This window comes from Micrasema longulum, unplaced genomic scaffold (assembly GCF_059751315.1).
Source record: "Micrasema longulum isolate JH-2025_06_02 unplaced genomic scaffold, ASM5975131v1 h1tg000163l, whole genome shotgun sequence".
In the NCBI taxonomy this organism is placed as follows: domain Eukaryota; kingdom Metazoa; phylum Arthropoda; class Insecta; order Trichoptera; family Brachycentridae; genus Micrasema; species Micrasema longulum.
In genome coordinates, this window is record NW_028277368.1 from 217,221 (window position 1) to 502,738 (window position 285,518).

Genomic DNA, 285,518 nt, shown 5'->3' on the forward strand with positions numbered 1-285,518 from the left:
GGACATTAATAGAGAGTTCGCATAGAAGTGCAGGATAGTTAATTGAACCAGAGGCAATTTTTAATACATCAATTATATCAGCTATTATACAGCCGGAGCAGGATTCTCCTACTACTTTGACATGAGTCTCTTTCGTTTTTTTTTTTCTTTTTTATAATATGTAAATATTGAATATATGTTTGTAATATACTCGTATATGTTATATTTAAAATAAATTAATTGAATTGAATTATGTTTTTGCAAAGATAGTATTTTTTATGGATAATGTTTTTTACATATTTGAAAATATTTATCGGATTTAAACTCAAGTTATGACCCGAAAACACATGTACTTGATGATTTTTTTTGAATATTTTCAATTTGTGATATCTGCACATTGATCATAGGATTCCATATTTGTGATGCATTTTCCAAGTTGCTTCGTACTAATGTACAGTAAAGGATTTTAAGTGTCTTTGCCATGGTGAACGACGTAGATCTACGCATAACAAAGTCAAGCGCACGCGACGACTTTTTTATGATGCTGTCAACATGGGCGTCGAAAAGTAATTTACTATCATGGTAGATACCTAGAGCCTTCACACATAATAAACGTTGGATGTTTTGACTCTTAAGCACATAGTAGTCAAAAACTTACATTTGTGACTAAATGTAATAACTGATCACAAAGAAGGATTAAAGTCGTTCATCAAAGACAATGTATATTCAAAGCACTTTATTTGCTAGCCATAAACATAATATATTTTCTAGTTTTTTAGCGAATCTTTTTGGTGGAAAATCCTTGTATTGTTTAATTATTTTGATATAAAACAGCCAATTGGAATCATATTAAAAGCTGACTTAAACATGTCCAGTAAAGTTAATTGCTTTTTGCAAAGAAAAACTTTAAAAATTTAAAACTTACATTTAATCATGAAATTCACAACTATAATACACGACATGCAAAAAATCTTCACATTTCTAAATTTTGTTCCACGAAGTTCGGCAAAAGGTCTCTGGAATACATTGGTCGTATACAATTTAATAAACTGCCTGATGACCTTAAAAATGAAATGTCGAGTGGTTAATCTCAAAGACCAGAAATGAAGACCTATTTCTTGAATCTTTTTGAAAGTGATAGTTTTTAGCTCAGTTTCTGTGAATAGTCTATATATTGTGTTTTAGGTTTAAATGTTTTTCTTTTCTTTTTTTAATATTAAGTTCACAGAATGTTTAAATGTTTTTATTTTCTTTTGTAATATTAATTTTACAGAATGTTTAAATGTTTTTCTTTTCTTTTTTAATATTAAGTTCACAGATTGTTTGAATGTTTTTATTTTCTTCTTTAATATTAAGTTCACAGATTGTTTAAATGTTTTCTTTCCTTTCTTAATATTAAGTTCATAGATTGTTAAAATTTGTTTAAATTTTTATTGTTTAAATGTATACTATGTATTGTTACAAGAAATGTACTATTTTTTTTATGTACCGTCCCAAATGAGTTTTCTCGTACAACTCCTGGGAATATAATATCATGATATTCATGTCTTATATGTTTTATTAATAAATAAAAAAATAAATAAAAAAAATTCGTTTACTCTTTTTTATTGTTCTAAAAATAACATTTAAAAACTGCTATATTTTTTATTTCCGGATAATGATCCCGATGTTTGGTCAACCGGATAATTGGAATAAAAAAAAACGGAGTTCTACTGTACTAAAATTTACTGAAATGTTGGACTACAAAGGCAACGCTTTTAATATTAATGATACACCAAATGTATTTTATTTCCATAAATATGGGTGAATAATGTCACTGTTAAAAAGTCAGGGTAGAGAAAAAACATAGATTTTTTGCAATTCGGTATGTATGCAAGGTGGCATTTATCATATTTCGATAAAATTCGAACTGAGGAAGGCATAATTTATAACAAGTATTTGAGAAATAAATTCCTTTAGCTATTTTACAAGTTGGATACGATCACGTTTAGCCCGGGGCGTCAAACCACCGCACTACGCAATAAGCACAACATAAATTTTCCCGCGTTTACGAGGAAAAGTCGCACGCTTTTCTGCGCCATCTGTCAGGCAAATGAGAAAATTGAGAAGCGAATATGGGACCGTGAATGAAATAATATTTATTTACTTTTCGTTTACAAATGGAGCACCTTTAAAATGTTTTACTATTAACAGAAATATATGAATTAATAATAGAGTTCCGTGTAAAAAAATCTGAGAAAGGGAATCAATAATTGAAAAACCGCTTGGTTGATTGTAATTCGAGCGTTTGTTTACGACGCTTTATTTCCCGGGTTCAATAATTATTCTTGGCCTGGTCAACATTCAATATTTGTTCCCAACGTGGTTTTACACTGGAATACTATATTGTTTTTGGACACGTATTGCCAAACTGATACATAACATAGTTGTTCTGTAATCCTTCATACAGTATTCTGAAAACAAAGAACAAGCTGTATATCAATACAATGAGTCTATTTCTACTGAATTTTTTTTTAGCAAAATGTATGCAAATACAGCAGACTGCTGCTCTTATCTACTCTGGGCTCCGATTACAATGGGAAGTTAACATTTTTCTTAAATTTTATCTACGAAGTGAAATTAAATTTTCTGTATGAAAAGCAGAACATTTATACATTTTTTTCTTTTAAATTTGTTCAATTAAAGGTAACCGACGATGGGCCCAGGTTATTTTAGGTAAGGTTATGATTATTTTTATTTTATTTAAAACGAAGAAAACATAGCAATTACATTATTTTAGTGTTTACCAGCAAATAATTTATCTGTTAAAATTATAAACTTTTTTAATTTGTAGCAACAGAGAAAGAAACATTTTTGTGATGAAAGTATGGAGTCTAGGCATGTACATGGCTTGTAACCTGTCATTGGCTGGTTTAAGTAGCTACTATACACACTATCTAACATTTATCATTTTGCCTATATTTTAACATCAATATTTTATTTGTTAATTGCAATGAATAAAAATAGCTGAATCCTTTATTGATGTAGGTGTGATTCATTTGGCTAAATTATTCCTTGTTAATGCCTCAATTTTCGTATTCCCTTCTCCAAAACGTGTCTGCCCTCTGTTGCAATAAGATAAGATCTTATTGACCCTCGGAAGAGGATATACAGCCTGTCTACATGTATTTGGACATACAAAAAACACTGTTAGATAAACATATTACTTTTAAACAGCAATATTTTTAGCTTTGTATGGATGAGTGCGCGTGCATTGAGTTGTGGTTAAATGAGAAAGATGGATTCCAAATGAAGTTATTTATTGAATAGATACACACTTGTTAGATCCCTACAATTTTGTACAGAAGAAATTTACAATAGTGAACACTGGCTAGGAGCTGGTGGATGGGCAACACGAAATGCCAAAAGAAAATGTGCATGTTATTTCGATGCACAACGTTTAATTACTTGTCCGAGCTGACGTTGCATCGGATTACGCGTTGCGGGCCAAAGCAGTGTTCGGCCCTGTCAACTTCACGGGTTGTTGGTAATTTCCTTCACAGGTAATTGAGAATTATTTAATTCAAACTGTTTGTTTAATTAACAATATCATAGTTAGCTTTAAACTTAAGCGATTAAAACAACCCACCAATACAGATTGTTCTGCAACTCGTATGTAGTTTGCTCTAGCACATGATGCATTTTATTGAGCACCAAGTGGTCCAGCACAGCCTATGAGCGTATGTATCAGTATAGATTGAGGGAATTCTTAAGCCCACCATTTAACCGCAGCTGTTATAGAGTCCTGAGAGACTCTGTCAGCTGAGCATAGAGGAAAGTTATACAAAATATTTCTAAGGAATTCAAACTCTATGCAGGTTAAGGAAGGGGGAGAAGGATGTATGAACAGAGGCCAACACGTCATTCCTACCCCTCAGAATCCCTTAAATGCTATTGATATAAAAATAAAATTTACAAAAAATTCCAAAAATAAATGTATTTCAAAATAATGACTTACAATTTTAGTGAAATACAAAAAAAAAACTAAAACTGAAAATAATTTTAAAAAAAAACGAAAGTAAAATAAACACAACATTAAATTACAACAAACCTAATTTAAAAAAATAATTTAATATAAAGTTGTTATTTGAAGCACTAACTTTGTGGTTATTCATTATAATAAAATAAATAAAATAACTTGTTTTAAACCACTAATTTTTAAATTTAAAAATTAGTGGTTAAAAACAAGTTGTTTTATTTATTTTATTATAAAAATTAATTACTTACAATAAGAGAACAGCCTTGAATAAAGATAGACTCTTTTTTTCAGTATACAGTTTGAAAGTACATACGCTTCCTGGACTGATATCTAAAGCGTAAAACTAATCAATTTTAAATTTATTATTAGAAGATTTTTTTTCTGAACCAACTAGAGAACTCCCGAAGAGTTTCAACGAAGCAATTTTGCATGGAGGATTTATAAGCAGGACTTATATGAATGTTGCAAGTGTTCACAAACAGTGCCAGTGGTGGGAATTTGTCGTGTGTGTTTATTTTCCTTCTGCAATTCGTATGCATTAAAGTTTATGGAAAAATGCAAAGCTTTCCAGGAAATGTTTGAAGTAGCTGAACGGTAAAAAATTTTTTTTTATTAAATAAAGTAAAATATATATTAAACATAATTATTTATTTATTATTGGACTTATTTAGCCCATTAAGTTACAATTAAATACCTTAATTTGTTGCAACAGAGAGAAAAAACATTTTTGAAAAGGGAATATGGAAATCTAGGCATTTAAATAGCTTATGACCTATCATTGGCTGGTTTAAGTAGCCACTTTACACACTGTGTAACATTAACCAGTCTGCCCATGTTTGAACGTACACATTTCCCCAATTCTTCCATCTGTTGACTTTTGTAGTAGTACAAAGTAACCAGTAGCCTTTGGGTAAGTCTGCTGATTTTGGGTGCGCCGCCGGTGACCGGTTTTGAGGGTCACCTGGGGGCGTTCTGGTGCTCCAGAGAGTAGATTCTAACGTTCCCTATCACTGTCGACATAAAGGTGTTTGAACTGGGTGATGAATTTATTTATTTATTTTATTTATATTTCCCTTTGTCACTATCGAGCGCCCTTGAGGTGATTTTCACATAAATGGCGCCATATAAATTATCCAAACATTATTATTATTATGATGGGGGGGGGGTTTAGAGCGACCGTGAAAGGGACATTGAAAATTGTAAATGTAATTATTTGTTAACGCTTTTCCTTACTGAATTTGCTGAGTAGAAAAAGATTTGTTATCAATTCGGAATGAAAAAAAATGCTTGCTTGTATGAGTTAATCCAAAGAAAGACATTTAGTCATTAAAACCGTGGACTAATGAAATTGTAGACGGGCTGCTTTCTGCATAACTACGTTCACATGCACTTGCCTGTCCCCAGGCTCCACAGATACGGTAACCTATTTGAGGATAAGGCTGATTTACTTTGTTCTGTACTAGAGAGTAGCAATATATTTCTTAAAATTTTCTTAGTGTTCGAAAATGTTTTTTGCTTTTTCGTCAGTTTTATTCTCAATACATATATATTTTATCAGTTTATGCTCAATTATATGTGACATTATAATAATAAAAATACCTGTATGGTTTTATTCGATTTTCATTTACAAATTTTTACCAGTGACCGGGTTTCGTCGTGACCGACATCGTTTGACTGGTGGGAGACTCAACAAATTGTTATGTTATATACAAGTGCAAGCAAGGTGTTACAGGCAATTTAGGCTGTTTATTCAAAATAAATAAATACATTTCTTCTTATTCTTCTCTTTTTTCCACATCCACTCCTAAGAGCATGTGGCCATCACCAGTTGCCTCCAGGAGACCCTATCGCCAGCCAGTATTTTCACCTCTTCCTACGTCGATCCAGCGCCCCTTAATTCTGCCGAATAAAGTAGAAAAATTGTCATCGACAGCCTTCCAGGAAGGCGTGAGCCAATTTCTAGAGGTTGAATATCAAAAAATGTAATTGTTTGCACATACCTATTAATATATTTATTATATTTTGATAAAATAACAACAAATTTCATATGAAATGCATTCAAAATGTTAAACAAATAATATAAACATTGCCGCCTTCAGCAGAGACACCCATCAGTACAGTACCCACCCGACTACAAAACAAAATTCATATTTATATTAATAAATATGTGAAGTTAGCAAAGTTTGATATCAGATCCATGCAACACATGGCTTTCAAACAGTTTTAAATAAATTGTTATCAGCATTATTTGCTTCACCAATATTTAAATATAAGAATAGATGATGTACAAAAATTATCAAACCATACTTTAAGAAAATATTTTTGCATTTGTTAATCCAGAGATTTTTGATTAATTTTTAAAAATAGCTTAATACATAAATTTTTTAGAACGTTTTCATACTATTTTAACATTTGTGGAACTTAATTGTTAAAATTTATTCAAAGCATAATAAAATTTTCATTCGGATTTTTTACGTAATCAGAAAAGTGTAAATGCATATTTAGTAACCTTTTCCTCACTAAGCAACCAAAAATTACATTTAAACCAAACGGGGGACCAAACGACTCCAGTGTCTGCTTATATATACTCGCATGTAGCTGCGTCGGGACAGAAAAAAGTTGAATGTGTTTATGATGGTGCAACAATTTATTATAAATACGTTATTGTGTAAACATTTTTTATTCATTTGTGTATTTTGTTATCTCGCCGGATTTTATGTACATAGCTTGAAATCGGTCGTTGAATGATTTAAATGATTAAATATAGAAACTGATTAAAATGTTTTAAAATAAATATGTTTAACTCTGTCATTTTTAAATGATAAAAAAAAAAATTAAAATAGCTTTAATAATATTCGAATTATCAAATAAAAAATAATCTCTGGGAGATTTGACTTCACCTCGTCAATTGGGCTAAGTTTGTGAATACTGTTATGAAAGAACTATTGTCTATGTAAAATTTCTCATATGTAATATGTTTTCTACATTTTTTTTTCTAATAAATACATAAATTCTTTAAAAGGGCATATTGAGATATGCCTTCTTAAAATAATTGATCTAATTTCTTAGTTATGTTTAAAGTATTAACTTTGTGGTCAAGCATTTAAATTAATGTAAGTAAATATTAGTGTTTAACCACTTACCGACGTTTTGTGTCTACGATTCATCAAGGTATATTGGGGAACCGTCTCGTGGGTTAAATATTCGCACTAAAGAACACGTGAGATATTTGAATAATAATAATGTTTTGAATTGTGCCAATCATCTCATGAATTCAAATCACAATTTCACTAAGGATACAGGAGTTAAAATTTCCTATTCAAATAATAAAAAAAAGATTTTCATTAAAGAAAATATAGGCGTTTTATATTAAAAAAACCTTTTTATATAATATCCCTTTAGTAAATAACCGATTCTTTTCTTAATAAAGCCCCTTTTTATATTTAAAAATAAACCAATTGTATAACGTTCAACCTCTTATCCCCTTCCCTCCATTACCACCACCCCTACACTTTCTGCCACATATTGCTAAATATTATCAAACTAATTTAAGTGCATGTTCGGACATGGTGGTGTTTGCCTCTTCCTTAAATCAGCATATAAATATATATAAAACCCTCTAAAAATAGTAAAAAACATTAATTATTAAAGTATTTTTTTTGTGGTAAGAGATTTGTGAAAAAAAACCGAATATCGCAATATTAATGACGCCAAAGTCAAAGCTTTTAGTATTGGAAGATATATATTTAAGTCGGAAACTTTAGGGGGTGATAGAAGGCAATAAAGATAATAGGTTCTAATTAATCTTATAAAATTCTTACATCCCCTTTTTCTTATCTTTTAAAATAATAAAAATATGAATTTAAAAAAAATATGTACCATTTATGAAATTTATTAGTAAAAAAAATAATTAAAATGTCATTTATGTAGTTTTTCGTTAATACTTTTTCTACTGCGGTGATGGTAAAGGCGAATGCGTATTTTAGTATTGGCATGTCCTGGCGAAGAGACGGCTACGTCTCGAAACCGATAGATGTAAAAAGTCGGTAAGTGGTGAAATAGTAATATTTACCAACATTAAATCTAATTTCGCTTATCCCTAATAACATTATCATTTTATATACCTCTTGATTAATTTCATAACGTTCATCGTATATTGAAACTCAATCAATCGAGACCCGTTTTGAAGTATGTGTCGCCATTTTGTCTATGTCGCAGTCGCCATTTTGTCCCCAGATAAACTCACTCAGTCTCCTTGTCAAAGTTTTCGCAGAGTCATCCCTTATTCATAAACACATTAGTCTAGCGCTCTTAATTTGCCGGTTCAACGGCTCCGCGCATTTCATTTGATCCGCGCCGCTGAACCGTTCACACTCCAAGCGCACGACGTAATTAGATGTTCCCATTCCTCTTGCTCAATCGGAGGATCGTCGATTGGAATGCGAGTTTATTCAGGCAATAACACAGTTTCAAAGATATTTTAGCGAGGAAAATAAAAAAAAGTTTAAACGTTTTTGAGACAGCCCGCATTAAAGGAATAGCGTGGATTTGAGATAAATAATAAATGTTCTGTATTTTTTCGAAATAAAAAATGGCACATAATATTCTTTAGCGGAAAATATGATGTATTGGTGTCAACATAAGTTGCGTCCGTTTTAGTACAATGGAGAGAATAAGATACATTAAATTTGTTAATAATTTAAAGCATCTTCACCGTACAATTCGCAAATATAGCGAGCAGCTTTGGGCTGCTTTATTCCCTGGGTTGAACGCAAACAGAAGAAGGTGCCGAAAATACTTAGTTTTGCCTACTTCTCATTCGTTTTGAAGCTTAAAATCAAATGTTATAATATATGTAGCGTAAAAGAAAATACAATATCTTGTAAAGCAGAAAGATTTTTCGAATCGTATTTACCCTTTATTTTTGTTTTACTTTTGGTACTCATTTTGAAATTAGGAAAAACACATACACAACATATGTTAACACATAATTCATAGTTCATAATAGTTGTTTGCATTTACATTTATGTCTCATTTTTCAATTATAGACGGTATATTTTCTCATTCATATTTTTTATAGTTCAATTTATGTTTTTGTTTTTTTTGTATATTTATTGTGTTTTTTCTATTTTAAATTTATTTATTAATTTGTAATAATATTAGAATGCTAATTTACATTCATGTTTCTTTTTAAAGGCTTTTTTAACGGTATGTTTTCTAATTTACATATATTTTTCATTTTTTGATACTATGATTATTTGAATTTTTTAAGGATCATTTAATGAAAAAAAAAAACAAATGTAAAAAAGAAGGTCCTGCTTAAACACAGGAAATTCCTAGCCAGTCGGGACCTGAAACAAAGAACCTCTGTACATTTGAAAACTGTGATATAAATAAATAAATCATCATAATAAAAACCCTAATTTGTACCTGATGGTGCTTGAGGCACTACATTGGAAAAGCATATGCAGTGTATCTCAATCATGCGTTACAGGACGGTCAGGTGATTAGTCTTACACTTCAGTCTTACATGCCAACTCAGGGACACCCAATTAAAGCAGTGAAAGTGCTTCTTCCGCAACCTGAAAGCCATTTTAAAGACCGTGCGTCTTTTACTCAATTGATATTTTTATTTTTTTAATTTCATACATCGCTATTTTCATTGAATTAAATTGTACTTATTTTACTGCCTCTTTTCATAACTAGTATTGTCATTTTTTTTCATGACCGTATTGTAAACAAACGGTATCAAAAACTGTGTTTACTTGGATCACATTCAATTATAAAAGTATATTTCCATTACAGTATATTTATTGAGTGAAATATAGCAGTGTAAACCACCTTATAAAAAAATAATTCCTTTTGACGCTGATAGGAATAGAACCTTGGACTCGAATAAAATCCTCTAAAAAGAAATCGAGAGCATTTGATGAAAAATGGAAATCAAGGGTACTTGATGAAAAAGGAAATCACGAGCACTTGATGAAAAAAGAAATCAGGAGCACTTGATGAAAAAGAAAATCAAGTTTTATGAAAAAGGAAACCAAGAGCACTTGATGAAAAAGAAAATCAAGAGCACTCGATGAAAAAGGAAGTTAAGAGCACTTGATGAAAAAGAAAACCAAGAGCACTTGATGAAAAAGGTAATCAAGAGCACTTGATGAAACAGGAAATCAAGAGCCAGGATATCAGGGCTCCAGGCACTACAGTAGGATTAAATTTTTGAGAGATGAAGCTCATACCCCAGTAAGAGATTAACAAAAGACGTGTATAAGGTTGCTGTTTAATGCTAAATGGTGACAAAAAGTGAATTGTGGCACGAGTGTTACGGCGATGAGGAGTTGAAGAGACTGCACTTGAATTACATGCTGAAACTGTGTGACTGTGTTAAACTGGACTGCTCGAACTGAACTGCTGAGAGGTACCATGCCCTGTGGTCTCTTTATAGGCCACGTTCCTTTGTTATTCATATCTTTATGGTAGGGAGGATGTTAATGTACGGCAAAACGTTGATCTTGGTTTTGCAGAATGTAAAAAATTAAATATAAAACGCTGACTTGCTTCATCGGTCGTAATTTCAGATAAAATGTTTTAGCACGTGTGTCATCGATCATGGACTATGAACCCCCCACTACTTATAATTATACCCAAATAACGGTATTTTTCGTCTGTTTGAACACGGGTGTTTTTTAATATCAAAATATTGAATTTCTGTAACTTGGATTTGAAATATGATGGATCGTTTTGATTATCAAATAATATAAAGAAAACGTCAGACTAAAAGAAAGAAAATTTAATAATATGCAAACACTATCAATCTTCCTAGAACAAAAGTGCTTTTGACGTTATCAAACAACCCAAAAATAGCACTTTAAGGTGTTTATTTTATTGTAATATGTTTATATTCGTTTATAACAAGGGTGTGCACAATTTATAATAATAAATACTTTTACACAATTGAGCATAAGCGCCGTGGTTTACTTAAATTATACTTTGTTTTAGACAATTTGTGAAAGGGTACAGGATATAAATGATGGATGTTAGTTTTTGTGTGTTTTAAACTTAAATGACATCTGACGGCAGTTTACATGATTCACATTTATGTTTAATAAAATTTGACACAAAGGCTTTACTAACCAAGATTCTTAAGCAAAGAAAAAATGCATACTGGGGATAAAGGATGAATATCAGTTAAAATCAGGAAAAAGGTGATAACTAAGCATTCTTGAAAACCATTTAAGATTACGTTAAATAGTACAGGCCATTTACATTAAGCAAGTTCCAAGACTGAAAAATGTTATTTCTTGAAACTTACCGATTTGACATTCGTCTTTCATATCCTGTATCCTTCATGTGTATAAGACTAAAAATAATTTAACGTAGTTATTGATTATTGCGAGGTATGGTCAATAATCCTTAGATTATTGTTTGTTCCTGATAATTATCTAAGACAACATTAGAATAGATTTTCTAATATTCAGTTTTTTTTTTTAAATAATATAGTTCCTATTATTTACTCGAATGTTGAAATCTTTATACCATTTCCTAAAAGTCATAAACAACTTGTCCTGGAAAAATGAAAATTTAGTTATGGTAGAGTGGGATTTGAATCTCTGACTTTTGGCCCGTGAGTCTATAATACTACCACGGCACCACAACCTGGTTCAAAACACATGATCAACCGGCAGATGGTTATGCCTGCTAGAAGAGCTACCGCTTAGCTGATTCGTTATCTTTTTATAATATAGCCTTAAATTATAGTTTAAGATGTATATGTCATTTAAGAAAAAAACAAATTGAAATTGACATTAAAAAATAAGTTATTGACACAATAAATAGCAAAGCAATATCTCAAATTTTAGTGAAAAAGTTTTTTTAAATCTTTTGCAGACCATATAATAAAATATATAACATACATTTACAAGATTGAAAATGTTAAACATTTTTTTTTAAATACCTACATAATAATAAGAATCAAACGCTTTGCACTTACAGCCAATCTACTAAACGAAACGGATTTTGTACCCTTGAAAATTGGCGCACTATACGTAAATTATGCTATTCACATAAATTATAAAATAATAAATTAAACTCTTTAAACTAATAACTCCTAAATTAATTTCAATGTCCTCTTTTGCATGACAAGAAATAACTATTTATTATATCTGCCAGTCTGTAGCACTAACTATGAACAACACTCTTTTCTCTATCGTTCTTGCTCAATGAATAATATTTTTTTATCTATTGATATATTTAACATACGATTAAATTTATTTAAAAATAAATCAAGACTTATTCTATCTGGCTTCAAATCGCAGCTTGCAATACGCTCCCACTTTTTTTAATGATGCTCACGATTGCACATATCTGAACACTTACTCCCACATAAATACACATCCTCACACTTCTACACTTGCTCTCATACAAATACACACTAACACGCCCTTTTGTTGTACCATAATTTCATATTTATGATTTTTATTTAGAAACTTCGATGGTCTGTCTTAAACCTTATTTTTATTTTGTCATTTAATCATTGTTGACAGTATGTTTCAGTAAATAAAATATTTTAGTTTTTGCTGAAAACTGGTGGACTGCAAATCACTGGTTGGGAAACTATAGTGTAAAATGACGACATTAACCAGCTGACAATATGGCGGAAGCAATGTAAATGCCGAGATTTTCATTTCACTTACTTAAAAAACTCATCTAGCTCGATTTAAACATTTGTTTCCATATATAGACATATTTATAATATTTATATATGATCAGTTAGCATAAGTACCAGTCTAGAGACTAGAATATAATCCAGTGTAAAAACACCCTTTTCTATAAATATTTCATGTCAACCATACCGGAAATGGAATCTTAGATCTTTTGTTTTGTAAGCAAATGCACTGACTACAAGGCGGACAATAATAAGTCATAATTTTCTTTGCACTTTTAAATTTCTAAAAAATATGTAGAAGATACATAATGAGGGCACATTAAGACTAATAATCTTACCTTTATGTGTAAAAAACTATCAAGATTCGCTATGGTTGGTATTCCAATACAGTGCCATATGCACCATTATGTGTGGAGATGGAATAATGATGAAATGCGAAAATGTGATAATAGGGGTGAGGGTCTATTTATGTATGTCCTAACGAAGAGACGGATAAACAAATTTTGATGAAAATTGGCTTAAGCGTTTGACCACAAAATCAATGCTTGGAATAATAAACAATGCGTCGTGGCGCAGTTGGTTATACGGCTGACTGAGAAACTGGCGTCGCGGGTTCGATTCCCGCCAGTTGCAAGAAAAAAATCCATGAAAGATTTTTTCCTCAATTGGTCTGGATGTTGTGGTGAATTTTTCATAACCTCCTTTCATATTCCCTCTTTCCCACCTGCTGACACGCCTCTAAAATTGAGGCTTAGCGGGTTGTTCCTTTAAAAAAAATTATTTAAAAAAACTTAAAACACGTAATTTCAAAATAATTTTAACTAAATTTTTTGGAACATTAGACCATAGATCGATATCAGAAATAACTTGACAGTTAGAATGGTTGTGTAATATTCACAAGAAGTATTTGTTCAGCGCGAAAGGAAGAAACTCATGAATATTATAATAGGGTCGTTTGTCTGGTCTGACTTTGATTGGAAAATGTCAAGAAATAGGGAAACGTTCGCAGTTCAGATTTTGTAGAAGAAATTCTACATACTTTGAGGCCACAATTACAAACGCTATCTCCATCAGTGAATATCGAGACGGTATAAAGTAAAATTGATATTATACATAAAAATATGTATGAAAATTTGTACCTTCGTAGGTTTTAGAAAGTATATAAAAAAATGATCATCATATACAGAAAACTTAATTTTACTTTGCATGATTTGAAATATTTATCAACATTTTTTTATATAATTCCATTGTTATGATATAGTTACTGATATCTAAATGTATATTCTTTTTATTGTTTCGAGAAATGCCTAGTAGGAGAAGACCTGTGCTAAGGCAAACAAACATATGTTTATTAATGTATCCATAAACATCCTACACACACGGGTGCACAAATATAAATAAACATACACATATAGATATATATACACATACAAACATACATACACATACATGCATACATACACATACATGCATACATACATATAATTATATAAATTTTATCTTTCTTGTCTTTGTATAAGGTGTTTATGTTGTCAATTGCCACGTAGTTGAATATGCTTTCAGATTCTCTCCTTCCTAACTGATATATTTTATTTTTTTGTATAGTAGTTACATCGGGTTGAGTGAATAAAATATCTTTAACCTTAATAATTTTAAGAGCCATAAAGCTACAAGATCTCTGTCCGAAAGTTCTCGTCCGCGGTACAGTGTGTTTCTGTGACGTCACACTACGAGTTGATATATTGTGTGCTGTCAAGACGTGATCAATTTTATTATTTTGATGATAAATGATTATTGTTTTATACAATTGTCGCACGTCCATGACATTAAATTCCTTTAAAAGTTGCTCTGAGTAAAGCAAAATGGTTTTTTATTTCTAACTCTATGAATAGACTTTTGAAACTTGACGAAAGGGTCGAGACAAGGCAATAATGCACCTCCCCACCCTAATATTCATAGATATAAGTTACAAATTAAAAATACTTGGTACATTTCTATTATTTATTTGACCAACCAGCGTTATACCCTTTAATGGGTATTTTCAGACTGGTAAATTTTATACAGTATAAAGACAATTAACGTAAAAATAAATATTATTATAAGTCCAGTTAAAAAAAAGACGAAAGAGATAATATGCATAATATTTCAATGAAACAGAGTAGGACAAAGTCAGTGAAAGCATGTCTTGGCGGTGTACTGTAAGGGAGGATTTTATTCTATAAAAATACGTTTATTTTATTGCAATGTGCAGGGCCAGACTAAGGGGCCGAATAAGACTTTACTTTAAATTTACTTTATAGATAAATTGAAAATAAATGTTAACTCAGAACCAAAATGACAAAAGGCTTTCAAGTGATAAACAAAATGATAGAAAATCTTTGATTGGTTAAAATATTTATTTTAAAAAAATTGAGTTGACTATTAACATATTATAACTGAAGTGGAAAACATTTAAGAGAAGGAAATATGGATGTTTTGGAATTTACGGGGATAACGATCTTTCATTTACTGATTTCAGTAGCTATTTAACATTCAGTAATATTCACTATTCTGCCTAAGTTAAAATATTTTTGAGAAGGGAATATGGAAGTCTAGGCACTTACAGGGCTTATGACTTGTCTTTGGCTGGTTTAAGTGGCCACTTTACACACTATGTAACATTCTGCATTCTGTCCATGTTTGAACATCCACATTTCCTCAACTCTTCCTCAACTCATTCCCTTAACTCATTCCCTTCTCAAAAATATTTTCCCTCTCTGTTGAAATAAATTTTAATATGAACAACTCTCTAGGGAGGAAATCCAGCCAGTCTGCAAGCATTTGGACATAATCAAAAATAGTTTAAAAAAATATATTATTTCAATGCTCCTATCAGTTGATTGTTAATATAAAGAGTTTAGCATTTTTATATTTGGGTGTGATTTATCCATCTTTATTTCACCTAGATAATTGGCAACGCCTGGAAATATTTTTAATTTTTAAAAAAATGTGCAAAAATGAAACAATGAATTAATAATGTATTTTCCCTTATTTTTTTTACAAAAAATGAGTCAATAATTGAAAACATCTTCACCGTACACATCGCAAATATCGCGAACAGGTTCGGTAGCTTTATTTCCTCGGTTGAACGTGATCTGAAAGATGGGTCGAAAATGACCACTTTCGTCCAGTTGATTTTCCATTTTGAAGGCTTGTAATAAAATGAAATAATACATGTAAGATAAAAGCAAGTAAAATATCTTGTTACGCAGTAAATGTTCTTTCAAATGACGCGTAACCTTTACCATTTATTTTTATTTGTGGTGCTCATTTTAAAATACAAAAAAACGGACACAACTTATGCAATACCCAATACACAAAAAAAATTGCACCAATCGCAATCAAAGTCATTAAACTCTTTATGGTTTGTTGCGCAACAAACGTAATTTTTTTTTGTTTAATTTTGAGACGCTTTAACGTAGATTTTTTTGTCATGTGTTCATAAACTTATCAAATATCTATAAGAATTATAATAATCAATCGAATATTTTCAACTTAAAACATTAAAAAGTTGTTTTGTTTCCTACGCCATCTTTTGCTTATGTACGATATATGCTCGTACGCTACTTTCCATGAATAAACTCCATTAGTTAGGAAAGGCCTCTATGTTTCTTATAAGCGGATATTTGGATTCAAGACAGGATTGCCATAAATAGTTAGCAGGCAGAATGTAAGTCACGTTTAATAAATTTGCTGGAGGGTTGCCAAATTAGAGAAAGAAAAGATAAAATTGAAAATTAAAGAAAGCGCGGGAAAGCGATTCTACGTAACCCAACGATCCGAAACGAATTTCCGGCGACAAGGGGAAGGAATACTTACTTCCGGTAAACGTGCATGGAATTCAACACATAAGTCTTGGCAGAGCTTTTTTCAGACGTGATGTAGCTTATTAATGTAAGTTAATAGAGAATAAGCGACAGACGACTTAGGACTAATTTTAAAATAAAACGTATTTAATTGAGAAAAGCAACTTTAAAATGATTTATATTTTTTTAAAAATATTTGTTTTTCGTATTCTAAATACCTAAAGAAATAATACCTCAATATTATTTAGCATAAATGGGGAAATGTTGAAATTTTTTGCAAATAATTTAAGCATACGTGATTTACAATACTGGCAATTTTTTACAGTTTTTTGGTTGCAATTATACTGGTTTAAAATAAATTACCTTCTATCTTCTTAAAATGATTGGTTCAATGAATTAATAATTGAATAATTTAAACCAAAAGTAATCATGTAAATGTCTGATTAAAATTACTTGTGGTGCTTTCTATTTTATTTTTTTTCACTTTTATTTTATTTTTGTTATTTATAAAACACACAATATATAAACAAGATATATTATACTCCCAGGAGATCAAAACAGATTCAGATTCAGGGATGGAACATAAAATGTAACAACACATAATAATAATTATAATAACAATCATAGTTCATAAACAAAATTAAAAATTACTTTATCTACTACATATACACTTAGGTAATAGATTTCTCTGGATCATGTCTAGTCATTCTAACTAGGTACAACCAGTTAAAAGGAAGACGTTTTTATGCAAAAATAAACAATAAAATTACTACCTACTTGTTAATTTACTTTACAGTTATACAATATGAATTTATACCATTTATTATTTATGTATGTGTTTTGAGTAAGTTTTCCGACTTTTCTCGACCTAAACCCAGAAATAATTTTTTTACATTTAAAAAAAAATAAATCCGGGTTATGGTTTTACAATGTTTGGGTAATTTATTCAATATTTTGGGACCCAGAAACCTGAAATTTCTTTGCCCGAATTCAGAGTTTGTGATAGACCCCATGACCCATTCTCTAGTTTTAGTTCTGGTTGTGTGGGAGTGTTTCTTTTGGAATTAAATTAAGATAAAATTACAAATTAAATTATTAATAAAACTTCTTGGTTTTGTTTCACTTTTATTATATTTGACCAATTTAATTTTATATCCAAACCTGGAAACATATATAATTTAAGTTCTAAATACAATAAAAAAAATACCAGTCCTGAAGATGCCTTCTTAAGCGAAAGCGCTCGTTGGTCAAATTAAATAAAAGTTAAATTAAACAAATATTTTTTATTGATTATTTTATCTAAATCATTTACTTTAAAACAGGTTGTACCTAGTTAGGCAGACTGGACATAATCCAGAAAAATCTATTACCTAAGTATGTATGTAGTAGATAAAAAAAATTGTAATTTTTGTTAATAAACCATTATTATTATTATCATTAAGTTTTATCAAGAAATACATACAAAAAACATAAATTTACATAATATCGTAAATACCATAAAAGAATATACATACTATCTTTTCAACATCATTATTTTTCATTCTGTGTCAAATGTGTCCATATCAAAAAATTTTATTCGGTATTGAATCGGATGGGGGGTTCCATTGCTAGTGTTGTGGACTTACGAAATAGAGGTCCGAGGTTAAAACCCCACTCAACCCCAACCTTGATTCCCATTTTCTAATAGTGAGTGATTTACAACTCGTTGAAAATACCCTCAAAAATATAATATTTGGGTATACTATGAGAACGCAAAGAAATCAATAAATAACGCAACTGTAGATATACTCATAATATTTTTTTTTAACAATAAAACATTTGTCATAATATCTTGAAATTATTTGGATAAGTTTGATGTACGTAACTGCTGTAAACGTTACTGTTACTGTGTAGTGACATGTTTGAATTTTGTTTTATTGTTGGTATCACATTTTACATAAAATAAATAAATTAAGTGGCGTTTCATGTATGCTTTGCTACACACTCCAGAAAATTTTAGTTTTCAATTATAAATTAAGTCTGGCAAAATTGCTGTGAACTTTATGTTTCATACGTTCAAATACAGATAAGTTTCATTATCATCTTCATCCCCATTTTCACCCGCACTGGTGCATAGAGCTTTGCACTGGTAAACGGAATGTGGCGTATTTCGATCATATATCACACAAATTTAAGTGTGTAATATGTATCAAACTGCAATGAGTCATCAACGTCTAGGTACTTATTACCTAGAGCGTGACGTCTATTGATGACTGCATTTTTACCATATTATAAAGTCAAAGTATTGTTGCCACAATATTGGTAGGTTTGCCAAGTTGTCCTTTTGGTAGGTTAAAATTGATTTTTGATAAAATTGCAGGGGCATCAAACATATAATTAATTATTTTCGGTATTTAGTATCGGGTTGTGGTCCTGTGGCTAGTGTCTCGGACTCACGGACCAAAGGTCCGTGGTTCAAATCCTACTCTACACCAACTCGATTCCCATTTTTTAATAGTGAGTTATTTACAACTCGTTGAAAATGGCCCTCGAAATTAAATATTTGGGTAAATTATAAGAACGCAAATATTTATTTAAAAACAATAAAAAAAAATATACAAATTAAGTAAGTCAGTTATAATTTTTCTTTCGCTTAATCTTAATAAATTTATTGTATTCTGGACGCGAGATAGTAACCCAATGTTCAAAAATCTTTGAAAAAAAAGCGATTTGTGTCTATTATATCCGCTGATATTCAATCACAAAGAAAAAACTAAACTCTTACATCATTCTCCGAACATTATTCACCACGAAAATGTCATAGTCACTCTTTCCTAAATCAAACCTTACTGTTCTAGGTCCTTACATATTTTCTTTGTGTTACATCTCCCTTTCTTCTTTGTCACAGCCTCCCGCTATAATTCTGTGTTATCTTTCGGCATTTTGTTTGGCATGTTCTTTCTCTGCCCCACTCTCCTCTCGCCCCTTTGCCGAAGGCTCCCGCGGGATAATCTCAAACTTATCTCCATGACACGAGTCTTTTCACTTATATGACAGGTCTGAGGAGCATTTGGCTCGAGAGATATAAAGAGAACATTACGGCTCATTTAGTTTTACGCGTCAAATGAACTTGAAAATGAAGGATTTTTATTTAACGTTTTGTGATAAAGCAGCTCAAATGAAATGTAAAACATAGACACTAATTTGAAATGAAAAAAAACAATGCTCACGCATTATTTGGGAACAGAAAGGTTCTTTAGATAAACATTGTACGTATGTAAAATACGATTATATCAGAGTAAAGTTAATAATATTCTAGGTTTGGACCCCATGGTAGTGTCAGGGACTTTTAAACAACTAGAGGTCTGATTTTCAAAGCTTTACGTAACTTTATTTCCGTATTTAAGGAACGATTGTTTTTAGCTACTTGATAATGGTCTAATTATTAAAACAATTTAGATTTCTTTTCTAAGAGTGTGAATATTTAAAAAATATCAACAAATGTTTTATATAAGCTCTTTAGGAAATACAATTCTGTGTTTTAAAAATAACTAAAGCCCGGGGAGAATGTTTTCTTGGACTCCGTTAAATATTAATTTATTCCCATTTTAGGATTTTTCAAAAGCAGTCGGTAAAAAAGTTAAGAATTCTAGTTTTCTATTTTACACACATATGTGCAATACGCATCCACCCTGATACGACACAATATTTCATTTATATTTAAATACATTTTTCAAAACGTAGAGAGCCCTAAAAACGTATATTATAAAGAATATAAAAGTGATACTAAAATCCTAAAACTTAGAATAACTAGTCACAGGTTTTATCACATTTGTAAGATTTTTACTGACTGTTGTCTTTAATATGGAATAAAACGTGTTTAAACCAAATCAGTAGGAATCAATAATTCTGAAATATAGCTGAAATAAAAATCATATATTTATTTTTGTGTAAAGGACGTTTTTACAAAGTGTTTTGCGACTTAGTTGCACCCTTGCAACTGGCCGGAATCGAACCCGCGACGTTAATTTCACAATTAGCTGTCTTACAAACTACGCCACGGCGCCTGTCAACCTTTATTTAAAAAAATGATCAAGATATACTGCGATTGGTGAACCAATGCAGTGCCTTATGTTTCATTAGGTGCGGAAAGGTAATGATGATGAAATTTCAGTAAACTATGTACGGTTATAAATGAGGCAAAGGTTCAATATCATATAACGATTTAGACTTAACGTTAAGACCACTGGTTAAGACACACGTGTTAACAGTGGAGTTTTAAAATCTTTTCATAGGTTAGAATTCAAAGCACGTTATTAACTTCTGTGAAGGTTTTAAAAAGCTATTTTAGCTTTCACATTTGCATTGAAATGCACGACTCTACTGACTTGTTGACCGACATTCATAACGACTTGTGCAGGCGCAGAGCTGGCGGGTTGACTTGTGAATTGACTAAAATGTGAAGTAACGCTATTTTTATAAAGGGTCGACCATAAAATGCTTTCGTGGGTTTGTGAAATCACAAAATGACGTGTGAAATAGAAACATATTGATTTAAATGTATATTTTACAACAGAGTAAGAAAAAAAACATGCCAGTTTGACATAAAAAAAACTTGTCAGATATTGAGATGATAAAAATTGTACTGGAAAACACACGACACGATGACACAACATGAATCGGGTTGTGGCTCCATGGTAAGTGTCTCGGACTCACAGCTCAAAGGTCCATGGCTCGAATCCCACTCTATCCCAACTTGATTCCCAGTTTCTACTAGTGAGTTATTTACAACTCGTTGAAAATGAAAATGGCCCTCAAAATTAAATATTTGGGTAAATCATAAGAACGCAAATATTTATTTTTTTCAAAAAAAAAGAACAAAAATGCTGACATACACAAATATTATTTCAAACAGAAACACTAAGATATTTGAAAAGGCAAAGACAAACGTAGAACCGAAAATAATAATATAAATATAATGGTCCTCAACACTACATTAATTTACCTTACTAACCGGATGAATATCCAGTGACCGGTTTCATCGCTTTTGCGACATCTTTGAGACTGGTATCTTTATTAAGGAGTTCAATGTATTTATACAAAGAAGAGGTAAGGATAGATAATTCAAAATTATATGAAAGTAAATTAAATTAAGTTATGTTTATCAAGGATAAGGTTCATTATAATTTTTTTTAGTGACCCATCCTTCGTGAGTGTGATTTTTGTCAATTATGATTTCTGAAACACAAGGGGTAAAAAGTCAAAAGTAAAAATATATTACAATGGGTAAAGTAATGGAGAATGCACGTGTGTTACCAGTTTATTAAGTAATTCTACGTCGGGTTAATTTTTTAATCTATTTATTTCGAGAATTTCTAGTTTGTCAAGTTTATGGCCTTTAGGTGCAATATAAATTATTTCTACATTTGTTTTTAAATCAAAGGAATGTTTATTTTCTACTAAATGATTGGCAAAATTTAAATTATCTTTATGATTATCCAAAAGATGGATATTTCAAATTGGTGGATTAAAGTATCACTCGTCCTTTATTTATATGATAAATTACAATGAACTTCCATCAAGAATTTCCACTTACAAACTTAAATGTTTTAAAAAACTTCTATACTTATTTAACAATTATTTTATTATTATAAGCCTTGTAAAAGACGAATAAAAGGCATTACGATTGCAAAAAGTATGATTTTTATAAAATTAGAAAGAAAGTTATCAATGAAACTTCTTGATTTAGTTTTAGTTTTTTATTATTTTTTGACCAACGAGCGCTTTCGCCTAATTAGGCATCTTTAAGGCTGGTAAATTGTTTACAACGTTTACAGCTTTTAAACTATGATTAACATTACAATATTTGAGTTTGTCCAAATGTTCGTAGACAAAAGACTGGATTTTATCCCCTTGGGAGTCATTAAGATTAACAAATTACAATAGGGATGGAGGGTGAAATCCAGTCTTTTGTCTACAAACGTTTGGACAAACTCAAATATTTTAATGAAACCAACTGGTCCAAGAAGAAGTTTAAAAATTAAAAAATTGTTTTCAGGCGTTGCCTAGTATGTGAAATAATTGCATGTCATCGTCCATAAGGACGAATATTATTAGGGACTTAAATAAATAAAGAATCAGTATTATAATAACGGCTTTATCTGCATTCTATTTCGTTTTTACTTTTTTTTTATTAATAAACAATTGAATAACATAGCAGTTCTTTGAACTAAGCTGAAAAAAATTATGTGAAATAATTCAGTCAGATGAATCTCTTCACAACAATGAAGGTTTTAGCTATTTAACTTCAGTAAAATCATCAGATGGAAGAATTAAAGAAATATGGATGTTTGAACATAGGCAAAATGGTGAATATTACACAGTGTGTAAAGTGGCCACTTAAACCAGCTCATGACAGGTCATAAGCCCTGTAAATGCCTAGCCTTCCATATTCCTTTATTTAAGGTATTCTCCATCCCTGTTGTAATTTGTTATTCTTAACATATTTTAGTGATCTGTTTAAATACTTATTCGATCTTCTTATCTCCAAAGTATGTTAAGAATTGTATAAAAGCTGTAAACGTTGTACAAAATTCACAAGTCTTGAAGATGCCTACTTAGGCAAAAGCGCCCGTTGGTCAAAAAATAATAAATAAGTAAAACTTAACTCAGAACTTTTACTGATAACTTTGTTTACAATTTTACCAAAATCATTAATTATGGAGTTTTATCAAGAAATATCAACAAAAAACATTAATATTACAAATAGTATGATTATATTACTATTACGCATTGTTAAATTAAGTTGCTAAAATATTTTTTATTTAATTTGCCGGCTGCATTATTTTGGAACCTCCCTTAAACGAGGTGCCAGTGTATAGATATAGATGTGGGTGAGCTTTATTTATTTATTTATTATATATATACGGCCTAAGCCAATTACAACAGTTACACGAAGAAACATAAATGCAAGAAACTGAACAAAAAGAACATAAAACTATTTAGCAAAGCAAACAGGGGCAAAACATTAATAGTATACAATTTATAAAAAAAAACGAAAGATCAAAAACTTTGAGCTAAACCATGCCAATCCAACTTCATCCCACACTGTTAGTCGCGAAGAGATATACGAAAAGCCGGAAGATCTATCCCAAAAAATTCCAAATCATGTGATGAATTGGCTAATCTACACATTCTGGACATTGGGGCATAAAAACCAAAGTTGCTCTTAGAAGATTTTATAAATAGCAGATTTTGACTTCTAGTGACACGGTTGGGAACATGAAAAGAAATTGATTGCAACAGTGATGGGACATCACTTAAAGCATTAAGTATTTTGAAAATGCATATAAGGTCCATCTCAGTTCTACGTCTCTCCAATGAAGACAGATTAAGAGATTGCTCTATTTCAAAATAAGAATAATTACGCCTTTGTAATCCAAGCAACCATGCCACTTTTCTTAAAAAATAGTGTTGGACAGACTCGATATGGTCAATATGAGTCCTGTAGAATGGAGACCAAATATGAGAAGCGTATTCTAGATGAGGTCGAACTAGTGAGCAATAAAGAGTTTTGATGGTATTAATATTTTTGAAGTCCGCCGTCACTCTATTGATATAACCGAGAAGTTTATCTGACTGAATTGTTTCTTCTACATACAATTACCTACTCGGCTGTGCCTGAAATTATTTTTTTTAAATGCACTTCTTCTTGGACCGGTTGGTCAAAATAAATTACAAAAAAAAAAAAGTCGTCCTTAAGCCGCTTAGATACTATGCGAATTGGTTTTCTTATAAAAAAAACGACATTAAATACATAAAAAAAATTATTTGCAGGTCATGGAATAATTCCTCTCCGGGTGCCCATAGTGGACGGGGGGCCTCACACCCTACTGGCACGGGTATCGTGCCCGACCGGGGCGGAGCCGTGCGCGCTGGCCCCCGCGGGCAGTACGTGCGCGCTCGACGGCTGCCCCGTGCTGCGCAGTCACTCTCTGCTGCACGTGGTGGGACCCGTGCGCGACGTGCTCATCAGAACAGACCGGAAGATTTACGCACGTGGAGATAAAGGTAACGTTTCTCACGGATTTTGTTTGATTGTCAGTATTTTTTCATTATCTCTAGGGAACATACTTCCCAGATACACAAATATGGATAGAGGACCTGCTGATGTTAGCAAACTTTAAAAGTATTACAGGTTTAATTACCATCAGTGGCAAGAAGAAAAACAACTTGGTCTGTTTTTTAGTTGTAGTGCTGCAGAGTAGCGTTTATTGGATATTTTTAAGAACATATTACAATTTGTTACTTTTTTTTATTTTTTATTTATTTATTAAGGATATCAACAGTTAAACATGTTACAAAAATATAACAAATAAAATATACAGAGAATAAAACCAATGACAGATATCCACAGAAATACAATAAATACACGTACAATACATACTAGTGTGTTTGTGTGAGTGTAAGTGTGTAAGAGGGTGGATGAGTGGGTGTTATATTGGAATGAGGGTGGACCTGGTGTAAATATTATTGCTCAAGTGTCGAAAATATTAATATATATATATATCAAACATTAAGAATTAGAGAAAAAATAAAATAAAATAAAATAAGACTTTATTATTGAAACTAAGTACAAGACTAAAAGGTATGTTTTAAGACGCGCATTTTAAACGTTATTTTTTTACAATCAAATGGATCAATAAGGGGAAAGTTCAAATTATATTCACGAGCAAAGCGTGTAAGTGGAGAGTTCTGGGCATAGTTCGTACGAACTGCTGGCACATGAAATAGAGAGCTCGACGTGTAACGGGTGCGGTAGCCGGGGACATTTAATGATAACTCCGACATAAAAGCCGGACTATCAAGGCGTCCACTAAGTATGTCATGAAGCACCCCCATGTCTAATAGTAGACGGCGATCTTCTTAACTAAGCAAGTGGTTCTTTTTGCAGGAAGACATATAATTGAGATCGGTATTCCTGCATTTCCATTTAAGATGTCTAAGAAACTGAGTCTAGAGACTTTTCGGTGGGACACATTGCGTGGGTCTTTTTTTTTTTCATGTCTTTTTTCTAAACAAACCGATATGTATTGTCTTTTTAGGGAGTTCCAATGCAGGTTGGATTTGTTCTGACGTTATGGCTATTGTTGTAAGAGGTATTTTCATAGTTAACCCTGAAGATGGACACCAAAAACGGTGTTACATTGTCATATTGCTGACAAAGTAGGTACCATGACAAAATAATATTTCCATGATTTATTTTGTAGAGTGGCAACCCACGTTACAGTTGATAAAACAGGTCGCTACTTGAACGGGGCTCTTGTCAAAAATGTCGTTGCAGCGGAAACACGTTCGTTTCAAAATGTTCTGGTGAACAAAAAAAAACAAAATAAGATATCGCCATAAACTCAAAAGATGGGAGCCGAAACCGTTGCTCAAAACCTTATCTTTAACTTGACTAATGTATTATGATTTATTTTTTTATAGGATTCATTGAATCTCTTATATCGTCAATAAATAAATGATAACTACAAATATTATTAATATTCAAAGCATTAACTTTGTGGTCCAACATTTTAATATTATGTTAATAAAATTTGTATAAAACCACTCACCGACTTATCTGTCTACCGGTTTCGAGACGTAACCCGTCTCTTCGTCAGGACAACAACACTACACCAACATGCAAATATCACTACACACCTTCACCATAGTAGATTTGCAAAAATATAAAATCGACATGCAGGTTAGATACATGCTTCACTACGCCACCACCGAGGGTTAATGACTTATGAAGCTAATATTTCAAAAGGATTAACAATCGGAAAAGGAGGAAAAAGGGGGGGGAGGGTAGGGTAACCATTACAATGAATTATCGAATAATGGACTATATTGGAAAGTTACTTGATTATTAATTAATAGGACATTATTTTTCAAAGCCTTCTTTATGTAAAAAATCTCCATATTATTTAGGACTGAAAGTAAAACTCGAAACCGGTAGACAGATAAGTCGATAACTATAAAATTTAAATCAAAAAAACTAAAATCAATAATCGCAAACTGAACTAGCAACTAATATTATTATATTTTGACAAAGAGCTCCCTTACCCTGAACCGCAATGCCATGTTCGTACTTTTAATAATGTTGGAATTTTTATTTTCATTTGCATCATCCAAGTAAGATGTTATATTGAAGCTTTAGGATGATGAATCCACTAAATATTTGTATCATACAGGGGGTTACCCTTAAAAAAAAAACATTTATTGTTTTTATTTAAATACAAAACTAGAAGTAAAACTACTGACTTAAGAAGAAACATTTGGAGGATAGAATAATCAATAATAAACTATTTATAAAAAAGACGACCATTAAGATAGAATATTACAATAAACATCCTCAATAAGTTGATTGTGATTCTACAAAAACTGTATTTTATTAGTTTTACCTAATTAAGTAACTTAGTAGTTTTCTAGTCGCTAAATAAAAACCTATCATTTATGGTAAACTTAAATAAGAGCCTCATATTGCATATCTCCGGATATTATTTTCCATTTTCCTTGTAATAAACCTTAAAATATACCATTTGGAAATCTTTCCTTTAATATTCGTCAGATGACCCTGGAAAAATCTGTGGGTGTAATCAATTGAAAAATATTTTTTTTATGGAATGTCTTGTTAAAGACTGAGTTGGTTTGTGAATACCCTTTACGACAGGGAACATGGAGGATCTCCTTGGCGACTTTTCTTGAATATTCCATACTTGCGGTCTAATGCGTTACAACATATTGAGAACAGTAACCATGAAAATCTACGCACATATCAAACCAAGCTAACCGTCACCCCGTTTCCCCGTAGAATGGGCAGACATAAAAATGTCAGTGAAAGGGGGTCGGTGCTTTATAAGCTCCTAACGTCACTGCGATCTATGAAGATCTATTGTGATGGATCCCCGTGTACGCGTGTCCCGTTCTTGCCCTATAAGCCTTGGAGAGCTTGGCTACAGTGTGTCTACTCTACTACAAGCTCTACTACAGATCATACACACTTAGCTTATACTTCATTCATTCATCTTCTCATGCACGCACGCCGATTGTCCCGTTTTTTAAAATATCGTGAATCTTTCAAGCCGTACTTTCGCTGTTCATTCGTTTTACAATACGCGTCCAAACAAACAGAGAACTTTTTCTTGATTTTGTCGATTTAACTTACCGCAGCCTTACATTATTCACGGGTCTTAACATTTACGCACCTATTGTACAGTTTTACCACAAATTCACCTAAGAGATCGCATTTTGACATCTTTCAGCCTATTTTCATCCTTGTTTTAACAATTCCGTGATTCGTTTCCATATGTATGAATTGACAACATGACTCCATTGTGAACTGCAAACTTCGCTTCTGGCCACAACATTTATTTGTTTAGGTTGATTTTTGTACATAATTTACCCTGTTCCCGGCACTCACTCCCCATTAAATGTTTTTCTCAGTATTTTCATCTTTAGTAAAAATACTTTCCAGATACAGAAATTTCTCAATCTATTTACGGACAATTCAGAGTCCACGACATTAGCCACTGGATTACAACTCATTCTATTTTATTTATCTGACCTGTTTGTCTGTTTTAAATTGCACATATTCATAAAAAAAAATGAGTTTATCGGGTTCTTATCACAGTCTTTTAACAACATGAAATATAAAAACCATTAGTTTGCAAAATATGTACATATGTTATATTTAAAACAATAAAATGAACAACGAATCGAAGACTGTCAAAATTACTCCATCAACAAAGAATAGGCGAATTCTCTCAAAACTAATTTTCTTTACACATTGAATATTACTGAAAATTGAGAAGAAAATTGAGTATCATACTTTCGAAACAGTTATACGAAACAAAATTAAAATTAAAATATTGAAAATATTTGGTGCCGGCGAAATTAAAATGTTCTCGTTCCTATTTTAATAAATCCTACCCGACATAAATAAACCTGATATTAAAATGATAATGTAGTCAGTTAATCAAGCTCTGAGTATCTGTGACCGGAAGTGGATTTAATAATAAGTTCCGGATCTCGTCTTAGCCTCACTATGCATTTAAATTGCAATTAGCTCCCCTTAGCATGGCTTAACTTTACTCCTGACTACACCCTGGCGGAAGACTGTAATTGGACTTGATGGAACAGTTATAAGAATTTTTCATGCCACGATCAAAATTTAACTTACAATTAAACCTATTTGAAAAAAAGAATAAAGAGGTTCTTACTGACAAAAATTTTCGTTTCCATTTTCAAGATTACTTTATTTATAATTTGAATTACTTACCCATTAAATAAACCGCAAAAAAGTCAAGTCATCTCGTCTGGTAAGTAAAGTCATCATGTGTTTTAAATTTTGATTTTGAATTTTTCGCTCGTAAACTTTTTAAAGTTGGGAGTCAGAAAGGTCATAGTAGAATCTTTACATTTTAATTAAACATTTATTTCAGTATTCTAACTTCATTCATTCAATTTGTTTAAAGCAAAAAATATATATACTATCAATGTATTTTCAAACAAATGTTAATATAAGGACAATTAGTAAGTACTCACAGCATAAAATTGCTATAAAGAAATGAATAGCGGAGGGGGGTTGCGCACGGATCGATGAGTGGATCAAGCCAAGTGGGTAAAAATTTGTGTCCTGTTTATGAAATTTGGTAAACAAGTCTATATTAATTTGTTATGTTTTTCATAATTATTTAAGTTTATCTGCTTATTTTGTTAATGATGAAAATTAGGTTAATTGGATTAATTGCGTTTTTATTTTATAATAATGTTAACTTTGTTAAATAACTAATTTAAGGCATGTTCCACTTACTGTAAAATGTTTTCCCCGGCACGGGACACCCCAGTGAGGGAACATTATTCTGTATAAAAAAATAAAACAAACATTGTAAAAGTATAAATAAATAAATAAATAATACTAAGTATACTGCAGGTGAAGGTAATTTATTAATAAACCCTTTATTGCGCGATGTTTTTTTGTATAAAAAATATTATTTCACACGCTGAAAATGAAAAAAAATAATTTTTTTTTGTATAACTATGTATGACGGAAAAGGCCGGCTAAAAAGATTAACCATCCAAATAATGATGGATGCAGAAATAGAAAAATAACAAGAAAGAAATGGCATGACCACCAACAAATATTTTAGCATGGATATGTCGAAAGTCAGAATTATCGGCGCGAGTGCATTAGAAGATGTATAAATATAGAGGAAGCGAGAAATGTATGCAAAAACAGAGTGATATGGCGATCTATCCTCTCTGCTTGCCCTAACGGAAAAATTGCCTCGTATAAATTATCCAACTATATATTTATTTATTAAAAAAAACAAATAGTCGACAATGATAAAATAACTTTTTCTTTAATACAGTTTAAAGACAGACCAGCAAAGTTTCTAAATAAAAATCATAATTGTGTTACAACAAAAGGATGTGTTTATGTGTATTCGTATGAGAGTAAGTGTAGATGTGTGTTTATGTGTATTAGTGTGGGAGTAAGTGTTCAGGTTTGTGCATTATTAAATAGTAAGTGGGATCGTATCGCAGCCAGAAATAATCAGTCTTATTTATTTTTTAAATAAATTAAGGGGCATGTAAATATATCAATGAATGAAAAAAAAAACATTATAGTTAGAGCAAGAACGATAAAGGAAAGAGTGTTGTGCATAGTTAGTGCTACAGACTGGTAGATGGAATAAATACTTATTTCTTGTCACGCGAAAGGGGACATTAAATTTGATTTTGGAGAGTAGGTTAAAAAAAAACTACTTTATTATTTAATAATTTATGTAAATAGCATAATTCAGATATAGTGCGTCTATTTTCAAGGGTAAAATATCCACTTTAATTGCCAGATTGGCTGTAAGTACAAAGCGTTTTATTGTTTTTATAATCCAGGTATTTTAAAATTTTCATTGAACATTTTCAATCCTTTCTATGTTTGTTATGTATGGTGGGCTCCACACAACGGATGCAAACTCCAAATTACTGCGTACAAAAGTGATGTATAAAGTTTTTAATATATTTGGTTTTTTAAGAGGTTTGGAAATTCTTAAAATGAAGCCCAGCATTTGGTTAGCTTTTCCAACAATAAAATTTACATAAGACCCAAACAGCAATCTATTATCAAGAATAACTCTCAAGTCTCTAATCTTGCTACACCGTGATTTGGAATTATCTTTGATCGTATAATTGTGCGTAAAAAAAAAAGTACTTTTAGTGAATGTCATTGAATAGCATTTTGAGGTATTAATTTACAGTTGATTTTTATTACAGTAATCAAATAGACGGTCAAGATCTTCATGGATATTTACTCAGTGAGATATATCATTGACAGTGACAAAGATCTTGACATCGTCGGCAAAAAGTGGAAATCGAGAAAATTTTAACCACTGATTTATATCAATTATAAAGAGAGAAAATAAAATGGGACCTAAATGGGAACCCTGTGGAACACCAGAGCTGCAATATTTGAAACTAGATAAGACACCGTTTATAGCTACTGTCTGGAATCTATATGTAACGTAAGAATTCAACCATCTTAAAAGATTGCCATGAATTCCATAACATTCCAGTTTATGAAGCAAGATGTTGTGGTTTTTTTTTATAAATACATGCGTGTGGAATTTATAATAACTTAATAATATTGATGTTTTTTGTTGATATTTCTTGATAAAACTCCATAGTTAATGATAATGATAAAATTTATAAATAAACTTATCAATGAAACTTCTTGGTTTGGTTTTACTTTTTATTATTTTGACCAACGAGCGCTTTCGCCTAAGTAGGCATCTTCAAGACTGGTGATTTGTTTACAACGTTTACAGCTTTTATACTATTCTTAACATATTTTGGAGATAAGATAGAACAATATTTTAACAGGGGACAGAAAACATAAATATTCATTTATAGGTATGTAAACTTCCCTGTCAAAAAACCAAAGTATTTTCCAACTTTATCTGTTAAAATGTAGATTCCCCACACTGTTGTATTTCGCCATGTGTTCTCTTCCCACATTTTAAATAATAAAACTTAATCCCTTTCGGTCCAAAAACTCCCAAAAATGAATTGTATAGCAAACTAGTTGTAAATATTTATGTTTTCTGTCCCCTGTTAAAATATTGTTCTATCTTATCTCCAAAATATGTTAAGAATAGTATAAAAGCTGTAAACGTTGTAAACAAATCACCAGTCTTGAAGATGCCTACTTAGGCGAAAGCGCTCGTTGGTCAAAATAATAAAAAGTAAAACTAAACCAAGAAGTTTCATTGATAAGTTTATTTATAAATTTTATCATTATCATCATTATAATAACTTCATTAATTTATATGTTTGTAATATGCGATAATAGTTTTTTTAGAACGACTGTATGTTGTCTAAAGATTTTTTTTTGAAAATTCCGTTCTTTAAAATGTTCATTATCTTTGTTTTGATATATTAAACTTAATATCTCCCCAGGGGGTTCGATCCAGTCTACGAAAATTTTGTCAAACTCGAACTATTGTAGGAAAAAAAAGATTTTACGAAAATTCTTGAAATGTATGTCGGATTATCTATTTCGATACAGAATAAAGTATTCTCTCACGACTTGGCGGTAGCAGAATAAAATAAAATAAAACCAAGTGAATACATTCGATAAAATTTGACTTGCAAATGAGCTTCAAATGAAACCGTTGCTCTGGTAAGAATGAAACTTATATTTTATTTTGCCTCGCCGACACAAAAAAATCTCTTTGTAAAACAATTTGATTGAGCTTTTAAAAACGAAACGTTTTTCGCATATATTGCGATTGGGTAATTTCACTGAAAAATAACTTACGTGACTCAAGTCATGATAGAAACGATCTTGTCAATTCTAAGAAACTGAGATAAAGGCACCTTTGTGAAAAGAGTAATTAATAATGTCTACACAAGAGTTGGAATGTTTTTGACTTTGACCAATGAAAAACAATGCAAACATTAGTTTTTTTTTGTATAAAAAAACAAGACTCTTATTATGTATTTGCCCAGTTTTAATGGTTTTTTTAACTATCGTAAGATTTTTTCAGTGCTGTGGGTGTTTTATGCAAATTGAAAAATGCTGTTTTTGTGATCGACACAATTTTCAGAAGGTGATTATTGAAGTTTTTTGTGTGAGAGCGGTCTGGCTGTTTTTAGCAGAACATAGAATTGAATTTACTGCACCCGATAACATCAATATCTCATTTTTTCAAAATTGTGGACTGGCTGCATTCTGCATAACTAAGTTCAATTCATTAAAAAAAAAAAAAAAATGTTTTTTTAATGTTTAATGATAACTAAAGCGGTTAACCTTTCACATACTGTGTAAAAAAATAAACTCCCTCAGGTTACTGTGTGGTAACATGAGGCTACATTAGTATAACCTTAGGTAACCTTCCACTCCCACCAAGTCTACTATATACTATTGTGTTTTTGTACTTTCTTTTATGATAATTTTCTATGTATACAAATCGCACCTTTAGTGTCAATTTTAAATCTGATAGAGTAATGTTTGTGTGGTCTTAAAATTTTGTATTGTACACTAAAAAAGTTCCAAAGAATAAATTCATTAAATAAAATAATTTAATTAAATAGAAAAAAATCACATAGTGTGGGTCTCTCTCCGTTACAAATGAAGTTTTTATCATTTTTTTTCCTCCTTGGATTTCCATTAATCTCATAGTTCATTTGTAGACTAACGAACTTTGAAACTTTTTCATTTTAGCATCTTTATCCAGTGATACTTTTGACTGTGCTTTTCGGAAGGCGTTCTTAATTAACGAGCTTCCAAAACAGAAATTTTTTTCATTTGCAAAGTTCAATTGCTAATGAACTAAGTTTTTAATTCAATCGTGTTGCAAATGAAAATCCATTGTCTTTTATTTAAAAGCTTTTTGGAAGCTTCAAACTTGAAACGAATGCCTTTTGAGAAAAAAATTGCGCTTTTGTGTCTTTTAGAGTGTGAAAAAAAATTTGTGAAAATATTTTTATCTGTTTAAATTTTATTATTATTGATATCCGAGTTGAAAAACAATAAAGAAATTACTAACAAGTATTGACATTATATCACAACAGAGATGGAGAACATCCTATTGAAAGAAATATGGAAGTCTTGACTTTTACAAGGCTTGTGACGTGTCTGGTTTACGTGGCCCCTTTACGCATTTTTCACAAGGCACCATTCGGCCTATGCTACTTTTGAATTCAGAATTAATTTTGATTCAAGTCAAGAGATGAACTCGTAACAATACGTTATTAAAAAAAAACTAATATCACAGCAGGCCAAAAGTTTAAAATAAACATATTAAAAAAGAAATAAAGGACATTTTACATACGGTTACATGAAAATCAAGGTATTTACAGGGCTTATTTAACAATCACAATCACAATTTTTATTTTTAAAGAGATACGGCTGAGTAAAGACATTGCTCTTCCTACTGGCATTACCATCGACAAGCTAATTCATCAAACAGGAAAATAATAATCAGACCTGTCAATAGCTGATTTAATTGGCCACTTTACGTATTGTGTAGCATTCGTGGTTCAGCCTATGATTGATCATCCGTGTTTCTTCCATCTGTTTATTTTAGTAAAAGAAGCAGGTAAATTTTTTTTAGGCCCATATTAAAAAAAAAAAAAAAGTTTTTATTTAAAAGTAATTACAATACACCCTTATTGTAATTATAAAAATACTTAACGAAATTGTTTAACTAATTAATTATTTTTTTTGGTTTTTCAAATGCTGTTTATTTATTTAATCTTACAATATTTTTTAAGTAAATACAGGTTTAATTTAAAACAGAACAAAAACTCTTTAATAGACGTATTAAAAAAATAATCAGAATCGTTGTTTCGAACCATCAAATTTATATATACAATTTTGAAAAAAACAATTTTTAAATTTGACGAGTTGTAGAAAGGTTTTTGATTATTTTGTGCTGTGTATGTCGTCCTAAAGTTTAGCAATAATGATAGACAAAAGGTTCAACATGTCCCAGAAGAGCTATTCTCCCAGATTGGAGTATCTTTGGCATCCATTATGGCGAATAGCTACGGAGCTTTCCCTTGAATACCGAATAGGAAGTGCTTTTCTGAGACTTTAGAGCCCAAATCTAACGTAGTGATGAGCAACGAATTGTGTATGAAGCAATTTTCTATAACCGGTTCTTAGTACTTGTTGCTGATTATCCTACTGATAATCGGTTTAAGTCGAAATAATCGGTAATACATCATATTTATTTTTTGGCGCCTTTCGTATTCTCACCGGTAATCGAACCTGGAATCTTCCATGCTCTATCTTCCAGACTCCTTAGTCTTAGAAAATTATATTTATTGTAGTGCCTGATATATATTAACTTAAATAGAGAATTATTTAGTAATAATTTAAAAAGAATTAGCAATAGATCCCATAGTGTACTGTCAGTTCCATGATGCAGAAATAAATTCGCACAGAGGCACTCCTTACATGTTGGTCCTAATCCTTCAATCTTCTACCTAAGAAACTACAAAACATTAAATCACTGGTACATCATGATATGCTTGGGATCTTATTTAGATTGAAAAATATTTGAAATCAAGCTAGATAACCTCTTTTAGAAATGAATTAAAAACTGTAATCTGGTTTACGAGTAAAAAAAATTGTAAGCTGTCACTTTTACTGATTGTTTAAATTAAAGATCATGTTTCCGCCTTGCATTAAGGATTGTGAGACTATATAATCTCGGCAAGGCGCTGATATTTCTAATGCAAGCTGCGATATGTATTGGTAGCTCGTGGGTATGAATATTACTTCAAAATACTTTCGGCTGACAATGGCGACTCGCGGATTGTAAATCCGATTCTGGATTTGAGTGTGTCCAGAAAAGTTACAATGAAGATCTAAAGACAAAATAGCACAGCGATTGGGCAGAGTAAAGATAAACAAGAGTATTTAATGTTTTTTTTTTTTTTTTAATATATCTATGTTTTTCAAATTGAACTACCAAATTTCTTTAAATGATTTCATAAAGCAAGTTATTTTTTAATACATTTTTATTTTTAGTGATGATAAGACCATTTAGTTGCTTAATTTGTTGCAACAGAGAGGAAAAACATTTTTAAAAGGGAATAAAACTAATCAGTGTACAAAGCCTATGACCTGTCATCGGATGGTTTATGTAGATACTATACACAATTTGTAACATTAACCATTCTTAAATATTATATTTAAATATCAATATTTCGTCCACTCTTTCATATGTTGACTTTTGTGAATTAAAAGAGCTAAAATTTTTTTTGATGCAGGCAAAATTCATCTGCCTGAATTATTTCACTTTCAATACAAATTATTGGCAATAATTAAGTTTCCAGAAAAACGTACTCAAAATATAGATTTCTTTTAACATTGTATTCTAAGATCAAACTTTTCAAATTTTTAACCTGTGTTACAAAATATTTCAAAAACCTTTATTCTAAGAACAAATTGAAGTAAACAATTTGAATAACTGAACGAACTGAGTATCTTTAGAATTGCGATCAAAGACAAAATTAAATAATTTGATCATAAAAAATAATCGAATTTAAAATTCAAGTTATCGTATTCGGACACGCGCATCACTGTTTTAAAGGAATCCGAAACCCTTAGCAGTGATTTTTATTTCCATTTCTATCTAGTGACAATACTCATAACATTGTATTATTTAAAGGTAACAGCAGAAAGGCGTTTATAGTAATTGTATGTAGGGTTGATTATATGTTTGCACACACCTTTTCGACGTTTGGCCTTAATTAATGAGCGTACGTTACTTGCTCACAAGACAATAGTTCTATTAGACTAAATCTGTATAATGTCTTTTAGGAACCAAAACGAAAAATTATTAATAAACACAACATTTGAATATGAAGATACTAAAATTTTATTAATTAAAATCACAAATATTGCGTGCGTTAAGGCGAATAATGAATACAGTTTTGCGTGAGGAATAAAACCAGAATCCCGTTCGAGCATTTTTTACTTATCGGCTAATCACCCTTGCGTGTCAACAGTATTTTGAGTTTGTCCAAATTTTTGTAGACAAGGACTGGATTCAACTCCCTGGGGAGCTGTTTATATTAACATTTTACAACAGAGATGAAGAACATTCAAGAAAAGGTAATATAGAAGTCTAGGCATCTACAGGGCTTATGACCGGTCAATGGCTGGTTTAAGTGGCCACTTTACACACTGTGTAATATTCACCATGCTGCCTATATTTGAACATCTATATTCCTTCAATTCTTTCATCTGTTGATGTTTGTGAAGTTAAAGAGCTGAAACCTTTATTTATGCAGGTGAGATTCATCTTATTAAATTATTTCACCTGCATAAATAAAGGTTTCAGCTCTATAACTTCACAAACATCAACAGATGAAAGAGTTGAAGGAATTTAGATGTTCAAATATAGGCAGAATGGTGAATGTTACACAGTGTGTAAAATGGCCACTTAAACTAGCCATTGACAGGTCATAAGTCCTGTAGATGCCTAGACTTCTATATTACCTTCTCTTGAATGTTCTTCACCCTTGCGTGTGTTGAAGTTTTGCCCTGCTCGGCACTGCATTACAATGAAGTTTTATGACAAAACTAGCTAACCTGACAGACGTTATCCTGGCCGAACGTTAGTTTGCTTACTATTACCTTGGAAAAAGACTTTTCATTGATAAGCAGGCACCTAGGTACTTGTTTATGATTGAATTCCAAAACTAAAAATTATTAATATTCTAATATTGAATGTAAATACATAGGTACTAAGGTACTTGTTTATGGTTGATTTCCAAAACATAAAATAATTCATTTTCAAATTAAGAATCCTTTTTGCAACTGTCAAACTCGGCTCTTCTCACCAATAGGGGTGTACTTTATTCATGAACGCGATTCTCAAAAATATATTGAATGACTGTTAATATTATTTTAGTTTTACCAAAAATCCAGTAAAAAGAAATAAATGGAAAGAAATTATAAGCAATGTTTGGAAAAATCTGATTGGAATCCACAAAAAGCCAACGTTGTTTGTTAACAAAAAAAATTAAAAAAATTAAATGCAAAAAACCACATCCTTCCATTTTTTTTGTATTTGCATTCTAGTTGAATGCAACCCTGGTAGGTCGATGAAAAAAATATTTATGCTTCTACCTTTTTTTTTTAATATTCGATTGAAAATTTAATGGATTTTTAAATAACAGGTCATTTCGGGAAAGAAACAAACATGTACTGTTATAGAAAAAGGGCATGTATCTTGCATTTCCGTATTTTCTTACATTAAGTAGAATACTTAGATAGCATCTCGTTACTCAACCTAATCCTTGCCATATATCTAATACACAGAAGCGGTATAAGCCGGAAGTAAGCTAAGCACCTCGCCTTGTCTCGCATCTCTAATTTAATCCCAAGAAAGTGATTACTAAGCAGTGAGTGAGTATGTCAAACGGATCTGTTTTTGTTAGCTAATAATAATTTTATAACGTTAATGATTATTTATTTACAAAGAGTTTTTCGGCTGAGATCTGTACGAATTTACCTTAAAATACAAACGTTAAGGCTGTAGTCTGGTAAAACGAACGCAAAATGAGAAAACCATACGATTTTGCCATCTTTAAACAAATGTTTTTTTCAATCGCGCAATAATAAAAAAACATAAATTAGATTGAAACAACATTTGGTAAAGGTATTGTTAACGAAAAGGCGGACTGTAAATGAAAAACGAATTTCATTCAGTTTTGTGATTTGGAAATATTTGAGAAAGGATAGGAACATGGAATGTATACCTACCTTTAATATGATCTGAATGTTCTTTAATTTCTGGCACTGGATGACAAAATGAACTTTGACATGTACAAATGTTTTCCACGACGCGCGACGATTCCAACCACTTTTTATCCGATTTTATGTGATGTCAAAAATGTTGTTTGGTTTTTGTTCTAAATCCGAATCCTCTAATTTTGAATTTCTTCTATCTTAATGCTAGGTAAGTACCATAAGGATGCGTCAAAGGAAGGATGGGAACGAAAGGTAATCGGCCATGAATAGTATCGATAAATGCTTTTATTTACTGAACAGGTATTTCTGTTAAAAAATATACTTAAAAGTTTTATGTAACTAAAATATAATTACTTTAGGACCTGCAGTTTACGCCATTTCAAATTTAGACTAAACTTAGGTATCTGGGATTCCAATAAAGACTAGGTATTGAACTAAAATTTTTAAAAATAATTTGAGGATAATAAATTGAACATGAAAGTACCCGAAGCCAAATTTTAATTTTTTGATTTGAAAAAGAAATACAAGTATTTCAAAGCACACACACCGTCAGTTTTGAAGATTTCGCAAAAGCGATGAAACCGGCGACTGGCTATTTTTAATTTGTGTATCACTCAACATATTTTCCTATATATTTTATTAATATCCTACGTTTCTTTTTTTACAGTAACATTATGGGTAATGGCTTTGGACCACGATCTTCACCTGCCAAAGAACATCTTGGGAACTGTGTTTCTGAAGGACCCCGCTGGGACAAAAGTTGCTATTTGGGATCAAGTGCGAATGGATGAAGGTATGTTTTAAATTTAAAGCTCGACTAAAAAATATCACTACTTTTAAATTTTGAAAAATAAAGTTTTTGTTCATTTTATTTTAACTATTTAGTTGAACGCCAATAGGGGAATTAACCAATTAATATTAATTCATAATGGTCGGTGATAGCCGACTTTTACCTACTAGTAATAATTATAATTATAGTCTTAATTAGTTGCAATAGAGAGGGAAAACATTTTTGATAGTGGAATATGAAAGTAAGGTGGTGTTGTTAATTACCTACTAAACGTCGGGTTATGTCGACTGCCGAGTAGGTTCCACATAAATTGATAAATATTTATCCGCGTTGATATCGTTCCATAAAAAACGTCTTGTGAGAACGGTTTTTACTTCACGCTCGTATTGGATAAATCTTCAGACTAACATGGTATGTGTAATGCACATATAGAGTAGAAGATTGTACTAACAGTTTTAATATCTTTTATTAATACAAAAGATACAACATATAAACTTAATATAATAAAGAATAGAAATACTTAAAAATAACTCAAAGAATCTAATTTGTAAAACGTAAAATAAAGCAATTAAAAAAAGTATGAAATCATAACGATTAAAATTAAATCAAAATTTTGTCTAAAGAACGTGTGTCACCGAACACAGCCAAAACGCCTCTCTCCGTATTCGTCGCTCGGACCTGGCGCGCGACGTCGCGTGTTACGTCTATAGTGTTCCCACAAAAGTCTAATAATTAATAGGGTTTTTGCCCTGTCATTGGCTGGTTTAAGTTGCCACTTTACACACTGTGTAACATTCACCATTCCGACCATTTTTAAACATCCATATTTCCTCAACTCTTTCGTCTGTTGACTTTGGTGAAGTAAAGGGGCTGAAACCTTTATCATGCGGGTGAGATTCATCCGGCTGAACCAATTCACCTACTAGACATTATATTTATACTACTTATAATTTTCCATAAATATAATCTCACCAACAAGCTATAGAAAGTTGCTTGTTGGGATTTTAGTTTTAGTAAAAATATGAAAATTGAAATGTTGAAACTGTAAAAATGCACAATCAATATAATATATTAATAAAATAAATTTTAAAAAGGCAACGCTCTAAAACAATAATAACTGGTCGCGGCTTTGCTTAGTGAGGTATTTTTTTAATGTACCAAGGTATATCAAAATATAATTGGTCGAATCTAATAAACATTGGTTGTTAATATCATCACGACGAATTCAACTGTTTCATAACATTAAATTTTTAATATAATGACCGATTATGTCCCTTTGGTAATAATAGAAACCAATGTGCCAGTGCGCATTGATTGATTGATTGAATAATTTATTATCTAAGCCGTCATTTATATTGCAAAAAAATATTTAAAAAATTCGGCTAGTTTTGAGTCAATTGCTACGTATAAATCCTAAAAAAATATCAAAAAAAGATTGTTCAGCTTCATAGTCTGGTAAGCGCATTTGGCTTTCATGCCTAAGGTCCAGGTTTGATCCCCGACAGGATCCATGTAAAATATTAAAACTATTTAAAGCATTAACTGTGATGTAAAACATTAAATTAAATTTTATTAAATAATTGTGAAATATTACCTTCTGACTCTTGTATGTTTACCAGTTTCAAGACGTACCCATTTCTCGTCAAGGTATTAATTACATAATAAACGCCACAAGGTGTAAAGTGTGATTTGCATGTTAGTGTAAATAATGTCCAAAAAGACGGGTATGTCTCGAAACCAGAAGAAACAAAAATCGATAAGTAGTCGGCCTCGTGGTGTAGCAGTTATCGCATTTGCCTAGCACGCAAAAGGTGTCGGGTTCGATTCCCGACATAGTTGAAATGAAATATTATTTTAAAAACGTGTTTTTACACAGTGGTATTTCTTAGTCCCTGATGATTTTGCCTTCACGTTACAAAAATGGTCAAGATAAGCTGCGATTGGTGTACCAATGCAGCGCCCTATGCACCATTATGTGCGGAAAAGAATTTATGATGATGATGATGAGTTAGTACAATTCGGTGGTCAGATGGCAGAAGGGGCCATTTGTATTTTTGTCTATGTTTAAGTTTTCAAAAGTTTGAATTAATATATCAGTAAATACATGCAGAAAAAAAGAAAAATCAGCGTCATTTAGAATGGTAATTTGTTATTGGAAAGCAACACTAAAATATTTTAGTTTATGGATTCAAGTCTTGAAATTGAGACGATTTTTAGCTCTCCTAAATATTTTTGAAAATTACAGATGGTCCCTTCTGCCATCTGACTACCGAATTATTTACTAACATTTAACAAAAAAATGTTAAAATATCGTTTGACACTTTTTTATAATTGCCTTTGGACCAGCACCTAAAGCGTAAGACTAATCGCCTCACCTTTATGTAAAAGTTGATTAATTGATTTGATGTAGTGCCCTTTACAACATCAGGTGGGGCTAAGGGTTTGATGATGCTTAAGATGATATGATGATGATGCTTAAGATATATATTTTATGTGTAAATAAATTAATTCAAAATATAATAAACGGATCGCTTATTTTCCAACAGGTGTTAAGAAGTTTTCCATCGGCCTGAGTCTTCGCGCCCTGATCGGTTCCTGGAGTCTCCATGTCTCGTGTGGAGGTGGAGTGTGGAGTACCGCTCTGAATGTCTCCAAATCCTCGTCTACCAGTAGCGCCGTGTCAAGGTTCGGGACCAGCTTCTCTAGGACGGGAGGTGGTCCTTCTGGCGGGATCAATGGGGCCAGACAGCCTGCTGGTGAAGAGCATTACGTAGAGTTGAGGTTCAGTGCAGAAACCAAGAGGCGGTACAAACCTGGACTTCCTTACTCCGGAAAGGTCGGTATTATTTTAAAACTATATGTGTAATAAGGTTTATCTCCCACGTCATCATACTTCGTTTTTCATAAACTTATCTACTGTTAAGGCTGCAAAACAGTGGAAAGATTTACAATCTTAAAGATGCACCTTCATTGTGAAATCGCTAAGTAGCAATTCACCCATTAAGTATGTTTGGTACGCAAGAGGTACTCGTAATGCAATCAAAAAAGTTTATTTTAGTAAAAGGTTCATTGAACAGTTCATAAAAAAATAATAAATAAAATAAAGAATAAAATAATGAGCGTTCTTTTTTTGCACCACAACAGGCTAACATTCTCAAATACAGTGGTGAATTACAACACAGAATTCCCAAGCTTGAAAAAAATTCAAAATCAATTATTGTGTTCTCATCCGGAATCGAACCCAGAACTTTCCATGTGTGAGTTACTTGTCTTAGCCATTACACCACAAGGGTGGCCATCAACTTATCGTTATTAGTTAAATCACATTTTAACAATTTGTTGAATTAAAACAAAATACATCAATATTACGTTTATCGCGTACTGCAAAAAAAAGAATCCCACTCTTAAAGTAGAATAATTTTTGCCGCAATTTTAAGTTGAAATATTCAAAAATAAAAAAAACTGACTCATTTTGAATGCTGAAAGAACTTTTGTTTTTATGACCTAGGGGGGGTTTGAAAAAAATACCCTTCGCGAGACTTGAAAAGTTGAAAGGGCAATCATTTATATCTCTCCTTGCAGAGCGAAATCTGAGCTTCACATCGTATGAAGTTCTCTCTCTATTCCAATTCCCTAGCAACCGATTAGTATTTGAGATTCAAATACCAATTTTGTACCAATCTATTTAACCATTTCTGTTACATTTCTGTTACTCTGTTAGCTAGAGCTTTTACAAACAAAATTCTTAGTTACGAAGAGAAAATAAACATTTGCTTTAAATCAAATTGATAATGCTATCTGTTGCTTCGTTCAATCCGTAAATATTTTACTAATATACTTGAATACAAATTTATATGTTCAATAACTCTAATAATTTTTTCAGATTAGTTTGCAAGGTGAAAAATTTGTATCTAATAGTAATAACTCCAAGTACCTTAATAAAATAAAAGTTTTGGCTGATTTATCATCCTTTATTGCAACGTTAATTACAATCAGCATAAAAAAATCCAAACAACAATCTCACATAATTAGAACTCAGAAATCACACGTGACTCAACCCGGGGAAATTAATTGATGATTGACTGAGCTACTATCGTTTTAAGAACATAGCAGAAAGTTAATCATACATATCCTGTTTGTGAACAACAAAATAATCAAAACTTTCAAAATACTGATTACCTAGTACGAATGTCAAATCGCTGACAGGAAAGGAAATAGAAAATGACCTCAATCCCTCTCTCGGAGGAGAATGCTATGGACAACTACCAACTATAAAAGCAGTAGCACCCTTAGGTACGATCAGTTGTTAAGTAAAGTTCAGTTCAAACATGCTTTACATAAGATCAGTTTAATCCAGTTATAGCCGGTACTCTCACACTTCAAAACCAAATGCTATGTTCTATTATATACGAACTGAACCCAGCAATGCTTTGCTATTGCTGCATTTGAGTAAATTCTCGTATATAGATGAAATGAACACAATCAAAAGTTTAATATCATTGTGTATTGTATGTTATTATTTATATAAGATTTGTCGAATCTCTTATAATCGTCAATAAAATTATGATAACTTTAAAATATACATCAATAATTGTATTACGACAAACATTATTATTTTTGTTTTTCGGTTTACATTAATTGTGAGAACCGAGAATTTTGACGAATTTCGAATATAGTTTCCTGTCACTGTCTTGCAAATGCCTCCCCGATACTGTGCAAAAAAGACAACCGCATGTCAGCCCTATTTTTATAATATACTAAATCGCCGTTTCGTTTTTATGTCCCGTTTCCCGCATCTCAAAACTGAACCGATTTTTTTCTCAATAAACAAAAACATATTTTAATATGCATTCACAGCTCTCATTTCATTAGTTGGTTCATATAAACCACTAACGTAGTTCAAAGTAGTGCGTTTTTACTAAAATATTTTAAATAATTTTTCTTGTATAATTTTAAGAAACTTTGCTTTACAAATGAATGCTCCAATTTTTACCGCGCGCAAACAAAAATTGTTTGTCTCCAATTTCCCGTAGGGCTTAAGTTCTTCATTCTATTGCGATTATTTTTAATCCAATTTATTGCTCAGATCTCTGATCTAGCTTATATGAATTATTTGTGCTTAAATTCATTCAAATGTGATGCGCAATTTGATAAATCGTTTTTTATCTTTGTTAAGATGGATGTTATTAATTTTATTGTGATATGTAAATGTGATTTATGCAATAAGTAAAACATGCCTTAAATTAGTTATTTAACAAAGTTAGCATAAAAATAAAATAAAACGTTATTATTCTAATTGACCTAATTATCATTAACATAATAAGCAATGTAAACGAGAATAATCATAAAAAACAAAACCAATTCATATAGATCTGTAGACCAAATTTCATACAGAGTACACATTTTTTTATAATTTTTATTTGGCTTGATCCACTTATCGATCCATGCGCAACCTACCTCTATATCCATTTTTTAATAGCAATTTTATATTGTGAGTACTGACTTATTGTACTTATGGATAATAGAAGTAGATTGTACACTAAAGTGTAATGTTAAAACATTTCATACATCGTCCTGCAGTATGCTTTAAAGGCCATGGCTCCTATTGACCACCTCTAGAGCAGAGTTCAGTTTAAAGGGTCCTATTATGATTTACATGATAAGCAGTCAAGTTGTATCGAGTTGGGAATTAGCGTATTATGCGGGGTTTTGCCATTACCCTGAGATTTGTTTCCGACAGTTTGGTAATAGTGGGTCTGATAAATAGTAACAAAGGGATTAAACTGCGGTAAGCAAATAATTACGATACAACAGATGCCAGATATTGAAGGAGTTATTTGAATTGAGTACCCCAAATTATCATACGAACTGTGTTTACCCACAGGAGATGGGCGGTTATGTTGGAACTGAGAAAATTGCTGAGGAGAGCAGCCGGCGAACGATATGAATAACGCCAACTCTTATCCTGATATCGAGCCATGATCGCCGAAACATCGTAACCGACAAAAAAAAAATTATACAAGAGCAACTTCTTCCTCTAAATTAATAAAGAATAGACCATAAGAATCAAACTCTGTTTCCACTATTGATCTTATTGATCGCTATTGATCTTATTGACTGATGCCGTGGCGCAGTTGGTAAGACGCTCAACTGTAAAACTGGCATCGCGGGCTCGATTCCCGCCAGTTGCAAGAAAAGAAATCCAAGAAAGATTTTTTTCTTAATTGGTTTGGGTATTGTGGTGTATTTTTTATTACTATTATTATAAAAGATTACTTATGTGGCGCCATTTTCGTAATATTATACCTCAAGGGCGCTTTACAAAGTGTTTTTAGAGATATATAAATTTAATTGAAACTTTGACATTTGCTATTTAATTAAAGCCATTTATTTTGTTAAGACATGCTATGGATTTATTCAAATTATTAAGAAAACAAGTGGGTTTTTAGTTTTTTTCGAAACATCACTTTACTCTCACAGCCTAGCACCTGTGCTGGGAGAGCATTCCATGTCATAGGCCCTGCGACCGCAAATGCGCGTTCACTGAATTTAGTGGCTGTTTGCGTAGAGGTATAACAACTTTTCCTCTCGCCGTAGACGTAGCTAATCTAAGCGTAAGACGTCTATCAGCCAGTTCATTTGGAATGCATAGTTCCCTTAGATATTCGGAAACAGAGTTGCGCAGTGATTTATACATAAGCCAACAGAGTTTGTATGCCACCCTCTGTAAAAACGTAGCCAGTGTAATTCCTGTAGTAGTGGAGTGATATGACTGAAATAAGAGATTTCAAAAAAATCTCGTTGCAGCATTTAATACAGACTGTATGCGAGTCATTTTGTTCATTGGTGGACCTGCATAGATACCATTACAATAATCAACTCTAGACACTACAAACGCATTTATTAATTGACGGGCGGCGTCAACCGGCATTTGTTAGCGTTTGCATTTAATTTGTCTCAGCTGGTAGAAGCGTGAACTTATTGTTCTACTTATTTGAGCTTCAAGAGAAAGATCAGATCAAGTAAGTCTCCCAGTAGTTTAAGGGTGGGTAAAGTGGTACCCCCTACATCGGGTAGTGCCATTTCCTGAATCAAATTCTGTTGTCCGGCTGAAACCACCCATAGTTGTTCCGGTTTTGATGGGTTTAATGTTAGTCTGTTTTCAGCCATCCAGTTTTCTATTTTCTCAATGCATCTATAAATTAAATTTACCTCATTCCATATCCCCTCTATCCTACCTACTGACAAGCCTCTAAATAGTAGCTTAGCAAGTAATTCCTTTTTTTAAAAAAAGGCCTAAAAATATAACATATATACGAGTATATTTTAAATTGCATTCATTCACAACAAAAAAAAAATTGACGGAAGATTATTCCTTAAGAAAAAATTAAAATACGAAATGTAAATGATGTAGTGAGTAATGTTTAGCAAACGTTTTTTCGTAAATAAGGACACACGTTATTTATTTTTGCCATTTATGCCAATATGCCAATTATTTAAATACTTATTTTTGCTATTTATGCCAATATAAAAAATATTTTTAAAAAAAAAAACAAAAAAAAAATTATCAATAATTTAAGCATTAACTTTGCATTCTTATTATTTCATAAATGTTAGTAAATATTTGTACATATCAACTTAAAATGCTCTTGTGTCTACCAATTTCAAAACTTATCCGTCTGTTCATCGGGATACTAATAACACTAATATGCAAATCCCACTTAAAAATGTTACCCTTTAAAAGCATATATTATATTATTATCATATTGACGTTATATTTTTGTGCAACTACTATGGAGGGGGTGTATACTAGGATTTACATGTAAGCGTTTTAAGTGCCCTGACGAAGAAACGGTACCTACGTCTGGAAGCCGGTAGACAAAGAAAGTTCGGTAAGCTGTACGTTAAAAATATTTACTAAAATTAGTTTCTTTAATAATAATAATAATTTTTATAAAAAAATCTTTACTAACTAAAATACACTGTGATAAATATAAAAAAAACGAATTAAAAAAAGAGATTTACGGCAGACTTATTACCACTAGCATTTTCTTATGACTATACTATGTCTACCTATTATATAATGATAAACATTAATTGGCATGTTGAGTAGCACTGAATTAGTTGCGAAACCCACAAGTGGGGAGCTGAGGGGGCTAATTAGATAATTAATTAAATTAATATTGATACATCCTTGACATTAATGGAATAGGGTTAAGCAAAAATATAAATTAATATGATAATGAACCAAAAAATATTGAAAAGGATATGCTCTCTGCACTTTATGAGTCTATCGTGGTCTAATCTTATTAAAAACCTACAACATGATAAATCTGAAATTTATGTTTTTTAGTGTAACAAACATGTTTTATTACAAGAAATATGGGCGAAGACATAAAATTAAGAATTTTCTCAATCTGAATAAAATTTATCCGTAATGCCTCAATTATTTTGGAGTTAACAGCCCTTTTCCCGACCTTGGAAAGGCTCCCCTCCACGTATAAAGATCCCTTTTTTCATTACACCCCATTACAGAATACTGCACGCCATACCAAGGCATCCCGGATTCCTTGAAAGGAATTCAATAGACGTTAATTCGCCTGGTAGTTTCGTATTGCCGTTCATTCCTGAAAATCTCAAGGGAAATACAAAACAAACGAAATGTGTTTTCACATTTTTCAAGAGAAAACTGATTTTATCTGGTTTCTAATTAAACTCGATCAAATAAAGGTATAATAAAGGCGTTTTTTCTCAATTATAATTTAATTAACTTAACTAAGGACGCCAAAGGACAGTATTTCACGTCATTGTAATGACCTTTATAATTTCGTTGTAAAAGCAAAGTATCTCAGTGCCTTAATACAAATAATTATATAAATTTTCCAACAGTGTTTGTAAAAAACAGCACAATTAACAGAATATTGTATCAATTATAGGCGAGTAATAGTTCGATTTGATTTCTTGGGCAGGATTTTAATTCCGCAATATTTTTACCTCAAATTAAAAATCCTGTGCCAAAAACAGTATTCTAATATTCTGATTTTATTTCACACACGTAATGAGAAAGTTTGGTATTTTTTCTGTTTTAATATTTGTTTATATTCTAACCCAACCAACATTTTAAATATATTTTTATGTTTCGTTTTATCAACGCTATGATTTTTAAGTTTTTAAATTTTCAAATTACTCCACCTATGACGTCACAAATTCTAGCCGGTGAGTTGGCCTCCCGGAAACCGCAAATAAATCACAACACTATATCGTTGGTTGATTCGTAAGAATTTGTGACGTAGTTCGGAGTAATGCATTTTTATTGATTTTTTCTTACATTTTCGAGAAACTTCGCTGCACAATTAAATGCTCTAATTTTTACCGTGTGTAAGAAAACAGTTTTTGAACTTTTTTTTTTTTTTTAATTTCATTGATAAACCCTTACGGGTTACATACATTTTACAAAATATTTTCACTTTGAAAATTTACATTCTACTGTTAATAATAATATTTTTAACATCTTTTGTAAAGGTTGCCTGAGTCCTTTGTTTAGTTTTGTCTGGTAGTTTATTGTATAATTTCAGTTCATGGTTTATTAGTCTCGATTGTCCTTTTCTCGTTTTAAAAGATTGTATATGATATTTTTCTGATATTCTCGTATTGTGTTCATGCTTACTACAGTTTTTTTCAAGTTTTAATTCTTCGTCTACAATTACATCAGTGGCTAATTTATGAATAAATTTTAACGATTCTAGTTTAAAGAGTTAAGTTACATTTAATTGTTTAGTTTGTTCAAAAAGTTTTTTAGTGGCTGTTAGATAGGGAATTCATCTTCATATATTCTTCATTGTATTTATTCTTTATTCACCCGGACATGGTCTTAACTACTTACGCTTTGTCAATACAATCCCCCTTTTTGCATCTACAAATTGGGAACCATTGATTGTTTTTAGAAATTGCTACTTATTTAAAATATTTATACATTTACAGTAAAAAGCCTGTTTTTTTAATTACTAAATAAACAGGATTATATTTGTGAAAGCGACGGATTGTGATCTCGTGGGTAGCGTCGCGGACTCCAGACCAGGAGGTCCAAGTCAATTGTTTCCTAACGCGGTTATTGACGACTGTAAAAAAATGGCCCAAAAATCGAATCATTAGGGTAAATTATAAGAACATAAATATTTATTTTTAAATAAAGGAAAAAAAGATGAATTCTCAAAAATTGATAAAATTAAATATGTCATTATTAGTATTTCCCGGACATTATGTAATTTCTTCCCCAAATTACTGAAACAAATTACCCCTTTCAATGTTTCTAGAGTTGTCCAATGACCGAAACGAACGACTGTTAGAGGAACCGGCGTAAAACTAATTACCCCTAAATTAACAGGAAAACCGACCTGCCCGCAGAGCGAAATTCTTCCTCAGTATTTAAACCCACCCCTAAAGACCCGGTAATAATTTTTATCCCCTGTTCATAAAGATTTCGAAAGTTAGCAAACTAGTCGCCTTTTTCTTGAAAAAAAAGTTACATTTTTGTACGTTAGACTATACTATTTGATCCATTTTGTGAAATATTTTTTTTTTTCGTGCATTTCTTAGTAAGCACCTTCTCTTTTAGCACCCACTAGTGCATAGAGCACATCCATTCATTTTTCAATTTCCATTGTTAAGGTGAGGTGATCGGTTTTTTCAGAAGTTCCTTAATAAGGAAACAGCCAACTATCCCGCTGGATCCTTACACAATAGTTTAAAAGAACATACATATTGCAATAAATATGATACTTGAACACAACAAGAACGGCAAAAAATAAACAACTCTAATTTAAAAATAGATGTTAATAGTCCTATGAATCAGGCGCCAGTACAGGAATAATGAAACATTGCAGTATACAACATTTAAGGTCTTCTTCTTCTTCTTTTCTGTCGTTTCTCAGTTCAGAGAGTCATGATCATTGGTACTCTCATCAGCCATTCCATTGACAAAGCGTCTCCACTCTTCACGGCTCTGCGCCTTCTCCACAACTCCATATTATTATTTTTATTTATTTTATTTAGTTCTATGATTAACATAGTCATATATATATTTACAACACAATATTTACATATATACTTATTCTAAAATTATTTATCACTATTATACACTTAATATCCTAATTTATAATATTCACTGTTTCATATGTACATTTTCATTTATTATATTCACTATTTACACTATATATTACCTAAAATCGTTCACATATATTCTTTTTACATTTAATTTTAAATATATTTACATTTATTTAATTTTTTATGCTTTCTGGCATTTCCTCAAATAATTGTATTCCCTTGTACATAAGGCAGTTCTGGGACATTTCTTTTGATTTCTTTTCCAGTCTTATATTTTTAGATCCTCTTGTTGTATAGTTATTTATTAATTTAGATTATATTTAAGTAATATAGAATTAAAGAGAAACGCAGAATAGTAAGCATAGACAATATGGATAATATATTCTTCTTTCTGTACCATATCAGGTCTCCCCGACGTTGGCGATCACTCTAGAGTAGGCATTCCGGTCCTGCGCCAACTGGAACAGTGCCTCAACCCCACGCACTCCCGTCCAGTCGCGGATGTTTCTCAGCCAGGACATCTGTCGCCTTCCAACCCCACGCTTTCCCTCGATCTTTCCCATCATAATAAGCTGTAGAAGCGTATATTTGCTTCCGCGCATGATATGGCCCAGATATGCGAGTTTTCTCTGTTTTATTGAGGACAGTAGTTCTTTTTCGGCACTGGCTCGTCTCAACACCTACACGTTGGTCACTAAATCTGTCCACGGGATTTTCAGCATTCTCCGGTGAAGCCACATTTCAAAAGCCTCTAATCGGTTCATGGAGTTCACCTTGAGAGTCCATGTTTCAACCCCGTAGAGCAGTATTGACCACACATAGCACTTGACCATCCTCTGTCTCAGTTTTAAATTAAGACTATCACTGCAGAAGAATGAATGGATAATATATGGTTTATATTATTTATGGTACAATGAAATCAATGTATAACTTGTCACGGAAATAAAAAAAGTTATAAACTTTTATCTATCATTATGGCTAGATAATTAATTTAGTGATAAAAATCATGTTATAAATGAATCACAACTTTTAATTTGAAATGCCATAAGAGACAAAAAATAAATAAATGTATTTGTAGCTTATAGTAGTGGTAAAATTAGCTGTTCACGGTGGAGTCCTGGTCCCGACCCTGATGTATGGGAACCAAGTATGGACTTGGAAAAACAGGGATAAAAGAAGGCTGAATGCTGTCGAAATGCGATCTCTCAGGCAAATTTGTGATGAAACTATGCACAAATGTCGAGATCTGTACATTATGTAAGGCTCAGATAAACACTATCGATAAAATCAAGAGAGGAACATTGCGTTGGTTTAGACATGTAGAGTGAATGGACAGCAAAAGAATGGCTAAAAATATTTACAATGCGAATTTTGATAGACGCAGTAATAGAGGAAGACCGAAAAAGACATGGCATGACCAAATCTAACAAATAGTCGAAGACGGACATGTCAAAAGTTGGAATAATTGGCGCGCGGGCATGAGAAGATGTATGAGGAAGCGAGATGTGTATGCAAAGATAATGAAAATAACGTGGCATTCTATCTTCTCTGCCTACATTTAAGGGGAAACGGCGTGATGGTTCGTTGTTGTTGTAGTTAATAAACTAGAACAAAGCAATAACATTTCCAGCCATAAAATAATTTTTATTTATTCGATATTACTTTTAAATTTACAATTAATTTACAACACATACCTACACAGATTTTTTACATTTGAACCAATACTCGTATCAAATAAGAAAAAAGCGTATTGTTAGTCTACCTGTTATAAAGTTGTGTGGGAAACTAAAAGATTTTTTTTTGTTTTTGCAGGTTGAAGCAGTTAGCACGGAAAAGTCCATAAGGGTTAGAGTGAAAGTGTTTGACAACACAACCTCAATATACAGCCAAGACATAGAAATTACACAAAGGGAAGGAACCTTCATTGTTCCAGCTGTTCTCGCTGATAGCGATGCCATACTACTTCAGGTAAGGAAAATTATCTTGGATATTTCTATCGCGCGATCGCTAACAAGTTATTTTAGTTATCAATAAGTCATTCCTGTCCACTGAGTCGTGTATGAATCAATAATAAAAAAAAACTTAAAATGCCGATCTAACCACAGGATCAGATAGATTCTGCCACGAGAGAGAAGTTCGAATATTAAGGTTAGAAGAATCCCAGTACAAGGTGAGTAATTGCATAATTTGTCTTGAAGTTCAGTGGCAAAGTGATTAAAGGTAACGAAATATCAAGAACAAAAATTCGAGCGTGAATCTGCTATCTGGCGAGTGGTGCGATCATCAACTTTGTACTAAATTAAATGACATTCATTTTTACATTATGCAGTCCGCTTATCGTTAGAAATAGTACCCACTAAAATACTTCTTAAATTACTGATACTCGTCTTTGCTTTCTCTTTTCTTAATTTGTCATCATGTATTAGTTTTTTTGAAACATATTTATGTGTTAAGCATTATCAACTATCTGCCTTGTAATCATTGATATTGATACATAGACGCGCCGCAAATATTTTTAAAAGTAGTCACACGTAAACGTACCCAACTTTACATTATTTACTTGACAATTATTCATATGCTACTAAAAATCATTGAGATATAATATAAAGAGATAACACTTTACACAAATCTGAGCAAAAAAGTGATCCCCAAAGAAAGGAAAATGACCAGCAGAGGAAGCAAGTGTCGTCACGTCATATCACGTCGACGTTGGCAAGCAAAATACGTAATACAGTAAAAAGCACGAACTGTTTACATCGCTCTACTGAAAATTTAATACGTCACTCCTTTCCGCATACGCGTCATCTTTGTTTATCCTTTGACTATACGCCTGACTAACTTAACAGGACAGAGAAACAAGATATAATTACTGGTAACAAAATAAAAATACGTTTTTAATATTGAAATAGTTATTTTAAACAAGTTTTGATTAAGATAATAACATAACTTACAGGTGAAAGGTTATATCATCGCTTTTTCAGAACTAGTATTCCAAACGCAATTATAGCGCGGTATAGCGCGTTTTTACGTTCTGATTACGCGTTATTGCGCTCTGTAAATGCGTTCAAAATACCAGCCCAGATCGACATGTACCGTAGCAAAGCAAACATATAGGGATTTTATTAATTGCGAGCAGACAAAAGTTTAAAAATAGCTGGAGACTGCTCGCAACAGACTAAAGTCCGTTCTATCATATGCCAATTGGCCATAGATTGAAGGACCATATTTTGAACTATTATGCTTACTCTAGTTATAAACCTTAATGCCGAAAATTAGGGGTATTAATTTTTGGTATGTACAAAAGTTTTTATTTCAACGTTAACACTCAGCATTCGTTTTTGGTGGATCTCAATCAGGTTCTTTACTTTAATTCTTTATAATTAGACCCATTCAATTATTTTTATTGAGTTTGGAAAATGCAAATTTATTCTTTTTTAAAAACGTATTTCTATCCGTGCAGTCCTTAAAGTAAAAAGAGCTTCGCAGTTGCGCCGCTAGGCGTAGTTTGACGTTTACGAGAAATAATATTTATATTTTAGTATTGATTGTTTTAAGCCTTGTTAACTCTTGCGTGGCTGTGATGTCACAATAGTCAATAAAGGATACAAGATTTGATATATAACCCGTATTTTTTGTGATCATCAAATGGACATTTTTACAGCGGATTTAGAAAGTAACATTTGTATAACTATACTGGATGTTAATACGAAAAATATTTATCTTTGCTACGCAAAGAATTAATGTTCGCTAATTCAGCAAAACATTTGCATAAGAGAGAGCACAAATATTAAACTCACAACAAGTAAGACAGAGACGCTGTTCTGTGGCGGGTGTTGTATAAAACAGCTTCAGTCTTCAGTCGGTTGATGACAGTGATGGGGGACGCGCGCGCGTAATATGAGCGCCGTATTTATAATTTTAAATTTATTTTGCTTTAAAGGGGCTAAATTATATGTTTATTTGCATAAATTATCGAAAAATAATTTTTAAACAGTATGTCTTCATGTTTTTGTTTTCAAATGTCTGAACTTTAGAATATTCCGTCTTTTACTAGTGGTTACATGTTGTTACATCACCGCGCGCACAGGGATTATTTACCACAGTCTTGTAAGAGTAAATCACAAATGAACAAATATTTACCAATGAAAAGTTACATAATACTTTTTACAATATTAATATGAATATTAAGCTTTCATGACATAAGCAGGCATTTTGGTTTCAATTCTAAACATCACGCCTGGATGGCGGTCGATGAACGACGAAATACGCGCTGGGCATGACTGGGCGTTTGGGCATGAGTTAAGTGTCATTACTTTTGAGGGCTCAGGGCACGTCTTTATGTATTAATATGTCAATGCTTGCAACATATTATGTTTCGACTTCAAAAGACCTTCGTTCTGTGAATTAGGATAAAATGTTTTTTTTAAAAGTGGTATGCAGCAAATATTATTTGTTTTTAATTTATTTACCTAAAAAAATATAGTAAGACACATCAAATATTGGTTAAAATTAATGGTCGTTCTTTGTTAGGGTAGTTGTGGAATTTATTATAAGAAGAAAATAATGATTTTACTTATGGGATGGTTTTTAAGGGTTTGTAAACCAACATAAAACGTATAAGGCGTGAAAAGGGTGGAAACAGAAGCGCCATGAATAGGCCTTTATATTGCGAGGGATGACCTAGAGTTGTTAAGATGATTATTATTATTCTCCCTCATTATAATGAGGCTGTTAACATACAACTTTGCCAGTAAACCTTTCTCTAAAATCTCCAACTATTATTAGTTCTTGTTTGCCCAGATCTACACAAAAACATCTTGAATAAAAATAAAGCATTCTGCTTTAAAAATAATTCCATTTTATATTTGTATTTATGGGTACTATTTTTTATGCCCTTCCGCAACTCAATGGTTTACATATGTATGTTTGTGACACAGAATCCAGGTCCAAATTTTTTTGACTCGATGGCTGCTCTAGGGAAAAAATCCTCAAAAATAAAACAGGAAATTAAGTAGATATAAATCCATCTTGTTGAGTGGTAGTTGGTGCAGTTCCTTATTATTCTTGAAGTCCTAGGTTCAATTCCTGGCACGGACGTGAAATATGAATTATGAAGGTGGTTTATACTGCAATATTGAATTGTTTCTGGACTGGCACCTGAAACAAAGGACTGATCACCTTACCTTCATGTAAAATATAATCAAAATATGCTGAATTTAGTTTACAAAAACAGTAATGTATGCATCACTTGGTTACCCGTGCCGAGGACACTCAACTATATATTTTTTGATATGTTTTAACATTTGAGAATAAACAAAGAAGACTTACTTAATAAACAGAGATAATTAACAAAATATTCAGACTGTTTTAAAAACTAGGTTTAAATGTACATCTTTATTATTTGTATTACAAAACGCACAATGAAAATAACAAAAACCTCACATAAGTTTTACACTTGTGGAACAGTTGATTCAATATTGGTTTGGCTATTATAACTCAAATTGATTTAATTAAGCTACACACGTATTTAAAATCATTTTTGTAAGATGGTCAAGTTCTATAATTGAGGACATATACACATATTTTAAGAATGACACCAACGCTTACTTACAAATAAACGTAGTTATGCAGAAAGCAGCCAGCAATAGAAAAGTGAAACTGAGATAATAGCACTTTTATGAAAAGAGTGAATAATCAAATTAATACAACAGTATGACACGTTACTTTTTTTGACAAATGATAAACAATAAAGACGTTATTTTTTTAAATAATACAAACTAGAATCTAATTATGTATTTAACCAGTTTTCAGGTTTTTAAGTACTGTAAGATTTTTCTAGTATTTTAGGTGTTTTATGCCGATTGAGAAATTCCGTTTTTGTGATCGACACTATTTTCAGAAGGTGATGATTACAGTTTTTTGTATGTAAGCGGCCTGGCTGTTTTTTAGAAAAACATAGAATTGACCTTACTGCACCCGATAACGCCAATATCTAGTTTTTTCTCAATTGTGGACTGTCTACTTTCTGCATAACTGCGTTCAAATGATATGTTTTTAATGTTTCCTTGTTGAACTTAGAAATAAAATAAAAATGAATGTTTTGTTATGATTTATGAAACCAACTGGTCCAAGTATAAAAATTCAAAAATATTTTCAGTCTCTGCCTACTACGTGGGTTCAATAATCCGGTCAGAATGTCACCCGCATTTTTTTTATTTGTTTGTTTTTCCGTACATATATTAACATTACATACATAATTACATATATAATTTGGAAAAAATGCTTACAAAGACTTCAGCTCTAAGCGTGGGTTATTCATTTTAAGGATTTAAAAGTTTATAGCATATAAATATGGTATGACATAACCATGAATAAAAAAAACAAACAAGAGAACCATATGATGATAGAACAAAAGACAGGATTTGTTTGCTGTATTTCATAATATACATATATATTTTTTTAAAGAAGGTGTCTATCTATTCCTTCCATGCTAATCCAAGACCTCAAACCTACTTTAAATGGTATCAGTGATCAATAATGGTTTCAGCTCTTTCACTCCACAAAGATCAGCAGATGGAAGATTTGAAAGAATATAGATCTTCAAACATAGGCAGAATGGTGAATATTACACAGTCCGTAATGTGGCCACTTAAAACAGCTAATTTTAATCTGTATTCCCTTTAATAAAACGTTCTTCAACTCGGTTATAATTCCCGTCATGTTACCTCATGTTTTATTTCGTTACTTTGGTTCCATAAAATAATATTTTTATACCTTTGAATCATTCTAACTCAACTTCCTTCTTCAAAGAAGCTTAAATTTCATTGAATTCATATCATATTCTGTTTCTAGGTAGGAATATCGTATTTTATATTGAATATAATATTATAATTTCGAAATGGATATCTCAGAAGTCCCTTGTTATCGATTATATCTTACAATGTTATATTAGTCACAATGATTATTTTCTTGAATTTTTTATTGCTTTTCACAAAAAATACTCGAGAAAATAATAAAAAGGCTAACTTTTGTGTTCTGGAAATAACAGAAAAAATAACGGCTATCATTTTCGTAAAAGCTATTTTAACAGACTTGTTCAGTATCAAATCGTAATTACCATTGCCTTAGGCCAAATTTGTTAAATATTCTCAGCGTCTTTCCTGTAAGGTATTTATTTGACATCAAATTATTAATAAAATAATGTTTTTAAAAATACACAATTTTCATTCACAACTGAGATGGAGAAAATTTTATAGAAAAAAATATGTAAGTATAAAGCTCACAATGGAAGAAATCATAAAAGATGTAGCTGGCTTGGGCCTGGGTTACAAAATAGGCAAAAAGGTCATCAAGTTAATATCAGTGCAGATAATGCGGCAATACGAGGGTTATTACTTAAAATTTGAGATATGTTTACATCAGTGTGAATATATGAAAAATCTGATATTGCCATTGTAAATTTTGTCATTTTAAATGGTAAACGTACTCAAAACATTTTGTCATACAAGTGATATTTGTGTTGTTTACAGATAGTTGAAAAATTAATTTATTTAAAAAAATGGAATTAATCGTGAACATTTTCGTGCAATAATTTTCTATGACTTTTGACGCAGATTAAATCAACAACAAGGTGCCAACTAACTCGTGGCGACTTTTGGTAATGAAGCACCATCTCAAGCCACCGTGTTTCTCTGGTTTTCTGAATTTAATCGTGGTTGCACTTCGTTACAGAACGAAATTCGTGAAGGACGTTCAAAATCGGCTGTTGTGCCAAAAAAAATCTATGCTTTGCCTGAACTGATATTGCAAGATCATCACGTGGCATACCGTGGACATTAGTTCCATTTGGATACATTCAATATTGCATGAACATTTGGCCATATATAACATATTTAAATATGAACAACTACCTAGGGAGGAAATCTAGCCAGTCTGCAAGCATTTGGACATAATCAAACATTGTTAGATAAAAATTGTATTATTTAAATAAAACACTGCTCGTTCATTAATAATTAATATAAAATCCCGGGCGTATGAGCTTCAGTTAATTGCTTTTTGGTCTTCGGTCGATTTAGATCTGGATACCTAGGAATATCACCATGTTTCGACTTAGAAGTTTTGTATTACTAACCTTCATATTACCAGCGTCAAATTTCCGGGCATTTATAGACTGCTTCATCAGTGTTTGATTTCGTATACCGCAAGTTTAAATATGGAGTTCTACAAAATAAATACCAAATCAATAAATAAACCTAGGTTATTAAAGCGTGCAATGATAATGTTTTGTGAGAAACTAAACTTTTTTGTCAACACTGGATATTTAAATATGCTTTTTTATTCCAAAAATTGGTTTTGGTTAAAAACAAACAATTTTTTACAATCTTAAAAATACATATTCATGAAATATAATGAAACATGCATTTATTATTTTTGACAAAATTAAAACAAATTATGAAATTGTAATTAGAAATGAAAACTAGCAATTAATTTTTCTCCTCTCCTAATTCTCAAACATTTTTATAACAATCCTTTGTTTTCTCAATCAATCTCTGCAAGCTTTCAGAATATGGGTATATTCTCTGATTAATGTTTGAATTCTCATGAACCCTGCTGTGAGCCCCTTCTTTATGTATGTCCAGGCGTTTGATTTATTTTCTTCGAATCCTTTCGTTTCTTTCCCTTTCAAGGGAAATAACCAAAACGCGGGAATTCAACCCTTATTGTTTGGGTGTTTTGGAAATACTTTTCATGATTCCTGAAAGAAGTAACATTTCGAGATCTGAATAACTCACATTAATTTATGGTAGTGCGTTAGTTTATATTTTTTTCGTTTTTTAAAGCTGAATAAATTTTATTTCGAACAAACTTATATTTTTTTATATTTGTTTTATTTAAATTATTTATTGTCAATTCTTCATGGAATTTCATTGAAATGATGTAATAACTAATATGTTAATATAAATTATTAATTTAAAAATACTTTAAAGAATTAAAACATAATTTTGACAAATCAAAAAACATAAAAATTGTACATGTAGGAAATAAAGGTCAAAAGTTAGATAGATTAAAAATTTTAGAAATAAATAGGATAAAAAAATTAAAGCGATAGAATTTTAATAAATCAGCAGATAGAACTCAAAAACTCACACATATTAGCTTCCTTAGTTAGACCGTGTACATTGTAATAAAACAACAAACGTTTTTCATATAGTAAAATTTTATCTTAAAGTACATCGCCAATACATGTTTCAATAATTTGTCTCACTCTGTTCCATTGAAATAGTGCGTATTGTATATTTTTCAACTTATTCATAAATGTACCTACACTTAAGATAATATTTAGTTTTATGTAAATTATCTTTACACTGTTTAATATTCACCAGTCTGAAGATGCGCATTCGAGGGTGAAAGCGCTAATTGATCAAATAAATAAGTGGAAGTGTACCAAGTATTTTTAAATTAATAACTTTTTTTAAATATAAGTTATTACATCAACACATATTTTTCATTGGCTTGATTCAAATCTAGAAGAGATGATTCGGTTGTCAAAGTCACATACCGTAGATAACTCTCGAGTACCTAAGCCAAGCCGATAGTTTGTTAAAAGTTCATATCTGAACCATGATAAACGAAATTGGCTAAAAATGCTGCAGATTTACAGAAAGGTCAAAGTTCGTTTGCCGACGTCATCATGTTATAAGCAAAGTGTGAAAATATAATAATTATAAACTTGCATTAAAAGTTTCCATATCTAAATACTCTTTTTATTTATTTATTTTATTTTATTAACATAAACGGCAAATCTGCCTTTTACAAACATTTATAATATTAACATATTTAGCCTAGTATTTTTTTTTTTTTTTTTTTAACATAAATTTTCTTATACCCAAAAGATTTATTAAATCAAAATAAACCTTAAAATCATACAAGATTTTTATTTTAAAAATTAACCTCAAAATTATACAGCATACTCAGTAGAAAAATAATAAAACATCCTGCAGTAATACAACAAGAAAATCATAAGTACTGTTTCATACTGCTGGGCAAAGTGAACAAAAAACTGTGATTATTATGAAATGCATGAATAAATAAATATAATTACCGTTCACCATCTTTGAAAAAGTTCAAAAGGTTTGTTCTATAAGAACAATACCCTACACTAAATATATCAGATATATGGGAATAACTATTCCTGAGTTCATGAAGTCTATTTAATACGGCATTACAAGTATATACTGTCTGTGAATTGTTGCTACAAAACGGTGGCGGTGGTTAAGTTTTAACAAATTTAATGTTTTTAGTAAAAAATCGTAATTAAAAAATTCATGACTGATTCTAATACCCGTATGCAGAGACAAACCTTAAGGTGAGGAAAGTACATTCTATTGTCTTCACTTTCGGGTTATTCTCTGCATTTGAAATTAGAATGTACTTTCCTTACCTTAAGTTTTGTCTCTGTATACTGGTATAAGTTTAAAATTTGTATACCGTAAGAATTTTTTTTGAACTCTTTCAAGATAATGTTGGTGACAGCTGTAGTAAGGAGTCCATATTGTAGAGTTATATTCTAACTTTTATAGTTTTACTTAATATCTAAATTGCTTACTCAAATAATTTCAGCTTAACATCGATTTCATTTTAATGACAGAGAGGTTGTAGTCATTTTTACCCATTTTCATTAAAAAATTCACAACGTCTCAACTTGTTAAGAATTATAAATGTTATTTATTTATTTATTTAAAAACCTTTGAAGTCACAAAGCAAGAAAAATATGTTCTGTGTATTGTTTGATTTAGTATTTTGCAACAAAACATCTGAACATAGATGCTCGTTATACGTAATTATCTCCCTATTTTAGTACAAACGCTGTTTGTAAATTAACATGGTTACGGAATATGTTGGATAATAATTATTATACGTGGGTTGCGGTTTATAAAGTAAAATTAAGCAATTATTAATCACATTTCGCTGATGACATTTTGGTTTTCACGGTTTAAGCGTCTCGCTTAATGTGAATTTGATTAAATAAGAAAGCGATACATTAAAATTTAATGTAAACATAAATTGAATATAAAATGCCATAATGAGTGGTTGCGTAATTAAGTTGTTATACCATTAAAACAGTAATTTTCTTTGTTTACCTTAAGAGGATACGCGGTGGGAGAGAAATTTGATTAATAGATATTTGAATTATAGTGTGCAAAAAATACAACTGCGCGTTGCTTCGGACTGATTATATCTAACTATAATAACAATATTTCATTTTACCGTTTTCCGCACCCCAAAACTGAATCGATGTCCTTTATTTTTTAAATGTTTTTTCATTTTATCAAGAAAAAGGTTATTTATTTATTGTAATTACAACAGTTACATGAAGAAACATAAATTAATGCAAGAAACTGAACAAAAAGAACATAAAACAATGTAGCAAAGACGAACAAGGGCAAAACAATAATGGTACACAATATATTTATACAAACGAAAGACATAAGACTTCGAGCTAAACCATGCCAATACAACTTCATCCCACACTGTTTTGCGAAGAGATCTAGGAAAATCCAAAAGATCTATCCCAAATAATTCCAAGTCGTGTGATGAATTTACTAATCTACACATTCTGGACATTGGGGTATAAAAACGAAAGTTGCTCTTAAAAGATTTTATAAATAGCAGATTTTGACACGGTTGGGAACATGAAAAGAAATTTATTACAACAGAGATGGGACATCACTTAAAGCATTAAATATTGAATTTATTTTACATTTTAATATACAAACACATCTTGTTATTTTATTTTTTAAATTTGTACCGTTTTAATGAAGCAAGATACTAGTGTTAAGAGGGGATCTGGTTTTACAATTACATTTTTTTTTTTAATATTGATGTAACAATATAGTAATAAGTGTATTTAATTATAAAAATCAATTACTGCCGTTTTTTAAAGAAATATCTGAGAAGTTTTCAATATTCAAGTTTTTTTTTTTTCAAAAGTATTTATCATATTTGTACACTGTACCTCCGAAAACGGCAGTTAAAACTGGGAGCTTTGTAAAGTTTTTGGATGGTCTACCTCCCAAAAGAAATAATTTATTAAATAAGTAAAATAATAGGAAAATTATAATGATAAATATCTATATTATGTAAAAAAAAAAACAACACTGCTCTAGTGAGTCTAGGAAGAAAATACAGGAACACTTATAAAAAGAAAAGTCAGAGTGCGTTTCCTCTTTAATGTATTTCTTACACTAAAATATTTATTTTTTGACGATAATAATATCAGACGCGTAACTTTTATTTATTGATATTCTAAATTTATTGCAAAAAAATAGTATACATACTTAATAACAGGGAATCTATATAAAACTAATTGATTTAAAATGAAAACGGACTATTCTTTGTTTATGAAAGTCTCCATCTAACATGGCTCAGCCTGTTCTTAGGTTGAGGTTTTTTATCTTTAGAGCATAAGTTGTCCTATATTAATAAAAAAAAATCATGAAAAAGAAAAACTTAAACTAGGTAATTATAAATGCCTAGCTAATCAAATGTAAGAAATTAAAAATCGTTATTATACAAATATAAAGTATACCTGTGTCAAGAATACATGTTACTTAAACATAAATTATATAATAAAAAACAATATAAACAATGAAATACAAATTTTATGTGTACTAATTGTATAAAGTACTACGTGTTTTGATTTACATATTATATTTTTCAAAAAAACCTCTCGCTACACTATTTATATGTGCAGTTATTTTTTTTAACTTCTGCAAGTACTGTTTTATCAAATTTAATGAAGTTTAAACGTATTACAACTTTTTTCATTTTTACCAGCATAAATTTAGGCAAGTTATAAATACAATCGTTATAATAATCGTTTGTATTTCTATGTACGATTTTGTATGTGTCCAGGCGGATGAATAATTCAGTTCTCGAATAATACGTTCCAGACACTCGTCTGGTAGAACCAGTGGCATCTAGTGTCTTCTAGTCAATGTCTACCACCAGGTAAAAATCCCAAAAAAGAAAATCGAGTGGGAAAAGATTGACCTTGTAGTGTGACAGTTGATGTGTTTGCCTACCATGCTTGAGGTCCTCGGTTCGATTCCTAGAAGTATCAACGAAATCTTTATTTAAAAGGTGCAACATTTCAGTGAGCTAGACCTTTGTGCAGCCATCGAGTTTAAAACATTCATCCAGAGTTCTGGTTCAATTTCATATCGAAAACTGAGTTATTTGCCCACTTTCACACGGACAGCATTAGGTTTACAACAAAAAACAAATGAAATACCTTCAAGGTACCTGGAAGTAAGACTCGTCAGGTATCTCAGTTTAGTTGCAACAATTCTCGAACAGTACACCTACTCTCATAACGCTATTCTGAATTGACTCCATGTACTCGGAAATAACTATTTTGACGCTGCTGATATTTTGGTCATAAAGTAAAGCATATATAAATCAACTCTATTTAATAATTTAAAATATAATAAACGGTTATTTACATTTTGAAGACTATTGTGCTTTCTATGTTTGCTTTTCTATAATATTGTGAGTTTACGTGTTCATTAACTTAGTAACTTAGTAACTTCATTAAATATTTTTTAATTGTTGTAATTATTATTAGTATTTGCTACATCAAAAAATCTGTTCAATATTTTTAATTTCATATGCAAACATTGTTAAAATTTTTTGTGATTTATTTTTTTATTCTCAATATCTTAGCATGTTTTTTATATAAAGCATATTACATGTTATAGTATTTATGTAACATCATACATTGTTTTTGTGTGTTTATATTCTAACACATTACAATAGAGATGAAGAACATTCAAGAGAAGGTAATATAGAAGTCTAGGCATCTACAGGGCTTATGACCTGTCAATGACTGGTTTAAGTGCCCAGTTTACATACTGTGTAATATTCACCATTTTGCCCATATTTGAACATCTATATTCCTTTGATTCTTTCATCTGTTGATGTTTGTGAAGTTAAAGAGCTGAAACCTTTATTGTGGCCACTTAAACCAGCCATTGACAGGCCATAAGCCCTGTAGATGCCTAGACTTCTATATTGCCTTCTCCTTAATGTTTTTCATCTCTGTTGTAATATGTTAATATTAACAGCTCTCCAGGGAGTTGAATCCAGTCCTTGTCTACAAAAATTTGGACAAACTCAAAATATTGTTAAATAATCATTTGGATTATTTTGTATGAACCATTTTCCCAGCTTTGCTCGGGATCGATTTTTAAATCTTTATGCGGGTGAGATTCATCTAATTGAATTATTTCACCTACATACTAGGCAACGCCTGAAAATGTTATTTTTTCAATGTCTATACTTCTTCATGGACCAAGTGAATTTATCAACAATATTTTGAGTTTGTCCAAATTTTTGTAGAAAAGGACTGGATACAACTCCCTGGGGAGCTGTTTATATTAACATATTACAGGGAGTTGAATCCAGTCCTTGTCTACAAAAATTTGGACAAACTCAAAATATTGTTAAATAATCATTTGGATTATTTTGTATGAACCATTTTCCCAGCTTTGCTCGGGATCGATTTTTAAATCTTTATGCGGGTGAGATTCATCTAATTGAATTATTTCACCTACATACTAGGCAACGCCTGAAAATGTTATTTTTTCAATGTCTATACTTCTTCATGGACCAAGTGAATTTATCAACAATATTTTGAGTTTGTCCAAATTTTTGTAGAAAAGGACTGGATACAACTCCCTGGGGAGCTGTTTATATTAACATATTACAGGGAGTTGAATCCAGTCCTTGTCTACAAAAATTTGGACAAACTCAAAATATTGTTGTTTATATTCTATGAAATATGCGTTTTTGTGAGATAAAACGCACTGGGTGCCGTGTATATTAATAAATAAATATCAAAAATCAATAAATTCTTGCCACAAGGTACTGACCTTAATTTTAATTTTACGCTCTAAAACTGGTGACAACAACATAATCTTTTTTGTTAAAAAACAATACAAAATGACATTCCAAAGGATCAATTAAAACATAAACACACAAAGGTATTTTCTCAAATAAGTAATTATGATTTTCAGAAAAATAACAAGGTTCTCATTTCACGGAGATAGGGCAAAGAAAAGCTCTGTCATGGTTCATTATATTTCTTGTCTGGATATACTCATATATCAGGGGTAGTTACTTGGGGTGGTTTAAGAAGAAAAAGAGAGAAAAGTAAATAGAATACAGGTCAAGAAAATGAGCTAACCATAAATTGTTAATCCATAAACGACACTGAAATTTTTTTTACACCTCAGTTATTTACATTACAGGTTATTTCAGACATTATTTTAATATATAGATTTTTTTTTTTGACATTCCTCAAAAGAACTGATTAAAATAGATAAACAATTTAATTCGCATTATTTTAAGATTGTTCAAATTAAACTTATCAGTTCGCACTCACTTAAACGATTGCAGAATTTCTTGCAAATTAATGTTAAGCAAACATTGGTCCAGAGCTTACTTTTTCCACTCCTCAATTATTCAGATGCTAACCCTGGATTTTTTGATACGTTGGAATGATTGCAGAATATTTGTTCACTTGATATCGTTAACCTTCGCGAGTTCGATCACATACCCGAATATTGCACGCAACTACACTGGCTTAGTATCAGGCATAGAAGAAACATTCACAATATTGAAAGTAATCCAACTTTGCCTATTTTTTCGAGAGAGTTCTTTCAACTTCTATCACGACATGGACTATCTCTTCGTTTTGTCAACGAGAGAACAAAGAATTTTAATTTCCTTGCCTTCTCTTTCTTAGCAGTTGCTGCTCGATTGTGGAAAAATATATTCACTAATGTTAGAGGCCCTTTCTTTATTATCATTTAAATTATAATTGAAATGTTACTATATAAATATTTGAGTTTTTCAATTCTCTTTCTTCTTTCCTTCCCATCTGCTTTTCTCTCTTTATAGTATAGTGTTAATTTTTATTTTTTGATTTTGTATACAATTATAAGATTCAGTGTAATTCTCTAGAATATGTCCATGTACTTGTAATTTTCTCAAACTGAACGGTTTGGGTAGGTCAGAAGAAATTGCTTTGAAGACAATATGCCCACCCTTATATGTACATATTTTTATTATACTGTTGATGTACTAGTATATAAAGTGTTCAAATAAAATTAATAAATAACACGATTTAAAAAAAATAATATTTTAATGAAAATAAACTACGATGAACGACGTCACTAGTTCTTCCAAATCAACCAATGATAGAGTGATGTGATAGATATCCGATTTACGGGAAGTCAATCCACCGATCAGCAGAACTCAATTTAGAAACCTTGTACAAATTTCAATGCTTAAATATACCAATGCGCTGATAAAAAAATAGATAATTTTTTATTTTTTTTTAATTAAGCTTAGTTTGATAGTCTATTAAAAAAACGTATAAAAATAAACTCTTACTCTTTTCATCTGACTATACTTTTTTTACATTTTTTCAAAAACAAACGTAAAACAATGCGAATAAAAATCAGACAATACCAACGTAACAAGTTACATTTTATTAAGGTAGTCTTGGGTAAACCACCCTTTTTCTGTTTAATGTTGATGTATTTTTTTGTTTTTTGCAGGATTAATCTGAATAAATAATGACGCCAACCTTAATTACTGACCCATTTATACAGCAAAATCGCAAATAAACGGTAACAATGCAAAATGTTTGGCGAATACTCACCGGATTTGTTAATTTAACCGAATAAATAAACTTGTTCCAACAAAACACCTCTTTTAAAAATTGTCAGATTGTTTTTTTTTAAATTCAAAAGACAAAAAGTGATTAATTTTTATAAGAACTTTTAAGCTAATTTGTGATACTTTGGATTGTGGTCCCGTGGCTAATGTTGCGGACTTACGGATCAGAGGTCCTAAGTTCGAACCACACTCTACCCCAACTTGATTTCCATTTTCTGTTAGTGAGTTATTTACAACTGGAAATCGCCCCCAAAATTGAAATATTTGGGTAAATTATAGGAACGCTATTTAAAATTTTTTAAAAATGTAAGATACTCGTATTATGTAGGTACGAAAAAAAGCCGAACACTAATAATTATAATTATTTTTAATTCAATTGATATACGTATCATGAAAGCGAGTTTTCTTTTAGTGCGTCCAAATTTTTGTTGCCAAGGACTGGATTTAACTCTCTGGGAAGCTGTTAATTGACATATTACAACAGAGATAAAGAACATTTTGGAGACGATAATATAGCAGTCTAGGCATCTACAGAGCTTAAAACCTATCATTTGCTGTTTACGTGGCCACTTTACACACTGTGTGACATTCACTATTCTGCCCATATTTGAACATCTACATTCCTTTCACCACTTAAACCAGCCAATGACAGGTCATAAGCCCTGTAGATTCCTAGACTTTTAAATTACCTTCTCTTAAATGTCCTTCATCAGTGTTGTAATTTGTTTATATATGTTTGCTTAATACCTATTCAAACTAAATTGTGAAAATAAAATGAAAAAAAAAATATTAAGAAAACAAAACTTTGATATTAGTGTACATTTTTTATTATTTTACAAGAACACTACTACAGTTTCAGGAAAGCACTCTTCTTATCGATGAGTGATATAAAACTAATATAGTTTATACGGCCTAATATAGTTTATACGGCCTAATATAGTTTATAAACTAATATAGTTTATACGTTTTGGCGGCCTCCGTGGTGTAGTGGTCAAGACGCTTGACTCACGCACGGAAGGTTCCGGGTTCGATTCCCGGTGAAAACACAAACATTTAAAAAAATGTGATTTTTCTCAAGCCTGGTTGTTCTGTAATGTAAAATCAACACTGTAATTGGGCCTCCTGGCCTGTTGTGGTGCAAAAAAAATAAATGAAATGAAAATGAAATACAAAATATATTTTTCACGGTGGTTAAAACGTTTTCAAAACTGCAGTAGTGTTTATGTAAAACAATAAAAATTTTGTAACACGAATTACAGTTGTATTTTCATAATGATCTAAAATGATGTCTTACAAAGTGAATGCTGAATGCAATCAATAATATCATATTTAAACTGTTCAAGAAATTTAAAAACAAAGTAATAACCCGCAGAGACTCCATTTGTAAGCAGATGGAAAAGAGAGGATATGGAAGGAAGTAATGAAAAATACAAAACAACATAACATGTATTTTTTATTTTTTATTATTTGCTCCAAAAGACGTAAAACAAATAACGTTATTAGGGATAATAATATCAAATCGCTTTATTAAACAAAATAAAATAAATTTGTTATCGGCTACAAAATAAGTTTTTTCAAAGACGAACCTTTTCTAACTTTATGCCTTGAACGACGAAACATGGAAGAGTTATCACCTAATTATGTACTTTTTACAAAAAATATTTTTAAGGCTGTAGTCTGGTAAAACGCGCGCAAAATAAGGGAATAATACAATTTTGCCGTTTCGAAACCAATGTTTTTTTTTTAATCGCGCAATAATAAAAAAATAAAAAATCATAAATTAGATACAAACAATAGTTTTTAAAGGTATTTCTATTAGCAAATATAGTTAAAAGTTTTATGTAACTAAAATATTATAATTACTTTTGGACCGGCAGATTACACCATTTCAAATTAAGACTAAACTAAGGTATCTGGGTTCTCATAAAAATACTAGGTATTGAACTAAAATTATTAACAATTATTTAACGATAATAAATGCAGCATGAAAGTGGCAGAAACCAAATTTTATTTTTTTGTTTTTGAAAAAAAATACAAGCATGTTAAACCACATACATTTTTGTGATATATTCCTTTATTTTTATTTCAAATTATGCCTTCGGTAATTAAATTCGGTAAAAAAAAATAAAAAAATAATGAAATATTTTATTTGATTTTTTTTTTATAGAATTTTATAGATTTGTTTTTTAAAGAAGATAATTCTAGTTGTAAAATTCAATTTTTAACAACATCTTATTAACGTTTTTATTACCTTTATACCTGCCCTTATCGGTACCGGTGGAGGGTGTTTTCACACTATTTCATAGTACCTGGACGGGCACCTAAAGCGTAAAACTGATCATTCTACCTTCGTGTAACAAAAATGATCAAGACACGCTGCAATTTGTGCATTAACGCAGTGCCTTATGCACTATTAGGCGCGGAAAGGGAATGGTTATGATGATGATATCTCTGTTGAAATATCTTATACAGCTTGCCCACTATATACCGCACACTGCATGTTAGGACAAGTCTCCTTGGTGGCGCCCACGCACACGAAAAATCTGCTCGTTGCCAAATGAGTAAAGCTGCCCGAAGGAGCTCCCAGTAATCTGAAAGCTTAGCATATTTTTGCTGAAAGCAGGTAATCCAGAAAAAAATAATATTCATTTCATTCGTAATATTTCAGCGGTGTCTATCGTTATTGTATCAAATAGCCAAAAAATCATCATCCACTTACTTGCCCCCCCCATCCCACATCAGTTCTTTTGCAAACGCCAGTGAATCAAATCATTTGACAATGGCCTATGAAGCTTAATTGCAACCACCGTCGCTCTACGTTCTTCTGTTCATCCGTTCGCGCCAGTGATGCAGAAAGAAAATGAAGCCAGGAACAAACAGGTTAGTAACTCTCTAGCTACCACTCTAGTCCATCTTTCACAGTCAAAATTGTGAACGACAATTGAAACCGGTGGGTCTAACACCACAACCACCGTCTTTGCAAATCGCGTCGCATTAATCAATTAAAATTCTTATAAATACAAACCACTAATCTCCCTATTATAATATAAGCCGCTAGACTTTGCATCTGAGAAAAAAATCGTTTTCCGATTCTTTCGCTGCCACCAATTATTACGTTTTTGTGAGTCACAGCAAATTTAACAATATTATAAGTATTTTTTTAGTGCTACTTTTTCTATGGATTTATAAAATTATTCACTTTTTTTTTTTCAAAGATATTTACAAAATAGTCTTAAATTAAAGTCTTGCTGCGTTGCATACATACAATTCGTCAGCAGGTTCTTGTAAATTGCTTCAATTATTTATACTTAACCTACGTTAATAATAATTTTACTAGAAAAATATTACATATTACATACTTATTACATTATCAAAAATTAAAAACTATCACTAATACAAAAACTTTTTTTCTATTAACCATAGTTTGAGCAAACGTCTCACTCCTGTATTTAACTCAGTATGTTTAATATTGTTTGGTAACATGTTAAATATTTTAGGTATACTGTATGCAGTGTCCTTTTGCCATATTTATTGCAATATCAAGGAACAGCTAGCCCTTCCATACTAGTAAACCTGGTGTTGTAATCATGTACCAACTTGTTTTTATACTCGGAGTGATATTATAACCTGTTTTTATTATAAAACATTTTTGAAATTTGTTAAAATAAATTAAACCAGAGTTCAAACTGAAAATATTAACCGCAAGCACTGTCGCAAAGTCAAATAACCGTTTTTATTACAAAATTGTTTTTCTTTTTCTTTTTTAGGCGGTCTTTTTTTTCATTAAAATAAAGATGTAAAATAAGTTTTTTTTAAGTCCCGAATCGCATCACGTTTTATAGCCCCCAGCTTTGGTCCATGTTCCACTTTTCTGTTTTTCATTAACTTCCATTATCTTGCCGAGGAGAAAAAATCCAGAATGTTTTCAGTGTCTCGCGCCATCTGACGACTCTATAAAAATCTTTATATCCCAAATTGCGAAATGAAAATCTCTTACGCGTTTTATCATACATGACGTCACGGGCTGAATTCTAATTATCTTATACCCAAACAGTGTTTTCCAAGTGTATTAAAATTTCTTTTTATTTTATTTATATATTTAAATTTTTTTTAAATTATTTTTTATGAAGATAAAAACAATTTGCTAAAGCAAATAACTTGTTTTTATATTTATTGTAGAATATTTACTACATTTTATTCAATAGTTTAATAAATAATAACTGAACTTTCGGAACATTTTTTGACATTTGACGTATCTAGGATATCATGTCGCCGACCAACAATCTCACCCTTTCTCAAGTTAGTACTGCTCCATAAGATCCACGGAATACATCCGAAATATTGTTATTGATGGCCCACCACTACGGTGTACCTTGTCTTTTGGTGCTTTTTCCCTGAACGGGTTTATGTTATATTGACTTATTGCAGAAAATATCTCAACTTGTAGTGTAGATAGGACTTAGTGCGTTTTTGCAGATTGTAGAGTATTTTTTCAACAGTACAACCTCATAATTAAGTCAAAACAGAAAATGTTGAATTAGTGCTTTTTTGCACAATACCTACGATTTGTCATGTTTTTATAAAAGTTATTTCCGTATTATCAATCAAATTATATTTTTTGAAAACATTCTGGGTTCTGCTCCATTCATTCATAAACTGGAATAAATTTGTATTGTTATTAATTATTTTTATCATCATTACAATATCCCATAACATTTTTAAAGTTTCACCATATTTAGTCTTACAATCGGGTATTTTCATAAACTGGGGATATGATTCTAAATGTATTCAGTATTTAAATAATATTTTTACGATTGCGAGCATTTTACTATAAAAATCTGAAATTTTCTATTTAAATTTTGATAGAAATAAAACGGCCCGTAACTGCCCAAAAGGTTGATGACGTCACGCGTGACTTATGGATCCTACGTCCACTCAAATCCTATACTGAGATCGTCCAACACGGGTGGCTTGTGGCTTTTTATTTGTTTTTTATAGTTAAATTTCGTTACTTTTTAAAAATATTTTTTTTGTTTTCATTTATAAACATCCAAAGCATTATGACTGACTTTAGTTTTTACAAAGAAAATCCAATAACTTGCCCAAAATAGATATAATCATGATGGGTATTTTTTTCTCATCCAATAAAAACTTTTTTAGTTCCGAGTATAGAAATAAAAAGGCCGCAAGGTAAAGAAATATATAATGTTTGCTTCCAGAATGTATTCATTTAAATAGTTGTATTATTTGCATGTACTATAAATATATTGTTTCGCTTACATTTAATGCAAAAGGGAAGGAATGTGACTTTGACATAAAATTTCTGTTGTTCGAGTGCGTGTTAATGCCTTTTTTTAATTAAATGTGATTTACTTATTAATATATTAGCTAGGACAAATTACGGAGACAAAATCAAAGATTACATTCAAGTAAAAATTAAACATAGTAACATAAGTACAGAAATATAATACAAACATAAACAATAACGTTCAAAGAATAAACTATTTTAGTATTGTAGTACCTGTAAAGCTTTATTGCTAATTTCAGTACCTACTGGTGGTAAATTTTCATAATCTACATCAGTGCTCCGCAACCTTTTCTCACCTACGACACACCAAAATTTTTCCTAGAATTACGCGGCACACCAAAAGCTAAGATATATAGGTATTAAATTGATACAAAATTTTACAATAATTTTTAGTTTTTTATTTGAAAGGTATACATACATATAACATATTTTTTTTTACGAAATTTTAAAATTTTACCGCAGTTTTGGAACATTTCCAGGGGAGAAATTTTCAAAACTCAGTCAAACCAATTAAAAAATAGCTATAAAACCTGTTAAAAATAGAAGCTAACTAAACTAATGTGATACCTGCGCTTGTTTCAATGAACACAAAAGTTTTATATTCGGCTCGATTTTTGACAGCGCAACCCGAAGTTCTTGGTCAAGACCTTTTAAGCATGACCGCTTATCATTTTTGATTAATGCAAGCGTTGAAAAACTTTGCTCACATAAATATGTTGTCGAAAATGGAAGTAGTGTTAATATTGCTTTGTCGGAAATGCGAGGATATTCTTTTTTAACGTAAATCCAGAAAACATCTAATGGAACTTCGGAGAAGTGAAGTTTTAGAGTCTTGTCATTACTTAAATCTGTAAATTTCTCTCGAATTTGCAGAGGCAGTGCTTCCGTAGAAATTATTGCATTGGTTGCAAAAGGATTTCGAACTCAATCGTATTGTTCCGTATTCAACAACACAATTAATGGTAATTATCGTAAGTGGTGGAAACTTGTTTACTTAACTTTGTATTGTAAAAATAGTGACAGCTCTGCACACGACAGTAATATCAGACGAGTATACGTAAACTGAGCCGCTCAGTGTTGCCACCTTGTCATTTACATTCCCGCTAAAATCTACAGAAAATCCCGTCAGATTCCGTCAAAACTTACTTGTATTTCCGCTAGATGTCCCGCCAGATTTCATCACTCAACATAAACCACATTATATTATATTATAATAATTATTATTATTCTTTACTAAAATGTCAAAATACATTGAATTTGACCGCGGCACACCTGTATCCAGCTCACGGCACACCAGTGTGCCACGGCACACCGGTTGCGGAGCACTGATCTACATCATTCCATTTAGTATTATGTACTCAACAAGACCTACGGAAAAAAGGATAGTGGTTTGTTTTTTTTAACATCTCGTTTCATAAAGTTCAAATGCGATCAACCATTTTTCCGCATTTTTTCATTAGGTACTAGGAATGGCAAAAAAAGCTTTATTTGGCGTGATTGTGCACATCGGAACTAAACAGTACTTTAATCTTATAATGAAAGACATTTTATGCGTGTTAATTAGTTAAAATACATAGTGTAAAACAACCGAATACAACAAAAACAGATTCAGTCAGACAGATTCGTAACGCGTGACGTCACAAGCCCATTCGGCATCCGAATGGTTGTTTTGGCGCCAATTCAAAGTATATGTATAAAAATTAACGCGTGGACATAAAAAAAAAATCTACAATTACCATCGTAATTTTTTTCTTTTTTTTTTGCAAAATACAAAAAAACGTGTTAATACCCTGTTCTTAAGAAAACATTTTTCGAACTACCATTTATTAGAGCTGGTATTATGTGATCGCATGACCTCACATTTCATCAGCCCCCGCTCTCTCAGCAAACAATCTCAGTGTGATGTGGAGTAAGATCGCATTTGATCCGAGCACCTGGGCTCCTGTGTACGTCACCACTTCACCGCACCATTTTCCTCCTACTCAAAATAAATCTAAAGTCTGAGGCCTTAGCACCCGGAGATAGCGATGGTTCGTACAAAAATAACTTACAACGAAGACGAACGACGATAATGTTGAATCTAAAGCACGCTTTGTCTTTTTGAAATACTACTTCTTCTACTACTTCCATCACGCCATTTCCCCGTAGGAGTGAGCAGATATAATGGACCGGCACACACGTCTATTCTGGAATACATTTCTAGCTTTTCCCACATTAATACATCTTGTCATACATGCCCTTCAGTTCTGCCTGCTTTTTTATATATTTTTATTTTTTATTTTATTTTGTTCTATTATAAACATAGTCTCATATATATATTTACAATACAATACTTACATCTATACTTATTCTAACATTATTTATCACTATTGTACAGTTACTATCCTGATTTGAAATATTCAAACTGTTCAATATTTATCGTTCAATTTAATTTGATCAGATTTAAGCTTTTGGTTTATCTGATCATGCTTCGTCTTTTTTAGTCGTCTTCGTCTCACTTTATTGTTCATTTCCGCCATATATATTTTTTTTACCATTCTATCGTCGTCCATTTGTTATACGTGACCGAATCATCCCAGGGACCCTTCCTTAATCTTATTAATTATTAACATATCATAACAGAGATGAAGAACATTTTAGAGAATGCAATATAGAAGTGTAGGCATCTACAGGGCTTATGACCTCTCATTGGCTGGTTTTCACTAAGTAACATTTACCATTCTAGACATATTTGAACATCTATACACCTTCAATTCTTTCTTCTGTTGATGTTTGTGAAGTTTCAGCTCTTGAACTTCATAAACATCAACAGATCACCCTCTAAACAATGTGTTGTAGAAGGTTAGTGACGTCACTCACGAAGTTTTTAAAAAATAACGTAAATTTTGAAAAATCGTTACATTAAATTATTTTTTTTTTTGCTTAAGCTCGAGTTTCCTAGGACAGCGGTGACCGTATTTTAACGGCCGTAGTGAACATTAATGCGGTTGACAGCCGTCGGAACGGTGACTAGAGAGTGGTTTCCTATAAAAATGGTGTTGATAACACCGTTAAAAAATAAAACCACTCTCTAGTCACCACTACGACGGCTGTACACCGCACCACCGTTCACTGCGGCCGTTAAGATACGGGCACCGCTGTCCTAGGAAACCCTAGCTTAACGTTGTTAAAATTGACCACGTTATGGACTTTTTATATGCATTAGACCACTTAAGAACTTTTCTTCCATTTATTTCAGCAAGTATTGAGACGCATCAATTACTTGAAAAAAAAAAGTCCAATGGTCTCTACAAAACACAACATATTTTATTGTGTATATTGATTTCAACAATTTATATTTGGTGCAAATGCAATATAAAAAAAAATTATAAAATATCTTTAAATTATAAATGAGATAACGTTAAGACTTGGTTGTGAGGTGTATTTTTTATAACGAAGATTGTTCACGCTATTTGACGCTTGTCATGAAAAACCCTATAATAAAATATTACGTTTGAAGCGAATGTAGAGTTTTGAAAAATTAATCTTTAATTTAGTTAGGTTTTTTTAAATTTTTTTAGCTAAATTTTCATTGTGAGATCTCAAAAAAATAATGAAAAAAATAATGTTCATGGTTTATTTATTAAAAAATAAAAATGTATTTTTTCAAAATTTGCTACATACACACTAAGGTATTATATTTTTCTGGGTAATGTCTAGTCTGCCTGACTTGATACAACCTGTTTAAAGGCAGACGTTTTTATGAAAAATAAACAATTACATTTCTCAACAATGTTTGAGTATGTCCAAATGCTTGCAGACTGACTGGATTTACTCCCTAGGGAGTTGTTCATATTTAAATTTAATTCAACAGAGAGGGAAAACGTTGAAAATTAAATAATTGTTTTCAGGCGTTGCCTTGTATGTGAAATAATTCAGTCAGATGAATCTCTTCACTACAATAAAGGTTTCAGCTCTTTTACTTCACAAAAGTCAACAGATGGAAGATTTGAGGAAATATGGATGTTCAAACATGGGCAGAATAGTGAATGTTACACAGTGTGTAAAGTGGCCACTTAAACCAGCCAACGACAGGTCATAAGCCATGTAAATGCCAAGACTTCCATATTTCCTTCTCAAAAACATTTTCCCTCTCTGTTGAAAGCCAGTCTGCAAACATTTGGACATACTCGAAGGATGGAAGAGTTGAGAAAACGTGGATGTTCAAACATGGGCAGAATAGCGAATGTTACACAATGTGTAAAGTGGCCACTTAAACCAGCCAATGACAGGTCATAAGCCCTGTAAATGCCTAGACTTCCATATTACCTTCTCAAAAACGTTTTTCCTCTCTGTTGAAATAAATTTAAATATGAACAACTCCCTCGGGAGGAAATCCAGCCAGTCTGCAAACATTTGGACATACTCAAAGGATGGAAGAGTTTAGGAAATGTGGATGTTCAAACATGGGCAGAATAGTGAATGTTACACAGTGTGTAAAGTGGCCACTTAAACCAGCCAACGACAGGTCATAAACCCTGTAAATGCCTAGACTTCTATATTCCCTTCTCAAAAACGTTTTCCCCCTCTGTTGAAATAAATATAAATAACATTATTACCTACTAGTTAATTTAATATACCGTTAAATTGTTAAATTGTTTCGTTATGCGACTTGAAGGGAAAAATGAATATGCATTTTAGCATCCAATACGAACGCTCGCCCGATCGATGGCATGATCTATCGCGAACATCTTCGTTCGTTTAAATTTCGGTGTGGTAGGCCCCCTGGCCTGAAGTATTCTAGAAGATTGCCCCATTACGCTCTCCGTGTCTTATTTTCAATTTACAGCATTTCAATAAACATTATCATCCTTTCTTCTTTACTCTATTCTTTGTATCATTGTTGGAGAAAATTGTGTTCTGTGTAGGAATCAGTGGGCGGTTATTCAAGGTGTAGCAAAAAATACAATGACTACCATTACCTTTTTTGAAACAGAGTTTTTATATAAAGTTTACATTTGAAGAACTAACTTTGTGGTTATTCATTATAATACTCGTAAAATAAATAAAACAACTTGGTTTTTAACCACTAATTTTTATTTTCCACCGAACGGTTTCAAAGCAAACAAGCTTCTTCGTCAAGGTTTACGTAACTAATGAATTGATTCTTTGTTTATTTTTATCATGTTCACTTACTACCAATAAATCAAGTCGTTTTTTCTTACACGAGTGGTAATTTGATATCACTATTTTCGAAGTAAGACAGGAGAGGACTAAAATAAATATTGTTTATTTGGTTATTAATTATTGTTTTCTTATTATGAATCGCTTTTTTAATTTCTAAGATTTCAAAGTTGTCTTATTTTAATATTTTATTTTAAACATGAAGTACTTTTTTATTGAAGTTATGATTATTCTCTTTCAGATGATTTGCGAACTCAGAAAAAATATTATAATTTAAGTATCTTACGTTAGTGTTCCTTTACTCTAATATTAAAGTTTCTTTTAGTTTTTCCGATGTAGATTTAATCGCAATCATTACAATTTAATTGGTATATCCCAGATTTATTATATTTATGGACTTTGTCTTTGTGATTTTTCAACCATGTTCCTATATTATTAGTTGTGTAGAAAGCCGGTTTAATGTTTGATGGTAGGGTTTTAGATAATTGTTTTGAAAAAATGTCATCTATAAAAAGAATCCGCCTCCATTGTTTACGTGGGTTTGCTTTATTTTCTGTGGAAGATAAGTTTGCGTTAACAGAAAAGATATAAAATGAGAATATTTTTATATGTTTCAAAGAAAATAAATACGCATACATATTTTAATATATAAAGCAGTAACTTATAATAATAATAAAAATAAAAAAAACTTTGGTTTATGTTAAGGACATCGAAAGAGTTCAGCATGAATTTTTGCGTTTTACAAATTTTAATCTAAATATATCGGTTGAACACATAAATTACATATACTTAAATGTTATTTATATATCGAAACATTAGAAAACGAACGAAAATAAATTGACATAGTTATTTTATTTAAAATAATAAAATCAATGTTCGATTATTGTGAAATAATACATTTTATTGATGTGCAAGTGCCTGGTCGAGTTACTCGATGTAATACTGTGTTCTACTGCAGTCCATCATCGAGCAATTACAGCTCGAATTCACCACTAATACAGATAAATGTACTTGCGTATTGTATGAAAAACAAAATACACGTCCTTAAAGTGAATTTTGTATATTTTAAAAATCAATGTTTATGTTCCATTAAAAAAAATAATACATATTCTGTTTATTTTGTATTAAAATATTATGTATCTAGCTTCGTTAAACCTTTGAACCGTGTTTCTTTAATTAGTTTTTTGTTAATCTCATTTTTTATTTTTAATGTCTCATTCAAATTTTTCTCTCTTTTAAAGCGTTTTTTATATATACTAACTATACTTCTAAACACTATTCTATATTTTATTTATTTATAATGTATATTTTAAATTGTATGTTTTTTACTAATGTTTTACATAACTTCTATGTGTAGCCTTTTAGGCGTGAAAAATTAATAAAATAAAAATAAAAAATAAACCACTTATTTTATAAAGTTTATATTTGAAGCACTACTTTTGTGGTTATTCATTAAAATAAAATAAATGGAAGTGGTTAATAACAAAGTTGTTTACTTTAAATTTAATTTTAACTACAACATACATTAAATAAATACAAGATTATCAAATAATTTAACTTGCGAACAACCCAGGACCAACATAAAAACAAACAGTTAGCAATAAATTTTTACAATTCACTTTCTAATGACCTAAAAAATATACTAAACATATATATACGTACTTAAAAAACACCTAAATAAAACAGTTCTTACAGCCCGGGTGACGAGTGATATGTGATGTAATTTTATCAACTTTTTATTTAAACTTTTGTATTATTGTATACTCGTATAATATCCCCTCATACCAGCTCTTTTGCTGATTAAGAATATTTTGTACAAATAAAATATGTAATGTTATATAAAATATAAAGTTTAAAAACCTTGTATTTTGTAATAAATAAATAAAAAATGTAAAGCAAAATATGTATATAATAATTTTCGTTTAATGTTATGTCATCGTCTGTGTGCGTTTTAAAAAAATATATTTACTAGCGTTCTTATAATTTATCCAAGTATTTCAATTTTGTTGGCTATTTTCAACGATTGTAAAAAAACTATAAAAAAATTTAAATTAATTTGGGGTAGAGTGAGGACCGAACCTCGGACCTCCGGTCCGTGAGTCCACAACACTAGCCACGGGACCACAACCCGATACAATAGCATGCCTACTAAAAAAATATAACAATAAGAAAACTAACAAATAATGGTATACACAACCCTCGTGTGAACTATAAAAACAGAAATATGACTTACACATTACACAAAGTTGCTCAAATAATTCAGGTGAAGAATGAGAAATATGAAAAAATCAGGAAACATATTGCGTCTGAATTGAATAACTTGAAATAAATATGGTGACTAAAATTATTTTAGTCAATATTGTTTTTTTTTTTTTTTATAGAGTCTTTATTCAATAAAATATACATATTATTACAATATTAATAGATCATAAAGAAAACAAAGTATTAAGATATATTTTGTCCCGATAAACTATTCAATAATAGTTTGTCATCGGGTGCTCAGACATTAGTTTTAATTAATAATCAAATAAGAAGAACAGACATAATACTGTAAACGTATAAAATAATAAACATAAAAATAGTTTAAAGATTTTTATTTTTTTTAAGTAAGAAAATAGAGTAAAATAATACAATTAAAATTAAAGAATAGTAATTTACTAAAATATATTTTAAATATATGAAAAAAAAAATAATAGACACATATAAATAGTGTGTGCTTATTAATGTAATCAAAACAAGATAAAACATAAATTAAACAAAGTAAAGCAAATCGATAATTTCAATTCTTATCTACAGAAAAAAAAAAATTAGTAAGAAAATTAAAAGTACATATTAAAATTAAGATCTACAAAATGTAAATGAAATAAGAAAGTATGAAAGTAATAAAAGAAAAGGTTATAATGTATAATAAAACTTTAGTCTGTTGCGAGCGTTCGCCTGCTACTTTTCTCCTCTCAATTACTAAAATGCTTATATGTACGCTAAAATACCGCACAAATCGACCTAGAAAAGCAATGGTCAAACCTTTCACCGGTAAATAATATTTTTATCTTAATCAATATTTGTTTAAAATAGCTATTTTAGTTAACATATTACAACAGAGATGATAAACATTTAAGAGAAGGTAATATAGAAGTCTAGGCATCTACAGGGCTTATGACCTGTCAATGGCTGGTTTGAGTGGCCACTTTACATAAATAAAGGTTTCAGCTCTTTAACTTCACAAACATCAAGAGATGAAAGAATTTGAGGAATAAAGATGTTCAAATATGGACAGAATGGTGAATGTTACACAGTGTGTAAAGTGGCCACTTAAACCAACCATTGACAGGTCATAAGCCATTTAGATGCCTAGACTTCTATTTTACCTTCTCTTAAATGTTCTTCATCTCTGTTGTAATATGTTAATATAAACAGCTCCCCAGGGAGTTGAATCCAGTCCTTGTTTACAAAAATTTGGACAAACTCAAAATTTTGTTGAGGTATTTTAATATTTTATGAATATGTTATCAGTTTTCTCCTGTCTAAAAGTAAAATTTATTTTTTTTCAGTAAAAAAAAATCATTAAGTAATATTATTTTTCTTCCTGAAACAAAGCGACCTTCTCTTTCCTTCTATTAAATTATCGGATAATCGAGTTGTCTTTCATTTCAAAGAAGTCATTTGTATTTAGAAGCCAATCGGTTGACATCTGTCACGGCTATGAACTCCTACAAAATACTTTCACAAAATAATGTCGTCCTGAAGGTTCGGGACTTTACTGAAACAAAAACAACGATTTGTCTTAGCTGTTATTATCGCTAACCCCCACCCCTTTACCCTTCTTACCCTTCCACTCCGACCCCCTCTTCCATCTGTCAAGGGAATATTATGGGATTATTGTTCTTCTAGTGTCCCTTTTTTTTCTCGAATTAGGGCCGACAAAACTCAACTCAACAATATATTTATAAATATACAGTGTGACGTTTTAAAAACACGTTGTATTTGAAAATGTTACCAAAATACATTAATTAGATAAAATACTATACAAAAATCACCGAACCTATTTTTACTGTTTTCGGGGTCAATGAACCGAGAAAAGTTAAATTTGTTAAATTAACAAATTACAATAGGGATTAAGAACACCTTAAAGAAAGGAAAATGGAAGTCCAGGAATTTACAGGGTTTATGACCTGTCATTGGCTGGTTTAAGTGGCCACTTTACACACTGTAACAATCACTATTTTTCCTATGTTTAAACATCCATATTTTTTCAATTCTTCCGTTTGTTGATTTTAGTGAAGTTAAAGAGCTGAAACCTTAATTGCTGTGAAGAGATTCATCTGAGTGAATTATTTAATATACTAGGCAACGCCTGAAAACAATTTTTCAAGTTTTAAACATCTTCTTGGACCAGTTGGTTTTTTTTTACAATATTTGAGTTTGTCCAAATGTTTGTATACAAAAAAATTGGATTTCATCAAGCATTTGGACAGACTCAAATATTGTAATTAAAACTTTTCTTTTAAAAGTTTTAAATATATTTAACGACGATTAATGGATTCAAGTATTAATGACAATTACGCAGTTTATGAAGATTGATTATTTTATTAAGTTGTCTGTTTATTGTCAAAAATACTAATTATGCACAGAGACTGACCAACGTCGTGGTTTTTTTCGAAGGCGCTGTTGCGTTTTATGTTAAGGCCCAATACATTAAAAATAATTATATTTATTATTAATTTACATTTTTTGTGTAAATTTTATTACGTTTCTTATGACATATGTCTCTTTATTTATAAAAAACAATAAAATACACATAGACATGGCCAGTGCGTGACTCTACTAAATCTAGAAAATAAATTCATTTCTAGATAATTTTTTAAATTAAGTTTTTTATTTATTTATACTTACACTTAACCATATTGATATTTTTTAATTATATTTTGCCCAGCTTACAAGAGTTCATACCCCGTTCCAAATTAGGCAATTACATTTAAATATATTGAAGTATCGTATTGTTAAAATTGTTCGAAAAACAAACATTTTAAGCAAACAAACTCTCAAACTCTCTCCTCTACAAATGTATCAGTAGATCGCGGTGAGTTTTAAAATTGGTAAGCTACAAAAATTCTGATAAAATGTCCATAGCGGTAGTATGGCATATAAAAAAAAAGTCTATTTGATATTTAATAAATAATTCCTAACAAATGGCTCCAGCGGCTAATTGTGTCAGTTAAAATATTTTCTAATGTAGCATAAACATTTGATTTAAAAATACAATAAAAAAAAACATAATTGCGAAAAAAATTTGGAACCCCCTATGGACTCGAACCCCCGCCTGAGTCATTAGAAAGAAACGACCCATCCGCGCAGCTATTTCGTGTTTTGGGCCAAGTATCGAAAAAGTAATTAATAAACTGGATAATTCATTAGCGTACCGGTGCATCTTTGGTTAAGTCAGACAATTATAACTTGTCTTGATATAAAACACTATTTCTTAATAAATGAGATAAAAACTAAATAATTGAATAGTATTCCTTACCGAGTACGCTAGTTCACCAAACAAAACATAAATTACGTTTTAAGAATCATTGTTTCATCGACTTTTATATCACATTATCATTCACAAAACGACATAAGTTATACATTTTAGAATTCTTCATATATATTTATTCTTAACACTATACACTAGTAACGTTTTTATCATAACTCTAACTGAATTTCAAAAGTTCAAGTGGATACTGAAGAATAACCCAAAATATTCAGCTGCCATCGTATGCACAAGAACGAATTACGATTAAATAATAAGCAAATCTTTGTTTTTTAAAACCCACTAAAGGATTTATACTATGTTATGGATTAATTTATAAATTCGTTTCGATTAAAATATCAAAATATTTATTAATTTTAAAGCACATTTACTTTCAAACCACCGAAACATAAGTATGATCAATTATTTACTTATTATTATAACTTCCGTGTTAAGATATACAAAATATATTCGTTATCTCTTTCTCACACATATCGAGTGCGTATATTGTTACCTCCCTTAGACTGTCGTAAGTCAAATTGATGTATTTTAAAGAAAACTAGCCCTTATGAAAAAGTATTGAAAGACTAAATTGCATTAATGAAAGCTGCAAGATTTTACTGTAATCGCAAGTGTAACTTTTCGAACAAGATTCTAAAATTTTAGGTTAAAGACGTATTTGTATTCGTGTTTTTAAGTCAGCAGAGTAATCTCGTGTAATCCAGTAGTAATAATTTTAGCCAATAGAGGCGCAACTGGTCGCTGTATGGAATAAAGGAATATGATATAAATTTACTTACCCAAGATAAGTAATTTATTTTTTTGGTGATGTTTTTTTTTCTAATAATACTACAGTATTATAAAACATTACTTACGATGTCAAAAAAATATGGTAAGCTGCAGTTAATCGATTATAAAGAGCATTCGCCCCTGAAATGTGTAAACACATATTTGAGTCATCTATTTTCAAAGCCCGCTATCTTCTTATAATGGCCATACATGAACACACCCGTAAATTTAGTATACTTGGACTTGTTTATAAAATAAAGGGAAAAAAATACATTCGAATCTTACAAATTGTTGGTAAAAAGTAAAAAAAAAAAAACATAATTTTATAGCATACGTAGTAGATAAATAAATAAAATGACTAATCAGAAAAAAAAGATCTAGTCATCTCAATGGAAGACCTAAAAAAACTTTTGAATCTGTTGACTTCTTACTTTGATATTACTATCTCCAAACTTATGAGCTCCATAAATTCGTAGTAGTTCCTTGTATTTAATATTTGTAGTTAATTTCTTTTTCCAAAAAAATATATGTAGGTCTTTTTTTATTTTATGATGAAATTATTATAGTATACCTACAATTTAAGTAGGCTGAATGCTATCGAAATGCGATCTCTCAGGCGAATGTGTGGTAAAACTATGTACGATAGATGCACAAATGTTGAGATCCGTACATTATGTAAGGCTGAGACAAGCATTATCGACAAAATCAAGAAAGGAGCTATGCGCTGGTTTCGACATGTAGAACGAATGGACAGCGAAAGCACGGCCAAGAGTATTTACAATGCGAATGTTGATGGATGCAGAAATAGAGGAAGACCGAGAAAGACATGGCATGACCATTTGGTCTTCCAACAAATACTTAAAGACGGACATGTCAAAAGTCGGAATAATCGGCGCGCGTGCATGAGAAGATGTATGAACGTAGAGGAAGCGAGATCTGTATGCAAAGATAAAGTGTCGTGGCGTTTTATCCTCTCTGTCTACCCGAACGGGGAAACGGCGTGATGGTTTGTTTTGTTTTTTACCTACAATTTATTCATATACCACTAATTTTCTCAAATTAAATGGTTTGGGTAGGAAATTATTGTCTTAAGGCAATATGTCTAAGACGATTGGTAATCTAGCTTCAATAGGTAAATGTTATCAACTATCAAATATCCAATTTAGTAAATGAGGTCTAGAACTCCAACCGTATATGCGCTCAGTAGCTGCAAGACTTGTTGTTTATTTTTATAAATTTGTTTTTTATTTAAATTTTTTAATATCACCAAATCTCTCAACTTTATTAAGAAATAAAAAATGTAAAAACGGGCTAGATTTATTTTTGTCTATGCGCTCTGTAGCTGCAAGACATGCTGTAATCTAGCTCCTGTATATCATAATTGCAGACGAGGAACAAGAATTCCAACCATCCATGCGCTCTGTAGCTGTAAAACGTGGTGGGATATTTATTTATTGTACAGCGCCCTTGAAGTGATTTTCACAAAAACGGCTCTATATAAATTATCCAAATATATAAATATATCTGTCGTTACGCATATGATTTTTTTCTTTCCATATGCGTTATGGCGCACAACATTTGTTTTTTTTGCCCCAACTTAAATTTTTAAATGTTAAAAAATTCCGTGTAAAGTCAAGACGACTCCTCTAAACTATAATCAACAATACTATAATTAGATGACACATCAATATACAGAATATACACTACAACTTCATACACATCAGAACAGATAAGTTTTTTAATAGTTCATGGTGTAGTAAAGTAAAAATATGTGAGCTGTATATGTACAGTGTACATACATAAAGTCTTTAAATGAATGAAAAAAAAAACAAAAAATATGACCAAAATAAAAGCAAATAGCAGGTTTGTATTTCAAACAATGATCTGTTGTCCTAGTTACGCAATTATAATTAACCACCTTTGCTAAGCGTTTTTCTATTAAGAAATTAACAAAAATCACAAGAACATGTTAAAAGCTTTGAAAAAAGGAAAATGGAATCAATCAGATAATTCTCCGAATCTTATGAAGTAATCTCATCTATAGTTTTGTTAAATTAAATGGAAAATTCATCCCTGATTTTATTTCCTGTCCAGGGGGAATAAGGAACTCGTTATCGGCTTTGGGTTATTATTCTTGAAGCCGCGAGTGTGAGAGGGGGTGGATGGAGGGGAAATGATGAAAAGTATGAGAGGAGATGAAAAAGGTTGTACAAGTGACGTTTATTGGCTCCTCAAAGTGCCTGTCTTGTTAGCCTTTAATGATATAAATCAATTAATATTCCAGTGAAAAAACAAAGTCAGTGTAAATTTTCTTGTGAAGTGTGCTAATCAATATTCGAACCTTGTATTCACTTAAAAATATTTTTTAAATGTATGAAATAAACGAAGGAAAAAAAGGGGAGTCCTCAAAAATATATTCATAATTCTTAATTATTTTTTGTAAATTCGTGTTACAAATAATGCAACACTGTATATTTTTTTGTACAAGGGTTTGTCAAAAACTAATGGCTTCCATCTTTTTTCTCCTTTTAATAGTCAAGAAGTTTAAATCAAAACTACTACTGACGATTAATATGCCACTTTTAAATATAATCTCCGTCTATTTCCACAGTTTTTGTCCATCTTTAAACAAGGGCTTGTATTCCATTATGGTAAAAATCACAAACTTTTGAGGACTGTAATTGTCGTATAATCGTCATCTCGCTGCCTTTACCGAGAAATAGAATGCAAGACAATTTAACTGTAGTTATACGGCGGTTACCACGAATGATGTCATCGATTCACTGAATGTTGCGTAGACTCACTGCAGTCAACGGCCTGCCGCTCCCTCTTTTCATCCGCCAGCGGTATTTGTCCTTCAGTTTTGTTACAGCAAATGGGTGTTTCACCTCCTGCATTTAATAATTCAATCACATAACGCTGCCTAATACAATATCGATGTCGGCTATTTTGCAAGCGACTACAGTGCTATCATCTGTTGACGTAGAAAGTGACTGCTACAGGAGATTTGAAGGAATAGCGCCAAATTCAAATTTTTCAATGAACTCACTTTATTTAAGTAGAAACAAAAGGATCCTTAAATTTTTTAACTGACCTCCGTAATTAAAATTTTAGATTAAAAAATTTCTAAATAAATAAACATTAAAAAAAGGCAAGTTGAAATTTTATTAAAAATATTTTTGATAGGGTAAAGTTTTACAATCTATCAAAAATTTCAGCGCTATGAACCGTTAACCGTTCGTAAGGATAACTGAACATTGTTTATTTTAAAAACTAACCTTAGACATCTCATTGTCGTATCAGCCACTTAAATTTTATGATGAAACCAATTGCATGGTCGACGGCTAATTTCAGTTAAAAATCCTAAAAAAAGAATACGCGTTGAGAAAATCTGCCTCGTAGTTAGGATTGACCCATTCGCCTACTACTTGAGGTCTGAGTTTTGATTTCGGAAGGGTTGATATTTAATGTTTGTTTTTGAAGACGGCTTTACATTGAAATATAACATTGCTCCCTGCCCATTGCCTGCTGCGGAAGACAAATAATCTTTTTTTTTTTATTTGTTTTTTTTTTCCATACTCATATTATTTGCATAGAAATATAATAACAAAATTACACTTTAGAAAAATACATTTTAAAATTAATCTACAACATGAATTGGAAAAAATGCTCACAAAGACTTTTGCGTATGAGCGTAGGCCATTCCTTTTTTAATTATTGGAAAGTTTATAGCATATATATATGGTATGATATGAACATGAAAAGAAAAGAAATGAAAAATAAAATAAATACCAAATAAACATATGCTGATATTACGAAAACATGATTTATTTGCAATATGCATTTTTTTTTTTTTAAGAATGTGTCTATTTTACCTTCATATAACAGGTGATCAAGATACGTTGAATTTGGTATAATAATGCAGTGTCTTATGCACCACCAAGTGTGGATAAAGATTAAGATATTGCATATAATGATGTGCATAAACTTAATATGTATGTATAAATTATAATATGATTATGTATGTGTGTATTTGTAGAAATGTATGTTTATAAATGTATTGCAAGTGCCCTGACACAACACAGATTTCCTAGCGAATCGGGGCAAGTTCACAAGCATAGTTCGTTTCTAATTCTGGCACTTTAAACTGTATCTTTGTTCCCAGTAAATGAACCTTCAATGCGAAAAATCAAAACTTGTAATTACTTAAAAAAGTACACAGCCAATTTTCGAAAATGGCATTACTATAATTTTACCTTGCTCTCCATTTCAACCGAAATGTAACAATACATTAAATGTGTTTAATTTTCGTACGTTTCAAAGTCTAAAAGAAAATAATCTTGTTAAAAAAATACAAAAAAACTCTATGTATCTCACAAAACAGTTTGTATATTTATTTTACGTGTATAATGTGTCGGCATTGCAATAATTGTGTTTGCCAAAAAGCTTCTCAGCTTTTTAAAAATCTTAAAGCTCAGCAAAGATGAAAGCTTTTCTCGGGAATTAGTTTTTGTAGAAACAAAGTACGTAATTCAAATTTAAGGGGAATATTTTGTGTTTCATACACATTTTTTTAATACTGTAAAAAAGCTTTTAAAATTATGTTTTGTGTCGTTTCATGGTATTGTTTTTTACAGCTTTTATCTATAATTAATTTAGCACCGAGTGATGTACAAAATATTTTTTACCTTTTAAAAAATGAAATTTATCATCTTCAATCTCTTTTTTGTTTTTATATCACAAGGTTAATTACTTATTTTTCCCTCTCATATTTTATCCGCTTAATATACTCTTCCTACATTTATTAAGTGACATTTTACATTTAATAACCCGAAAAAATAAAAACAAAGGTATTATTAACATTTATTTCTCAATCTTTTGCGGACACTCATATGTGCTGTTCTATCTTTGATGGTTATTACCTAATTAGAAATTAAATTTATATGACGCATTGCATTTGACGCTCCAATACTTTTTTAATTGAAAAGTATTCATAATAACATTTTTGTGATTTTATATGTATAGGTATCAGGTATAAATATTTTATAGATGCACTGTTTGACCAAAAAATACTCGAAATTTTTGGACATTTAACACTTTCCTAACCGTGCCAAAAACATCCGCGCGTTACGGTGTTGTGTAGTCAATACACATGCAAAAAATGAGAGTTTTTAAATCGGAAAAATATAAGATTCTTAGGCAATTGCTTCAATCGTTGATAGTTGAAGTCAAAAGCGATACTATTTTTAATCCAATCGATAAAAACATAGGTTGGCTTTTGCAACTCTAACAAAAAGTCCGCTCCTAACAAAGGCTCGAAAGCAACTGCGCACAACTGGTGATCTGTGGCAGTGGTATAGTTACTTTGCTACTGGCCTGCGTATGGCGTAAATTTCTATCTCGCTCGCGTTTATACCGATAGCATCAAGAGTGAGGTGAAAAGAGTGTTTGAGACAGCCGTATTTTCTATACTCTTATATACGACATATCGGTAAACTTTTGAATTTGGAAGTGATTCTTTCCTATTTTTAAGAAAACGCTATATCTGTGCCTAATAATGTTTTTAATTAAATAATAATTTGTTTCGAGACGTAAATGTATAGCGGAGGAATACCGAAATTCTTGACTAATACCCGTATGCAGAGACAAAACTTAAGGTGAGGAAAGTACATTCTAATCTCAAATGCGGAAAATAACCCGAAGGTGAAGACAATAGAATGTACTTTCCTCACCTTAAGTTTTGTCTCTGCATACGGGTATAAGTATTCATTATACATATTTACAAAGATGTTAAGATGCAATGTGTACTGGCTACACTTCACCGGGAAGGAAGAGTTTAAAAAATCATTATTTATTCCTCAATATCAATACTGTATTCTTCAACGTAATCGCCATTGGATATAATACATTAGTGCCAGCATTTTTCTTATTCGCGAAACATTTCTAAAACGCACTTTGTCGTACGGACTTCAGTCTCGTCAACGAGTCGGTTTTTATCTACTCCATAGAGGAGACTCTCCGTTTCACGACCATAGTCGCAAAACGTCATCCTTTCATAGTCCTCTTCATCTTTGGGAACAGAAAAAAATCGCAGAGGGCTAAGTCCAATGAATACGGTGGCTGAAAATCCCATTATTTTATATGAATAACATCCACCCTAATTAATTTAAAAATAAATAACGACTTATTAAATGGTATCTCGCTCCGATACATAATTGTTGATAGTTATTATGCTTTCACTTGCTTTTGGATCATGCACACATTCGCTTACAAACATCCAAACACTTACCTAAATACACACTCACATTTACAGACGCACTCCCACATTATTTCAGCGTGTATCATTATATACACATTTTTTTTTATTGATTAATATATTACAAATTACTTTTATAATTATTTAATGATAAATAATAACTTTCCGAAAAAGAGACTAACTCTTGTGCTTCGAGAGTGAATTATACTGTTACATTTATTAACTAGTTTAAAATTATACGATTTCGAACATCCATGAGAAAATATTTAAACGAAATAAAAAATACACAGAAAATAATAGTACCCACAGTAATACTAATTTAAATAGAAAAGCGTATCTGTGAGATTCATATTAGTAGCAAAATGTGTAATTATTGTTCCGAAACATACAATCTCTGTCTTTCAACCTTAAACATGCTTAAATCATTGTCGACTGTATGTTTCCATAACACAAATAAATATCTTGTATATATGCCACTGTTTTGAGAAACCTTTATTTTTAGTGCATTAATTTCGTGAATATACAAAAGTATATTCTGCATACATATATACTTTTAAAACAGAGATAAAGCTGTTGAGAATATTTATAGAGCAGGCATTTACAGTGCTTATGATCTGTCACAAGCTTCACATATTGTGTAATATTCACCAATTTGCCTATTCGTCGTTGACATCCATATTCACGTTTATTATTTTTCGGTTCTGTATTTTTTATTTTATTTTTCAAAATAAAATAAAATACCTAAATAGTTAGTAAATGTCTGAAATTCGTCATAACAATAAATATGGTCCTCTAAAGGAAATATTGGAAATATTTACGCCTCGGGCCCTGTTTGCTCTCGTTATAATACGAATAAGGATGGGGTTGGCTGGTATCAACACGTAAGGGTGGAAATCTGTAAGATTATACTCGGAGCACGTACCCTTACTGGAGGTGGCTGGGAAGTTGTTACCTAAATTTATCGGGAAACAGATTTTATAAGGGCAATTAATGAACTTATAATCATTCCGTGGAATTTTACTTGAAGTTTATATTTTTATTTATTTCGCTTTTCCCATTGAAGACTAGTGTTGATAATTATTAATATATTTACACATACATCGAGTTGTGGTCCCGTGGCTAGTGTTGCGGACTCACGGATCAAGGTCCGGGGTTTGAACCCCACTCCACCCCAACTTGATTCCCATTTTCTAATCTTGAGTTGTTTACAACTCGTTGAAAATTGGCACTCAAATTGAAATATTTGGAGAAATAATGAGGACGCAAATGTTTCCTTTTTTTAAATAAAAAAATAACTCAAATAAAAGAAATATAACAAATTCTGTTTTTGTATACATTTTCCTTTTTTCCTGTATGAGTTTTTAAAATAAAATTATATTTTTACAGCCGTCTATTTTATGGGTTAATTAAAAGAAGTTGCAATTTGGCAATAAGTTCGCCAATGTTCAAATATTTTAACTTATGTGAGCCAGTGTTAATAAACGACCACTTACTGCTTTTTTATGTCTACCAGTTTCAAGACGTATTTGAATATTTGTCAGGACACTCTCTAAACTAACATGCAAATACTAAAATACACTTAAAATATGCATTTTAATTGCAAACAGAGTTAAAGGGGATGCGAACACCATTATGTCCAAACATGCGCTAAAATTAAGTTAACAATATTTAATGTTATCTTAGTGAATGAAAGGGGGGGGGGACGTTGGGAAGGCAAAGGGCTAGGAAATTAAAAGTTGCGCGATTGGATCATTTATAAATAAAAAGTGGGCCATATTAAATATGTTATATGATTATTTATTAGGTTATCAGGGTACGTCTCGAAACCGGTAGGCTTAAAAAATCGGTTAGTTTTTGTATACTTCTAATATCCTTTAACATTGCTCAATGCTTTGAATATACACATTTTATTATTTTTTATTTTATTTATTTATAACAGATTTTTCATATTACGCACATAGAAAATAAGAGTACATAAAAACTAAAATAAAAAAAAGGCAATATACCTGTCCCACAACGATATATTAAGGTTATTATTACAAACATAATAATTACCCAGTAATAAAATACGATCCATTAAAAAAATTAGAATATTGGCATTTGCTAATAAATTGTCTGTATGTAAAAAACGTTAAATGCAATAGGTTTAGTAAAAAAACATAATAATGAAATCTGTATTGACTAAAACACTCGTGTAACTAAACGGGCGTACTACCAATGCCTATATGAAATGTTCTTTATTTAGTATGTGAGAGATTATATATGCCTGTGTGACCACATATATAATGCACAAAGGTGAAATAAATATTTAGTGTGATGGGTTTTAAACTTTTTATTTAATTTATTTATTTCTTTGTTGCAGGCAGAGCTGGTGGCAGTCGAAGGGAAAGAAATCGAGAGTCACTATATCCTGGCAAGAGAACCCATCCTCAAATGGAACTCCACATCCGACTGCTATATCCTGATTGAAGGAGTGGAGAAACCTTTGCAGGTATTTACATATTAGTTTAAAATTATTTACCTTAATTTCGATAAATGAATTTAACTTACGTACAGTTGCCGGTGGTAAATAACGGAAATCACGTTTTAAAAAGAGACTGTCAGCCATAGTTGGCTAACTTCGGCTTTGTAGAGCGTCGTCTATGTCATTCATCCTTTTCAACCGTGTGATACGAGGCGTACTATGCGAGGCGTTACTCTCAATCAATAGCAAATAGATGGAACATGGCACGTACAGGTCATACAGGGAGATGGACGTGGTCTTTTTTACTTTCCAACAGACTCAGGATGTGTAGTAAGTTCTTGGTGTTGAACTGTGGTGAACATCATACCGCTCAAATAGTTTCGGGACATGGGGAGTTTAGAGACAAGCTTCATAAGCTTGGACTTGCCCCTGTCTCTAGCTGTGCTTGCGAAGATGACCATTAATCGGCTGAACATATCCAGTGGTACTGTGTGCTATTGGATGATACCAGAGATGAGATGCTGAATGGTTTGAGAGGGGTCATTAGACTCCGTCCATACACTCTCTTTACTCCTCATTAATCTGCATAAAGTTTGTATTTTTTAGGAATATTTATAATAACTTTCCTCTACACGCAGCTGACAGAGTCCCTCGGACTCTATAATAGCTGCAGGAGGACAATGGGGTTAAGGATTCACCTCATCATTATCAAAGTAAGCCGATTATGACCAAAAGTCTCTTTTTTAAGCCCGATGTCCGTTTTTTACTGCCGGCTACTGTTTGTGTTTATTATATTCGTTATACGAGTATATATGTATATTATCGTCCAAAGAACATCATTCATTATTATTAATTATTATTAATAAGCAATAAAATTTTAATCTTGAAGATTGCTACCTGTTTTGTTTTATTCCGAGTCTAAAGGAAAGATATATTTAACTCGAGTATTTAAGTATGCATAAGCGTGGATGTATGATAAGGGAGCATAGACGTGTATGCAGATGAAGGTTTATTTTATTTCTTTATTTATTTAATTTTACAATACGCCCAAGGGGCATTTACAAAAAATATACAGGTAAGTCCAAACATAGTAAGTAATAATATAAAAGATAAACAATGCTTTTTTGTTTACATGTAGAAACAATGAAAAGCATACTGTCATGCAAAAAAAAGTGAAACTTTACATAGTAAAAAAGAAAAAAAGAAATATGGATATAAGAAAAGTAATTGAATTAAAAAGCAAGTTGTAAATAACTTGTAAAGAATTTAAACAAAAAAAAACATATATTTATACGTATAAAAAAATGGTTTTAACAATTAGGTGTGGGTATGGATGTATTTCATCTATGGGTGTGGTTGTATGTGGATATATTGGTGTGTATAATGTATATTTGTGAGAGGGTGTATAATCTTAATGTGTGTGAGGGTGTATATACTTTATAAGTTATATTTGTGGGTGTGGGTGTAGGTGCTGGCGTGGATAATTTCCATGTGTGGGAGTAAGTGTGGATGCGGATGTTTAAAATGTCCACATGTGGGAGTGGCGGTAGGAGAGGGTGTGTAAAACGTCCATGTCGGGTCGTGGGTGTTATTGCGGTTGTGAACATATTATATTCATTATTTGGTGTGAGTGCAGGTGCGGATGCGTATAATTTCCATGTGTTGTTGTGGGTGTGAGTGAAGTTTAATGGTGTGAATGTAGAGGGTATTTGAATGTGTTTAGATGTTTGCGAAATTCAGTCGTACAACAAAATTGATGTTATAAAATATTAACATGTATACGTTCTAAGAGCTCCACCACAAGTGTTTTTTGTAAAAATAATATTTTTCAGGTTGGCACGCACGTCGTGGTGACCGTCCTGTCGACGTGCCCGTGTGACCGTGACGCGCACATGGCCGTGGTGACGGGCGGCAAGGCTACCCACTGGGCGGAGCGCCGCGCCCCCACGCCGGGGGGCGGCGCCGTCATCAAGTGGGGGGGCCCGGTCCACCCTGGCTACTCGTTTGACGGCAGCGCTGTGTGCAAATTCAATTACAGGTATTTTTCGTTTGATAGATAATAAACAAAATCTGACAATACACGGTAAACTACAACAAATTTAGTGCCGAATGCCGGCCAAATTCCCAGTAGGGTAATTGTCGTTACAGTCCAATTAATGCCGTATTTCGGCCGGAGTATTATAGAACATCGCACTAATTTGTACACATTTTAATTTTAGGTAATTTCATATATTTTACTTAGCTAGGTTTATAATGATCCAAGCAGCAGTCGGAGTCAATCGTCTCTCCATCTTCCAGATTATTCTGCTTAAAATTCGTATTTTATTTTACTTTCCTATAACCCTTGCGTAACTAACAAAGAGTCAAAAACTCAATTAATCTTTAAATTTTAATTATAACCCTGCCAATACTGCGGCTAAAATACTTCATATGATAAAAAGTGAATTCATCAATAGACTTTATACTTTAGGCAACAAGCACCAAGATATAAGTGGTTCACTCCATGTGAAGTTTAGTACCTACAAGGCGGCCGTTAGTAATAGTAATTAGTAGATCTATATAATATTTTTATTTATAGATCCAAAAAATTATATTTTTAAAACTCTATATATATTTATTATACTGTTGACTTTTAAGCAGTTTTAATTTATAAATAATTGTTAGAATTAATTAATTTTTAAATGATTTATTTTACTTCTAACGTTTTGACTTAACACTACTTACCATTATGTATAATGCATGATTTTTTTTCAACTTACATGTAAAAGGCACTCAGTGCCGTTTATTTGAATAAAATAAAATAAAATTTTAACAAAATCGTTACCTACTGAAATAAAACAGCAATGTGGGTATTGTTACGAAAATTCAAATATACAAATTTAACTCTTAAAAGACAGCTAAAAATACTTTACGAACAGTGCTACATTAAGCAAAAGACGAAATATGTATTTTTAAACAAGGCGTATTAAAACAAAAAAATAACATTAACTTATATTGTTTAATAATTGTTTTTCCATAAGTTTAAAAAAATTCATTTTATTTAGCCCAGTAATAGCAAAATACGACTTTATTTTTTTTTAAAAGGAGTCAAGTTTTGTCCACATTCTATGTATGCTTACGTGACATAGTAGCGATATTCAGATTTAGTGCTGATTTTCAAGTTCTTAAATAATTTTCTTGACAGTCCCAAACTTTTAATTGTGAATTTTTATGTGAGACAGCGTGGGACGAGACAAAATACTTATTTTGCTGTTGATTTGCATAGTTCAAACTATGCTAAATACTCACATATTCTACGACTCCACATGTTAGCGAACAAACATAGAAACTTAGTTTTAAAAAATCATCTTTATACAAATTACAATCATTACTTTTAAATCACTTAATTTCTTAATTTAAAAATTTTTACTAAGTGTTAAACTTGTTTTACTGTTTATGCTATTCTACATCGCCTCTGTTACTTCAATACGTTTTATTTTTTATTTTTTTTTTATTATTAATAAAACATATAAAACAAAAATTACATATTGTACTCCAAAGAGTTATTATAAACTCATTTGGGACCGTAAATGAGAAAAAACATTTTTTTTGACAATACATAACATCATACAAATTAATACATCCGAAATAAAAAAAAAAACATTATTGTACAAGAAACATAAAACACCATATTTTGTAAACCATCTTTATACTCGTTATTTCTTGTTAATTTGATGCATACCTATATTACAATTTCTTTTATAATTTTCCTTTATTATTTCTTTATTTTCTGCTGATTTTATTTTAATTATCGATATTTTCTATATTTGTGCATAGGTGTTTTGTTTCATAATAATGAGTTTTTAATAATATTTTATACTTTGTCAAAGGCGTAAGCCATATAAATAAATTGATAAAATAATACAAAAGCTTTAAAAACATTTTGACAGTTAAATGAATGTAACGTTAAAAAACAAACATGGCTATCTCTATTGTAAGTAAAACTGAATAAATCGACATTTTGTCTTTGAGCGATCAATATATCCGCGAATTGTTGCAGCAAATTATTCTATTCATTCATCTATCCTAAGATTGTATAGTGTAGTAAACCAGATCAGTATTTTTTTTTTCTTCACTAGTCGAATCAAGTTTAAACTTTCTTTTAAATAAATGATTTAGGAACATAATGACTGTTTAAATATTTATATCAATTTGTAGAAAGAGAATGCTAAATATATACATAGGTATGACTAGATTTTTGCAACTTAATTTTTCAATACTTTGTAAAGTTAATTTTTATTTTTTATACCTTTTATTCCATTTTTTTAATCGTTGTGAACCCTTTCAGCTTTAGCACAAGACAGTTTGTATTGAACTTAGAACATTCAATACAAGACATTGCAACAATACCAACAAATTATATATATATGATTATTATCTTTCCTCATTTTCTGTGTTATATTTTTATTTACCTGAGTATATTTACCATAAAGTGTCGCATTGTATTATAATACAATATATTAGTATAATTTTAAAAGCTGTGTAATATTAACATATTACAACAGAGATGAATAACATTTAAGAGAAAGTAATATAGAAGTCTAAACATTTACAGGGCTTATGACCTGTCAATGGCTGGTTTAAGTGGCCACTTTACACACTGTGTAACATTCACCATTCTGCCCATACTTGAACATCTATATTCCTTTGATTCTTTCATCTGTTGATGTTTGTGAAGTTAAAGAGCTGAAACCTTTATTTATGCGGGTGAGATTCGTTAAATTTAATTATTTCACCCACATACTAGGCAACGCGTGAGAATGATATTTTTTCAATTTCTATACTTCTTCGTGGACCAGGTGGATTTATAAACAGCCCTCCGGGGAGTTGAATCCAGTCCTTGTCTACAAAAATTTGGACAAACTCAAAATATTTTCTGTTCTGTAATGTTTAAATAAAATATTTTCGTATTATTTTATAGTTTTGTAATAGAACACTGTTGTGTTTAATGTATACATGTATATGTTCATAAAAGGCATTTTTGCTGCGCACACTAATAAAAAAAAATTACATAAAATAAAAATACTTATTATGAGTCTATATTGCTTTAAAACTGTTTTTTCAATATGCTGAAATTAAACAGAGGTTTTTTTCAAAACTAAAATTTATTATGAAAATCTGCACTTGCAGTCATATTAACCAAAAATCTCAAAAACAAAGGAGGCTAAAGATAGCCACATTTATTTTTTATCGTCACCAAGTTTTTTTCAAATGCAATAATCAAATAATAAACTGAAATAGTTGAATGTGTGTTTAGATCGCCTTGTAAATTTGAAGTTCATTAGATATTATTATTAAAAATATTTATTTTGCGAAAATCACCTGAAGGGCGCGGTATGTAAAATAAATATAAACGCACTGTGAACAATAAATACAAATATACCAAACTCGTCAGCTAATAAGCGCACGTGCTGTTTGGATTCTTGTTCCTTGTTTTCAATAATGGTAATAATTGAAGATGATAAAAACTATATCACAACACGCTTTGCAAGTACAGAGCACAGGAGGTGATTATGATTCTTATTTATCGTCCCCAATGGAAAAAAATGTAATGTTACAGCTAATGTTGGAATTTATGTTAATTATAACATTACTTGCAGATACAGAGCGCATTGGCGCACAGTATACAATTTGACCAATCTAGCCGGACAAAAATCGTCATCAGATTTGTAGGATTTTAAATGACTAAAAGTGTCAGTTTAGAGATGTGCCAGCAAATAGAACATTTCACTCAATTTATTTTGATTTCCAAAATGTTTTTACAGTAGTAAAATATTTTTTGCTGGTTTTTTTAGGCGTTTTCAGCTTCAAATAAATATAGAGATCAGATGAGATTCATGTATATTTAATTAAACCATGCTTCATACAAATACGAAATGTTTTTAATGTATGACCCAATCTAACCTTCTTAATTTCTATGTTGTTGCATCTAAAACCTCTTTGGACATTACTTGTCCTATTGGTATGACAAAATGTCGTATTATTTCTGCTTCGAGCACTAAGATCTTATTCTTTGTTTAAAAGTTAAGATGGAAATTCGCTATTTAAGGTAACAAAAGGTCATATTTTTTCTTTATACGCGGACATATATAAAGAGAAAAAAAATATTAAAAATCGCAAACAATCGCACAAAATAATTATACTTTCATTAAAATTAAATGATGCGATGATATGTATAGAACTTTTTTAGGCCTTGACTCAGCTTGACTACATACTTTAAAAGTATCTGAAAGTAAATTATGCTATTTTTAATGTTTGAAAAATTGTGTTTTTTATCACAGTATTGCTTAGCTTCAAGGAATATTTTGGTAAAAAAAAATACAATTTTAAATCAATCACTATATTTAATTAAATAATTCATTTGTAAATAGTACATTACTATACATAAAACACAGTTATATATGCCCAAAGTTAATGTTTACGATTAAGCCGCCAGCTACATGCATCCGAAACGGTAACTCTTTTTTTTTAGGGAACTATGACACAATAAATAATTTGGAGTGCAGTGCTGGTTGAAAAAAATATCCAAGGGCATGGCCATATTAAATAAAAACAATATTTAAACGTTTCAATTCAGGACTTTTGTCTCTCCAGATTAGACAAATCGTATGCTGTGTGGCGGTTAGAATTCTATCCCCCATATGTTTTGAATAATATATGTGTTTTTTTTTTTTTAATAATCCTTTCAAGATATGAACCAGATTACAACATGTCCTGCAGCTACAAAGCGCATTGGCAGTTGGGATTCTAGACGCTACATAGAGTTGAAATTTTATTATTGAGTCATTTAAGTTTCATTGACATGTAGAAGCTTGATTCGGAATTTAAGTTTTATTAAGCATTAATACTGCTTTTAAAATTCTGTTAAACATTTATCTAAAACTATTTGAAATATAAAATTTACTTGTTGGGAAACAAAGAGTGTAAGTGCGTTAATAATGCAGAAATTTAATATTTTCAATCTAAATAATAAATGGCAGAACTGACTACAAAAGCGACGTCATAAATTACTTCATAACAAAAATATTCGGCGTGAATTCTGCCTTTATTTGAATTACACCCCTTTCCCTTACTACATCCAATGTAGGGTTGGGGTAGGTAAATCTGAATAGGGATGTTCCAAACAGAACCTCATACATCCCATTTCACTATTGTTTTGACAATAAACAACCAAAGTTCCACAAACTAATAGCAAATACAAATTTTTGCAACATAGCTCTGCAAACATAACTTAAACAATACAGCACTAGTGGGTATTTTAGTATGACTTAGATATGAGTCAACAAAATTGCATATGTCTAGTAAATCAACGTATTAAGTTGACTCTCTGTTAAACTTATGTTTACACGAGTCTTAGCACATTGCGTCAGCATACACAAAATAATAACTTATTTTCAAAGTAAAAATATATTCTACAACTTTCGAAAAATCTAAAAAAAAATATAACTCAAATATGGAAAATAAAGACATTCAAAAACATGAACAAAATAAAAACAAAATGTATATATTGGGTTTCAACATAATTTATGTCCTTTTTTCCGGATAAGAAAACAAGAGAACGTGACAAATGATTTATATATTTTTTTTAATTTATTGAAAAAAATGTTAACAAAAGAAGTATAAAATTACAAATGTTTTGTGCATACAAAAATTAATAACAATATTTCTACATCTCTAACAGATTTATAACTCGTATTAAGAGAGAGTTTTACAGGTATTTTCATTTATGTATATTATACAGGGTGTTCTTTAAATCCTGTCACATCCGATACCATGATGATCAGTATGGGCAAAAAGACATATTAGCATATCAAAAAAATATTTAGAACAAAGATTTTTTTAAATAAAATATTTATAAAAACAAATAGTTGCTAACTTCTGCAGGAAAGAAACAAGAGGGGCGCGGCGAATTAGACTTTCCCTGAATCAGATTAAATAATTAATATTTTAAATTTACAAGACTGCTTTCTTCTTCAATCAGACATTAACTCTTTTAACCGATGGTGTAAAGTCAATAAATTAGAACTAAATATTAAAAAATGCAAAATAATGTCATTTCATAGAACAAAACCAATTTCCTTTGAGTACCTATTAGAAAACTCCAAAATTGATGTAATCAAGTCCATCAGAGATTTAGGAGTTGTTTTGGACTATAAACTGACATACAACGAGCATATAGATAATACAGTAAATAAATCACTGAAATTACTTGGCTTCATTAACAGAATATCCTCTGATTTTACTAATGTCCGTACAATCAAAACTCTTTATTGCTCAACTGTTCGCCCTCTTCTTGAATATGCCTCAGTGGTCTGGTCTCCATTCTATGTCAATCGCATAAATCACATTGAATCAGTCCAACATCGCTTGCTTCAAAAAATAGCGTGGATGCTTGGACTAGAGAGAGATAATTATTCTTATGCTGAAATACAGTCAATGTTAAATATTTCTAGTCTACAAAAACGTAGAACTAATATTGACTCCATATATATGTTCGGCATACTAAATGGTATAATCGATGTTCCATCATTACTGGGACAAGTAAAATTCAATATTTCGACTGGTAGATTGAGAAACAATGAAGTACTGTTCATCGATCAGCATATAACAAACTATGGCCTTAATTCTCCAATGACCTGCCTTTGTCGTATTGTTTACTCAAGACAGGACCTGGACTTTTTTGGTTTAAGTTTACAACGATTTAAACGAGCACTAAATAAATAGTCCAGATCTTGTCTCGATGTCCCTTATGTTTGTCAATACTTCTTTCTTTTTTCTTTAAATGTTTTAAACTATTCTTTTATTGTATTATTTAAACCTTATAAATTGTATACATGGACAATGTCCGTTAATAAATAAATAAATAAATTAAAAAATTCAAATAAAGTCTCGAAATAAATATTTGTATTGTTCTTAAAATCATTTTTATAATAATGATAATTGGCGTAGAATCCAATACACAGAAACTCATTTAGTAATAATATCGCTCATATATTCCCTAAAAATATTAGGCCAGCATTTTATATACTAAGTAATAACAAAGGTAAAATCTTACCAAATTGTAAAAGTAAGGATGATAAATTAAATAATTCTGGGATTTATAAATTAAATTGTTTGAATTACCAAAATTTCCATATTGGAAAAACTTCACGTAAATTAAAAATTCGCATAAAAGAACATACAAGATGTCTCAGCAATAATAACTTCTCAGAACTCGCAAATCATCTTATATCCGAAAAAAATATTTTTCTCGAGAAACGGGTGGAAATTTTTTACATTTTAATAAATATTGTCTTTGTTTAGACCATATAAAAAATATTCGAAGCAAGTAAAGCTATTAATCCAAGACTTCCCATAATTGTTAATTAATTAAATTAACATCGAGTCCTCTTTTAAAAATACTGCCTCATGATTCTTTTTATCTTTCCTTCTTTGATATAATAGTTTAAAATGTAAATATCAACGCATGTTATTCTAAGTTAGTTCAAGTCCTGAGAAAGGGACTTCGAAACCAGTCGATGTATAACTTAAAAGTAAGAGTAGTTCAAACAAATGTATAAATAAATGAAAGTGAAATGCCACACCACAAAGCGAATTTTTTTTTGCGTTCTATCGAGAAAATAAAGTTGCCAAAGCCGCTTGCGTTCTTTGCGCAGTGAACGGCGAAGATGCTATGAATTATGGACGTGTAAGTTTTTTTTTTAAATGAATAAATAAAAAAATGAAGAAGCATACATAATTAACCAATTTTTTGTATTTTTTATTGTTCACTCTTTTTCTTTTAATTTGAAGAAAAATGAACATAACTTATGTTAACACCTTTCATCGAACAATATTTTGAGTTTGTCCAAATATTTGTAGACAAGGACTGGATTCAACTCCCTGGAGAGCTGTTCATATTAACATATTCTTTATGATATGTAGAACATTTTAGAGAAGGTTAAATAGAAGTCTAGGCATCTACAGGGCTTGGCTGGTTTAAGTTGCCACTTTACACACCGTGTAACATTCACTATTCTGCCCATATTCAAACATCTTTATTGCTTCAATTCTTTCATCTATTTATGTCTGTAAAGTTGAAGAGATGAAAACTCTATTAATGCGGGTGAGATTCATCTAATTGAATTATTTCACCTCCATACTAGGAAACACATAATAATTTTATTTTTTCAATTTCTTTACTTTTTCATAAACCGGTGGATTTATTTACAATATTATGAGTTTGTCCAAATCCTTGTAGACAAGGACTGGATTCAACTCCCTTCTATATTAACCTTTCTAATATTTTCTCCATCTCTATCGTGATATGTTAACATTTAAACGAGTTGAAGTTTTTGATGAAATAAACTTTATTTCTATAAAATCTAAATTGGACAAATATTTTTTTATAATAAACATATCATAAGGAGCTGAAAAAGTAACAGAAATATTTCATCTATCATATCTCGTTGTAAAGTCAGTATTATCACGCCACAAATTGTGATGTGTGCTTTATACTCACGGTACGGCTTAAATTAATATTTGCTTTGAACAAAGGCCACTTCAGTTATAATTTAATGAAATGTAAATGCTATTTTAATATGTATATCCCGCGCCCCTTTCAATAAACTGCTATTTCGCAAACTCGTCAATATTCCGTTGTGCTCTAAAACGATAAACGATTAAAACATTGATTTTATGCGGTATGAACAGATATGGATTCTACACGCTTGAAATACTATTCACTAAGGAGAAAGGGTTAATTTATTTTCAAAAACTATAAAAATGTTCTTACTTATATTATAAACACTGGACATAATACGAAATGGGGATTTAAATACAAAATAATTGCTGACTGCAAAAATAGCCAAATAAAATACTAAAAACACCTGTTATTTATTTGGTTTATTTATTTCACTTTTTGTTCGTAATGTTATTTGTACATTGGCGGGTTTATTACCAAATGGCAATTTCTTCCAACCAACCGATAAAATAAAAGTTGATTTTTTATAGTTCAAGTTACAGAACATATTCAATAGAAAATAAAGATTAAAAAGCTAAAGACATGTCAAAATAGAAATAAACGTATTTGTTTATAAATCAAAACTATTACTCAATGGGAAAAAGGAAAAAAAGAGGAAAAAAGAAAGGAGGAGAGATTGAGGAAGAGAAAAGAGATGTTTTTTCAGACGTGATTTAAACAGAGATAATGTAGTAACATTTTTGATGGTGTATGGGAGATGATTCTACAGTCGAACCGCATGGACACTATTTGAGTTAGAGAAGAAAAAGGAATTGTTGATGGGTATTAAGAGAGAATTATAACGAAGAGATAAACCATGAGCTGATAAGCGTTGAATTTTTTCACGCAGGTATATTGGAGCGTTAGGACTATGAAGCACATTGAACAGAAGTGAGAGGGAGTGATAGTCTCTCCGCTGTCTAATTTTAAGCCATTTCAGTTCCCTACGATAATCAGAAAAGGGGTCATATTTCCTAAGATAAAAAATGTACCTTATGCATGTATTCTGAAGTCGTTCAAGTTTATCAAGTTGCTCACAGCTTAAATCAGTCATGGAAACATCAGCGTAATCTAGAATGGGTAGTAGTAATGCTTGTACAAGAGTGCATTTAGTACTAATGGGTAAGAATTTTTGCAACCTTCTAAGTGAGTGTAGACTGAAAAATATTTTGCGGCTTAATTCATTAGTATGAGCTCGCTAGCATAGATGTTCATCCATTTGTACTCCTAGATTTTTTATGGATTTCCTGTATTGAATATTGGTACCATTGAGATTAAGAGGATTATCTAGACTACCTAACCCCAACCGCAACTCTCTTACATTATTATGTGTCCACTCCCTTGGTCGAGTATTATGGTATCCACGAAATCTCTCCAGGCCTCTTTATTTGCAGCCAATTCCCCCGTGTTTTTTCAACTCAGGTCCATGTCCTGTAGTTCAGACCTAAAACGTTTGAAAGAGCATAAAAACATACTCTATAACATAGAAGAGCGCTGACTTCTAACCCTTTCCCATTACAACTTGGCCAAGACGCTTGACTCACACATGGAAGGTTCCGGGTTCGATTCCCGGTGAGTACACAAAAATTAAAATGTGATTTTTCTCAAGCCCGTGCGTTCTGTGATGTAATTCACTACTGTAATTGGGCCTCCGGCCTGTTGTGGTGCAAAAATAAAAACAAAAAAAAAACGTTTATTTTTTTGGAATTTCAATATAAAAACAAATACTGACTTGAATCTTTTATTTGGTTTATTTAGTTTTTTAAAACAAAAACAACCCTATAAACACATTTTTTGTATTCAATATTTTTTTAAGTAAACTTAAAAATTATAAACATGTAAGTTAAATTGCTTACATTTTTACTATGTCTTAAGACTGAATAGAACTGGTATATAAACAGTTTTATAAATCGATTAGGTTAAAACTGAAAATAACTCAAATTGTAGAGAAAATTTATGAATTGATTAATTCTATAATAGACTCACCAAAAGTTTTGTTTTCTTTAATTGCAATATTATTTTCTTCCAATAATAAATTGAATTTCAATTTGGATTAAGCTGATATAAAACAGGACTGAGGATACCTTAAACGCCTCCCCAGGATCATTCTCTATTATATCAAAGTTTAATTCCGCTTCTTCCATTCATCTGGCGACAAAAAAGGTTTCGCAGGATGAGAACACAGGGGGATGAATAAGCCTTCGGTAATTCCGTTTGATTGAGGCCTCGCAAAGAGGCATCTCAGGGAAATTACTCGCGATAAAAAGCGGGAAAAGCCCGCTTGTCAAATTTTCTGCTGCTGCGAAATTCGCTAAAAAAAATATTTTGAAAAACAGAACTGCAAAGTATTATAGGCTGAAATTGGAAATGCGTACGTTTTGCGACATAAAATGAACAGTCGTGATCGCTTCCTGAGTTTGACAGATACCTTTATCAAATATTTACGAAGCAATTTTCAAACGTCTTTTAAATTGGATTCGGATAAAATGTTGGGACAAGGATTTATAAAATATAAATTAGTTTATGAACTAATCTTTTGAAAATGATCATTCTCAGTAAGGTAAAAATAGTAGATCTTTATTTTCTTTAGAATATTTAAAAAAAATCCGAATAAACTGATGTTTACTCAGTAAATCTGTTTAAAAAAAGCATTTTTTAATTAAACAGAATTTTTATGGCTTTGATCCTTTTTCGCAAAGCTTTTTAGCTAATATTTATTTTTGCGAAAATTGTCAAAAATATTCAATTCGTGAAAGTTGTATCGTCGGTCGGCGTGCATTACCGCCTATCTACAATTTTGGCAAATTGATACTTTCGTATTAGGGGATTTACAACTCTTATGAAATGTTCCCTAATCAAACGATATGCGTGGGACCAACCGTAGGCGAGCATTCTGAGCAAAAACAGTACCATGGATTGGAGAAAATAATGTGTTTGATTTGATTTTAAAACACGATATAATACTGTGTCCTGGAAAAAGCTTTGTTTTTAATTTTAATTTAACTACTAGAAAACATACAATTTGAAAGCATTCGCCGATACAATTTACATGTATATATATCTTCAATTATAGAATTACACAAAACAGATTTATATATTAAGATGTAATACATATTTTTGAATATTTTTTTTTCATACAGGATACAATTCAATAAAAAATAAGTTGTTCGTGTGTACTTATAAAATAAGATTTATTCCTAAGAGATTATTCGCAAAAGCTGAGAGAGTATCATGGAAAATGTCAATTTTATTTTTTCGGCAGTATATATTCTCGACACATGCGGGCCATAGGTGTGTGGTATGTAGCGTTATTTGAAAACAAAGGCAGTTTAAATATTTCCCGATGTCTGAGTGTTCTTAATTCCTCATTTATATATTTTTTTTATATAGGAGGTTAGAATCTTCTTTATAGTTTATTTTTTTTATACATAAATTTTATATCGACAACAACGCGGCGTTTTATCAGAGAATTAAAATGAAAAAGAGTTAGAAGATTTTCAAATCTTGTATCGTATGTAGACTAGTGTGACATCATAGCCACAAAGGGTAAAGTATTTCGATTTAAAAATGACGTGTTTTGAATTGTAGTAATTTAACATGCAATGTGCGATCCTTCTACGTGTAATTGTTCATATAAGACAGAAGCGTCAAGTATTGAGTGTGAAAGTAAACTTACAGTATCTTCATGTTTTCCTCTCTGATTAAAAAATTTATACCTGGATTGGAGAGTAGCGAGAAACCTTAATAAGGTTCCTGACAGCAGCGCTGGAAAACGGAAGAAATACGAAATAAATTGACTTTAAGACGCTTTATTTGTTTCACCTTTTATTCCTAAAATTTGAAAAGGTACGATCCCGACTTAAGCATCCCCTTAACAATAGACAATATTGCCAAGAAACCCATTACGAAAATCCGTGGTTGCATTTTTTGTATTTTAGAACTTAATACCAAATACGCGTCTATGTTCGGAGTAAATATAAATATCACAAATCGAAGCGCAAATGGCATTCAGGTCTTTCTCGTCTTCTTTGTAAATTCTCATTAGTCTAAAGCTTCTTGATTTAAAATAATGGCTCCAGCGAACTTGGCCTCCATTTTAAATTATATTCATACCTGTACCAGTAATTTATAAAGTAATTACGTAAAACCTTGCAAAGTTGCAAATCATAACAACAACTTCTAGAGCTCGAGACAGAATTACGGCGTTTTTATTTGAGCGAAATTCAGGGTATTGAAAGCAAACTTAGAAATCTCCACCAAAAACGGAAAATTAGTTATTGATGCCAAAATAAATTATACATAAAAACTTACTTACATAAATTAAAGCGTTATTTAATACCATCTCTAAATTTTGCAAAAAAAGATTTTTTTATACTATTTGACACCGCAAACAAAATATTCTCAATTAAGTTAGTGAAAGATAATTAGAAATCTCACAATTCTTTTTTTTTATGTTTTTCACAAATACCTCAGTAACTTCTTCAATGGAGATGTCAAAGTTTGCTTTTAATACCCTTAAGTATACAAACAATCGACACTCTGATTAAAAATGATTTAAGTATTAAACAAAAAAAATTTTTAGTCCTCATTGACATATAAACGTACTCGTGAGTTATTATTTTTTTGTGCCTGATTTCATCATTCGTAAACCCTGCCATACATTTCCAAACAAACAAACAATCATTACGCCGTTTCCCCGTAGGGATAGGCAGAGAGGCTAGAACGCCATATCTTTGCATACAGACCTAGCTTCCTCTACATTCATACATCTTCTCGTGCAAGCACGCAGATTATTCCTACTTTTGACATGTCCATCTGCAAGTATTTGATGGACTTGATCGTGCCATGTCTTTCTCGGCCTTCTTCGTTTTCTGCATCCATCAACATTCGCATCGTAGATCCTTTAGCAGTTCTTTCGCTGTCCATTCGCTCTACAGGTCTAAACCAACGCAACACCCCTTTCTTGATTCTGTCGACAATTCATATCTCAGTCTTGCACAGTTCACGGATCTCGACATTTGTGCACTTATCATACATCGTTTTGCCACACATTTATCTGAGGGATCACATTTCGACAGCATTAACCCCTTATTTCATCATCATTTTTTCCAATTCCATACTTCGCTCCCATACATTAGAGTTGGCATTTAAACTTCATTGTGAACTACTAGTTTAGCCTCCTGCGATAAACATTTGTTTGCCATAGTAAATTTCAGTGCACCGTTTACCCTGTTCCCGGCACTTACCATCCTTTCAAGTTCTTTCTTGGTCTTTCCATCCCATTTCTCATACATTTCCCATTTTTGAATATGGAGTTATTTACAACTTGTTGAAAATGGCCCACAAAATTTAATAATTTGGGTAACTCGTAAGGACGCAAATATTATTTTTCTTCAGTTTTAAAAGAGAAAGAGAATTAAATATGATTTTTTAATGTGTTTCATATTGTTATCTGGTATTTTTCATAGAAACGAAGTTTATTGATTCTATTCAGAGAAGCGGTTTTTTTTGGAAACGGGTGAATTAGTAACGATTTAAGCATTAAATTATTCAACGAATTTTTAGTCTACAATTTGTTTCGCCCGCCGCGTCACCCATTTTTCAGGAACACAAAGAGAAATTTCATGGCTATGCGATGAACTGTATTCAGTGAATTACTGAAGTGCAGTAAAATGTCCGCCCGACCGCTGCAATAAAATGCAATGCGAACTGTGACCAGTTGTAGGCTTTTATTAAATACCGCATCGTTTTATCCTACAATCCTTTTATTTTTAGCATTCGAATTTTAAAATTAGTTACCAATTGATTAATTCGATTAGTTCTGTTAGTAAATGAATGTAAGTACCCAAGAGTATTTATTCATTTATTTACTAAAAGGTTGTTTATTACACATTATTTTAGACACGAGTCCCATCTCCATAGGAATAAATTAGTTGACATAGATACATGAATATATCATCACAAATATTATAAAGCATTAGAAACATAATAATAATTTTTAAAAATAAAAATATATGTACCATTAATATGGTAAACAGTAAACTAAAACATTCGGAACATCATCACGGAGTTTCCCACTAAAATCCCTCCCACTAAGGAAAATCCAGTCCTTAACTCCTCTCTTGAAAATGGTTGATATATAAAAGTATATCATCATCATCGTTTACAAATATGCACCCAGTGGTGCATGGGGCATTGTAATGGTATTCTAACTGCCACGTATTAGTATCAATTGTACTATATGGAGGGTCAGGTGATCAGCCCGAACAGTTTTACGCTACCGATGCTAATTGAAGGATAGTATTGCGCTTAAACAAATTAAAAAAGATCATAAAAAAACTTATTTAAAGACAGCTAGTGATTATTTTGTGTACTTGTAAACATTTAATTTGTTGATAAAATTGCGTACCTATCTTTATTAAAAATCAATGTTTGTAAATTTTTTATTTTTTTTATTTTTTATTTTTATTTTTTAAACATAAACGGCAAATCTGCCTTTTAAAGTCATTTATAATACTAACATATTTGGCTTGGTATAATTATTTTTGTTAAAACATTAATTTTCTCAAACCTTAAATGTATAAAAAAAAAATAAAGCTAAAAATTATTCGAAATTTGTATTTTAAAAATTAAACAGCATATTCAGTAGAAAGTTCAAATAATAAAACATTCTACAGTAATACAACGAGAAAATCATAAGCACTGTTTCTTACAGCTGGGCAAAGTAAAAAATGAAACTGTTTGTATTATGAAATGCATGAATAATTAAATATAATTACCATTCACCATCTTTGAAAAAGTTTAAAAGGTTTGTTCTTTACGAACGATACCCTACACTAAATATATCAGATACGTGGGAATAACTTTTGCCGAGTTCATGAAGTCTATATAATACGGCATTCCAAGTATACACTGTCCGTGAATTGTTGCTACATAACGGTGGCACATGTCTAGTCATTCTTCCAGGCACCCTGAAGTTGATGAGAGATAATAGTTCAGGGCAATCCCATATTGAATTTAAGACTTTGAATAAATTTAAAAGGTCTATAATTTTTCTTCTATCGTTAAATTTTAGCCTGAGATATTGCTGATTTGCTTACTCTTAATTATTATAACCATGTTTTAATTTTTTTATAATCTTAAAACTTAAATTCCTGCCCAATTTAAAGCTTGCTGTTCTTTAGCAGGTTTGAGATTTATGATTCAGAAGTTTAAAGAATCTATCATGTATGCTTTCTAGTTGTGATATATAAATTGTATATCGAGGATTTTAAAGAAAAGTATGACGTCAAGTAGTCTCGTTAAACAAATTTTTCGTAACCACTCTCAGTATCCAGGCCTTAGTATAGGGGGTATTGGTTAAATGCAGTAACTACTTACCAATAAAAATTTCGACGTATTCAAAATATCATCAGCGAAAGCATATTTTCAACCAACTATTTTTTTAAAGTATCCAAGCTTGAGCAGATCCTTCACGAGACCATAACATTTCAAATTATAGTGATAGAATTCATAATATGCAGTAGTTTACCGCTCCTTGATTAGCCGACGGCTCCCTCGTGATGCATGAAGATTAATTACATTATCATATGACTACTGCTAACCGAATATCTACTACCAACCCACCTCCTCCCTCTGCCTACTCGTCCTTCCAACCAACTACCATCTAACTCCCTTCACTAGGAGAGAATTAAACCGGAGCGCCTACCGACGATGGTAATGCGAAAACACATCTGTTTCTCAAACAGTTTATTGAAGTGATAGATTCTTGGGAGTATAGCGTACACACTTTTTGCTGGACAAAGATTAAGTCTGATCGGTCAGCTTTAAAATTTTAGCGTTAAACCTAACGAGCAAGACATGAACAGCTGTGCATCGATGCTGTGCTCTGATATGTTTTGTTTTAATTTTTTTAAATTCATTAATATTTTTTATGAACTTAAATTATTGATTTTACTTTGTTCGTTAGATATGAAAATAGTATTTCTACTACTAATTCCGTCACTCAGATATCTTTCTTTATTTCGTTAACTATAATATTGAAACAGTGGTTTATACATGGTGTACTTTAAACCCTGTCACATCCGAAACCACGATGATCAGTATGAGCCAGAAGACATGTTGGCACATTAAAATACATTTTTAAAACGAATAAAATTTAAAAAAATATATATTTAAAACAACAAATGGTTGCTTACTTCTGCAGGGGAGAAACGAGGGGGGAAAGGGGGAGTCTGACACGCCGTTAATCGCGCGGCTGCGCCCCCCTCGCTTCTCCCCTACAGAAATAAGCAACCATTTGTTATTTTTAACATTTCATTTTTACAACTTTTGTCTTTGTTTTTAACATTTCATTTTTACAGATATGTCTTCTTGCCTATACTGATCATTGTGGTTTCAGCGTTTACAGCGTTTAAAAAACACCTTGTGTATTTATTTTTTATTGTTTACTTTTTAACTTGAACATTTAACAAATTATTTACGATGCTTAGTGTTCATTTTTTGTACATTTATTAATATAATTTTAAGTTGCCAGAATCCCATTCGTTCATGCAGTTTGTCGCTGCAAGACAATTGGTAATCATGCTTCAATATGTGTAAATTATCACTCATAAAACACTCCAATTTTGTAAATGAAATCTAGAATTGCTCATCAGCTGAAATACTTGTTTTAATCTAACTCCTATTTTTTAAAATGAGTTTTTTAATTATTCTTTTTTAAATTTAATATCATTCAAACACCGAGCTTTATTATCAAATTGAAACATTATGTAAATGGCGACTAGATTACTTACCGTTTATGCTCCCTGTAGCTGCAAGATGTGATATAGCTTATATCTGTGATAATAGAAATATATCATAATTGGACACGAGGAACAAGAATCCCAATCGTCCATGCGCTCTGTAGTTGCAAGACGTGCAGGGATATTTATTTATTGAACTGCACCCTTGATGTTATTTTCACATAAATGGGGCCATATAAATTATCCAATTATAATAATTATAATAATCACTCCTTTTTACCGTAGGGGTAAGTAGAAGGGATGGACCCCACACACGTCTATTCCGACACACATGTATAGTCTTCCACATTATTCATATATTTTATCAAACATACACTTTTGTGTCCTTTTGACATAATCAAAGTTAAGATTTCGGTTTATCTTATCATACCCCGTCTTTTTTTGTCATTTTCGTGCCACGTTACGTCAGTATTAAACAAATAATATAATTTTCTTACTCTGCCCAAAAACAGTAACAATTAATCAGGAAAATAAAATGTTTTAGGGGAAACAATTCGGAGTCTTCATATCATTTTGCAAAATGATATGAAGACTCCGAATTGTTTCCCAAAAAACATTTTATTTTCCTGATTAATGGTAGTTTTAAATACTCGTATTTTCTTAATATTTGTTATTTTTTAATCCACACGTTTGGAATAACCAATTACTGGTTTCATCGTTTTTGCGACATTTAAAGACAAGTACCTATATTATATAAGCAAGATGATTTTTTCTACAATATCATTAATCCATTATAAATATTTAAAAAAAAATTGTTATTTAACGAACTAGTTTAGTCTATAATAATTTACAATACATTTCAAGTGCGAATTTTCACTTCGAAAAAAAAACATATCATGACAGAACTCTTAAATAAAAACTTAAACGATTGCTGGTTAGAATATGTTAATTTTAAAAATCTGTAAGTGGTTAGTTAATGCAACGTTTGACTAAAACATGTGTTTGAAACATTTTAAGAAAAATTTAAGCGTCGTACAATTTTTGGAAAAGATTGAGAACCCTGTTTTCGAATATTTAGTGCATTAAATCAAGTGTCATCCCACCTAACAACATCAACTTGACTATTTAATTACTTTTTATTATTTATAGACAGAGAATCTAGTTATTTACCTTATTTCAAGTATTATTAGAGATGCTTGGTACATTTTTTATACCTAGCATCTCTTTATTTTTTTGACTCAATTAATGGATGTATATGCATTTTTTATTTTTTCACTAAATTATTTTACCGTAATGTTTAAATTTGACTTTTAAAAAAAATAAAAAATATGAGCGTTCTTATGATTTATCCAAACATTTTATGTTTAGGGCCTTTTTAACGAGGTGTCAATAGCCACCATAAAAAAATGGGAATTAAGTTGTGGTAGAGTGGGATTCGAACCACGGACTTTTGATTTTTGAGCCCGAGATACTAGACACAGGACCACAACCCGATTCGAATATATATAATTAGTACAGGTTGATTCTTAAAATAATTAGCGGAATATAAAATTGATTATGTTCTGGAATTAATACATTTATGAAGATAAAGAAACTAATAAATATGCCTTTGTTAGAAAATCGTCAAAAAACTGTATTCTTATACAAAATTTAACATTAATTATTTTTAATTTAATAAAACATTCAGCACTTTGCTTATCTTCGAACACTTCTATTTAAGAAAAAAACTTAAAATAATAAATATTCGGAGTGTAAACTTTTTGCGTTTCGGTAGTTTTAAAACGTGTTCGAATGTGTAATGTAATTAAAATATATACTAGCATTTTTTTTTAATATTTATTAATAATCAACAAAATGTTCCGACTGTGATAAACTTCAAACCTTAGTTGAGGGCCAAAAGTAGTATGGAATATTTTTTTAAATAATTTTTACGTTCAATGTAATCCAAAATTGCAATTTTTTAGACCCCTTTTACTTTGATGTCCAAAAAAAAAAAAACTTCCTACATCATTGGCCCGCTCTAATGTACATCAATCTCGGTAAACACCGTAAGGGGTGAAATGTAGTACTTTCCTACGAACATTTTTGGATCTAATCAAAATACTGTTCATCCATCAACCAACTTATTCTAGGAATATGGCTTGTATACTTTTAAAATAGTTGCTTACCTAGGTAAAGTTATTATACCCCGGAAACCTGATTTGGAATCTGCAACGTTTACCACGTCTAGCAAGTACTCAACAGACGCCCTGTTGTACATGATAAAATATTTTGACACGTATTCAAAAGGTCATTTTTTGATGTGTTAATGATTTCTTTCGGTTTTTGCTTACACCGTGGCTTACTTGCTTTGTTATTTTTATTTTTATTAAATTAATTACATTTACTTATTTATTTATTTAAACGTTTTATCATAAATACAATTTTATGTTCACTTTGCCCAGCTAACAAGATTGAATACTCCGTTCCAAGCTAGGCAATTACATTTAAATACCTCTACAATAGTGTTTGTTTTTATAACGTCTTAAATAATCAATTATTTTTGTGTTGTGCTATAAAAAAAGATCGCTTTCGGTAATAAATAATGTATTTATTTATTGATTAATATACACGACACGCAGTGTCTTTTACCTTACAAAGATACATATTAAAAATATCATAAACATTTCAATATAATCTGAAAAACTTAAAAAATAAATTGAAAAGCATTATTTTACATAAATACTATTTATATAACCGAACAGTTTTGTATAAAGAACATATTTAGATATAAAAAAACAATTAAACAATGTGTGCAGATAAAATTTTCAAAGGATAAGAATTTATTATATTTTAAAGAATATAAAAAGGTACAAAATATAAGTACATTAAATACAATAAAATAATTTTGTCTCAAAAAATAAAATTAAAAAAAATAGTAATAATAATGACAGTTAAATTTATTTAAAAATAAGTATACACGTAAATATGATACACAATAGTTCCCATACAAAAATAAACGCAGAAAGCTCTTTAATCTAAAAAATGTAAATTACTCTTTATCATCTTTAAAATGATTAAATAGAGTTGATTTATATAAGCTATACATTATGTAAAAAATATCAGCAACGTCGGAATATTTATTGCCGAGTACACGGAGTTGATTCAGAATAGCATTATACGAGTATAAAATGTTTTTAATTTTTCTGTGTCATTAGTGAAGAAAGGTGTTTATCGCAATTGAAAAATCATTGAGGTTCAAAAAGCCGAATTTTTCGTCACATAGAAGCCGGTATTAGACGTTGTTTACCTGTAACTTTATAATTAAAATGCATTTCCACCAATAAATGTTAGTGGAAAACATAAATCTTATATTACTATATTGTTCTCATTGTATAATTTATATATATTTATTTTTTTATGTTTACATATATATTTATATATTTTTCAGTTTTCCTGTTCGCGCAGACATGGCCCCCTCCAGCAAGCTTCTTGTGTATTACGTCACCCCGGAAGGAGAGCCCGTCAGTGACGTAACCGAATTTCAAGTTCTGCTTATTCACAAACAGGTGTGTACATTTTACAGTCCTTATTAATATAATGACTTTTTCTAATGGCCACAATTTAAGGAACCCAAAAACATTTCTCATAGATTGGTTTTAAAGTAATATAGGTACATATTGTTTTTCTAACCGATATCTATGTTAGAATGTGGAGATTAGTATTGAAAGAAAGGAGATTGAAATTTTTGATAGCAGATTGTTTAGATTGTAAGAAATGAATTCAGGATGTATTTTTTTTTGCTTTTATATTAATTGTATCAATGATTATATTTTAATAACTTGCATTGTTAATTTTACTAAGCACATATTGTATTTTTTCATTATTTATAATATATGCAATTTATTTATTTATTTTTTCAAAAATATTTACAAAAAAATTCTCAATTAAAGTCCTGCTGAGTTGCATACATACAACTCGTCAGCAGGTTCTTATAAATTACATTAATTATTTACACTTAGCCTACATTAACAATAATTTTACTTGAAAAACAATTATAGATTACATTTTGAAAAATTAAAAACTATCACTAATACAAAAAACTTTTTTCTAATAACCATAATTTGAGCAAACGTCGAACTCCTGTATTTAACTCAGTATTTTTAATATTGTTTGGTAACATATTAAATATTTTAGGTATACTGTATTGCAGTGTCCTTTTGCCATATTTATTGCAGTATCTAGGAACAGCTAGCCCTTCCATACTAGTAAACCTGGTGTTGTAATCATGTACCAACTTGAGTTTATACTCGGAGTGCGACGCATGCTGACAAATTAATTTGTACCAAAGTAGAGCCCTAACAGATAATTTATTTACAGATTTATACATTAATGATATTGAAATATTGTGTCTCTGGCGGTATACATCTTTATGTAGTAGCAATTTGATCATAGAATTTTGCAAGGTTTGAATAAAATTAATATTAGTTTCACTTGATAACCCCCAGGAAGTTATGGCGTATCGTATAATTGATTCAGAGAGAGATAAATAAATAATTCGTAAAGTATTAACAGGGACATAATATTTTAATATGTACATTCTATTACTTATTGCTCTTAATCGCTTACACAATTTTCTAATATGTACATCCCATTTAAAATTACAATCTATAGTTAAACCTAAATAAACATACTGCTCAATATTTTCAATATTTTCACACATGCACGGTTGCATAATATCACTATGGATACACGTATAGTTATGTGATAAAATTGACGGTGTTGTGTAAGTTTTATAGTTCGGTGATCTTATGTGCATAAGTTTGGTTTTCTTTGAATTAATTATTAACCCTGCATCATGGGACCATTTTTGCAGGTTTAAAAAGTCTTCTTGCAATAATTTCTCTGCAATTTTGAGGTCCTTATGAGACACAACTAAAGCAGTATCATTGATGAAAAGTATGCAATGTCTTCTTCACGAGAATGTTTCTGACTTTGATAATATTTTTAAATTTCTCTAGACCAAATTAATACACTATTAAAGCCCGAAATAATCTAGGTTCCCACGCTTAGATATAAAAACAAAATATAAAAAATTTAAAAAACCAATAGTGTAAGAATAAATGTGTTATCCAAAACAGTTAAATATTATTAAAATATTATTACAAGTTCATTCGTTAATTATGTTTTATCACCATCATTTCGTTATCCGCAATGGTTTAATGGTTATGCAGAAAGAAGCCAGCCATAGAAAAGTGCAACTAAGATAATGGCAGCTTTGTGAAAAAAGTGAATAATCAAATTTACACAACAGTTGGAATGTTTTTGACTTTGACAGATGATAAACGATTAATTATTTTTTTTCTATATTACAAATAAGAATCTCATTATTTATTTGACCACTTTTAATGATTGATTAAATATCGTTAGTTTTTTCTAGTGGTGGGGGTGATTTCTGCAAATTTAGAAATACTATTTTTTTGATCGGAACTATTTTAGGTGATTATTACAATTTTTTGTGCAAAAGCGGTCTGCCTGTTTTTAGCAGAACAAAGAATTGACGTTTATGCACCCGACAACATCATCATCATCATTCCTTTTCCGCACCTAATGGTGCATAGGGCACTGGATTGGTACTCCAATCGCAGCGAATCTTGATCATTTTTGATACATGAAAGTAAGATGATCAGTCTTAAGCTTTAGGTACCAGTCCAGGGACTATGAAATATTCTAGTGTGAAAACAACCTTTTAAATAAATATTACATTTCAACCATTTCGGGAATCGAACCCGAGACCTTTTGCATGGTAGGCAAACGCGCTGACCATTACACCACGAGGCCGAGTACCCGATAACACCAATATATATTTTTTTCTATATTGTAAACTGACTGTTTTCTGCATAACAATAATATTTTTTTCATGTAAGACTTTGACATATTAATACATGTATTAAAAGTCAATAATATAAAATACGACGGTTAGTTTTACGTTTCAGGTGCCAGTTTAGGAACAATTTCACTATATTACTATATTACTGTATAGCACTACCTTTAAAACTTATCATCATTATCATTCCCTTTCCGCTACTAATGGTGCATAGGGCACTGGATTGGTACACCGATTGCAGCGTATCTTGATCATTTTTGTCACATAGAGGTAAGATGATTAGTCTTCCAGCGGCCATGAAATATGCTCGTGTGAAAACACCCTTTTAAATAAATGTTTCGTATCAACCATGTCGAGAATCGAATTTGAATTACACCACTAGGCCGACAAACTACTTTATCATTAAGATAAAAGTAATATATCATTTAAGGCCTGTTAGGAATCGAACTTAGGACCTCAATCATGGTATGCTATCGTTCTAACCACTAAACAACGAGGCGGAAATATCTTCTGATACTATCCATTGAGGCGGAAATACGTATCCAGGGTTTAGGTTTAATTTCGCACACAAAACTGTTTTTTATTTATTTATTTTGAGGAAACAAACAGTCGACAATGATATAATAACATTAAAAAAAAATACAGTTTAAAGACAAACCAGCAAAATTTCTAAATAAAAATCAAACATAAAATGTTATTATATCATTGTCGACTGTTTGTTTCTTTAAAATAAATAAATAATAATAAATAATATTATGAAATTGTGTTACAACAAAAGGATGTGTTTATGTGTATTTGTATGAGAGTAAGGGTAGATGTGTGTTTATATGTATTAGTGTGGGAGTACGTGTTCAGGAGTGTGCATCATTAAATAGTAAGTGGGATCGTATCGCAGCCAGAAATAATAAGTCTTAATTTATTTTTAAATAAATTAAGGGGTATGTAATATATATCAATAGATGAAAAAAATCATTAAAGTTAAAGCAAGAACGATAGAGGAAAGAGTTTTGTGCATAGTTAGTGCTACAGACTGGCAGATGGAATAAATACTTATTTCTTGTCACGCGAAAGGGGACATTAAGATCAATTTGTTGAGTAGGTTAAAAGAGTCTACTTTATTATTTAATAATTTATGTGAATAGCATAATTCAGATACAGTGCGTCTATTTTTAAAGGTACAAAATCCATTTTGTTTGGCAGATTTATCCGCCAACAACAAAAAATACAGCAATTTACTGAACGATTTTTCAATAAAAAATCAAATAATAATAATAATAATAATCAAAGTTTATTAACAAAAATAACAATAACTTTGGCAACTACATAAACACTTAGGTAATAGATTTCTCTGGATCATGTCTAGTCTGTCTAACTAGGTACAACCTGTTTTAAGGCAGACATTTTTATGTAAAAATAAACAATAACATTACCACCTACTTGTGTATATACTATACAGTTATACAATATTAATTTATTAGGAATTTATTTTCATTAAATTTTCCAATTTTTTTCGACCTAAACCCAGTAACCAATTGTTTACAAATTTGTTAAATAGAAATAACTGGAATATTTTCCATAAGTTATCGTAATTTAATGGTACAATGGCCAAATACAGTATGGATGGGTGCGCGTAAATTGATTTGAGGTTAAATGCAAAAGATGGATTACGATTGAAATTATTTATTGAGTAGGTACACACGAGTTACATCCTTACAATTTTTGTACAGAAGGAATTTTTAAAAGCGAACACTGGTCGGAGAGCTGTGGTGAGCGGTACAAAATGTTAAGACGAAATATTATTCTTCCGGTGCACGACGTTTAATATCTTGTCCGAGCTGAAGTTGCAGAGGATTACACGTTGCGGATCAAAGCGTGGTTTGGTTTTGCCAACCACACGGTTGGTGTTGCTCTCCACAGTACAACGGGTATTGAGCATTTAAATTAATGTACTTTGAAACTCGACATTGTATGAAAGACTTGTCCGCAGCATACTAGAATACTGTTATGTTTGGATAATTTATATAGCGCCATTTTTGTGAAAATCACCTCAAGGGCGCTGTACAATAAATAAATATCCCAGCACGTATTGCAGATACAGATCGCATGGACGCGGACGGTTGGGATTCTAGTTCCTCGTCTCCATTTATGATATATAACAATTATGATATATAGGAGCTAGATAACAGCACGTCCTTCAGCTACAGAGCGCATGGACAGTAAGAAATCTAGCCCCTATTTACATTTTTGTATTATTTTTTTTATTTAACAGTGAAGTTTAAAGTTTAAGTGATATTTGAAAAACGAAATAACAAGCAAATTTATAACAATAGAAGTAAGATAACAAGTATTGCAGCTACTGAGTGCATGGACAGTTGAAATTCTAGACCCCATTTACTAAATTTAGATAATTTGGCACCCTTCTGAATCAAATCACATCCTTGAATAGAAAAGACTCAAAATAAATTTTTGCGATACTTTTATCTTGAAAAAATAATAATTATCATTTTTTCGAGCAGAGATGTTGGATTACAACACCAAACCTTGTCGTCAAACTTTTTTTTGGGATACATTTCCACACGCTGATATCAGGAAGTATACGAGTATATAATACAAATATACTGAAGGAGATCAGTTTGTATGTTCCCAATAACTATACTAGTGTGAGATCTCATGCACTGTTTTACACACCCAGAAGCCGTACAAATGCATGTCAAAATTCACCCATTAATTGCGTAATTCACTTGCCGAATACGGCATCTGCGGATAATATGAATCGATTTTTCCATACATTTCTGCAGTTTAACAGCTATCTGCTTTATTTTCGTTAACTTTTAACTTATATTTCCAGCCTGCATTATGCAATGGGTTAAACAGCCCGTAAAGTAATGCAGACAACAATTTGTCAAATGAATAAATAAATAAATATCTTTGAAATTTCCCTTGATCTCTATCTATTCTCCCTTTAAGAATCAGTGATGTTGAATTGATTCCACAATGGTGACTTATTCCAAAATACTTCAGACAAAAAATAAGTCCAAGAATTGAAGAAAATTAGTTTATTTAAAGTATTTTGAAATACTTAAATTAAAACCTTGTGCCTTTATGGCTTTATTTTACAAAATTTTTCACAAAGTATAATTTTTAGAAATAATGTGATTCATTTTGATTTATTAGCTTTTCGGTAAAAATATTCAGGGGTGGGGGACGTGGTCTAAAAGCATTTGGCACAATATTATTTACCAAGACGTTTACAGCTGCCGAAGTTTGGCGAAGTTGGCCAAACTTCGACAATTTGTCTAAACTTAAAGTTACGTAACTCATGGACCAATGTTTGATTTACTACGTGTCTATAGAACATTAGTAAGTGTTCATTTTATCTTATAAAATCAATCTCAAATTATGTTTTTTACTTTAAGGTGTTAAAGATTACGATAAATAACAATTATTTCTTAATGTTTCTGTTTAAAAAAAAACCTCTTGTCTTACATAATACGATATCGATAATGAATCAAAATTTATATTAAGGATATACAATATTTCCTTTCCTAATAAATTAACTGTATATTTGTAGAATTAATAATAATAATAATGCTGGTCTAATGTGTTAACTTGTCTTTGATTTTCTGCTGTATTGCTTCTATCATTTGTTACTGTATCATGATTATTTTTTTTCGTCAAATGCTTTGTTTAAATTTGACATTGTCCGTAACATTGTTAAATAATTAAAAACCAAAATATCAACGATGTCATTTATTCAAATCAACTGTTTACTTCTGATTTCTACGAACAAGATAGGTAACAAATAATATTCATATTATTTTAACCGTTGTTTAGATACTTTACATACATTTTGAAACTTTAAATCAATATTCATAGAATTACGTTGTAATGCGCCTTTGAGGTATTAATATATTACAAAAATAAGGCTATATAAAGTACAAAAAGTATCTACATACAATCGTTGGCTGCATACTTTAATATTTCTCCGGAAATTTTAAAGAAATATTTAATAATCTTTTAATTGACCTATGACTCATCAAATCATTTTTGAAACCATTTTTTACTTTTTTGCAGATTTCAAATAAATTGCTTTGCTTATTTTTACAGTATTTATAGGGGAAAAAACGTACTTTCTTATGAAACGCAACAACAAAATTATTTAACTTCCTGTTCAACACCAATGTGTTGTTTCTCAATCTAATATTAAACTTGCTATGCCAACATATTGTTGCATATATAAAATTACATATTACAAAATAAATCGTTATTTTCTTGTCTCATCTGAGACAAATCCGTGTAAAGTCGGCCTTGTTGATAAGAAATATTTATTTTAAAAGGTGTTTTGACACTAAAAAATTAAGAAAATTAAGACTGATCATCTAACTTACATGAAACAATGATCAAGAGACGCTACGATGTGTATACCAATGCAGTGCTCTATGCACCATTAGGTGCGGAAAGGGAATGATGATGATGATTATGATGAAAGTCGAAACTATAATATAAACAATAATCATACAAGTAATAATTCAGATATACATTTACGTAATATTATGTATCTACATTTTTTTTTAATGCAGGCGAGCAATTTTATAATGAAACGGTTGGGCAATATTTAGATAGTTGAATTATTGATAAAAATTTGAATAGTTTCATAATACAACATAATTTTATAAGGTTAGAAAATCTATAGGTTTTTTAAAATTATTTAATATTATCTATTCAAATTATGTACAAAAGTAAACAATATCTAGATCGCGCCAAACTAATAATAAATTAAAGTTTATCGGCGCGTTTCTAATTATTATTTTTTTTAAATAGTAAATTATCACAAAATATCAAATAAATACAAAAACAAACAAAAAAATCACTGTGAAAATTTACAAAACAAATATACTTGTACTGGATAAACACAACATTACACCTTGAAGTTTAGATTCTTGATCAGGAAATCCTTCAATCGTTTGTTTTTTTGTTGCAAACTGGTAGAGTTCTCTACCTCGGCAGGAAGCTTATTAAATAGCTTTGGTAGAATATGTTCTGTCGTCCTGGATCCATAGAAGTTTTGTGCTCTAGATGTTGATGGACTTTACAAAAATGCTGATTCATCCTCATCATCATTCCCTTTTCGCACCTAATGGTGCACGGGGAACTGCGTTGGTACACCAATTAGTGCCCTTCTAGAATATTATAGATTAATATTATTGCGTTGCACTGCGGGTGTAAGTCGACTTACGCCATATTTTATGTTACACATTTGATCAAAATATTTGTAAGAAAGCACGACTCGATTCAGGTCTATTTCCTTTATTATTATTTTACAAATATCGACTTAGGCCCAAACATGTAATATAAAAAAATAAAAGCAGCAAATGTAAAATCGCTTTTGTATCGTTATGATGAAGAACGTTTTTTACTTTTCTTTATTTTACTTATTTTACTTTAATGAAGTATCAAATTATATTACTAAGTCAATTCGACAAAAACCCCGACTTATGCCCCTATTTCGTGTCAGCACAAATATTTTTTTTATTTATTCGGGATTTGTACAGCTATCACATAAAAATACGTTTTTAAAAACAATATAAATACAATATAAATTGTAAATTATTATTAAATATTAATATTTCAAGTATAAAGCATTTGATTATGAAGCAATTCAATTCGTACATATTGAATGAATAATGTGCAACGAGTTTTACATATATGACTTGTAAGGTTACTAACTACAGGCGACTAAAGAAATATTTTTTAAAACCTTTTAATTCAGCTCAACAGTTGTAAACTCCATTCAATATCTTTTCTGGATTAACAAAATACCTTTTTTTAACACCCACACTCTCATCCCATGCAATTACTTCAAAATAAAGCCACCCGAGGTAAGCATTCTCGCGCTATCTCCCTTTCTCGTTCCCGAGGGGTTGAAACAATGAACTCTGCAAAGCCTGGAAGTAAGTCGCCCCTAGAGTCCACCGTTCGGTCATATATTCCCCCATAATAGTCCCTGTATAGTGGAAAGTTGTCCAGGGAGTTTATCCAGAAGTAAAGTTGGTAGGTATTTTCTGTTACCCGTTTTTATTTTCTGCTTTCCGAGTTGCTCTGTGCTATTTTCCATGAAAATGTTAGCGCGCAGCTGTGAAAAAATATACACAGAAAACGTAAAATGTGTTGCAAAATTACTCGACAAATAAACAAGATTTCGGATTACAGAGGTTGGATAAATTGTTTTCTTCCTTACCCTCTAGAACCGTGTGAATTATTTTGTTTTCAAAGTAAACAGTTTCATTGTTATACTTTTTAACATAGTAAATACAACGAGTAGGTTAAGTCCATTCATATCTTTAATACTTTTTTCTTTTTTTTCTTATTTTTCTACATTTACTCCTAAGTGGAGCATATTGATATCACTGGACGCCTCCAGGAGATTCTTGCCTCGTACCACGCCAATCCTGCGTTGCTAAATTGCGCCGAATAAAGCCGAAAGATCGGCCGACGACCTTCTAGAACGGTGGGATCCTGCAGTTGTAAAGAAGAGGCAACATTGGTTGAGGTTCTCTTGGGGCATGCGCAGCACGTATCCAAGCAAGATCCACCGCCATATCCTCCAAACGCTCCTTACAGGAAACTGCTGCGTTATAGGATTTCAATGTTAGTTTTGAAATCGAACCACCTTATGCCTAATATTCTCCTCAAATACTTACTCTCAAAACTCAGAAGTTTGGTGTTTTGAATTTTGATAAGGTGCCAAAATTTGCACTCATATAGAAGGGCATTTTTTATTTTGACCAAGTATAGACTAAATTTCTGGACAGCACGCATCGTGTTAAAAGTTGCTCCAGTAATTCCTAGGAGGGTTGCGAGCTATTTGTGCATGCTACCATTCTTGGTTATGTAAACTCCCAAATAATCAAAGCTGTTCAATTTCTTGATCTTCGGCCTACTGTTTAGAGAGGCGGATAAGCTTCAGAAAATAATTTGAAGCATATAATCTCGGTCTTTTTGCTATAAATATTAAGATCCAGATGAGCAGAGTTTTTGTGCAGTTTGTTAACAATTTCCTGAAGATCATCAACAGACGTTTGTGTGCGTCGCTATAAGTTTTCATATGAATCAGAAACTTTGCTTTTACTCACTATCACAAGAGACCTTAACACAGTACACTAGATTAGTTCTACCTTTAGAATAGAATTTAAAAAATACATTGTTTATGCAATGTGTACAGGGTCGGCAATGACATTGTCTTTACCTGGTCGATCCATCGAGCTACAGCTCTACCTCTGCTTGTCTAGCACAATGCCTATGATTATTAGTTTCAAGGTCTTGAAGTTTTTTTTATGATTGCAGCATATTGGCTATATTGATATTAACAATCATGAGTTTTGTTTTGTTATTGTTATTTTCAAACCAAATTTCCGATTTTTTTTCGCTACCCGATCCAATACATTTCCCATTTCCAGCTCGTCTTTAGCAAGGAGTGTGGTATCATCTACATAAATATCTGAGGTTATTGATTATTGTTTCATCTACATATGACATTTATAGTTAGAATTTCACTGATTCCAAAAAATATTTTCTTTCCTCGTTCTGTTAATATTACCATGGTAAGTTCGTAAAATGTATGGATTCAAAACTTGAAAGAGCAATCACAAACAGATTTGGCATGATGAGTAGTGGGTAATCCTTGTAAGTCAATAATTTATTCATTATTATCAACACACAATCTATTTGATCATTTTAGGATAATTGTTTAAATAGCCGAAAGGGATCTTTAGAGATTGGTAATTTGAGATAACACCCCAATTAGAAACGTCAATTACGTAACATACTTGTATTAGAAGATATTAGATAATCACAGTCAGATATATCTTAGCATTTGTAACATGTAATTTCTGGTAATTATTGTAGAAATGTAAAAGCACAAACATATAATTCTGAAGTTAAATGCATTAACCCTTTTAGCCCCAACGTTCATTCATGTATTCACAATACCATCATGTCCCAGGAGTCAAAATCTGCTATTTTTCAAGTCTTCTAAGAACAACTTCTGTTTTTATGTTCAGAATGTGTAGATTAGTCAATTTGTCACACGACATAGAACTCTTAAGAATACAACTTCCAGTTCTTTGTAGATCTCTTCGCCACTAAAATAGTGTGAGATGAAGATGGATTGGCATGGTTTAGCTCGAAATCTTATGTGTTGATTATGTTTATGAATAAAGCCACTATTTAATTGACCTTGTTTGTCTTTACTACATGATTTTAGGCTCTTTTTGTTCAGTTTCATGTACATTTATATCTTCATATAACTGTTGTTATTTGACAAATGCCGTAGCGCAGTTGATTAAACGGCCAACTGTAAATATAGCGTAATGGATTTGATTCCTGCAAGTTTCAAGATAAAAATTAATCAAAGATTATTTTTAAAGATTCGTTAAATTTAAAGTTAGTCTAAAGAAATTTTTTGAACACGTGAAAATACAACATTAAATTTAAGAAGTATGAATGTATGAATGTTATATTGTTCTTTGTTTTTTCTTTATATATCCTATGGTTTTCTTTTTCATGTACTCATGTATTTAAAATTATATAAATTCCTATAAATAAACAACTAAAACAGTATAAGTCACTCTCCGAGCACAATAATTTGTCTCTTTTTTTTGTGAGTTACAATGATAACGTTTACTAGATGTGTTAAAGTAGATATGCTTAGAATTTTACAAAAACATGTACTTTTTATGAAATTTATTAATAAAAAAAAATAAAAAAAATTCCCGAGTCTAAATAAATTAAACAGCAAAAAGATTTATTTTTTATTTACTACTTATTAATTAATAATTTTTTGAGCTCACCTTGGTTAATCAAATGTAGTTTATTTCCATCGCCAAAACTTATATCGCTTGATGACGGTTTTTGCTTACCTTTGTGGAAAGAATCGGTTTCTTGACCGGTTCCTCCCGTGGAATATCTTGTATGTTAGTGCAAAGATATTATTGGAACTTTAGAGGCAGAGAAAGTAATAATCGGTAATATTCTTCAGAATTTATTTAGTCGGTATTACACCGAAAAGTTTGTTTTTAAGTTTGACAGCTGACTTCCGGCCAGTTTGTTTTCTTCGGATCAAATTCTAGTCATCTTTTCAAATGATATTTGTGCCAAGTATTTAGCATGATTCACTAAAATTAAACTTATTTTATCGAAAAAACAAACATTTTAAGATGCACAAGTTACATGATTTTTTTCAATTCATTATCCGTTTTAAAAAAAAGATAAAGGATACCAAATTATTTCGAAATATTTCCTTTAGTAATCTCAGAATACAAAATAAGTTGATGTCAACACGAATTGATTTAAGTCTAGAAGGGTTCAATTCGACCGAGATGAAGAACATTTTGGAGAAGGGAAAATATAAATAAAAACAGTTACAGAGCTGAAATAAGCTGGTTTAAGTGGCCATTTTACACACTTTGTAACATTTACCATTCTGCCAATGTTTTAACTTCCGTATTTTTTCAACTCTTCTATTTTTTTACTATCGTTATGTGCTAAAGCCAACCAAAAGCAGGTTGAATAAAAAAATCAAAAAGTGAAAAGCAATCTGAGAAGTTTTTATTCATACATTGCATTGTATTGAAATTATTACATTTATTTTTTAAATATTAAAAAAAAAAAAAATGCACTCAAAAATAGAAAATCATAAAATGTAGTATTAGAAAATTCAGTTTACTTCGTAACAATTCAATGTGTGCCCTGTACGCCTTATGTGAACTGAAAATGCTCAGAATAACAATGCTATCAAGAAAACCTACGAAAACATCAAAAAATAAATAAAACAATAAACTACCTCTCGCTTTACAGCAAAAATATCCAATTTTGTTCACAAGAGAAGCCCCTAACATATACATATATAAAATGCTTGCACGTTCACAGGGTAGCTGTAACGAGGCGTATATAGAACAGGGTAGTTAGTGTTAAGGGTAGCAAGACGTTGAAATGCAACTAGAGTGTGCGCACACTAACTTCAAGTGAAATAATTAGCATTTGCAGTTTAAGCTAGAAGTGCACAAGCGTTATGGCATGGTAATACAAAGTTTCACCCAGAAACAATATCGTTGTAATTTTTTTCTAGGCGGATAAATTCCTAAAAAATCATAGAAAATACTAAAAATGTTGCAATTATAAAACTACAACGACGATAAAGCTTCCACTTATGATCCCTTAAATTAGTGTTGGGATTTAATTGATGCATCCCATGCATGGGGTAGTTACAGTTATTATTGAGTATAATATACGTTTTTATCAATTTTAATTTATTAATATAAATGTTCATGGATGCAGAAAGAGGGGTGGATAGTAGAGTTGGTAATACACCACATTTTCTCCCTTTTACGTTTTTTTATTTTATTTTTCCTAATATTTCTTATTTTAGCATTTATTTTTTCCTATCTTCTTCCGTATTCATAATAAATTAATGTGAAATTTGTAATTGGTGTTTTTATTTTAAATTGTTTTCTTATATCTTCTGTTTATTAAAAAGACTGTATGTTTTTCACAATAAATATAATATAATAACTTTATTTCCCTCTCTTCCGTCGTTATTTCAATATGTTAGTCCCAGTTCTTTAAATCTATCATACTTTTGAGATTTTTGAAGTGCATCTTTGGACTTTTTCCAGTATCTCGATGTATTTAGTGAAGAGCGGACTCTATACTTGGTTTTTAACCAATTCGGTAAAACAATATCTACAAATGCTTCGTTTCAGGGAGTGTATTCTGATTTAATTATTGAAAACAATGAATATCTTGTCCATGAACGTTGGCGTGTATTAAAAAATAATAGTTTTTTACCGTCATGTAAATGCACGTTTTATTTTTTTATTAAATTTAGTCTAAGTGACATTTAAACATCATTCTTAAATTTTCTCCGGAATATTTTATGTTTCCGGAACTAGCAACGAGACGCAAGACTGATTATTTTCTATTTTATGCAACAAAAAATAAGAAAATACGTTGCATTTGGTGTACTTATGCAGTACTCTAAGCACTTAAATTAATGAAATCTAAAATAAAGAAGTCATTGAAAAATTTCCAACTAATCCGAATATAAAACCTGCCTGCGTATCAATCTAAAGTTTGGGTAGCTATTAGAGGCACTATAAAGGAAATCGAATCTCAAACGACCCCCATCAGGCTTTAATACCCGCATCCTTCTGATTTACAGAGCCAATTTTCTCAAAGGGGGAGGCTGTTTTCCGGCCATTTTATCTGCAAATCCTATCGCAGACATTTTCAGCTTGATAACACTCGTATCACGGGAAAATTACAGCTAATTAAGGCATTTGAATTCATTGCCACCATTAACGGGAGAGTTATATCTCACGACTGTCTCTATTGTTAATTTGACATGCAACATTGGGCAATAGCTGCAGGTTTGAGTTTTACAGGTATTTTTATACAAAAGTGATGCACGTGTATAGAATTTATTGCAGTTTGATTTTAATAAGTTTATTTATTAAAATATTTATTTATGCATAAATAAAATAGACGCTTAATCAAAATATTTTAATTATTGACATTTTTTTTAAATTTAAGAATAACTTCGCTTGAAGACGGAAATAAAGATATGGTAGAGCAGGGTGCAAACCTAGGACTTTTGATATGCAAGTCCGCGGCTGTACTACAGAACCAGAACCTGATTAATTTATTTTTTTTGTTAATAAGTGCCGGGTTGTTAATCTTCGTGGAATTATATTGAGAAACTACGTTTTTTTCTTTCATTTATTTTTCCCTTTTTGCACCTAATGATCACTATTTTTGCCCTTGATTATTTTTGTAACATGAAGGTAAGATGTGAGTCGTAAGACTGATATACTTACTTTCACGTAATAATTGATCGAGTAAGGCTGCATTTTTAAATTCATTTCAGTGTCCCATGCACTACTGGGCGCAAGAAGGGACGATTGTGATGATAATGTGATGATTTGGCGGCCTCCGTGGTGTAGGAGTCAAGACGCTTGACTCACACGTGAAAGGTTCCGGGTTCGAATCGTGGTGAGAACACAAAAATTAAAATGTGAATTTTTTCAAGCCTGGGGGTTCTGTAATGTGATTCATCACTGAGATTGGGCCTCCTGGTCTGTTGTGGTGCAAAAATAAATAAATAAGCTCATAAAGAACTGTCATTCCTTCGTTTGTTTTAGAGCACAGATTAATTAAGACCATTACCATATCTGCCTTATTGTCACAAGGACTGCAATAAATAATCAAGATAATAAACATTTTATTTTTTTATTTTAACACTTTATATACGAGTAGATACATGTCGGTATTGTCGATAGCCAGATTGTGGTTTGTGGCAAGAGTTGCTTACTAGTGGTCAACTTACGGATCAAAGGCCTTGGTTTCGAACCCCGCTGTACCACAACCCGTGTTTTCTAATAGTGAGTTATTTACACCCCAATGAAAATGTTTACGAAATTAAAATATTCTAAAGTATTTACGAATATAAAAAAAAAAACAAAAAAGTAATTGTTTTCATTCAAATAATGCAATTTCGTCCACTTAACAAAATCAATGAATATTAAAATTAATCATAAAAAATCATTTAACAATTAGGAATAAAAAAACGAGAAATCAATATTTTTAAAATAGAATAAGAGTTTTTTTTTTTTTAAAAACTATTAAATTAAGTCAAAATAAAATAATAATACAGTGCCTGATTAATAGGAATATTATTATTTTTTCATAAACGAACAAAGTTTTCTTATTTAAAGATTCTTCTCATCGTTTCTTTGAATCCCTTAAAATTTGTATGCGTATATTTATGTTTTTATTTTTTTTTAAATGTTATTATTATACTATTTTTTTTTACATCTGAGCATGTTTTTTATTCTTTATTTTAATTTTTAACTTTTAATTACTTTTACAAATTTTCTTCATTTTTTTACTTTAATTTTAAAATTTAAACAACTTTTATTTATGTTTTTTTTCCTTCTCTTTTTTGTACTTTAATTTATTAGTTAAATAAAACCTTACATTTAATTACTTTAAAATATGGATACTTAACTGGTCCATTATAGTTAAATCTAACTGTGTAAAATATAAAACTATCTATCTGTCTGTATGTTTCCTAAATAAAAAAATAAAATAAAATAACACATGTTGACTCGAAGTAAAATAAAATATAAAAACTGAAACTAAAAATAACAAAAAGCAAAGGCATTGAAGACAAAAATAATGGTAGTGAATCAGTATGACAGATAATATTTGAGCTTTATATTTATTTATTTATTAACGGACATTGTCCATGTATACAGTTTATAGGGTTCAAATATTACAATTAAAGAATAGTTCATAAGGGACATCAAGACAAGATCTGGACTATTTATTTATTTATTAAATAAATGTGAAATTTAATCCATTAAATTTTATTTTGAATACCGGCTTACCAATATGTAAAATAAAATTCTACCAACTAACGGCCATTCAGAATAAATAATATTTAAGCGGTCAGAAAAAATAATTTATTTTCATACCAATAAAATAAAGGTTTAAAGTTAATTAAAAATACTTAAATAATCGCAAACGTCTATACGTTGTTCAAATGCAAAAAATATTCCATTACTAAATATTTCACGATTAAGCTTGGGGTAAAAGCAATTTAATATTTTAATTTTCTTTCAGTTTTGTATAGACAATCGGCAAAAGATGTGGCGTGAATATATAATGATCTGCGGCAATAGATCCTTCTTTATCACCAATTAATTTATATTCACGGAATCCTACCGAATTCCTCTCTCGTAATTAAGCATTATTATTTATTATCCTATTATTCATAATTATGGTCGAGTTATCTCTGTCTTTGTGGAAGAGTGGCGAATAATAATAGAGAAAAAACTGAAAGGGCGTATTGACGAAATTAGAAATTCGATGACGCTGTAAAAAAAATTCAGAGAAAGGGCTTTTTTAGTACTTTTAAATAAATTTACTGAAATTGTGTCTCGAACTTTGGTATTTTTCTTTTTTTTTTTAAAATCTGGATTTATCACAATTTTGTAAAAAACGCTTCTTCTTTATTTTCTTTCCTATAATATAAGCAATTCTTAATTATCGTGGACAAAACAAAAGATAGGACAATATTTTAAGTATTTTTTTATGTACAATATATACTAGGGGCGAATGCTCCTTATAATCGATTACTTGCCGCTTACCATATTTTTTTGACATCAAAAGTAATGTTTTATGTTACAGTATTATTAGGAAAAAACACATCACCAAAAATTATTTTACTTTTTTTTCCAAAGATGCACCGGTACGCTAATAAATTATCCAGTTTTATTAATGACATTTTCGACGTTTGACCCAAAACACGTAATAGCTGCGTGGATGGGTCGTTGCTTTCTAATAACGAAGGCGAGGGTTCGAATCCTCAGTGGGTTCCATTTTTTTTTGCAATTATGTTTTTTAAATTGTTTTTTTTAAATCAAATGTTTGTGCTACATTAGAAAATATTTTTACAGAAAAAATATAAAAAGTTTAAAAAATTACATGTATGTATATATACAAACTGAACCAGTACGAGAGTGCAAATGTTAAAAATTACAAGAATAAAAAAGTTTTTTTTAAGTTAACAAAATATGCGCACCCAAAACCGGTTAAAAAAATATTAATTTCAATAAAAAGTGCGGATAACAAAACCTAAGTTTCTGTGTGCCCGGTTATCTATATTTTCAACGTGGTTTTCATACGTCAGTTTTTTTTATCCAAAATCACACCAAGATCACGAACTTTTTCAACTCGTTGTATAGCTTGATTACTTGTAAAATATTGATGCAAAAAAGGTTTGGAGTTACGTCAAAAAGAAATGAGCAAACATTTGGAGACATTTACATTTGTATTTTTTTTCATAGTTATCTGTTAATCGGTAAAGATCGTCTTGGAGATTATGGCAGTCACTAGTATCTTTGATATTCAGATATTTAATTTTTTTATTTTTTATTGTTAGCATACATTCATTATCATCGTCATTTATATGTGACATCAAAATATTTTTTTTATGGTTTCAAAACCAATATTTGTATATTGTTTCCATTAACCAAAGAGCTTGAAGTTTTCGAAAAAGTAAATTTTACCGCTAAACCGGCTGTTATTTCGTATTAAAGAAAGAAAATCAGTCTAATTGATTTTTTAAATTTGCATAAAACCTTACTAAATAAGCATCTAAGGGCGTGAGTTTCACTTTTTTTTGAACCACACGTTAACTACTGTAGTAGCATTTTATTTTTATCAAACAAAGAAAACATAGATAAACTAACTGTATTACAAAATAAAGCCTTTAGAATCATTTTGAAAAAAAACAGATAAACGAGGGTAAAGTCGATGGTAAATGAAATGAAATTATAAACATATAAACAAAGAATATTTTACAATACAATGATATTTGTTCATAAAATTATAAACTCTAATAAAAAAACAGAATTTTGGAAAAAAATTGATCGGAACCAGCATGAACACGATCACAATACTAGAGAAAAGAACAAAATTAGACTTCCATCTAGGAAAAAGGCAAAGTCACAAAATTCAATTTTATTTAAAGCAATTAAAAAGTATTACGAAATGGAAAAAAATATTTATGAAGAAAAAAACATATCAAAATTTAAAATAATGGTCAAGACATATGTGATAAACAATTTATAAATTAAATATATTTTCAATGTTATTATTAGAACACACATAACAATATGTATGATATGTGTGCCCTACTTTAAGATTTAAATAAATAAATAAAATAAATTGGTTACATTGTTTTAATGAGTTGTAATTTTCGTCAATATTAGCCAGGCGCTCAACGGAATCAGTTCCACGAAGTGTAATCCTTTTGCATTTCGGTAGCTTAAAAACGTGTTCAAATTTGTAATGTGATTAAATTATATCTTCACTAGCAAATAAATAATTTTATCAACATAGATAATTAACAAAACATTCAGACAGTTATAAACTTCAAACCTCGGTTCAAGGCCAAAAGTTGAATGGAATATTTTTTTAAATAACTTTTACGTTCAATGTTATCCGAAATGCAACTCTGTAGACCCCCTTTACTTTGATGTCTACAAAAATAAAAAACTTCATACATCATCGGCCCACTTTAATGTTTATGTATTGGAAAATGCGTTCGCTTTGCAACGCGAGTACCAGTTCAGTGCCCTATCCAACAGTGAATGGAAAATGTGATGGTGGTATTACTTTTATATGCATAATAAAAAAGGATTTATGTAGATTATATGCAATAAAAAATAGATATATAAGTAGAAATGTAACAGTACATACGGAGTGTGCAAAATTTCACTTAAGATGATTTATTACTTAGTTGAGCAAATTATATTAATACCAAAATATGCAAGGGTTTACGGTTGACACTCAAGAAGAGTTGTAAACTAAATACTAAATACACGGGCCAGAAACTAAACAAAAAATTGGTCAGAAACCTGAACAAAAAATTTCGTTTCTTATTTTGAAAATTTTAATTGCGTCTATTTATTTTTTTGGGCATGCGCAATAAGTAATACGCATTATGCACAAAATACTGGAGATACGCGCGTGCAAATACTGAATAAAATAAATTGTTAAATATTGGATAAAAAAATGGAAGGATTCTTTCCGATTTTTTCATAGTCCACTATCTTTGCTTAGCTTAACCGTAGCTTTGTTTTAATCACGTCTGAAACAACATCTACTTTATTTTCCTAACCTCTCCTATTTTCCTTTATTTCATTGAATACTAGTTTTGATATTAATTTATTTATGTATTGAAAAAAATCACAAATGCAAAATTACAAACCAATATTTTACTTAAGCATTATGAATAAATCAAACAAGCGAAGCAAGTCGGTATAGCATAATATTTGAGCCTATCTATTGGTTCTATGGGCAATGCCCAATCGAAAAAACCGATATTTTGGCGCAAAAAAAAACACGAAAACATTTTTTACATAACTGATATATATTTTTATTTTTTTTATATGTAAATATGGGCACGCACTCACACGCTGTATTTTTATCGCTTGCAACACCAAGTGTAACGCGCTGACTGGAACTGCATGACATCGCCATGATCGATCACTTTAGATTCTACGTGTCCTTCGTTGACTTCAGTTCATTTTGCGTTTTGCTCTTTCTTAGACTTTTAAATACCCACTTAATATAAATTCATGTCACGGTTAATTCATTCAGTGTTGTTCTCAATTTTATTGCTTTTTATATAATCTTGTATTTTTTATTATCTATTAAAAACTCAGAACAGTGTAAGCGAATCTTTCATTTTATTTTACGCAACCTTAACAACACTACGGTAAGTTAAACAAACTATGTCATTCAAACAAAAGAATTCACTTTATACATATTGCGAAATAAATATAATATAAATGCTAATCTCTATTTTGGTTTTTGTGTTTATTTTTTTTCTCGCGTACGTTTTGTAGCTAAAACTATAAAAAGTAAACACTTTTAATTTTGCTGGTAGGTTGTAAGAAATTGTCATATGGCAATTAGCTTGCCAGTTTATAAATATACATGCAAAATATTTTTTTTGACAAATATTTTTAATATTTGCGCAGAATCAGAGTGGAAAATAGGATCAAAATAATCACAAGTTCCTAAATATACCATTGAAATAAATTATTACATTTAAAAAAAATGTTTTCTGATCCACATAATACTGTTATTACTTGTTCTACTTAGTATCACACAATAATACTAAAATGACGCTCTTATTTTTATATTTTATAAGGGTCGAATGGCTTTTATACTGCCATCGATATTACACAAGGCTTTTGGTTATTCACGAGTCTAGAGGATAGGGTAGCTATGTAATATTACTTAATGTATGTTGGTTATGGTAAGCAAATAAATAATTTATAAACAATATTATGTAAACATAACAAATTGTGATTATCATACCAACGTCTTATGTAAAGGTTATTGTTTGTGAACCGTTATAAATAATGAAAATATATAAAATAAATACGGGCATAATTTATTTAAAGCCACAGATCTTAGTGTAAGTTTCATAAAAAAAAAAATGGTTACTTTATAGTCAAAACGAGTTTCTTAAAAACTTTATTTAAAATTATTAACCACTTATATTTTCCATGCTGATAAATGAATTTATTCGTTTTAATAAAATAATTGCAGTTTTTATTTAGCAACAATATTTTAGGTTTGTCAAAATGTTCGTGCGCAAAGACTAGATTTCACCCCCCCAGGGAGTTATAAACATGAACATATTATTATAATAGAAATTCAGAAGATTTTAGAGAACATTTATGAAGTCAAGGTATTCCGAGGCCTTAAAGCCCGAGTCAACGAATTTTATCTGAGTAAATAAATTATTTCACCCACATGCTATGCAATTTTTGAAAATAATTTTTAATTTTAATTTTAATAGACCAGTTTGTATAAAAGGTTTCAGTTCTTTAATACCACAAAAATCAGCAGATGCTAGGATTGATTTACTTAACAGCGTACAAAAGATCTTAAAATAAGGAAAAATATAAAATGACAGCAAAAATAAAACACTTGTGCATTTTTAAAAAATACATTTAAAAAAGTGACAAATAATATAAATATATTATTATTTAAAGTTGTTATCATTCAAGCTAATAATTAAAACTCCGAGAGCCAGAAAATTTAAGGGTCCTTCAAACTGTTATTGGCAAAATGACGTCTTAACATTTATGACTTGTGTTTTATATATTTTCAACTTTTTTCTCATCCTTAACCTTCTAACAGTGCACTTTTTACCCTTTTCTACCTCATATTTTATGTTTTTCAACCATTTCTATCATTATATTTGTAAAAAACTATAATTGCAGGTATATACTCCTTTTTATAGTGAAAAAAGAAATAACAAAGACGCATAATGTGAAGACTTTCTGTTACAATAAACGAAAAGAAAATAAATAATGTTAACTGACAGCTCATGCAAATTTGGCAGTTATGTTTAAATGAATTTTATTTTTTTTTATACTTTCATTTTGCCATAAGTGTTTTTTTTAAATAATTAATAACTTTAATATTAGCGATTGAGTTAGTGTAAATAAAAACTTCAGTTTTTTATATCTTAATACATATTCCGATTAAATTTATGTCAAACATCGCTTACGCTTATATGGCTCTCAGTACATCGCCTTATTTGAGCCATGCATATAATATAATATGACTAAATAACCGAAAAAAATATTTTTTTAAATTAGCGTGAAAGTGGCGATGTATTATATTGCATTCCTATATATTAAGGTATTAGTGTAAGTACTGTCACTGCGCAATCGAAAAAATATGTACAATACTAAACTTATTTACTAGTATGGTAAATATCCACATTAAAATTACTGATCTCGAGATTCTGAAGCAACGGTTATAAGGGAAATAGTTGCGAAAATAAAAGCTGTAAAGTCGTTTTATTTATCGATTTTAAGAAGAACTTTATAGCACAAAAAAGCATACAACTGGCTTTATTAGTGGTGGGGGCAGCGGGGAGGAATAAATTAAGTAAAATGGCGGGAAAAGTATACAAAGCGGAAGCGCCGGAAACGTCAACGATTGAATAGGAATTATTTCTGAGAAAAGTTTTGATTCGCCCGACAGAGAATTGATGTTAGAAAATCTCATTATTCCGTGTTGAATTCCCGTGTTTACGGATACCAAGCAACTGGGAGTTATTGTGGCGAATATTGCTTTCATACACAGTCATAATTTTTTTTTTCCTGAAATAAAAACAAACAATGCTTTATCATTTCACAGATTTTATTTATTTGCTTTAAAAAATGTGGTCTCTGCGGTTTAGTTCTTTTTATAATTTTGTAGAATGAAGAATTTGTAACGAAATATATAGATATTGAAAGGAGAGTGAGTATCGGGAACAGAATGAGCGGTGCGTAAATGTTTGTGGCCAGAGGCAAAATTAGCAGTTCACAAACCCAGATGGATGGAAGTTAAGTATGGGTTTGGAAAAGCAGGGATGACAGTAGGCTGAATGCTGTCAAAATGCAATATTTGAGGCAAATGTGTGGTAAAACTATGTACTATGGATGCACAATGTCAAGATCTGTACAATATGTAAGGCTTACTGACAAAACTAATAAAAGGACCGCTGCGTTAGTTTCGACATGTGGAGTTAATGGGCATCTCCACCAAAAACGAAAAATGAGTTATTGATGCCAAAATTAACTTTTTGTAAAAACTTACCTACCTCAATAATAGCGTAATTGAAAACTGTTTCTTAATCTTGCAAAAACAAATTTCAATTATACTACTTGACACCGCAAACTTAGCATTCTCACTTGAGTTAGTGAAGCATAATTAAAAATCTCACAATAATTTTTTTAAAGTGTTTCGCAAATATCTCAGTAAAATGTTTACGTAATAACTATATGCTTAAGGGTCAAAACCACCAACGCTCATTATGTGTAAATGATCTAGGTGTCTTCCGTGATAGTAAATTACATTCGACGCCCATGTTGACAGCATCATAAAAAAGTCATCGCGTGCGCTTAGCTTTGTTATGCGTAGCTCTACGTCGTTCACTATGGCAAAGACACTTAAAATCCTTTACTGTACATTAGTGCGAAGCAACTTACAATATGCATCACAAATATGGGATCCTATGTACAATGTGCAGATATCACGCATTGAAAATATTCAAATAAAAATCGTAAAGTTCATGTGTTTCCGGTTGAAACTTGAATTTAAATCCGACCAGTATATTCATATATGTAAAAAAACATCACCTATTGCCTCTGCAAAAACGTCGTGAAATAGCGGAATTGATTTATTTACTAAAATTGCCTCTGGTTTAATCGACTGTCCTGAACTACTATGCAAACTTTCTATCAATGTTTCTTCCAAAGTTTTAAGAAATAACCCTCTTCTTCACATACCTCTTATTTCATCTAATTAAAGGCAAAATTCATATTTATGGCGAACTTTTAATAATTTTTATATATTAAATAAATCATTGAGCATAGATTTATTTGCAAATAATCTTAATGGCGTACGGCGTTTGCTTTCGAAATAATTCGTAGTATTTTTTTTCTTTTCTTTTGAATTTACATTTAGTTACATTTCATTTTATATTCGAGAATCTTTTTTAACTTACTGTGATGCTACTTGTGAAAAACTGTAATTGGCTTATTTGTTTTGTTATATACATACAAGATAATTATAGCTGTTGGTTATCCAAAAAAAAAAAAAAACTTCTTCAATGGAGATTACTAAATTTACTTCTAATTCCCTCACACATGTTATTCTAATATTGAAATCAAACGCTTATTTAGTTTACGCTTTTGGCCATAAATACTAATTTAGTACATTGAATGTTTAAATAATGAAATTTAAAACTTATATAGTACCTAGACTTGTATGTACATAAAAACCTTAAGTCTTTTAAATATTTACAGTCGTTTAAAAATACCTCAACACGGCGAAATAGTTGTCTGATTTTTTTATTATTTGAACAAAAAATAAAATTAAGTAAATTAGAAGACTAAAGTCAGTGCTTAGTATAAATATTTAAAATTGAATTTCACTCTATAAATACATCTGCGTAGTTAAAAAACCACATTGTTTTTCCCTACAGATCTCCGTGGCAGTAGAGCTTCACCCCCCTGGCCTGCCCCGACCCGCCCCTCACCCAGTCAACAATGATGAAGGAGAAGATATTCAGGTTCATGTGACTGCTGAAGCGGGTAGTCTCGTCTGCTTGATCGGTGGAACTGATAATCAGGACAAGTTCGATCCGTGGAACAGGTAAGAAATCAAATTTCGTATATTATTTTATTAATTGATTTGGTTTGATGATTCCAAAACAAATTTTAGCTTACCTACAATTAAAGAAGTTGAATATTTTTTTCATTTACTTTTTTAAAAAATATTTTGTGAAATCCATAGTCATAAACACAATAATACGGTTAAAATAAAAAAGATACTTGATAATTTAATAAAAATTATTTTAAGCTTTTTTAAGATTAACAATAACGAGAGAACCCTTTAAATACCCTGTCATCGCTCTTGTATTTTCTTGCCTCCTCTTTCACAGTAGTAGCCGCTCGATTGTAGAATAATAGAATGTAGATTTCACAAAAGTAAACAGATGGAAGAGTTGAGGGAATGTGGATGTTTCAACATAGGCAGAATAGTGAATATTACACAGTGTGTAAAGTGGCCACTTAAACCAGCCGACGATAGGCCATAAGCTCTGTAAATGCCTAGACTTCCATATTTCCTTCTCAAAAATATTTTCTCTCTGTTGCAACAAATTAAGATCTGAATAACTCCCTAAGGAGGCAATTCAACCTGGCAGAAATTCGGTACTTATTTTTTTATTTATTTATGCTTTATAAAATTACCTAATAACGTCGGTAGGGTTCATAGTCCATTGATCGATGACACACACACGTGCAATGATTTCACCTGAAATATAGATCGACGACCGATGAAGCTAGACATCGTTTTATATTGAATACAATACATTATATTCTGAAAGACTTACAGTATTGCACATAATGACGAGAGCAACGTCCTGCAGTACATTACCATGGAGAAATTAACAACGTAGTAGTTTTTTAAGGAGTAGTTTTACATTTTAGCTATAAGTTACTTTGTAGACGTCGCTTAGTACGCAACTGCCGTTTTAAATTCAATTGTGGCGTGTTTCGTCGTTTTTAAGTGTTAAAATACTGCTGGAATTAAATGGGAATACTGTTGGATCACATTTCATGTGTAAGAAGCGAATTCACTCAAACAATGATTTAAGAATTCGATTATTTTACCGTCTGTCAGGTAGCGAAATAAAACAAGATGGACATTTTGTAAGTATTTCCAGGATAATCGGATGTTTTACCCGGCTTTCTATTACTAAGCCTTAGTATAATACTAAACAGTATTATTTACTTTAATTATTAAATGTTTTTTTTTTACTTTCGCCAAATAAAAGTACCTGTTTTTTTTATAGTCTAGTGAGTACAATATTTTTTGTGGTCAAACATAACATAACACAAAATTAACGTATACTTGTGGTATGATAGTAAATTGTTCGCGATCTAGCAAAATTACGCGGCTACATCACGCATGCGCGCAGGCGAGATGACGCGCAGGGGGGGAGAATTGGGAAACTTTTGAAAACAGTGCGATGTATGCAAACTTGGTTCTACGCGCCTTCTGGTATATTATAATTCTATGATTGCAACGTCATACATATATTATTTTTACATATTACTTCAATAAAGCCATTTTCTAGGATTTTTCTTCTTCCTTGCGGATCGGGTGTATTTATTTAATTCTAAAAGCCCGCTGGGTCGAAAAAATACGCACGTGACGGTGGTGGATCAAAATTAACCCAGTTTTTAATTTCGTAGCAATTTCAATATTATTTTATCAAAAAATCGTATTCTGATTTAACGAAAAGCCGTGTAGTTAAGTTTTGTGTCCGATTCTTCAAAATTTAAATTAATTGTAATTCAAAATATCTGAGCGCATCGAAATTACTTTTTACGTAATCAATAAGTTCCAAAATTACTATTACTAATCGGATCCATCTCCGGTGGGCATATGTTAATTGAAATCGTTTCTCATACGATTACATAATGTATTTTCTTATTTTTATTTTCTTTTTCTAGAGACTTCGGAAACATATCAATTTAGGCTTACCCGTAGAATACATTTGACAAGTGCTCAAACAGCCGATGAATTATTTATACTTTTCCATACACCGATTCCATACACATTTCGCAAAATATAAATAATGTATGGAATAATAGACGAAACACAGACGAAGCTTTCTCGTGTGGCGTAATCACGTCGTATCAACAATACTCAGATGCTCACTCATCATTTCCATCTTCTTTTAGGTCAAGTAATATATTTTATTCATACTAATATTATAAATGCGAAAGTTTGTTTGTTTGTTTGTGTTTCCTTCACGTTTTAACGGGGCAACCGATTGACATTATTTTTGCATAGGGATGGCCAAAGAGGTGAGAAATTAAATGGGATACTTATTTTTCATCCCCAATACATCAACATTGAGCAACATCATTTGAAAATGAGTAGGCGGTAAGGTGAGATGTCAAACAGAATTAATTTAAAATTAATTCCCAATGCTTCTATAATTGACTTGCTTTATCTATGGTTAGTTTTGGTTTGCTTTTCGTTTTGGTTTTGTAGTAGGATTTTAGAATTGTGAAGAGAATAACAATGTTACATCACCATAAACAAACGAGACATTGTATTTCTTTTATAGCGAGAGTTGGAAGACCAAGGTACTTTCGGCCCCGTTAAAATGTATCTTTCCATGGGGAAAATTCTTATTCATCAACCAAAACTCTAATTGATAAACTACACAACTAATGAATAACCTTTATAATTTCTCCCTTATACCACATGAGCAGAGCCGCGGGTAAAAATTAGTTTTAAATTATATATAAACATAACCTGATTCCAATTCATCTTTTAAAAGAAATTTAAAAGAAATTTTTTTTTGGTAATTTTTTTAATATTTTATTTTATTTTAATTATACCCCAAAAACATTCATCAAATAGATTGAATAAATGCATATTTCATAATTAATATATTATTATAATTGTACAACTAATTGAATTATATAGTTATTAGCTGTTGTGGTTTTACTTTTTAAACCAAGTTGTGTATTTTAAACAAGCGCTATGCACGATCTTCAAATAAAAAAATTAATTATTTTCAATCTTTTCAATTAAAAAAAAACAGTATAACTGTTTTCTGCCCAACAACAACAACAATAAACCATCACGCCGTTTCCCCGTTAGAATAGGCAGAGAGGATAGAACGCCACATAACTCTATCTTTGCATACAGATCTCGCTTCCTCTACATTCATACATCTTCTCATGCACGCGCGCCGATTATTCCGACTTTTGACATGTCTATCTTCAAATATTTGTTGGATTTGGTCATGCCATGTCTTTCTCGGTCTTCTTCTATTTCTGCATCTATCAACATTCGTATTGTAAATATTCTTAGCCGTTCTTACGATGTCCATTCGTTCTACATGTCCGAACTAGCGCAGAGCTCCTTTCTTGATTTTGTCGATAATGCTTGTCTCAGTCTTACATAATGTACGGATCTCAGCATTTGTGCATCTATCGTACATAGTTTTGCCACACATTCGCCTGAGAGATCGCATTTTGACAGCGTTCAGCCTACTTTCATCCCTGTTTTTCCAAGTCCATACTTCGCTCCCATACATCAGGGTCGGGACCAGGACTCTTTTTATTCATTTGACAAGGTTGATTTAAGTGCACTGTTCACTCTGTTCCCGGCACTCACCCTCCTTTCAATATCTTTACACTTTTAACTTTTTACACTCTTTTTTTTCGCACCACAACAGGCCAGGAGGCCCAATTACAGTGGTGAATTACACCACAGAACACCCAGGCTTGAGAAAAATCATATTTATTTTTTTGTGTTCTCTCCGGGAATCGAACCCGGAACCTTCCGTCTGTGAGTCAAGCATCGTGACCACTACACCACGGAGGCCGCCTCAGATCTTTCTCAGTCATTTCATCACCATTAAACATACTTCCCAGATATACAAATTCCTCTACTTGTTTTAGCATAACTCCATTCACAGTGATTTCACATTTAGTCATACTTTCATTTCTTTCAATAACCATCATCAAAAATATCAAACGATTTAAAAAATATCCGAATAAATATTATCTCCCATCTGTGTAACCTTTAAACAAGAGAAGGATGCAAAGGCTCACACCGGAAATTGTATATGAGGGACTAAACCTCAGTTCTATGATTCTTGAGTCAAGATTTACAGCATAGATTCTGTTGGCAGTGATGAATAGGTGATGATTTGAAATGCCTCATGGGGATGTATATCTACGTGCGTATTTACATAAATAATTGGATATACATGCTTAATTAATAATATGCATGAAGTAATTAATATGTAAGGATAAGTAATATTATATATTACATAATTATTAAAACGCCAAACTAAAATCGTACGAATGGTTTATATTTCCAAGGCAATTAATCAGTTAAAAAAATTAAATAAAATCAGTCAATTTTGATTCAATTATTTTAAATCTACGTCATGATTACTCATCGCATTTAATTACCAATTGGTGTCGTTATTTTAATGCCTTTTCACTTTTGATAATCTTATTTTACACGGTAAAACCATATCGTCACTTAAGCGGCAACATGACCAATCTCATTTTTTTACCAAATTGAGATAAGTATGTACAAAGCTTTGTAGCCATCTGAATCTCTGAAATGGGTTTATTGAAATAAACTTGTAACCTAACTTGAATTTTAGAACCATTTTGAGTTATTTCTTAACTTTAAATAGATGTAAGCTTTTAAATGTATTGAAACAGAGAGAAAAACATTTTTGAGAAGATAATATGGGAGTTTAGGCATTTGCAGGAGTTGTGACCTGTCATTGGCTGGTTTAAATGGCCACTTTACACACTGCCTGCAAGCGTTTGAACGTACTCAAAACATTGTGAATAAACTACCTGGTAAAAGAAGTATAAAAAATTGGAAAATTGTTTTCAGGCGTTGCCTAGTAGGTGAATTGGTTCAGCCGGATAAATCTCACCCGCATGATAAAGGTTTCAGCTCTTTTACTTCACAAAAGTCAACAGATGGAAGAGTTGAGAAAATGTGTGAAAAATTCATACATAGGCAGAATGGTGAATGTTACACAGTGTGTAAACTAGCCACTTAAACCAGCCAATGACAGTTCATAAGCCCTGTAAATGCCTAGAGTTCCATATTTCCTTCTCGAAAATGTTTTCCCTCTCTGTTGCAATAAATTTAAATATGAACAACTCCCTAGGGAGAGGATCCAGTCGGTTTGCAAGCGTTTGGACATACTCAAAACATTAGTAGATTGGTTCAGCCGGATAAATCTCACCCGCATGATAAAGGTTTCAGCTCTTTTACTTCACAAAAGTCAACAGATGGAAGAGTTGAGAAAATGTGGATGTTCAAACATAGGCAGAATGGTGAATGTTACACAGTGTGTAAAGTAGCCACTTAAACCAGCCAATGACAGTTCATAAGCCCTGTAAATGCCTAGACTTCCATATTTCCTTCTCGAAAATGTTCTCCCTCTCTGTTGCAATAAATTTTAATATGAACAACTCCCTAGGGAGAGGATCCAGCCGGTCTGCAAGCGTTTGGACATACTCAAAACATTGTGAGATATAAGCTTAGCTATATTCATTACATGTTTTTAAAATAAAACTTTAAGCAATTAAGGCACCCCCTCGACTGCATTTTATGAAAATAATACCAATTAAACATAAAGTATTTGGAAATTGAGACGGTAAAAATTGTACACAAAGTTGGATTGGTAAACATAAAAAATGATGACATGGCTGTAACCGCTGACATACACAAATATAAAACCAGACAACAACACTACCACTTTAAAAAGCAAGGATAAATGCAGGACAGTCGGAAATACGATACAATGGACTACAACTGTAGAATTCAATAATTTACCTGGCTACTTGAAAAATTATATTGGAGACATTAAAGTAAAAAAGTCAACATTAAATAATTACTAAATGACTTAATTAACCACTTTTGAGTTTTTTTTGTATATGTATTGTACTCATATATAATTTGTACATGTTATGATACTTAAAAGTAGGGTTATTTGCGTTGTTAGTGAAGATCCCAGATTGGTTTACAAGTTTATTTTGACCTGTTGACTCTAGGAGAGATTATCGTGAAATGAGTTATCTAGGATAGGTGGGTGTGCAGATACTGTGGCTATGTTATTGTTGGCAATCAACATACCTACACATCTTACAGATACAAATGTAATTACATAAATATACAAAATCAACATCACAAAATATTTTTTGTGTGTACATTATCATCATTCCTCTTTTCGCACCCATTGGTGCATAGGGCACTGCATTTGTAAACCAAATGCAGCGTATTTTGATTTTCTTGTATATTTGTACATTTTATGTATATTTCATTAATTTATTTTCATGTTTTTCATAACACTTTTTTTCTATATATTTACCTCACCGGGCACAACCTATGTCTGGGCATTCATTTACATTATTTAAATTATTATTATGATGGCTAAAAAATATACGTAAAATAAAACATGTAAATTCATACTTAAATCTACACATACATAAATATACTAAAAAATAACAATAATAATAATGCAATAAGTTCAGCACATACATAAGTACCGTGCAGATATTGAGCCGGGAAACAAGCTACTGTCGTAGGCTGTTTGGCACCTGTACATTAGCAAGTTCCTGGTAGCCCAACATCTGCTTAAATACAAAATATATATGACAAATGACAATATCACAGACAAGATTATATTCATCTAAATATTGTGTGGATATATGTTAAATACAAAATATGATAAACAACATAAACAACATGAAATTAAGGTTAGGTGTTCAGTCCTGCCCTATAGACACTCGACAAGATGCATTGAAATTTTCCGGTTTAAACTACTTTAAATATCAATGTTTCACGTCCACTCTGCTAGGAATCGAAGCCTATATCTCAAGAATGGTGAACAAATACGCCAACCACCACACAACGAGGCAGACATATCTTCACTCGATTTTGCAGGATTTTCACATGAGAGTAACTATAGATTCAAAAACACAAGTCGAGACACATTTTGGTTCTATTTTATAAAAAAAAAACTGTTTACTTTATCCGCTTGGACACAAATATACACAAACATTAAAAAAATATATATTTTATTTTTATTCTCAGAAAACAAGAAGTACAAATTCATAGTTTAAGATTATTTAAAATAAGTTTTGATTCTAACGGATAAGTGATGTTTTCATTGTAAATTACATGCTCAGATAATCAATATTGTGATTAGGACATTTTTAATACAACAATTATTCATTTTAAAACATTCTTAAATGCATTGTTTAAAACTAATTATTAAAGTTGCAATAAAACTGTATTTTTGGTGCAATTTTTTCTCTGTTTTTGATGTGCATTAAAATTATCTCTTTCTGAAATTAATTTATCAAATATGTTCGTGTTCAATATATTGTACTTACTGTAAACTAATTTTTATTGTTTGTTTTTTACATAGATTTGTTAAAAGTGAGTTATTTACAACTCGTTGAAAATGGTCGTCAAAATGACATATTTGGATTAATCACACAAATATTTTTTTATACATATTTACATATTTTGTTTAAATTCTTTACAAGTTGTTTCCAATTTGATTTTTGATTCTAGGATTTTTCTTATTTCTATATTTTTTTTCTTTTTATTATGAAATGTTTCACTTTTTATTTTTCATTGCAGCATGTTTTTTTTTGTTTTAAAATGTATACAAATAAAAAATGTTGTTTTTTTTTTAAAATCATTACTTACTATGTTTATATCTACCTGTATAGTTTTTGTAAACGCTCCTTGGGCGTATTGTAAAGTTAAATAAATCAATAAAAATAAATAAATAAATTAACTATCTTTATAATTTCACTGACAAGGATAATATTATCATACATAAATATATTTGTTAATTATGTTCACAGTAAATAAATAATGTAAAAATATAATTTAGTTCTTCCCACGAAATTTCCACCTGAAAAAAATCACTTTTTTATTAGAATGGCATTATAACGAACTTGTAAACCCTTTAGAGTATTAAAATCCTACCCTTCGGTTGCAACTCGTGTAAGGGTGAATTCTAGTGGAAACTCTTTTGTTGTGATGTTTGAAATGTATTTAACTTCCCCTGGACTTCACAATAATGTATGATGTAGCATTTTATACGCAATTTAGTTTTGTTTTATTCTTTTGTACCACAATAAATACAACAAGAAATACAGTTTTGTATGGGAAATAAAATCCGAACTCAGTTCAGTGTTATCTATTGTAGTAGTTACTCTCAGCTCAAAATCCTTCAAAAGGAAATCGAGTGTAGACTGTTGATTAATCTGCCTCTTAGCATACTGATTATTACTAGAGATAAGCGTTTCGGTTATTTAAGAAGATTAGCAGTAACAGTTACCGTTTTACAAATTAAACTGTTTATTTATTTATTTTATTTTATGTATTTATTATTTACATACAATATTACATTTTTATTGTTTTTTTAAAACATGTTTAAATGATTCTTTTACAGGAGTCATCATGCCAATTAATATATGGCTTGTCGGTAAAGATCCTTTACGTGAAAACACATAATAACACTACATAGTTGTATAATAATAATTACTGCTAACTTGAATAAAAGGAGCCAAAAAAAAATTATGTAATTTATGTTTTCAATTAATATTTTAAAAAATGCAAAAAAAAGCAAAAAATAAGTGTTTGATATCGCAATTATAAGATAAAAAATAAATAAAAAACCGGAATACCAAAATTTAAAACAGAAGTGTGAACATAATTAATAGGCACTAAGCCTTTTTAAAAAAACATTATTTCTTTACATATCTAACTAACTAACTAACTAACCATCACGCCATTTCCCCGGAGGGGTAGGCAGAGAGGATAGAACGCCACACCACTCTGTCCTGGCACACTTCCTTTGCTTCCTTCACATTCATACATCTTCTCATGCACGCACGTCGATTATTCCGACTTTTCACATGACCACTTTCAAGAATTTGTTGTACTTGATCATGCCATGTCTTTCTCGGCCTTCCTCGACTTCTACAACCAGACACATTCGCATCATAAATCTTTTTAGCCGTTCTTTCATCATTCATTCGCTCCACATGACCGAACCATCGCAAAACTATGCGACATCCCATCGGTGATAGGTAATAAAGAACTCACACGAGAGGTAGTATTATACATGATCAATATAGTGCAGGCTATTGGTATAATAAACCAAAGTAGGGAAGAAAATGCCGAACACTCCTCTAGTGGAACGGAAGGCCTGTTGACTACTGCCAACAGGCCGGCTTCTCCTGAAGAGTTTTGAGTGGTTTCCTCTCCACATAAGCAAATGCTGAGAAGTTCCTGATTGGCCCACATTAGTATATCCCTCCTGATCCCAACAGTTTAGATCAATTTAAAGAAATTTAATTGCAGAAAAATCCACTTTTGAAATATAAACCTTGTTTATTATAAGCAAGGTAAATAATAAAGCAACTCCTATATAAAAAAAAAATTAAAAAAAAAAACCATCGCAAAAGACCTTTCTTAATTTTGTCGATAATGCTTAACTCAGCCTTGCATTCTGCTCTAATTTCGACATTAGGGCACCTATCATACATTGTTTTTCCGCACATTCGCCTGAGGGATCGCATTTCAACAGCATTCAGTCTACTTTCGTCCCTTTTTTTCCAACTCCATGCTTCGCTTCCATACATTAGGGTTGGTACCAGAACTCCATTATGAACTGCTAATTTAGCCTCTTGCGATAGACACTTATTTGCTACGACAGACTTTAAGGCACCATTAACTCTGTTACCGGCATTAACCCTCCTTTCAATATCCTTGTCCATAAATATCTATTATAAATAAATAAATGTATATATATATATATTTATTTATATCTATATCTATATCTATATCTATATCTATATCTATATCTATATCTATATCTATATCTATATCTATATCTATATCTATATCTATATCTATATCTATATCTATATCTATATCTATATCTATATCTATATCTATATCTATATCTATATCTATATCTATATCTATATCTATATCTATATCTATATCTATATCTATATCTATATCTATATCTATATCTATATCTATATCTATATCTATATCTATATCTATATCTATATCTATATCTATATCTATATCTATATCTATATCTATATCTATATCTATATCTATATCTATATCTATATCTATATCTATATCTATATCTATATCTATATCTATATCTATATCTATATCTATATCTATATCTATATCTATATCTTTATCTATATCTGTATCTGTATCTGTATCTATATCTACATCTACATCTACATCTATATCTATATCTTTATCTAATCTGTATCTGTACCTGTATCTTTATCTGTATCTGCATCTTTATCTGTATCTGTATCTGTATCTGTATATGTATATGTATATGTATATGTATATGTATATGTATATGTATATGTATCTGTATCTGTATCTGTATCTGTATCTATATCTACATCTTTATCTATATCTATATCTAATCTGTATATGTATCTGTATCTGTATCTTTATCTGTATCTGTATCTGTATCTGTATCTATATCTATATCTATATCTATATCCTATATCTATATCTATATCATATCTATATCTATATCTATATCTATATCTTCATCTATATCTATATCACATACATATCCATAGTAACAAATTAAACCCAACTGGAACCACATATTTCAGAGTTCTTTTTTCCTTGTTCCAAAATGATACAGAGTCACAGAATTCCTCGAACCGGCAGCGCCTTTATAGATTTATATAGTACACATTTGTTACTCCTTATTTTGTACATATTAGTAGATACTATTTTTTTGACGATGGAATACTGTAACTTAGTATCATATCTCTTATCAGGAAATTATTTATAAATAACAGTTTAGAACAGCGTAGACAATATATCTGATACAAACAGCTGAAGTAGTTTAATTCGAGAAGTAAAAAAAACCTGACTTGTTTTCTTTACAGAGACAGTTTATATTTTTGTGTTTCAGCTATTTCAGTAGATTAACTGTTCAATAATAATTGTTTAATTTTTTTAACCACCTTTAGGTATTAATAGTACGTTGTGAGGCTGAACCACGTTTTTTATCAAAACGTTTTTTAAAAAAAAGTAATATCAGAATAATTATCAGATTTGAAAAAAAATTTTCAAAAGAATTCTAAAATAATTTATTATGACTTGATATAACTGTGAGGTTCATAGTTTATGATCGATGACACATACGCGCTGAATAATTTCACCTAAAATATAGAATCATGACTCCAAGTAACAAATCGGCGTTTTCTATTGAATTCAATTAATCACATTCTGCAAAACACGAGATCAACGTCCTGCAGTACATTAACATCGTTCCATGGAGGTATGAAGAACAAAGGAACGTGGCATATAAAAAGACCACGGGGCGCAGTCAACGCCCAGTTCAGTCCAGTAAACTTCAGTCAGTCAGTCACTCAGATCCAGCATGTAGTTCAAGTGCGGTCTCTTCAACCCATCTTCGTCGCCACGCTCAGGCTACACAACCAAGTGCTGTATCTTATTCGCCACGCAATAAAAACACATTAACAGCAACTTCGTGTCTTCTGTCAATCTATTTAATCTGTAGAAGCTTCATCAACCTCAGCAACATAAATCATACATATCTCTCTTGTCTTCGAAAATATTGTAATCGTATATCGCTATAACAGGTCTAAATTAAAATTAGGGACAACGGATTATTAAACAGAACAAATGTGTAAAATTTTCGTTGTTACAAACCCTTATTTCAAAACATGTAGTCGTTTGCTAAATGTAACAATGTTACTGCACTGTTTACAGAATTTTTAGAAAGTCTTTTAATAGAATGGGCGGTGGCTGAGGATTTTGATAAATAGGTATTTGAGCATTGTTTTTCTGCCACTCTCTCACAAATGCCTCCCCAATATTGTGCAAAAAAGACAATTGTACGTCGGACTAATTATACCATACAAAAATCGACGGAATCGATGTTTTGCTGCCCGTTTTCCGCACGCCAAACCTGAACCAATTCGATTGATTTTTTTTAAGAAAAGGATCAGAATCAGATCAGATCGGCGATGGTAAATATCTACATTGAGTAAAAAAAAACCACTATTCCAGTACTATACTGCCCTTCTAAGGCTAAAAATCACATCTGTTGAATTGCAAATTTAACATAAGATTACTGTTTAACGCTTTGCTAATGTAATTTTAAATATTTTTTTACAAGAAAATATATCATATTTAAGAAGCAGAAATGACTTGTTGGTTTAGTAAATAGGCGATGTGAAATTACATTCATTTAAGTTTTAAAAAATCCGTTAGTGGCTTTTGCAGTTTGGAAAATGTATTTACATAAACTGCCATGTATTCATGTAAAGTACACGGTTATAAGTAAAATTTATCAAAATTCTTTTTTAAGCGTTTATGCGACTTGAACACAAAATGGTTGAAAAACGCAATTGATCATTTTAGCATTCCATGCATTCACAGATCTGCCAATTACGAAACGTTTTGAAGGATTTATGTTGAATTTTGGCTTTTTCAGTTTTCTATACTGTTTTTTTCATTGCGTATTCCATTTGAATATCAACATTTCATAGTAATAGGCCGAATTTAAGAGTCTAAAGAACTCATCAAGTTAAATTTTAAATCAAATTTATTACCTAAACAAGATAATGTAAAGAAAAGGTTTGTGGTTAAAATGTTATTTCTGAGTCTGACGGAATTATTTTAATGCTGGTGATTTCTAAGAAAACAAAACAAAACATCATTAAAATTTATGATTAGTACTGGTTAAATGTGTCAAAATATCAAATTACGTGTTTTATTATTATTATGGTCAGTTATTTATATTTTTTATGTGAGAGTTTAACTTGTTAATGAAGAAAGCTCCTACACCGGTTGAAGATAACTGATGAAAATGACGTTATGCTTTGATGGATATTTATTACGACATGTTAAATAAAATACAAAACATTGAACTCCACTAAATTTCAGATCTACAACTGATTGCTTGAAATAAGGGTTTAACGGCAGGTGTCTACTACTCGTTAAACCTGAGTATGTTAAAAAGCTCATCCCTTTTCTAATAACCCGATAATTTATATATCTGAGAGATTGACCAAATGAGAAATCTCGCCTTCAAAACAATAGTCAGGCCCTTAAAGTCCTTGGATTGGAGAGCGAGAACTAATTCACGGGAACCCGTAACAATACAACTTCACAGGTAGTGACGTCAGGAATTTATAAAGCACTGACTTCAACTTCAAAGAATAAGAATAAGGGTTTCACAGCTTTTATAGAAACCATGCTTATTGGTCTCTCTTGTTTATAGTATAAAATTGAAGTCACCTTCTATTTCCCAGCTATCAGCAATTTTACAATTTTTAGGTTTTCAGTATTTTTGATAATTTGATAATGTGTTGTTTACGTACAGGAAATGCATGATTCAACTTCTGCACTCTTTTATAGACAATAATTAGTCAAGTGACAGTGGACATTGGTTTGCGGGTCCTACAGTATCATTTTTTTTTATTTCCATGTTTTAGTTCTTTGTTTACAATAACATCAGTGGCTAATTTATGACCAATTTTAAAAATTCTATTCGGAAAATTTGAAGGATAGAGTTGTTGATGATTGGTGGAGCTTCAACCCCAGTTAGAGATTGACAGAGGACCCAAGATTGCCATTTGATACGTATTTATTACATGTCGAAAAAATAATGAAGTGTGTCGCGCGAGTGTTACGGCGACAAGGAGTTTAACTGGCTGCACTTGAACTTCATGCTCGAACCGAGTGACTTCGTTGAGCTGAGTCTTCGGGCTGGCTGGGCTGACTGGGTGTTATCACGCCCTGTGGTCTCTTTATAGGCCACGTTTATTTGTTGTTCATTTCTCCAGGGGGTGAATGTACCGCAGGACATTACTCTTGTCGTTACGTGCAATACTGTTAGTCTTTCATAATATGTTGTATTATATTCAATAGAAAACGATGAATTGCTTCATCGGTCGTCGCATTATTTGAAGTGAAATTATCAAACACGTGTGTGTATCATCGATTATGGACTTTGAACCAGACAAAGTTCAATTTCATGTAAATGTTTAGTTTGTTTAAAGAGTTTTTAAGTTGCTTTTAGATAAAAGGGTCATACAATAACTTTTATAATTTTTTTGCTCGTTTGCTGTTTATGGCATTTTGGTTTCCTGTTCTCCATAGTTGTTGCATATAACATATTTTAGATTTAACAAAGGTTTCATATATTAGAATTTTGTACATTTCTGAAACAAACTTTTGATTTAAAGTCTCGTTAATGTTTCAATTTTGTCAATTAATTTATTGATATGAATTGTACATATAAATTGTCTGTCTATTGTTAGTCCTAAGCATTTAACATGTTCAATATCAATTAGTTGTTAATCATTCATGTAAGCGTGTATTTTATGGAATTTTTTTGTAAATTAAAAATGTATAATATTACTTTGAGTGAGACTTTTTTTCATGGAGTGTAATTAAATTTGTGTTTGTCTATTAAGTCATTGTTTTTGCTAAGTTTTTTAATGCTTTTGTTTTTTTGTTTAAATCTAAGTAGACAAATACACGTATTATTTTCAGTGAACATATAATTTTATTTATTTATTTTTCATTTTAAATCTTAAAATACGGCACACATAAGCAGGTTGTTATGTGTGCTCTAATTATAACGATGTATATTGATTAAATTTATTATTTATTAAAAAAATATTTCTTAACCTTCTGCTTGAATTTAAATATATTTCAAACTATGAAGCACTAAAAATTATAACCCCACAATAAAAAAACAAAGTATGTGCTTAGATGTGCCACATTAAAAACAATACGGTGCTGTGTAATATTGCGCCGTTCTTGGAAAAAAACACATTTTAAACCAAATTGGCCTGAATTTCAGTCTCGTAAAATCCGTGAAATGAACGTCTGTCTCTGATTATTTTTTACTCGTTTGTCGAAAAGCTCGTGACGCGGCAGACAAGATGAGCAATGTCACCCTTGCACGAGAAGGGATGAGTGACGTAATACTCCTACACACACGTGATCCATCGGGAAAAAACACACGTGCGAGATTTATGTGATAGGTTACTACTCAACCACAAACTATCTTCTGAAGTACGTGTCCTCTTCTCATCAGACAGTAAGAAGTTTGCTTTTGTTACTGCGACATTCTTATTTCATTACTTGAATTGCTGAAAACATTTAATTAATTAATATTGTTTTGAACTTAATAAAATCCTACGTTTTCATATTTCCTAGTCAAAAGTAGTATCTAGCTGTTGCGTTCTCAGACATGAGAATCAAAAAAGTATGCATGTATGTCAATACAGTTATTTCAATGAAGTTATGCAGTTAGCAATTGGTTATGAATAATACAGTTATGTGTGTGAAATAGAACCAGAACCAGAAGTTTCCCTTAAAGAATTTCGGCAGAAGGTCTCTGGAAAATATTGGCCAATCCGAATTAAAAAAACTGCCCGATGAGCTAAAACACGAAAAGTCGAATAAAAAAATCCAAAAGTGTCACAATTAAAAAACACTAAAATCTTTTTGATCGTTATCGTTATTAAAGTCGTTTATATAGATGGTGTAAAGTACTGTTTTTTATATTCTAAACAATGTTTTCTTACTATTTCGGATGTATTAACTACGTATGATATTATGTATTGCTACAAAAATGTTTAAAAAAAAAACCCTGGACAAATGTTATCGACTCGATTAAATAAAAATCCTGAATAAAAAATCGAGTCTACATTATTACTCCTCTACTATCTACTATCCTACTATCTTCGTGTAACATAGTATTTATCTACGCAGCATTTGATTTACTAATGCAGTGCCCTATGCACTACTGGGTGTGGAAAGGTGGATGATAATGATTGTAATAAAATATGGATTATGAACCTAACGTAGCAGTTATTAGAAAACTTAATTTATAACATAGTGTGTTGAATACCAACTCATTCAACTGATTTTTTTTCGAGGCAGGTAATAATAAAAAAAAGAAAAAAAAAAAGAAACTCACTTACGTTATTTTGAAATTTATTTATTAATAAATAATAGTTAAAAGCGGGAGAGTTCATTACTTATTTCAGACCCATATTTATGTATTCACCGAATAAATCTACGTTCTTTGCAATGTCAAAAAAACTTTTTTATGTCCTCGTTTTGTGACTGTTTTAACTTTTTTTTTTATTTAAAAAATCCGGCATTTAAAAAAAAAAAAATATGTTGTCACTTGAAAAACAGAAAAATTGTATTCGTTGCTGTTTTTATTGGATCAATAAATTTACTATTTAAACATATTATAGAAACTACAGAATTTGGATAAATCTCATGAAAACATACCAATTTAATTAAACAACAATCATACATATAAAGAAAAATTTATTTGGCCGATTTTACAAATGTAGGATTTTTCTTGTTGTAAGCGTTGGAGCTTTTACGCAGGTTTAAGATTGACAGAAGTAACGATGTGAGGTTCAATGCATATTTATTGCATGTCGAATAAGATACAACACTTTGTTGTAAATAACGAGAGTAACGGCAATGATGAGTTGGAATGACTGCCCTTAGACTACTGACTGACTTGGCTCGGCTGACTGACGTTACCATGCCCTGTGGTCTCTTTATATACCGCATTCCTTTGTTCTTCTTGTCTCCGTGGCGATCATAAAGTTAATGTACTCCAGGGCGTTGATCTTATGTGGACGAACGTCTTTTGGGCAATACTGTTGTTCTTGCAGAATGTAATGTATTGTATTCTTTAGAAAATGCAGAGTTGATTCTTTGGTCGTTGCTCTATATTTCAGGTAAAATTGTTTAACACGCGTGTGTGCCATTGATCAGTGAACTTTACCCCCACATTAACAAATTTTCTTTTTACATTACCTAGTTCTAAGAGATTATTGGTACAAGCACGAAAATAAAATCTCAAAATATTAAAATAATACTGTTAAAAAAATAAATGATACTACTTGTTCGAATCGTATTTTGAGGTTAGAAGATGTTATAGTGATATTGTTACATTTAATAAAATACGAAAAAAAATTTTAACCCTAGAATATCTATCAAAAACGTGGATAGTTGAATACCTTTTTTATCTTTTATATTATGTAGGAAAATATCTGTTTTTTTAGAAGAATAAATTAATTAAAGTCTATGATATACTATCGATTTTTAAAAAATTAATTATTTGATGCATACAAAAATATTATAATTTCAAATTTCCGCGAAAACGGTTCATAGCATTGGCCACGCTCTTAATACGTCACGATTCGGCTAAATTTTTACCATTATTTGTGACCGTTTAAATTTAAATAGAACTTTGTCAAAAATCTTGAGAACACGATTGCAAAGGCCAAATTTATCGCATTTTTGTGTAGATGTATTTTTTAACAATTTAACGATCAAAATTATGAATGAAAACATTTTTCCATAGCAACGATATTTATTACAAAAATACTATGATTTTTTTCTAAATCTATTTCACATATTTTTATCGCTATTTGTAGTGTGTGAAATTTTCCTACTATGGATAGTCCATCCTTTCTTTCTTTGGAAACGTAAATTAAAACATAATTTGTTTGTTTTACTTTTATATCTAATAACGTAGAATTTCCGCAAAGTTCAAATTGAATTATAAGACTCTACAAAAGGATTCGCTTAACAAACCCAAGTAGGAAATGAACTCTGGTGATATTCAAACCTGGAAAGCGCACTGGGTTAAATTATATATTGTAAGATAACGAAGTTGTCTTTTTGGTTGCACTTGTAATGTGATTTTCATTTTATGTGCAAGTTGTCATATATCACAAATTCTGAAGATTCATCGAATTTCCTAATTTTTTGCTTTCCGACTTTTCGCTACTTTATTAAAAGTAATTCTAAATGAAAATATGAAACTAATTATACGTATGTAACGTTTTTATATTTTTTTATTGAAAAATGACACTTTTACGTATTTTCAATGTAAATTTTACAAAACTTGGTTTGCTGAAGTTTTACACCAAATTGATTGTAATAAATACCATAACAATAAAAATATTTATCTTATTTATTGTTTTGTACACCATTTTGTGAAAAGTACCGAAACGATATTTTTATGGTATTTTTTACAATTGATGTAGTGTAAAGTTTTCGCAAACCAAGTTTTGTAAAATTTACATTAAAAATAAACGTAAAAATGGCATTTTTTATCAAAAAAATATAAAAGCGCTATATTTGAATCATAAGTTTTATATTTTCGTTTAAAATCACCTTAAAGAAAATATTTTAAATGACCGCCACTGATCATAATAGAGCTATATGACTTACGTATCTCGTTTTGGCCATAATTATTCAGAGCATGTTTAATCGTCTGTGTTACACATAATCCGAAATATTTGACACGCTTTTTTAATTATTTTTTAATAAATTATTTAGTTCCTCTGATGTAAAAAATGAATACCTATTCATGTCATGGTTAATTCTTGTTTTTTGATTTAAAGAATTTTAAAATTTATTATTTGAGGAAATCATAACAGTAGAAATATAAAAAAAACTTGGTGAACAAGTATTATGTCCGTATTTTCTTTCCTTAGTATTAATTTGAGATTATCGAAGTAATAATTCTTAGAGATTATTTTTTTTACAAGTAGTGAAAACAAATAGTGAATTGTGCAGGTTACGGTTTTTTTAATTTTTGTTTCATTTCTATTTTTTTTAATTATTCGGTTAGCGCAATTTATAATGGTTGGTTACTGCTAATACTGGAATGATAGCCAAATCGTCTAAATATAAAGTGGCGATAACGCTGGTTTGCCTATAACTCTGACAGGCTTAGTTTTTGGTGGCGAGCTAGCGTAATTACCTACATTGCCGTCGGTAACGTTGTTTTGCTTGGCTTAAAAATAATATGTTAACACGTTTAAACGCTAAAAGACACATTTTTTTTTTACGAGTGGAATGATGCGGAGTAAAATCATATTATATAAAAAAATATAATTGGCCTATAATTTTGGTTTATTTGTAAGTATTATTAAAATGGCTTATGTTTTTTTAAAAATAAATAAAATAAATATCCTTAAATGTGGCAGGTGAATTTTATAGAGCTATGATGTTTTTTACACGTGTGCAGGAAAGACTTAAGAAAGACCTTTCCTTAAAAAAACGAAATTCGCCAGAAGTGTCGCTAACGTTTTTCTACCGATTATGACTCGTTATTTAAAATACTGTTAATTAAAAATATTTATTCACTAAAAGGTTCAGTATAATGAAACCGGAAATCGATTATTTCTTAATTGTGAATTTAAGTACACTTGTCTTCGTTTTTTCATTTTATTTTGCTGTCGGTAGATTTTCGTAACCCGCTTTATCCGTGGAAGGTTAAAATTCTCTGTTATTCTAGATCAGACGAAATAAAACTTCTGATTATTGTCTTAAAGTAAAATATATTTACAAAAACGAATTAGGGGGAGGAAACGACATTACGGTCCACGAATATTAACAAACAAAATATGCCACGGCTTTTCTCGTCCTCCGCTAAAGTTCTAAGAAAATTATAAGTCAATTTCCACTGAGATACAATGACTTATGATTGATTACGTCCAAACGCGTAAGATTTTGAGAGATGTTTGCCTTAGTGAAATACCAGGGGTAGAAAACACACTTAAATAAATAAAATTAAAATAAAAAAATAGCTAAAACAACTTTGTTTTTAACAATTTTTTTTTTTTCATCGACCGGTTTCAAAGCAAACAAGCGTCAAGGTTTACGTAACTAATAAATTAATTTCTATTTTATTTTTATCATTTTCACTAAATACTACACGTTCAAAAACATTTAAAATAATAATTATGTCTCATCAAAATAGTTTTGGATCTGGGAAGATTAACAGTAGATATTAGATATAGAAGCAAAGTGTGAATCGGCGATTGGCACAATATTTGAATGGGGCGTGAGAAACAGGCCCTTATTTTTACCTCAGAAAACAAAAGCGATAGTTGGGAAGGGGTACCTGAATATAAATAGAAACCCAAATATCAAAATGTGGGCAAAGCATTCGGTTTCATGACTCTTTCACATACCTAGGTGTACATTTTGATCGATCTCAATAATGTCAAGATTGCCTCTGAAAAAATGTATCAATCATTTTTTAAAAATGAATAACAACAAATTTAGTAGAACTTATCAACCTTTAAGGAACATTTCGGGTGTCTCATCATTACATGGACAGCTATTGATTTCTGAGAGCTTTAAATTATGAAGATAGCTCTTAAAACCGCCGTGGCCAGAGAGGATTTGAGTAAGTTCATGCCGGACTTGTCTGACAGGAAAAACATAGGTTTTTTGGTGTTTGATCATTACATTGCGAAAATATTTTTGGGTCATGGGAATTCTAGGGACAAATTTTACAGTATAAGCCTTGCTACAGCCACGAACTGTGTACCGCTCATATTGGACGCCAATTTTCAGAACACATCCTTTGATGTCTAAGCATTAACAATGCTTTAGTTGGTTTAATCGGTAAGAAATGTAAATGTTCCAACAAAGACGTGCAAGAATACCCTGATAACGAGCATTTAGAGAGTGGACTGTATTGAATGGAAGGTTGCGCAACTCCACTAACCTGCTGGTTTTTTGAGGTGTGATGTGTATCTGGCACCATCTGGTGACGCCGGAGGTCTGAATGAAAGGTAGCGCAGGTAGTGTCTAGAGCTGGTAGTCAAAGAAAACGCTAGCACAGCTCTGTTGTGAAAAAAAATTTGGAGTGAAACAATACGCGTGATTATTGTTGCATTGAGCTGCGCTAGAAAAATGGGAAGTGGGATGAGTAGAGATTTATTTGAAATTGCGTAGTTGGTCCGAACAAGCAGAATGGATACAGTGTGTAAAATGGCCTCATAAACTGTAAAAACCTTTGCTTAAATATTTATTTTTCTGAAGTTTTCCTTCTCCTGGAATATGTTGAAGATTATTTAACTAAAACTCTTATCTAGGCAATGAGACTTGCTCTTGATATTTCTGTCTCTGGAATTCAGAATTCGAAATAAATATTAATATGCATCATTGTATTAATACTGCGCACATGTTCTGTATGCGAAGGAGATTGTATAACAAAATACCTCCAAACGTGCTTCGTTTCAGTATGAATATTATATGTCGCTACTTTGTACGTATGAATAATGTAAATATGGTATGATATGCTTTTACTTATTTTCTCCTTTATGGGGAAAAGCAAATATTTACAAGTTATTTTACAATGGTAACGATGTCATAGTACAGAATCTTGTGTGATTTCATAGTCTGTTTTTCTTTATTGTTTCGTTTTATTTAATCAAATCTCTGGCTTGAATCTATAAAGATCAATGTTGTAAATCGTAATATTACAACAATAAAAAAATGTGGCGTTATAATGAATTATTTGACGTTTTTGATGACAAATAAAAATAAAAATCATGACAACACATGTACGTGTGTATAAAATTGTTAAATACACGTTTTTTTTATTGAAATCAACCTTTTACAAAATGGTGGCTAAAAATTATAAAATCTGACACTGGCCCTTCTAGATCTAAGCCACGGAAATACTTAGAAAGTTGAATATAGTGCGTTTCGCATAAGATTTTTTTTTCGCATAAGATTAAACGAAACTGTTGAGAATATGAACGACGTCCAGGTATTTTTTAATTATTTTTTTTATTTATCATATAAGGGTGGGCATATTGGCCTTAACGCAATATCTTTCTACCTACTCAAATCATTTAGTTTGAGAAAATAAGTTAAAGGTAATATTATATGGATGGGTGCGTGATTTAAGGTTAAATTAGAAAGATGGATTACAATTGAAGTTATTTATTGAGTAGATACACACGAGTTACATCTTAACAATTTTGTACTGAAGGAATTTACAATAGCAAACACTGGCGAGGAGCTGGCGGACGGGTGACATGAAATGCCAACATAAAATGTGCATATTCTTTCGCTGCACGACGGTGACATTTAATAACTTGTCCGAGCTGACGTTGCGTCGGGTTACGCGTTGCGGGCCAAAACGGTTTTCAGCCCTGGCAACTTTACGGCTTTATGGTGATGACTTCTACAATATATATACATATTAGAACAATTTTATTTTGTTCAGGAAACATGCAGTACAATTACAAAGTAATTACTGCAAAACCTTGCATATATTTATATATAGTACTAATAAGCGGAGTCCGGATGATTATTGAAATTTATGTTAATGTTTTTATTTTATTTGTAGTATTCTTTATTAATATGCATGCTTTCACTTTCTATTTTATTGTATTCCAACTCAACACAGGGCTCTTGGCCTCATAGAGTTATGGATACGTTATTGTATTTTTATGTAATATTTGTCTTTATATGAATAAATAAATATTTTCTATTTTTTTTAAATAGTGTATGACCAAACAAAATAAATTAGAATTTTATGAACCAGGGAAGCTTCTATATTATATGACATGCTTATCAATGATCTATTTTTATTATTTCAATTACAATAATATTGTGAGGTAAAAAAACCAAACCGTATGTAGTTTAAATATTTAATTAAAATTAAAATCATTAAAAACATGCTAAAAGTAATTACAGGAAAAATAAATATTTGAAGTATCCCAAAAACAACGGATAAAAATGTAATTATTTTTTTTTTTAATTGTTTACGTTTGGTACATTTTACTTCACATAATATATCACTTTTTTCATGAAAACCAAAAATCCCGCATAGGCATGGCCGGTACATGGGTACACTAAATCTAGAATACATTATGAAATTAAAGGTGTAGATGCATATATAATATATTTAAAAAAACCTAAAAAAGTTCAAAATCATGACAAAATATTTTATAATGTTACATAGCGTGTAAAGTGGCTACTTAAACTAAGTCCAGTAAATGCTTAGAATTTTATATTCCTTTTTAAAAAATGTTCACCTATATTCTATATTCCATTCAAAACATAAAATTTTAATCTCTGTTGTTATATATTAACATTTATAACTTTCAAGTGAGTTGCATCCAGTTTTTGTCTACAAAAATTTGGATAGACTCAACTGTAACTTAAAAATTATTCCAACCACCGCCACCGACTAGACTCTAGACCGCGACAGATATCCATTTCTGTTTGTCCGGCATGAAAGGCTATAATTAATCCCCCCCTGGCATCCCACCCCCTCCCTTCCCCGCATTACGAGTGGAGGGGGATCAACTTCATGAGAAACTTTCCGACAGGCTTAATCAAATCAAACCCATATTTATTTAAAACATTGATCCACGGCTGTCGAGAAGATATCGAGCCATGATCGCCAGAACACCGTAACCGACAAAAAACAGCATTTTACAGGATATTTTTTCACTTTTACCTTTCGAACTACAAGTAATACACTTTGAGAATCAAACTCTTTTTCTACTATTTATTTTATTGATATCAATAAAATAAATATTTGAAATAAAACTTAGTTCTCAAAGTATATTCCTTAGCACTAGCGAATTTACGGGTATCGTTTACTTTTATGCTCACGTATCCCATGAAAGCCAAAATAGTGTACTATTTTTTATTGTTTCGGGTATTTTTTTAAATAAAAAAAATATTGTTAAGTTTTAAAATAGAGAAAAGTTAGTTAAGTTTAAAAACAGAATCTTAGGATTCATGAGAAATCAACATAAACAACTTAGAAATCATTCGTTTCATAAAATTAAGTATTTCTAACTATCTAAGACACCATATAATTCAATATATATGTTAATAGTAATATTTACTTTAAAAAGACAGTTCTACAAATTTTATTTACACCCGGTGATGTAACATTGTGTTACCGCAGTCAAAAGACAGAATATTCTGAAGTTAAGACATTAAAAAAAAAACATTGAGACATACTTAATTTAGGCCTGTTATAGCAAAACAAATTGAAAATCATTAAAACGCCGGTCATATAACTAGCGTGCACTCTCGCCTACTGCCAATAACTGACTAACGAATTTCATATTTTGTTTTTGTCTCTATTACACGATCACCTGCCTCAGAACGGCGTCTCTGCCTTATATGTTATAAGTTCTATTCTAATGCTCTTTCTTGTACAGTAAAACATGTTTATTGCGGTGTTGGCATCACTTCCATTCGTATAATTTTTTTTTGCATAAAAATGAAAAATATTTTTTTACTATTGAAATCCAGCATATTTACCCAAATTTAATTTTTCCGTGTCCGATGTGAAAATGCCCTTTCGAAAAATACAAAAACTACAACTTCATCATTCAAATTAATAAGACTGATATATCGAATCTTGTACATACACTCGTGTTACATCATAGCCACAAAAGAGTTAAAAACAAACTACTGAAGGATAAAAAACAATGGCGCATTCTTAAAAAAAATCATGGATGTTTATAACTAGAATAAACATAAGTGTTTGAAATATGTTCTCTCAACCTGCGGCCAATTAGTCTATGTTTAATAGAACAGACTTTAGTCTGTTGCGAGCGTTTGCAAGCTACTTTTCTCCACGAAATTACTAAAATGGCTATTTGCACGCTTAGATACTGCACAAATTGATCTGGAAAAGCGATGGTATAACCTTTCACCGGCAAGTAATGTTCTTATCTCAATCAATACTTGTTTAAAATAGCTATTTTAATGTCAAAAAACGTCTTATTGATATGTTACAATTCGTAAGTTATCTTCTGTCTCCGTTTTGCTCAGTTAGTCGGACGTAAAGCGAAACAAAACAAAAGTGACGCGTATGCGGAAAGGAGCGACATACTAAATATAACCCACAGTAGACAAATATAAACAGTCCGTGCTTTTTACTGTACCGCTTATTTTGCTAGTCAAAGTCGACGTGACGATACTTGTTATCTCCCCTGGTAAATCCCTGTCCTTTGGGGACGACTTTTTAGCTCGGATTTATATGGAGTGTTATCTCTATATACGACTTTAGTGCTCGCGAGGTACTACTTCTATGGTAGTCCATACGATTTAACGCCAAATTTAATACACTGGTAGTGATTCTTACGGTACATTTGTTCCTTAAAAATACACGGACGCTTAACTTGCAAATGTCTACAGTTGAAAAATTCGATAAAAACGTCACCCTGAATTACTATGGTAATCCGTGCGAGTACTCTTAATAATAAATTAATATATTGAGAAGAAAAAATAATCCCCCTTAAAAAAAACGCTCTTGTCGGTTACCATGTTTTGGCGACTATGGCTCGATATACCGATTTTTGAAGTATATTTAGATTTTTAAAAGCAAAAAAATCGTAATGGAGATTGAAGTATATTATTAATTGGCTTATCTACACCGAAAGTGCAAACGGAACTGCCGGTTTACTGTTACAAGTTTGTTTCGTAAGTTCGTTCGTTCGTCATACGTGTCCATCTCACCATAATGCAATCAAAATCGTATTTTGCTCTCGTTCCCTCTCATACGATACGAATGAATTTACGAAGCAAATTCGTTACAGAATAAGTCCCCTGCATTGATTGTCTGATTAAAGCGTATTTATATATAGTTTATCTATGGCTTGGATCTATAAGGGAAAATTTCGTAAATCGTAATATAAAAGGAGTAAAAATATTTAGCCATTTTGTGAAGTTATGATGATCTGTTTGACGTCTATGATAACAAATATTATTAAAAACATTGCAACGCATATTAGTGCGTATAAAACTGATAAATTCATAAGTTTTTACCCTTAATAGATGCGTAGGTTTTCATGGTCACTGTAATCTGTATGTATCTTTATTTGGGTGATCCCGTGTACGTTGGATTCGTTCCGACGTTTCGGCTACCATTGCAGGAGCCATCTCCAGAGTAAACTGTGTGAGGAAGTGTGGCGTGACTATCTGAGCACGGCACTTCTTTTCTGTCTGTAACTGCCCAGCTAGCGTGTGGAATGGTAGATTTCATCCCCATAAAGATTGGTTAAACAGCTGCGCAAGTCTTCTATATTTTTTGTTGCCCTGCCGCGTCCAGGTGGTCACATCACACTTCCTCACACAGTTGTGAATGAAGATGGCTCCTGCAAAAGAAAACATACACAAGATCTTCCAAAGGAGATGTACTCGTATATTGACATCGACCCTCTACAAAATGGTGGCAAGAAAAATATGAAATACATTGGCCTTTTCATATCTATGCCACAGATATATTCCATTCATTAAAAATGCGGTTTATGTAATTGAGTTTTTTAAAATTGGGTTGTGATCCCGTGGCTAGTATCGCAGACTCACGGATCAAAGATCCGAGGTTCGAATCTCACTCTACTCCAACTCGATTTCCATTTTTGAATAGTGAGTTATTTACAGCTCGTCAAAAATAGCCCTCAATATTGAAATATCCAGGTAAATTATACGAACGTAAATATTTAAAGAAAAAGAAAGTAAAGCTAGGTACTCAATTTTGGACTGAAAAAATTGATTAAATAATACGATACAAAAGCCTTTGAGGCCTAACTTAAACGTTTGAGCGCGGCTGAATATGACAGATAACAGCAAACATAACGATAGACAAACATAACAGTTGAGCTTTTATACGTCTTATGAATAAACACCCTGATAATTAAGTAAATGATATGGATGATTTAAATACGTTAACTAGTTGCAGTTTATGATTCGTGATTTTTCATCATCATTTAATAAATTAATTTCCAAAATTATTTAAAAGAGATTTATTACGTGGCCAAGATACTGTAAAAAAACTAATATGTTTTTGTTGAGTGACGTTAGCAGGTACTACTCAGGGGTAACTTTGTCATGTTACAAAACTATTTATAAGAATATTAGGACACGGCCAAGATACCGTAATGAAAACAAGAATAATTTAGTTGAGTGACGCTAGCAGGCGTTACTCAGGGGTGACTTTGCTGTAAAATTTAACAATGTAGGCAACCCCTAAATTATACTAAAATGTTTGTATTAAAAATGTATATTTTAATATCTTTATGGACCTATTGCTATTTTTAACATTTTTTTATCTTGTTATTTTAATTTGATATTCATTCGCCATTCTGTTTTTAAGATTATTTTTGTAACTCTTAATGATATCCCTTTTTTTAAGTGTTCAAACGCTATTTTTTAGAGTTATTTTTAATATTATTATTATATAATATTGTATTATTTCTACTAATTTGCTTTATTTCTTTCCTAATAATTATTGTTACACGCGTTATTTTCTCCTTTTTATTCTTATGGTTAAAATTCTATAAAAAATGAAAATAAAAATATTTTTGTCATGTACCGACGTACTCATACGTTATAATTAACCCAACTTTTGGTCTTTAAAACGATTTTCGAGTATGTTGAGGGAGTGCTTTCACTGCAATGTTTTGTTGTTTCTGATTGCTATTATATTTATTTAATAGACAATTGAAATTCACTGCATTTGATTTGACAAATGTCCAGTGCCCTATGCAACATCGGGTGACGGTATTTCGAATATTTATTCCAACTATCCGAACACCGACTATCCGAATCACTGATTATTCGAATCGTTTTCAGAATTTCAGAAAAAAATAATTATAACGGAAACGTACTGCGATTCGCAAAATAACGACTTAGCGCCCGAAAGCGGACGATGACAGTCAAACAGCTTACTTTGACTGAGATGTTTCGTAAGCAACGACTTTCATTTACAGTACGATATGTACACACTGTAACAGAACCTGTATTTACGCTTAACATGTCAAAGTGTTGCCTTTTCGTTTAATTAATCAAAAGCTCATTTTTCATTTTCAATCATTCATTTTAATTTTCACCTTACGAGTACATGCAGTAATTAATTTAAATATACCCTTTTTTCGAAAAAAACATACTATCCGAATTTTTGATTATCCGAATGGGGTCCGGTCCCAATTGATTCGGATAATTAAATGCTACTGTACTAGGATTTACGTTTTATTATAAAAAACTTTATTTTTTATCTCCTATGGCAGCTTTACTCCAACCTGTCATAGAACAGTTGGAAAATAAATGAAACAAATGAAATATTGCCGCTGAAATATTACTGTTTCAGCCGGAAAATGTAACAATGCATTTGGATTAAGGAATCGTTGGGCATGCTTCCATGTTGTTATCAGTACAATACCATAACCATAAAATATAATCTATTCACCCATACGAAATTGCCGTTCAAAATTTCATATAACTGCAGGATGTAAAACCATGCTTATTATTTGATTTTAACCTAACAACACTTTCTGAAAGAAGAATTATTAATGATCTCATTGTACTGTATAAAATTGTAAACTCACTTTTTGACTTGATTTATTTTAGAGTACCTGCTGTCAACACTAGGAGTATATTATTGTTTCATTGCTCCAGTACTTCTTCCAACCAACAAAACAATTCATTGATACTGAGACTGCATGGGTTAGGTAACACTTATGGAACGGCTGCAGACATTCTGTCCAATTCTTTACCATCTTATAAGTCCACAATATCAAGTTTATTTGTAGCTGCTCGTCAAACTATTGTTGACAATTAAATTTCATAAATGAAAAAAAAATACTTACTTGTTTATTTTTACTACCTTATACTTGTTTTTTATTTTTAACTTTTATATCTTATTATATATACAACATTTTTAAAAACGAATAATATTATATTATTTAACGTTAACTTACATAGGTCAAGGGTTATCGAGAAATAATTTATGGAAATGATTTTTTAGTGTTATCTGATTTCCTTTCGTAGACTGGTAAGAAACTGATTTAGGTGAATAGACAGGAGGTTATATTGAGTAGAGGCAATGTAGAGGAGTGACCTCTAGTAATTATAATAATACTTCATGAATAATATGTTTTTTTTATTTATTACATTTTTGAATGGTAATAAATATTTCTGAATTATGTGCGTTCTGTCTAACTAAGTAAAACCTGTTTTAAAGCAGACTTTTTTTTGTGTAGAGCTAAATAAACAAATACATGACTATTACGTCCGTAAATCTTTTTTTGAGGCGAAAAGAAGAAGAAAGGTCCTTAACGTGAGAGTTAAGGAGAAGAAAAAATAAACATGTAAAATAATATTGGAGCTTAATTTTTTTATGAACACGTGCCTATTTATGTTCAGTTTGCGTAGAAAAAATAATCAAAGGAAAAACATGGAGAATATTGTTTGTGTAATAATAGAATAAATTACCTTGGTCCGACCACTCACTCAAAACTAGCTCAAAGAAACTTTACCTTCCTGGCTCCTAATTTTTAATCAACTTCCGGCAGCTATAAAAAACTCCATAATTGTCAATGTATTTAAGAAAAATGTTTCCAATTGGCTGCTGCATATTGATAGGGTCAAGGTTATCAATATTTTTAAAGTTTAAGGCTAGTGAAAATTGATTAATCTGCTTTCCTTTCCTACTTTTATTTGCTTATTATACATCTTGATATTTTTTCTTTGGTTATTTTTCTATTATTCAATTAACTACTCACTGTTATTTATTATATTTATTTCTTACTTAAATTTTGAAACTTGTAAAAATTAAGTGATCTGCTTTCTTTCCATACTTTTATTTGCTAAATGTATGTCTTGATATATATATTTTTTTTTTATTTGTTTTTGTATCATTTCATTTAGTACTCACTGTTATTTGGCATATTATTTTTTACTTTAATTTCTTACTTAATGTTCGCGACTTGTGAAAACTAACTAATCTGCTTTCCTTCTATAATTTATTTGCTTTTTATATATCTTTATATTTTTTTTTTTTTAATCATTAATTTTTATATTATTTGATTTCGTACTCACTGTTATTTTACGTATCATTTTTTATTTTAATTTCTAACATGGACTGAGTTTATAGAAACCATATCTCAATTATCATTTCAGTTATGTTTTTTCGAATTATTTTCAATTGATTTAAATTATACCATTATTTTGTATATTTAATTATGTATGGAACTAAATTTGTATAATTTATTTTGTATCCGATTTTTTTAAAATTTTATATTCTGTGGAATTCAATTATTTATACTTCGTTTTTCTGGTTGGTTATTTTATTAAATCATATGTAATTTTAATTCAATTAATGTTACTGTGTTTTTTTTTCTTGTTAATTATTACGGTTTTACACGGGCACAGTCTAAAAAGCCTTAATAAGTTAATGAATATGTAAACTTTTTTAATTTCTAATAAATAAAAAAATAAACAGTATTTGGATGATATTTCTATTCACTGAATCCAAGTATAGATTCGGTAATACAACCGTTGGGTATTTCGCCATTTGGTAGTGATACGTTGCACGCACGCGGCACACGGTATCCTAGAAACAGCCTTCACAAGGATCGTGATTAATGGCCCGAGAGCAGGATAGAAGTAATTAATTACCGTTTTATAGTTCTCCGTAATACCGCGGTGATATGAAAAATTACACAAACCTCCCCTCGAACGTGATGACCATAACTCTGTAAGGCCTAAACCTCGCATCCTGTTTGTATGACACGTAGTACGAAGACCTGACGTGACTGATAGATAAACGAATTATGTTTTTTTAATTTTATTTTTACATGCACTAGCCTGAAGGTTTGTTTGAAAAAACAATTAATTAATATAAATTATAATGAAATTATCCAAGTGCCAGTCCAGAAAAATTAAATATTGCAGATTAAGCAACCATTGTAATAAATATTTCAGGTTCCCCCTTCAAGGAATCGAATCCGGAACTTTTAGAATTGTAAGCAACCACGATGATACGGACTAACCTTTACTCGATTTCCTGTTTAACGATTTTATTTTGTCAGTAACTATCGAATAGAAAACACTCGTCCAAGTCATTTGTCCATTTCCACACACATAAATATTCTCCTTTCGGACACGGATAAATATAATACAATTGTAGAATAATTTATCCAATTATGTCAGAGACGCCACTTCTTCATACATTTAAATCTTGATTAAAATGTCGATTTCCAAATATTTTAGTTTATCCTTTCACCTTCGTCTTTCCTTCCCATCCTCCACCTCTTTTCATAGTAAAGTGAAGATTTAAAGATCAATTACGTTTCATATTTTGTATAAAACTATAAAATTCGGCAATAATACATACACCTCTCTTCAAGCATTTTTGTCCTTATACCGCCCAATTTACAGTAACTTAATGTTCTTAAAATAAATATTTTAAAAATCTTTGATTATTGAGTACATGAAAATAACATTTTTATATGTATAAATTGTATGTATTTATTTGATATGTAATATATTTTCTTTACTAACTTTGTATACTATGTGGAAATTTGTTATTAGTTCTGAGTTTATACACTATATCTGTTTACTAAAAATATGTATGTAGAACTGTTGATTTCCCTAATAAAATAAAAATAAAATAATAAATAATATCTACTCGTACACGTACACTCTTTTTACTATCTAGAACTGAACGGTTTCGTTAGGTAGGAAGAATTGCTCTTATGCAATATCCCCGCCCTATTATGTATATCGAAGTACACGTACGTAAAGGGTTAAATAAATTTACAATATAAAATGTTAAGTCAAAATATTCAATTTAATTATATATATTTTAATGTACAATACAGCACTACTGTCAATTCAATGTACATAGATGAAATAATAAGGTAATATTAAAATCGTGTTGAAAAATCACAATAGATTACTTAGGTATATATACACAATATAAAACAAAGACGAATAAGTCACTAATACACATTATGATACATAGTTAGAGAGAGGAAGAGTCTAATACTGGTAATTCCAGCATGGAAAAGATCCACATTTCTCGGTGGGTTGTTCAACAGACCGGTCATTCTCCCCACAGGCATCAAAAACGGTCAATTTGTCCTGCATTCTGGAAAAACAAATGGTCTGTGTTTGTGCTGCCTAGCTCTTAAATAGTTGCTCGGTACATATAATTTTATGCGCTCCAAAATGTTGGAATTGTAAATTAACCCGTTCAGAAGTTTAAAGGCCATCATAAGCAGTGAAATGCTCTTTCGGGTCCACAAACTTCTGATACTAAGCATACCTAAATTTTATATGCGTTTTTAAGGTAAAAAAAACTCATTTAAAAACATATGTACATAAACAAAAAGACGTGTCAAAACCAACGTTTGTATAAAATAATTCAACATCACTGTTTACAAAATAATCATATCTAAAACATACTTAAAATGTTTTTGAGAAGGAAATTGAATTTTTTTTACTCAATTTACTTAGTAATCAAATGAATCAACTTTGTTTTTAACAACAATATTTTCAGTTTGTCCATATTTTTGAAGATAACGATTGGATTCAATTCACTGGGAAGTCGTCTATACTAACATATTACAACAGAGATGAAGAACTTTTTAGAGATGGCAATATAGATGTCTAGGCATCTACAGGGTTTATGACCTGTCATTGGCTGGTTTAAGTGGACACTTTACACACTGTGTAATATTTACCAGTCTGTACATATTTAAACATCTTTATTCCTTCAATTCTTACATCTGTGGATGTTTGTGAAATTAAAGAGCTGACACCTTTATTTATGTGAGTGAGATTCATGTGATTAATGATGAATAAACCGGTGATGAAAAATCCACATGGCACGATAAAAAAGGATAGGGTGGATTGATACTTATTGCATTATATTTTATTATTTATTTAATGGCAGGCACTAACCGGTACATCATTAGGCCGTATCATCTTCACATGATTTTGTTTTGCCGGATTTTAACCTGAGAGTAAGCGCTGAATATTCATTTTTTAAATACAAAAGATCAATTATAATAAACGTCAATCCACCACACCGTCCCGTGTGGATTTGAACGATATTATTGTGAAGTTGAACTAAAACGTTAAGTATTACGTCAACAGATGGAAGAGTCGAAGGAATATAAATTTTCAAATATAGGCAGAATGGTGAATGTTACACAGTGTGTAAAGTGGCCACTTAAACCAGCCAATGACCGTTTTTATGATCTGTATATGTATATACTTCTATATTGCCTTCTCCAAAAAGTTCTTCATCTCTCTTGTAATATGTTTGTTTTGAAACATTTTTTTTTTTCACAAACCGGTTTTCAAACTCAACAAGCTTCGTTCTTTCAATTTTATTTTATTTTAATGAATAACCACAAAATAAGTGCTTCAAATATACAATTTATAATCAGTAATCGTTTGAAAAATCTCACTCGTATCGATAAAGTTTTCCTTTCTTTTAATTAACCAAAACAATACAAGAATTGAAGAAATGCAAAGCCATGCCAAGCCTATCTTTAATTAGAATCCATAACTAGCTCGAAAAGTCAAATTCATTTATTATGCAACCAGAAAATTCACAGTGACCTGATTAAATTTTTAATTGTGTATATAAAATATCCAAAAATTAAAATTATGATAGAATGATACAAAAATATCTCAGTCATAAAATATATTATATTTATGTCATGATACATAATATTTCACCGTTTTTTGTAAACTTTTTAAAAAATCACCTTTGATGAAACCATTTTTTATTGTTTGACATTTTATAATAAGTAATAGAATGTACATATTTAAATATTATGTCCCTGTTAATACTTTACGAATTATTTATTTATCTCTCTCTGAATCAATTATACGATACGCCATAACTTCCTGGGGGTTATCAAGTGAAACTTATATTAATTTTATTCAAACCTTGCAAAATTCTATGATCAAATTGCTACTACATAAAGATGTATACCGCCAGAGACACAATATTTCAATATCATTAATGTATAAATCTGTAAATAAATTATCTGTTAGGGCTCTACTTTGGTACAAATTAATTTGTCAGCATGCGTCGCACTCCGAGTATAAACTCAAGTTGGTACATGATTACAACACCAGGTTTACTAGTATGGAAGGGCTAGCTGTTCCTAGATACTGCAATAAATATGGCAAAAGGACACTGCAATACAGTATACCTAAAATATTTAATATGTTACCAAACAATATTAAAAATACTGAGTTAAATACAGGAGTTCGACGTTTGCTCAAATTATGGTTATTAGAAAAAACTTTTTTGTATTAGTGAAAGTTTTTAATTTTTCAAAATGTAATCTGTAATTGTTTTTCAAGTAAAATTATTGTTAATGTAGGTTGAGTGTAAATAATCAATGTAATTTATAAGAACCTGCTGACGAGTTGTATGTATGCAACTCAGCAGGACTTTTTAAGTTTTTAATTTTTCAAAATGTAATCTGTAATTGTTTTTCAAGTAAAATTATTGTTAATGTAGGTTGAGTGTAAATAATCAATGTAATTTATAAGAACCTGCTGACGAGTTGTATGTATGCAACTCAGCAGGACTTTAATTTAATAATATTTTGTAAATATTTTTGTTTTAAAAAAAAAAAAAAGTAATATATTTACGCCATTTCAGATTGTTACAATAATCAGGGGACATTCGTTACAGTTTTATTACATAGGATAAGAGCAAACATAAGAGCCTGACTCTTTTTTGGCAAGTTCAACCTAAATTTTTTTTCTTAGTGTATATTTTAATATTCAATTTCAGTTTTAAATAAATGTTATGTTTTTGCATTGATATACAAAACTCGTGATGGGAAAAGTACATTCTCTTTTTATATGCAGATAAAAACTTGAAATTGAGAGACAGTTGAATGTACTATCCTCAATTTAAGTTTTGTTTCTGATTACGATCATAAGTACATGTGTATTTTTTTTTTAATGCTTATGATATTTTGTTTTTTTAAGACATTAAAATTGGAAAAGATAGAGTTCTATTTCCATTTTGGAAGTATTTTCAATGAGTTGTAAATAAGAAACTATTAGAAGATGGGAATCAAGTTAGGGAAGTGCGGAATTTAAACTACGGACCGCTGATCCGTAAGTATGCAATACTAGTCACAGAATCACAAGCTGATTTTTATAGGGATCTTATTTTCATGTCTTTGCGGAGTAAATTAAATATCTTATGTGATTTTGATACGTTTAAATTTGAAAATAAGATAGAAGAAAAACTTATCTTTTAAAAAAAATGTTTTATTGTTACAGCGTCCACCACCGACCAGATTCTGGTGGTCAGCCATCAGAAGACTTCCTTCAAGCTGGACTGTCCCTCTTCCAGAGAAAATGTGGTGGAGACGAGACCCTCGGAACTTCTAGTGTGACGTACAGGAGACCTGATGGACAGGGGATTAGCAAGCCGCTCATTCCTCAGCATACTGACAATATTTGGCTATGGGATTGCTTTAACTACACGTGAGTTTATCTACATTTTTATACCATTATTAGTAAATCAAAAAGTGTATCCACAATTTTACGAGTTCAAATGCTTAGTGTCAAATACTATGTAGATTCTATTGCCTAGAGAGTTATCAAGGTTATATTATAATTATATTTATTTATACTTTTACAAAAACTAGCAGTTCACAACGGAGTTCTAGTGCCAGCTCTAATGTATGGGAGCGAAGTATGGAATGGGAAAAATGATGATGCTTTGAAAAAAAGGTTGAATGCTTTCGAAATGCGATCTCTCAGAATGAGAATGTGTGGTAAAACGATGTATGATAGGTGCGTAAATGTAGAGATCCATGAAGTAGGTAAGGCTGAGATATGCATTATCGACAGAATCAAAAAAGGGGTGCTGCGTTGGTTTGGACATGTAGAGCGAATGGACAGCGAAAGAACGGCTAAAATGATCTACGATGCGTATGTTGATGGATGCAGAAAACGAGGAAGACAGAGAAAGACATGTCAAAAGTAGGAATAATCGGCGTGCGTGCATGAGAAGATGTATAAATGTAGAGGAAGCGAGGTCTGTGTGCTAAGATATAGTGATATGGAGTTTTTTCTTCTATGCTTACCCCTATAGGAAAACGGCGAGATGGTTTGTTTGTTGGTTTGTATTTTTTTCTATACAGAATAATGTTTACTGAAGTGGGGTGTTCCGTGCCGAGGGAAACATTTTACAATAAGTCAACATGCCTTAAATTAGTTATTTAACAAAGTTAACATAATAATAAAATAAGTATGTTATTAATCTAATTAACCTAATTATCATTTACGTAATAAGCAATATAAACTAAAATAATCATAAAAAACATAACCAATTAATATAGATCTGTAGAGCAAATTTCATAAAAAGTACACAAATTTTAACCTATTTAGCTTGATCCACTCATCGATCCGTGCGCAATTCACCTCCACTATCCATTTTTTAATAGCAGTTTTATGTTGTGAGTACTTATTAATTGTCTTTAAGGATAATAGAAGTAGATTATACACTTCGTCTGAGTAGTAGGCCAATCCTCTTTGACCGAAAGTTGTATTTTTTATTTTTTTTGCATCATCAGCGTGGAGTATCTAGTAACTCTTGTATTTGTAACGGAATGTAGAGAATGATGTTTGTTTGCGTATAGTAACAGAACTTTTACATAAAGTTGTTTTTGAGAGGTTACATTAAGACTTACAAATATACCGAGGGGGCTAGTTTTGATTGGGACTCTTAAGAGTCCTAAGATAATTTTTATTAAAGCTATTTGTGCAATTATTATTTTTTTGATCAATGTGTCATTTGTACATCCCCATCGAATTATTCCATATTCCAAAACTGATTGATTTATTGCGTAAAATATTTTAACAAGCTTTTTTAGGGTTATAATATTTATCATCGTTTTCAAAAAGTAATTTTTTTTTTTCAATTTATTTTTAAAATGTTTGATTTGATTATTTGATGATTTGATTATATTAATACTTTTAATATTCGGAATTTGGTTATTGTAATTACAGCTGTGAATAGTAAATGAAAGATAAGGAGTATAAATAGTTTTATTTTCAATTTAAAAGTTATGTATTTTGTTTTAGAGTAATTTAGTGTTAGATAATTTGACTAACCATTTTTAACTAAGTTTAAGTCATTTTCAGCCTTTTCAAATACAAAATCTCATGAGCTTCCTTGATATTGATGATAAAATTAACTGATTCAAGAAGTATTTCAGAAATTGAAAAAGTGCCATCGGCATAAGTGACAAATGTATATCTGGTCGTCAAAGCCAGCCTCAGAAGGTGGCCATACAGAAGGTCGCCTTACAGAAGGGCGAGGTTTCTGTGGTTTCTTCGTCACTAAAGCAAATGCGGAGAAGCTCCTAAACAGGCCACAGCTGAAACATCCCTCCCAATCCTTAAAAATGTATCATTTACATATGCCTTACAGAATTTATTTCATAAGCTTATATCTTTGCATTTTTTGTTTATATGCTTACTGTTTTTTCTTGCATGCCTTTGTTATTATTGTTTTTTTTTTACTTTGTAAAACTTTTTATCATATCCTTTTTAACTAATTTCACAATTTTTTTTCTGTATATTCTGTTTCTTATTTAGTATGTTAGCGTGTACTTCATTTTTATTATTTGTAAATGCCTTTTGGGCGTTAATGAACAAAATAAATAAATAAAGAAATAAGCTTCGTTAAATTTTTCATTAAAGTAAATTTGACAGAAGATTAGTTTTTGAAGTAAACAGATAGGTAACTGTCTCATTGAAGTAAATATAAACCTTGTACGTTGCAAGGTAAAAAAGAATGGATAAAATATGAAATTGAAAATAAATTCACATTTTAAAAAGAGGTCGTCAAAAAAAATATTCTACAAAAATTAAAAGATAGAAGTAAAATTAAGGCAGCTTGAAAAAAGTTGTAAATGCGTAAAGTGTTGTTGATCAAACTATGTGTTAGGTATAAGAAGTATTAAAATATTTTCTGAATTTGGCGTTGGTGAAATAATTTAGTATCATGAGTCTCACTCACATCAATAAAGGTTTCGGCACTTTTTTATCACAAAAATTAACATTTGGAAAATTTAAGAAATATGCATGTATAAACATAAGCAGAATCGTGAATAATGCAAGCTGTGTAATGTAACAATTTGAACCAGCCAATTGCAGGCAATAAGCCTTATAAATGCCTAGACGTTCATATTCTATTCTCTGAAAGATTGTAATACATAAAAATATTATTATTTACATGAGCAGTAATGTAAAGTATCTACCCAGTTTTCCTCTCATAAACTATGAATATCTTTCAGCAAGGACCCACTTGAGTATTCTTGATCCTTCAATAAACATTTTGTACCCGTAAATAACATTTTAGATGGTCCGTGAAATCGGCAACTCGAATCGAGAATTTAATATCAGTATGAAAATTTTCAGTCTCAGAACATATGGCTTCCTTTTTTTCATTTAAAGTTGACAAATATTGGCAATATTAAACATAAATAATTTAGTCCTTCCGAACAAAGTTTTTGATCCATTTAAAACAAAAGAGGATAAATTTTGTATAAGATAAAACATTCTTTTATATCTTTAATAGGCGTACAAAACAATTGTAAAGACCTTTTATAAGCAGATTTCTGGCGATATTTTAATTTTGTATTTGGCCTACTGGAGTATTTATTCTGATTATGCCTTATCACGTATGCACATACATATGTATTTTTTTTGTATTATATATTAATACCATCATTTTATTTGTACTTGAATTTTAGTATTAAAGCTGTAAAGATGTACCTTTATAAAATTATTATTTGTGGACTGCTGTGTAATGAATAAGAAACAACATGTATGTAACAATGTGAGAGTATAACAGGTCGTTTAAGAAAAATATTATTAATGATAATTGTATTTGTTTTGAACAACGCGATTCGTATTTAGGCGACTTTATAAAAAAGAAAGCTCTTAAATATTTTAATTTCCTGCGCGGTAATATTTATTATAAAGCAAACACTTTTTTCATGTTTTGAAATTATGTAGTTTGTTTAGGCGGTTCTAATTTTTTATTTTATTTATTTAACTTTTTGTACATAATGTTAATTGTACATTGACGGGCTTGTTGCAAGATGGTATTTTTTTCCAACCAACCAAAAAAGTTAAAGTTTCGTTTTTGTAATTTAAATCGCAGAACATATTCAATAGAAAATATAAATTAATGAGCTTAGGATATACAATTAATAATTGTATTATACAAATTACCTTAAATCAATACGATTTCTAAATGAGAAAAAAGAATAAAGGAGAACAAGGAAAAGAGGAGAGATGAAGGATAAAGGAGATGTTTCTTTAGACGTGATTTAAATAGAGATACTGTAGTAACATTTCTGATAGTGGATGGGAGGTGATTCCACAGTCGAGCCGCATGGACACTATGTGAGTTAGATAAGAAAGAGGAATTGTGGAAGGGTATTAAGAGGGTGCTTTGAGAATTAGAACGAAGAAGTCAACCATGAAGTGATAATTGTTGAAAATTTTAATGGAGGTATATAGGAGCGTTAGGACTATGAAGTAAATTAAACAGAAGTGAGAGGGAGTGATAAGCTCTCCGCTGTCTAATTTTGAGCTATTTCAGTTGCCTACGATAATCAGAAATGTAGTCATATTTCCTTAGACCAAAAATATACCTTATGCATGTATTCTGAAGTGCTCCAAGTTTATTAAGTTCCTCAAAGCTTAAATTAGTCATGGAAACATCAGCATGATCTAGAATGGGTAGGAGTTATGCTAGTATAGAGTGCTTTTTGACAGGCGCTTCTTGGCACCGGCCATTTGATTCATAAGAAATTAAACAGTTCTCCTATATAAAAGGTAACATATTGAAATCTAATTAAGATTAATCAGACAGTCAAACGGTGTATGCAAAAAAGTAATTTTCTAATTTATGAAATTGAATTGTCAATAATAGTTTGACAAGCAGCTACAAATAAATTTGATATTGTGTACTTGTAAGATAAAAAAGTATTGGACAGAATTTCTTCAGCCATTCCATAAGTGCTACCTAATCTATGCAGTGTTCCCACCAATGCATTGATGTGTTGGTTGGAAGACGTACAGGAGCGATGAAACAATAAAGTACTCCTTGTGTTGACAGCAAGTACTCTAAAATTTATCAATTCAAGAATTTTCGGGACGTCAAAAAGAGAGTGTACGATCTTATACAGTCCAATGATATCATTAATACCTAGTTCTTATTTCAAAAAGTGTGAAAATGTTGAGCAGTGTTAGTCATAATTAACATTATGTATTGTAATGTAATGTCCAAATGTTGTCATATTGCCGTCAAATAGAGGTTTTTTATCTTGTTTTGAAATGTATTCATTTTTAAAAAATATATTCGAAGACGTTTACAAATACCCATGATATTTCCTTGTACACTTCGCGCGCTGTGTAGTTTACCATTTCTCGATATAAATTATTAACTCGAACCCTCCACTTTACTATGTGACGCAATCTCAAACTATCAATAAATAATCATATTCCCCGAGAAGATATTGACATGATCCGTCGTATCTTATTCAGCCCTTGTGATTATTCATTCCAAAACCTTTCATAGAAAACAATTTAATAATATTTGCTTATTCGTTTTTTAAATAATATTATATACAATATTAAACAATTAGAATAATGTATCCGCACTGGAGTAAGCCGTCCCGATGACACTTAAATTATGATTTCAGTTTTTTTATGAAGTTCAGCTTGTAAAAAAGAGAGATTTTTTTTTTATTAACAATTTAAAACACTTGTATTATGAAATGTACAAAAAATATAGTCCGAGAAAAAACCAAATCGCAGTAGTTCCTTCAAGAGAATGCTTCACTTTTATAATTTTTCCTACTTTGACCCCTTCGTCTCTTCAAAGTATAGTGTAGATATTTAGTTGATTTTCAATTCTAAAAAAAAAAGTTTGTAATTGTTTAGTTTTATGATTAGAATATTCTAATATACATAAATGTGTTCATGTGCTACTTATTTTCTCAAATTGAAGGATTTGGGTAGGAAGAAATTGCCTTAAGGCAATATGCCTGCACTTGTGTTTATTAAGTGTTTGAGTAAAATGCAATAAATGTAATCAAGTCTTTGTAAATATTAATTATTTTTTTTTAAAGAAGTATTTAATTAATATTTTTTGATAAAAATATCTACACGTTTGATTTAGTCTATTCTTTTCATAGGATTCATTGAATTACTTATTTCAACTAAATTATAACTTTGTAATAAAATGCTACAATAAGTAATTGAAACTCAAAAAACTAGTAAATTCAAATCGATAACACAATTACAATGAACAAACTAAAACCAGTAAACACGAATTTAATGCCAAGCAGTCTTGTCCAGCAAACATTCTCTTTGTCAATTTTTCAAAATTCTTTATTTGTTAAGATACATAAGTTTATTGTACATTATTTGAGACATAAGTCTCAACTCAATAGGACTAAAAGTCATGTGTTAAGATGGGATGGGACGTTTTGTTAGCAAAGTCTGAATTACAAGAGGTACCTTGTGTTGAGACGAGTTGAGGTCCCGGACTCTGAAACAGGAGGTTCGAGGTTCGAATCCCGCCCTGTCACAAGTTTTTTTCCGTTTTCTAACACTGTTACTTACGAATAAAATAAAATGGCTCCAACAATTGAAACACTTCGTTAAATTTAAGGACGCAAATATTTTTTCTTAAAAAAAGAAGTGTTAGCGTACAATTTATTTGTTAATGATGTTGTCAGTGCGTTTTTTACCACAACATTTTGGCTTTTTGCTGACGATAATAAAATTCTTAAAAGTAATTAAAAATGTTAGTGACTGTCTTGCTCTACAAGATGATATGAATTTTTTTCATGACTAGTGCGAAATAAATAACCTTGAATTAAATATCAATAAATGAAAAATTATTTCTTACCGTAAATCTAAAAAAAATATAACCTGCGATTATAAACTTAATGCCCAAATTCTTTCTGTTGTAACTTTAATAAGAGATCTCGGGGTAATTCTAGAGAACAAACTTAATTTTCATGAACGCATTGCATTGACTATATCATTAACAAATCTCTTTAATTCTCTGGATTTGTTAATAGAGCTACATCCGATTTTGAACACATTTGAACTGTAAAAACACTTATCTACTCATTGGTTCGTCCCATTCTTGAATACGCCTCCGTAATATAGTCACCTTCATATGTTTCTCATATAAATCGCATCAAATCAGTTCAGCACAAATGTATAAGAAAAGTTGCGTACAAACTAGGAATCACAAGAGATCACTTTAACCATACCGCCATGGAACTTTTTCTGAATTTATCAAGTCTCTCACAACGTCGATTTAATGCAGATTTAATTTGCATGTTTAAGATACTTAATAGTTGATTTGATATCCCGACTATTCTCCAACAAATACCTCTTAATGTTCTTTCACGTAGACGAAATAATGAAATTCTGTTCCTCGGTCAGCATAAGACTAATTATGGTTTCCATGCGCCTCTACCCAGAATGATTAGATTTGTAAATGAAAATCAAGATCTAATTTATTGTGATCGTAAATTGAGTTTTTTTATAAATAGGCTGAAGAAATATTCCCAATAAATTGATTGGATATTTGTAGAATTAACCTGGATTCCATAATGCCTGTCTAATGTATTAACTTGTATTTGATTTTATTCGTTGTATTCCTTCTATTAGTTACTGCATCATTATTGTTTTTCGTTCTATAATTTGTTTAAATTGGACATAGTCCGTAAATTTATTAAATAAAAAAAGCGATAGTTGAGACATTTATGTAAAATATTTCTTTTCTTTTCAGTCTCGGTAATGCGCACAGGCGCGTCCGGCTACCGGGCGCCCCTGGCTTGGTATGGGCAGCCGCCCTCGGGGCCGCGGGTCTGCGGGCCGGGCCCCCCGTCCCGCTGCCGGCCCCCCGCGGCGCTCCTCTGGCCGGCCCCCTGGCGGATCCTCCGCCCCTCGTTGCGGGGGAACAGCTGGAGCTTGACATTAACATCAGTAACCCGCTCAGCGCCTGTATGGACGTAAGAAAACATTTTTGTAATTGATAGTCTTTTTCAAAATTTTCAATTTCATTTTATTCACTTATTTTATATATATGACCTAAGCCAATTACAACTTATGTTTTTTATTTAAAAAAATATATATTTTCCTTCTTATGATTTACCCAATTTAATTTTGAGGGACATATTTAACGAGTTGTAAATAACTCACTATTAAAAAACGGGAATAAAGTTGGGGTAGAGTGGGATTCGAACCACAAACCTTGAGTCCGTGAGTCCGAGACACTATCCACAAGATCACAACTCAACCCGACTAATATGAAAAAACATCTGAATAAGAAACTGAACAAAAATACCATAAAACTATGTAGCAAAGACATACAAGGGTAATAAAATAATAATTGACAATTTACTCAAAAACCCAATTAATATATAACTTAGAGTTAAACCATGCCAATCCATATTCATCCCACAATTTGTTTATAAAAGTAGAGTTCAGGTAGAAGAGGGGATATAGGATAGGTTAAAGATTAACGTGGATAAAGAAAGAAAGAGGGAAATATTTATAAAGCGTCTTCCAATAGGGATGATACAATTTTAAATGGCTATAATGGCAACACTGCATATTATTTTTTATCATTCCATTCATTCATTTGTGTTCAGTATACATAGTATGCCATTTAATCATGGAAAGATACTATTTCAACAACGTTTTGAAATCATTAAATTGTTTTATCAAAACCAGAGTTCATATGTGAATACTAAAAGAAATTTAAGAATAATTCAAGGACGACATTATTCAGTTAATCTACCCACTATTTTTCGTATTTTAGACAAATTTAAAAATGAATTTTCTTAACATGATACAAGAGTACCAGTATGACAAAGAAATGCACGCACACAAGAGAATATTGATACAGTAGCAGCAAGTGTAAGAGATACTACAAATTTATCAATCGAACGTCTTCCTTAAGAATTAAATCTTTCTCAACAACATGGACAATTTTAAGAAAAGATTTGAGTTTACACCCTTAAAAAATTTAATTGGTTTAAGAATTAAAGCCAGCAGACCACCAACAACGTCGTTTATTTGCTGATTTTGCTTTAGAACAAATCAATGCAGATCCATTTTTTACCGTTTACTGATTTTAAGTGATGAAGCTCATTTTTGGACAAAACAATCAGAATTGCTGAATTTGGAGAAACGTGTTATTGGTGAAATAACACCAAATTTGTGTGATGGGGAATTGGGTTGACAGAATGCGGTTTGTACAGAGAAATCGTGGTGATCACATGAACGATATTATTTTTCATACTTAATGGCATAATGAAATTTTTTAAATAAAATTTTAAAAATGTGTCTCGCTGATTAACTTATGTGTTTTATTTTATTTTTAAATTGTATCACTTTTAATGAAAAACCCTTTAGTTGTATGGATTAGCTTTTTTTTCTCGTTTAGGCTTAGGATTATTTAAAAAAATAAAAGAATTTGATTTTTGTTATAGTAGAACAACGACAGATCCGCGAAAAACGTGAAATTGGCATTAATTTAAATTTAAACTTGAAAAGATTTGAAATTACTTTTGAGCATATTTTTTTTTTATATTCCAAGTTTTAAAAAAACAGTATGAAAGATCAATATACATCGATAACTGTATGAAAGACATGAAAATTTTAAAAATGGGAGCAAAAATGGGTGATATAACTGATAACTGTTCACTGTCTTCTGTATGCGGATGGTGCCGTGCTTCTTGCTAGCAGCAAAGAAGACCTGCAATTGTTGGTAACAAAAGTTTACTATGTCTGCAAGGAAAGCAATTAGCTAATGAATGTTGATAAATTAAAAGCGGTGGTTTTTGAAAGGGATGAAAATATAACTAAATGTAAAATCCGTGTGAACGGAGATTTTCTGAATCAGATATAAGAATTTGTATATCTGGGAAGTATGTTTACTAGGGATGGAAAGACTGAGAAAGATATTGAAAGGAAAGTGAGTGCCGAGATCAGGATGAACAGTGCTCTGAAATCTACTTTGGCAAACAAATGTTTATTGCAGGAGGCAAAACTGGCAGTTCAAAGTAGAGTTCTAGTGCCAACTAGTGTATGGAAGCGAAGTATGGAGTTGGAAAAATAATGTGATCCCTCAGGCAAATGTGTGGTAAAACTATGTTTGATAGGTGCACAAATGTCGAGATCCGTGAAATGTGTTAGGCTGAGACATGCATTATCTACAGAATCAAGAAAGGGGTGCTGCGTTGGTTTGGACGTGTAGAGGAAATGAACAGTGAAAAAACGGCTAAAAGGATCTACAATGCGAATGTTAATGGATGCAGAAAACAAAGAAGACCGAGAAAGACAAAGCATGACCAAGTCCATCAAATAGTTGAAGATGGACATGTCAAGATTAGGAATAATCGGCGTGCGTGCATGAGAAGATGTTTGAATGTAGAAGAAGTAAGGTCTATATACAAAGACAGAGTGATGTGGCGCTCTATCCCCTCTGCCTACCCCAACAGTGAAACAGCGTGATGGTTTGTTGTTATTGTTGTTGAAAAAAATATATATAACTAACCCAAATATGGAAGGATTTACATTTGTACTAATGGAGTTGTGTAAATTTGAAGGAAATCACAAGCGTTGATGTTTTAAAATAATGACGTGATGATTACCAAAAAAGTAATTGATACAAAAATGCTACCTGGGGGACCTTAGATACGCTCTTAGACTCAGAAAATTTAAGTGATTGCACGAAGGAAGACACATTGTCATCAAATAAATCAAGATTGACTTTGCAAGTCTTAGGCTTCTTGGGATAGAGGAGTGAAAACCACAATTACCTTTCGTTCTATTGTTTTCTGTTTAAAAAATTGGTTTGTACTGATACATCAAGTTTATTTATTTGATAATTATTATAATCTATCTATCCATCTCCTATCTATATATATAAAGGGCAATGTTCGAATGGTTGTCTTCGATGAACTCGATAACTACCGGACTTGTTTGCGTGAGGTTTTAAGATAAATGTACATCTTTGCCGCGAAAAAGTTTATAGCTTATAGAATGTTAAATTTATTGAGTACAAAAAAAGGCAGGAGCGTAAATGTTTTTGCTATCCATCACCAGGTTTGCATTCGCCAAGAATGCAGATACAAAAAAAATGGACGGTGGTTTTTTTTTTGTATATAAAAAAAGTTGGTTTTCGAATGTAAGTTTTTTTATGGATCCCAGTCAGATTATTTTATTGAATTCCTTATAATTTCTACCTGTTTATTTTTTTCTGAATTTTGGGTCATACTGAAATAATATCAACTGACATTCGATTCAATTTTGAAAATCGCATTCCTGACTCAAATGCATTCCTTAGCAGAGTTTGACATTTGCTAAAATTATTATTTATTTGAAAATAATAAATTATTTTATGTTTTGGAATTCGAACATAAACAAGTACTTCAGTACCTACTTAAATTCGATGTTTAAATATATATTACTTTTATATTTGAGATTCAATCATAAACAAGTACCTACTTGGCAATTCAAAGGTACAACATCTTTTTTACGTTTATCCGAACGGATTTTTTTAAAGATTCTTTGGTAATTTTTTGTAAGTATACTTAATTATATTTAATCTTAAGAGGAAACGCGTTCCGACTTTTCTTCATACAAACGTATTCACGTAAGGGTAGGGAGAGAGGATAGAACGCGACATTACTCTATCTTTGCATTCAGATCTCGCTTTCTCTACATTCATAGATCTTCTCATGCACACGCGCCGATTATTCCGACTTTTACCATGTCTATCTTCAAGTATTTGTTGGATTTGGTCATACCATGTCTTTAACGGTCTTCCTATATTTCCTCTATTTCTGCATCCATGAACATTCGCATTGTAAATATGTTTAGCCGTTCTTTTGTCCATTCGTTCTACATGTCCAAACCAGCGCAGAGCTGTTTTTTTTAATTCGTCGATAATGCTTGTCTCAGTCTTACATAATGTACGGATCTCAACATTTAATTATAATATGTTGTAAATGTGAAATATTGTATTTACTTCAGATCAGTAAAGAATATTTATGCGGACTTTACGGCAATAAAACCCTAAAAGAAAATAAATATATCATGTCTGAAAATTCATAAACACCAATTACAATGAAAAGACCGCCCTATTAATTATTTTTCATTCTTACTGAAACCGCCGAACTCTCCTGTTTTCATGTTTTCGGGAGCACGGAACATAATTAAGGGGAGTATGGTGGTGTTTAGTCAGCCGGTTTCAGGACGGAACATAATTATTAATTCACGAGAAATTTGGCGCAACATTAATCACAAAAGCGTAATTACCAAGTTAATATTTTTTATTGAATTTGAATTAAAATAAAGAATTCATTTAGTTTAATTATTATTTTCAATTGTAAAAATCTTGATTATTAAACTCGGTGATGTTTTATTTGACTGTTGATAATATTTTTAATACATTTTAAATGAGGAATAAAATTGCTAAGGAGCTATTTTAATACTTGATATTTTATTAAATACATAACAAAAATAAATCAAATATATTCAACATTTTATTAACTTTTATAAATAAACAACTACAACAGTGTAAATCACTCTCCAAGCACAAAAGTAAGTCTCCTTTTTTGAAGAGTTACAGTGATAACATTTACTAGACGTATGGAAGTAGATCTGAATAGAATTTTTTAAAAAACATGTACCTTTTATGAAATTATTATTATTTTTTTTTTAATATTTTTAAAAAAAGACGGATTTTCTGTTTGTTTCTTTGACATGAAAAGGAAAAATTTTTTAAAATATTATTTATTAATTATATTATTATTACGTCACCTTATACCTATATCAATTATTTTCAAACGTCGTGCAGCTACGTAAGTAAGCAATATAGAACATATTATTAATATTTAAAGCATTAACTTTGTTTTTAAACATTTTTATAAATGTTATTAAATATTTGTATAAAACCACTTACCGACTTTTCTATGTCTACCGGTTTCGAGACGTACCCGTCTCTTCGTCAGGACATCAATTAAACCAACATGCAAATCAACAAACCCACTAAACACCTTCACCATAGTTGTTGCACACAAAACGTCTCCAAACCGGTAGAAATAGAAAAGTTGGTAAGTGGTTATATACAAATATTTCACAACATTTATTAGCATAAAACATATTGGTTTACAAAGGAAATTATGAAATAATTAACTAGTTTCAACTTTTACTTTATGCTGTTGGAAGATTTACATTTACATATTTTTTAATAAGCTTACTCAGAGACCTAAAAAATAAATATTTAGCACATCATACCAGAGATAAATGACATTTTATAGAAGGGAAAACACAAGTCAAGCCATAACAGGGCTTATGACATGCCAAATATTTATTTAAAAGCAATAACACAACAAAAAGTAATAGAAAATATGAATAACCAAACAAACAAACCATCGTTCCGCTACCCCGAAGGGTTTGAAAGAGAAGGTAGAACGCAATATTTATCTTTTTTTGCATACGGACGTCGCTTCCTCGATATTTACACAACTTCTCATGCATGCACGATGATTATTCCGACTTTCTACTTGTCCATCTTTAAGGTTGAATTTGGTCATGTCATACCTTCCATTTTCTTTTTTGTTTTTTGCATCCATTGAAATTTGCATCTCAAATCCTTTTAGGAATTCTTTTGCTGCCCATTTGCCCTACACCTCCAAACCAATTGTTGTACGTCGGTCGTGATTTGGTCGATAATGGTTGTCTCAGGCTTACAAAATGCACAGATCTCATCATTTGTGCTACTTTTGTATTTTATTTTATTGACATAAACGGCAAATCTGCTTTTTACATACATTTATAATACTAACATATTTGGCTAAATATATTTAATTTTTTTTAAAACATTAATTTCCTTATACCAAAGATTTATAAAAAAAAAATATACAAGATTTATATTGAAAAAATTATACAGCATTGTAGATAGTTTTACCATTCATTTTCCTGAGAGGTCATATTTCGTAATTATTTTTATTCCCATACATAAGTCATAGAGCCGGCACCAGGACTTCATTGTTAACTGCTAAATTTGCCCCCAGCAAAAGAGATTTTTGTTTGCCAAGATTGTCGAAATTGAAAAAAAAAATTCTCAGTATTTTCATCCCTATTACACGTATTTTCCAAATACACAAATTCTTTCACCTCATTCAAATATCTCCATCTACAATGATCTCACATTTAGACATACTTTCACGCGTTTCAAAAACCATTACTTTCGATTTATCAACATTCATCAGCAAATCTCTTTTGCTTTATCATTTTTTTTTAAACAAAATCATGATAAGTGATAAATATTATGTAGTTTTTTTGTCATTTCGTGCATAGTAGTGTTTAAACATCAGTTTTTACTTAAGATACAGTGCATTAACCTGTAAGAGATATAAGTATGTTCATTGGCAACAACAACAGTATCTGCATACCCACATATCTTGGCGAGTTCATTTCATGATAGGCTCTCCTATACTTCATTTATAAAGAAAGGGCAGCTTTTTGAAAAAAAAAACATGAATTCAGTTAAATAAGAGGTAATATTATAAAAGAAATATCCTAAAATTACAAAGGTAACCTTCGGTTAACCTTGAGTAGCCTGAGGTTAGGAAATGATTGCCTGATAATCACTGTCTCTTTTCATCGTATTAAAATTAAATGCGTGTCTTGCTTAGTAATCTAATTAGGATACAATATGTGGTATGGAAAACAATTGTGGTAACATGCTTACTAACTGCTGAGATATTAACTCTTAAAAGACTGTGGTTAATAATACCTTTGCGCGCGGTGATGTAACGACGTGTTACCGCTAGTAAAATACGGAATATTCTTAAGTTCTGACATTTAAAAAAAAAAACTTGGAGACATGCGGTTTAATAATCTTTTTTCCATAATTTATGCAAATAAACGAGTAATTAAGCCCTGTTATGGTAAAATAAATAAAAAATCATAAATACGCCGCTCATATTACGCGCGTGCATCCCCTATCACTATCATATACCGGTTGAATCTGTTTATCACTGCATCCGCTACAGAACAGCGTCTCTGTTTTTTTTATTATGAGTTCTTTTTTCGTTTTCTCCCTTATACAGATGTGTTGCTAAATTAGAGGACATCGATTCTTCGCGTAGCAAGGAAAAATATTTTTTGTGTTAACATCCAGCACAGATATACCAATTTTACTATGCGTCAACTTCATTTCCGCCTTAGTGACGTCCATAACAAAAGTACATGACCTATAAAAGGACCACGTGAAGTGGTAACATAGTTCGCTGTAATAAATAGGCATCGAGCACAACATCGTTTCTTTGGTCGTCTCCAACTGGTCTAGAAATTCCCTTAACAACAACTAAAAAAATCTTAAGCAAATACTCTTTCAATCAATCGTCAGAATATACCTTTACAAAAGATATGTACTAACAAAGTATTTTAAATGTATAACAAGGAAAAATAAACCTTTAGTTTTTTCACTAAATCCATGTGTATGGAGGGCGAGATAACAAATATTCTCGAACATCATAAAAGTATGTAATTACTAACAAAGATTCCAGACAAGGCAGCGTCGCTTTCGATATGTAAGATAATATTTTCAGTCTAAAAGTAATCCATCAATAAACGTCAAGTTGAACCCCTGTGAAGTAACTTAGTGTAATACGTAATTTTACTTAGCAAATGCCAACAACTTTCAAAGAAATAACAGAGTTTTATGTAGGAAGAAGATATTTTCTTTAATATATTTTAGGTACAAAGTGATTGCAAAAACGAAAGTAATATGAGTGTTTTTTTTTCTTTTTTCCTATAAAGTTTCTGTTCCTAAACAATAATATTTTTTTAAATCAATATTTCAAGCACTTATTTTGAGATTTACCATGTAAAAATAAAAATAATCATTTGTTTTCTTCAAATTCACTAAACATATTTTATTTGCTAACCGGTTTCAAAAACTGTTCCTTCGTCAAGGCACCATATAAAAATTGACATTAAATATTATTTACTTCTTCCAAAAAAACAAGTTAGAATCTTAAATGCATTATTTGCTAACATTATGTGTTCAGTGTTTATTTAAAAAAAAAATTGAAATAAACACTGAACATTTTATTGTGGGAAATAATACATTTAACCCGTCACCAATCGCGCTATGAGCATTTTGCTCACGCCAATTTAAAATTACTATTTTTATGCAGTATTCTACCATATTTCACTGCAACCTGTGAAGATCTATTGTGACGGGTCTCCGTGAAAAGTTAACAGCCTCTAAGCCCAGGTATATAAAGAGCCTGGCTACTGTGTGGAAAGTGAGAGTTTAAATTTTTCCAAATATCCCTCTCCAAGCCCAGGTCTATAAAGAGCCTGGCTACTGTCTTAAAGGCGAGAGTGTACGTTTTGCTAAATCTTCCCCTCCAAGCCCAGATCTGAAAAGTATCGGGCTATTTTATCAGGTACCTTCCTAAGTATTCTTTCTTTATTAAACAGAATAGTGCATATTATTGTCAGTACCTGAATGTAAGCGAGTGAAATAATTGACATTAGTTTATAGAGATCATCGCGCGAGCAACTACGTAAGTATATTTTTTTTGCCTTGTTTTTTAAAAATGTTTTTATTTTATCCGTAGGAATAAATTTTACTACGCGTATCTATTCCATAATACTTATGACTTTTTAGATAAATAATTCAACTTGAAAAGAGCTTTAAATACCTTTACGAAAATTGAAGCTTTCCTTTTAAAACTCATCATTTTTCCCAATATCCACATTAAAAAAACACACATAAATTCACATCTGTAATTCAGAGGCAGATGGATGCAAATCCAAACGTCAAATGTTAAACAAAAGCCTAAAGAATCTACTTTCGCTTTATGATTTCTAATAATTTATAGCATTAATTTGTGTTTTCAGTATCTTAATACATTGGTTCTTTTATTATAAGACTTTATTTTCTTCAAAATCAATGGACATGATCATGAACTAAACAAGAAAACCAAAATGTCATTTCATCGAATTCTGGATTTGCATCCGTCTGCCTCTGATTTAAAGATATTTTGTTTAGTGACGATTTTTAAAAATTGACTGTGAAAGATTAATACATCAACGTATTTAAGTAATAAAAGTGATTTTTTGTTTGCAGTTAACGAAATAAAAAATCATTCACACATGCATTTTTCTTTTTTATTTTCATCCTTTATAATAATACATCCATCTGTGTAGATTGAAGACAAAGCATTATCATTCTTTTCAAGGATCCGTCTATTATTCTTTGGAATTGTGTATTCCTTAAACATCTGCTATATTTGTTTCTTACCGTATTCCTATTCACAACTCCAATTTCTATTCTTCCCCTCAAAGATTTACTTTCTATATACATACATTTTTATCAAACGTTTGTTAAAAGAATAAATATTATTTTCAGCGAAGTAAAACTAACATTTGGGAGTGGTGTAGAACTATCAAAGATTTAAAAAAAACCCAATTTGATGTTATATTTTTCATTTAAATATTTGAAGGATCAGCACGAATTCCTTAATTTTATAAACTTAATAGTTGAAGCACTTACTATGTGGTTATTCATTATAATAAAATTAATAAAACAACATTGTTTTTAACCACTATTTTTTTTTTCACCTACCGGTTTCAAAGCAAACAAGCTTCTTCGTCAAGGTTTTATGTAACTAATGAATTTATTCCTTTTTTATTTTTATCGTTTTCACTAAAATAATAAAGACACTGGATTAAAAGTACTTCATGTTGAAAAAAAAAAATTAAAATTACAGAACTTAGAAATCTTAGAAATAAAAAAAGCGATTCATAATAAGAAAACAATGATTAATAACCAAAAAACAATATTTTTTTAGTCCTCTCCTGTCTAACTTCAAAAATAGTGATATCAAATTACCACCCGTGTAAGGAAAAAACGAATTGATTTATTGGGTCCACGTGTAGTATTTAGTGAACATGATAAAAATAAAAAAGTAATCAATTAATTAGTTACGTAAACCTTGACGAAGAAGCTTGTTTACTTTTAAACCGGTTGGTGGAAAAAAATGAAATAATCAGTGGTTAAAAACAAAGTTGTTTTATTTATTTTATTCTTAGATTAAATTTAAACTCATATTAGTTTTATTTTTTTTATACATTTTTTTTTTCCATTTTTTTTTTTTTGCACCACAACAGGCCAGGAGGCCTAATTACAGTGGTGAATTACATCACAGAGCACCCAGGCTTGAGAAAAATCACATTTTTAATTTTTGTGTTCTCACCGGGAATCGAACCCGGAACCTTCCGTGCGTGAGTCAAGCGTCATGACCACTACACCACGGAGGCCGCCAAATGTATATCTCTTCGTTATTATTCTAAGGCATCCTTTTACTTCCCATCCACAATTACTCCTTTCTCTCTAACTTATTACGAAGAGCCGGGTATGTTTTGAAACCGTTCCACATAGAAAAGTCGGTAAGGGGTTACATACAATTATTAACCAAAAATTGATAATTGATATTCCACTAAAAATAGACACACAAAAAAGGTTTTAAAAAATATTTATATTTCCACAAGTATGTAAACATAATAAATTTGTTTTTCTAATGATTATTGTACTCGTTTCAGGTGACAGCCCTATTGTCTTTAAGTGGTGGAGCGCAGTTCCTTAGCAACAACATGATGTATGTTACCGAGAAGTTGAGGCTTGGCCCCAGAGGTGCTACAGCCCTGGTTGTCAGAATTGCGGTCACTAAGCCAGGGGTGCACAATCTTACAGGTAATTTGTAATAATATAATAAATAAAAAGAATAGTATTTCGAATGATTTTTTCAAATTTCGTAAACTTTACGCCAATGTTTTCACACTCTTTTATTAGCCTCCCTTGAAAAATACCATAATTATTATGGCTCGTATTTTCAAATCTGTTTTTTTTTAATAACAACGCATTTTGATTAACAAATCAAAACTGGGATGGAGAACATTTTAGAGAGGTAATATAGAAGTCTAGGCATTTACAGAGCTTATAATCTGTCATTGTCTGGTTTAAGTGGCCACTTTACATATTGTGTTACATTTACTTTTTTGCCCATGTTTGAACATGCATATTTTTTCAATTCATTCATCTATTGACTCTTGTGAAGTAAAAGAGCTGAAACCTTTATTTTGTGGTTGAGATTCATCCGGCTGAACCAACTCACCTATTAGGAAATACCTGAAAACAATATTTCATTTTTATATATCTTTGCATACCTGTTAGTTTAATCAACAATGTTTTGAGTAAGTCCAAATTTTTGCAGAATTGTTTTCAAGCGTTGCCTAGAAGGTGAGTTGGTTCAGCCCGATGAATTTTACCAAAACAATTTAGGTTTCAGCTCTTTTACTTCACAAAAGTCGACAGATGGAGGAGTTAAGGAAATATTTTTAACTTTTAAATATTTAACTTGGTAAAATCATAAAACTAGTGCTTCAAATATTATTCATGATCAATATTTCCCTTTCCGCATCCAGTGGTGCATTGGGCAGTGGATACCTATCAAGTATAGCGTATTTTGATGGTCTGTTTCGTTATGGTGAAGTATTCAGTCTTACGGTAATTATGAATTTAATTCATGTTTTTTTTTTTAAAGAAATATTTTCGTTCTTATTATTTATCTAAATATTAAAATTTTTGGGGCCATTTTCAACGAGTTGTAAATAACTCACTATTAGAAAATAGGAATCAAGTTAGGGTGGAGTAGGGTTCGAACCTCGGACCTCTGATCCATGAGTTCGCAACACTATCTACGGGACCACAACCCGATTGTGAATGTTTAAACATAGGCAGAATGGTAAAAAATATATAGTATTTAAATTGGCCACTTAAACCAGCCAATGACAGGTTCTGAGCCCTGTTAATGCCTAGGCTTTCATATTTCCCTCTCAAAAGTGTTAACGTCTCTGTTGCAACAAATTTAGATTTAGGGGGTATCATTTCAAAGAAATAGGAAAATCGTAAACGTCTTTGTCAAGAACCGTTATAAAATACATATCACACAAACGATGAATTAAGTATATGAGTAAATAAGTAAATGACTTCATTATAATACTAAAGATTCGTAACATCCCATCTTGAATTTGACATCATCTTCTTAAAGATACAGTGAGTATCCCATTATGTATTGAGTTGTTTCCTGAACAAAATGAATTAGCTTTGGGATTGAAACAATACGGGCTTTAGCAAATAGCGACACGTTCATTATTCCTCTCTTGTCCTAGTGAGATGATCTTCAGATTGAGTTGTTATCTCATAAAGGAAATAGGGTGGAGATTTCACGAGGCAAATAATTTATTCATTGTCTGATCGATTGCTCGGAGCAGTATTAAAATGATAAATTAACTCAGCCAGTCTGATACATTATCGTGAAATCACCGGTGTTATTGACGGTTAAGCATATTAGGTTCGATATAATAATTCATTAAACTAGTTACTCATACAAAAGCAACGTAAAAAAACAGTTAAAATCCTGAATTGAACGTATTAGAGATATTTATGTTATCGGGTGCAGTAATGTCGATTCAACGTTTTTCTAAAAACAGTCGGGCCGCTTTCATACAAAATACTGTTATAATTACCATTTGAAAATTATATTGATCACAAAAATTGCATTTTTCAATTTGCAGAAAATACCCAAAGCACTAGAAATATCTTACTGCATATATACTGATGGGAAGATTAATGCTTACATAAATCTATTTTATACACAAAGATGGATAAATACATAAGTATTATAATTTTGCAGATTCATATATTTAAAAATGTCATTAGTTAAAATATGTTTAAATACAGAATATCACCTTAACATTCAAAGTTTAAATGAGGTTTTATTCAATATTTGATATGACTGTTTTCTACGAAATGCGTATGTAAGGTTGTGTGGTCAGCTAGACATGAAGAAATTACCAAAATTCATTTAACACATAATCAATTATTTTAAAAGATTATTATAACAAATTGATAAAGGGAATCTTTATAATCAAGTACCCCTATACAAGTATAAATAATATGTTCAATACGTAATGACAAAGTATACAACGTATATCAGAGTTTCACTGGGGCTGGGTGTTTTTTTCAAAATACAAATCTTAAATTGTGTAGTCAGCCAGACTTTAAAAACTATTAAAACTGTTCAAATAAAGAAATGAAATTCCTTTTTGTTTTATTTAAAAATCCTTCGTTATTGTACAAAAAATTAGCCAATAATGTATTTTCCTTCATTATTTTACAAAAATTAGTCAATAATGTATTTTCTACAATGATTGTACGACAAATTAGTCAAAAATGTATTTTCCTTCATTATTGTACAAAAATTAGTCAATAATGTATTTCTACAATTATTATTGTACGACAAATTAGTCAAAAATGTATTTTCCTTCATTATTGTACAAAAATTAGTCAATAATGTATTTCTACAATTATTGTACGACAAATTAGTCATTAATGTCATCAACATATCCTTCATTATTGTACAAAAATTAGTCAATAATGTATTTTTTACAATTATTGTACGACATATTAGTTAAAAATGTATTTTCCTTCATAATTATACAAAAATTAGTCAATAATGTATTTTCTACAATTATTGTACGACAAATTAGTCAATAATGTATTTTCCTTCATTATTGTACAAACATTAGTCAATAATGTATTTTCTACAATTATTGTACGACAAATCAGTAAATAATGTTTTCTCCTTAATTATAGAAATAAAATGTTCTTATATCTTCATTGATAATCAACAATATTTTTAGTTTGTCCAAATTTTTGTAGACAAGGACTGGATTCAACTCCCTGGGGAGCTGTTTATATTAACATTTTACAACAGAGATGCAGAACATTTAAGAGAAGGTTATATTTAATAGAAGGGAAGGTATAGGCATCTACAGGGCTTATGACCTATCAATGGCTGGTTTAAGTGAATAATGTTGATAAATTACCTGGTCCATGAAGAAGTATAGAAATTGAAAAAATAACATTTTCAGGCGTTGCCTAGTATGTAGGTGAAATAATTCAATTAAATGAATCTCACCCGCATAAATAAAGGTTTCAGCTCTTTAACTTCACAAACACCAAAAATGAAAAAAATTGAAGGAATACAGATGTTCAAATATAGGCAGAATGGTGAATGTTATTCATTGATTATGCTTTAAAAAAGCCAAAATATTCTTTATAATATGTTTAATATCTGAGTTTATAAGAAATTTACCAAATTATAATATATACAAACAAAATAGATATAATTCGTTTAGATTCCAATCACGTTTTAAATTTTTCATTATTTTGAATATAGCTAAACCAAGTCACCACAATAAATCAATCGAACTGTTATCGTCACGTCTGAAATTCTGAAAAGTCCACAAAATAGCACCAAACTGAAGTGCCACTGCAGTCAGGAATTGTTTCAGTTTCAGAAATGCACATCGATTGACACCCGTAACCTGAAAACTGAAACTAGGTCAATATTTTAACGAAACTTTCGAAACCATTGTATAACACAGACAACGGAAATTACTTTTATAATAAAAGCGATAAATTTATCACATAGTAAATAAAAACTATAAAAAAATCTTTACCAACCATCATTATCATTCCCTTTCCGCACCTAATGGTGCATAGGGTACTGCATTGTTACACCAATCACAGCGTATCTTGATATTTTTTTCCTGAGTAACATGAAGGTAAGATGATAAGTCTTACGCTTCATGTGTCAGTCCAGGGAATATTAAATTTTTTGGTGTGAAAAAACTTTTTTAAATAGTTGTTTCATTTTAACCATGTTGGGAATCGAACCCGAGACCTCTTGCATGGTAGGAAAATGTGCTGACCATTACACGACGAGGCCGACATCTATAGCATAAATACGAACAGTTAAATTATTTTATTACTTAAAAGTGCTAACATTATTCTTAATACATTTTTTGAGTGAAGTTCATTGTAATTTATTACATAAATAAAATACGAGTGATACTTTAATCCACAAATTTGGAATATTGTAACAGTCAGTGTAGGTTGAAATAAATTATTTGGTCCCAGTTGGGTGACATTATAGAGGTAGGTTATAAAAAATTAATAAGCAAATTTTTAAGATTAAGGAAAATAATGCAGATAACCAAATAAAGTACCTACAAACGACTTACCATTCACCAGTTTCGCTCAATCGGCAAGAACATAAGAATTCTCCAAAAGAATAAGATTATTTTGTATAAATTTAATTTTGTGAACGGAATCAAAAACGTTATGTTTAAAATACCTTAATGTAAAATGGAACAAATATGACTTAAAGATCTGGATTTTATGAAATAAACAACTCGTTAGTGAAATATAAAATTTAATAAAAGAAGTAATTCTCTACAAATGTACCAAGATTAGTTAATATAAAAATTTAGAATTTTGCCTATCTAATATGAGTAAGTGGTTGACAATAAATTTATCTAAGAAATAATAATGAAAAGTAAAATAGATTTTTGATTGTTTTCTTCTCAAGATGATATGAAATAATGTTGATTTTACAAAATAAAATCCGCAGATGGAACTCGATATGCGATGTCTTCGGTTGATATATTTTTACTCGTGGTTGGCTCAGTTGATGATTTCCCAGAAGATTATTTGTCGACACTTTAATTCAGTAAATGATCGTTTGCTTCCTTGCTTTTGTAAATTTGTGTCTCATGATCTTGAAGAAAAAACTTTAAAATCTGACACCGACTTTTCCAGGTATTTACGAATAAACTTCGTAATAATTAGTGATCCATTCGAATTATGGAGTAAATATACTACATTGTAAAATCTTTATCATCGGACAAAGTAGATAAAAGGTAGAGTAAATAAAATAGAATAAGGTGGAAAAATGGAAAAAGGTAGAAAAAAGGTAAAAAAAGTAGAGAAAAGGTAGAAAAAGGTAAAAAAAAAAAGGTAGTGAAAAGGTAGAAAAGGGTAAAAAAAAGGTAGAGAAAAGGAAACCTTTATAAAATACAATCTCATTAGAATATGATATCTCTCTCTACAAGAATTTCGGTAATAAATTTAAAACATCTAGACTTACGTTACGTTGAACGTTCCCTTTCTTGAAGGACTACATTTTTTAAATGTGCGGTCGCCTCTCTTTGTGTCCTTGCGCGACAGTTGGAATGTTTATCCCGAGTTTTCAAATGGAAAATAAGTTATTTCTAATGCACGGATATCGTATGGATGAGTTACTACCGCGGCCGTCAGATGGCGCTAAATCAGGCAACTTAGAATTATAATCCAGTACCAAAATGCTTTCAAAACGGGGTACGTTGGACTTGTTTTTTACAACGTTACAATATCCAGTGATCGGTTTCATCGTTTTTGCGACATCTTTGAGACTGGTATCTTTTTTAAGGAGTTCAGTATATTTTTACAAAACAGAGGTTAAGATAGATAATTCAAAATTATATAAAAGTAAATTAAATGAACTCCTTAATAAAGATACCAGTCTCGAAGATGTCGCGAAAGTGATTAAACCGGTCACTGGATATTCCAAATTTGTTGATTAAGGTATCACTCGTCTTTTATTTATATAATAAATAAATAATGTAAAATAAACCTGCCATTAAAAAAAAAATGTGTCCCACCGAAAAGTCTTAAGACCTAGTGGGTAAAAAATTGTTATATGTATTTTAAATTGTTAAATAAACTCTGCTCTGTAGCACTGAAACTAATAACCTTATCAGTATCTGATGATGCATTTAGCACAGCATTGGTAAATCATAAGAACACAAATAAATATTTTCCAATAAAAATAATACGTATAAAAAACATTATAGCGATGACACGATGTTTCTTTTTTGAGTGATACCGTGTGTGTTGGATTTGTTCCAACGTTTCAGCTACCATTACAGGAGCCATCTTCAGGGTAAACTGAGTTGTGTTTTTACTGTACTTGAAGTTTTTTTGTTGAGCAACTTAAAAAACTTATTTTATTGTTTTCTTTACCATGTTATAGTATGTATGTGGGTATATGTGTATGTGCGTGTGAGTGAGTGTAAGGGTGCGTGTATGTGTGTATATAATTATGCATGCGTGCGCACGCATGCGCATTTGCATGCATTTGTATATGCACTTATTTATAAAAATTGTTTTATATACCTTCATTTATTTTTTTAAATAAATGTGTATTCTGAAATTAAATTATTAATATTCTTATCCTACGGCAATCGCAAGAGGTTGCCTCTTTTTTGATGAGATATTTTGTTTCGTTTTTGTTATTGAACGTATTTCTTTTTAATAACATGTTATTCCTTTATATTTTACTAAAAAAAAAAAACTCCAAGAAAATAAGGATCTGGGACGTTGAAGATGTTGTGCTATGGGAAAGATCAATAATACGTTTCTGGAGAGAGCAGATTCAGAAAAGGTGGTAAATATTTTTGGTTTATTTTTTTTATTTATTAAAAGAAAACAACAGCCATTACAACAAAAAAATAAATATTTACCAACAAACCAAAATCATAGGCCAATTAAAGTTTTCTATACATTACTTAATACGATGTCGAAAAAAGAAGTAAAAAAGCGTACATTGAAATAGCCACTCCCTATCATTCCACTTATAGAAAATAAATAAAATATTACAATTATAATGAAATAAAATTTTTTTTTTTTTTTTTTGTTTGATTGAACTTAAAAATCCTTTCGCCGGCGGATCCATACGGAGTATTACGGAGCTATCAGTCCTCCCTTCTTTCTTATTTCAAACAAAAGAAAATAATTACAATATTAAAGTGCACAAAAAAAAATATTAGGTAGGTACAGCTAGATTTAATTATAATTACTTTTTTTTTATTAGGGTTCGAGCATTTTCTTTAAATTTGTTTAAAGTAAGGATATATATATATATTTCAGAAAAATAGTGGGAGCTGCAATATCAGTTAGCAGCAGACCCCCCGAAAAACATATCAGAAACAGGCCACGAGCTATTGTTATTATTGTTATTAACAGGAAAAAGAAGAACAGGAAGAGAGAAAGCAAAAGAAAATAAAATAGGTGTCTTTTTATTGATATTGAAATGCGGACCTAAGGCATTTTAGTCAAACGCGCCTACTTGTACACCACGACGTAAACGTTTATCTATTTAATGTATGTTGATCACTTTGAGTACAAAAAAGGCTTCATATTTCTCTAGCATCTCATTATATTTCGCTTTAGCAACAAGATCTCGTAAGGAAAGATCTTAGGAAGTAAGGATTGGGTGTAATGACGTCTGTCTCGGGGTGGTTTTCACAGGACGAAACTGCAGAATCATCCCTTTCTATCATCCTTTATATCTATGAATGTCTCGAGTCCTTGAGCAGATCCGTAATTTGTTCCTTTGGCAGAGAAATCTCTAACTCATGTCCTTTATTAACTAGGGACCGTCGTAAAAGGGGAACTTTTATAGTCAATTAATTTACGTCCCATCAACTTGATAAAGGGAAGCTTCCACACAGTCACATACAAAGAAGAATAATATAAAAATCTGAATAAATACTGCAAAAAAAAGTCAACCGTTTTTATTTACAACTCCATAAAACTTTTTACAAAAATCTTTTCCTTCTTCACCAAAACGAACTGTACAGAGAAACCGCATCGATTAATAACAGCATAAAATAAAATACTTAAATTGGTTATATACTGCCAGTTACGATATGTCTAAATATTTATGTATTTTGAAAGATAAGTCCGTCTCTAAGCGGATAAAGAGTGCAGATCTGTGTGTGAAATATAACTAGAATCTTTTACGGCTGTTTTCGACTTGCTGCTCAATGGTTACTCTCAGGTAAAAAATAAGGAAAATGAAATCGAGTGGAAATTAATTCACCTCGTAGTATAGTGGTCTGCTGTAGACTACTGTGCCCGAGATCCCGGGTGTGATTCCTAGTAAGGTTAGGATGATAATATCATGTCAACTGCTAGTATAGCTACTGCCAGTCCTCTAGAAACAATATAATAAATATTGTTTCTAGAGACTTTCTAGGACTAGCACCCTAAAGTCTTCATAGAGTATATGATCAAGATACACTGCGTTTGGTGTACCGATGTAGTACACTATGCACCATCGGTTCTAAATAGGGGTATGAAAAATATGTTAACAATCACAATTATAATGTAATAATAACATGTCATTGTATACTACAAAATGTCTTATCCCTTCATGTTTTTTTTATGGAACTACTCCATTTTAAATGTGTTTTTTTATATGTTTGCTACGCATTCGTAATCTTAGAAGATGTTATCAGACAATTCATAGTGTTTAAATGGCTTAAATAGTTGCTTGGTACATGAACAGTTATGGGATAATGTATTGCAAATATCACTTTGTTCCTAAGAGTAAAAATTCATTAGAGAAGCCCTTTATTATAAGCTCTATTGCTTAGAACAAAAGCGTTCCAATTTTTTTATTAGGTAAGAACCGAACTAAGAAGTTAGGTTTTTAGTTTAACAACAAACGTGTGACGGACGGTTTCAGTGTTCACTTCCGTTTCTCGACCCGAGTACCAACGGCTCGTTGTATTGCTGTAATATGTAGCTAACTTCTTTGAAGTAATTACTATGGTAAATAATGATATGGTTGATAATGGTTTTTCTCCGTATAGGCGACTATAGCCAGTGGCGTGTTATTACTATACGCTGTTCAATATTTATTTCACTGTGTCTTGTAAATGTCCAGTATTCAACTACCGGTTTTCTAAAAAGGAAACCATATTGTTTTTCAGAATGACGGTTAAATATAATACAATACGCGCATATCCCAACAGGTGGAGAGCATTTCAGAGGGTGTAGAAGTCAACCGTTTTCTAATTTAACGAATTACCGGACACAACTTGTGAATCATGTTAACAAACCTTGATTAATAATATCTTCTCGAATAAAAGTATCAAATAGCAGTTAAATGAATTGTATTTTATTTCGGCATTTTTATGGCTTACATTTAAATTAATAAAAATGATTACAATATTTGAGTTTGTCAAAATGTTTGTTTACAAAATACTGGATTTCACCCCCCCCTCCGGAAGTCATAAAGATTCACAAATTACAACAGTGATGGAGAATACCTTAAAGAAGATAATATGGAACTCTAGGCATTTACAGGGTTTATGACCTGTCATTGGCTGGTTTAAGTGGCTACTTTACACACTATGTAACATTCACCATTTTGCTTTTGTTTGAACACCTATATTTCTTAAATTCTTCCAATCGTTGATTTTAGTGAAGTTAAAAATCTAAAACCTTTAGTAAATGAATAAAAATTTGTTTTAGATATCTTTTGCATAAGACGAAGGATCATTGCTGCTAAATCCACTGTCACTATTTGTTTGAAAAGATTTTTTTTTTTTAATTTCTTTTCCAACAACTCGTACTAACTCGGTCAAATAAACTTCGTTTCTTTTCTGATGCTTCCGCCCCATATAAAATGGTAGAATCCACGTCTAATTCATCCCTCGAATCCTGATATCTGAATACTGTAACCCCCAGCCGAAAGAACCTTCTTTACCAGTGGGATTTCAATTTCACATAAAGCTTATCAAGTTGGAAAAGTTTTCGCAACTTTCTCCGACTTTTTACTATTTTTCCTTTGAGTTTGAAGGCATCCCTTGAATCGCATATCGGCCTGTGAAGCAGTGCGTTTTATGTGAAAACTATTACGGCCCTTTTTCAGAATACTGAAATGTTTTCACATAAATTGTAGCACTTTGAATAAAAGCCTGCATTTTTCTCCGCTATGAATTCAGATTTTTATTCTTACCTTAACAAGTACCTCGAGAAAGAAACGAGAATATCATTTTCAAATAAATGGAAGGGAGAAATATACAAAATATTACTTTTGTATAAATTCTGATGCAATATTACAATATGTAGTATAATTAACACGAGAATAGCCTAAAAATCTATGCTTAATTAATGAATATATACCCATTGTAATCTGAAATAAATAAATAAATAAATAGTAAATAAAGAAACGAAATATTTTTTTTCATAGTATTTTATTACACACAGATTAATAAACAGACTTTTCTTTAATGTCCGAAGTACAAGACAAAAATATTTCCAGTATGCTAAGTAATTTTAAATTACGTATTTTTTTCGACCTTTGATAGAAATATTTGTTGATTTCTTATTTAAATACAAAATTAAGGGAGAAAGTCCACCTCCATTCGCAACTGTTATAAAGTCCTAGGGGAGAGCCACGTTATTTTATCGAATCAACTTTTTACATACATTTTTTTAACAAGTTATTTTAGTGAAAGTCGAGAGCAAAAAAGTGCGTGCAATCAATAAATATAAACGACTTCTCTTCCTCAGTCTCCTTCAATTACAACAATTCCGTTACAACTTTATTAAAAAACTGAACATTAAAAAAAAAAAATATCACAAATTATCAAACACAAACATTAAAACATTAACAGTCCTATTTAAAATTCTCAACTCACTCTTTGATGCGCCTAAACTACTGAGCTCAATAAAATTAAATATCCCACCTAGATATCTTAGACAAAACTTACCCTTTCATACCCATAACCATAGAACTAACTATGGTTTTCATTCTCCTTTACCTAGAATTTTCAGATCTGCCAACAAACATACCAGTCTTGATTTCTTTGATAGCGAGTTGTCTTCATTCAAGCGATCACTGAATCAAATTTAATTATAAACACCTCCCTCCCGCCCCCACTCCCACAAAGTCTACTATATACCATTGAGTCTTTCTATTTTTTTAAATAATAATTTTCTATGTATAAAAATGACCTTAAAATACCCATTGGGCGTATACATAAATTAATAAAAATAAAAATAAATAAAATTTACATGAATCGTCAATTGCATCGACAATATTTACATTCATTTTATTCTAAGATTATGAAAGTTTATAAGCCAAGCCGTGTAAATGCTGAGACTTTCACATTTCCAACTCCAAAATGTTTTCCTTCTCTTTCATAATTAATAATAATTATAGTTACTACTTAGAAGTGAATTTAAACCTTATTTTATTAATTTATTTGTTTTATGTATTTAATTGATTCATACAAAGATACATATTACAAAAAAATAATAATGCATCCCTTACTCTATGAAACCAAGAGTCCTGTGTCGAATTGAGATACAACATAACGGAAAGCAGAAGCAAGCATTTTAGTAAAAAATACTTAAAATATAAATTATTTAAAAAACGTAAATTATTGTTTTAAATAAATATTTAACATGTTTAATATAATAGTATATAAATATAAACAAAATCTTGCAGTCTTCAAACATTTGTCAATTATCATTATTATTTTTTCGTACATTTACGTAACTTTTTCAACTCAAAAACTCATCTTTAAGTCCTAAATAAGCGTGGATTTCATTACTAGCAAGTCGGTAGTTGGGATATGAAATTCAAAATGAGTCGTATAAATAGGTATATATTAAAAAATAGACAAATATTTTTGATTTGTTTAATTCTATTTTAGATCTATTCATACAAGTGTTATAAACTCTTAACATTAGTGTATAAACACCAAAAGTTTGGTTGCAATATTTGGCATCAAAAAGTGGTTTCACATGAATAAGTTTAAACGCGCGAAAATCATAAACCACCCCTTCCCTTTTCTAAGCTCCCGGGACTAAGTTAACTCAACTTCTCTCAAGCGATACGCTGCCAAAGATCTAGGGAGGGTGTCATTAGTAATTCAAACTTTTCACATAGCAAATATCGGCGCAACAACCAAAAAAAGATTACACCCTTTCAACTATGGTAAAATTTTATATTATTTGCAGATTTATTTGATTATTAAATACATTAAAAATGAATTTATAAAACTACTTAAAATAAATCATTTATTATTTTAGTCTAAGTATTTTGTCTTATTTTGTTATTACTGATTATAAAATTTAAAGACAAGTATGACCAATTTGTAATTAATAAACTACAAAAGAGATAGAGAACGTTTCAGAGAAGGGAATATGGAAGTCTAGGCATTTACAGAGCTTATGACCGATCATGGGTTAGTTTAAGTTGCTAATTTAGACACTGTGTAAAATTTACCTTTTTGTGCATTTTGAAATATCCAAATTTCTTTAATTCTTCAATTTTTTTATATAAGTGAAGTTAAAGAGCTGAAATTTTTATTGCTATAAAGAAATTCATCTGATTGGATTATTACTTATTATTTCACAAACTAGGCAACGCCTGAAAACAATTGTCTAATTTCCATAGGAGGTGAAAGCCAGTATTTTGTCTCCAAATATTTGGAAAAACTGTAAATAGCCTAACAAATGTGTAAATTTGTCGCTGTAGTTCGGTTTTGTGCGACAGTTTTTAACGAAATTGAGTTAAGTGTACAGGAATTCTGAGAAAGCCTTTGTTTATAAAACTCAAATGAAAAAAAACTTGGTTTTTTATTGTCTAATGGGTTTTTCAACAAACTTTGTCTTAAGCTGTAGTCGTTATTTTTGCCTTTTTCGTAAAAAAAACAATAAAACTCTATTTTTGTAGAATGGTGTTTTAGTCTGATAAATAAAAACAAACTTAACCAACAAAGTAATGTTAGATAATTATTCGTCTTTTATGTCACGTCTTCAAAGCCATTGCTAATTTAAAATGTGTGAATAATATTACTTATCTTCCATTTATTTACAATGAACTACATCTAAAAAACTACAAACAAATATAAAAATTGTTATTTCAATACTAAATGAGACAATTTATGTACAAAATAAGCAGTATTGTAATTTGATATTTTAATAAATTTACTTAAAATTACTTTTATTTATGAGTTCAAATTTAAGCTTTCAGCAAATAAAGCAATCAGAAATATATATTCGTAATTTGAGATTATTTCTAAAAAAAAAGATAAAGAGAAAAGTTCGCCTAATGTTATTTTTAAAAAAAAGATATTATATGACAAATTATTAAAAAAATAAAAGCTACAAAGCTCTTGAGTTAACTTTTTAATAATTATTCCATCAATTCGGTGGTCTATAATAGCGCTCACATTTTTTTTAGCTTTGGGACCCCAATTGATATACCCACTTTTGGCGGAACCTCATCTTGACAATAAAAAAGTAAAATGACAAAAATGTTTTTTTTAAGACGAACAAAACTTTTTTATTTGCATGCTGTAATTTTAAACTTAAAAGAGAAGACTACAGTTTCAATACAAAATGTTTACTGTCCTTATTTAAAGTGAAGAATTATTTTTTTCAGTTTTACTTACAATAGCACTAAAACAAGGTTTAATATCCAACAATTTAGTATGGAGATCTGGAGCGGCATCCAGTCTAGTTCTCAACTTGTTTTTTGTGGTGTTGCTAAATAGCTAGTCTTACATCAGTCAATACAAACAGAAGCAGAACTATGAGAGCCTTCTAAACGACTGCAGGGTATCTTTAAGTCCAATCCGAAAATCATTCATGTTAAAATTAAATTATTTCAATTTTGGTTTTAAAGATAATAAATTCGTAATATCTATCAAATTCTCACACTTCGACACAGTTAATTTTGGAAGTTTGGTCTGATTTTCCAATAGATTCTCTACATGCGGGTGTCATTTTTTAAAGGTAAAGCGACGCTGACGCATTCATTTACCAATGAATGCGTCAGCGTCGCGGCGTCGACTGCCTGTTTTCTACGACAATACGCACTAACGATCGAAACCCTTGCCTCCCTTCCGCGGAACACGGTTCCTAACCATTGGTCTAGAAAACAAACGTGCTAAGTAAAAAAAAATAGTTTTCATATTTTAACTTTAAATATGTTAAATGAGCAAGTCGCACCATTTGAACTGACTAGAACACTAATTGTGCACCTTTTACTAAATCGTAGTTGCATGTTCATAATAAGTCAAAATAAATAAATACCTCGGCCATTTTTTATTTATACCTCCGATTATTCAATTAGATTTAACTCATAGGGCACAAACTGTAAGGTCTAATATGTACATACATTTATCAGTCTAGTATTCACGTACATTTAAGCAATGTCTCATAACAAAATGCAGTCAGTTGGAACGATACGGCGGGATGCAACAGTTGAGTGCATTGCGAGCTGTACTAGGGTGCACTATTCAAAGCTAATGGAGGAACTTAGAAGTGCACTTACTTTGCATAGCGGATATGATGCTTTGGAGGGATTTGAATCCAGAACCATGAAATGACCCATGAGAGGTGTTGTGACAAACTTAAATAAAAAGCATTGAAAAATAAAAAAAATGTTGTTAGGTCTTTTACAATTACGCACTTGTAACTTATTATCTTAATTTATGTATTTTTTTATAATTTTAACGACATATTATGAAACAAATTATTTTTTTCCTTTGTCTCTCCTATGTCGGAATAATCGACGCGTATGCATGAGAAGATCTATGAATGTAGAGGAAGCGAAATCTGTCTGCAAATATATAGCAATGTGACGTTCTATCCTCTCTGCCTACCTTTACGGAGAAACGGCGGGGTGGTTTTGTTTGGAGCGAATAAATAATACAAATAAATGCAAAAATTAGAGTCAGAATGCTAAAAACTAGGTTGAGATAAGTTCGTCTCGTAATGTTGCGGTGGCATATTTGCCTACCACATTTGAGGTCGTTGGTTCGATTCCTAAAAAGGTCCACAAGTTATGGTTGTTCGTTTCTTTTATTTATTTTTAATTTAATAATGGTTTTGATAAAATACAAAAAAACATATATTTAATATGTACCCAACGCATGTTTTACAATATTTTTTTTCTGTTAACACACATTGTTTGGTCTTGTGGATTTTTAAAAATTGAAGCAGTACATTTTTTTCTGAAATATTAATTTCCTTATTCATTTACATTATCATGCAGTTACATATTCATTAAAGTTTTAGAATAAAAAAAATATTACTCTAGTATAAAGGAGTTCGGTAGATAGTGGAACAAAAAAAATCGGTGGCCAGGGTGGTTTGGAACAAATTTGCTAAAATGGCACGTTCCCAAATGTCACCAATTTATAGCTACGGTTATTAAACTTTAATTTACTTTTTGTGCATATTGTGTTTACTAACTAATTGATGAACAAAAATCTAAACATAACAAATTGTGATTATCATACTAATGTCGTATGTATTGTTCAGTGTTTGTGAACCATAATAAATAAAATAATATATATAAATAAAAAATTATATATGCCTACACCACGGAGAAACAGTGTTATATATATAAATCAATATGCCTTTAAAATGTGTATTTATTTCAGTAAAATTTTCCATATTCTAAAATATTTTTATATGACTTGTTTTTTTTTTAAATTTCTTATTCTTTAAATTTATTGGGTCATTACTTTATTGTTTTGTTTTATTTTTTAGTTAAATTTATTTTTTTAATGATTTCTTTTACATTTACAAATACGAGTATATATTTATACATGAATTTTTATCTTATTTTTTATTTGCGATTTCTGAATATTGAACATTTTTTTATTTTTAAATTACTTTTATTTTTATACAGATAATGTACTTTATTAATAACTTACATAACTGTGGAAAATAAATATTGATTACGTACTTTTATTTTCTGTATGCATACAATAAATGTAATAACTTATGTTTTTTCCCAAATAAATCAAATAAAAAAAGCATTTATCGGATATTTAATGTTTTTATAACATGTGGATGTGTGTTACACGGAAGCCGTTTGGATTACCGTGTGGTAATTATGAATGTTTAATACCCGTATGCAGAGACAAAACTTAAGGTGAGGAAAGTACATTCTAATTTCAAATGCAGAGAATAACCCGAAGGTGAATACAATAGAATGTACTTTCCTCACCTAAAGGTTTGTCTCTGCATACGGGTATAAGTAATTCAGTAAAACATGTTCTTTTGTATTAACAGTATAACATACCCAAAATACACAAAAAAGAAGTTTGGCTAGAATTAATAAATCATGGTTTCAAATAACTGAAGTTTAAATGTGACTGGAGGGAGGATCACTGATTAATAGATGTTTGTAAGTGTTGCCACTTTTTAAAACTGATTTATTTTTTTGTATTTATTGATGATATTATGTGAAATCTTTCATAAGTCTCACTTTTTAATATTGTTTTTTTGTACCTTGATTTTGTATGATTTCCATAATAAAAATAAACAAACATCAACAGTAATACAGGTCTAAATAATAATCGAATAAAATATACAGGTAACAAAATCAATGACAGACATCCATTTAAATACAAAAAATAAACATAAAACGTATAATAATTACATTTTTAAACGTTTTTCAAAAATACCAATTTGACAACGTGATCGCAATGACCAGTCGACTTTTATCTAGTAGGAGACAAAATGCTACGTCTTTTTAGCATAAGGCTTATGTTTACAAATGTCACCCCTTCAGTATCGTGAAATTGTCTAGTTTGTTCCTACCCTTCCATCCGAGTGCAAGTAATTATATTATGGGGAAAACATTAAGTAAATACGGAAATTGAATTACAAGAACGAACAGATCAATATGACGGGATTTTAAAAATAAAATTTCCCGTCCGTTTTAGTTTTCCTAGATTGTATTCATGTTTTGCAACCAACATGCTTTTTAATTTAATTATAGTAAAATATAACTACGGCAGTGGAGAGCACGATATTTTTTTATTAACAAAAAATTTGAAAATGCAAAAACGGATTTTTAATTTAAAATGTCACTCTGTGCGCAGCTTCAGGGCGTTTCTGTCAGACGCTAACTCATGTGCATCTTCCAAAGTTATGTCCAGTCCACATATCGTAATTAAAAAAAAAAACTGCTGATGGATTATCATCAGCAGTAGACTTTCATATAAAAGTTAATAATTATCTGTTTTAGATTTTAAACTAACACTTAAACAAACCGTTTATGTACTTTGCAGGTATCTAACTGTGTTTTTTTCAAAAAAAATATAGTGACCATGTCTAAAGCTACGAAGTTAGGACAAGGACGGGCTTTGTGCGGACAAACTAAGGAACTCGTGTTAAATGTGGCATTTGATAATTTTTTGAAATGTATATTTCTTTTTTATTTGTTTTTAATGTATCAGATGATAAAATTAATGACACATCGGATTTCGATAAGTGGTTAATACGTTTTAGAATATTTGTTAATATGATATACGTGTTGAAAATAAATAAATACATTTTTACTACATTATTTCTAACTATGTTATATTTTTACTGCATTTACTGCATATGTGTTTTAAACTTTTTTTTTACATTGTGACATTTTTTTACTTTTTTATACTGAATTATTTTCATTACGTTTTATTTTCACTACATGTGTAAGTTTTACTTCATCATTTTTTACTGAATATTTTATATTTTCTCAAAATTTACTGTTTAATGTGTTTGGCATTTTTTTTAATTTTTATGAAATGTACTTAACAAAACGTATAAATCGAAATATTTTGTTTTAATGTTTCCTTGCTTTGAATCTCTGCTTATTCTGCCTACGTTTTTATATTAAACGCATCTTTCAGATTTGATATCGAACATTTATTACATTTTATAAATTACATTCAATAAATGTGCACTAAAATTATGTTGATTTCTTAACAACATAAATATTCTCCATCTCTGTTGAAATGTAAATGATTGTAATTTTACTTTCACGCCATTTTCTGTAAGGGTAGGCAGAGAGGATGGACCACCACACGCGTCTATTCTGACGCAATTCCTAGCTTCTTACACATTCATTCATTGTGTCATGCATGCCCTTTGATTGTGTCTGCTTTTGACATGACCAGACATAAGATCTTTATTTATCTTTCTTGGTCATCCTCATCTTACATTTCCACTCATTTTTTTATTAATTAATTATTTAAAAATTAATTATTTTATGTTTTGGAATTCAACCATAAACAAGTATTTAGGTACCTTCCTACTTATTAATGAAAAGTATTTTTCCAAGCTAATAGCAGGCAAGCCAACGTTCGGGCAGGACAACGTCTGTCGGGTCCGCTAGATGATAATTAATTTTAAAGCTCTCTATTGCGCTGTGTCCCATTATTCAAGTACTTTTCAAATCGAAATAGTTGAATAAATATTTATCTGACAATATTGGCATGTGTTTATATTTATGGAACTTAAAATAGTTTGAAGAAGAGAGACACAATTTAAACAGCCAAGTTGACCTCGTTTCAGTACCTACCAACTTACTTCCGGTGACCCGGAAACGTTAGTTTGGTTCATTATCTATGTAAGTAAGCAGCTATCTTCCGGTCTTCTAGTTAGTTGGGAAATAAACTTCCAAAGTTTCCTTTGAAGCGTTTATAAACACAAACATTGTTTTTATTTGTAGGGGTACTTATAAAAAAAGTGCATTTCTCTCTTTAATTTGAATACTGTGAAGTGAATAATTTTTGTTTAGATAAAGAACAAACAAACAAACCGTTCCCCAATAGGGGTAGGCAGAAGGAAAAGAACGTCACATCACTCTGTCTTTGCATGTAGACGTCACTTCTTCTACATTCATACATTTTTTCATGCACGCACGCCGATTATTGCAACTCTTGACATGTTCATTAGAGTGGGCCGATGATGTATGAAGTTTTTTTATTTTTTTAGACACCAAAGTGAAAGGGGTCTAAAAAGTTGCGTTTTGAATCACATTGAACTTAAAAATTATTTAAAAAAATATTTTACACTTCCTTTGGCCCTCAACCGAGGTTTGAAGTTTATCAGTGTCTGAACATTTTGTAATTTATCTATATTGATAATTTTTTTTTTTTTTAGTAAAGATATAACTTAATCTCATTACAAATTCAAACACGTTTTACAACTACCGAAATGCAAAAAGTTTACACTCCGTGGAACTGATTCCGTTGAGCGCCTGGCTAATATTGACAAAAACAATAGCTCATTAAAACAATGCTACCCATTTATCACAAAACAAAGTGCACTCACGCCCTCAGATGCTTATTTTATAAGATTTAATGCACATTATAAAATTTAATTGGACTGATTTTCTTACCTAAATACGAAATGACAGCCGGTTTAGCGCAAAAATTCGACTTTTTCGAAAATTTCAAGCTCTGGCCAAAAGTAGTATCGAATATTTTTTTTGAAATTTTTTTCATTCCAAGTAATCCAAAAGGCAACTTTTTAGACCCTTTTCATTTCAAAATTCGGAAAAAAATAGCATCAGCCCACCCTCAATTGTCCATCTTCTAGTATTTGATGGACTTGATCGTGGCATGTCCTTCTCGGTCTTAATCTATTTCTCCATCCATCCACATTTACAATGTAGATCGTTTTAGCTGTTCTCCCACTGTCCGTTTGCTCCACATGTCCAAACCAACGCAGCATCCCTTTCTTGATTCTGTCGATAATGCTTGTCCCAGCTTTACATGGTTAACGGATCTCGACATTTATCATACATCTATCATATATCGTTTCACCATGCATTTACCTGAGAGATCGCATTTCAACAGCATTAAGCCTACTTTCATCATTATTTTTTCACAAACAACAGAGATGAAGAACATTTAAGAGAAGGTAATATAGAAGTCTAAGCATCTACAGGGCTTATGACCTTACTAAGACATCTATATTACCTTCTCTTAAATGTTCTTCATCTCTGTTGTAATATGTTAATATAAACAGCTCCCCAGGGAGTTGAATCCAGTCCTTGTCTACAAAAATTTGGACAAACTCAAAATATTGTTGATTATTTTTTCAATTTCATACGTCGCTCCCATACATTTAAGTTATTAAAATATAACCTTAATGATTGATATTTTTTATTTAAAGACAATACAAATTTATTGCAAGACGTTACTTTCCATTATTATTCACTGGAAAGTTTTTATTTTTATTATTATTTCTCCTTAATGATCCATGCTAAGAAAGGGGTTAACCAATTTTATTTTTAAAATATTGAAACCACATTTTTTCTCCGCTTTTATCTTTTCACCCAACCTCATGTGAAATTATCAGTGAAGTTTATTGAGTGACACTGCATACTTAACACATTTTCTCAATTTTAGTGACTTGTACCTTTATACCAAATGCAACAGAATTATTGTGATACAAATTATTTATCGAACTTCCATGTGCATTTATTGATCAACGATTTAGGCATCTTCACCAGTCTTGAAAATATGCTTCTTAGGCAAAATCACTCTTTGGTCAATTTATTAATATGAAAAAAAAAAGGTTTAATTATACCAAGAAGTATGATTTGGAAATTAATGCATGTACAGGGGCTTACATACTTGTATATCCGTGGCATGGATCTATTAGGGCCAATGTCGAACTAACAGTCAGCAGCGGACGTCCAGGACATCGAGAAACTGGCGTCTTGTAAAGTAGGCAAGCGTGGTTGAGGCTCTCAGGAGGCATCCTCAGTACATGGCCAAGCTAACTGTATTGCCTCGGCTTAGTGACAGTTGTTCCCGTAGTTTGTTCTGTCTGCTCTCTTCTTACTTTATTTCTTCAGTCAAACCACCCGCACACCTAAGATTCTTCTGAGACATCTACTCTTGAAACTCAGAATTTTGCAGTTTTGGGCCCTTTGGCTTTCGCTGAGTAAATATCCGATCTCCAGACAGCGTTAATTCTGTTATTTTTTTAATATTAGAGGACAGTAATTATTTCGTCATTTTGTGGCGTTATTATGAACTTTTTGACCTCTGTGACAACAAATATTAATAAAAAATATTAGAATATATGTATGGGTGTAAAAATTGCTAAATATACATACAAGTTATTATTTTATATCGACATTGGTCCTATTAGATTCAAGCCACAGATTTATTGTTTTAAATTATCATACTGTACGAAAAAAAGTGTAAACAAAATTAATTAAAGTATTCTCTCTGGGAACCAGTCCTGTACTGTACATGACTGTCCATGTTTGATTGAAAAGAGATTGACAACATATTTTAAATGTGAACTAAAGTCCAGGCAAATAACTTCACTTATTACCTGTTCGTGATCACTTTACTCGGTGTTTAACATTAATGTATCATTATCAATTATTTTTCAAGTTCATGCTTTTGATGTTACCCTGTGTGTATCGTCTTTTTGGTTCTGAAACCTGGCACTCTCTACGCCTTACTGATTTAAATTCATTTTATTTATCGGGCAGAGTAAGTTGTATAAAAGAAGAGAAGAAAGCACAAAAATTTAGGTTGAAGAATGTAAACAATTAGTAGATTATTCGAATAACCGACAAACGGCGTATATGTCTAGTATAATAAGAATGGAAGTAAAGTGCAAAGGTAAAATGTATGAATGGGGGGGAAGCGAGGTCTGTATGGAAATACATAGTGATACGGTGTTTTATCCTCGCCGCCTACTTCTTCGGGGAAAGGGTGCAACTATTTTCCAGTTGTTTGTCTGTGTTATCTTGACTATATATTATATTTTTAAAATATATATCTTGTCGCCGTGTCTCGGTAACCTTTTATTGGGTAACCATTAAGTATTCGTGTAAATATATTTTTATGAAAAATACTTTAAAAATCACTCTCGAATCCGTAAGTATTTTTTATATGAGTTATGTTTGACAATTTTGTAAATATATGTACATTGTCATTATAAAAGCACACACAAGAATATGTTTATATGTGCCCAATTTATTTTTTCAATAAAGTTGGAGCAGGGGAATTGAGGGAGACTAGGGTAGAGAGATATTATGTATTAGAGCTCGCAATCAGTATATTAAATATTACTGATTGCGCGCTCTTTTCTACCTTAGATTTTTACTAAAATCACTTAAAATGTATTTCGAATTAAATTTGTTAAAATAGCGTGGCTGACAGAGAATATTTCAGGATTCTACATCACTTGTGGGGGGAGATGAGTTTTCTCCCTCAATATACTATCCTCGATTTCAATGTTTCCCTTTATATGGAAAAAACTTACTGCATTGCAAATATAAATTATTAAGCGTTTTGTTTGTTACAAAATAAATTGCGCGTTTTGAGAAAATGAAGTAATTGTTCCCTTATTAGGAAATATTACTACCCAGAAATCCTAAATTTTTAAGGGTTTGTTACAAAGTCACCTAAAATACAAAGACCTAGTTCATGAAAATGAACCAATCATTAAAAACTCTCTTCATTAACGCCCTGTTGTACTCTCATATTTGTTACACAAATATAGTTTTCCTAGTCATTACACAACATTTAAAAATAATAATAATATAACAAGTTTACAATAAATAGGACATCTTTCAAATTTCACAACTAAAATACAAATTCAAAGAAAACGTTAGTATTATTAAATAAAAAAATTCAATATGCATACGGGACAAGGCGCAATCCGTACAGTCCTGTAGGCCAAGTACTTAAATAAATGATGTCAGGAAATCTGTTTATTAAAAGATTTAAACACTGTTAATCTCTTTAGTTTTTTAAGAATGTATTTTATTCATCTTTTGTCAACATATTTATCAATCCATATAAGAAGGTACTACTTGCAAACCCGGCAAATCCAAAATTTCAAAAAGTGAGATAAATTTGAAACTTTTTCAGAATACTTTTTTTTACAATAATTTTAGCATTGTTAGTTTAAAAATACGGCTTAATTTGTAAGACTTCATTTTTAAATTATCGGCTTTGTTGCAAACATGACCACTTTTACTTGAGTATTGCAAAGTTGGTAATGTATAAACTTAAATGTATTATTTCACTACTGTTTCTTGACATAATCATGCTTACGTCATCACTGCTTACGTATAAAATATTTAGTGATTTTAATAAAAAAAATGAGTTTAAAAAAAAGTTGATGTTAAGTATTCTGTCAGTTTTTAGTGATTTGCTCAAAGTAAAGAAATATGGATTTTGCCGGGTTTGCAAGTTGTACCCTCATAAGTTCTCTAGGGGGAGGAGTGAGCGTTTATTTACAAAAGAAATGCTTAAAATACTGTTATGTCATTATTTGGCTCAATATATCACAATAAAGACCAATACCAAAAGTACCAAAGGAACCTTTTGATATTTTTTTTATATTTGACGAACATTTAATTGTCTTTTTACGTACTTATTAATACGTACCTTCCGTGCGTGAATCAAATGTCTTACAGAGGCCTTAATCAAGGTATTTTTGTGTTACCATATAGCACTTTCCTCATAAATGGTCTGGTCAGGTAATTGCCTACAGCACCCCCAGTAAAGAGAACAAATTAATACCTTTCTAGAACAACCCGTCACTCGTGTGTTCTATTTTCTCTCGCCGGAAAGGGATTTTGCGTTCTCAATGGAGGCTGTATGAAGTGTAGAAACCTCGCCATATTTAGTTCCACTACACGTCTATTGTTCCGGTCTCGCACACGGAAGTGTAAGGTTTCTGCTTTAACAATACTGAAGTCAACTTACATGCAGCTCCAAGAAGTTTAGCGTAATATTTGGTTTATTGTTCTGTATAAGCTAAGTATTAAAATTTTATTAAAATAGACTTGACATTTTATTTAATTGAGGAAAGCTAACGGACATAATAATGTCTATAATTGAGGAAAGCTAACGGACATGATAATGTCTTTAATTGGGGAAAGCTAACGGACATGATAATGTCTATAATTGAGGAAAGCTAACGGACATGATAATGTCTATAATTGAGGAAAGCTAACGGACATGATAATGTCTATATAAATCAAACAAAAGACAAAAACATACATTTGATTCCGATTACAGGTTCATAATAACCATACTCAAAAAATTCAAACACAAACGTAATATCTACTTATTTACTTCCATCCATCTAAATTTTATATAAACCGTAAATAAACCATCGGCCTTTTGGTGTAATGGTCAGCGCATTTGTCTTGGGTTCGATTCCCGACATGGAGATGCTCATGAAGATGCTCAAAAATGAGATGCGTTGCGATTGGAGTACCGATGCAGTGCCCTATGCTCTATAAGCTACGGAAAGAAAATGATGATGATGATAAATTAAAGATGTAAAACAGGAAAATTTGTCAATGTGTCGTAGGAAATAATCTTAGTATTATTTATGTATAAGAAACTGGTTGTGAACCCTTGATTCACTGATGCGAGGATCCAATCCCACTCTACCCAGACTTGATTCTTATTTTCTTACATTGAGACATTTACTCTCAAAAATCTCGCAAACTTGTTTGAAAATGTCCTAACAAGACGAAACGCGTCACAGAAAACGCTTTGGTATATTAAAAAAAAAAAACGTGTAATTAAAATCCAATAAACGTGTTTTATTTTGGATACATTACCAAAATAAAAAAAATATTGTATACAATAAGTATTTGATTGAGATAAAAAAATTACTTAGCGGTGAAAGGTTATATCATCGCTTTTTTCACCTTTTCCAGGTCGATTTGTGCAGTATTTTTCCGTACATATAGACATTTTAGTAATTGCGAGAAGAAAAATAGCCCGGGACTGCTGGCATCAGACTTAACTCCGTTTAATCAAACATATGCCAACTGGCCGCAAGAAGATCTATTTTTCGAACGCTCATGCTTACTCTAGTTATATACCTCAATAGTTAGTACGTAGTAATAAAATTACCTGGTCTATGAAGAAGTATAGAAATTGAAAAAAATAATATTTTCAGGCGTTGCCTAGTATGTAGGTGAAATAATTCAATTTGATGAATCTCACCCGCATAAATAAAGGTTTCAGCTCTTTAACTTCACAAACATCAACAGATGAAAGAATTGAAGGAATATAGATGTTCAAATATAGCCAGATTGGTGAATGTTACACAGTGTGTAAAGTGGCTACTTAAACCAGCCCTTGACAGGTCATAAGCCCTGTAGATGCCTGGACTTCTATATTACCTTCTCTTGAATGTTGTTCATTTCTGTTGTAATATGTTAATATAAACAGCTCCCCAGGGAGTTGAATCCAGTCCTTGTCTACAAAAATTTGGACAAACTCAAAATATTGTTTATAATTTTATTGGTTGGTTAGAAGAAATTACCAATTGGCATTATTGCTTATGCCCGCCAATGTGCAAATAACATTATGTACAAAAAGTTAAATAAATAAATACAGTATAATGAAGCCTAAGACCATTTTTTCTTATTTTAACTATTTTATTATTTTTAATAATATAATAGGTATTTTCAAGCCCAAGTTTATTTTTGTAATGATTTGAGTTATAGATGTACGCGTAGAATATATTAGTATATGAAAAAAACAAAAACGTTTGTGAACGAAATTATAGAAAAAAAATGGTCCAGTTTGGTACCTGTTTAGTCAAATGATAAAAAAACTAATACACTTTAATTTAAAACGGTGATTTCTCAATCAGTTTAAATCCAGTCTGAAGGTAGCGGCTCGGGGGTAGATGCGGTACAGGCGAGGGGGTAGATAGAGGTAGAGCAATCGAGCGGCAGCCGTTTGACCAACAACCCGAAGTAATCTTCCAATGCAGTAAGGGTTATAATTGCTTGTCTTGTACCATCCCCCGTCCGGTGCATTGATCTGAGCAAGCCTGACGAGAGCAGGGAATAATAGACCCTCTGCATTATGCAGGAGATTGCTCTTTAGAGCGACACATTATACCGCTGATAAAGCGATACATTGTATGCAATCTGTCTTTCGAAACAGTTTGGGAAATATTAGTTTACTAATGTTTAATTAAATACACAAGTTGTTTATCCGAATACGTAAGTAGATATAATATCTTAACATTAATGCAATAGCGGTTAAAAATTTTATTTGAAGACTTACTTTGTGATTTTCGAAATTTAGTCAAATCAAGTTTATTTTATTTATATACCTATGCGCATACATTTTAAAAGATACACTTGCAAATGCGGGGAGACTATGTTTTGCAATGGTCTAGATTAGATTTTTTCAAATTATTTTTTTTATTAATTTTTTTAGTCTTAGAACAGTACAAACATAATATATGAATTTCATAATATCAACTTGCATCTAATTATCATTAAACAATATACTAGTTATGAACATTTCTAAACATATATGTATGTACACTTGAAAGTTATTAAGATAAAGGTTGCAGAGAACAAAACATTTTTAATTTAAATTTTGGGAACAACCAGAAGATTTGATTATATGGGTTCATGTTGAATCACCTACAAAAACAATCTCTGAACCACACACCAACCGCAGCAGCACATTATCCTATCAAACCACTTATATATTTAGATTCGATACATATTTTTATTTAAGTATATTGATAAATAATGCATCATAAGTATAAAGTTTTTAATTTGACATTTTTTAACCGCATTTGGAAATCAAAATTTGTAAAACTATGTTGGATGTTAAGACAAAAAACATTTATCCTCGCTACGTAAAGAATAAATGTAGGCTAATTCAGCCACACATTTGTATAAAAGAGAGCACGAAGATATAACTCATAACAAGAAAGACAGAGACGCTGTTCTATGGCGGGTGTTGTGTAAAACAGATTCTATGAATTCAGTCTTCAGTTGGTTGATGGCAGTGATGGGAGACGCCCGCGCGTAATATGAACGATTTATTTATGACTTTTAATTTATTTTGCCATAACAGGGCTAAATTATGAATTTTTTTGTATAAATTATGGAAAAGGAATTATGAAACAGTATGTGTCCATGTTTTTTTTTTCAAATGTCTGAACTTTAGAATATTCCGTCTTTTACTAATAGTAACACGATGTTACATCACCACGCGCAATGGGATTATTTACCACTGTCTTTTAAAAAGAACCTTGACTCCTATAATTTTCTACACCCCCTTTCTTTGCTTCTGTTTGTCTAATAGTGAGATTGCATTATTTGTTTAAAAAGAGCTTTTATAAGCTGTTCGCACTGATTTCATTAATAATTCTTGAAGATAGTTGAAAGAGAAGACGCAGATTTCTACTAATTTATTTTAGATTAAGAAACAAAGCGCACAGTTTTGACATTGTTTTCGAATATTTTTTTAAAACTTTTGTCTCTCGAAGAATTCGCCTTTGATCTCTTTGCGAATCAAAATGAAATGAGATCCAAAAGGCTTTGTTAGCTGGAATTACAAGACAAGTCATGCAGATGTACCGGGATGAGACGATGTTCCAGAAATCAGTTCCAAAGCGAGGAATCTCAAAGAACTAAGGTACTCTTAAATACTTCGTTTAAGAATTTATTAAACATAGTAACTCTTTAAGAAGAAAGCGAATTAGCGTAACTTCGGCGTCATTGCGCTACCAATATTTTCTAAGTTACATTGTAAAATGAGATCAATTAAACAATGCACCTTTAATTACAATATTTTGAGTTTGTCCTAATGTTTGTAGACAAAAAACTGGATTTTACCCCCTGGGGAGTCTTTGAGATTTACAAATTACAACAGGGATGGAAAATATTTAAGAGTAAGCAATATGAAAGTCAAGGCATTTACAGGGCTTATGACCTGTCGTTAGCTGGTTTCTGTGGCCACTTTACACACTGTGTAATATTCTCCATTCTGCTTATGTTTAAACGTCCACATTTCCCTAACTCTTCCATCAACTGTTGACTTGATGATATTAAAGAGCCGAACTGCCGATCATGTGGGTGAGATTCATCCGGCTGAACCAGTTCATCTACTAGGCAACGCCTGAAAACAATTTTTGTATTTTTATACCAGTTATTTTAATCAATAATGTTTTGAGCATGTCCAAATGTTTGTAGATAGGCTGCCTAGACTTCCATATTCCCTTCTAAAAAATGTGTTCCTTCTCCGTTGCAAAAAAAATATATCTAAATAACTCTCTTTATAGGAAATCCAGCCTGTTTACAAACATTTGGACATGCTCAAAACACTGTACATATTTTTTGTTCATTTACGTCTTCCAAACCTTATAAAGTACGTTATTTTTAAAAATTAATAATAAACCCGTTTTGCCTATGTTTTAGCGTCCAGATTTTTTAAATTTTTCCATCTGTTGATCTTGGTGAAGTTAAATAGCTGAAACCTTTATTTTTGTGGAGAGATTCATCCGATCGAATTATTACACATACTAAGGCAACGCCTGAAAACGATTTCCAACTTTTTCTTCGACCAGTTTGTTTTGTTACAATGTTTTGAGTTTGTCTTAATATTTGTAGACAAAAGACTGGATTTCACCCCTCAGAGAGTCTTTGATATTAACAAATTACAACAGGGATGAAGAACAGTTTAGACATTCCCTTTTCTTAAATGTTCTTCATCCGTGTTGTAATTTGTTGATGAACTTTTTTTTTTTTGTTTTTAATAGGGAACTAAAAGAATACGTCATTTTATTTTCAAAAATATTTTTATATTTTTCGTTTAGAGAAAATTGTATGAAAATATACTTACATAGATGTTATCAGGAGAACAAAAGAACACAGAAACATCTTATAAATCTCAAAAGAAGAGAGAAGTATGGTATTGTGATTTCAAAACAACAGCATTATCTACGACTTTACGGTGTAAGAATACACCCACATGTCCTACATCTACACAATACACGAAACCATAATATTTATGCTCCTCTGGTTTCTTACTTTATAATACACAGACGTTTTTTTTATTACTACTCGTTATTTTTAATACCCACCAATAGTATTTTAAGTACATCGATAAACAGTACTTAAAATTATTAAAGAGTTTACCTTTCCATATGACTTCTAATATTTATTAACTTATTTTTGCTTTATTAAATTACTTCATAACATTTTAAGAACAAATATCAACATTAAATAATATCACAATTTTTTTATCAAAATTTTCAAATAATTTTTAAATATTTTGTTTTTTTCTATTTCCTTTATTTCTTCAGGTAACTCGTTGTACAGCTTCAATCCCTTGTACAATGAGTTTTGAGATTATTTTTTTTTTCTTTGGTTTTCTTTTCTTTTTTTACCGCTTGTTTCATATGTATGACATTGTTGCTTAAATTTTATTGTTGTTTTTATTTTATTCATCCCCTTAATTATTTTATGTATAAAAATGCTACATAATATTTAATTTGTTGATTTACTGTAAGCAAGCCAATTTTTTAGTGCATTCTTTCTACATAAGAATCGATATTTCTTTTAAGTATAACCCCCGTCGCTTTATTTTGAAGAATTTGTATATATTTTAAATTTCTCCTCCATTACATAAAAAAAAGAATGGAAGAACAGTAATTTATGTGTGGACATATTATTACTTTATGTATAAAAATACTACTTTTTAAATCTATTACATTTCGTAATCTTCCCATAAATATTTTTTTTTTTGTTACATATTGAGAATGTGTTTTGAAATTCAAATATCTATCCAAGTAGACCCCGAGATACTTTATTTCGTCCAAAGAATGTATATTCAACTTATCAATATTAATATTATCACCCTGTTTTTTTTTTTTTTTTTAATTGATGATACCTTTAGGACAAAAACGCCTCAAGTAAAAAAAACTAACAATGTGTTAAGATCATAAAACGACTTCAATGAACACTATCCATCTTTCTGCATTAAAAAAATGCAACATTCTGGTGGCAATATGACAAAACCGTTACTTCGGTCTCTTTATTCCTCAGAGAATTTACATTCTGTGTCAGTACGGAAGCCACGCAATTAGTGTTGTGTTAACATTGCTGTGTAAAGGACGCAATGCAGACAAACTTATAGTGACCGAAAACCGAATGAGTCGATTTTATTCCAATACAAATAACATGTTAATTTTATTTAAAAAAATATTAAAACGATGAATTTGGCTTTAATTAACTGTTTGAACATCTTTATTCCTTAACTTCTTTCATCTGTTGATGTTTTCAAAGTTAAAGAGCTAAAACTTTTACTTGTTAATATGGGCAGAATGGTAAATGTTACACAGTGTATAAAATGGCCACTTAAACCAGCCAATGACAGGTTACAAACCCTGTAGATGAGTAGACTTCAATATTACCTTATCTCAAATGTTATTCATCTCTGTTGTAATTTATCAATATTAACAGCTTTTTAGGAAGTTAAATCCAGTCATTGTCTACGAAAATTTGGACAAACTCAAAATATTGTTGACCAATTGAGCTTTGTGATTGTTTCGTTCCGACTTACTGATAATTTGAGAGACTTATTTGAGTTAATGTCATTTTATTATTTAAATTATCGATAATCTAAGAGACTTATTTACGTTTATGTCATTTCGTGAATAAATAAAAGCACACGTTTATTTAAAAAAAACTATTTTATTATCTTACTTATCAAAGTGCTTTTGTTTCTTTTTTTTCAATCTAATAATGACTCATTAAATAAAAGTCTTCTTTAAACTTATAAAAATATGTTTTTATTACTCTTTTATTTCATAGATTCATAGTTGAAAGCCTTCGGTATAATTTTCAACTCAAAATTTGGTGCTTACTCTGAAAAATACGAAACAATCGACGAAAGAATACGAAGGTGTCACAATTTATATTCTTATTTTACAATTTCACAAAAAAATAATTAAGTTGAGTCGTTTTCGTCCTAAAAGTGCGACATGTAGCAAAAAAGTCAACATAATAGCTAAATGGTAGTAATTATCTTTATCGTTTTCATGATTTCATGTCAAGATGGTTTTAAAAATATTTTTTTAGTGTTTTACATGTAAATAAATAGAATGCATGGATTTCCGCTTTTCACTAAATAATTTATTTAAATTATTATTCGACATGTTGGGTACACTTAACGTACTATTTCAAAATTCATTTAAAAGTCAGCTAGAATTTTCCCTGTTCGGGAAAATTCCATTTAATTGTGCTTCAAATTACAAACTTTTCATGCTCTCAAGTTCCACTTTCCACTCCAACATCTGGACACCTCCAATCTGTGGTTTACTTTGTCCAATTTGCTGAACAAAAGATTCCCGTGCTAGCGTGAACACTTGTACCAGTTTAGAATGGTGTCCAATGTTCTGTCTTGTACTGTCGTGTACTATCCATTAGTGTCCCGACTGTCCCGTTTCGTGTCTCGTCTTTATGTTGAATTTCTACAGCCCCACGAGATTAAAAGGACATGGTTTTTGTATCGTTAACAACTGTGGCTAAATAGTAAATTAATCAGTGGTAAAAACAGTACTAGTATTAACCGCCTTTCTTCGCAAAACTGCACGATATATTAAATATGGCAAAATCTTTAATGGTGCAAGTTGTCCGTGTTTAGAAATGAAGTTTGCTTTACAATTTTAAGTACAAAATATTTTTTTGATAGATAAATGGTTTTAAAATAGTTGACGAAATATAGTTATTTATAAGACCCAATCAATACAGGATAAAAATTAGCATAAAGGGTGTTGTTTGGCAAAAAAAATTCTTATATTTCTAGTCATTTTTGCCAAAGAAAGCTATTTTTTTAAAGAGGGCTGTGATGGATCTTAAAATTGAGTTAATTTATCTGTGTTTGTGAAACTTGAATTATATGTAAATATTTAAAAATATTAATAAATATTTACCTTTTTAGATGGACATATCCCTGGTTTTTTAAATTAAAATATTTAACGTATTTTTCTATCTTAATATAAATCTAAATTTTAAGTTTAGTTTTACTTATAAATTTAACTTATTTCTTTATTTGCCTAAAAAATCACCCGTTAATAAACTAAAGTTTTACTATCATAAGAAATACCAGCAGAGGTACATTTATGGGCAAAAAAAACTAAAAAATCTGAACATAGAGTTTGATTTATTAATAAAATATTCCGTTTCAAAATAACTTATCTTTCGCTTATTGATAAATGATAAATTCATGTAAAAATGTACATTTAAATAAAAAATTTGCGATTAATTGCAGAAAGTTGTCAATACATGATCATTTGATCAACCATTTGACAAGGGTAAGAAAAAACAATAATATGTTTTTATGGAGAAAATATAGGCGTACGATCATACACACTAGCAAACTAGTTTGAATAAAATTAACGTTTCAATTTCATTCAATGTACCAATAAATCATAAGTGCACTTTAGTCAAATCATAATCACGAAAAGCTTGAAATAATAATATAAGTAATGTTTTTATTAGGTTTGATTAATTAGTATAATAGCGATTTTAAGCCTGCCGAATACACATACTAATAAATTCAACAAATTATTTATTTCCGAGTTTCCAAAGTCATGGAATATGCGCATAAAATTTATTAAGTTTGTCCAATAATCATTCGTGAAATATCATCAGGACCATGAATTTTCGATGATATTAACAATATTTCTCCAGTTGGAATTACCACTGGTCCATTATTTATGTGTTTCATTGGAATATCGTCCGTTTGTATGAAAGTTAAATTGAATAATGCTATATCTCTCCTCTCGCGCCCCGCGGAGAATATAATTACCACATTTGACCTAAAATTACCCCCAATCCTCGTTGCATTCTGCAGAGTAATCTATTTTCCCTTGTATTCTGAACGGCTAGCTATTTTAATCGAATAATATTGTGCCGCCTTCATATTGACTTTGAGTCTACAAATAATGCAGGTGAATATTTTGACTAAATTGTTAGGTGATATTCAGATATTATAAGATTGAAAAAGAATTCGCCAATAGTCAAATAAGAAAACCAAATTTCATTTGAAACCTGTCATATATAATGGCAAACAAATATAAGCGTTGTAGATTATATTATTTTATTTTATGTAAATCGCGGGTGTGTCGGGAATATTTCAGCACTGCCTAAATGGCAAGATGGACATATTTCATGATTACTTTCCAATTTTTGCATCCTACCTCTTAAGTATCGATTTTGAATAAGAAATCCTCTATAAGCTTATGTTTACAATTTATTTTCTGCAAGAAATATTTATCCAACATATCAATATGTCAATGCTAAATGTAATTGTACTAAATACTCGAAGATATTTTAGTACAACGGGGGCTATGTATGATATGTCTATCTTTCAATTGATTTACACATTGCATTTATTTTAGGGCTGTAGTCTGGTAAAACGTTCGCAAAATAAGAAAATCATACAATTTTGCTATTTTAAAACAAATGTTCTTTTTTGATCGCGCAATAATTAAAAAAATAAATAGATGAAAACAATATTTTTTTAAGGTATTTCTGTTAAAAAATATACTCAAAAGTTTTATGAAACTATAGTATAATTACTCTTAGACCGTCAGATTACGCCATTCCAAATTTAGACTAAACTTAGGTATCTGGGATCTCAATAAAGACTAAGTATTTATGTTTTTTTTTTTTTTTTTGCGCGATTAAAAAAAAACATTCGTTTTAAAATGGAAAAAATGTATGATTTCCTCATTTTGCGTGCGTTTTACCAGACTACAGCCTTAAGTAAGGATCTTTGTTAAATTATTTTTTTAAATACGTCATTTCTGCCATTTACAAAACCAAGCTTTATATTTATTTATTAAAAATAATTTAGCGACAGATAATTTTATTTCACATAAAAAATACATATAAGGCGATGAGCACAAAATAAAATAACAAAACGAAATACCATACCTAAAAATAGACAACCTTTTGTGCTTAGTTTGCAATTACATATTAACTAAAGCACAATTGAAATGCTATTAAATGAATAAAAGTTAAGTATCGAATTGTGGTTCCGTGGCTAGTGTCTCGAACTCACGGATCAAAAGTCCGTAGTTCGAATCCCAATCTACCCCAACTGGATTTCCATTTTCTAATAGTGAGTTATTTTCAAATCGTTTGAAAATGGCCATCAAAATTAAATATTTTAGTAAATCACAAGCACTTAAATATTTGTTTTACTTGAAAAAAACATATGTATATAGGCATAAAACATTATTATGAGACCGATAAATAAAACAAAATAATATTTTGAGTCGCTAACCAAAAGAATATAATATATGTGTATTTACATATATTCATATAAAATATAGTAATATAAATAAATAAAAATATTATAACGAAATATTATTCTAAAATAAAAACAAATAAGGTCATTAAGTGCTTGATAGATAATTACTTTAATTAGTTCTTGAGCTATTTAATATTTATTAAATAAGTTAATTCCTTTATTTAAAATGTAACTTTTTTTTAAATGTGTGAAATTTTGGCATTTTAATATTAATATTGGTGGGAAAACGATTTCCCACGCGGAGGCGAAGGCAAAATAGTTGGAGGCGAAGCCCTAGGGCTTCTACGATACGTTGGACTGTATTTTTAAATTCAACATATAAATAAATTAATATCCTCAATGTGCGGTATGCAATGTCAATGCACATGTGCACCAAAAAATGATGCTTTTCGTTATATATGCTTCGTGTCCCTATTTATTTCTGTTTCTTCATCACATATATACGATTCTGGTTTCATTTCACGTACATAACTATTTTTCATCCGCCAAAACACAGACCATAATACGATGTACGTGTAGTCGTATAATAAACAACTACATACTCGTACGTATGTACATATATGTATGTGGTTGTCTCGACTCTTTGTGTACGTGTGCATATACTATGTACGTATGTAAATAATACAGGTACTCACATGTACAAAGGTTGTGCATTTAATCATAGGATTACCTCAGCTCGTGTGTTTCTCTCTGAAGATCCTTAATTCGAATTAATTACAAGGATAAAACATTCGTTTAGTTTTAAATTAATCGTCCGTTCTCCCCGTACACGTGCTTAAGGCTGTCATAAATCTCCGTTTGCTACCTTAAATCCCAGAATCATAATAGGATCAAAATTTTAATTACAATTCAAGTGAACCTGTATGTTTAATACGAGTATTCAATAATTTAATACACATGAGAACACATATTATTCCATTTATACGCATATTGCTGTTACAGTGAAAACTATACTTCAAAATACCTTAAAACTGTAATAAAGACTGAGGCTCTTCTTATCAGTTTTTCTCATGCCAAAAATATAATTCTTTATTGCGTCGACGGCAATATATTACCACGTCTGTAATATAAACGCTTAAGTCATCCGGATATGGAATTCAGCTGTAAATGTATTCAAATATTGCTGGTTAAAAGAAAAAAAAATGCGTATTATTGAAATGTGCCAACGTAAAATATACAAAGAGATGTAAGTCTTTTTTTTCAAAGTAATTCCATAAAAACTTTTCGACAAAGCTTTGTTAAGTCAATTTAATTAGTATTAAAAATATAACTTGGTAGCAATATTTACAATTTTACGTTTAAATAACACTTTTTTTGTATGGTATATGCTTTTTGACGTTGGCACACTGAGGAAATTCAGTGCAACGGAAAATTGGATTTAAAAATGTTATCTCTCGCACGGTAAAAATCATTTGATTATACGGCGAAGTTTCTTAAAAAGAAAAAAGTATGGAAAATATATATTTTTTTAAATTAACTTATTTGAACGACGTCACTATTTTTTTGAAATCAACCAATGGTAAAATGTTGAAATATATTTTCAGTTAACGGAAAGCCAACCCACCTATCAAGACAACTCACCATGGAGAACATGAGACGTCACGGGTGGAATAATTTCAGAATCGCAAACCTTTAAATAATCATAGAGCTGAAAATACGATACATAAACATATTATACGATAAAACTTGTTTTTTATAACAAATATTTGTAAATCAATGAATTTATAAAAATAAAATACTTGTGCATTTATCCACTTTAATTAATATTATAAAACTAGATTTCTGAAGGCTTTCATTTTCCCATCAGCATCCCTACCGAGGGATGTTTCCAGTGCTTTGGGTGTTTTATGCAAATAGAAAAATGAAGAAAACTGAACGGTTTGGGTAGGTAGGAAGAAATTTCCTAAAGGCAATATGCCCGCCCTTATATGTATATATATTTTATATGTATATAAAGTGTCAAATAAATAAAAAATAAATAAAAGTGCGGTAATTGTGATCAACAGTATTTTTTGTAAGATGGCTTGATACGTTACCATCGCTAACCTCTATCCCCCGGAGACTTCCGTGCGTGAGTCAAGCGTCTTAACCACCACACCACGGAGGCCACCTATTATGTTATTTATATTATGCCTTTATAGATTTTAACATGAAATCCCCAATATAAGATATATATTAATAACCTAAAAAAGAACCTCGAAATGATGCAGAAAAAAAATATAAATTAAAAATAATAAAATTGATTGTACTTTTTGTGTGAATTATATGTACTAACAGTTTTTTCGCAAATAAATAAATATTACAACTAATACTACTTATCCTTGGTAAATAGTGATTGCCGGCTATTTTCAAAGTTGTAGAATTAAAAAAAAATAATTTCACTTCGTTATTTCATAAATTTTCTTTTATTAAATAAAATGTCGTCAGATCACTTAATAATAATGAAACTTTTTTAACGTTAGTATTTTCTGCTTAATTTTTTTACTCAATTTCATTATAACCAAGCTTAAAATTACAATAAACGAAATAATTTTCGTAAATTTGAACATTAAACTCTCCGTGTTGTCATTTGAGACAAACGAAGGAAGAAATTTTAGATTTCGGAGTTGAAATCAACCGCATATAGAACAAACAGTTAAAATGTAGACAACAAATAATTTTATTTTATATAACAAACATACTTTGTATCTTTTATTTCTTTAATTTCAGCACTTACAGAGCCAAATACTTTTTATGTTCAAATATGATCACAGTTCACAGAAAACAAAAGTCACAAACAAACTAACAAAACGGAAACAGGTAATCACATCACATTTACGGATTTTTCGATTTTATATTAATTAAGAACGCAATTTCAGTGTAAAATCGAATTTTAACCGCTATTTTAGGTGCATAAATATAACCTGAAAATATTTGGTGTTTACGTTTGACGTTTAAAGAAACGAAAGAGACTCCCAACTTTGTAGAACGTTGTCACTGTCACACAAGTACAGGGTAAAATAATTAACGTAATACTGAGAGAGACAGCGTTATACAAAAGGATTCAAGACACATGTGTATTCCTATAATTTCGAATCACTTTGACCAAAGTTTTTTTAGTTTCAATAATAACAGACGAAAATTAATCCTATTTATTTAAAGAACATATATGTCAATTACCTATCCGCTAATTAAGTCAATTGTTAAACATACCACGGCCCCAAGAAACATACGGTAGATTTTTTAAATATACTTTTTTTTTATTATTTCATTTATCAATAGGCAGTTAAACACACAAAACCTTACTTACTAAAGCCGACTAATCTCCACTCGATTTCTAGGTGGCAAAATTTTCACCCGCGAGTAGAAACTAAATAAATAAAACCAAAAAAGAAAATAATAAATAAGTATCCACCCACCCTAATTTTACCGTGCCGAGTGGATTGGCGCGATACGTGTGAAACAGGCTCGTACGCGACAGACACAATCAATCATTTTTTTACTATTAATATTATAGATACATTAAACTACATTTCAAATTATGGTCCAAATTGACCAATGCATAGTGGAAACGTAATTTTTTTTAACGATAATAGTTGAGGGTCGATAGTGTATTTTTGTAATTGCTCGGGAGAATTTATTTTCCACTATACTCTCAGTGTACTGATATGGCTTCTGTATCTTTTGATTTTTATCACCCAAGCACATTGCTCTTTATTTAATTCCTTTTTTTCTGAGCCCCAAATTTATGAAAATATAACGTACAATACATAATTCATTAAAGTAAAGTCGTTTTGAAAACCAATAAAATGGTTTTTAAAAATTTTAAACCGTATGATGGCAATTTTTCAGCATAACTTTAATTACAAATGTGCGAAAATGTATCAAATACACCAGAACAATTTATCAACAGATTTTTGCGAATATTTTTCATAAAAAGTTTTTACATTATATACAATCTCGGCTGGAAATATTTTTGCAAACTGACTCCCGAGAAAGGTTATGTGACCCGGGGGTAGTCCTGGATAGGTGTTGGTACGACACTCCAACAATTAACTTAATTTGACTTGTTTAATAAACTAAGGCGTGTGGAGTTAGTTAGCGGTAAAACCAACCCCCGTTTCAATGGTCAACTCTGAAGTTTACCGATGGAATACCTTCGTGTTTTGGAAGACAATGTGTGGTTTAGTCTTTGAACCGGGTTGTGGTCCCGCGGTAGCGCCGTGGACTCATGAATGAGAGGTACGAGGCTTAAACTCCACAAGACTACAAATTAATTTCCATTGTTTAGCACTGAATTTAAAAAAGCTCCTAAATATTAATGTTCGAAGTATAAACATCCAAACAAAATATCTTATAAGATAAAAGGGGTTTCATATCGCTGATTTCACGGCATTAAAGTTACGCGAAAAATTCAATAATTATATGTTTACAATTGAAACATTATTCTTAAAAAACAAAAAACATTTTTCTGAAAAATATCTTTTGTAGTAAAATATATTAAATATTTCTTTTTTTTTTTAACAATTTCGAATACGCAATTTAAGCAAAATACCACCAAATTTGTGTTGTTTAAAATGCTTGCATTTCTTTTCAGTAATAAAAAATTGAGATTATTCTTCATTTTTCTGATTTTATCAAAAATATTAAAATATATGTATTTTTTTAATAACTTAAGTTCTTTACTTTTATATAAGTAGGTACCAATGCACCTAAGTTTTAACTAAATATTAATAGGCAAAATCTGATTGTCGAAAAGTAATTATATTTTTATTATCTAGTACACTTTTTATCAGTAAACCCCTAAACATGAATAGTTTTTAATGACGGAATTTTAACAAAAACACCGTTTTGAAATGGTGAAATATATATGTCAACGAATAAAGAAGTTAAGTGCTACTGGAAATCGGATCCAAAAGTAGTTTTCGTACACGCGGTAAAAATAAGAGCATTTAATTGTGCAGCAAAGTTTCTCGAAAATGTTTGACAAAAATTATAAAACTCAATTAAATGAAAATGCACTCCTTTCAACTACGTCACAAGTACCCTAAATAAACTTATAATATAGTGTTGTAAAAGATTTCCGGTTTTCGAGAAGCCAACTCACTAATCAATTGATTTCTTCTACAAGAACTTGTGACGTCACGTATGAGGTAATTGAAAAAATCCAAACTTTAAAAAATCATAGCGCCGATAATACGATATACAAATTTTTTAATTTTTTTTTGGCATTGTTTGATTAACAAAAAAAAACATTGAACTTGCTAATTAATCAGAAATAAATATTATCAAAGGATTTATTTAGTATTTTTTTAGATAAATGATTGCGTGTATTGTGATTTAATTGATATTGTTATTATTTGAGTACACCGTAATATTTTTCATGTAACTTAGATGTAGCCAGCATAAAAATAACGTGTTGATTATTTATTATTTGCCAATTTAAACCTTGGTGAACGAACTACATTACCACCATTTTTATTCGAGCGGTGTTGGCGTTTGTCGAAAATTACCAGCTACAAACTAACCTTAGGTAGGTACATGACTATTTAAAAACTACACGGTCATTTGCTGCGCAATCCGCCGAGTGGCGCTGTAGATGACGCCTGGCGACAGAAAACAGAAGCTCAAAACGCGCCAACCGCCGAAACTTGCCATAGAGAATAGAGAAACAAAAAACAAACGTTATTTAATTTTGGCAAAGTGCAGTGAAAAATCAACATTGCAGAGCAGCGCAGAGGACCGACTCTCGCAGCAACGGGCAAACAAACACGCCGATGGCAAACACACAAAAATTCACCGCTGACAAATAGTGCCGGGGCTGTATAATGGAAAATGCAGGAAATTCATGTTTCCAAAGTTTGCTCGGAGGGCGCTTTGTGCCAATTTGTATTTACTCACTTTATTTTAATCCAAGCAATATCCGCCCGGATTTTTACCGCTCAAAGTTGGTACCACGTACCAAGCTTCAATTGATCATTTGGCAACATATTATATTCTCTTTCTTTTCTCAACTTTTTAATCCGAATAATTAAAATTCAAAATAAAATTTATATTTGAAACACAAAATTTGCGATTATTCATAATAATAATCATCATCATCATTCCCTTTCGGCACCCAATAATGCATAGGGCACTGCATTGGTTCACCAATCGCAGTGTTTCTTGATATTTTTTATTACATGAAGGTAAGATGATCAGTCTTACGCTTCAGGTACCAGTTCAGGGACTATGAAATGTCTCAAAACACCTTTATAAATTAATATTTTGTCAACCATGTCGGAAATTGAACCCGAAGCTTTTTGCGTGGTAGGCAAACGCCCTGACCACTACACCACAAGGTTGATAGTAATAATAAAATAAAATAATTAAAAAATCAAATTTCTCTAGGCCTTTCTTGTTACATTTTAAAGATCAATGGTATATACGAGAACAGCATGACAAAAGACTCGACTTATTAGTAAAATATTAAACAGTATGTCTCCATGATTTTTTTTTTCTTCAAATGTCTGAACTTTAGAATATTCCGTCTTTTGCTTGGAGTAACACGACGTTGCATCACCGCGCGCGAAGGAATTATTTACCACAGTCTTTTAAGAGTTTATATAGTCATAATATAGATATTGTCTTCTTTGATACAAATAACGAGAGTGGCAGTCGAAGAAATGTATACATTCAATAATTTAAATGAGTAAGCAAAATAGCTTTCGTACTAATTCGGGGCAAGAGTGTAAAAAAAAAACACTTTCAAAAATGATTCCTCTGTTATTTTTTTTTTAAAGCATTAGTTACATTTTTGTTTCTATTCTGGAATGACAATGCATTTTTCTGTCTGACGGACTAAGCGATTGGGAGGGAAATATCACATACTACGATTACCGATAAAAATATATGAAATGGATTGAGAATAATTATTTGTATTTTCAAAATCAATATGGATATTGAAAAAGAATGCTTTCATACTTAAATGTTAAAAAGAAATTCAATAAAAATTTGTTAGTGGAAAAACGCGACGTGTTTGGCCTTGGTTGTTATGACGTCAAGATTCGTGAAATTGTTCTACACAAATTTCAATGTAAGGAACAAATAAACATGAATCGTGACGTATTAGGGCGCGGCCAATGAAATCACCGTTATTCGGGAATTCAAAATTATAAATTTAAAAGTATATTTTATGGTACTAATTACAGTATTTTATAGACCTTTATTACTTAGAAACTGTTAAAAATAACTAGTTATTTCCCTATTCTACAGTTTTTTGTAGATCAGTTTTTGTTCCTGTCGCCCAATAGGTTTAGACTTTTGCCGCACCCGGTCTTAATGGTTTTAGTATTAAATTAATTATACATTTTTTTTTTTATGTCAGGATATATGAAGCCTTGTTAATGTTTGAATGTAATCTGATATTATGGTTAAGTACTGTGTTCTGGGTAGTGTGTTGGTTCGGATTTATTACACTAATTAATTTAGATATTCCACATTATAATATTTCCTGTATAAGGTATTATTATTGTTTTGTGGCTTAACTAACAAACAATTTTATAATTATTAAATAACCGTCGCCAATTTTAACAAAATTAAAGTTTAATACCAATTTATATGATATAAGGAAAACATAGTTATTTGTTATGGTTAAACTCAGTAAAAGCAATGTATAGTAAAATAAATAATAAAATATTTATAGTAAAGAAGTGAAGTATAGAAAAAAGGTAGTATAAAAGAAATGCATTTAAGGTTTGTAAATCTTACATAGGCACACATTGTTACGCACAAAAATTTAGCAAAAATAAAAATAAATAGATATTTATATGAGTATATTATAAAAACAGACTGAATATCCGGTTCATCGGTTATTGTTGCAAAGTCAGTAATACTTACTTCCTTTGTACAACTAAATGAGCATGAACCCATCTAGGTAGCAAGTTTGACTGCTTGTATTTATAATGTTTTAGGGGTCTCAAACTAATTATTTTATTTATTGGATCTTAAAATTAAAGAAAATACTTATTAAAAACCAAATAAAAATGTTGCATATAAAAACTAAAAACAAACAGAAATATTATATATACATTTTATTTTATTTTATTTTTATTTTGTTTATTAAGAAAAACAACAGCAATACAAAGAAATATACACAACATAATAAAAAAAACATAAAATAAAGCCAAATCAGTTTTTCACATAAATACAATTATAAAAATCCAGTTCAGTTAAATATAATTTATAGAAGTGCAAGTGTGCGAGTTTTTTTTTGTGTGTGAGGATGCGTGTGTAAAAAAGTGGAGTGTGGTTTTGGTAGGTATGTGAATATGTGTGTGATTGTATATGGGTGTGAGGGTAGGTTTAAGGACAGGGTAAGTGTGTATTTGATATGAGTGAATAGAAACAATTTAAAATTATAATGTAAAAATATAAATATATATTTTTTTTATAACGAAACATAATTTTTTTCAAATAATAGTTTTTTAATTTTGGTTTTAAAAGTGAGTTTACTGTAATTAAATATGTCTATGTTATTGAAAAATAAATTATAATTACGCGTCAAGCGAATCAGAGGAGAGTTCTGAGCATAGTTGGTGCGAACTGTGGGTACATGGAAAAGAGATAGATTCGTGTGACGGGTGCGGTAGCCAGGTACGTTAAGGGCCAACTCAGAAACCAGAACAGGACTATCAAGACGTCCATTAAGAATGTCATGTAAAATACCCATATCTAATAACAAACGACGATCCTCAAGACTAAGTATATTATGTTTATGACAAGAAGTTTTATAGTTAAGGTCCGTAAATCTGGATCTCCAATTGAGATGTCTCAAAAATGTTTTCTGAATATTTTCAAGCCTTATCTTGTGTATGGAATGCTGGGGAGACCACACAGAGGAGGCATATTCAAGGAGACTACGAACGTAAGCGAAATAAATTAATTTGATACTACCAATATCATTAAAAACTTGGCAAGTGCGGATAACAAAACCTAAGTTTCTGTGTGCCCGGTTCACTATATTTTCGATGTGGTTTTCATACGTAAGTTTTTTATCTAGAATCACACCAAGATCACGAACACTTTCAACTCGTTGTATAGCTTGATTACTTAAAAAATATTGATGTGAAATAGGATTGGAGCTACGTGAAAAAGAAATGAGTAAACATTTTGAGACATTTACATTTATGAAATTTTTTTCATAGTAATCTGTTAATCGGTGAAGATCGTCTTGGAGATTATAGCAGTCACTAGTATCTTTAATATTCAAATATATTTTTTTATCGTCAGCATACATCAAGAAATTTGAATTATGGATGACTGCATATATATCATAAAGGTAAGCATTATAGAGCAAAGGACCCAAGTGTGAACCCTGAGGAACTCCCGATGTAATATCTATAAAATTGGATCGAAAACCTCCGAGTACGACAGCTTGGCTCCTGTTGCTTACGTAGGATGATATCCATCGATATACGTCACCTCGTATTCCAAGGTTAAGAATTTTTCTCAGAAGGATGATATGATCCACACGATCGAATGCCTTTTCAAAATCAGTGTAGACCACATCCACCTGTTCACATTTATCCATACAACGAAGTACAAAGTTCGTAAACTCAATTAAGTTAGACGCGGTTGATTTGCCTTTGAGAAAACCGTGCTGATGTGGAGGAATTCCTTTAACAATAATGGGATAAATGCTTTTATAAACAATTTTTTCGAATACCTTACTAAACGTATTAAGAATGGAAATACCCCTGTAGTTGATAATTTTAATTTTAGAACCTTTTTTATGAATAGGTAAAATATGAGCCTCTTTCCATTTGAGAGGGAAATATCCCTGCTTGAGAGAAATATTAAATATTATATTTAAAGGGGAACATAGTGATTTCGCGCATTTTACAATAAAATAATACATATACACATACATATAAATACATACATACATACATACATATACACATATAAACGCATATATATGAACAAAACTATTGTCCGGTTATTAGTGAAACCAAAATTTTCAATTTGTGTTTGAAGCAATAATTTAGTAATTTTCTATGTAAGATAATTCAACTTGTTTGTGTATAATCACTTAAATATATATTTTAGTGATTTCACATAAACTGTTTACCACCTTTGAAAAAACGTTTTACACATTTAAAAACATCTTTTGAACTTTCTTCTAATTTTCCAATTTTTTTTCCTGGATTCTCTTCCTGTATCCTTTTAAAGTTTTTACCCGATTCCAAATCCCAGGCATTCCTTTTTTCGTAAGTCTAATGCTTCAGGCGCTACTCCAGGGATGCTATTCTAAATCTTTTCTACCCCATGGGGAGTTGTTTATTTGTGCATTGTTATTATTTGCACACGACTACACTTTGTTTCACATATGGCTACACTGATTAAACTTCAAATAAATACAAACACGTCTAACCAAAAATATTTTTCATTTAAAAGATTGTTGCAACTATAATCATAACCCAAAACATAAAATTAAGTTTACTTGACTATACCGTATTATAAACATATTACAACAGAGCTGAAAAATTATTTAGAGAAGGAGATAATATATGATTCTAAGTATCCACAGGGCTAATGACTTGACATTGGCTGATTTAAGTGGCCGCTATACACACTGTGTAACATTTACCATTCTGCTTTCTGTAAAAAGTTCTTCATCTCTGTTGTAATGTGTTAATTTTATCAGCTTCCTGGGGAGTTGAATCCAGTCCTTGTCTACAAAAATAAAGACGAATTTAAAACATTGTTCATAAACCGAATTTTTTTTAAAGTTTTTTTAAACAGTTTTATGACACATTTGACGTTTAATCATTAGTGTGGCCATGTATAAAAATGGATAAAATATAAAATCCTTAATTAACCACTCTTTGCGAAGTAGAGAAGATTCAGAATACCACCCCAGGAATAATAAAATATTGGCGTGTAGGACTAACATAAACACTGAAACACTAAAATCCACCCTTCCAGAAATCGAACCTAGGACCTCAAGCATGATAGACGAACGTGCCAAGCACTACTCTATTAGGCGGATATGTATACCTTCGATTTCCCTTCACAGGAGTTTACAAGAAAGTAGCTATCGAGTCTTAAACGCACGTCCTGGGTTTTGATTCTAATTCACAGACAGAATTGTATTTTTCATCTGCCCGGACATGGACTTACCTAACCCAATTAATATCATCATTGTTTATAATACAAACATGTATATAAATGCGTAACGCCATGTAATAATATAAAAATTAGCATGTGCCGTAGGTATCTTTCGCAATTTTTCACAATAAGTTATTGACTTTTTTATACTAACAATGTAATGGAGCGCTTCGAAATACTCTATACATTTTTCAAGAGGCGGAAATTGAAATACGCTCTCTGTATTGTGTATATTTGTTTGAAACTCGTACTTGCTATTACAATCACTCTAAATTAAAATTAACTTGAACAACACAAACCATCCGCAATGTTATGAAACTTTGGTCGAATTTATTAGGTACTACGTTTGTTAATTATGTCACTTAGGTAAATTACGGTACTAATTATTGATGCCACAATAAATTTTACACAAAAAACCTATCTACCTAAATAATAGCGTCATTAAAATCCGTCTTTAAACCTTGCAAAAACAGATTTCAATTATACTACTTGACACCGCAAACTTAGCATTCTCCATTGAGTTAGTGAAGCATAATTAGAAATCTCACAATTATTTTTAAGTTTTTCGCAAATATCTCAGTAACTCCTTCAATGGAGATTTCTCAGTTTGCTTCTAATACCCTCAAATGTATCACATTGTACTTGAGTTGTATCAAAGTAAATATGAGATTTAATTAACTTTGGAATTTTAAACATGCGTTTTAATTATATCGACAATTTAAACAAATCTGTATAATAAAATATTATTATTTTACTTATAAATCATAAAACAATAAGTATTTTACAAGTTTAATACATTTGCATTATATTCCCAGGAGTTACAACAATTAAATTTGAGACTTAAATAAAATAAAAAATTATAAAACAAACACATATTGAGAATGAGGAATTCCACTGTTTTATAATTTTTTTTATAAGCGTACAATTTAAACCAAGCAAAAATATAAAAAAAAAATTTTTTTGTGCGTTATTTATAAAGATTTTTTAAAGTTACATTTATCAAATACCGCCCCAAATGACTGTAATCAGTGTGTCACTTTTCAGTAGTGATGTCATGAAACGGTTGGCGTTCTTTCTTTTACTGACCTGACAAGAATCTGTGGAATATTGGTTTGATAACTTCATTTAGTTGATCGTAATTTGTTCATTTCTATGTTATGGTTGTTTTTACGAACGTTTCGATTTAGAAAAACCTAGAAAGTTGACATATTCTCTGGTTGAAATGTCAAATTATACTCTTTTTTTATTTGGTCAAAACGTTGCGGGGGCTTTAAGCGGAAACCGGAAATACTACACGTAGATATAAGGAGTGACGTCATTATTTACGATTTCAAAATGAATACTATTTTTAACATTTTTTATTTATTTTTGCGTGCCTTTTTGAGATATTTCATCCTACTCCAAAATTTTTAAATATTCACGTGTACACGAAAACATTTTTAAAATTTAACTCTGGGTTGGGCTGGAATTTCTCATTACAAAGAAATATAGAAAGTTCAGCACCTTTATAACTAAATTTAACTCAACGATCTTTCAGTCGAACACCCTTTCTTACACAAGCAGAATAAATATACAAAAACGCCTTCAAGAATGAAGGAGGTGGTAAATCTAAAGCTAAAGGAGATAAGGTCATTAACATTACATGCCACGCAGACGATGCATTTAGTGGCAGGGATGATTAGAACATATTCATCTTAGTTAGTAAAACATCTGGATGCCTAAGATGCAAAAACTAAAGCTTGTAAATAATGGTTCAGTCTTTCAGGCAGAGCTGCTTGGTATTAAGAGTGCAATTTTATGGATACGAAGAAAAAAAACTGGTTCCGCAATTGTCTCAATTCACAGCGAAACATGTCTGAACTGCTCGCGCCCAAATCTGTTTACTGTACAAATTCCATTATAATAAGCATTCAAAAACTTTACTATGCTCTCACCAGGCATATATTTTGTTCAATTTTGCTGGGTTAGATCTCATGTTGGGGAAATTGTAAATGAGAGAGCAGATGAGCTAGCCAAGGCTGCTACAGTAAAAAAAGTGAGGCTGAACTTTGATGAAGTCCCAATAAGCCATGTAAGGTGGACCCTTTTAAACGATAAATTCAATGAGTGGAGGAAAATATATGAAGAAAAAACTGCCAATAAGTGGATCAAGCAACTTTCAAGAAGTACAGACGAGGCCAAAACATTTTGGAAGCATAAAACGCCGACATATTAGCTAATTTGGGCTCTCTCGGGGCATGGATGCATGAGGGAATATCTGCACCGCTTTGGGCTGTGAGACGATAGTTTCTGTTCATGTGATGGCATCACTGACCAGACTGTAGAGCATCTTCTAATATACTGCCCAATGTTCGATAAGCCGAGATGGGAGCTTGAATGCAAACTAAACACTCATGCAGGCTTAGTTATTTAATGGTTGCATTTACCTGCTTTTGAATTTTTATGTCTCCACCTTTACGAGATTTTTTTTTGTTTTTTTATAATTTAAGTGTGATTTTACTTATTCTGATTCTGCTATCATTTTTATTATTATTATCTACGGTGAAAAAAAAAGTTAAAATCAACTGAATATAACTTTAATATAAATATATTCGATAAAACCTTGCATATAACAAAAGCAAGGTACAAATAATTTGCAACGATAAAAAAAAAACCCAGATGTTCGCCGTCTGCAGGAAAGACCACAAAAGAGAGAGGAAGGTATATATATATTTACATTTTATAGTACAGTGGTATTTAAATTTACATGTTTTTCTGTTTTCCTCGTCAGAACATGAATCTAAAACCCTCGTGCGTATGGCAAGAGTCCTCGGCGTTATACCACGTGTATTACACAATTTATAATATAAAATAAACAAAGAGAATTAATTGTTGACTAATTTGTCTATTTTTCTTTTTTCTTATACATCCTTTTTTCTTTATTTTGAAAAAAGTGGACACAACTTATGTTTACACCAACAAATTAATCAGAAACGAATTCTCTATTATTTTACAACATACTAGTCAAAAAATATTTGCATCTTCACCGTACACTACACAATTATCGAAAGTAGCTTTAGCAGCGTTATTTCATCGATTGAACGCCAACAAGAGGAGCAGTTAAAACATCTCCCTTTTCATCAACTCAGTCCATTTACAGTAACTATTATTTTTATTTTAACGTCTTACTGCTTTTTATTTTATACAGTAATAGAAAATTGAATATACCTGCTACATTGGTACATGTGATGATAAAATGAAAATAAAACAAATTACATTATAAATTATACATTATGTAAATCGAAAAGAATTCGATTGGAACAATATGTTTGACGTTACAAAAAGTACTTTATTTTGCAGAACCAAAAATGTTCTTTCAAATGACGTATAACGTTTACCATTTTGTTTTACTTTCAAGGCTCATTTTTAAATTTGGAAAAAAAACAGACCCAACTTATGTTAACACCTAATATCATAAAAAGTTATTTACAATTTTTAGGTCGCTTCTTGAATGTGAATACGGCCTACTTCTGAATTACGTATTCGAGAACGGAGTTACGCTTTTCTTAAAGTGATATAAATCTAAAAGGCGCCACGTCGCCTGCTTAACTTTAGCGTCGCGACGCTGCTACGGATATTGGAATAATATAAGCGAGCTGGCTGTAAAACAGGTCATAATTCATAGCTTTGCGATACTTGTTTGCTATAAAGCTGAATATTTTTAAGTGTGCCATCCATATTTAAATATTAGGTGTTTTAAAATGGTAAAAACTAGATTCTCATTATAGATTTGATAAAAAAACGTACAATCAAATGATAAAATCATTTTGCTATCCATTTATTTATAATATATTGACACTTTTTTTCGAAAACAGAAAAATTCTTACAAAGGCTCAACTAGAACTAGTTCTCGGATGTCTGAAAAAAGCTAACTAAAATAAATTATTTTATATTATCAAATGTAGTTTAAGTAGGAAATGAAATATCAAGAATGTGGTTGTTTAAAAATGACAGGAGTACTCCTAAAAAAATAGCTATGTAAGGTGTCTTTCGCACGTTTATGTTTCCTGGTGAGATCATAATGATTTGTGTTATTAAATTATATTTTTATACGGCATGATAGGCTTTTTTTTTAATCGCCGGATTTAAAAAATTACTAAAAAATATTCTGAATTTTTACATTGAAGGCATGGATCATTCTTATGCTTGAAGTGCCAGTCCAGAAATAATAAAATACCAATAGTTGATGTTCTCACGGCCAGAATTTCAAAAATTGTAGTCAAACGCACAAACCACATAAACGATGCTGATTTGTCTCCACAATATTCCCCTTTTCAGGAATTTTACCTAAAGTAGCCATTGACTAAAACATTCGTTCACATTACCGTATTCCTCATTGGCCCGGACAGAGAACATTTGTTAACGAACTTTTTATCATTTAATAATTGTGAGGCACGGACCTAAAGGGCCAGTGTCGTAAATAACCATGATGCAGGAGAGTAATTATTCAGCCATATTATATTTTAGTCAGCGTTAAAATGTTTTTTTTTTAATATTACCACATATCATGTATGTGTATGTAAAAATATATTTTTTTAATTGACCACGGCCCTCTACAAAATGTCGGCAAAAAAAAGCAAGAAATCTGACATTGGCCCTTGTAGATCCAAGGCACATATTTATTATTTACAAAATCCGTGAAGAAAATTTTGCCAGCTCTACAAAATAAGCAAGTCCATATATTTTTTTCTGCGAGATATTTTTATAGCACCTAATAACCTGATAAGCCAGCTGAATATAATATACAAAAAACAACGCTATTTTTAATATAAAATTTTTAATTTATAAAAATTTATTTCATCTTTGTTTTATATGTTCAATTCTTGAAAGCAAATAGCAATGTTTCTACAGAAAGCGCGAGACAATTTGTTTTTTCCTGATAAAATTCTGTTTTATGGAAAATTTTGTGTCATGCTGAAGTTATTGCCGTCCTCGAGTGTCAAAAATAGTTCTTTTTATTATCAAGTCGTGTAATTTAGGAAAAAATAAGGTATGCGCCTTGTACTGCCATTGCTAGAAATAAATTACAGTCTTCTTAGAGTTCTGGAACTGTACAGAAACTTGAATTAAATATCAAAAAGTCTGGAGATTTGGAAACGCTGGAATTATTTTTGTTTTTATTTAATTTTATTAATCACTTTTCATGCTGACCAACTTGTTTTTTATGTTCTGATATAAATGATAAATAAGGAATTTTTTAAATTACATAAAAAATAAAGTTATTTTCAAAAGTAAACAAGGACTAGATTCAACTCACTGAGAGCTGTTAACGTTAACATATTACAACAGAAATGAAGAACATTTTTGAGAGAAGGTAATATACAAGGCTTATGACCTGTCATTGGCTGGTTTAAGTGGCCACTTTACACACTGTGTAACATTCACCATTCTGCCCATATTTGAACAACTATATTCGTTCAATTCTTTCATCTGTTGATGTTTGTGAAGTTAAAGAGCTAAAACCTTTATTTATTCATCACAATCATCACTATCATCGTCACCATTATTATCTAAAATAGGATCGAGAAGAGAAGATGAATCTGGACATTTTAGTAAACAATATATTTGTTTACTTGAAATGACTAAATCCGATGATATTAAAAACCTGTTCAGTACATTTCTACTTGTGTTTGATCTGGAAGTTTTTCTGCTAGAGTTTTCTCTAAACCTTCTGTACTCCTTGTTGCATGCTTCTTGGGCGACTTCTGAGAGTTGCCCTAATGGAAAAATACAAACTTTAAGAATATCTTTCGCATGGTACAAAATGTTGTGCATGCTGGCGGGCATATAGTACCACGAATAATCTTTTAGGTAAAGATCTCTCATTTTTCTTGCATATAATTAAAATTTGTCTGCATCAATTTCGAATTCCCTTGACAATGCCTCTAAAATGACAGGCAAATGGTAAATGAACTCTATATTAATACTCGTTATTTTGGCCGAAAGGGTGGCATTTTTCAAGAATCGTATTTCTGTATTGCCATCATTCGTATTACCTGATCTTTGTTTGGGAATATCTATTAATAGGCCAATTTCTGACTTGAACCTATTCTGGATGTACTGTTTTCAAATAGCAACTTCCTTTTTATCATCAATGGTTCTTGCTTGCGATTTCTTAATATTGAATTTATACGCAGTTTGAATAAGACATTCATATAAGCGAATCCACGAATGAAGTGGAGATATTCCAAATGAATATTATTCTTCATTTGAACTATGCTTCTGCAACACTATCTCGTTGTTCATCTTCTTTAGAGAAGCACCATGAATATAAAAATTTTAAGATTCATACTGTGATAGCGATTGATGGTTTCTCTTCTAGGTGCAGTATCAGAGTTTTTTAAATAAATTAGCAGCGTCTTTCTTTCCTGAAGATTACAGTGATATTTCAATGGCTATTTTAATTGATGTTCTAGTTTCAGTTAATACCTTCGCCTTTCGTTTTTTAACATTTAAATGTAAAATCTACAAATGACTTTTTTGGACGTCCGGGACCGTGGCTGGGGCCTTTACCTACCAGCTGTGGAGATGTTGATAAAGATGATGTACCAGTCGATGGAATGTTTTTATAAAACTCACATGGTAAAATTATTTCACTATCCAGCCATTCTTTGTTTGGGTTTTCGAATCTTATCGCGGTTTTATTAGCTTTTTACCATTTCTCACCTATTTTAGAGCCAATTGCACTGACTTCAACTTGCAATCTTTTAAAATCTTCTTTTTTACAGTCAATAATACCATAATACTGGAGAACATGAGCAGATATACCTTTGATACGATAATTTTTGATAGAACTCCGCCGTTGGTTATAAATCGATTATTTAGCTAAAAATTGCCTCGTTCCCGAAAATTAAAAAAACGTAGTTCAGTGGTTGCAAAAACGTGCGGTCGAGATAAACTTTTTTTAATACATTAATATCCATTAAACCATAAAATTATAAAATCTTGGCGGATACATGCGGATACATTTTTAAAAGTCTCGTCAAAGTCTTTCGTTTATGAAAAAATATGCTGTAAATATTAACTATTTCATTGTTTTTTTCCTGCCAAAACATATATATAATAATTATAAAAATTACCTGAATTTGAAGAATCTATTACAAAGTTCTTGAAAAGCACTTTTAAAATAGTTTAATTATCGCGATAAGAGACACGGGTCCGTCCGGAGAGATATCCGAATTCAACTAATTAATTATCTCTCTTTCGCATTTCCTTTTATTAAGTATTTGGGACGTTGACACACTTTACGAGTTGGCAGTATTGTTTATTTTTTTCCGATTTTCAATAGACTGGACATTTAGGAAGCTAATAAAATTTTAATTTAGCAGATAAAAAAATATTGAATTAAATAATAAAGTTGAGTCAGATTCCCCATATAATTCACTGTGCGGCGGCGCCCTCCTTGCTTCTCCCCTGCAGAAGTACGCAACCATTTGTTTTTATTAATATTTTCTTTAAAAAAAAAATGTTCGTTTTAATTATTTTTTTTAAATATGCTAATATGTCTTCTTGCCCATACCGATCATCGTGGTTTTGGATGTGATTGGGCTTAAAGAACACCCTGTATATACAAAGTTTAACCTTACCTTAGAAATAATCACCCATTTTCCTTCCCTCTCCCCTACCCCTCTTCTACCCTTATCGACACCCACTAATTGGTTAACTGTTTTTTTTTACAAATGTATGTTTAGTTATTATATAACCCTGAAGAGGGCAACGTTTAGTTGCCAAAACTAGTCGGGTTTGTCAATAAAAAGTGGTTCATAAAACAAAGTTATTTTATTTATATATCTCTAAAGTAAATACGATAATAATTAATACCGTAAAACAAACATCCGTTAATACATTTTATATGTACTTTTCTGAATGAATTATCATTTCTGAGGTATCTCTACATAAGGGAGTATGGTAGTTATCCGTGGCTCTATCCCACTGGGTTCCTCTTGGGTATGCCTGGAACCAATAGTTTGCAATTTCGAAGGGATGGGTCTACACTGACCCATTTTTTCAGACTGTTAAGGGGTTTCATCAATAACTCGGCCATTTTAGAGAGTATCTATTTTTATATTCCTGATGGCTGTCTCCGACAGCGTCAGCACAGACTGTTTTACCTCCCGGTTTCCAGAACCAACCTGCCTCTGGTCATGCCGATTGGAAGAGCAGTCAAGCAGCTGAACATTATCACTTTGGAGATCGACATCTTTCACATTAGTGAAACTATGTTTAAGAGGCAAATACTCTTGCTATTAGAGAGTATTATACCTTAATAATGTCGAACCATTGCTCAAGGGTTCTTGGTTAAATATAGTGTTCCAACTTAACGTCTTAAATCCTTTGTTATTTGTTTTGTTACTTTGTGAATAAATAATTTGAATACTACTACTACTACTACCATCATGCCATTTCCCCGTAGGGGTAAGCAGAGAGAATGGACCCCCACACACGTCTATCCTGGCATACAATCCTAGCCTCTTCCACATTCATACATCTTGTCATACATGCCCTTCGGTTCTGTCTGCTTTTGACATGACCAGACTTAAGATTTTGGTTTATCTGATCATGCCACGTCTTCCTTGGTCGTCCTCGTCTAACGTCGCCGTTCATTTTTGCCATATATACTTGTTTTACCATTCTCTCGTCGTCCATTCATTCTACGTGTCCAAACCATCTCAGAGACCCTTTCTTAATCTTATCAACTATACTTGTCTCAGATTTACACTCTCGCCTGATTTCATCATTCGTAACCCTGTCATACATTGATTTCCCACACATTCGTCTAAGAGATCGCATTTTAACGCAATAATTTGAATATGAATTTGAATTTGAAATATCGTAATCATTCCCTTTCCACACTTATAGGGTATACGGCACTGCATTGATGATGATACACCAATCGCGGCGCGAATTGATTATTTTTGGTACATGAAGGTAAAGATGGTCAGTCTTAAACTTCAGATGCCAGAATAGGGAAATATTTTAGTGTAAAATCAGCTTTTTAAATAAATATTTCACGTCAACCATTTTGGAAGTCGAGAAACCTCTTGCCTGGTAAGCAAACGCGCTGTCCACTTCACCACGAGGCCGACGAATATGAATAAATAATCTAAATTATAAGGGCTAGATCTCATACTGTCTATGCGCTCTGTAGCTGTAAGACATGCTGTAATCTAGCTCCTATGTATCATATTTGTAATATACAATGACGAGGAACTAGAATCCCAACCGTCCATGCGCTCTGTAGCTGCAAGACGTTCTGGGATATTCATTTACTGTACAGCGCCCTTGAGATGATTTTCACGAAAATGGCGCTTTATAAATTATCAAAATATATAAAATATATATATACATGATTACCGAATGGAGCCTCTCGCTACTATCCGTGGCCCTGTTATAAGTTTTATCAGATATTAAGATCTGGTGACTTCCAAATAGAATTTCAAAGCTTTCAAAAAGTTTTGTAATCATTTTGGCGAATCAATAATGTTCAATCATTATATTTATGTTTAAAGCATTAATTTTCTGGTCAAACATTTTAATTAATGTAAGTTAATATTTGTATTTAACCACTTACTGACTTCTTAAAAGTTTGATGGTAAAGTTGAATGAATGTGTATTTAATAATATAGAGATTTTCACATTAAAAAATGATATTCCCTTTATAAATAATCATTTACGTTTTCAGTACAGCCCTCATTTTTAATTAAAAATTAACCACTCAGCTAACCCCACGACTTCCCTCGTTTTCTCAATCCAATAAAGTGCATAATATGTTTTTCTGGATTACGATTATCTTCTCGTACCTTATTTCAGCGCAAACATGCTAAGGCTACCAGTTTATACAGCTCCTTTGGGCAGCTTTTCTCGTTCGGAAACGAGCTATTTTCCCATTTATTGGTCTCTGCTGAGGTGACTTGTGTCCTCAAATGCGGTGTGCGGCATGTGGTGGACAAGCTGAGTACCTATATTAATGTGTAACCATTATGTTACTTTTATTTGGACCGATATCATGTTTTTGCAAAAGGCCTCTTCAGAGAAAAAAAAAGAATTAAAAATAAGGTTTAATTAATTAAATAAATTATTATTGATTTGAATTGTGAGGCTTTCGGTCGGTGACTTTAATTAACGAAACAATATAAAAATTCGAGGTTAACCAGTTCTTGAATGCATTCTCTCTGCCCACCCTCTCCCGTCCCTACAGCCTCCCTCATATCTCCCCAAGTCTGTTTGCCGCCACAAATGAGGTCCCTGGATGAATAATTCATCCCCCGTGGGAGCGACGCAGAGGGGAGGTTTTCGGTTTTCAGTTTACACTGAAAGCCGATTCCTGAAACAGGGAGCAAATAAAACGAACATCACTGTTTATGAATTGATTTATTTGCTTTGTCGGTAGTTTTTTTTAACACCTACTGTTTTGGTGATAATTTAAAACTTTTTTTATTGACAAATCACAGATAGAATTTTTTCCGCTTTTATTTGTGTTTTTTCGTTATATTATGCTTTGCCAACGGATTTTAATATTCATAACCTTTGGTTTTAATGTTAACAGTATTTACAACTTAAAATTACTGTTACCTTTTACTAAAATCTGATAAATTATAAGAATTTTTTTTGACATTATTATAAGTAATATTGATGTTTTTTGTTGATATTTCTTGATAAAACTCCATAGTTAATAATTTTGATAAAATTATAAATAAACTTGTCAATGAAACTTCTTTCCTAAATAAACTTATCAATGAAACTATTTCCTACTGTGCTGTATTTCGCCATGTGTTCCTTTCCCACCTTTTAAATAATAAAAGCTTAATCCCAATAAAACTCCCAAAAATAAACTGTTTGGCAAACTAGTTGCAAAAATATATGTTTCTGTCCCCTGTTAAAATACTCATTTGATCTTATCTCCAAAATATGTTAAGAATAGTATAAAAACTGTTTATTTTGTAAACAATTCACCGGTCTTGAAGATGCCTACTTAGGCAAAAGCGCTCGTTGGTCAAAATAATAAAAAGTAAAACTAAACCAAGAAGTTTCATCGATAAGTTTATTTATAATTTTAACATAATTATTATTATAAGTATTATCTTATCACGTAAGGAGTACTTTTTTATTATAACATGAAAGGTAATTGATATCAAGGATAGATGTTGATGCTTTTGTGTTTTTAAATAATAATTGCACCTGACAGCAGTTTGCATGATCTGCAAATCTGTTTAACGAAATTAGATTTTTTAAAAAGCACTATTTTCTAATGTAATTGAACAAGAAGAAAAAAATAAATACAAGGGATAGAAGGTGGATGTCAGTTAAATACTTAAAATAAGGCGATAATTCAATATGTATCTACACCAGCACCGACTTTTTATATTAAGCGTTACGTTGTATTTATAGTTTATTTCAATGTCCATTAGGATTAAAAACTTGAAAACGTTCCATCTAGAAACTTTTTTTTTTTTAAGTTCATAATCATAAAAAGGATTTTTTTTTTTAATAGGAGTTTGTTTTATATTAAAATATAAATCTTTTTTATTTTTAATTTCAAGATAGACAGATATTTCAAAATTGAAAGCCCCTTCCACTCATCCGGATAATTCAAGAGGTCTTTTGGTTTTTCTTCAGATCCTCACATTGCAAGAACTAGTCAATTTTTGTTATGAACGGACAATCATTAAAAAAAATATTCTTTAATAAAATATGCGCTTTGTTTTAAATACACAATTACTGCTTTCAATGTATCTTATCACTTTTAGTGCAGTTCAGTCTATATAGGAAATTTTTCCGTCACCACTGATCTATTTATCCCAGTTGTCATTGAAATATTTCTTAAGAGATCGAGAAGCTTTTTAAGAAGGGAATATAGAAAGCGTAAATAAAATAAACAGCAACTACCGTGACACTTAATTGTAAGGCAGCCTCCATGCTATCAATTTACCTAACTCACACGCAGCTGGTTCCAGGTTCAATTCCCGGTGAGAACATAAAAAATCATGTAATTTACCGCTTTAATTGAGCCTCCTGGTCTGTTGTGGTGTGTAAAAATATAAATAAAAAATAAAAAATACTTATTTTCTTTGACAAAAGCAAAAGCTTACTTTCACTTTAAAAAATGCGGCACTTGGTGACTTTTACAAAATAAAATTAAATAGTTTATGAACAATATACAAACAAAAGTAGAAAAGTTAATAGCGCGCTTAAATACCCAAAGCCAAAGCTGATTTTAAAAAAGTAGGATATAATCATGTTATTATTAACATACAGTAGCTTGGTTTTCCACATTTTTTTTATTTATCCACTTTAAAAAAATAAATAAGAGGTACTGAACATATGAATTCAATATTTCATACAAATGAAAAGTTTAAAAGTAAATATTATATAATTACTAAATAAATTAGTACTGCACCAACAAAAAAGTATGAAAGTAATCGTTTACCCGGTTTCTGAAAGTCATATGAATTATTTTTGTGGTTTAAGAATTAATTATCCTAAATCCAAACCATTTTTTATTTTTAACATTATATAGCTGTATACTTTTATCATATATATTGGATTGAGTATTTAATAATTTGTTTTTTTCTTCTAGCTGATATATCCGGCTACGTGGCTAAGTTTTGCGGGCCTAGTGGGGCCGAAGATGGGGCAACTAGAGGAGTCCCGACACTTAGGGCTCTGCGGAGCGCCCGCCTGACCGTGCGCCCCGAAGGAAGGGGAAAAATAGACACAGAGAGCGCCTACTTCTGCGCTAATGGTAACTAAATTCAATTAATGAAAACACGATCACTTAATTCTATTGACAGATGAAAAAACACGATGTGCCATATTTTTTAAATATGCATTCTGAAGGAGAGCAATGATTGATTTTGAAAAATGATGATGCTGTGCTTCTAGCTAGCAACAAAGAGGACCTGCAATTCTTCGAAACAGAAGTCTACGATGTATGCAGGAGGAGCAATTAGCTGATGAATATAAATAAATCGAATGTAAAGGTTTAAAAGAAATGAAAGCATAACAAAATGTGAGATCACAGTGAATGCGGTGGAGTTATACTGAAACAGGTTGAGGAATTTATAACTCTCGGAAGTATTTATTTATCTATTTTATGGTAATATACAGACAACAATGATTCAAACTATCGAAATATACAAAGGTAATGTTTGTATGTGTATTCTCAATAGACTGAACTAATTTACGTGCTGTTTTTTGAGAAATGACGAGCTTTAGTCTGGGCATGTTTGCAGGTTTTACAATTTTTTTTTAAAAAAGTTAGGAGCTTGAATGTTTTATTAATCACTTATTTGTTTATAAACAACTTAAATGGTTTATACAAATTTATAAACAAATAAGTGTAAAATGTCATACCACAAAGTGAAAAATGTTTTTGATAACAACAATATGTTTTATTAATCGTTTGCCAGGGCTGCATTCGATAAGAATGCATATACAAAAAATTGGAAGGATGTTATTTTTTGGATGTAAAAAAAGTTTGTTTTTGAATGTTTAAAAACAACAATTCGTTTTAATTGCTACGAATCAGATTCATTCCTTAATATTTTTGTAGTTTCTACCCATTTATTTATTTTAACTGAATTTTCGGTAATGCTAAAATTATATAAACTGACATTTCATACATTTTCGAAAATCGTATTTCTACGTAAAGTGCACCCCTGTAAGAGTTTGACATTTGAGAAATAATTTCCATATTTGAAAATTGATTATTTTAAGTTTTAGAATTTAATCTACTTACCATTGAAAAGTTACAAGATCTTTTTTCATCAGTCAGGTTACGTAAAAGTGAAGTGTAAAGTTAACACAACTTAAAAATTAATTTGAACTAAATTCCATAAATTTTATATTGTGTTCATCAAGTCTATATACGAGTAAATACTCAAATCATTGCCGGCACATATTATACGCACGCAGACATTTAAGAAAGTACCATAATGTAACATGAAATTTCGCTGGTCTGTCTTTCAGCCTTATATTTATTGCATAACGAGCTGAACCCGGCAATGCTTTGATATTAACATATAAGAGATTCACGGGTTAGTATGGGTAATTAAATTTAAAATACGAACAAAGAACAGAAATTATTATTTACCAAAAAATTGGTTGTGTGACAATTTTTTGTCAAGAAGAGTAAAAATGTATATTAGTTGTATGGTTTTGTGAGTGAAAAAAGCTTGGTATTAAAAACTGTCTCAGTTTTCTGAAAGGTATATTAAAATATGTCTCATAACTTTGCACTTGAGCTCTAGAGAAAAAATGATAATGTTAAAAAATAAATATGCTGAAAACATATTGAATTTTTTAACATATTACAATATTTAAGAGAAAGGGATATATAAGTCTAGGCATCTACAGGGCTCATTACCTGTCATTGGCTGGTTTAAGTGGCCACTTTACACAATGTGTAACATTCACCATTCTGCCTTTTTCTAACCATTCGAACATCTATATTCCTTCAATTCTTCCATCTGTTGATATTCCATTTCTGTTATAATATGTTCATATTATCAGCTCCCAAAAGGGATTGAATCCAGATTTTGTCTACAAAAATTTGGACAAACTCAAAACATTGTTTATTAAATATTTGTTGTAACTCTTGTTTGGGATGACACCTTTATACATATGTACATATAATACATGACTTGATAGGATATCTCTTTTTTTTAAAAGTATTTTGACATAACAGGCTTAAATTAGCTAAACATTTTGATAAATAATGGAAAATCGATTGTTTAACCAAATATTATATGCAATAAATGTTTGTGTTTAAATACCTTGTTTATTTTTTCTCGAATATCTAGTCTTTTGCTTAATGTAACACGACGTTACAGCAAAGTTTGCCCAGGATTTTTAGCGCAGTCTTTTAAGGGTTAATACAAAGTATATTTGTAAAATCACTCACACCCAATGGTGTGTACGAGACTGCGCTGAATTGTGCGTGTATTATAATTATATAAAGCTTTTTCATGTACTAAAAAGTTAAAAGTTTTATGACACGTACTATGAATATGAACTGAATAGTGAAATGTCAAAGACGGACATCTGTCATCTAGATGATTTTTAGCTACACTCACTTTTTAACTCTGATTGATCTATTGATGGATTATTTTTGTTTCTTATCCCAATACTTTGATTTTATATATCAAAACACACATTTTAAGTTTTAAATATAAATATTTCATTACTAGTTGCTGAAATTTAACTGGAAAAAATCAGTTGTCCGCTTTTGATTAAAAAACTTGTAGCTGTTCGCCTTTGACACAAACTCAGCCACAGATGTCCGTTTTTGATCCAACCATTCTAAATCATTGTAGGTGCGGATTTGGTTTTGTGGTAATGTCTTATTTTATAATAGATGACAGCAAAATTTTACTCAGAAAACTTTTAATTTTAGCGTATCACAACGAACAACTGACGGAAACACACTATCCGCCATGACAGTTTACTAATCACGTTACCCAAATACCGGCTTCTGATTGGTTGGTTGTACAGGTGTCTGATTTTGGAACTAAACTAGTATCTAGGAGTCCGATTTTGAAATAAACACGAATTTTTTTTTTGCGTTTTTCTCTACTTTCCATCCGTTTTTGTAACGCATCGATAGTACCATTCAAAAGTATGAGTTGTTATCTAAATTTCCACCAGAATGACAGATGTCCGTCTTTGACACTACGCTACTCAACTCGTTATTAACGTAAGTATAATCTCGATAACACTGACCAATTTTTTCAGAACATACCCTCATCTCCACGAAGAACAGTTTCGCCTACGAGTGGATCCCGGCGCCCCGGAACAGGGCCGGACTGGTATTCGAGGTTCGGGCTCAGCGCGCCGTGCGGGTGGCCCTTAGCGATCAGCGTTCGGGGACGGATTCCATGTACCACATCACCATCGGGGATGGAGACAACTCACTTACATGGATTGGTAGAGGACAGCATGGTTCGTACCATTTTCTGAAAGCTATTTCAATTTAGCATAAATACTCTTGAAAACACAAAAGAAAGGGTCAAGATCTTGTGTTTAATGATAGTAATCATTTGAATTAACATATTACAACTGAGATGAAGAACATTTAAGAGAAGATAATATAGAAATCTAGGCATCTACAGGGCTTATGACCTGTCAATGGCTGGTTTAAGTGGCCACTTTACACACTGTGTAAAATTCACCATTCTGCCCATATTTGATAATCTACATTCCTTCAATTCTTTCATTTGTTGATGCTTGTGAAGTTAAAGAGCTGAAATCTTTATTGTGGCCACTTAAACCGGCCATCGAAAGGTCATAAGCCCTGTAGATGCCTAAACTTCTTTATTACCTTCTCTTAAATGTTCTTCATCGCTGTTGTAATATGTCAATATAAACAGCTCCCCAGGTAGTTGAATCCAGTCCTTGTCTACAAAAATTTGGATAAACTCAAAATATTGCTGAATAATCATTTGGATTATTTAATATTAACCTTTTTCCTAGCTTTGCTCGGGATCGATTTTTAAATATTTTACTAATTACTACTACTATTACTATTACTATTACTAATTGTTGAAAACTGTCGAAAAAAAATTACTCAAAATTAATTAGAGTCCTCCTCCATAATGAGGGAAACCCGTTTTAAAGTGGACTAATAAAAAATATTTTATTGATATTTTAGTTTTTAAAACCTTGCTTCGTAATTTCATTCTAGAATATTGGTAAAAAAAAATCACGTCGCTACGAGTTACCGTCAAAAAGTTTGATTTTATACTGAAGAAAGCCGAGACAAATTTGGCTTAAAAATGCATTGTTTACCTTGAAATTGCAACTTAAGTATTTTCATTTTTTTATTCCCATTAATTCAGTTGAATAATATAGATTGATGAATAAATATTCATAAATAAAAAGTCACCTTAGCCCAATATGTAAAAATGATTATCCGGTTTGAAATCAAATGCTTTAATATTTTTATTCAATTTATTTTGTTGTTAACCGTATTTCATTTCATGGGGTAACCAAGGAAGGTGAATTTGTGTAATTTTATTGTTTACTACAAAGGTTAAAGTCAGCCAAATCTCTTTTTCGAAACATAGACTTAAGCCATCGGCAGAGTCCAATATAACTTTATTTACTCCTTCTTAGTGGTTGAAAAATTCACCTACCTAGGCTTCAGTCTACTAGGGAATAATAAGGATTCAACAAAAATCAGAAAAAGACTATCAGAAGCCAAGAAAACATATTTTTATTTGCTGCCGGTGTTCAAATCACCAAGCGCACACAAAAAAAAAACATGTTTAATATTATACAAACTGTATAAGAATAATATGTGCATGGGGCGTTAACATTGAAGGCTATTCACATTTAATTGAATCTGCTAATATTGAATCTGCTGACCAGTGAGAGAAGGTAATCAGTGGCGCATTTGGTTTTACAATTAACTGTGCAGAATATACCAAGCTCCGAGTATCTTGACATCTATATTACTGCTTTGATTAAGATGGGTCAGCAAATGCCTGATGTACGCTTCCCTAAAATACCAATGAGCCGATACCCTGAGGATCACGGGCTTAGATGGGAGGATGAAGAGAGAAAGGATGCAGCGCAGCGTCTCCAGATGACAAATTGGAAGACGACGACTGAGGTCAGACGGAGTTGTCGGCTAAATTCGCAGGAGCCTAAAACACGATGTGGGCTGTGACGCCATCAGAGAGAGACGTTTTGAAACAAAAATATTAGCAAATAACGAAGCACTCATAAATTGTACAGGTACTTAACGAAAGTTCTTTTAACTAAACAAAAACATCCCACGTAATTCTTGTTTTATCAAAGGATTGAAAACTTTATCTGATTCATTTACCGAGTAAAATATTATTTGGTACTTATTTTACAACTTTATTTGAAAACACAACAAACAAACTTTTAATTCAGTATCGAAAGAAGGCGGAAAGCAGTTTATCCGATATTATTTACATTATCCCTAGCCAAATCACAAAAGAAATGTTTTTACTTTTCTTTCAATATTAAATGGCTTCCCTTATCCCACAAAAGGAGAATGTGGAAGGGACAATTTCAAAGGAGTCCTTTTATTGGAACTAATGTGATGGAAGGTAAACCGTAATGCCGAAAGCAAACGAACTTTATAGAATGAAAGACTGAAAGAAACTTGCTATTATTTATAATATACTTTCAATCATATTTTTGTCTCACACGCGGACATATAAAAACACCTTTGTTTTGAAATGTCGTTTTCTCAAAGAAAAGTTAGATTCTCGTTCATACATTATTTTTTTTAATGGACCACATAACTGAATATCACACGCAACTACACCGGCTCAGTATCAGACATAGAAGAAATATTCACTTTCACACTCTACCACTTCCTCACAATATTTTGAATAATCTCACTTCGCATGTTTAGCATTAACAAATTCTTTTTTTTTTTGCATTCGACTACACTTTGCTTTGTATATTGGCCTATTGGTGATAAAATGACAAGTTATTTAAAATAAACTGTTACCCAATCGACATTTTGCAGTTCGACATATATAAACTGTTTAAAAACGGGAAAAAACAATACGGTTTGGTAAATTGAACGTAATTATACAGAAAGCAGCCAGCCATGGAAAAGTGAATCTGAGATAATAGCACATTTGTAAAAATAGTGAATAATCAAATCTACACAACAGTTAAGATGTTTTTGACTTTGACAAATGATAAACAATGAATGCATTAGTTTTATTTAAATATTATAAATAAGAATCTTATTACGTATTTATCAGTTTTAATAACTTTTAAAGTACCGTAAAAATTTTCTAGTGCTGTGGGTGTTTTTTGCAAATTGAGAAATGCCGTTTTTGTGATCGGCACTGTTTTCAAAAGGTTATTATTACACATTTTTGTATGAAAGCGGCCTGGCTGTTTTTAATAGAACTTAGAACTGACCTTGCTGCACCCGATAACACCAATATCTCATTTTTTCAAAATTGTGGACTGGCTGCTTTCTGCATAACTACGTTCAATTCAACCTAGTGTTTTGGGTAAAGCTCAAGGTCGCAATACTGTTCGGAATAAAAATCATTATATTCAATGTCACATTTAATCATCAGTGTTACCCTCCATCCAACTCTATCTCTACCTAAGTACTATTAGTTTAGTTGATATTTACATCTGATGATGGGTAATTCGGAATATCTAAAACTAGTTGTGTTCCAACTAATATTACACTTGTGTGTGGTATGTATTATGTACATGTTATATACAAAGTAATATGTTCAACAATATTCGAATGGTATTTTTTTTCCTTTTCAGGTTACGGAGTCCACCTAGCTTCAGCTGAGACACCGGGAGAGTTGTCTTCGGGAGAATTCCGAACTTACTGGCTGTCTTGGGAACAGGGGACCCTGGCGCTGGGCCGAGGGCCGAGCCCTAGCGTGGGGCCCGCCCTGGCAGAGTGGCGACTGGACTCCGCTCACCGCGTCAAGCACGTTGGGTTCTCAACACCGTGGGGACAAGAAGCAGAATTCAGGTAAATAAATTCACAAATGTAACAAATTGAATTTGATACTAGTAAACACAGTTTTTGCCTCCATTCGTGTTTGCAATATGGTCATGAAGAAGAATGATTATGTCCTCCATATGATTTATCAAACTCACAGTGAAAGGGACAATGAAAACAGCAAATTTTAATTTAATAAAAGTTTTGAAACATCTTTACAGTAACATGTAACTTGTAACTTGTTGAGTTTATTGACAAAAAACATTGCTTTTTAGAATGAGCGAAACCGACAGGAATATTCACGGTCATTAAAATGATTTTCAGGCATTTGAATTGTCGAGGCAGTGCTTTCACTGTCAAAGTTTTTTTTTTAAAAAATATTTGCGTTCTTATCCACTAAAGTATTTCATTTTGAAGGCCTTTTCAACAAGTTGCAAATAACTCACTTTTAGACATTGAGAATAAGTTGGTCTAGAGTGGGATTCAAACCACGAACCTTTAAGCCGTGAGTCCGAAACACTAGCCACGAGATTACAACTTGATTCGATGACTCAAACATGGACACAAAAGTGGGCATGTATTAAGTCAACAGGATTGATTTGTGAGTTATTTTTTTTTTACTTTTTCGCGAACACGAGTTCATTTGATTTTTCCTATCTGCACCCAGTGGTACGTTGTGAACTGCATTTTTACTACAGTTGCAACTAATCTTGACAATTTTTGCTAGATGGAGGGTAAAGTAATGATTCTTACTCTTCATGTGCCAGTCCAGAAAAATATTGTAGTTGAAAAGCACTTTTAAAACGAATATTTCACGACTGTCCTGCCAGGAATCCAAAATATGATTCATTCCCGAACCTCAAGCGTGATTGGCAAACGTTTTAACCTACGCTACAAAGCAGACATATCTCATTCACTGACTTTTTCGATTTTCTTTTCCAGAGGTTTTGTCTTAAAGTAGCCATCGCGTCAAAAAAACAAGTCAGGAGTTCTAAATCTATTTCACAACTGTATTTTTCATCCAATGAAACATAAAAACCTGTAACGATGTAATATAATAAAATAAAAATAAATTATTTTTAGTCAGTACGCGAGAAGTTGGCACAGATTCAGATAATTATGGTTTTTACAAAAAAAAAATTAAGACAATCGGCAGGCTTACAAAATCCCTTACGGGTTGGCATCAGAGATTTTAACTTAACTTTAAAAATCTCAGAAATTAGTCAAAATTAAAGTAGGTACGTAATAGCATGATCTAAGCAGACATGGCAAGCGTGTTATCTTTAAGCCAAGAGTGACAACACTGCTTCTAAAACTCTCACCTTCGCTGTTGGAATACGTCAACAATCCTGTTTGGAGACATTTCGATAAATGTTCTGAGAACTTTTGGGAGAAGTGAAATGAATCTGACGTTGTCTCAAAAATTTCCTACTTCAAAGACTTCATTGCAAGGCAAATTTATGGTGATTTTAAATTTCAGGGTGTGGAATTTCAACGACGAAGCCGGCTTCTCGCAAGTCGTGCAGCTGTCCCTACCTCGCTGGGCCCTGCCGGGCTCCGCCACCGGGCGCCTGCTAGTGGCTGGGGGCCTGGCGGTCCCTACTGCGCCCCGTATTAGCCCTGGCGAGCCCCCAGCAAACCTTGCGGCGGCAGCAGCGGCCTTGTCTCCACTTCTTACCTTAGAACAGGCTAACGCGACGGAACATTATGACATCATGGAAAAACTTCCGGGATTGGTAAGAAAATAATTTAAAATAGTTTTATGGAATTAATCAGTATTGGTTTTATAATGCATCAAAGTGAATTATTGCAAAATAACAGGCAAAAATTTGTGTTTTTTAAAAGTGACGTTTGTTTAAAAGATTACTCGGGCAGGCGACATTTTTGTAAATACCCGACGCGTTATCCATTTGAGATGTTTCGGTATTACTCGGAACTCCATCTCCCGTTTGGAATGTTTCGGAGTCAGCTCGTTATCAATAATCACTGTTTAATTTCGTAATGCCACAAAATTGCCCCGTCAGTAGCGCCTGCTAACGTCACTCAACACAATAATTCTCGTTTTCGTTGTAGTTTCGCGGCCACGCCATAAATGTCTTATATAATAATGTTTATTTGTTTCGATTATTACTGGAGTGGATAATGCGTCAAGTTTCTCCATTTGACACGTCTGCTATTTACGAAGCCACTTTCGGCGGATTCCGAAAATTCACGAACGAATGACGTATTGTATATTGACAAATATGCGGACTTTGAAAGAAATATCTATGGACTATAAAATATTGTGGAGTAAAAACATCTGAAGATATTCGTGAACAATGAAAAAGTTGTGTAAGTTTTTTATATACCTATTTATATTTGTTAAAAGACTATCAAACATAACCAAAAAAAATGTTTCAATATTTTTATGTAACGTGTTATCAGCGATATAGTTTTTTAAAGTTTCTTTTTTTTTATTACTCCGCGTGAGAGGTCACAAGTTCTCTTCGGTGAGTTCTGCTGAAAGGTAAATTGGCTTCCCGTTAACCGGAAATCTATCAAAATACTAAATCATTAGGAAAAACTGGTTAAGTCGTTTGAAGTAGATCGTTTTTGGGGAAATCATTATTTTTATTATTTTCATACATTTTCAAAAAACTTTACTGTACAATTTATTGTTCTCATTTTTACCCCGTTAAAAAAAATATTTTTGGATTCAATTTACCGTAGCACTGAACTTCTTCATTACTTATCTTTTGCCAAAGTTGAGGAGGCTGAAAAAAAGTTTCACAAGCACATTCAATATTAAAGCCCATTAATCTAATTAACCTTTATCTGAGATCCAGATTTTTTTCTTTTAAAACCAATTAACTTACAAAACCCATCCTAGTGAGTTTTGATAAAGAAAATTGATAAGCCACTGAGAAATGTTTAATTATAGTTTTTCTTTTCAGGTTCAAACACTTCTTTCATTCAAAAGAAACGACCACTCTTTTAGTGACCATCCGAGCATGGGCAGCCATCTTGCAACCATCCACACTCTAGAAGTATTGACCAAAGCACAATCATTCTTCGGAGTAGACCCTGAGCTTTTAGAATCCATTAAAAGATGGGTACAAGCAAGACAAGAAGAAGATGGAAGCTTTACGCCTCTTTCAGCTGATATCAAAATATCTCTTCTTAACCAGGAACTTGAAACTGCTAATGTTGATGCCAATAAAAAACCAGTAATTTCATACGATGAACTGGACTATGGAATCGTAGAGAAGTGGAAGAATTTGTCGCATGAGATTCTTACCCTTGAACGGAATATTGAAGTCACAGCAGATACTTTGGCAACTTTGTTGGAAGTTGGGATTGAAAACGAGGTTTGTAGCACTGAATGATTTGATTTATTAATTTTTACCTGGTTATTTAATAGTAAGTTAATGTATTTTTTCCCAAGCCAGGGTTTTTTATGCTCTTATTTACTATACCTACTACTATAATTACCACGGTTGCGAAATAGACCACAAATCACCAAAAGACGATGTCGCCATTTTTTTTCCAATTTTACTTTGTTTAAATAATGTCTTTGCAATTATAATTTTATGACTAGAGAATTAATTTTATCAAAAGAGATAGGCACGTAGTAAAATAATATGATTGATGTTCATTATGTATTCTGTTGCTATCAATTTTAAAAAGTAATTATAGATACCATGCTTTGTACCCTGATTGCGCCACTTGCCAGATAGCAGATGGACGCTCCAAATTTTTCGTATTTTGCTGGTTTACGGAGTTTGGCGTTGCTATTGCGTTATCTTTAGTTACTTTGCCACCGAACCCCAATACAAATATTTGCAATAACCTACCTTGTACTGGTATTCTTCCAACCTTAATGTTTGGTCTTCTCTCTCGCGGCAGGTTTTATCAGATCCTGTGGTCAGATCGGCATTTGTCGGTTGTTTAATTATTGATTCATACAATATTACGACACAGAGGATTAGAATGACTTATTGAGAGCTATAAAAACTTGTTAGTGTTTGCGCTGAAATTATCAAATCACATGTACATTTGGTGATAGTTCTGTTGTTATTTGGCCATAAGCCAATGATTGTACCCACAGTAGTACAATTGGAACATTTTAACCAGGGCCCAGTAGGTAGCAATAAATTTAACGCCGAAAGCTAGTAAATGTGCAACACACAATGCATATAGTAAATATGGTGCAACCATACCCTATGTGCTTATAAAAATAGCCTACGTTATATGTTAACTAAATCAAAATATCATCATACATTTTATAAAACTGATTTTAATTGCAGATGGACGCTGATACAATTTCAAAGGCAAAATCTTTCCTTGAGAAGAATTTGATGAATGTTTCATCATCCTATCCTCTGGCTTCGATGGTGTACGCTTTAGTACTTTCTCAGTAAGTTCATTTGAAGTTCTTAAAGAATTTGTAAAAGCTTTTTACTATAAATAATAAATGTATAAATGCTCGGCCACTCTATCGTGCAATCCCTAAATTGCCGTTACTCGAGAAATCCACTTTTGAGAAAAACGCAAAAAACTTTTCGAACAAATAAATTACAATTACTTTTCCAAATTTGCAACAATTACCGCAGTTAAAAAATTTCCCAAAACTAGTTAAAATGCAGCATTAAAACTCTAAATACTGCAAAAATAATGAAAATATTACTTAAGGTAATTATTAAAATGGTTATTATTAAAACTTTAATGCAAAAATTAAAAGGTAAAAATTAGAAAGTAATTATTAAAACTTAAATGCAAAAATTCATAAGGTTTATTGCGTTTTTAATTGATTTTTTATAAAAACTGAAAGCAGATACTTCTTTTGAGTATAAGCAGTTTAAATCAAAACACCCACTCATGTTTTAATTTTTTTTTAAAGCACTTTAAAATATTCAAAATAATCCATTGAGCTAAATAACTAGAGTAAATATAAGCGTTCGAAACGTGTTCCCTCAACCTGCGGCCAATTGGTTTTTGTTTGATAGAACGGACTTTAGTCTCTTGCGAGCGTTCGCCAGCTAGTTTTCTCCTCGAAATTACTAAAATGCCGATATGTACGCTAAGATACTGCGCAAATTGGTCTAGAAATGCGATGGTATAACCTTTCACCGGCAGGTTATATTCTTATTTTAATCAATATTTGTTCAAAATAGGTATTTTTATGTCAAAAAACGTCTTATTAATATGTTACAATTCGCGAATTATCTCATGTCTCCGTCCTGCGCAGTTAGCCGGGCGTAAATCAAAACGACAAACAACTTACAGTAGACCGATGTAAACAGCCCGTGCTTTTTAGTGTACTACTTGTTTTGCTTGTCAAAGTTGACGTGATGATATTGGCTATCTCCACTGGTCAATCCCTGTCCTTTGGGGACGGCTTTTTAGCTCGGATTTGTATGAAGTGTTTTCTCTATATATTATATCTCAATGACATAATCAATAGTATTTAAATTATTTATGGGCTATTTTCCTGCATGGGCCGGTATTTAATTTACAATCTTTCATATGTCCTAGAAAAAATGAGTTAGATACTTTTATTATATGCTGAAAACGAATTAATAAATAACTCATAATATTATAATTTATAATTATTTGTTAATTTTACAAAAAGCGTATTATTTTACTTTATAATTTTAATTATTGGTGATTTGCAAAATTTAACAATGAATGAAGATATTTTTAAAATCACTTTTATGAATCATTTTGGACCACAATAAATCTTTTTATAAAATACGAAAAATTTATCTCGGCCCACTCTAATGTATTGTAGGTCCCGGTAAATACTCATGAGAATGCCTTATTTGGTAAACATATCCATTTTATAAAGTCCCGGTCTCAATTCGCAATAATGTTTAAGCTAAATAATTATTAATTGCTTAGCGGATTTTTTCAGTATTTCATCTCGAAAATATCAGTAGCATTAAAATGGCATTTCTTTTACAGGAGTACTTTTATACCAGAGGCCCTTGAGCGTCTTAAAAATGCTTCAACTACAGAAGAAGGTGATTTTGGTTGGCCTCATCCTTTACCACGAAGGGAAGCAGATTGGTTGTATGAAGAAGACTCTACTAGACGTGTTAACCCACCCCTACTAAGTAAAGCTTTTTATTTGTATTATTAAGTAATATTTAACGAAAATATTGTAATAGAAAATCTTATTGACTTATCGTTATTTTATATAGTTTTTATTAAGCTAAGATGATTTTCTCATGTATAGAAACTTTCGGATTTAGTTCTCGATGAGAATATATAAATTAAATATGATGAAATGTGAAAATAATATTGTGACACAAAATATATTTTTACAATACACATTTAGTTGAAAAATTTAGATATACATTATTTTATTAAATTGCAATAGAGAAAGAAAACATTTTTGAGAAAGGATATGGATTTTTAGACATTTACAGGACTTATGACCTGTCATTGGCTTATTTAAGATGCCATTTTACACACTGTGTAACATTTACCAATATCCATGTACTTTTGTTTAAACAATACACACTTAACATCCATTACGTTATTAATAAAACTTTAAAAATTAAGTTGGTCAATAAGTATAACGGAACTGAACCAAAAGTATCAATCAAAACCATTAGCACTGTTAAATTCGTAAGGAAAGCAAATTTATGTTTTTTTAAATAAAAGCATTATACAATAACACACTTATGGTGACTTGCGGTTTCTCTTTTAATGTCATTTTATGGACAAAAAGCGATATTCTACCTTTCAGCAAGCCTAGAAGACTTCAAAGCCTCTCTGAGCACCCTCATGGTATACACTTCCTTAGGAGACCTCCGCAGTGCTGAGCCTGTTGCTCGGTATCTATTCTACCGCTCTCATCTTCTGGATAGTCACACGGAGTTGCTGTACCACGCCGTGAAAGCCTTTTCTGCCTTCTCAACATTGGCATATGACAAGTGAGTAATTGTTTACGTGCAATTTGAGGTGTTTTTACACCGCAATATTTCATGGTCCCTGGATGCATATTCATAAATATCCGAAGCGTCATCCGTTCGGAATGTTTCGGAATCCACCCGAAGTGGCTTTTTAAATGGCAGCTATAACCGAAATAGCCAAATCATTTAATAAGAAATGTATGCAATTGCCAAGACACTACAATGAAAACAGGAATGGTTTTGTTGAGTGAAGTTAACAAGTGCTACTCAGGGATGACTTTTTTGGCGTTCCGAAATTGAACAGTGCGCCAACCAGTGAACGAGCACCCATCAGTGATTCTGAAACATCCCAAATGATAGAAGTATTTCCGAGTGGTATTGAAGTATCCCGAATGGCTTTGGATGTTTACAAATATGCTCCCTGGACTGGTACCTGAAACTTAAGACTGATCGATCATCTTACCTCCATGTAATAAAAATAATTAATTTGATTCTGCCATTGCCAGTGCTTTTTGCACTATTAGAAGAAGGTTAATGATTTATAGTTATTTGTTAACCTTGGTGAATTTATTGACAAACTCAAGAAGTTGGCTCTTTTTTGTGTTTGTATTTTGTTTTTTTATTGAATGAGGGTCAAAAGGTTTTGAATTTGTTTTCTGTCTACTTCCAGGCACCGTTCTCTCACCGTTTCCCTAGCAACAGCTGGTATGGAGCTGACTGACACAGTCGAGCTTCGGGCTCATCATCCGCCTCGCCATCTTCACCTGCCTTCTCTGCCTACGAAGGTATTTGTGTACGCTACTGGAGCCGGTTGCGCCACAGTTCAGGTAAACGGATGCATTTTATTTAATTCTAAAAAATGTCAAAGCGATTACAGTTTTATTCCGCTTCACCTTAAAGCTCAAGATTATTAATGAAAATGTTCCTTATTATATTACTCTAGCTGTGAAAATTTATGAAGTTGATAGATAATTAAAGTTAAACCAGGAATATTCTGTTACTGCAGAGACGACTATTGTTTTGCGTTTGCTATAGGACCGTATTCACTATTGGAAGTTAACGTTTATCTTCTATTTGATCTACAATATAAAGTTTCAAACTATACAATTTTTAAACAAGTTCAATTATAGGCTAATAACTTTTAATTTTCATGTAAATATTTACAGCAATGTTTTGAGTTTGTCTAAATTTTTGTAGACAAAGACTAGATTCAAGCCGCTACGGATCTGTTCATACTAACATTTTTTTTTTTTGAGTTGCAAATTATTTGTACCTTGCTTTTGTTATTTGCAAGGTTTTATCGAATATCTTTAGGTTACATTCCGTCGACTTAAACATTTTTCACCGTAGATAACAATAATAAAAATAAAGCAGAATCAGATAAACAAAATAACTCTAGAAATATTACATTAACAAATAATAAAAAATAAAAAATCGTAAAAGTTGGACACAAAAAAACAAAAGGCGCTAGATACCACCATTAAATAACTGTGCCTGCTTGATCGTCCCTGTAATTAATCGAACAGTCTCTCTTCGTGAATCATTACAGTTCAGGAGCTCAGCTAGGTTATTAGTCTCAGCAATCCGAGTGTTTTCTTTGCATTCAAGCTCATAACGCTTACTACAGCATACTTACGTATTACAATAGAAAAGAATAACATTTTTGAGAGAAGGAAATGTAGAAATCTTGGAATCCACAGGGCTTATGACTTGTCATTGCCTAGTGTAAGTGGCCACTTTACACACAGTGTAACATTTACAATTATACCAATATTTGAACATTTACATTCCTTCGATACTTCCATCTGTTGACGTTCATGGAGTTAAAGACCTGACCCCATTATTTTTGCGGGTGAGATTCAAATGATAAAATTATTTCACCCACATACTAGGTAACGCCTAAAAATATTTTTAAAATTTTTATACTTCTTCTTGGACCAGGAGGATTTATCATCAATGCTTTGAGTTTTTCTAATTTTTTGTAGACAAGGACTGGATTCAACCCCCTAGAGAGCTGCTAGCTGTTAGCCCTGTGGATGCCTAGACTTCCACATTCCGTTGTAATATGATAGTATGAGCATCTCTCTAGCGGGTTGAATCCAGTCCTTGTATACAAAAATTTAGACCAATTTAAAACATTGTTGATAAATCCACCTAGTCCATGAAGAAGCGTAGAAATTAAAAAAATAAATATTTCAGGCGTTGCCTAGTATGTAGGTGAAATAATTTGATTGATTGAATCTCACCCGCATAAATAAAGGTTTCAGCTCTTTAACTTCACAAACATCAACGGATGAAAGAATTGAAGGAATATAGTTGTTCAAATATGGGCAGAATGGTGAATGTTGCACAGTGTGTAAAGTGGCTACTTTAACCAGCCAATGACAGGTCATAAGCCCTGTGAATGCCAAGACTTGTACATACCTTTCTCTAAAATGTCCTTCTCTTCTGTTGTAATACTCGTATGTTAAATATTCACATTTTCGTACGTGCATCGTTTACAATAATTTATTTAAAAATTTATGGGCACAATCATTCAGTCCGTAACCGCATGTCCAATTATTTACAACTCGTTGAAAATGGCCCTCCAAATTAAATGTGTGGGTGAATCATAAGAACGCAAATATTTCTTTTTACTAAAAAAAAAAAATATTAAAATGTGCCTATTAAATATGCATGTTTCTGTGCTAGCCTCGTTTTACAATGTGGTATTTCTAGCCGACGATTCCTTCTTAGACTTATCAATCTAAATAACTTCCTAGGAGGTGAAATTGCGTCCTTGTCCACAAACATATTGACAAACTTGTTCCTATTAATTGATTATTTTCTTGAATTAATAGGGTACAATATTTTTAAATGTTTATTTTTAGGGTCAAATAAAGTACTCCACGTATACACCTACTCCAGATAACGCACTGCTTTCTCTTTGGTCTGCTGTGGTTGGAGAAATCAAGCCAGAACGAAGCTCATTAGAAGAACTTCAAGGAAAACTTCCAACATTAACAGTCAAAACGTGTTTTAGGTAATAGTTTTTTCTAAACTACTCTTTATGGTAATACGATTAACAAAGCTCTTAATTTTTTTTATAATTGCAATATTGACTTTCTAATGAACTACCTTCTTTTTCAATAATCATCATCACCATACCCTTTCCGCACCAAATGGTGTATAGGGCACTGCATTGGTACACCTATCGCAGCATATCTTGACCATTATTGTTACATGAAGGTAAGATGATCAGTCTCACGCTTCAGGTACCGGTCCAGGGACAATTAAATATTCTAGTGTGAAAACACCCTTTTGGATGAATATTTCATATCAACCATGTCGGGAATCGAACCCGGGACCTCTTGAATGGTACGTAAACGCGCTGACCATTGAACGACGAGGCCCACATCTTAAATAATACAATATTTAAAAACGATTTCATTTATTCTTTACGAAAAGTTCAAGTATATTTTACAACATTTTTTAAAATCTCACTTCGCCTTTTTATCTGAGAGAGTTTTTTCAACCTCTATCCCACCATGGCCTATCTCGTCGTTCTAGTAAAGAGAGAACCTTTTTAATACCCATTCACCCCTCTAACTTGTTTGCTTCCTCTTTTGTCGTAGTAGCTGCTTGATTATGAAATAATCTACCCGCTCATGTCAGAGACGCCCCTTCTCTATTTACTTTCAAATCACGTGTGAAATGTCACTTTCTTTTTCCTTTCCTCTTTACCCCTTTTTTTATTTATGGTAATGTGTAGATATTTAGTCATTTTTTTATTTCGTAAAAAATGTATATATATATCAACGATTTGCTTTATAATGAAAATATGATATATCTTCAATATGTTCATTTACCACTAATTTCCTCGAATTGAACGGTTTGGGAAGGTACAAAGAAACTATCTTAAGGCAATATGCCCGCCCTTATGCATATGTATGTAAACTGTATATTTATTTATTTATTCATATTTATTTATTCATATTAACAAACAATAATTAAAATAATGTGACCTCACTGGGATTTCCCGTGCCGAGGACTCTTAACAATATATTTTTTTCAAATTACATTTGCGAATAAACAAAGAAGACTAACTTAAAAAAACGAAGATAATTAACAAATATTTAGACAGTTTAAAAAACAAGGTATTCATGTACATCTATATTATTTATATTAAAAAACAAACAATGAAAATAACAAAAACCTAACATAAGCTAGACACTTGTGTAGCAGTTGATTCAATATTGGTTTGGGCGAATGAGACAATCCATTTTACTTCTACCTAGCTCCACTATCCATTTTTTTATAGCTTTTTTAAACATTTTCTCGTTACTAATTGTTTTAATAGATAGTGGAAGTAGGTTATCGATTTTAATTGATTAATACTCAAAATCCCTTTGTCCGAAAGTGGTTTTAGTTTGTATTTATTTAAGTTGTCTATGTGTTGAGGATCTAGTGATTATATTATTTGTATGTGATGTATTGAACATAAAGTGATTAAATAAATACATTAAAAAACAAAAATTATCGCGCATAGTCTACGTTCATGCGTACCGTGCTTGTGGTCTCAGGTTCAATACCTAGCACGGTCGACATACAATCACACTGCAATATTTCATTGTTCCCCGGCCTTCTACTTAAAACATAGGACTGATCACCTTTAACAACGGATGATAAAGATGCGCTCCATTTGATGATCCAAATCAGCATCATTTTATGCGAATTAAGATATGAACAAATGTCAAATGTAAAGATCAGTAATTCTGTGCTTCAATCCTATAATTTGTTTCAAACATTGGCTTGTATATAATACATCATAATTCCAATCACTTATCAAATTAAAAAATATATTGACTTTTTTAGATGGAAGAGCAAGGAAAGATCTGGAGTTCTAAGAGTTGAAGCAACTGTCTTCTCTGGATATGAACTACTCTCAGTCAGTCCAGTTCTCATAGATAATGGAAACTATGCTGATGTTCAACATGGATCAAAAAATAACTTCATCTGGTTCGCTTTTGCCAACGTAAGTACAAAGAGAAAAATGGTAATGATAATTGAATTTGGTTGTGGTTCCGTGGCTTGTGTCGTAGACTCACGGATCAAACGTCCGAGGTTTGCACCCTACTCTATCACAATTTGATTCACATGTTCTAATAGTTAGTAATTTACAACTCGTTGAAAATGCTCTCTAAAATTGAAATATTTGGGTAGATCATAAGATCCTCTATTATTTTTTCTTTTTATGAAAAATACAAAAAAATTACAATGTAAGCAGTCAATATAAAATACCACTCAAAATTGGTTATGAATTAATGTTTGAGGCCGTAAATAAATAAAATGTAGAACTTCGCAAATATCAAAAATAAAAGTGATAAAATACATAACAAAGCGTATCAACAGTTTTTTAAGCTTTCCTGATACTGTAGTGCAATGTAAATGACTTGACAAGACAAAGTCCTCTTCTACTCCTGTCTGAAATGCAGGGTCCGTTCGTTTTAGGCGAGAGTCAAAAATAAGAGGGACCTTATGATTTTCGCAGTCCAACTATGGTTGAATATCCCAGTTAATCGGAAGTGGCTGGACTTGTTTAGACTTCCCTGAATGATTTCTTTTGCACAAGACTAAAAAATACTTTTAATTTTTCCAGCAAAAAAAATTTAGGCATATAAAAAGCACAGTATTGCGTTCTATTTAGTTTCCGGGAAAAATTACAATTAATAGATTCCAACTTTCTTACTTACCCTTATTCCTGAATAAAATTTTTAAAAAAAGAAATTAAAAAAGTAAATCCCTCCACCAACTTAAATTTTTATACATGTCACATAATATTTATTGTAATGCCAAAAATTTAGTCCCTTAAAAAATGTCTTTAAACAAACTTCACTAAAAATTTAAAATTCATTGAACTGTCATAGTGCATTCAATAAAAAAATTATTCATGAACATTTTATCAAAATACACATACTTTAAAGTTTACTTTCCTCGCATTGAAAAAACTTTTTTTTTAAACTGTTGTGCCTCATTTCTTTTCAGATAAGCTCAACATGCCCTGTTTGCATCAATTACCAAATTAAATCCAACTACGTCCTGAATTATATAAGGCCAGCCTTTGCTACAGTATATCCAGCCACCAGACCAGATCTTGCTGCTGAAGTATTTTTCCATACAAAAAGTGGAAGTGCTCTACTGAGAGGTATAACTGAAGATGATCTTATTACCTGGTTTGGAACTACTGTAAAAGGAACAACAAATGTGGGTCAAACTATTCCAGATATTTGCGAGTGTGGTGAAACATGTATAGATACTGACAAATCAACTAACTCACCCATTGTACCTACTCTCAAAACGCAAGTTACTTCCAGTAGCGATAAGTTTGGTGGCAAAATATTTGCCACCGATAAATCTGTTGAAGAAGTTGTAGCAAAAGATTTAGAAATTATTAAAAATTCTACTAAAGATTCTCCTATTATTATTCCTTCGATTGAAATTACAAAGGAAACAATAGAAATTCTTAAAGGAGATTCGCACAACGTTAGTAATGTTATACCAATTGGAGATGAAATTGTGATTCAACAAAAAGTTAATGATATTAGAAAATCAAATTCAGCCAAAATAGTGTACGATGTGGCTAAAAAACAGCCATATCAAAAGAAACAACCTCTTCCTCGAAAGAAAGGTACGCTCAAACACACTTATGGAGAAAACCATGAGATGCTAAAGAAAAACATCAAAGTTTTGCACAATTCTGATGTATCTATTACCACATTACCCTCAACGTTGTTAAAAGACACAAAATACATTACTGAAATGATAAACACAGTCACAACATCAAAAACTGAAGAATCGACAAATGTTCCATTATCAAGTAAAACAGAAATTTCAAAAACCACCACAGATAAAATAATCTTAACCACTGAAATCGAATTAACGACACAAATTTTGAACAACACGTCAAATTTCGATACAAGTGTTACACCTCAAACCCATGTGGCCAACGCTATGTCAGAATTTCCAAGTTCATTCGTTAAAAAGAAGACTTCTTTAAAAAAGGTGATTCCAGTTATCGATGATCATTTAACAAACTCTGTTATTGAAATTGAGCAGAGCCTACCAGTCCCTACAAAGAAATTGCCTCTACAGATTCTTAAATCTGTTAACCGTGAAAAAATACATTTCCCTTCGATTCCTATTTCCGAAACAACTCTTGGTTTAGTTTCAGAAACACCTCCTACCAACTTGTTAGCAAGTAAAAATGACCAGCTGTATGTTATCGATAAAAATGCTCTTTGGGTGTTACTGGAGGAAGTTGTAAAGAAAGAAATGGATAAAAACCAAGAAAAAATAGAAGCAGAATCAAGTGTGAACATTAGTCGAAAAGATTCAAAGGATGGTTAATTTGAAATGATCTTTTGTAACTGGTGAAATCCATAAACAAAAACTACTGACGGTGTGAATAGTGAGTTAAATACTCTTTGTATTAAAGTGCGTAAATACTAGTCTAATAATTGCATAGATTTAATAAACGAAAAAAATGCGGTTAAACTATTTTATAAATATAGTAAAGGAATGTAATAATATGTATTTTTGCACACATACCTAATTTAAATTACGTTCAAATAATTGCGTATATCTCATTTTGAATTAATCAAAATTAATTCATAATGTTGTATAGTTAACAAGTTAAGTGTGAAATAAATAAGAAATATATGCAATTTCTTAAAGACAACTTGAAGCAAAGCTCAACTATTGATAGATCTAATAAAACTAATGCTTGTATAAAATGGGAATCGCTGTGGAGTGTAAATATGAACGTTAAAATAACACATGATTGTAAAATGCTATAAATTTAATTAAGAAAGCTGAAAATGAATCGCCATTTGTGTTAGATTAGTTTAAAAATTGTGACTTTGATATTTTTTTGAAAATTTACAAAAATCGTTTTGTGCCAAAAATACCTAATCTTCTATCTACCTTCCTTATTATTCAATGCTTAGATTTAGATAAATTGTGAAAAAACAAACTCAAATTGATTGTCAACATTAAATATGAATGTGTCTTGTAATTCATTGTTATATTACGTATTATTTTTATTTAAAGTACAAAAATTAGAAAAACATTTAATAACCAAGTAAAATAATGAACCCTTATTATTTATTAACAGTGCAGATAAATGTTTAAAAAAACACTTATCAAATAACTTTGATTAAAACCACTTTTTCTACCAACCGGTTTCAAAGCCACACAAGCTTTTGAATCAGGATGAAATTAACTAATAAATCTTGTTTTATTTTATTTCAACAGTGATCACTAAGTGTAAAGTGAGATGGATACGATTTTTAAAACTAGACGAGAATTCATTTTTTATTTTCATTTTCACAACAAAAAATTCTAATTACTTAACAATTCATATTTGCATCAGAAAAATATTTCTGATATTTGCAAATTTTGTAATATTTGATTACATCAATTTTTTTATGATGATGAGTATGATAATGTAATTTATATCTAGAAACAATCTTTGCCAATAAGTCAACTTTGTAGTCTACTGTTTGCTGACACATTTATGAACATTAGAGAGTGAAATGTTTTTATGTAATTTACCACTTCTGAAACGTATTATGTAACGGCGACGGTACGTTGACAACATATTTTGCCTTTTTACAGGGATGGACCGAGAACATTGGACATTCCTTAATTGCTTGAATTCATTGCATAAAAAATAAAATTTACTTTGGAAAAACATTAAATAATACTTTCATAACTTGTTTTTAGCAGTAAAAAATAAAAATAAATATTTCTGTATCAACCGTAAAGCGACATAAATATTGTACATCCATAATTATTTATAATTTCTCAAATCATTCGATTGCCCTTAAATACTCCGCATTCCATTCATTGATACATAGGTTAATAAATGTTCTACTAGCTGATACGACTTTAAAATAACACAATACAAAAAAATAGATTGCTTATAATAATCGATATAATGAAAACTGATAAAATATTGAAACAAAAACGCAAACTTATATTTATATTCAACTTCCCAAGTAAATAAAACTAGCTGTACGGATATAAATAAACCTAAAAAATAATCAAGAACCAAATAAACAATAATTCCCCTGGTTCACTCCTATCTATTTTTAAAGATCGTATCCATCCTATTTTACACTACCTATCTTCAAAAACAATATGACAAAAATAAAGGAATTATTAGATCCATATGCTTCAATGTATTTGGTAGGAATCCATAATATTTAAGATCATTGTTCAAATAAAATTCATTGGTTAATGTTACCTTTATAAAAAGGCTTATGTAGCTTTGGAACCGGTCATTGGAAGAAAAAAAAAACAACTTGTCAAAAAAAAAATTGTTATGAATAATCACAAAGGTAGTGCTTCAAATATTAATTTTAAAAAGAATTCCATCGAAGAAAGTGTAAAATTAGGAAAAAATGCGACGTCTTATGTAGAATGCAATCCTCTAATTAAGAAATAATATTTGATCGAGGAAAATTAATTGTGTCACAATTAAAGCATACCTTAAATTCATGTGAAATTGTATGGACTTATACCTACAAATTGTACGTTTTCTAATATGTGTCTTTGTTGAATTACCTCAAAAAAAAAAAATCGTTAAGTATTTTTCAAACTGAAGTTTCACAAAATATCCGCTTTTAAACTAAACTGACAGAGATAATTTGCGGATCCTTTTAGTTATTTATAAGTTTATTTACATCTTTAATATGAAAAATTGATATTTCAACCAATAAAAGATGTCACGAGAAACGTTGAGAATCTTTTCCACCAACTGAGAATGTTGAACTTTTTTATAAATGTTACTTTAAACGCTTAAATTTATTGATATTATATAAATGACTTAGATTTTATTGTATAATCTAAGGCTGTAGTTTCTATTAGAACCCAAGACTTATCTTGTAGAATGAATTAGTTGAGTGTATCTTGAAAAATTATTTATTAAAGCTAATGCCCCAGAACTTCCATCCGATTTTTAAAATTTATATCTTAATGTATACTTAAACTTCCTCTCTATATATATGTATATGTAATATCTTCGTAGTTGTTTATAAAATTTGTTGTAGGTAAGCTATTAGGTACTTCGAAAATATTGTGTTTTAGTAAAAATCAAGACTAAATTTAAATGCCGTAGAAATATGAAAATGCTTCGTTCTGAGTGTTAAAAAATAAAAATACTAGTATTATAATGCTGAAGTATTTTTTTTTTAATTTTTCACGAACTCATACACCTGGTTTTAATTTATTTAATCATATTTTTAAAAACCTGCAGTATCTATATTATATTCAAATACGGTGTATATATTCAAATAATCACATTTTTTTAAAAATTGAATCTTTTATTAAATCTAATGTTTTATCTTTGACATATTCAAAAAGACATATTTTCAAATGCGTTTTTCCATTTAATCGTTTACTGAGTTTTAAAAAATATAAAATGTGTATTTTACTCGATGCGAATCCTAGTTTTCAATGTAATAAAAAAAACACTTCCGTAATAAATCATCTGTTAAAATAGCGATCGCAAAAAAGCCAGGTATTAATTTTTCCGGTTGACCCAGATTTTGTTCACCATAAAATTAGCAGTAAAAGTCTTCCCCTTCAATATATTTGATAGTTCCTAGTATTTTTCGCAAATCTTGGTATTTAATACTGTGATTAATCGTTACAAATAAAACGGTTTGGGAAAAGTTCTTATTTGACAGGTGCCGCCCTGTGGCGCAGTTGGTTAATTAGCTAACTGGCATCGTGCGTCGTGAGTTTGAATCCAAGAAAAAAAAACCCATCTGGGTATTTTCATGTTATTTGTAACTTCCTTCCATATCCCCTTTCTCTCGCTTGCCAACAAGCCTCTTAAAAGAGGCTATGCGGGTTATTCCTTAATTTAAAAAAATGTTTTTTGGCCTTTAGGCTTGTTTTGTTGAACTGTTCGATTGAAATTTGTATTCACTGGGTATTTACTTTAATTTTCCTATGAGTTGTGTGTGTCAATTTTATTTTTAAGAACTACAACAGTTCTGTTTTTAAAATAACTCAATTTATTTTTTTACGTTGTCATTGAAGTGTATATATAAATAAATAATATCCCTTATAATAATAATATTAACAATCTTAATTAAATAATGAATAATTGTCAATACACTTATTTAAAGCATTGTGTTATTTAACGATCTATGTATTCAAGATGCCAAATTTAACTTAATTGATTATGACATAGATAAATACGTTTATTTTTATTATGTCTTTATTGATTACGGAATTCAATAAAAACCATGCTTTTATAAATCGCCAGAAGTATGAAACGAAGTATTTTTATTGTTCACTATAGTTTCTCAATTATTGGAAAGCAATGATATTTCAATAAAATGCCTGGTTGTGAAAGGAAACGTATTTTTTGGATCGGTTAAGGTATTTTTTTATCCGAAGTTGATTTCAATCACAATTAGCTAACAAATAACGTAACGGAGCCTGACATAATATTTGCGCGTGCAAATCTTATCATATTTTCCAACGGGCTATTAAAATGACAGAATTCTTTTTATTGTGCATTTTTGTAAATAAAAAAACTTTTATTGACACCTTATTAAATAATTGTTCTTGATGTCTTCAGAAAATAACTATTATTACTCACATATTTACCTGTGAATGTTTTTGGATCTCTCAAGTCCATTTATTCAATTTTACGTATTTTTAAGACTAAAATGTTTGATTTTAGTATATGTAAGTAAATGTATATTAAAATAATTAAATAAGTCTTAATTTAACTGTAATGCAGGTATTCTACGTAACCATAAAAGAAAAGAGAATCGTTTAAATGGTGGAAACGTTAAATTATTTGTTTAAACCATTAAAAAATACAATTTGCGGCGATCACATTATATTTTTTCATAAAATATAAGTAGGTGCATTGACAGGACTGTTATCTTTCATCAACTTTAGGGTACCTGGAAGAATTACTAGACAGGTGCCACCGTTTTGTAGTAACAACTCACAGATAGTGTATACGTACTTGTAATGTCGTATTAAACAGACTCCATGAACTCGGTAATAGTTATTCTTGCGTATCGGATATATTTAATGTGATTGTTCCTATAGAACCAACGTTTTGAAAGATGGTGAATGGTAATGAAACTTTTAGTATAAATATGTTAAACAGTAACTTGATGATTTGACCTGTAATTTATTTTATTATTTAATTCAATTTTTGAATTTATTTAAAAATTATTTAAAGTGTCTACTGAATGTGTAATATAATGTTTTTTAATCATAGGTCAAAAGAAAAACCTGTTTATAAACAATATTTAAACGGAATATGTTCTTACTTTAAGTTTTTTGAAAGTCAATTTCGCCAAATACAAAAAACTGTTTTTGATTAAATGGTTTGTTGTTAGACTGGGGTGGGGTATTTATTTTTTCTTTTCTAGTTTTATGCTTGCCAACAAATTACTCCTAAATGTATAAAAAACATTAACTTTAATTAATTGTTTGAAGGGAAATTTGTTTCTTTCAATACATTACTCAGTAAAGCAGACAAAATAAGGTTAAAAGTTCAGATTTAATAATAAATCAATTATACTAACAACGGCCTGTATTCAAAATTTGTAATTATTATAATAATGTTTTTTTTCATTAAGACTTTCTGAAATGTTATTCTATTTGCCCTGCCCTCAAGTAACAAACTATCGATAAATTTATATTTTACATTATATTATTACAATACGTACACAATGGTTTAATTAAATTTCAGTGAATGTACACCATTTTAACGTTTTCTATTAATTTTGTAGAAGTATAAAAAAAATGTACCCATAAATGCTCGCTGAGAAAAACATGAAATTGTGCTAAGTTTGTAAGTATTTAAATAAAATAACGAAGTGTCAATTGTGTATTTATATTTTTCGTTCACAGTTGCAGTCGATTTGTCATATTTTTATCGCAAATTGAATATTTTGAATATGAATTATAAATAATGTAGTTATTACTAGGTATCACTATGAACGCAAGGCATGTTCTATCAAAAATTAATTATTTTAAAGCACACTTTGTTCCCAAATAACACGACATAAAAAAAGTCATTTGTTTTATTTATTAATTGATAATGTTTAAAATATTTCCAAATTTGTATATCTTTGGTAAAAAACAAATTGGATTCGACCCTCTAATTATTTTATAATATTTGTCAACACACCGTAAGTATTATTATTTTCTCATCACTTTATCCTCTATCCCTCTACATTCATCTTGAACATACTGGGGACTAACAGTTCAAGAGCCCCGCCACACTATGCTCCTTGCGCTGCTCATGCTCATGCTCCTCGCGCTGCCGCCCTCTCGCCCGATGTTGCCCTCTCCGCCCACACACTGCTCCACTCGCGCAATTAATCGCACTTGTCATTTGTCTTTCTATACAATGGACGATGGAACTGTGATAGCGTGTGCGCTATACGTGTTGCTAATTAATAAAGCGCGCCTAGCGCCAGCAACGAGCCAAGGAACTAGCCTACTATTCAAGCCTTTCTTCATACAAATAAGCGAACTATATTTTGAACATCTTAAACCCAGTGGCGGGATTTTTCTCCAAGAGGAAACTTTCAGATAACACAAATTCTTTGAAGATTCTTGATTTAGAAAAGAGTATTTCAAACATAATATCTTAAAGACTATTTTTCTTTAAGATGATACTTTTGACATATGACTCGCAACATATATGGCGCTCGACGCGGTTGTTTTTGGCATTATTCATTTGTAGAACAAATCGGTTAGTTGACATTTCAATCTTACTATCTAATCTGACTAAATTCATTGTGCTTTTTTTTATAAATTTTTAATAAACTGAGTTTATTTATGGATAATATAGCTACACACTAAATCACTTACGTCGTTTGAGTTGATTTCAAAGATGAGAGTTGTTGTATCACACTGAACCACAGAAAAATAGCAAATTATTGTATATATCACTTGCTAGGTAGAAGGCTCATTCGCCCAAACCGATATTGAATCAACCGCTCCACAAGTGTAAAGCTTATGTTAGGTTTTTGTTATTTTCATTGTGCGTTTTGTAATATAAATAATATAGATGTATATATATATACCTCGTTTTTAAAACTGTGAATATTTTAATTATCTCTGTTTTTTTAGTTAGTCTTCTTTGTTTATTCTCAAATAAATTAATAAAAGTTAATACTAGGACATGCATTTATTATGTTTGTACTATTTAAAGACAAAATAAAAAACTTAAAAAAAAAATAAAAATGTAAAAACATTAAAAAAAAGTATATTGTTTAGGGTCTTCGGCACGGGTAACCCCAGTGAGGTCATATTATTTTTATTATTTAAAGTTTGTAAGAGAAAAATATGAACAAATAAATAAATAACTAGTTGAGGGTGCAGTTAGCTAGCAACCAGCAGCCATCATGCTCCAGGCAGAGCTAAGGGAAAGAATGTGCAGTTTTAGCATGCATTTGGGTAGTGCCGCACAGATCTAGCATAAGTCTTAATTATTACTCACTAAAAAAAATTGGACTCACATAGCAAATACATACATTTGAAACGTTTAGCCACCTACGTCTACACAACGTACATAATTCGTACGTTATGTAGACTAATGTGGCTGAATTCGTTTACCTGGCTCCTGCAATGGCAGCCGAAGCTTCTAAACAAATCCAACATGCGTATTGATAGCAACGCGTTCTCTATCTCCTAGAGAGCGTTCAGAATCGTAGGTGTTGCTAGTCTCGAAATTTCGATACTAGCATCTCAAGAGTCGCGATATCGAAAATGTCTCGAGACTCGATATTTCGTAGTAATGAGTCTCGAATTGAAGCCCCATAATAATGTAGGATTTTCTTCCATAATAATGTTTTTTTCTTTGATCATCATCCTGTACCATTGGGGCCAATAATAACTCTGTTCATTTATCGGCCTCTTGATATAATATGATAGTCGGCCTCGTGGTGTAATGGTCAGCGCGTTTACCTAACAAGCAAGAGGTTTCGGGTTTGATTTCCTACATGGTTTGTATGAAATATTTATTTAAAAGGATGTTTTTGCACTAGAATATTTCATAGTCCCTGGACTATTACCTGAAGCGTAAGTCTGATAATTTTACCTTCGTGTGTTGAACCAAAAATGATCAAAAGATTTTTTATTTAAACACTTTATATACATACACAATATTTTATTAATTTATTTAATTTTACAATACGCCCGAGGGGCATTTACAAAAAATATACAGGTAAGTACAAACATAGTAAGTATTAATTTAAAAGATAAACAATGCTTTTTTGTATACATGTAGAAACAATAAAAAGCATACTGCTTTGCAAAATAAAAAGTGAAACTTTACTTAGTAAAAACGAAAAAAAAATGATTTAAGAAAAGTAATTGAATTAAAAAGCAAACTGTTAATATATATTTATATTTAAATTTATATATATATATTATTACATACCTAACACATTTTATACATAAACAATATATATACATAAAAGGGCGGGCATATTGCCTTAAGGCAATTTCTTCCTGCCTACTCAAACCGTTCAGTTTGAGAAAATTACAATTACATGGACATATTCTAAGGAATTATACTTAATCTTGTGATTTTATACAAAATTAAAAACAAAAGTTAAATTTAAAAAAAGAACACTATTCTATGAAGAGGGGAAATGGGAACTCAAATATTTAGAAAGTGACATTTTAATCTTAATTTAAATAAAGAAGGGGTCTCTAACATTAGTGGGTAGATTATTCCACAATCGAGCAGCTACTACTGTGAAAGAGGAGGCAAGAAAATCAGAGTGGTGAAAGGGTATTAAAAGCGTTCTCTCGTTACAAGAACGAAGAGATAGTCCATGTTGTTAAAGGGGTTGGAAGAGCTCTCTCATATAAACTAAGAAAAATGTGAATTTTCTTCTGCAATGTCAATGCAGTGTATAATGTTATGTACCAATGCAGTGTCCTATGCACCATTAGGTGCGGAAAGAGAATAATGATGATATTAAGGAAGATTTATTGAAATTCTATCGCTATTTGTTTTTTACTCTATTTATTTCTTAAATTTCCAATTTTGAACCATTTTTTCCACTTATTTTTTTGTCGTTTTCTACGTCTGGGTATTTTCATGGCGTTGGACATGTCCACATGTCATCAGCTGGTTAAGTGATCATTTTTAAAGTCTGTACACTGTGAAGCACTACTATTCTTCAATAGATTTTGAGTAATTATATAATTAAAATCGACCAATACCTACAAATTGTATGTTTTCTAGTATGGATCTTTGTTAAATTACCGTATAAAATAAATAAAAGAAAAAAACTTTAGGTTTTTAATTAACCATAAAGAAATACCATTTCTTACACCATCTAATCTACCAGCTTAAATAATGCATAAACAGTGAAATTAATTAAGGCGTTTTCTGCCATTGCCATCGTGCAAGGACTCCTCTTTGTAACTTTTACGAAAACTTAAATTTGGTTTGCGTCTTTACTCGAACAAGCTACCTAAGTCAAAAAACGATCCAAAGATGACACTCTTGTACACATATATCACGTTTTGTTTTTCTACCCTTTTGAATAATTGAATATAGACTTTTCCTATAAATGTAAATCAATAAGTTGAATAATAAAATTATCTAATAATTGTAGGTAATAAAATTAAATAATAATTGTAACAAAAACAAAAAAAGATTTAAAATATTTCGACTGTATGAATTCAGTTCAGGAATGAAAAAAAAATATTGGATCGAACAAAGGGGGGTGTCAATTGAACGTAGTTATGCAGAAAACTGCCAACCATAGAAAAGTGAAACGTTTGTGAGAACGGTGAATAATCAAATCAACACAACAATTGGAATGTTTTCGACTTTAACAAATTATGAACAATGAATACTCCATAAAATTAAGAATAGTCCAGAAACCGCATACGCACATCAAACAGAAGGCGACTTAACTACTCATAAATGAGTAGGTTTACGTTTCGACCCATTAGTTTCTTTGTAGACATCGCTCATTACGCAACTCCTGATTTGAATTCAACTATGCTGTGTGACTAGGATCTTAAAGAAACAGGATGGAATAACATTTTATGTGTAATTAGCAAATTAATGTGTATGTAGCAAATGCATTAATTAAAAATTGAATTATTTTTCCATCTGTCAGATTGTCGAAGAAACAAAATGAACATTTCGTTAGTGTTGCCAGGGTAGTATATTTTTACCCTACTTTGCTCATCTAATGAGAGAACTAATGAAAATTAGATGACGGATTAAACAACTCTGTGGTGGACATTTGACCGGCATTATCTTTAAAACATCATTTAATATTTAACATGATAAAAAAATATCCGTTTTATGTAAAATAAAATTTGTTTTTAAAATATTTTGTGTTTAAAGTTCATTAATTCAATTACTCTTATTGAATGACCGACCCTTTACTTATCTAAACTAACAGGTTGCTTTTTTTTTTACCTTACATATGTTTTATAATTATATTTTTCCCCATCGTGCAACATTACGCGGCGACATCACGAATGCGCGCGGCGAAAGTGGGGCATAGTGGGGGAATTATTGGACACAGTTCGATGTACTCAAATATTATTCTACGCTCCTTCTGGATTATTCTTAATTCTATGGAACACTCGTATATTTTTTTTGTTTTATTTTACAAACAAAAATTTAATAATGTATTTGACCAGTTTTAATGATTCTTAAAGTACCATAAAATTTTTTTAGTGCTGTGGGTGTTTTCTGCGAATTAAAAAATGCCGTTTTGGTGATCGATCTCATTTTTAGAAGTTTATTAATACAGTTTTTTGTATGAAAGCGGTCTGGCTGTTTTTAGAAGAACATAAAATTGACCTTACTGCACCCGATAACATCAACATGCATTTTTTCAAAATTGTAGACTTTAGCTTTCTGCATAACTACATTCAATTACCAATATAAAAACTAAGCCTTTAAGCAATGAAGCAATGTGTTTTTTAATATTTATATTATCATCACTTCCTTTCCGCACCCAAATAATTATTTTTTATTTAGTCCGGGGACTATAAAATATTACGGTGGTAAAACACTTTTCAAACCAGTATTTCATGTAAAACATGCCAGGATCAAACACGAGACCTCTTTTGTGGTAGGCAAACGCGCTGACCACGATCACGAGGCGGACCTAATTTAAAAATATATTTTGCAAGTTGTTACATAGAAATGTAAACAAAAAGTTACTAAAATATTAAATTTCTTTTATAATTCATTTAATCTTTATATAAATAACTATTTTTTAATTTATTTTATATTTATTATAAATTAATGCCTAGCAAGAGAAGACCCGTGTTAAGGCAGACTAACATATTTGTTTATTTATATATCTCCATATACATACATACACACGTGTGCACCCTTATAAACATTCATACACACATACATACACACATACATACACATACATACACACCCATACATGCATATATACATACACATACATATACACATACCCACACATACATACACACATATTTACATACACATACATATATATATACATACATATATTTTATCCTACCTATCTATTTGATTAAATTACTTATATTGTTAATCGTTTGTTATTAATTGTTGTTTTATACGTGTTTGGTACACAGTAGTACTATAAGTACTACTTCCACAATAAAAAAACTTATTTACTTGCATTATATTTTCATTTTTATAATGGAGTTTAGTCGCGAATAAGCTCCTGAGGTCACTGTGACCTGGGTAGATCTTTTGTGACGGGTCCCCGTAAGTTTATTCTTATCCGCCCCTAGGTCCTAAAGCCGGGCTACTGAGTGAAGGGTGAGTGCTCTCATGCTATTACTAAATCTTCCCCTTGAAGCCCAAGTTCTTAAATTATCAGAATATAAGGTAGGGCGCGAACGTTCTCACATTTTCAGGTTTCACTAGTGGTCCCCTGAAGATGCAACTCTTGCGGTGATAAAAATTATCATATCGAAAATATGTATGGGTGTTTTATCTGCACCGCAGAATCTAGTACCTTATAAGGGTATTTATAATCGTTGTTTTTAGACAAGTTTCCTTACGCCAAAAAATAACATTTGCGACTACCCTCCACTAGATTCTTCATATGGTATTGACCAAGTGCTTTTTATAATAGATAAAGAAGTTAAGGAAATAAGGAAGTTCAATGTTTTTTATTTTAAAGACTTTAAAATTAAGCAAAAAAAATATTTGCATTTAACTTTTTTTTATATTGTGTTTTAAAACTGGTTCATACGAATCAACGAATGATAAGAGAATTATTGAAGATTTCCGGTTTGCTTGTCGTCAATGGACCAATCTGCAGAACAGATCGAGAATAAATGGAACAGAACTTTTGACGTCATACGCGGATCAGAAATACGAAACATTAAAAAATCATAACGCCAATAATACGATCCATAAAATAAAAATAAAAAAATCATATTTTAATAGTCTTTCAACAAAAATTTTTTTTTGAAAAAACCACTGAACTTCCTCATTAAATACTCTATTTTATAAAAACTTTTTTATATCCAATGTCCCATAGCACTGAATTTCATCATTGTTGCATGTTTTTTTTTAATTTCTATTAATTTATAAACACTTACCGATTTTTGTTGATGATAATATTTTTAACGTGTCTTGAAAAGGTTTAATTAGTCTTTTGAATAGTGTGGTCCGATATTTTCTTCCCCGGTTTACGAGTTAGTTACGAGTCTTGTCTCGAAATATTTTTTTTTGTATTGTGGTATCGTTCTGATATTCTCGTATTGTGTCCGTGTTTATTACATATTTTCAACATATTAGTTCTTTGTCTACAATGGCATCATCATCATCATTACATTTCCGTACGTAAAGGGGAATAGGGCACTATATTGGTACACCAATCGCCGCGTATTCTGATCATTTTTGCTTCATGGAGGTAAACTGATCAGTCTTACGTTTCTGGTACCAGCCTAGGAACTATGAAATATTATTCTGTAAATACACCTTTTTAAATAAATATTTTACGTCAACCATGTCAGGAATTGAACCCGAGACGTCTTGCGTGGTGGGCAAACGCGCTGACCACTACACCATGAGGCTGACATCAGTGGCTAATTTATGAATATATGTTAAAGATTCTAGTTAAAAACTTTCAGTTATGTTCAACTGTTTAATTTGTTTGAAGAGTTATCTTACTTATATACTAACTTTAATATTTTATTTTTCTATCGTTATAGTCTGTTTACGTCGTTTTGGTTTCCTTGTTCCTCGTGGTTATTTTATATAAGATATTTTATTATTTTTAATACTTACTTCAATTGACTTATCTCAGTTATTTATTCTTCTCTTAGCATCCCTCGTGAATGTGTTTCAGATTTAATTCCTGTTAAAGTAAATACTCAAATTGAATCAGGAAATTTGTTTATTTTATTAGACCATCAGAATGTTGTTTATTTACTTTTATCACTTCAAGAAACAGGTATTTAATTTTATTGAAAAAAAAAATATTTGCGATCTTTATGATTTATCCAAATACTTAAATTTTGAAACCATTTTCTTTTAGTCATCAATAATCGTGTTAGAAAATGATAAGCTGTGGTAGAAAGAGATCCGACCCTCGGACCTCCTAATCCGGGGTTTATGACACTACCCACGGAACATCGACCCGTCGATTTAGGGAGAGACGAATTGAGTGACGAGACCACACTGCGTTTACTAAACGCCTTAAACGACTTAAATAAAATGGACCAAAAATGAAATATATTTGTTTAAACTATGAAGGAAAAAATATGTTTTTATAATTGTACTGTAATGATTTTACTGGGAATCGGACTCGGATATCCTTCTTAATACATTTTAATTTGTTTACCATGGACACAGCTAAATTCTTGATGAATTAAGGGATTAGCAGAGAAAATAAACATGTAATTATGCTTGCAGTAAATAGTAAATTCATATAATTGGTATACTTTATTTAACGACTTTTGATACATATTCATAACACACATTTCATTGAATAATATTAATACAGGTTTACTTACATGTAAAACAAAATAAATACTTTTCACAACTCACACATTAAGCACATAGTTTCACAGAGAAAAATTGTGGAAAACACATGTTCACAAACAGTGGAAAACACATTTAGAGGGCAGGTT

At 31.0% G+C, this 285,518-nt stretch overlaps 2 protein-coding genes across 2 annotated transcripts; both read left to right on the plus strand.

The window, feature by feature from the left end:
* Positions 1 to 10,290: 10,290 nt before the first annotated feature.
* Positions 10,291 to 170,034, plus strand: LOC148284035 (uncharacterized). Its single transcript, XM_088242795.1, has 10 exons — positions 10,291 to 10,375; positions 24,326 to 24,559; positions 38,977 to 39,102; positions 41,646 to 41,935; positions 52,015 to 52,170; positions 92,339 to 92,467; positions 94,273 to 94,478; positions 115,155 to 115,272; positions 139,219 to 139,388; positions 169,968 to 170,034. Exons 1-10 carry the CDS (start codon positions 10,291 to 10,293, stop codon positions 170,032 to 170,034), a joined length of 1,581 nt encoding a protein of 526 aa, XP_088098921.1.
* Positions 170,035 to 181,968: 11,934 nt separating this feature from the next.
* On the plus strand, positions 181,969 to 273,060 carry LOC148284036 (C3 and PZP-like alpha-2-macroglobulin domain-containing protein 8). Its single transcript, XM_088242796.1, has 14 exons — positions 181,969 to 182,095; positions 192,723 to 192,873; positions 250,558 to 250,722; positions 253,713 to 253,919; positions 257,259 to 257,475; positions 258,926 to 259,181; positions 260,379 to 260,792; positions 261,732 to 261,841; positions 263,389 to 263,540; positions 264,179 to 264,365; positions 265,015 to 265,171; positions 267,215 to 267,366; positions 269,199 to 269,358; positions 270,369 to 273,060. Exons 1-14 carry the CDS (start codon positions 182,090 to 182,092, stop codon positions 271,728 to 271,730), a joined length of 3,696 nt encoding a protein of 1,231 aa, XP_088098922.1. The 5' UTR covers positions 181,969 to 182,089; the 3' UTR covers positions 271,731 to 273,060.
* The last annotated feature ends 12,458 nt before the right edge of the window (positions 273,061 to 285,518 follow it).

Excerpts from the sequence above, each read along its gene's own strand:
- LOC148284035 (XM_088242795.1), top strand. The coding sequence starts at position 10,291 with ATGGTGACAAAAAGTGAATTGTGGCACGAGTGTTACGGCGATGAGGAG. Across the intron at positions 52,171-92,338 it reads GCGATGCCATACTACTTCAG|GCAGAGCTGGTGGCAGTCGA; the intron begins GTAAGGAAAATT and ends TCTTTGTTGCAG. Across the intron at positions 94,479-115,154 it reads GTGTGCAAATTCAATTACAG|TTTTCCTGTTCGCGCAGACA; the intron begins GTATTTTTCGTT and ends TATATTTTTCAG.
- LOC148284036 (XM_088242796.1), top strand. Across the intron at positions 253,920-257,258 it reads GATTGGTAGAGGACAGCATG|GTTACGGAGTCCACCTAGCT; the intron begins GTTCGTACCATT and ends TTTCCTTTTCAG. Across the intron at positions 257,476-258,925 it reads GGACAAGAAGCAGAATTCAG|GGTGTGGAATTTCAACGACG; the intron begins GTAAATAAATTC and ends TTTAAATTTCAG.